Raw genomic sequence first — 236,435 nt, 5'->3', positions numbered from 1 at the left:
TTAATGTATCTTAGATTTTGTACTTTAAATGGATGGGGGGGGAGCTAGGGAGGGTGGGATGGGAAGGGGGGGGGGAGGAAATGACACTGTATACATTTGAAAAGGAAAATGTATGTATCATGGTCAATGTGGTTTATGGTGTGAAAAATAAAAAAAATTTTAAAAAAAGGGAAAATCCAGATTGGACCAACATAGAGCAAGATAAAATAGGGGAGAACATATACTTTATAAGTGGGATGAAAAACTGGTGCAATATTGAAGTTCACCGATACTGCACCATCTACTCAACATTTGGAAGAAGATTCACGAAGAAAGAAAAAAAAACAAATTAACAACCACCAAAATTATTATTGAAGCAAAATCAACTAATCCCTTTCACAATAGATAACCTTTCCTTTAGAGAATGGGAGAGAAAAGGGATCAAAAGAATAGAAAATTGTTTTTTGGGAAATAATTTATTATCTTTTGAACAAATGAAGGACAAATATGGTAATTCGTCCTAATTTCTCCTCCTTTACCACATTCCCATGTCATCCTATTCAAAGAGAAGGGCCACTGAATTATCTTTATATTTATCCCTTGTTATTTCTTCTTGGATTGAATTATTTACTCTCTGTATTTCCATTTGCTCTTATTTACTATTTCTCTTCTCATATATGTCATCTTTTTAATGTCACATCTTTTTTCCACGCATTTCTCCCATTTTTGTACTCTCTATTTACCTCCCAGTATGTTGTAGCATTCTTCATTTGTTTCCGATATCTTTTCTTTATCTGTTTGCCCTTTCCCAAATCAATCCCTCGTTGACCTCACTCGATTCCATCCTGAATGCATCTCCATGAATGTCATTTCTGTCACTGCCTTTATCTATATTTATCCCATTCTCTCCCCTTGTGTCATTGTTGCACTCAATTTCTTCCTCGAAGTTCCACCCTGCATTTAGCTCAACAAAATTCGCACCGCCGTTCCCTGTATTTTTCTCTGCATTTACACACATTTTAACTCCAGTTTTTTTTGCATGACTTTTTAAAACAATATCCGACTTTCTCCCTATCGTTGTGGCCACCTTCCTTTGATCTCCCCAGTTATTTCCATTCATGTACATTCAGGCCCTCCACTTATTTTCTGCCCCTGCATTTATTTCTGATCTATTTACCTCTCCCACTGTCTCCTCGTCTGTCTGCTGAGGATGGGAACATTGGCTTTGTACCAATGAGCGACGTGCAATGTGCAGGTGTCACATTCCGTCAGAGGGGTGTGGACGCGCGTTGGGTATCAGTTTGAGCTTTGCGTGCGTACCGCAGCATCATGTGCCCCGCTGCATCATTGTAAAGAATGGGCTCATCGTCCCCGGCGGAGCGGGGCAGTGGAAATAAAGCGGTCAGCAAGGCGCACTACAGCACCGTCGTCCCGGGACAGCGGCCGGTCTCGAACGGTCACTTCTTGCAGCTGGATACCACCCTGCGTTTAAGGGGAGCGGGCCAAAGCATCCCGATCCCGCCCAGGTCGATGGGACTCGGTGCAGTCAAGGTGCTGAGCTGGGACCGGAGCCGATCGCCTTAAGTGCGAGACTGCCCCAGCGCCGGTGGAAACCATGGCGGCTCTGTGGCTGCAGGAATTTCAGCAGGGCGACGATTCCCACCGCTCGTTCGGCGTGGAGGAGGCCGAGGGCCACCAGACCAGCAGCCTGCCGCCCATTCCTCCGCTCCGAACACCTCCAGGGCTTGGTAACAGCGCCGCCCTCTCGTTCGACGAACACTTCCCGGTGTTGGCGACCACCAGCCCGGAGGGTTATGGCGAGGAAGACCTGGCCGCTCACCCAGGCATCGAGGACCTGCTCTCTCAGCTTCGGCAGAAGGATAATGATCTCATCCTGGCGGCTAAGCTCGGCAAAGCCCTGCTGGAGAAAAACCAGGAGCTGAGCAACCAGTACGAGCTAATGCAGAGAGAGCTTACTGACAAACTGGAGGTACGGTGACCTGGCAAATGGAAGACAATCCTTTATCCCTGACCCTGATTTTCGTTCTCTTTCCTAATTTGCTTTCGGCTCATTAAACAGCGCCCCCCCCCCCCCCCCCACCGGCCATTCCTCCCTTTGGTAACCGGATCCATGTTTCCCAGTTGTACCACAAATCGCACCTACTTCTATTAATGTTACGAGGTCTCGCCCTCCTCTACGGAGACGACTTGGTTCTGATCATGTACGTCATTAGATTCGTCCGGAACCTCTTTCAGGGGCGTCAAAAGCGGGTGATGTTGCAAATGTTCTCCCGTCCACGTTTTAACATTATAGTTTCCCGAAAATGCAACCGAGAAAGACGTGCCGTCTGATTTAATGGTAACAATTGTGTCGTGATTTTTAAAAGTTGACCAACTTTTTTCATCCCGAGGTACGGGGGTCAGTGCTCGGTTTGGTGGGATTCATTATTGCAATGTCTTTTCCAGGCTGAAACTCAGACGTGTTTTGGACCTGGTTAGACGACTGATACTATAACGTGTGACGAGTTAGCCCTTACCGTTCAGCGACTTTGTTAAGTGGGCAGTTTCTTCCCTGAAATCGTTCCTGTGGGCTTGGTGGCGATGGTCAAACTGTTACCCAATCTGCTTCGTATTAGTTTGAACAAGCGAAAAGGAAGTGACTTTAACGCTTCAATCCTAAAGCCAAGTCAAACTTAAATTCATGTAAAAACACCAAATTGCTGGAGGAACTCAGTAGGTTCATACGAGGTAAAGATACAGTGCTCTCCATAACGTTTGAGACCAAGACACTTATTTCCTCTTGTGTGCCCAAGTGCTCCATGGCTTTAAATTTGTAATCAAACAATTTGCATATAATTAAAGTGCACATTCTCGATTTTATTCAACGTTATTTGCATACATTTTGGCTTGAACACCTTTGACGTGATTTGCATCTTGCAGTGTAGCCTCTGTATTTCTGTTCATGCAGTTGTCTGCGGACAGTAGTCAGGGACTTATCCACATTGGCCTCCTGGAGAGTGTTTTGAATCTGTCGGACAGACGTTTGAGGATTTTTCTTCACTATGGTGACAATTCTGTCATCAGCAGTGGAAGTCTTCCTTGGAATATCGGTCTCTTTGTGATTACTAAGCTCACTCGTTTGCTCTTTCTTCTTAATTGTTGATTTTGGTAATCCTAAGGTTTGGATGATGTCTCTTACTCTTTTATTGCTTTTCAGCCTCATAAGGGCTTCTTTGACTTTCATTAGCACAACTCTGGTTCTCGTGTTGGAAAATAGCAACTACAGATTCCAAAGGTGATCAAAAGCTTAAAGCAAGCCTAGCTCTCTTATACCTGCACCAATGAAGCAATTAAACATAACCAAATACTCACAAATACCTGTGAAGCCAAATGTCCAAGACCTTATGGTGCCCTGAATAAGGGGACTATGTATAAAATATACTGTAATTTCTACATGGTCAAACCAAAATGTATACACATAACTTTGTATAATAAAATCTGAATGTGCTCTTTAATTACCTGTGAATTGTTTAATTAAAAATGTAAAACTGTGGAGTACAGGGGCATATATAAAGGAACAAAGTGTCTTTGTGTTTAACATTATGAGGGCACTGTATGTCACCAATGTTTTGGGCCTGAGCCCTTTTTTTCAAGATATAAGCAAAAAGCAGACAGGCACCTGAATAAGAAAGATTGGGGGAGGATAGCAGAAATGTCAGACGGAAAAGTAAAGGCCCACAGACAAGAGGTGATAATCAGACATGGATAGGAAGACCGGAGAGGAAAGGGGAGAATTGATTAGGGGAGGGTGGCTCTGTGAATGCTGGGCTGGAGGAAAGGAAACAGTGGGGGGGGGGGAAAGGAAAGAGAGCAAGTTGGGCAAGACAGCAAGAGGAAAGGAGACGTAGGATAGGGGTGGGATGGGCTATTGGAAACTGGAGAAGTCAGATAATGCCATTTGGTTGGAGGGTGCGGAGATAGAATACTAGGTGATGTTCCTCCAATTTGTGGGAGGTCTCGGTCCGTCAGTGCATAAAACCATAGATGGGCATGTCAATGTAGGAATGAGATGGGGAATTGAAATGGGTAGCCACTGGGAGATCCATGGTATTTGCGGTGGACAGCGTGAAGGTGCTCAACAAAGTGATCTCCCAGTCTACCTCCAGTCTCTCCAACGTAGAGGAGCCAACAATGGGAGCACAAGATACAATGGATGATGCCCGCAGATTCACAAGTCAAGATTTGTTTCACTTGGAAGGACTATTTGGTGGTGTAGGAGGAGATGTGGGCACAAGTGTAGCATTTCTTATGGTACCAAGGGGGCATTAGTGGAAAGGGACATGTGGATGAGGGAGGTATGGATGAAGGAGTCATGAAGGAAGTGGTCTTTGCAGAAAACCGAGGGGAATACGTGCCTGGTGGTGGAATCACATAGTAGCTGCAAATGGTGGAGGGTATGATGGATGCAGAGGCTGATGGGGTGGTAGGTGAGGACCAGGGGAATCCTGCCCTTGTTGCACATGGGGGCCCAAGGCAGATGAGCAGATAATGAAGAATTGTGGGTGAGAGTCAAGTCTGAAGATACAGCACAGCAAGTCCGTGATATGCATGAAAAGATTCCTTGTATGGAAATTAACCTTCTACTGTGAGATTTTTCTTAACATTTTTAATGTAATGAAAGTGGGTCAAAATAAGAAAGTGGGGGAGGGGTGAGCTTAATTATTTATTAGAAGGCTAGATGTTGGTGAGGAGTTAAAGATACTATACCGGTAAGAAGAAATGGTATTAGAACAAAGAGAGAGAAACCTGTTGACTTGAGAGTCCAGGGGCAAAGATTCAGTTAAATCTTGACCTTGAGGTATTGTGTTGTTGGGAGTTTTCCCATTCTATCTGTGACCTTGTGGATTTCATCCAGAGGTGTCTACTTTCATTAGCATCTTAGGGACTTGCTGGTCTATAATTCCCAGGATTTTCCCTATTACCGGGGTGGCATGGTTAATGCGATGCTGTTACAGCGCCAGTGTCATAAGTTCGCTGTCTGTAAGGTGTATGTTCTCCTCTGGTCTGCATGGGTTTTCTCTGGGTGCTCTGGTTTCCTCCCACCGTTCAGAATGTTTAGGGTTCTAGGTCAATTGGGTGGCACAGGCTCATGTGCTGAAAGGGTCTGTTACTTTGCTGTATGTCTAAATTTATAACATTTACTCTTTTTAAACATTTGCCATTCTCCAGTATTTCCAAATAACAGTTGAATTACAAAGAGAATTCAAACTTTATGCATGTTGGAGATTTTACTACAGAAATAGCCTTGAGGATATAAATTGCACTCCCCCTCCCAACTGTGGCAGTTCCTCAGGAATGAAGATGAATTGATTCCATTCTGGTTTTTGTGCATTCTGATAATGCCAATATGGGAACCACAGGCTGGAGGTTTATCCATAGTGTGTTCCTTTCAGTGATTGTCAGAATTCTGTGGGCTTCGCAGTATCACAGAACCTATCACAGTATCTACAGCAGAAAAAACAGGCCCTTTGGTCCACAGTGTTGTGCCAACCTAATCTAACAACAGCCTAGAATTTCCCAACACCATAAGCCTCTGTTTTTCTCAGTTCCATGTATCTCTTTAATAGTCTCTGTAAAGATCCTATTGTACCTACCTCCACCATTCACTGTGTGGGATTACTTGCCTCTTCCATTCTTCCCCCCCCCCCCCCCCCCATTTTTACTCCCAAACAAATTAAAACTATTCCCCTCATGTTAGCCATTCCAACCTAGGAAAAATTCTCTGGTCATCCAAATGATCAATGACTCATCATCTGGTACATTTCTCTCAGGTCACCCCTCATCCTATGTCACTACAAGGTGAAAAGACCAAGTTCACTCAATCTATCCTCATCAGGCTTACTGTCCAATCGAGGCAGCATCCTTGTAAAACTCCTCTGCATCCTTGTAAAACTCCTCTGCATCCTTGTAAAACTCCTCTGCATCCTTGTAAAACTCCTCTGCATCCTTGTAAAACTCCTCTGCATCCTTGTAAAACTCCTCTGCATCCTTGTAAAACTCCTCTGCATCCTTGTAAAACTCCTCTGCATCCTTGTAAAACTCCTCTGCATCCTTGTAAAACTCCTCTGCATCCTTGTAAAACTCCTCTGCATCCCCACGATGGCAGCCACGTCCTTCCTCTCGTGAGGTGGTCAGAACTGAACACAACATTCTAAGTGGGGTCTAACTAAGGACTTGTATAGCTGCAACATTACCCTCAGCTCTTGAACTCAATCCATTGTTAATGAAGGCCAATACACCAAATACCTTAACAACACTCTCTCTCAACCTGTGTAACAGATTTGAGTGTCCTATGGACATGACCCCCAAAATCTCACAGTTAATGCACACTGTTCAGAGTCCTCATATTGACGTGACTGCTCCTCTTTGAGTGGTCATGGGTCAGAGATTCCACAAACAGTATCTAATTATATCCTTGAGTATTCAAGATTTCTTTATTGTCATGTAATAAAAACAGTTGTAATATTATACAAAATTTGCTTTGAGGTAGAGCGATTCGCCATCAGCTGAAATTGCTGGGAGTTTCTTACAGTCAGAGAAAGTGTCCCAGAGTCACTGAGTGTCAGTGGTTTGGCCTTGAATGCTCCCGGAGTCTCTGCAGCCACACAGACTCCAGTCCAAACCACTGGAACCCGCGCTTCAGATGCTCACCTCTGACACAATCATGAAGCCTCCAGCACCCTCCTGCGTCTCGGTTCTGATATCTGGTACCCCTTCAGCCAGTCTCCAACAATCTACAACCTGGTTTGACTCCTTTCACCACATTTGCCAGCAGCCCACAGCCTGCATGAGTTCTTCGCCCCAAGTCGCCAACAGCCACAGAGCCCCTCACTGGCTCACCACCATGATCACTGTCCTGTAGGGTAATCTCTGCTGCTCTTTCTCAAACAGGGGCTGTTTTCCCAGCTTTCTGCTGTCCTATGCCAGTTTGCAACCCCTGGAGTCTGCAACCCCTCGTGGCCACTGAAAATTAAAGGTGCTGCAATCTTGGGCCCAGGATTTTAAAGTAAACCACTGATGGCTCCTTTAACAGGCTGTTTAAAGGCTACAGAGCCATTGGCAGTTGAACTGGGTGGTAGAACCCTGCAGATTAGTGCTGTGTCTCTTCTTGCTCTCCGCGGATCCTCACCAGCAGCTTCACTTTCCTTGCTGTAACTCCGGCAGCACTGGCATTTTATTTTTGAAGAGGTGAGTATTCTCTCCCTTTGTAATCTCTTGTGGCAGAGCTTGTTATTGAGTGTCTGTTTCAGGAGTCTGGTGTGACCAGCAATGTGATGTGTCCAACAGATCTGACTCCATTTAACTAGGGTTTCACTTATAGAAATGCTGACTTGGGAGACGACACTGACATTGATTTGCTTATTCCGTGAGTGGACATTGAGTAATTTAGGGACCCAGCATAGGTCATGTCTTTTCAGTGTCTTAAGTTGCCTGCTGTAGGACATCCGGGTCTTGGAAGAGTATCAGGGCAGAGAATACTGCTGTGCAGTAGACCATGAACTTTAAGGCAGCTTTGAGGTACGGATTGACCTTTTTAAAAACTCTTCCTCTAAAGATTGTATTGGCACATTAAAGAGATTGATGAATATCACCATCAGTACCTGCTGTTCTCGAGGTAGCTCCCAAGAAGTGGGAAGTAGATCATGTTTTCCAAGGTCTTACCATGAACTTCTTGTCAGAGTGTAGAGACCATTGTCTTTCAGATGTATGAATGTATGAACAAATTGGCAGTAGTGATCTTGCCTTTGGTGTGGTCACGGAATATTTGGAGGCACACAACGGGATACCCTAAAGCCAGTGTAGTTTCCTCAAAGGAAAATCTTGCTTGACAAGCCTATTAGATTTTGAGGAAGTGACAAGCAGGCAAGATAAAGGAGATGCAGTGGAATTGTGTATTTGGATTTTCAGAAGGCATTTGACAAGGTGCCACACATGATTCTGCTTAACAAGATAAGAGCACGTGATACAACATGAAACATGCCAATGTAAGTAGAGCGTTGGCTGATTGACAGACAGCAAAGAATTAGAATACAAGGATCATATTCTGATTGGCTGCCAGTTGCCCGTGGTGTTCCACAGGGTTTGGTGTTGGGCCACTTCTTTGTGTTGTATTGTTAGTGCTCCATGCACGAAGATGTGGACCAGCCCACAAAATGGCCGACAAATGCGGCCACCACACAGACCTTGGGGTGATGCTGGCCGTCATCCCAGATGACCTCCTGCATGGGGGGGACTCTGGCGTGAACGCTAGCTATCCCAGGCCGGTGCTCCGGTTATGTGGGGCCCTGACATCAGTGCCTGGGACCCATATAAGTGCAACAGCCAGAGCAGTAAACCAGTCTTGTTTCAATGCTACAGTATATTCCCAACCGTATCTGACATATGTTTTCGTTGTAAAAAAGAAGTGGGAACAACAATTCATGCAATCTGGACATGTGAGAAAGTGGAAAAATTTTGGGAAGATCTAAACCAGATATTAAATAAAATTACAGAAAACAATATACCAAAAAACCCAGAGATCTTCCTCCTAAGTAACATAAAAAACAAAGAATTTGGACTTGATTTGGATGGTGCACAAAAAAGATTTGTTATGATAGCTCTAGCCATAGCAAAAAAATGTATTATGTCAACCTGGAAATTGGAAGATAATTTGAAAATACAACAATGGTATATAGAAATGAATAAATGTATTCCATTAGAAAAAATAACATATAATTTAAGAAATAATATTGAAATATTTGAACAAATATGGGAGCCATACATGAAACACAATAGAGAAAACCTACCGGGGACATCTACCACCTAAAATAACTAAAGGAGAAGGAAATGAAAAGAATTGACTCAGTGGAATTTCTTGCTTATTTTTATTGAATGACAACATTGTTTGACTGGTTTAATGTATCTTAGATTCTGTACTTTAAATGAATGGGGGGTAGCTAGGGAGGGTGGGATGGGAGGAGGGAGGGGGGGAGGAAATGACACTGTATATATTTGAAAAGGAAAATGTATGTATCTTGGTCAATGTGGTTTATGGTGTGAAAAAAAAAATGCTACAGTATATTAATGATTTTTGTTATGGCATGAATGGCTTTGTGGCCAAGATTGCAGATGATACGAAGGTAGGTGGAGGAGCAGGTCATGTAAAATAAGCACAGAGTCTGCAGATGGTCTTGAGCAGATTAGGAGAATAGGCAGAGAAGTTTCAAATGAAATATAATGTCGGAAAGTGTACTGCCGTGAACTTTGGTAGAAAAAATAAACAGACTTTAAATGGGGAGATGATTGAAAATACCCAGATGCAAAGGGACCTGGGTGTCATCGTGCAGCATGCCCTGAAGGTCAACTTGCATGTTGAGACAATGGTGAGGAAGGCAAATTCAATACTGTCATTCATAATGTAACTTGATTGGTTTCTTTCCAGAATTATTTTTAAGAATGTCTAATACAGTTTTGGATGTATTTTTTGAATTGTGCTGATATTAATTTGTGATGGGTTTATTATATGACATGCTATTTGTTATATTAGTAGACTTTATATGTTGGATTAGTATGTTAAACTCTATTTTAAAAATACTTTAAAAAGAAAAGGGAGTAATAGAATATAAAAGAAAGATGTGATGTTAAGGTTTGTAAGGCACTGGTGAGACCTCACTTGGAGTATACTGAGCAGTTTTGGGCTCCTCATTGAAGAAAATATGTGCTGGAGTTGGAGAGTATATGAGGGGAAATGAAGGGATTTCTTTAGAGAGTGATGAATCTGGAATTTGCTACCACGGACGGCTGTGGAGATCAGGTCATTGGTGTATTTAAGGCAGACATTGATAGGTATCTGAATATCAGGATAGCAAAGGTTATGGAGAGAAGGCAGGTGAATGGGGCTGAGTGGGAAAATGGATCAGCTCATGAAATAGCAGAATTTGCTTGATGGGCCAAATGGCCTACTTGTGCTCCCATTTCTTGTGTTCTTCTGACAAACAATCACCATAAAACACTAGGATAATTGAATGAAAGGTTTATCATATGAGGAGCATTTGACAGCTCTTGGCTTTTACTCATTGGAATTTAGAATGGTGGGGGGGGGGAAGAATCTCAAAACATTTCAAATATTGAAAAGCATGGACAGAGTAGATGTAGAAGGGTTGTTTCTCATGGTGGGAGAATCTAGGACAAGATGGCAAAACTTCAGGATTGAAGGGAGGCCACTTTAAACAGAGATGTGGATGAATTTCATTAATCAGAGGGTGGGAATCTGGAATTAGTTGTCACAGGTGGTTGCGGAGGCCAAGTCATCGGATGCATTTAAGACAGAGATTGATAGGTTCTTGATTAGCTGGGCATCAAATGTTTTGGGGAGAAGGCCAGACAGTGGGGCTAAGTGGGGAAAATGGATCGGCGCATGATTAAATGGTGGGGCAGACATGATGGGCTGAAGAGCTTATTTTTGCTCCGATGTCTTGTGTCGTCATTTTAAGTTGCAAAGTTTCTCATTAGTTCCACTCTTGCAGGAAGCTTGTTGGAGGTTCCTTGAAGTCCACATTGGCCCATCAATCCCCTTTTCATCAGCATTCAGTTTCACATTGAGGAAAGCCACTCATAAGATTAGATTTCTCTTTAATTCTATTTATTTCCAATATTTAGTTACTGGAGAAATTGCTGGTGAGCTGTTACTTTTATCTGCTGCAGTCCTTTTGATGAAAATCATTCAATGATTCACTCAATACAAGGATCATATTCTGATTGGCTGCCAGTTGCCCGTGGTGTTCCACAGGGTTTGGTGTTGGGCCACTTGGATCCAGCAACAATGAAAGACTAGCAATAAATATTCCAGTCAAGGTGATGTGCAACTTCGAGGGGAATCTGCATATGGTGTGGTCATGCATCTGCTGCCCTTTGTGGTGGTGGCTGAAGGTTCGATAGGTGCTGTGAGCAACTGATGGGCTTTTTTTTTGTAATATTTTATTTAAATATTTTTAGATCATACATGTAGTTAAATAATTTCAATTTTGGTTTTATCCCCATTATATTTCCCAGTAAAAACCAATCTTTTAAGGAAATCGAATTCCAGTAATCTGTTCTTTAAAAAAAAAAGTTAGAAATCTTCACAAAAAGGTCTCACTTTGGAACATGACAAGTCAAGTGTAAGAAAGTTCCTATCTTCTTGCCTCATCTAAAACATTTATCTGATAAATCTGATTTAAACATTTAATTTCTGTGGCATGCGATGTAACTGATGCAAAAAAATTATACCTTGTCATACTGTCCTTGCATAAATTAGACTAGTTTTGCTCATCAATACTTACATTTAAGTCTGATCCCCATCTCTGTCTTGGCTTATGAACCTCCTGTTCAGGGACTGCCCTTTGAAGTAAGAGATACATTGCCGAAGTGAAATTCTTTGTTTCTCTTTCGAATCAGAGTCTTCACATCATTAAACTTTAGATTAAAAACATTGTTTGCCCCAATTTTTCCTTTGTGTGCTCTTAATTGAAGATTGTGTTTTTAAGGATTCCATGTTTATTTTTTAAATTGTTCAAATAACACAAATTGCCCCTGCTCATAGCAATACTCAGTATATTTGATCCCCTTACGAGACTGTCTCTAAAAAATTTTTTTATTACCAATTGTAAAAGGGATAAAATAAGCCTGCTTTGAATCAGAGGTGTTTTAGGAGAGAGACCCCCTTTTGTTCCAATCTCATAATTTATTTACCAAATATTGTATGTTTTAACAAGGGGCTTCCTTCTGTTTCCCATTTTTATATATAAAATTTTCTGCTATTAACATATAACAATTACTGTATGGAAACAGCCCTTATCGGCCCTTCTAGTCCACACCAATTTAAGTGAAACTCCACTAGTTCCACCTATCTGGTCCCTGCCCATAACCCTCCAACCCCCTCACATCCATGTACTCATCCAACCTCCTCTTAATTGACAAAATTGACCCTGCTGCAACCACCTCTTCCAGAAAGTTATTCAACTCAGCCACCCCTCTCTGAGGGAAGAAGCAACTTCTAAAGTTTTTCCCCCAACCCTCAACTTATGACCCCTCGTTCCAATCTCTCCTACCCTTGAGAGGAAGAGCCTATTCACATCTACTCTATCTATTCCCCTCATAATTTTATACATCTCTATCAATCTATATGCTCCTCTTTCTCCTACTTTTTCTCGTTCTATTTTCAACTATGCAGGATTGTCTCCTTACTTTAAAAAGGAAGCAAGAAATCTCATCTGGACTGCTCGGTAATAATTTTTTAAATTTGCGAACTAAATCATATCTCCATGTTAATTTTTCTATGGAGACTCTGGACATCTTTACCTTCCAAAGGAATTTTTTGACATTTTTAAACTCCTGATAAAACCTATTAGTTAATGGAATAGGCAATGTTTGAAATAGGTACTGAACTCTTGAAAATATATTCATTTTGACACAATTAACCATTCCAACTAATGTTATTGGTAAAGCTATCCACCTGTTTGTCATCTTCATCCTTTTTGAGCGAAGGTGAGTAATTCATATAAATTGTTATCTGTACGTATTCCTAAATATTTTATCCCATTTAATGGTCACTTAAATTGGGTGCTTCTTTGGCACTGAGTATGATCCCCTTCTGAAAGTGGCATAATTTCGCTCTTATCCCAATTTATTTTGTAACTCAATACTTTCCCATAATCTTCCAGTTTTGAGTACAGTTTCTGTAACAAAGTTACTTGTTCTGTCAAATGTATCATCAGCAAATAAATATATCTTTCATTCCTCCCAGTTGACCTTGAATCTTTTAATATCTCTATCTTGACAAATTGCCTCTGCAAGTGATTCTATAGCTAGAATGAAAAGAGCCGGAGATAGCAGACATTCTTGTCTACTAGATCATGTCAACTGGAATGGTGCAGAGACTTGTCCATTTGTCACTATTTTGGCTTTAAGATCATTGTACAGTGTCTTAACCCAATTTATAAAAATTTGCCCTAATCCAAATCTTTCCAATATTTTAAATGGAAAGTCCCGCTCCAGTCTATCAAATGCTTTTTCTGCATCCAAGGCCACACCTACACTCAGATCACTTTTTGTACCAGATGAATTATACTAAGCAATCTACTTACATTATCAGCAGATTCTCTTTTTCACAAAGCCTGTTTAGTCCATATTTATTAATTTCATCAAAAAATTTCACTAATTATTTGCCAAGGCTTTGGCAATGACCTTATAATCTGAATTTAACAGTGAAATAGTTTTATAAGGTGATGGTTTTCATAGATTTTTTTTTCCAATTACTGTAATTATCACAATTGAGAATGATTCTGGGAGGGTATGTGTTTCTGATGCCTGATCTAACAGGAATCAGCAAATCTTAAAATTCTTTATAAAATTCGGGTGGTGGGGGCGGGAGCTATCCTCTCCTGGAGATTTATTAATTTGTAAAGAACCCAGCATCTCTTTCACCTCCATATGGGTAAAGGGAGTATTAAGTTCTACCTGTTCTTCCAGGACTAACCTTGGAAGTTTAATTTGTGAGAGAAACTTCCATCTTATTAACGTCTCCTTGCGATTCTTATTGCTATAACTTGGAGTAAAATTGCTGAAAAACCTCATTAATTTCTTGAGGCTTGTAACTAGATGTATTTGCATCTGTTTTTATCATATTGATCATTCTTGAGACCTGTTCTGCTTTCAACTGCCAAGAAAGTACTTAATGGGCTCTTTCACCTGGTTCATAATACCTCTGTTTATTGCTTTTCCTATTCGATATGTTTGCAATGTGTCACACTGACATTTTTTTTATTAATAAGCTGTCTATGCTTCTCCAGAGCTCCTCATTACAAGGTCCTTTCCCAAATAAAGTATTTATCTTTCCAGTTAATCCACCTCTTGTATATATTCCTTCTTTTTTTTAATAATTAATTTTTCACCCTGTTAACTATAAACAACCAAAATATGTACAAATGTTTCTCATTAAAAATACACAATGGGATTTTCCACCTTTTTTCCCCCTTCCTACCCCCCCTCCAAAACCAATAAATATTCAACATATACAATACAATAAAACCATAAAACAATGTCTCCACACAAAGGAAAAACAAACCAGAAAAATGTGTCATCTACTTTTATACACTAAATCAAATCGTTTTGTCTTCTTATCATTTTAAGGGATGGAGGTCCGAGGCAAGCTCTCTCTGTTATGTTCCATGTATGGTTCTCAAATTTGTTCAAACAATGTGACTTTATTTTTTAAATTGTATGTTATTTTTTCCAATGGAATACATTTATTAATTTCCATGTACCATTGCTGTATTCTCAGGCTCTCTTCCATTTTCCAAGTTGACATTATATATTTTTTTGCTTCTGCTAAGGCTATCATAATAAATCTTTTTTGCACTTTATCCAATTTGAGTCCTAATTCTTTATTTCTTATGTTACTTAAAAGAAAGATCTCTGATTTTTTTGGCATGTTATTTTTTTTTGTGATTTTATTTATTATCTGCTTTAGTTCTTCCCAAAACATTTTCACATTCTCACATGCCCAAATTGCATGTATTGTTGTTCCCATTTCCTTCTTACAGCGAAAACACCTATCTGATAATGTTGGATCCCATTCTTTTAATTTTTGAGGAGTGATATATAACCTGTGTAACCAATTATACTGTATAATGCATAACCTTGTGTTTATTATATTCTTCATAGTTCCAGAACATAACTTTTCCCATGCCTCATTCTTTATCTTTATGTTTAAATCCTTTTCCCATTTTTGTTTAGGTTTATAGCTTATTTCATTATTTTCCTTACCTTGCAGCTTAATGTACATATTTGTTATAAATCTTTTAATTATCATTGTATCTGTAATCACATATTCAAAGCTGCTTCCTTCTGGTAATCTTAATTTGTTTCCCAATTTATCCTTTAAATAAGCTTTCAGTTGATGGTGTGCAAACACTGTTCTGAGAGTTATTCCATATTTGTCCTTCAACTGTTCAGATGTTAATAAATTATTTCCCAAAAAACAATTTTCTATTATCTTGATTCCTTTTCTCTCCCATTCTCTAAAGGAAAGGTTATCTATTGTAAAAGGGATTAGTGGATTTTGCATCAATAACAATTTTGGTATTTGGTAATTTATTTTTTTTCCTTTCTACATGGAGCTTCTTCCATATATTAAGTAAATGATGCAATACTGGTGAGCTTTTATATTGCACCAGCTTTTCATCCCACTTATAAAGTATATGTTCCGGTACCTTCTCCCGTATTTTATCTAGTTCTATTTTAGTCCAGTCTGGTTTTTCTCTTGTCTGGTAAAAATCTGATAAATACAAACTACCCTGGTTATACCTCTCTATTAATTTATCTAATGCTACCTCAGTTTTCCCCTCAATTTCCACCCCCCCCCTCCACAAGAATTTCCTTATTATTCTCTTTAGCTCATCAAAGAATTTCTCTGTTAAGGGAATTGGTAACATTTGAAAAAGTATTGTATCCTTGGGAAAACATTCATTTTAATGCAGTTCACCCTCCCTATTAACGTTAGCGGTAATTCTATCCAATGTTCTAAGTTTTCCTGCACTTTTTTTAATAGTGGCTGATAATTTAGTTTGTAAAATTGGCTTAAGTTATTGTCTAACCTTATTCCTAGGTATTGGATTGCTTGTGCTTGCCATTTAAATGGTGATACTTTTTTTAAGTTCTGTGTAATCCACATTACTCATTGGCATTACTTCACTTTTATTTGCGTTGACCTTGTACCCCGATATTTCTCCATATTCCTTCAATTTCTTATGTAATTCTTTTATTGATATCTCTGGTTCTGTTAGGTATACTATGATGTAATATGCAAATAAACTGATTTTATACCTCCTTTATTTTTATCCCTTTTATTTTGTTTTCTATTATCAGCTCTGCCAATGGTTCTATTGCTAAGACGAACAATGAGGGGGATAATGGACATCTCAGCTTAGTTGATCTACTTAATTTGAATTGGTTCGATACATATCCATTTACTACTACCTTTGCCAACGGTCCATTATATAATGCTTTAATCTGATTAATATTTTTCTGGCAGATTGAACTTCTGTAATATTTTAAATAAGTAGTCCACTCTACCCTGTCGAAGGCTTTTTCTGCGTCTAAGGCAACAGCCATCATTGGTTTCTTATTTCCTTGAGCTGCATGAATTAGATTAATAAGTTTACAGATATTATCCGTTGTTCGTCTTTTCTTAATAAATCCAGTTTGATCTTGTTTAACTGTTTTTGGAACACAGTCTGCCAATTAGTTTGCTAATAATTTTACTATTATTTTATAATCTGAATTAAGTAGAGATATTGGTCTATATGATGCTGGTGTTAATGGATCCTATCCCTTCTTTGTTATTACTGTAATTATTGCTGTCTTACTTGAGTCTGGCAAGTTTTGTGTTTCTTCTACCTGATTCATTACTTCCAGGAGAGGAGGATTTAATAACTCTTTAAATATTTTATAAAATTCTATTGGAAATCCATCCTCCCCGGTGTTTTATTGTTTGGCAGCTTTTTTAATATATCCTGTACTTCCTCTATTTCAAATGGTTTTATCAGTTTGTTTTGTTCCTCTTGCAATTTCAGCAGTTCAATTTTAGCTTAAAGACTCTTCTATTTTATCATTTGTCCCCTCATTTTCAGTTTGGTATAATTGTTCATAAAATTCCTTATAGTTTTCATTAATCTCTGTTGGGTTATATGTGATTTGTTTGTCCTTTTTCCTTGATGCCAATACAGTTCTCTTAGCTTGTTCTGTGTTAAGTTGCCAGGCCAATATTTTGTGTGTTTTTTCTCCCAATTCATAATACTTTTGCTTTGTTTTCATTATGTTCTTCTCCACCTTATACGTTTGTAATGTTTCGTATTTTATTTTTTTGTCCGCCAATTCTATTTTTCTTTATATCCTCCCTTTTCACTAATTCCTTTTCTGTAATCGCTATCTCCCTTTCCAGTTGCTCTATTTCCTGATTGTAATCCTTTTTCATCTTAGTTACATAACTTATTATCTGTCCTCTAGTGAAAGCTTTCATTGCGTCCCATAGTATAAATTTATCTTTCACCGATTCTGTGTTTATTTCAAAATATGCATTTGGCATTCAGTAAACTCTCTAAATTCCTGCCTTTTAAGTGGCATGGAGTTTAACCTCCATCTATATGTTCTTGGAGGGATGTCCTCCAGTTCTATTGCTAATAACAAGGGTGAATGATCTGAAAGTAGTCTAGCTCTATACTCAGTTTTCCTGACTCTCCCTTGAATATGGGCCGACAACAAAAACATATCAATCCTTGAGTATGTTTTATGTCTACTCGAATAATATGAATATTCATTCTCTTTTGGATGCTGTCTATATCCATAAGTTTAATTTCCTGCATTGATTTAACCATGAATTTGGCTACTTTATTCTTTTTGCTTTTCTTTTATCCAGTTTTATCCAACAATGGATCCAAATTAAGGTTAAAATCCTCTCCTATCAATATATTTCCTTTTAGCGTCTGCAATCTTCTAAAAAATATCCTGCATAAACTTTTGATCCTCCTCGTTAGGTGCATATATATTGAGCAATTTGCAAAATTCTGAGTATATCTGACAGTTTATCATTACATACCTCCCTTCTGGATCTGTTATTTCCTCCTTTATCTTAATTGGCACATTTTTGTTAACTAATATGGCTACACCTCTAGCATTTGAATTATATGATGCTGCTACTACGTGTCTTAGCCAGTCTCTCTTTAATTTGTTATGTTCCACTTCAGTTTGGTGTGTTTCCTACACAAATGCTATATCTATTTTTTAATTTTTTTCAGTAAATTTAGTAGTCTCTTTCTTTTCATTTGGTTATGTATTCCATTAATGTTTATAGTCATATAGTTCAAAGTGGCCACCTTGTATCTTGTTTACACCTCTTTTCCACCTCCTCCCCACCTCCACCCCCCTTTTTACCTTTTTATCTTTTAATTTTCCCTTTTTAAACTCAATGTATGACAACACATTTAAAACATAAAATATTCCAACAATTCCCACACCCAATAACACCTTAACCCCAAATGCACCCCCCCTCTCTGAGTTGCCCCTTATCCCTTGCCAGGCAACCACAACTCCCCTTTGCATTTGGTTTGTGATTTTGTTCACAAGCGTCAACTGATTTCGCAGTGACGGTGATTCTTCCCCCCCCCAACCCCGAAAACACTTTTTTTTTTAATACATATAACAACGTTTTCTTTTTTTCTCCCACCTTCTTCCTTCCTTCCCTTCTCTTTTTCCTCTTTGTTCTTTACATGTACATTATTTTTACATCTTTATATATACTTTATTGCCAGTCTTCTTTTTTGTTACATCTCTTCTGTCCTGCAAACGCTCTGCGAATTCTTGTGCTTCCTCCGGATTCTAGAACAGTCTGTTTTGCTCCCCAGGTATAAATATTTTAAGTACGGCTGGGTGTCTTAACATAAAGTTATGTTTTCCATTAAATCATTTTAGCTGTATTAAACTCCTTCCTCCTCTTTAAGAGTTCAAAACTTATGTCTAGGTTAAAAAATATTTTTTTACCCTTGTATTCCAATGGTTTATTATCTTCTCTAACTTTATTTCTTGCCCATTCCAGTATATTTTCTCTTGTCGTGTATCTCAAAAATTTGACTAAGATAGATCTTGGTTTTTGATGTGCCTGTGGTTTTGGAGCTAATGCTCTGTGTGCCCTTTCTATTTCCATTTCTTCCTGCATTTCTGTCATTCCCAGGACCTTCGGGATCCATCCTTTTATAAATTCCTTCATGTCTGTGCCTTCTTCACCCTCCTTCAGGCCCACTATTTTTATGTTGTTTTGCCTACTATAATTTTCCAACATATCAATTTTCTGAGATAACAACTCTTGTGTCTCTTTAATTTTTTTTGTCACTTTCTTCCAATTTTTATCTTAAATCATTTACTTCCATTTCTACAGCCGATTCCCGCTCTTCCACATTCTCTACTCTTTTTCCTATTTCTGTCATGACAAGTTCTAGACTTTGCATTTTGTCTTCTGCTCTTTTCATTTTTCTTTTAATTGCACTAAATTCTAATGATAACCATTCTTTTAATGATCTTGTTTGCTCTTCAAAAAAGACTTTATCTATATTCTGTTCATCAGTTTTACCTTCTGTTTCTCTGTGAAGATCTTGGTCTTCTTCTCTTCTTTGAGTCTGTGTCTCTTCTGTTTTTCCTAATGAATTACTTTTGTCTTTTTCTGGCCTCCTCTTACTGGGCTCCTTGCTGTTGGTCTTCCTTTTGTGGGCTGTCTGACTTCCTGCTGTTGATCCTCTTGTTGTCTTTCACCTCTCTGTCATTCTTCTTCATCCAGCTCCTCACTCCTTTCCTCTCCTTTGTATTTATCCCTCATGCCTGATGCCAGGCATCCCTCAGCTGTTCGTGTTGTACCTGCCCGCTCCTTGGCTGAGCCCCCCCTTCTGCCGGTGTTCACTTTTTCCTTTGATTATGCAGTTAGCAGTTTTGTTTGGCTCTGAGAGCCATTTTTGGAATCCACCGGTCGGGAGGTCGTGACTTCGCTAGGTACTCACCAACCTCGGAGATCGGCTGCTCTTCACCACCGCAGCTCCCTGCTCCTTAGTGCAAGTAAGGCCTTCTTCTTTCTTCTCCGGTGATTTTTCTTTTTTTTTCCCCATTGTTCTTACTTTCTCTTTCTTGGGTGCCATCTTCTTTTTCTTCTCTGTAACTTTATCTTCTATTTCTTGAGTTTTGTATCCGTTGAGCCTTGTCTTTTCCAATCTTTTTTACTGGAGAGGGCTGGTTCAACCCGACCTTTGCATTTTGTGACTCCATCATGTGACTCCTCCCGTGTATATTCCTTCTTGATCTTCGAAGTACAGCTTATAATTTTTCCTTTTAAATATGCTTTCAGAGCATCCAAAATTATAAATTTATCAGTAGTTGAATTGCAGTTGGTCTCACAAAATATCTAAATTTGACTCTTAATAAAATCACAAAAGTCTGATCTTCTGATCAGCAAAGTATTAAGATGCCATCTATAGACCAGTTTTTTAAAAATCTGACATCATGATAGTCAATATAAGAGGTGGGTTATCTGATAAAATTCTTGCTTTATATTCAGAATCTATGATCCTACCCTGTAATTAGGCTGATATCAAAAATAAATCTATCCTAGAATAGGAATCATGTCTACTTGAATAAAAAGAATAATCTCTTTCTCTTGGATGAATCCTTCTCTAGGCATCCACTAAGTTCAGCTCTATTTATTCTGAAAGTGCTTTTCCTCTTATCACTGCCCTTGTTATCTATCTATAATTGGGTCCAGACAAAAATTGAAATCTCTTCTCACGAAAATATTTTCATAAGCATCTGCCAAATTAAGAAATGTTTTGTGAATGAATTTCTCATCATCAACAATTGGCACATATAGATTCATAAGGGTCTGGGATTCAGAATATATTTGATAGTGCTCTATGACATAACTACCTGCTGGATCTATTACTATGTCCTGTATTCTAACTGGAAGGTTTTTCTGCATCATGATCACCACGCCTCTTGATTTTGAATTGAACAAGGAGGAAAATACATGGCCATCTCACTCCATTTTTAGTTTTTTATGCTCTTTCTCAGCTAAATTAGTTTCTTGTAGGAATGCTAGATTAACTCCCATTTTTTAATATGTGCTAACACTTTCTTTCTCTTGATTGACCCATTGTTATGAGCTCAAAGGACCCCAAAACCCAGCAGCAATAGACATTCACCAAGACGAGTGGTTTTTAAAACAAAAGTTGTTTTTATTCAACTTTAAACATGAAAACAGAATCAAACTTTCACTTAACTCTATACTTAACTAACCCAAATTAACCCCCTTCTAATTCTAAACACACGTGTATGTAATATGTGTGTAAATTTAAGAAAAGTTCTTTGGTTCACAGTTCAATCTCACTTCTCCTTCTTCCAAGTTCTCTGGATCTGGGCAATTCTTATACTATGCACAGAATTTAACATGTATAAAGTTCACCAGGCTTTAGTGCTTGAAAGGTAAATGTTTACTGCTCAGGAAGGTTCTTGTAGGGTTTACACAGAGAGATTTGTTCTTGCAGGATTTCCACAACTGAGATACAACCATTTGTCACCTCAATGTCTCGCTGATGAAGCTTGCCCCATTAGTGTTTTCCAGATGGTAACCTCTTTCTTTCAGGTTACAACAGAGCTCATTCTGTTCCTCTTATTCCAAGAGAAACATCAGACAGATAGCAGTTCCAGCCATCCACTGCTTTTGGAACTTTTCATCAATTTCAACCAGCTCTTCCTGGCTTGCACTGTTCAACTGCTTTCAGTGTCACACACACACAGAAGCTGAGAGGGGTTCCCTTCTCTCCCACCCTCGCTCTCCAACTGAAACTTCTAGCCAAAAACATGTGACTCACTCACTTGCAAACCCCCCACCTTCTTCAGCAAACAACAGGAGTTCTTTCTTCTGCTCAAGCAGATAAACAAAACCCAGGAGTGACCTTCCTGTAAGCACCCTGCAGAAAGGTACTTGTACTTGTATCCTGGCACCAATTTATAACAATGGTCATTCATTTTATGACATCAGTTCAATTAACACCTACTTGTGAATGGTGCATAACATTCTCCAGAGATCAACAATATTTCTTCAGTCTTTCAAATAAGATCTGTTTTAAAATGTGTTTATGTATGTAACCTACTCCAAATCTTACCAAATTCTCCAAATCTTACCAAATTCTCCAAATCTTACCAAATTCTCCAAATCTTACCAAATTCTCCAAATCTTACCAAATTCTCCAAATCTTACCAACTTCTCCAAATCTTACCAACTTCTCCAAATCTTTATAATCCATTACACCCATTCAAATCATTAATATTAAAACTTATAAACTTGATTATATTATTAATCTCTACAAAAACTCATAATACTCTCTTTATGCTCCTCCATCCCTTCTCCCCATGTGCCTTTTCCAAAAAGTTGCTTATTCTTTTTCTTCTGTGGTGAGATGCACACCCTCCAGCAAACCAAGCAGGAGAAGAAAATAAAGAATACAGTTGAAGTAAACTTGACATAGTGTATACTGTGTTCATAATAATTAAGCAAACCACCCCCCCCCCTTTACTAGCATTGTTAATAAAGTATACAATGCTACCCCCCTCCATTTTATGGGTTGTGGCAAATGCCAAACATGTACACATGATATGATAGGGATCAGGTTCCCATCACCCCCAACCTGGAAAATTCTCCATTTGATAATTGTGCAATATTTTTTATACAAGAGTAATAGGTTAATAAAACAGAAAAATTCAAAGTTTTCATGATTTAATCACTACACTGGTTTAACATTCTGCAAATTCTGCTGCAGGTTTAAAGTCTGAAAAAATTATTTCCACCACTCGACAGAATAATTTTCAAAGTTTCTAGATGTCTTAGCACAAACTTGTAGCCTTTCTGCCAGAGAGAATTTTTAACTGGATTGAATTCTCGTCTTTGCTTCAGCAGTGCTACACCTGCATCCAGATAGAAGAATACTTTATTGCCTTCATATTCTAGTGGACCTCCTCTCTCTATTGCTTTTTACTGCTGCAGCCAGTATCTTTTCCCTGTCTTGATGCCTTAAGCATTTATTCACTATAGAACATGGCTTTTCATCTGGTGCTGGCTGTGGTATAAGGAACCTATGTGCCTTTTCAATTTCAGTATCATGTCCGACCTATTCTGCTACCAACTTCCTGTGTATTCATTCTTGGAAGAAATGAATAGGATCTACTAAATTTCCTAGTGTATCCATTTTTCCCACTTTTTGTTCATTTCTATGGCCCATACATTCATTTCATACTCTAATTTTCCACTCTTTCCTTCACATCTTCCATTCCATCTTCTACAGTCTTAATTCTTGCATCCAAGTTACCCATGGCAATTTGCATATTGTTCATAACCTTAAGAAATTTGTTTTTTTTATTTGAAATTTTCATTTCTCTCCTTACAACATCAATGGTACATGTAATGTTCTCTGAGCCTTTTGGTTGTTTACTTTTACCAAACAGAGGGGCTTTCTTCGGTGTAGCTTATTGTTCTTACTGTTATCACTGTCCAGTGAGTCTGTTATGACTTCATCCTCCTCCTCCGTGTCCTGTTGCAGCGGTTGGAATCTGCTTGTACTAGCAAAAGCTGTAGCTGTGCCAGCAGGCAGTGGAGGTATACCTCCAGTCACCCCACGTGAGGAGCTGATCAAACTCCAGCTCCAGGCTTCTGGCCTGTAGGCCTCTGGTCCCAATCTCCTTCAACTGCCCGTTGGGCTCTGAAAGACCCTATAGCAGGTTTGTTCATCTTTGGTGACATTCTTGAAGTGTTTAAATAGATTTTTTTCTTCAAGATTGTATTTTAAAATTTCACTTCCCAACTCTTTTTAATCACTTTCTCTGGAGGGTCAAGTTCTTGCTTCTTAACCCTGCCACATCTAGTGACCTCCCTCCTGAAGTGTTTTTTTTCTTGAGATCGTGTGCCAGTGACTGTGTAATTGATGAAGTACCAATCAAAAAAAGCTGTTTCTTGAGGGATGCTGGCAATACACTTATCCAGGCATGTGGGGAGCATCATTTCTTCCTGCCTCATCCTTTGTAGATGATGGAAAGGCTCTGGAAGTTGGGTTGTAAGTACCTACCACAGGGTATCCAAACTCATAGCTATCTTGTAATCTTGCTGCTTTCATGACCAGTCTTATTGTTTAATTAAGTTTCCAGTCAATAATGTCTACAAAGATTGATGGTGGGCAACTTGTTGAGAGTAATATCATTGAATGTCAAATGTAAGTGGTTGGGTTCTCTTTTGAATCAAGATGGTCAACATCTGGATGTTGGCCCAGTCTTGCATTATGCTGGTATGGGCTATTGAGCTACACATATGGTGGTGACCATGTGTAATGGAGCAATCTCCTCTGTCTCTCTTTCTCTCCCTCCCCACCATTTCTCTCTTCCTCTGTCTCACACAGATCCATCCATCCACCCATGATTGTTGTATGTACCCACTTTGCCATGGGTGTGTTTGCATGTATTTCATCCCTGGTGCGATTTTTTTTTTTTTTTCTTTTTTTCTTTCCCCCTCGCTCACTATAAATTGTGTCTGTGTGTTTATTTGCCGCTACCACTTTCCCACAGTCCTTTTGTTCCGAGCCCAAAGGACCCCAAAACCCAGCAGCACCAGACATTCACCAAGACGAGTGGTTTTTAAAACAAAAGTTGTTTTTAATCAACTTTAAACAGGAAAAAAAGAATCAAACTTTAACTTAACTCTTTATTTAACTAACCCAAATTAACCCCCTTCTAATTCTAAGCACATGTGTATGTAATATGTGTGTAAATTTAAGAAAAGTTCTTTGGTTCACAGTTCAATCTCACTTCTTCTTCCAAGTTCTCTGGATGCAGGCAATTCTTATACTATGCACAGAATTTAACATGTATAAAGTTCACCAGGCTTTGGTGCTTGAAAGGTAAATGTTTACTGCTCAGGAAGGTTCTTGTAGGGTTTGCAGAGAGATTTGTTGTTGCAGGATTTCCACAACTGAGATACCACCATTAGTCACCTCAATGTCTCGCTGATGAAGCTTGCCCCATTAGTTTTTTCCAGATGGTAACCTCTTTCTTTCAGGTTTCAACAGAGCTCATTCTGTTCCTCTTATTCCAAGAGAAACATCAGACAGATAGCAGTTCCAGCCATCCACTGCTTTTGGAACTTTTCATCAATTTCAACCAGCTCTTCCTGGCTTGCACTGTTCAACTGCTTTCAGTGTCACACATACACAGAAGCTGAGAGGGGTTCCCTTCTCTCCCACCCGCTCTCCAACTGAAACTGCCAACTGCCAGAAAGCCCACATGGCTCTCTCACTTGCAACCAAACCCCCACCTTCTGCAAACAATAGGAGTTAGTCTCTTGGTCAAGCTGTTGCCTTAGGTAAACAAAACCCAGGAGTGACCTTTCTGTGCACTCTGTCAAAACCCTTGAAAAGAGCTTCCAACAGTCAGTGTGTTTTCAGTCCATTCATTTCATGACATCATTTCAATTAGCACCTACTTGTGAAATGTGCTTAGCATTCTCCATTCTTTCTGTAAAGTTCACTGAATGTGAATTCTTCAATATTTTAAATGTGTATATGTATGTAACCTTACTCTTAAATCTTACCAAAATTCTCCCAAATATTTATAATCTATTGCACTTTATAAATTGTGCACATATGTTTTGTTAAATTGTGCGCGTATTTTCCCATGCTCTTATGTGTGTTTTATTCCCACTACGATTTTCTGATATTGGAGTAGTTTTGTATTGGTCGGCACAACATCATTGGCTGAAGGGCTCATACTGTGTTGTACATAATGCTTAATTATGTTTCAATTGAGCATGAATAATTTTGTTTAAATACATTGATTAGGATTGCGAATTTTGTAAATTGAATATAAAGTTTATACCTTTGTAAATCAGTGTTGTTATTTGGAAGAATATCTTTTGTTTCCTTCACTTTCCTGGACACACACAAGAACATTGTCAATGCGTCACAAATTGGACACTACATACCAGGTGTCCCGTTCACATTGGATAACCTGGTATGCCAATTCAAAATGGAGCGGCAATGAAGCACCCCACCTAGGCGATTCATCCCTGGGGTGTTTTGGCCCCCTTACTGGTTCAGGAGTGTTCATACTGGCAGGTGAACCGGTAGATTGGCAATTAATTATTGGGTTAAAGTGCCAGGCGTCTGAATAAAATAGTGGTGAAGGGGCAGGGGGTGGAGCACAGGCAAGCGGACATAGGTGAATAGGGATGGAAGGACGTGAGGGAGAAAAAAAAAGCTGAGAAGTGATAGACCTCGGGCCCTGTTATCACTCCCCTCAACTTCTTTTGACCTCCCCTACTTGCCACCTCCATCCTCAGACCTCCCCTACCCTCATCTCCCCCTCAGATTTCTCCAACCCTCCATTTTCCCCCACCTGATTTTTTTACCCTCCCAGTCTCTCAGATCCTCTTCCCCTCATCACTTCAGCTTTTTTCTCTTGTGCCCTCCCACCCCATCCACCTGCGACCTCTTGACTATTGCCCTGTGCTTTTCCTCTGCCCCTCTTTCTGCAACCATTTTCCCCGCCCCCCCCCCCCCCCCCCCCCACCATTTTATCCAGACATCTGTCTGCTTTTGGCTTGTTCCTTGAGGAAGGATTCAGACCAGAAATGCTGGTTACTCCAGTATTTTTGTGAATCTATTTCACTGATGTTGATATCAAAAGGAAGGATTTAGCTGGTGCGCTTGAATCTACATATGTGATAGGATCTTTTTGTTGTCCACCTGAAAATGGGATCTAGTCAAATGTGTTATTCAAAAGGCTACACATCTGATATTTTAGAACACTCAGTTCTGTATTAGAACATTATCTTGGATTTGCAGTGATGTGAACCTATTACAGTATTTCACACTGAAAATGCTACCACAAAACTGCTGGAGTGTGGAAAATGGGAAAACAATCACATTCATTCTTTACATGTATCCTTGCTTTAAAGGCCTAAGTTGTTTGGAATCTCTCAACATTTGCTGCCCTAATTGCTTTTGAATAACAAACCTCAATGTAGGATTCCAATTTTGACTTTAATGTTAATTGAGTCTCAAATACACAATGATGTAAAAATCCTCAGTCCTTCACGGTGTATGCAAGACCTTCATTTACCAATCCATGGGGGGGGGGGGGGGGGGGGGTAACAAAAATTAACATTGTTTCATTCAACATTTGTTTCCACATGTTCACATGCTAATCAAATTTACGTGCAAAAGATTTGCATGTTCGTAATCAATGGAAGAAAACTTTCCAAGCAACAAAAAATGTCTTGCACAGTCTCAGACATGGATGGACCTTTTCAGAAGGCTATTAATTAAATAATTTGAAGGTTAGTTTAATTACTAAATCTTTTTTGGGTGAACAAAGGTAAATGTAAATATATTTAATTACTTTAATTCTTTGGCTTGGCTTCGCGGACGAAGATTTATGGAGGGGGTAAATGTCCACGTCAGCTGCAGGCTCGTTTGTGGCTGACAAGTCCGATGCGGGACAGGCAGACACGGTTGCAGCGGTTGCAGGGGAAAATTGGTTGGTTGGGGTTGGGTGTTGGGTTTTTCCTCCTTTGCCTTTTGTCAGTGAGGTGGGCTCCGCGGTCTTCTTCAAAGGAGGTTGCTGCCCGCCAAACTGTGAGGCGCCAAGATGCACGGTTTGAGGCGATATCAGCCCACTGGCGGTGGTCAATGTGGCAGGCACCAAGAGATTTCTTTAGGCAGTCCATGTACCTTTTCTTTGGTGCACCTCTGTCACGGTGGCCAGTGGAGAGCTCGCCATATAACACGATCTTGGGAAGGCGATGGTCCTCCATTCTGGAGACGTGATCCACCCAGCGCAGCTGGATCTTCAGCAGCGTGGACTCGATGCTGTCGACCTCTGCCATCTCGAGTACTTCGACGTTAGGGATGAAAGCGCTCCAATTAATGTTGAGGATGGAGCGGAGACAACGCTGGCGGAAGCGTTCTAGGAGCCGTAGGTGATGCCGGTAGAGGACCCATGATTCGGAGCCGAACAGGAGTGTGGGTATGATAACGGCTCTGTATACGCTTATCTTTGTGAGATTTTTCAGTTGGTTGTTTTTCCATACTCTTTTGTGTAGTCTTCCAAAGGCGCTATTTGCCTTGGCGAGTCTGTTGTCTATCTCGTTGTCGATCCTTGCATCTGATGAAATGGTGCAGCCGAGATAGGTAAACTGGTTGACCATTTTGTGTGCCCGATGGAGAAAAGTGCAGAGAACAAAACAAAGGACTCTACATCACCTTTGTTGACCTCACCAAAGCCTTCGACACCGTGAGCAGGAAAGGGCTTTGGCAAATACTAGAGCGCATCGGATGCCCCCCAAAGTTCCTCAACATGATTATCCAACTGCACGAAAACCAACAAGGTCGGGTCAGATACAGCAATGAGCTCTCTGAACCCTTCTTCATTAACAATGGCGTGAAGCAAGGCTGTGTTCTCGCACCAACCCTCTTTTCAATCTTCTTCAGCATGATGCTGAACCAAGCCATGAAAGACCTCAACAATGAAGACGCTGTTTACATCCGGTACCGCACGGATGGCAGTCTCTTCAATCTGAGGCGCCTGCAAGCTCACACCAAGATACAAGAGAAACTTGTCCGTGAACTACTCTTTGCAGACGATGCCGCTTTAGTTGCCCATTCAGAGCCAGCTCTTCAGCGCTTGACGTCCTGTTTTGCGGAAACTGCCAAAATGTTTGGCCTGGAAGTCAGCCTGAAGAAAACTGAGGTCCTCCATCAGCCAGCTCCCCACCATGACTACCAGCCCCCCCACATCTCCATTACTTTAATTAAATATACAATAAATAAACAAAACAATTTATTTCCACTTTTTAAAAAATGTGTAAAATAATTAACCAAAATTATTTTCAAAATAATTGATTCCATCCCATTTGATTGTACTAGAAAATAAATCATCGCCAATGAAAACACGACGCCATAACATTAATGCCCTTCTTTATTTATAGACTTTTGTGTTCTTCATCTTTGATTATTTGCCATGGTTAAAGTTGCCAAAACCACTGAGCTTTGTTAGTTCAATGATACCTCTCCCATAGATTACTATGTTGTAATGAAAATAGAGTTCTTGGAATAACCTGATTAATAAATTCCTCCAATTACTGCTTTGTCCCAAATTAACACTGAGAAACAAGAAGTTATTTTGATTCTGCAATTTGTTTTGTGCCAGATTACTCTGAGTTTGGTTTGTATCAATATTTCTTTCCAATGGCAGAATACTTTACGATTCTAATGACAAAATGCTGCAAGAAAATGTTATTTTTAAAATAGTTTTATTGACTTCAGGCAAAGTTGGAAAATATTGAACTGAGAGTCATTTGGATTTGCGTTCCCATGTATTGCCAAATCTATATTGGAATGTCTCTGCTCATGTTCCAATGTAACAGTGTTAAGATCCATTCTGTGAGAATGGCTCCTTTTTTTATCCCCATGATCTGGTAGAATGCTGTAGAATCCATTTGGCAGGGGTAGTTGTGGTGCATGTTCCCATATGTGAATGGATGGCACATGGAAGAAAAAAAAATCAAAGGTTTTAAGAAAGGAAGGTTTAGTTTATTTGGTTAGGAATATATAGGTCCAAAGGTCCTATACTGTTCTGTTTTTGTGAAATATTTTGATTATCTTCAATTAAAACTATAACCTTTTCTTTGCCCCTTACATTTCTGTCATGGTGGCAGGGATGTAATGATCCAGCCACTTCTTCAATAAAATACCAAGCAATGAAAGTACAGAGTTTTGTTGTGCTTGTCGGTTTAAAAAAAACCAGACTAATCATGAAATGATTGTTTACCATGCTTGTTGAAGCAGAGTTTTCTTTCTCATATGTAATTAAATCCTTTGTGATTGTTGATTTAAAAAAAAAGATCTTATCTCAAACTCTAAATACCCATCACTTTGCCTGTTTGTTCTCTTGTGAGCTGGCAGGAGACAAAATGACATCATAATAATTCAGAATTTATTGACATGAAAATGTGTTACAAAATTCATTGTTCGGCAGCAATATTACAGGTAAAAAATTGCTATAAATTGCATTTAAAAATAAATATACTAGTGGGGGAACAACCAGAGAAAAATGAGATAGTGAGTGGTTCATTGTCTATTCAGAAATGTAATGGCCAAGGGGAAGAAGTTTTTTTTTTGTATCGTTGTCGGTTCAATTTCAGGCTCCTATACCTTCTTCCTGATGGTAGCAGTGAGAACCACAAAATTACTCATTTTTTTTGCAAAATCTCAAATGCTGGCATTCTGTCTGATACCATCCTCTATCTTTGGCCTACACCCTCATCTTGAAACCACTATACTGCAGCTGTTCTATTCAAATCATGTTTGTTTTGTAATTTTAAGCATTGTGAGAAAAAAAGATTTTTCCCTTTACTGTTTACTACTATCTTTTCATAAAATTGATTAATTCATAGGCAACTATTAAACTTTTATTATTCTCTTCCATTTTCTGCTCTTTTCCTCAAATCTTTTTTGCTTCTGATAAATGACGGGCTCTTTATTCATTGATAACATACTTTGTTCATTTAATTTGGTCCACAAAAAGATAATCAGACAGATGATCTCTTCCTTCCCTCAGAATGTGGCCTTCAATTAAAGAGGAAGGCAGCTAATCTAAATAGGTCATTCAGCCCAATTCAGTTATTAGCTATCAGAATCTATTGTCATGAATGAATCACAAAATGTGTTGTTTTGAGGCACCGTTACAATTGCAAATATTGCTATAAATTGCATTAAAAAAAATTAGTGCAAAAGAAGAGGAAAAGTTGAAATAATATCATTGTCCATTCAAAAATCTAATGGTGGTGGGGAAGAAGCTGTTTCGTACTTTTGGGAGCTCATTTTCAGACCTCCTTCCTGATGGTAGCAGTGAGAAGACACCAGATCTTGTAGATGTCCTTAATAAAGTGAAGACTGATACCTATGATGGCGCTGGCCAAGTTCGGAATCCTCTGTATCCTTTTCCTGGACTGTGCATTGGCACCTCCATTTCAGACAGTAATGCAACTAGTCAGAATGCTTTCCACAGTACACCTGTAGAAATTTGCAAGAGGTTTTGGTGACACACCAAATCTTCTCAAACTTCTCACCAAGTATAGCCGCTGGCTAGTTTTGTTTTGAAATGGAGGCCCCCAGGATAGATCTTGAGAGATGTTGACACCCACCAATTTAAAGTTCTTAACTCCTCAGTGAGGACTGATTTGTGTTCTCCTGATATCCCCCTAATGAAATCCACAATCAGTTCCTTCGTTTTGCTAATGTTGAATGCAAGCTTTTGGAGTTTTGCAGCACAAATTTCAAGGTAAATAGATCTGGTTAACAAATTATTGAAACAATGTATTGACGTGCCTGAAATGTTTGCTGTTTGTATTCTGTCTGAGTAGGCACTCACTGTTGTAGAAGTGAACTGACATTCATTTACAAAATAATGCCTCATGCAGATTTGTGTGGGAGATTTGTCATGGTGGCAGGGATCAAAGAGAAAATTCTCCAGCAGTAGCAAATAAACCTACTGTAAGGCAATTATATAAATCCTGACTGTGATGAATAAGCAGCAAAACTTGAGCCACGCAGCAGGCAGCAAGCAGTGTTAATGCCAAGAAGAATATAGTTCGGTTACATACTGAAAATCCTAATCTGAATGAACAGTAGCATAAATGGTCCTGTAGTGGCCTACATATTGTCACTGTCTTTGCCATATTTGTACGAAATGTATAAAGTGGTTTGGACAGTTTGTGTGAACTGATCTTGCTTTTCCAGCATGTATTTTGATTGATTAAACCTGACAAAAATCAATGTTCAATCTGAAAGAGCATTAAAGGAGTGCGTTGTCTGGAAAACCTTTGACACTAGCCCTTGAAATATTAACTCTTTTGGCTTGGATGTAGCATCTTGTTGAAAGTCACTTTTATTGGAATTGTGTCCAACATCAGTCTATGAATATCAATTGAAGATTGTGATTTCCTTTTTGAGGAGAGCATAATGAATCAGAATTTATTGTCATGAACAAGTCACAAAATTCATTGTTCTGTGGCAGCAAACTAAAAAGTCAAAGTAAAGCAGTGATCTTTGGTTCATTAATCATTTAAGAATCTGATGGCCACGGGGAAGAAGCTATGCTTGTGCCCTTGAGTGCTCGTCTTCAGGCTCCTGTACCTTTTTCCCTGATGGTGGCAGAGTGAAGAGGGCATAGCCTGGGTGGTTGGGTTCCTTGAGGAGAGAGGCTGCTTTCTTAAGTCACTGCCTCTTGTAAATGTCCTCGATGGAGTGAAGTCTGGTGCCCATGATGTTACAGGTAGAGTCTGGACTTTATTCTTGTCCTCAGTGTTGTCGCTTCTGAACCAGACAGTAATGCAACCAGCTAGAATGTGACAGACCGAATTTCCTCAAACACTTCACAAGGTATAGCCGCTGGCAAGCTGCCTTCTTGATTGCATTGACAGGACAGATCATCAGATGTTAACACCTAGGAATTTGAAGTTCTTGACCCTGAGTGCTTGACGAGGACTGGTCCTTGTTCTCTAACTTCCTCCTGAAGTCCACAATCATCTCCTTAGTTTTGCTAACGTTGAGTGTGTTGGTGTGACACCACTCAGTGAGCTGATCTATCTCTCTCATTACTGTTTGTGATTCTGCTGACAACCATGGCGGCATCGGCAGATTTGTAGATAACATTGGAATTGTGCCTGTCCATACAGTCATGGATGTATAGTGAGTAGAGCAGTGGGCTAAACCTGCATCCTTGCGGTGCGCTTGTGTTGATAGTCAATGAGGAGGAGATGTTTCTGGTTCATAGTGACTGTGGTCTTTTGATGAGGAAGTATCCAGTTGCAGGGGTTGGAGGTGGAGGTGTAGAGTCCCAAGTTTAGGAGCTTGTTGACCAGAACTGAGGGAACAACGGTGCGGAATGCTGAGCTGTAGTCTATGAAGAGCATCTGTATGAGTTGCTGTTTTTGAGGTGATCCAGAGCTGAGTGGAGAGCCAGTGATATTGTGTTTGCTGTGGAGCAATTGTGATGATGGGCGAATTACATTGGGTCCAGACCTTTGCTTAGGTACATGTTAATTCTGTCAAATCTCAAATCATTTCATCGTTGAGAGCATTAAATAGTCCTGTGTTAGAACACAATTGCAAACACATAATTTCATGGCAAGAATTACTTGCGCCTCTGTGCATTTACCACTGTCATGGCATCTGCAAACTTTCTTGTTTCACTCCAATTTCTTGCCCTTATTCCTCAGCATTATAGTAAATTTAAAAACTAATTGCATTGGAGAGTGATAAGATTTTTTTAAGGGAAATGAACTGGATCAGGTGAAATGGTTAATTTTGCAACTTTGGCATGAGATACCTCTTTTGCTAAAAAATAGAATTTGAAATGTATGCTAGAGAGACAGGGATTGATGGGATTTGGAATGGAAAGTGAGAGTTTATTTTGACAGTATTCTAGGCCCCTTACTGAAATTCAGAATCCGAATTTAATGTCATGAACAAGATATGAAATTCAATGCTTTGAGGCAGAATCTTAGTGCAAACATGCACACCCCCCCCCCCCCAGCGCCTTTCACCTCCTTTTGCTGAGCAATTGTGCAGCACTGACACCAAAATCTGTGAACCAACCAAACCTGATACTTTCCCCAAACACAACACTTGGCCATTGCTGACAGTTTGGACTTGTTGTATTTAATGATCTGGTGATTGGAGAGGCCTTATGACTGAAGAAAAAAAATGAGCTCGGTTGTGTGGAATCTAAACTGATGTTCTGTAAAGATTAAGACTAGGCTGAGAGGGGGTAGCTGAGAGACATGTACATATTCAAGAATTTCCAAAGACAGTGCATTGTAGATATAACCCTAAAGATATAGGAGTAGAAATGGGCAATTCAGCCTGTTGAGTTTGCCCTGCCATTCAAACATGAGCTCATCCATTTTCCTACTCAGCCCCACTGCAGACAGAGAGACAGACATAACCTTTGATGCCCTGACTAATCAACAACCTATTAATCTCTGCCTTAAATGCACACATTGACTTGGCCTCCACAAATGGCTATGGCTACAAATTTCACAGTTTGACCACCCTCTGGCTAAAGAAATTCCTCCCTATCTCTGTTCTAAGTGGACACACTTCAATCCTGAAGTAGTGCCCTCTTATCCTAGACTCTCTCACCATGGGAAACTACCTTTCTACATTTATGTCCATGGCTTTCAACATTTTAAATATTTCAATGAGATTTCTTCCCCCCCACCCCCTCACCACTTCATTCTAAATTCCAATGAGTACAAGTGAAGAGCTGTCAAATGCTTCTCATACGATAACCCTTTCATTCCTGGAATCGTCCTTGTGAACTTCCTCTGAAACCTTTTTAATATCAACACATCGTTTCTTAAATAAGGAACCCAAAACTGCTCACAGTATTCCAAGCGAGGTCTCACCAGTACCTTAGAAAGCCTCAGCATCACATCCCTGTTCTTGCATTCTAATCCTTTTGAGATGAAGGCCAGCATTACGTTTATCTTCTTCACTACTGACTAAATCTGTTACTTCAGACCATCTTGCATGAATACTCCCAAGTCCCTTTGCATCTGTGTATTTTCAAATTTTGGTTAAGAATACATACAGGATACTTGCCTTCATTAGCCTGAGCTTAGAATGTGAGATGAAGGAGTGAATGGTACTATATAAAATGTGAGTTGATCCGCAGATGGAAAATTTCAATTCTGGTTGGCACACTCTCAGAAGAAAATTATTGCATTATCAAGGAAATTTTCCAGACTTTTCTTATTAGGATGCAATATTTAAGCTATGAGGAGAGACTAGGTAGGCTGGTTTGCTTTCCTTGGAGTGGAGAAGACTGAGGACAAGGATCTGACTGAATTGTACAAAATGAAGAGTGGCATCCATAGGGTAGATAATGGGAAACCATTTACATTGATTTAAGGGATAGAATGGGAGATTTAAATGGGAGAAAGGACCCATTGTGTCACATGACCTGATTCCCTAGGATTTGGACCAACCATCAGATGAATGTGTGGGTGTGGCAGAGGGATTGAGGTAGGTGGAGATCTCCACCCCTGGGGGTGGAGTGGAGGGGAAATCGCTTGCTCCTTGTAGGATCAGGGCTTTAAGGAGGTGAATTATTTGCACCTTTGTGCCATTGGAGGATGAAGGAACTGGAATCATCATGGATCAGATTCTGGGCTTTATATGGTTGATAGCAACATTGGAGTAAGGTTGAAGGAGGTCAGTGCCATGGTTGGGGCTCATGACAGATTTTAAATATTGAGGGGGTTACCTGATAGGGTCTGAATACAGCATGGCATGAATAAAAAATGTGCATCAAGAGTCACCTTGTTGTTTCCAGGCTGCTGTAACTGAAGTTTTCATAATGTTCTAAAAGAGAGAATGCATAAAGGATAAACGATCTTGTGTAGGACTAATATAGTAGTTATTATTGTGCAATTGAATTTCTTGGCCATTCTCTCTCAGGTGCATGATAATCTGCTAATCACAACCTTTGTGAAAATTAAAATATTCCTTCTCATAATTTAAACCATGCAGAGACTGTCATAGATTTTTTTGTTGCATCCTTTTTAAGCTGTGATGTAATTCCAGGAAAGTGGAGCTGCATCACTGTTCCACAGGGTTCAGCTGCCCAGTCCTAATGTCAATAGCTTCTAACAGATGTTAAACGGCCTGTTCGAGGAGCCAGTGGTGTATTTAAACTAAAATCATGTAAAAGTGAATGTTAGCAGCAGCCACCAGATTTGCAGACTCCAGGGAGCAACCGACCAGCTCAGGGCACCAGAAATGGGGAGAAGAAGAAGCAGAGGAGACTAGTGTTGGGCGCTACCAGTTGTCCCAATAATACAGACAAAGACTGAGGGGAACAATAGGCTTTATTACACTAGAGATTGCTGGCCTGGGTTAAGGCTAGGGAAATGAGGAGAGGAAGAGGGGATGACCTTTATGGGCTGGGTCACTTGGGAGGAGTCTAGGAAAGGATGTCATCAGGAGGGCGGGCCAGCCTACACATACAACCATATCATTACAACGAGCCCACAGGACAGTGACCACGGCAGTGGATCAATGAGGGGCTTAGTGGCTGAGGGACCCACATAGGCTGCTGGCGACTTGCTATCTGCAAACCCTCCTGGGCTGTGAGCTGATGGAGACTGGCCCAGGTATCAGAGCCAGGATTCTAGGGGGTGCCGAGGACAAGAATTGGCTCATAAAGGGACTTGGGTGCTGAAGGCTTCCTGATCACATTGATGGTTTGCATCTTGAACTCGGGTTGCCAGTGGATCCAACAGGAATCTTGTGCGGCTGCCAAAGCACTGGAGGTCAATCCAGGGACTCTTAGAGTCTCGAAAGGGACTCTCTTTTGCTTCTCTTTCTCTTGTACTGTAAAGGGCGCCAGGCAACACTAATGGTGATTCTTTGCCTTGCAGAAGGCATTTTCATGTAATACTACATGTTCTTCTCCATTATGTAGCAATAAAGGAATCTTGAATATGTGGTGTTTCACATGGTGTCACTTAACTTTCTCATTATACTGGAGTCCTTTAAAGTCCTTCATGCCATTAGCTTTTTAGGATTATTATCTCTACCCATTTATATTGTTTTGTGATCTCTGGGCCTTCGTGGATTGTTGCTTCTCATCACTTTAAAAAAATTTGCATATCATGGATTTCTCTATTTGAACATATTTTTTGTAATTTTACTGTAACCTTCTATACTTACAATGCCACCCATCTCTATTCTTCATAATTTTAGAATTTTTAACTTTTTGTATCCTTTTACAAACAGATGCAGAAAAATTTCTTTAGTCAGAAGGTCATGAGTCTGTGGAATTTGTTGCCACAGGCGACTGGAAGCGAGGCCGTTGGATATTTAATGCAGGTATTTTATTAGTCAGGGCATCAAGAGAAAAGGCCGGAGAGGAGCTGAGTTGGAGGATGGATTGGAATAACAGAGAAGATTTGATGGGCCAATGGGCCTACTTTCTGCTCTTGTATCTTGTGATGTTTGTGTTCATTATCCAAGTTGTTTATATGTAACATGAGATTCCTGTTGGACCCTATTTGCCTTTTCCTTGCAGGGGAGTCCTTCATTAATGAAGGATTCAAACCCGAAATGTGATACATCTTCACCTTTGCTACTTAAAGTACACTGTTTGACCTGTTGAGTTTCTCCTGCATTGTTCTTTTATTTTGCCTTTTCCTACTCATTTGAGAAACTAACATCAACTCTGTCATCTGTCCACTGTTCCCCAGCTGATCTGCTAAACAGTCAAAAAGATCTAAGAATAAAAGTGATTAAAAATATGTTTTTACAGGCCACCTTGCATGTCCGATAAATAACATTCTTCTCGTTCAATTTGAGTGAGGTCTTCAACAAGAAAATGAGCTCTTTTCCTCATTTTCAGCTATTAGTGATTTTCCAGCACAAGATGTTGAGCTAACTAGTTTATAATTCTTTTGTTTTCCACTTTTGTATTTATTCAATAGCCTGGAATTTAAATTGAGGAAAATTTGGAGAGCCATAGTTATGCCAAAAAGAGATACAAAATCATGAGGAGTATGGGCAGTCTGATCACCTGGCTGAGGACTTCAGCAGCAGTGACGAAGATGGTGAAGGTATGGTCGTGAGAGGCAGAGCAGTGCCTGTTGGATTGTTTTGAATCGGTGGATTGGACCATATTCAAGGACTCCCCATTAGACCTGAATGAATATGCAACTGGTGTCACCGACTTCATCAAGACCTGTGTGGATGAATGTGTGCCCACGCACATATACCGTGAATTCCCCAACCAGAAGCCTTGGATGAATCAGAAGATTCATAACCTACTGAGGGCAAGATCAAGGGTGTTTAAGGCCAGTGATCTCGATCTCTACAAGTCCATGTATGACCTGCGGAAGGCTATCTCAGCAACAAAGAAGGAATTCTGGAGGAGGCTCAAGACAGATACATGCCAGCTATGGCAGGGTTTGCAGACCATTGCATCCTACAGAGTGAGGTCAAACACCATAAATGGCTGTGATGCTTCACTAGCTGATAAGCTGAACACCTTCTATGCTTGCCTTGAGATGGAGAACTCAACAGTGCCTACATGAATCCATGCAGAGGATGATGACCCTGTGATATCTTCTCTGAGGGCAATTTCAGAACATCAATCAAGAGGGTGAACCCTTGCAAGGCGTCAGACCCTGATGGGGGGCCTGTCAACCAACTAGTTGGAGTGTTCAAGGTTATTTTTGATCTCTCACAGATGCAGTAGGAGGCTGCCATCTTCTTCAAAAGGGCACCAATCACCCCGGTGCCCAAGAAAACAGAATGAGCTGCCTCGATGACCATCGCCCAGTAGCACTCGCCTCTACTGAGATGAAATGCTTTAAGAGGTTGGTCATGGCCAGAATGAACATGAACCTGAGTAAACGTCCAGACACTCCACAATTCTCCTTCCGTCATAATTGCTCCACAGCAGATGCAATGTCGCTGGCTCTTCACTCACCAACCCAACAGCAACTTGTACATCCGCGCCTACTCTTTATCTATTACAGCTTAGCCTTCAACATTCCCTCAGTACTGATCAACGAGCTCCAAACCCTGAGCCTCTGCACCCTCCTCTGCAACTGGATCCTTGACTTCCTCATTGGAAGTCCACAGTCAGTACGATCAACACTGGCACACCTCAAGGATGCATGCTTAGCCCACTGCTCTACTCACTCTACACCCATGACTATGTGGCTAGGCACAATTCAAATATTATCTACAAATTTACCAATGACACTAGAGCTGTCAGAAGAATCACAAGACAGCAATGAGGAAGATGGATCAGCTCGTTGAGTGGTGTCACAACAATGGACTTGCACTCGATGTTAGCAAAACCAAGGAGGTGATTGTGGACTTCAGGAGGAAGTCAGGAGAACATGAACCAGTTCTCATCAAAGGATCAGTAGTGGAGAGGGTCAAGAACTTCAAATTCCTGGGTGTCAACATCTCTGAAGCCTGTCCTGGAGCCTCCATGTTGATGGAATCATGAAGAAGGCTTGCCAGTGGCTATACTTTGTGAGGATTTTGGGAAGATTTTATGTCAGGTGTACCAAGGAGAGCATTCTATATGGTTATCACTGTCTGGTATGGTAGTGCAATGCTCAGAAAAAATACTCCAGAAGGTTGTTAACTTGGTCTGTGACATCACAGGGACTAATCTTCACTCCATCAATGACATCTCCAAGAGGTGGTGTCTGAAGAAACCAGCCTCTGAGCTCAAGGACCCCACCACCCAGACCATGCTCTCTTCATTCTGCTACCATCAGGGGAAAAGCTATAGGAGCCTGAAGGTGAGCACTCAGCAGCACAAGGATGGCTTTTTCCCCTCTCCCATGAGATTTCCTTACAGACACACAAAACTCAAATCGGTCAACCAGTTTAACTATCTCGGCTGCATCATTTCATCTGATGCAAGGATCGACAACAAGATAGACAACAGACTCGCCAAGGCAAATAGCGCCTTTGGGAGACTACAGAAAAGAGTCTGGAAAAACAACCAACTGAAAAACCTCACAAAGATTAGCATGTACAGAGCCGTTGTCATACCCACACTCCTGTTCGGCTCCGAATCATGGGTCCTTTACCGGCATCACCTACGGCTCCTAGAACACTTCCACCAGCGTTGTCTCCGCTCTATCCTCAACATTCATTGGAGCGACTTCATCTCCAACATCGAAGTACTTGAGATGGCAGAGGCCGACAGCATCGAATCCACGCTGCTGAAGATCAAACTGCGCTGGGTAGGTCACGTCTCCAGAATGGAGGACCATCGCCTTCCCAAGATCGTATTATATGGTGAGCTCTCCACTGGCCACCGAGACAGAGGTGCACCAAAGAAGAGGTACAAGGACTGCCTAAAGAAAGTTCTTGGTGCCTGCCACATTGACCATTGCCAGTGGGCTGATATCGCCTCAAACCGTGCATCTTGGCGCCTCACAGTTCGGCGGGCAGCAACCTCCTTTGAAAAAGACCGCAGAGCCCACCTCACTGTCAAAAGACAAAGGAGGAAAAAACCCAACACCCAACCCCAACCAACCAATTTTCCCTTGCAACCGTGTCTGCCTGTCCTGCATCGGACTTGTCAGCCATAAACGAGCCTGCAGCTGACGTGGACATTACCCCTCCATAAATCTTCATCCGCGAAGCCAAGCCAAAGAAAAGAATTTAAGGAATGGTAAGGGTAAAGAGCAACTAATGGCACTTGTATGCAGGCCCCAAACAGTAGCCAGGATGTGGATTACAAATACAACTAGAAAAAAATGAGGCATATCAGAAGAACAGTGTTTCGATAATCATGGGGAATTTTCACATGAAAGTAGATTGGGAAAGTCACGTCAGTACGGGACCTCGGGAGAGAGTTTTTGAAATGCCTGCAGATGGCTTTCTGGAGCAGCTTGTTGATGAGCCCACCAGGCGATCAGCTGTTCTGAATTGGGTGGTGTGTAATGAACCAGAGGTGATTAGAGAGCTTAAAATAAAGGAACCCTTTGGAGGCAGTGATCCCAATATGATTTTCACTTTGAAATTTGAAAAGGAGTGGCTAAAGTCCGATGTGTTGGTATTTCAGTGGAGTAAAAGAAATTACAGTTGCAAGAGAGAGGAACTGTGCAAAGCCGATTTGGGGTGGTGGGGGGGGGGGGTGGGGGAATGCACTCATGAGGAAGATAGCAGATCAACAATGGCTGGAGTTTCTGCAAGAGATGAGGAACGTGCAGGTCAAGTACATAGCAAAAAGAAAGTTGTGAATGAGAAAATGAGTCAATTGTGGCTGACGAGGGAACTTAAAGCCAAAGTAAAAGCAAAAGAGAAGGAAGACAAGGAAGCAAAAATTAGTGGGAACATAGAGGAGTGGGAAACTTTTTAAAACTTAGAGAAGGCAACTTAGAAGGTGATTAGGAAGGAAAAGATGAATTATGAAAGGAGGTTAGCAAGTAATATTACAGAGGACACTAAAAGGTTTTATAAATAAAGAGTATGAGTGATCAAAGTAGGACCAATAGAAAATGAAGCTGGAGGAATTGTAATGGGAGATAGCAGAGGAAATGAATGAATATTTTGGACAATAGTTGCATACTGGACTTTCATGGCTGTCTCGTAAGAGAAGTGAGTGCAGTCAAGAATACAAGAGAGAAGGTATCTGGGAAGCTAAATAGTCTAAGGGTAGATAAGTTCCCCAGACTGGATGGAATGCACCCTTGGGATCTGACATAAGTAACTGTAGAGATTGTGCAGGCATTGGTAATGATCAATGGAGTCTGACATGGTTCCAGTGGACTGGAGGATTGCGAATGTCACTCCTTTATTTAAGAAGGGAATGAGGCAACAGAAAGGAAATTATAGACCCGATATCAGTGGTTGGGAAGGTGTTCAAGTTGATTGTCAAGGATAAGATTATTAGATTTGATTAGATTTGATAGACCAGGTCGAGATTAATAGGCTTTAATCACTATAAACAGAGTCTTATCTTACATGCTGTTGGCCCGATTCGAAGGCAGAACTGAGGGAAGGGATTGGGTGATATCGCCTTTATTAGGAATCCTGGAGAAGGAGGAGTGTAATAGTGTCCACCACAGGAATATATGAAGGTGCATGAAAAGATAGACCCAAATCAGCATGGTTTCCTTCAAAGGAAATCATGCCTGACAAACCTATTGCAATTATTTTAGGATAGACAGGGGAGATGTGTGTGTTGGACTTCCAAAAGGCCTTTGACAAGGTGCCACGCACAAGGCTACTAAGCAAGATGAGAGCCCATGGAATTGCAGGAAGGATACTACCATAGGTTGAACATTGGTTGATCGCCAGGAAACAGAGTAGGAATAAAGGGATCCTATTCTGGTTGGCTATCGGTTACCATTGGTGGGTCAATGATGTGGCCACTTATTTTACTTTGTATTTAAACTATTTGGATAATGGAAAAGATGACTTTGTGGCTAACTTTGCAGATGATACCAAAATAGGTAGTAAGGAAGGTGGTGCTGAGGATACCAAAAGGTTGCATAGAGACTTGGATAGATTAGGAAAATGCAGAGGTGGCAGATGAAATACAATGTTGGAAAGTGTCTGGTCATGCATTTTGGTAGAAGAATGAGACGGGTAGACTTTTATTTAGATGAGGAGAAAATTAAAAATGTTGATGTGCAAATAAACATGCAAGATGCCCTTTAGATTTACCTCCAGGTTGAGTCGGTGGTGACGAAGCTGAATGTAGAGTTGGCATTCTTTTCTAGAGGAATAGCATATAAGAGCAGGAATGTAATGTTGAGACTCAAGCACTGGTGAAACCTCATTTGGAGTACTGTGTACAGTTTGGGCACCTTACTTGAGAAAAGATGTGCTGGTGTTGGAAAGGGTTCAGAGAAGATTTACAGTACAATTCCGATTATCCAAAATGCTGGATAAATGTTATTTTTCCAGATAACTGGTCTTTTTTTTAAAAATTAACCCAGTAGCAACAGCAAATCACTTGTAACAGTGTTTACTCAACAACAAACAAAAAGAGAAGGCTTTTTAAGCATTAAAATAATGTTTAATTCTCATTTTTTTTAAAATGCTGGCCGCCGCTGATCATCGACAACTCCCCACGGATGCCTCGGCGCTGCTGGGAGCCAGAGGTCCCCGCTTCTGCTGGAAGGCTGCTCTCCTTGATGACAGCAGGACAAGGGATTCTTCCGACCACATGCGGCAGGGAGACAGTGGCATGCAGTTTGAGAGAGATAGAGAGAAAAGTCAATGGGGAAGGTAAAGAAGAAATGGAGAGGGGAGGGAGTTACCTGAAACAAGGACAATTGTTGTTCTAATTTTTTTTCAACCTGCGATGTCAGTTCAGCTCCGAAAATTTTCGGAAATACGAGGATTTTTTATTTTTTGGATATTCTCATTTATTTGAAATTTTTTTAAAAATTCAGATAAATGAGGAATTCAAACAATCCAATTTCAGAAAATCAGAGTTGACCTATATTTGAATGAAAGGGTTACCATATGAAGAATGATTGTTAGCTCTTTGGACTGTACTAGTTGGAGTACTGAAAGGCCTGGACTGAGTAAATGTGGCAAGGATGTTTCCCATGGTAGGGGATTCTAGGACAAGAGGGCATAACTTCAGGATAAAAGGGTGTCAATTTAAAAGAGATGAGGAAAAAATTCTTTAGTCAGAGGTCATGAGTTTTTGGATCTTGTTGCCACAGGCGGCTGTGGAGGTGAGGCAATTGGGTGTATTTAAGGCAGGGATTGACAGGTATTTGATTGGTACGGGCATCAAGGGTTAAATGACAAAAACCGAGGAGTGGGATTGAGTGGGAGGATGGATCAGATCATGATCAGAATGGCACATCAAACTCAATGGGCCGACTTCTGCTCCTATATATTGTGATCTGTTTTTCCTGTTATAGTAAAGTATTAATATCCCTTCCAATTTGCTTTTAATTTTTGTGACTTTTAATCACTGTTATTAATCATTTTCTATTTACTAGAATTTTTGTAACTTGTTTAATTTCATATTGTCCCATGCATCTTTTATCTTTTATGTTTGTAATCACAAGGAGCAAATGCATATTCTGTTGATACTAGCTTTGGTTTTTTTTCCGTTTCCTGATTTGGTCATTTTGCCTTTTAACATGTTTTCTCATGTTTACTATCCTTGATTCATTCCATTGATATCCCCATACTGAGGTTTGGAATCTCCCTTTGAAACACTGCATAGAACTTGTATTTTGATCATTATTCGATAATAATACATTTAGAGTTAGCACATTAACTAGATCTGGCGTACTGCACATTATTAAATCTAATGCGCCATGGCTCCAGTTGTGTCGAGAATAAAAGTTGAAAGCTGTAAACTGCACTGAACACAGTAATTTTCTTGCAATTCTGTCATGAGCTCAAGTTCCTAACACAATCTTAATGAGCATTAATGTTCTCCATTAAAGTTTCATTTTGTTTGCTACACTCCCATGTAATCTCACTATGCATCATATCAGTTTACAAGCCTAAACGAAACTCTCATTCAATGTTAAATATCCTTAATTTTTTTTCATTCTGCCCATACAGTTTCTACTGCCTACGCACCACATGTCACATTTTATCACCGGAATAAATTTATCCTTAATCAAAAAGACTACTCCTTTCTGCCAATTTCCCTGTTTTTTTTTCTATTAATCTTGTATCCAATCTGCCATTTCTCGAGTTTTGCCCAACTCTATCGGTCTCAAGTCTTCAATGCATTGTTTGTAGTGATAATGCTATTCTGTGAATGTAACCCTCTCGAGTGGTTTCCTATTCATCCCAATACATCACAGGCAAAGTTCTCCCCAGCACTGAGAACAATGCCGTCGGAGAGCAGCAGCAATCAGCAAGGCCCCACACCACCTAGGATGTGCTCTGTTCTGGCTGCTGCCATCGAGAAAGAGGTCTAGGTGCCACTAGATTCATGTCACCAGGTTCAGTTGCTACCATCGGACCCCTAAACAACAAAATCAGAGGCTCATTTAAGGACTCTTTCTTTGCATATTATTTCTTACTGAATATTTATTTTATCTGTAAAGCAGTCAGTTTGTTTCATTCATTTTGTTTCCTTACATTTCATTCTTTGTTTATATATCTCTTTTGTATATGTATATTTTATTTTCGTTTCAAAAATGTACATGTAAAAAAAAAACTTTTATTTAATATTTTCAAAACAAAAACTTTTACAAAATCCATAATATAAAAATGAGAACTAGAACTATCCCACCCCCTCAACAAACCCCACAAGGGAAGCATTGAAAAAATAAAAAAATACAAACAGCAATTTAAGATATTACTAAATTCATACATTTCAAATAAGGCAACCACATCTTAATTAAAAAGAATCATAATTATCATGCAAATTATATGTTATTTTTTCCATATAAATACAGAACCTCAACTTGTTATGCCAACGATTTACATTTATCTCAACTTCGTCTTTCCAGAAAGACGCAACACTTTTACGCGCTACCACCAATGCTAAACCTAAAAATGCTGCCTGAAACTTATCTAACCCAAAGTCCATAAATGGAACAGTTTCACCCAACAAAATTTTGGGGATCTAATAAGAATTGAATTTTAAACAAATTTTGAAGAAATTCCCTAATTTTATTCCAAAATGATTGGACTTTATCACAAAGCCAAACTGAATGTAAAAATGTTCCAAGACATGATCCACATCTAAAACATGACTTGGAATTACTAAATCCATATTTTCTCAATTTCTCAGGGATTAAATATAACTGATGCAAAAACATAATTAATAATGCATTAATCTTACATTAAACATCAAAAAATATGCATTGTAATGTGACAGAATATAGATATGTTTTTGGGACATAAACTGGGGCAGGGCTTTTAGTGTAGGTCACATACAAACACTTTAAAAGAGATCATATTTAAAATACTGGAGCTCTGCTCATGCTAGACATGTTGGGGCCAACAGTCTTTGCAAAAGCTTTGGAAAGTGCCCAAGAGACTTCACTAATGGATTGTTGTTTACAAAAAGGCAACAGATGAAAGAGCCTGTCAGAGCCGTATTCTATCTGGAGTGAAACTTGCTGTTCTGGGAGGGTCATGTGGTTTTGCAAGCAGGGAGAATAAAACTGGCCGTGTGTGTGTGTGAAAGAGAGTGAGATCAGTTTTACAGTCAGCAGCAACTGGGACTGGAACAGGACAAGCTGGCAAGCTTGTGAAAAACCCTATTTGGAAGATGGGTTGAGTGCTTAGTTCAGCCTGATCAAAGTCCTTGTGGTTCATGCAAGAGGAAAGGAATGGCTATTTAATGTTTCACTTGGAATAAGTAAAACTAAAAGGCACTCTGAGGTGACCTGAAAGAAAGAGGTTATCTTGAGAACCCTGAGGGGAGCAAGTTTCTTTGGCCAGACACTGAAGTGGCTGATTTTTTTTTTAAAAAAGGTATCAGTTGTGGGTGTCCTGGAACAACAAATCTCTCTTTGAAAGGGAAAAACTGACAAGAACCTTTCTGAGTGGTAACCATTTACCTTTCAAGCACCAAAGTCTGGTGAACTTTATAAATGTTAAATTCTGTGCACAGTCTAAAAATTGCCTGCAACCAGTAAACTTGGAGGAATGAGAAGTGAGATTGGACTGTGAATCAAAGAACTTTTCTGAACTTACACATTATATACACATGCGCTTAGAATTAGAAGGGAGTTAAGTTAGGTGAGTTAAGTTAATAGTGATAAGTTAAAGTGTGATTCTGTTTTCATGTTTAAAGATAATTAAAAGCAACTTTTGTTTAAGTAACCATTTGTCTTGGTGAATATCTATTGCTGCTGGGTTTTGGGGTCGTCTGGGCTTGTAACAGTAATATTTTAAATAGACAATATATTAAACTTTTTCTCACAAAAACAACAAACAAAAACAAAACAGTCCATCCCTCTCTTTCCCCCCCCCCCCCCACCCCCAATAGATACAGATCCATTCACCGTCAGAACTTGCATATTTTTAAAGTATATAAAATTGGGGAAGCCCAGTACCTCTTCAGTGGATTGCAGTATGGTAGTCTTCAACTGATCCCAGAGGGTTTCAGGGGACGGGTCCGTGAGGCGGGTTGCAACGTCGAGCTTTGCTTTGAGGTTTGCCTGGAAGTTTCCTCTCGCTTCGTCTGACTGCAGTTTTCCAACATTGAACCTCTTTCTGGGGGCTTTATTGTTCCTGGGCTTTGGCTTGAAGTGAAGGTTGAGCTTGCAGCGAACCAGCCGGTGGTCAGTGTGGCATTCCGCGCTAGGCATGACCCTGGTGTGTGTGGAGCACATCTTGTTTGTCACTTTCTCGCACCAGGATGTAGTCCAGGAGGTGCCAGTGTTTGGATCGGGGATGCATCCAGGTGGTCTTAAGGCTGTCCCTCTGCTGAAAAAGGGTGTTTGTAATGACAAGCCGCTGTTTCTGCGCAGAGCTCCAACAGGAGGCGCCCATTGTCGTTGCACTTGCCGACGCCATGCTTGCCCAGGATTCCTGGCCAGGTTTCTGAGTCTTTGCCGACACGAGCGTGAAGTCGCCCAGGATGACAACCTTGTCGGCTGTAGGGGTACGTTGGATGAGGTTGCGCAGGTCGGTGTAGAACTTGTTCTTTTCTGCTGGTACCGCCTGGAGGGTTGGAGCATAGACACTGATGAGGGTGATGTGACGCTTGTTTTGAAGTGGGAGTCGCATGGACATGATTCGGTCCGAGAGGCCTGTCGGAAGGTTTTCGAGTTTGGAGGCAATGAAGCTCTTGACCATGAAGCCTACACCAGATAGGCGTCGTTCATCCGAAGGCTTGCCAGACCAGTAGAGTGTGTAGCCCGCGTTCTTGGAGGCTGCCTACATCTGCCAGGCGGACTTCACTGAGAGCGGCTATGTCGATGTCAAGTCTGAGGAGTTCATGTGCAATGAGGGCAGACCGACGTTCAGGTCGATGGCTGTCAGTCTTGTCTAGCATGGTTCTGATGTTCCAGCATGCTAGCTTGAGTTTGTGAGCATCTTTTGAGGGGGAGGACGTGGAGGGGGAGGACGTGGAGGGGGAGGACGTGGAGGGGGAGGACGTGGAGGGGGAGGACGTGGAGGGGGAGGACGTGGAGGGGGAGGACGTGGAGGGGGAGGACGTGGAGGGGGAGGACGTGGAGGGGGAGGACGTGGAGGGGGAGGACGTGGAGGGGGAGGACGTGGAGGGGGAGGACGTGGAGGGGGAGGACGTGGAGGGGGAGGACGTGGAGGGCGGAGGACGTGGAGGGGGAGGACGTGGAGGGGGAGGACGTGGAGGGGGAGGACGTGGAGGGGGAGGACGTGGAGGGGGAGGACGTGGAGGGGGAGGACGTGGAGGGGGAGGACGTGGAGGGGGAGGACGTGGAGGGGGAGGACGTGGAGGGGGAGGACGTGGAGGGGGAGGACGTGGAGGGGGAGGACGTGGAGGGGGAGGACGTGGAGGGGGAGGACGTGGAGGGGGAGGACGTGGAGGGGGAGGACGTGGAGGGGGAGGACGTGGAGGGGGAGGACGTGGAGGGGGAGGACGTGGAGGGGGAGGACGTGGAGGGGGAGGACGTGGAGGGGGAGGACGTGGAGGGGAGGACGTGGAGGGGGAGGACGTGGAGGGGGAGGACGTGGAGGGGAGGACGTGGAGGGGAGGACGTGGAGGGGGAGGACGTGGAGGGGGAGGACGTGGAGGGGGAGGACGTGGAGGGGGAGGACGTGGAGGGGGAGGACGTGGAGGGGGAGGACGTGGAGGGGGAGGACGTGGAGGGGGGAGGACGTGGAGGGGGAGGACGTGGAGGGGGAGGACGTGGAGGGGGAGGACGTGGAGGGGGAGGACGTGGAGGGGGAGGACGTGGAGGGGGAGGACGTGGAGGGGGAGGACGTGGAGGGGAGGACGTGGAGGGGGAGGACGTGGAGGGGGAGGACGTGGAGGGGGAGGACGTGGACCTGTCCTCGGGCCTGCGCAAAGGAGCTTTTAGGTGGAGTGCAGTGCGCGCAAGTACTGGCCCCTGCAAGAGGTACTGGGCTTCTCCTCAGGAAAAACAAGGACTGGTTTGACGAAAACAGCCAGGAAATCCAGGAGCTGCTGCAAAGAAGCGAGCTGCCCACCAGGCTCACCTTACAAAGCCGTCCTGTCCAGAGAAGAAACAAGCCTTCCGTCGCGCATGCAGCCATCTTCAGCGCAAACTCCGGGAGATCCAAAATGAGTGGTGGACTAGCCTCGCCAAACGAACACAGCTCAGCGCGGACATTGGCGACTTCAGGGGTTTCTACGAGGCTCTAAAGGCTGTGTACGGCCCCTCACCCCAAGTCCAAAGCCCGCTGCGCAGCTCAGACGGCAAAGTCCTCCTCAGCGACAAGATCTCCATCCTCAACCGATGGTCAGAACACTTCCAATCTCTTTTCAGTACCAACCGCTCAGTCCAAGATTCCGCCCTGCTCCAGCTCCCTCAACAGCCCCTAAGGCTAGAGCTGGATGAGGTTCCCACCCTGGATGAGACATATAAGGCAATCGAACAACTGAAAAGTGGCAAAGCAGCAGGTATGGATGGAATCCCCCCAGAAGTCTGGAAGGCTGGCGGCAAAACTCTGCATGCCAAACTGCATGAGTTTTCAAGCTTTGTTGGGACCAAGGTAAACTGCCTCAGGATCTTCGTGATGCCACCATCATCACCCTGTACAAAAACAAAGGCGAGAAATCAGACTGCTCAAACTACAGGGGAATCACGTTGCTCTCCATTGCAGGCAAAATCTTCGCTAGGATTCTACTAAATAGAATAATACCTAGTGTCGCTGAGAATATTCTCCCAGAATCACAGTGCGGCTTTCGCGCAAACAGAGGAACCACTGACATGGTCTTTGCCCTCAGACAGCTCCAAGAAAAGTGCAGAGAACAAAACAAAGGACTCTACATCACCTTTGTTGACCTCACCAAAGCCTTCGACACCGTGAGCAGGAAAGGGCTTTGGCAAATACTAGAGCGCATCGGATGTCCCCCAAAGTTCCTCAACATGATTATCCAACTGCACGAAAACCAACAAGGTCGGGTCAGATACAGCAATGAGCTCTCTGAACCCTTCTCCATTAACAATGGCGTGAAGCAAGGCTGTGTTCTCGCACCAACCCTCTTTTCAATCTTCTTCAGCATGATGCTGAACCAAGCCATGAAAGACCCCAACAATGAAGACGCTGTTTACATCCGGTACCGCACGGATGGCAGTCTCTTCAATCTGAGGCGCCTGCAAGCTCACACCAAGACACAAGAGAAACTTGTCCGTGAACTACTCTTTGCAGACGATGCCGCTTTAGTTGCCCATTCAGAGCCAGCTCTTCAGCGCTTGACGTCCTGCTTTGCGGAAACTGCCAAATGTTTGGCCTGGAAGTCAGCCTGAAGAAAACTGAGGTCCTCCATCAGCCAGCTCCCCACCATGACTACCAGCCCCCCCACATCTCCATCGGGCACACAAAACTCAAAACGGTCAACCAGTTTACCTATCTCGGCTGCACCATTTCATCAGATGCAAGGATCGACAATGAGATAGACAACAGACTCGCCAAGGCAAATAGCGCCTTTGGAAGACTACACAAAAGAGTCTGGAAAAACAACCAACTGAAAAACCTCACAAAGATAAGCGTATACAGAGCCGTTGTCATACCCACACTCCTGTTCGGCTCCGAATCATGGGTCCTCTACCGGCACCACCTACGGCTCCTAGAACGCTTCCACCAGCGTTGTCTCCGCTCCATCCTCAACATCCATTGGAGCGCTCACACCCCTAACGTCGAGGTACTCGAGAGGGCAGAGGTCGACAGCATCGAGTCCACGCTGCTGAAGATCCAGCTGCGCTGGATGGGTCACGTCTCCAGAATGGAGGACCATCGCCTTCCCAAGATCGTATTATATGGCGAGCTTTCCACTGGCCACCGTGACAGAGGTGCACCAAAGAAAAGGTACAAGGACTGCCTAAAGAAATCTCTTGGTGCCTGCCACATTGACCACCGCCAGTGGGCTGATAACGCCTCAAACCGTGCATCTTGGCGCCTCACAGTTTGGCGGGCAGCAGCCTCCTTTGAAGAAGACCGCAGAGCCCACCTCACTGACAAAAGGCAAAGGAGGAAAAACCCAACACCCAACCCCAACCAACCAATTTTCCCTTGCAACCGCTGCAATCGTGTCTGCCTGTCCCGCATCGGACTGGTCAGCCACAAACGAGCCTGCAGCTGACGTGGACTTTTTACCCCCTCCATAAATCTTCGTCCGCGAAGCCAAGCCAAAGAAGAAAATTGGGGAAACTACATTTTTGTGTGTATGTGTATACACACACACACACACACACACACACACACACACACACACACACACACTTTTTTTTTTCCTTTTTATTACTGTATTTGGGCCCCGATGTGGATCAGTTACGGCTGCCAGACCTTTACAAAAGTATCATATTTATTCTTTAAGTTGTATGTTATTTTTTCCATCGGTATACAGCTATTAATTTCCGTAGTCCATCGTGCTATGTGTAGAGGGGAGTCAGATTTCCAAGTGATTGTGATACTTTTTCTTTGCTACCGCCAGAGCTATTTTTACAATTGAGATTTGATATTTGGTCGATTTGTCATTTATTTCATGAAATTACCTAATAGATATAGTTCTGGGTCGCCCGTGAAGGCCACTCCTGTTATCCTTGTTAATTTTTTTGCAATTTCTTGCCAAAATGGCCTTGATTACAATTTTCACTACTAATAAGTAGAAGTTCTGCTGTAGTGAAACATGAAAGTCTGCAGATGCTGTGATTGTAGTTAAAAACACACTGAAATACTGCAGGAACTCAGCCGGTCTTTTCAGCGTCTATAGGAGACAAAGCTATATTGTAGACGCTTCAGCCCTGAGCCCCTCTTCAAGGAATAAGCAGAATAAGCCAGAAATAGGAAATCTCAAAGTCAGAATTCAGACAATGCCAGCTGGGGAAGGAATCCAGACCCTAAAAAAGGTGTTCATTGGATAAGATAAGGGAGGAGGTAAGGTTTATTCATGTATGTGCGAAAGGAGATGGAATCGAGAGACAGAGCTGGGGGAAGAAGGGAGGGGGTTTAACGAAAACCAGAGAAGTGGATATTAATACCATCTGGTTGGAGGGTGCCTAGTTGAAAGGTAATGTGTGATTCCTCCAATTTTGTGGATGGTCTCAGTCTGGCTGTGCATGAGACCATGGACAGACTTGTCAGCAGAAGAATGCGATGAGGAATTGAAATGGGTAGCCACTGGGAGATCCGTGCTATTGTGACGGACAGAGTGAGGCGCTCAACAAAGCCATCTCCCAGTCTGCGTACAGTCTCTCCATCTGTTTACTTATTTTAAATGTACAGCACAGTAACAGGCCATTTTGGCCCATGAGTATGTGCTGCCTAGTTTTACCCCCCCCCTGCCCCCCCCCCATTAACCAACAACCCCCAGAATATTTTTGAACAATGGGAAGAAACTGGAGCCCACGGAGAAAACCCACTCAGACATGGGGAGAACATACAAACTCCTTAGACAGCACGGGATTCAAATCTTGTTCTAGCCCAGATCGCTGGCGTTGTAAAGGCATTGCGCTGTAGAGGAGACCAAAATGGGAGCACTGGATGCAGTAGATGACTCCTGCAGATTCAGAAGTGAAATGTTGCATCATTTGGGGCCCCAAATGGTGGTGAAGGAGGAGGTGTGGGCACAAGTGGACCATCTCTTGCAGTCACAGGGGCAGGTCCCAAAGAGACAATTGGTGGGGAGGGAGGAATGGACAAGGGACTCACAAAGGGAGCAGTCCCTGCGGAAGGTGGAGATTGGAGGAGAGGGAAATATGTGCCTAGTGGTGGGATCACCTAGTACGTGGTGGAAGTGACGCAGGAGGATGTCAGATGCGAAGGCTTGGTGAGGTGGTAGGTGAGATCGAGGAATCCTGTCCTTGTTGCACTTGGGGGTGGAGGGGGCCAGGGCAGATGTGCAGGTAATGAAGGATATGTGTGTGAGTGGCAAGTTGATGATGGTAGAAGGAAAACCATGTTCTTTGAAGAAGGAAGATATCTTTAATGATCTGGCATGGAAGTTTTCATTCATAGGTGCAGATGCAATGGAGACAGAGGAATTGTGAGAATGAAATCGAATCCTTACAGGGGACTGGGTGGGAAGAGGTGTAGTTGAGGTTCGCTGTGGGAGTTGGGCTAATAGAAGATGTCTGTCAAGAATTTGTCTTCTAAGATAGAGACAGCAAAATCATGGAAATGGAGAGTGTTGCTAAATGGACCAAGGGAATTTGAGGTTAGAGTGGAAGTTGGCAGCAAAGTGGATGAAGTCAACAAGCTCATCCTGGGTACATAATGCAGCACCAAAGTAGTCGTTGATGTAGTGGAGGAAGAGTTGAAGGGCCTTGCCTGTGTAGGCATGCAGCATGGATTGCTCCACGTAGCCAACAAAAAGAAAGGCATAGGTGAGGCCCATGCAATTACCATGGCTATCCCTATAACCTGGAGAAAGTCGGATGAGTCAAAGGAGAAATCTAATGAGGGTGAGGACAAATTCTTGCAGACTGATGAGGGTGGTGGTAGAGAGGGACTGGTTGGGTCTATTGTCCAGAAAGAAGCAAAATTGTTTGAGGCCAAACCCACAGGAAAAAAGGGTCTTGAGGTTGTATGTGATACCATGTATATACTCTTGCAAGCTTTCAGAGAGACCTCGAATTCCTTGGCTTGGATGCTTGTTAATTTCAACTGAAATGCTTTACCATACTTGTAGTATAAATGGTGATTACTGAAATAGTTGTTACATATAGTAGAGGATGTACTCAGAAGTCATGTTAAGATGAGGGAAGTAGCATGCTATCTCACTATCGACACCCCTGAGTGTCCTATGAATGACTGCAATTAGCATATTGGCTTTGTTAGCAACCCCAGAACCAATGGGATTTAGAGGGTAAGCAAGTCGTTCATAATCCCAAGAGAATCAGCGAAATTAAAAAGGTAATTTTAAAAGGTAAATCAAGATGTTAATATGAATAGTTTAGAGTAACTTGTTTATGAACAAGAATCAATAAGATTATTTGATTTCTTATCTATGAATATTGAAATATTACTGAGGAAAAAAAGTCCACAATATTTTGTGTTGTTGCCTTAAAGATTCAAGATTATTTTATTATCATGTAATAAAACAGTAGATGATATATTGCACCAAATTTCCTTTTGTCTTTCGTAAGGCAGACAAAGATTCGCTATCAGCAGAAATTGCCCAGCACCTCTTACAGCCAGAGAAAGAGAATAAAGAGTGTGTCCCCCCCCCACCCAAGCGTTGCTGAATGGCCATGGCTTCGCCTCCAGTGCTCCCACAGCCTTCAGTCCGAACCATCAGCAACCTGAGCTCCAGATGCATATCTCTAACATGATGAGGGAGCCTCCAGTACCCTTTCTCATCCTGATTTTATTACTTGGTACCCCTTCAGCCAGTCTTGAGCCAGACTCCAGCAGTCTGCCACCTGGTGGGAGTCCTTTGACCACAGTCAGCAGGGATCCACAGCCTGCATTGGGTTCCTCACTTTGAGTCACCAACAGCCTGCCACCTGTGTGTTCTTCAGCCTTCCGGCACCTCAATGGTCCGTCGCTGTGGTCACAGTCCTGTGGCTAGTTTCCTTTGCTTTTTCTTTTCAAACAAGGGTTGGTAGCCCTGTTTTTGGTGCCTTGCACCAGTCCTCCGTTTCTCCAGAGCCTGCAACCCTTTGTGGCAGTTGCCAATCATAGGCGCCGCCATCTCGGGCCCAGACCCATAGTCGCAGGATTTTGATATAAACACAATCAGCTCCTTTAACAGGCTGTTTAAAGCCTTAACAAAGCAGATGGCAGTTGTACTGGGTGGTTAGACCCCTCAGGGGAGTTTTGAGACTGCTCGCCACTCTCCGTGGGTCCACACCAGTGGCAGTGCTGCCCTTGCAGCAGCTCTGGACGCGCCACCATGTTTTTAAAAGTTGACTGTAAATGATCTTGGGTACAGTTTTGGACATCTTAAACAGACTTGCTTCAATTGAACATGAGATTTGAGGGTAAATAGGATTGTTCACATTTCTGAGTTTCAATTTCCATAAGTTCTTGTTCTTCGGTTTTTGAAAGGAAGCTCAATGATGACACATTTTCATTCTCTCTCATCAGCATCTAGAACAGGAGAAATATGAACTGCGGAGAAGATTTGAGAACCGTGAGGGTGAATGGGAAGGTCGTGTTACCGAACTGGAGAGCGATTTAAAACAACTTCAAGATGAGCTGGAGAGACATCAGGTCCAGTTACGCGAGGCAAACAGAGAGAAAGTAATAGCTTTGCGAGAACTATCTGAACAGAACCAACGGCTTTTAGAGCAGCTCACTAGGGTAAGTCTTGAAATGCATGCACTAAATGACACTCTCTGATGAACACCTCTCTTTTAATTTCATAGAACTGACCAAGTTTGCTCTATCACCCATGCAATATGCTATTTGACCCTTGAAATGAAGATAGAGATGTAGTAAGGGGAGATGACTTTTGTACCAAGGAAAGAATGCACAAATATGTTCCCAAGGAAGTAAAGACTGATCATGCATATACAGTATGCTGTACAGTACATATTTATTACCTATTATGCATTTCCTAACTTGTTTAATTTTGTATTTAAATGTGATTGCAAGCAATTTAATGTAATGCTCAGGTTCACATTGTTCCCACTCAAATCCTGGTGTGTGCCCACTGTCCAGTGCACCCAGAAGAGACAAAAAGGTTAATATTTAAGTGAAAGAGAGATTATCCCATACTTCAAGAATGAAACAAGTTCCTAATTCTGGGAAATCTGTAATAAAAGCAGAAATAGAGATAGAATTTCTAAAAGCTGAAACCCTTCATTTCTAAAATCCCAACACCCCTCAATGTCTGCCTGCTGTTTAAATTTTCTGCTCATTAATTAAAATTCAGCAAAGATTGGACAATGAATATGGTCTCTTTATTTTTAAGGACAATCCTCATTGTATGCCAGTGAATTTATTCCAGTGACTCTGTGCTGTTGGAGTGTCGAGATTAGTAACTCAGTGTGGAGAGTTGTAGGCTGTGAACCTGTACTCTGCCACCATATGGCAAAGTGCACTAAAAATGCATAAGTTTGAATTTTATCTGCTGGTTCCTTTGGAATATTTATACTAATTGATTTTTAAAAAGTTTTTAATAATTTATTGATGTTCTCAACAAAAGTTCTGAACATTAAACCACGTTTTTAAACTATCTGGTGAATTTTATTTTTGATGGCTTTTGGGTACTTTTGCACCAATCATTTCTGGCTAGTAATTTTTTAAAAAAATCATGTTCCAATCTGCCTCACCTGTTGCGACTGAAAGTCACCTGTATGACTTAAACTAATCTACTACTCAAATGTAGCTGCAGTCATGATTGTTATTCATTTTTAGTATTTGTGAAACAGATAAATTTAACATGTTCTATGTCTCATAAACCAATTGAACTAGGTTTAGAAAGAAGCACATGTGAACGTGCATGTGTGTGTGCAGATTTGCATGCGTGTTAGGTGTACATGCCAGAAGAAGGGAATACAGCTCCGGATCCAGCAGGAAGTCTGTTCCCATAATCCTAGTTACTATAATAGATAATTCCAACCAAAAGGGTCACAACTTCGCACAGGTCCATGTGGAGTGCATAAAGGTATCAATTTCTAATCCATGTCGAGAGCACATTTCCGATATCTCTGATTTTCCTTTGTAATACACACACTTATCCTCTTGTATGGACTGCAAGGGCTTTGAACAGGCTGAACTAAGAACTCATAACCTGTCTTCAAAAATGGGGTCATGTTCCAGTCCCAGCTGCTGCTGCTGAACTGTAGAACTGAATTCATTCCCTCTCCCTCCTCCTCTCTCACGTGGCCCTCTTAGAACAGCAACTGCACTCAGACAGACTGCAGCACTGGACCTAATCCTCCGACTCCATTCATCTGTTGCTTTCCAAAACAATAATCCATTACTCCACAGCATGTCCAATTGACACCGACTATGAAGTCTCTATAGGCATTCTTCAAAGTTTTTGCAAAGCCACTCAGAGCCTGGACTGTCTGGCTTGAGCAGAGCTCTGGCATTTCAAATGAGATCTGTTTTGAAGTGTTTGTATCTGTGTGTGACCTAACTAAAGCCCCACAATTTATCTTCCAAAAGCATATCTATATAAAATATAACATAATCTGTCACAGTTATTTGTATACATTTTGGTTTGACCATGTAGAAATTACAGCACTTTTTATACATAGTCCCCTCATTCCAGGGCACCATTAATTAAAGTAGTCATGTTTCGTACTTTGCTGCATATCCCTTGCATGCAATGACTACTTGAAGTCTGTGATTTCTAGACATCACCAGGTGCTGAGTATTCTCTGGTGATTCTCGGCCAGGCTTCTACTGCAGCCATCTTCAGCTCTTGCTTGTTTCAGGGGCTTATCCCTTTATATTTTCTCTTCAGCATATGGAAGGCCTGATCAATCCATTCAAAAATTTTCCAGATTTTAGCTTTGAAAAATTCCTGTGTTGCTTTACCAGTCTGTTTGGGGTCATTGTCTTGCTGTGGGATGAAGCACTGTCCAATGAGTTGGAGCCATTTGGTCGAACTTGAGCACATAAGATGTTTCTATATACCTCAGAATTCATTTTGGTACTGCCATCATCAATGAAGATAAGTTCGCCAGTACCTGTGGCAGCCACACATACCCAGGCAATAGCACCTCCACCACCATGTTTCACAGATGAGGTGGTCTGCTTTGGATCTTGGGCAGTTCCTTTACATCTCCACACTTTGCTTTTGCCATCGCTTGGATGTGGTGAATTGCAGTCTCATTTGTCCACAATAAGTTTTTTAGCAGGCTATTTTAAATTTTAAATCTTTCACAAACTGAAAGATGGCCATCCTGTTTCTTTGGGTCACTAGTGGTTTGCATCGTGCAGTGTTGCCTCTGTATTTCTGATCATGAAGTCTTCTGCGGATATAAGTAATTGACATATCCACACCTGGCTCCTGAAGAGTGTTTCTGATCTGTCATATGGGTACTTAGGGATGCTTCATTATGATGAAATTTCTTCAGTCATCAGTAGTGAAGGTCTTCCTTAGTCTATCAATCCTTTTGTGATTACTGAGCTCACCAGAACCCTCTTTCTTCTTAATGATGTTCCAAACAGTTGATTTTGGTAAACCTAAGCTTTGGGTAATGTCTCTTACTGTTTTATTCTTGTTTTACAGTCTCATAAGGGCTACTTTGACTTTCATTTTGCACAACTCTAAATGTTAACTACAGACTCCAAAGGTGATGAAAAGCTTAGAAGCAAACCTAGCTCCCTTATACCTGCACCAATGAAGCAATTAAACATACCTGAGTCCTCTCACAAACACCTGTGAAGCTAAATGTCCCAAACATTATGGTGCTGTGGAGGCTTGCTGCCACGGCAATCAAGCTGGCACTCTGGGCAGTGAGAGCAACCAAAGGCCAGCAGCCTGTGCAGCGGCACTGGCCCCAATAAGCGAACCGGCGGGTGAATACTAAGGGCAGCTTAAAGGCCAGCAACCCCAAAATGGCGCTGGCCTTGATGCGCAGCCAACAGACAGGGACAGTGAGTGACGAAGAGGGGCATTGTTAAGCAGGAAAGTACCCACGCACAGGAAACCTGCTTTTGTTATGCATGTTGTGACATCAGCCAAAGTGGGAACAAGTATAAAAGTTGGGCCTGAGCCCTAATAAAAACTCATCTTAAATTGACTACAGTAGGTGTCTGTGTGTGTGTCTGTGTGTGTGTCTGTGTGTGTGTCTGTGTGTGTGTCTGTGTGTGTGTCTGTGTGTGTGTCTGTGTGTGTGTCTGTGTGTGTGTCTGTGTGTGTGTGTGTCTGTGCTTAAAACTGGAACACAGGCAAATAAAGGTAAAATGTGTCTTTGTCCCAAATATTATAGAGGGCATTGTAGGTCTGGTTTCCTGTTCTGCTCTTTACTGTTCACCCAAAAGCTTTGGAGAGTTACTCTTTTAGATTTTTTTTTTTGTAATTTTAGTTGTTTGTCACTTGTATGATGTTAGAACTTGACAGACCATTGGTACTGATAGTGAAGATGGTTTTATGATAAAATATTGACTTTGTCTTCTCTTTTCAACCTATGCCTCTAGAGACTTGGTCATAATGAAGCATGTATGCACATGTGCTACACTTTAAAACTTTTACAGATTTTGTTTGTATCGAATAACTGTCAAATCCTGGATTTAATAGTGTCCTTTAATTTTACCTAATTTAATTTTAATGATTAAATATTGAGATACTGCATGGTTACAGGCCCTTTCAGCCTGCACAGCCCAAATATACCTAGAACCCCCCCCCCCCCTTGTGTTTTGGAGGGTGGGAGTAAACCGGAGCACTTGGAGGAACCCCAGATAGCGCCAGATTTGAACCTGAGTCATGGGTGCTGCAAAAGCATTTTGCTAACCATGCCACCCTAAATAATGTCGACATATGTACAGAACAGCAAGCATAAATCCTTCTGTACTTTAGTACAATAGTTTTTCATTTGGGTTTTACCTGGCATAAAAATTTACTGTGCAACAAGGGAATCCATCAATAGCAGAAGAAACCTGCTTCAATTCCAAATTCTCTACAACCAGCCAACTCCCACAATTGTCTCAACTAAACCTCTTCACTCCCTGTTCCCTGTAAGGATTCTATTCCTTCCTCTCAATCCTTTGCCTCCATCGCTTCTGCTCCCAGGAAGATTATTTCATTCCAGATCAGCCAAGATGATCTCATTCAAGAAATATGGATTCCTCTCCACTACCATCAACTCAGAATCAGAATTTATTGACATGAACATGTCACAAAATTCGTTGTTCTTCAGCAGCGTCACAGTGCAAACATTCATATAAACCATCTTGCAACAATAAATAAAAAGCATGCAATAAAAAGCCAAAATAAGACAGTGCCTTTGGTTCATTGTTCACTCAGGCATCTGATGGCAGCGGGGAAGAAGCTGTCCTTGTGCTGCTGAGTGCTCGTCTTCAAGCTTCTGGACCTTTTACCAATAGTAGCTGAGTGAAGAGGGTGTGGCCTGGGTGGTGGGATCCTTGAGGATAGATGCTGCTTTCTTAAGTCATCGTCTCTTGTAGATCCTCATTGAATGAAGACTGGTGTTCATGATGTTGTAGCCTGAGTTAACAACCCTCTGGAGTTTTTTTTCTTGTACTAACCATTGGCACCTCAGTATCAACAAGCCAGTGTGCTCTCTCCATGGTACACCTATAGACATTTTCAAGAGTCTTCGGTGACATACCGAGTCTCCACAAACTCCTCACAAAGTGTAGCTGCTGGCAAGTCTTCCAACATTGCCTTGCCTGCATCACCTCTCTCTTTCCCAAACAATTGCCCCGGCTGCCTCCACTTCAATTTCCCCTTATCCTTTTCTGCAATTTTCACCGCCTACTACATGATCTGACCACCAGACACATCTTCCCCTCTTGTCCCCTCTCTGCTTTCCTCAGGGATTGCCCCATTCTGGATTCCCTCATCAACTCCTCCCTTCCCACCCATTGCCACCTTGGTATCTACCCCTGTTCCCACAGGAAATGCAACTCTTGCACCCACACCTCCTCCCACACTACCATTCAAGGCCCCAAACAGTTCTTCCAAGTGAAGCAACACTTCAGTTGTGACTCTGAAGGAGTCGTCTACTGCATCTTGTGCTCCCATTGTGGCCTCCTCTACATCGGAGAGACTGGATGCAGATGGGAGATTATTTGGTTGAGCACTTTCGCCCTATCCACTGCAATAATTAGGATCTCCCAGTGGCCACCCATTTTAATTCCACACCCCATTCCCATACTGACATGTTTTTCCATGGCCTCATGCACTGTTAAACTGAGACTACATACAAATTGGAGGAACCATACCTAATATTTTCTTCTGGGCACTCTCCAACCAGATGACATTAATATTGACTTCTCCAGTTTCCATTAGGTCCCTCCCCTGTCTCTCTTTTTCTGTATCCCTTTGACTCCAGCTCCACTTCCCTCTCCATTCAGAGATATAAACTCTCCTCCTATCAGCTTCTTTTCTCTTCTACCCTCCCACCATATATAACCTCTTGCCTGTTGGCCTGTGCTCCACCCCCTGCCCCATCCTCCCTCCTCTTGCATCTTGCTCGTACCTTAATGAAGGTGCTTGTGTTCAAAACGTTGATTACTTTGCTTCCTTGAGATGCTGCTTGACCTGCTGAGTATCTCCAGCACTTCTCTGTTACATTTTATTCCAATTGTAGTATTTAAGCTTTGCAAACACCTCATATTCTAAAATAAATTCTAGACAGACACTAGATCTTTCTTGATGCTTGCACCATACAACAATCCCAACAGAGTGCAGAGATGTCATTCAGAAGTGATAGTGATCTGAGAAGTGGTCAGTCTCTTTAGTTAAGGAGAAAGGTTCCATGGAATTATGTCACTGAAATAGTTTATTTGCAGTCTGACCAACATCTATAAACAACATTTTTGTTACAACATATTATCTCCATGATCAAATCATAAAAATATGCGAGCTTGTCATGTACAAACTATCTTCCGTCTTCCACCACAATTGGGAGAGGGGTAAATACATTTCAAATCTCTTCATTGATCACAGCGTGATTAGTGCCACATTGTTTGAGCACCGGCAACCCGGTTTCAAATCTGGTACTGTCAATAAAGAGTTTGTACATTTTCCCCATGACCTGTGTGGGTTTCCCTCAGTGCTTCAGTTTTCTCCCACCCTCCAAAATGTACAGGGATGTAGATTAATTGGGTGTAATTGGGCAGCATGGGTTTTGTTCCCTGAAGGGGCCTTCTACCATGCTGTATTGTTTAAAAAAAAATTTAAAGTACTTTCTTTATCTCCTTTCCAATTTGATGTTAAATTAATTAGCCTGATTTATGAATCACACTTCCTCAGAGATTTTGTACAGATTCTCTCTCTATAGTTCAGTAATGGAGTTTTATTTCAATGCTGTGTATAGAAAACTCGTGTGAACAGAGCTAGCAGCATTGTACACTGTCAATCGATCTGGACACATTTTCCTGATTTCTCTTTGCGTATCTGCAGTTATCAGGCATGACTTTTACAACTTGCGTTACATTATTGTTACATTTGTTGCAAAACTCAGGCAATGGTAATCTAGGCTTGGAGCAGGAACATGAAGTGGGACGTGAGTGAAAACTAGGGTTGGTTTGTTTGTGTAGCTAGAAGAATACCACCATAACTTCTCATTCATAAGCAATGATAACAAAAGCAGTAAACTTGGTGATCCAATGGTTCCAGTTTTCCATTGAAATGTTGCTTTCCTTTGTTAATTGATGTATTATCTTTTTAAAATATTTTTAATTTGAAAGAAATATTAGGTGTGTGTGTGTAGGCTATACATAATATATATGTTAATTATATAACTTTTATATAATGCAATACAGAATGAGTTTCATCAATTATACATTCATATCATTCTCAAAAAAAGTGAGATATTCTTATGAGAATTTTACCTCATATTCTAATATGAGATGTACATTGTGATTATCTAAATAGACCAATATCTTCTAGTTGTGGGGTAAAAAAACATTTTTTTTAACCAACTAGAAGAGATTGATGTATTATACTGAATTGGAAATTAACTTGAAGCTGGAGTCCAGGTTAATTTGGGTGTAATTGAGCAGTATGGGTTTAAATGGCCAGATTTAGCCATTACTGTGCTGTCGATTTTAAAAATTTAGATGTATTTCAGTCTGCTTATGTAAAAAAATATTTGGGCAAAATTTGGCATTTTCAGAAGGTCTCTATTCTATTCCCCTTCCAATCATTTTATTATTCATGTCTCTTGTGTCACACGCTTAGAATGAAATGGTAGAGAAGTGGTCAACAACTTCTTCTGAAAAGGAAGCTAGATTAATAATCCAAATCACTGCAGAGTTGGTCATGGGCAGAATGTTTTACTCAAAGATAATTAGATTTGAGCATTTTTAGTATTTGAACGTATAGTTTATTATCCTCCCCCTAATTAGTTTTCAGATTTCTTCCAAGCACAAACAAACCAGTAACAGTTTCTTATTTAAAATTATGATAATCACTTGTATTTTATGGACTGGAAAGCAAAATTTGTTTGAGATTAGTCTTGGATATTCATTGTGCAGAAGATGCAATTGCAATGTGGGTTTATATCTGAGCAGCATATTGTTTTATTGATTATTATAAGTGGAAAGCTTTATCTCTTCTCTTATCCTCTTCTTGCTCCCTGTTCCTCCCACAATCAGACATTTGGCTGCAAAAAACACAGTCTGTATTCATTTCTAAACTAAGTGACTCAAGGTGTGAACTCTTCAGAATTTGTACTTGCCTGATATGCTGCACACATCAACCTGTCCACTTTCCTTCCATTCCCAATGACAACTTGGGGTCATTTTACCTGGATATATTCCATACAGTTTGAAGATAGGTTAACAGAAATGTCAGGGGTCCAATAAATATGCATAGGGCTACTATTTGGAGTAAATGAATAAAATAAATCCAAGCAGAGCACAACTAACAATTGGGTTCAAAGTGCAGATCAGGACTTTGACTTCAGAAGTTGTTGAAGCTGCTTTTCAAGGAAACGGACAGATAGTTTCCCCAGGTCTGCTCCCAGGATGTAACATGTAAATGGTGTTTCTGCATACACTCAGCAGTCAAGTGGGATAATCCTCTGCCTCTTCTTTCCATCCTGCCCCTAACCCCCTCATGTAATTAATCAACTTTGGGAATATGGGAAGAGAGAGGAGAGGAAAAACATTGTCAAGCTGAATTTGTCTTGACTCTTGTCACATTTGAACTTTACAAAGGACCAACCATCTTCTAAGGCTTCAGCTGAGGCATTGATTCATAAAAGCATTTGGATGTCCTTTCTATCCTGATGGATGGACTAGAGATCTTCTCCTGGTTTCTACTAATGCCCCAGTAAAAATGTCTGTGACAAGCTGTATCCTGACCTGCTCTCTTGTTTCTTTGCTATGACTATGGTTGACACCAAATGGAGTTTATCATTTTTATTTCTGGTTTTGGAGGTGCGGAGGAGGTTACAGACATTAAATTATCATTAGGAAATGCTTAGCTGAGTGGTTGACAATAGTCCGAGTGCTTCTTTGTGGCTCTGACAAAACTTGTGCTAACTGATGGTTAGGAAGTGTGGTTAAATATAAAATGTGTACACCTAATGTTGCAGAAAGATCTCAAATTATATTTAAGTTAAATTTTGGGTAGTTAATGTGGAGAGTAAGAAGACTGTATTCTCATGAAAGGAAGTCAGTTTAACCAATGGTACTCCCCATTTACCAGACCATTGCGACTTATGGGTGAACATTATGAGCAGTGTATGTTGTGTACAATTTACCCACTTGAATAGATCAGTCAAGATTGCTGTTTGAATGCAACAACAGTGATTCCATCCAGTGATGGACCAATCCGGTGTGCTGTAGAAATGTAAGTATAAATTGGAGTATTGTGAGCAGTTTGGGGCTCCTCATTTCAGGAAGGATGTGCTGACGTTGGAGAGGAGGTTCAAAAGGGTGGTTCCAGGAATGAAAGAGTTATACAAGTTTTGTCAACTCTTGGTCTGTCCTCTTTGGAATTTAGAAGAATGAGGGGGGATCTAATTGAAACATTTTGATTGTTGAAAGGCATGGACAGAGCAGATGTAGAAAGATTCTTTCCCATGATGGGGGAGTCTTTATCAAGAGGGAATAACATCAGGATTGGAGGGCGTCTGTTGAGAGCTGAGGAATTTCTTTAACCAGAGCGTGGTAAATCTGTGGAATTTGTTGCCACAGGCAGTTGTGGAGGCCAGGTCATTGGGTGTATTTAAGGGAGAGAATGATGGGTTCTTGATTAGCCAGGGCAAAGGTTACGGGAAAATGACCAGACAGTGGAGCTCAGTGGTAAAATGGATCAGCTCATGATTGAATGGTGGGACAAATTTGATGAGCTGAATAGCCTAGTTCTGCACCTATGTCTTACGTTCAACATTTGTAAACAACCAAGGATTGACAGATTCTTCAATTTTAAAATGAATGGGGTTATGGTTACTGTTCCCAAAGTACTTTCCTGACACCTCATTCACTTGCACAGCTACATTTCATGAGGGATTCTAGTGTGGCACCCTGTCTAGTTGGGATTATGACATCTTGTTTGAGAAAGTTCTCTGATGCATTTAATAATTTCTGTCCCATTTGCATCCTTTATAGGATGGTAGCATCACTGATAAAGCTGGATTAATTGCCCTTTGGAAATGGTAAAACTTGAACTGATGCAATTCTGGTGTGCCATACACCTATTCTTACTGACTTTTGGGGGATTTAGGCTGGATTCAGAATTTATTGAACATGTAATTAAATTGTTTTACAGCACCATTAGTGCAAATATTGAGAAGAATTACATTTATAAAAATTAATAAATTAGTGCAAAAGAGAAAGTGAGGTAGTGTCTGTGGCACATTGTCCGTTCAGAAATCTGATGGCAGAGGGAGATAAAGCTGTCCTTGTGCCACTGGATGTTCAACTTCAGGCTCCTCCCTCCTGATAGTAGCATTGAGAAGAGGGCATGGCCTGGTTGGTGAGGGTCCTTGAGGATAGAGGCTGCTTTCTTAAGATACTGCTTCTGGTAGATGTCCTCTATGGAGTGAAGACTGATGTCCATGAGGGAACTGGCTGTGTTCACAACTCTCTGCAGTCTTTTCCTGTGCATTGGCACCCCCAGGCAGTGATGTAACCGGTCAGAATGCTCTCCATGGTGCACCTATAAAAATTTGCAAGAGTCTTTGATGACATACCAAATCTCCTCAAACTTCTCACGATGTATAGCCGCTGGCAAACCTTTTTTTTGGAAAATTTTATTTTTCATTTGCATCAATACATAGATATAATTCTTCACCATATAACAATACAATGTAATAAAAATGATATATAATTTTTTTCATTTTATCCCCCTCCCCCAAATAAAAATAAAAAGAAAAACCTGAATTATATTGTACTATTTGATAACTAACATTAATTGGATTAATTATACTCTCCTGACACAATCTTGACCTGAGAGTTTGGAATATTCTTAAATGAATCCTTAAAGTTCATGGTGGTTTGGCCAACTGCAATGCTTAACAACGATTATTGAGTAAAAGATTATTAGACATTGCATATTAGGCGCTACATATGAAATAGCACTGAGTTTCAAAATGGCCAACCACAGCCAGGGTATTACGCGAGGAGAGCAGGGAACATCAAATAAAGAAAATGGAACGCCGAAAATGCTTCCACTGTGGAAAAAGTAATCACAGTCTGAGTAACTGTTTCTTCAAAAAAGCCATATGTTATCAATGCTACAAAGAGGGGCACATTAAGTCCAGATGACCAAAGAAAAGGGAAAATAAGCAAAAAGAGGATCACCCCCAAGAAGGCAAATCAGAAGTCGAAAAATAAAACACGCAAGGTGAGGAACTTCAAGGAGGAAGATGAAAGTTCTGACAAAAGTCCGAGCAACGACCCAAGTGGCTCTGAAGAGGACAAGTCGATGGAAGTAATTAATGTTAATGTGACAAACTCCAATTCGAAATTCTTCATTCCTATTAACATTAACAAGGAACCAGTTCAGATGGAACTGGACACTGGGGTCGCGGTGTCCTTAATACCAAGGAGCTTAAAAACAAGAGTATTACCCAATCTCAGGGTGGAACAATCTGATGTGGTGTTGAGTCAGCATACAGGAGGGAGATTGAAGACGTGGCTGAATGGTGCACCAACAACAACCTTGCACTCAATGTCACCAAAACTAAGGAGTTGATTGTTGACTTCAGGAAGGAGAAGTCAGAGGTTTACAATCCAGTGATCATGGGGGATCAGAGGTGGAGAGGGTGAGCAATAGGTTCTTGGGAGTCACTATCTCAGAGGATCTTTCCTGGACCCAACACACCAATGACATTGTGAAGAAAGCAGTCAGCGCCTCTACTTCCTCAGACATTTGTGGAGTTTTGGTATGACATTAGAAACCCTGGCAAATTACTAAGTTGTGTGGTGGAAAATTTGCTGACTGGCTGCATCACAGTCTGGTTTGGGGACACCAATACCCCAGAGTGTAAACCCCTCCAAAAAGTAGTGGACACAGCCAGGCAAGCCCCTCCCCACTTTCGAGAGTATCTTGAGAGAACACTGCCATCAGAGAGCAGCAGCAATCATCATGGATCCACACCACCCAGCACACGCTCTGTTCTCACTGCTGCCATCAGGAAAGAGATATAGGTACCACAAGACTCACACCATCAGGTTCAGGAACAGCTACCTCTCCATCATCAGACTCCTCAATGACAAACTCAATCAGAGACACATTTAAGTACTCTTGTGTACTTTATTGATTTTTAAAAAAATTCTGTTGCACAGTCAGTTTATTTACATTTGTTATCTGTTTGGATTTCTCGGTTTACATGCTGTGTACAGTTTCTGCATTACCAATAGGTTGTAATTGTGCCTCACCTGCTGGAAACAGAATCTTTGATATCATGTCTGTACTCTGACAATAATTTTTTGAATATTTTATTTAGATTTTTTAAAGTCACATGCAATCAATAAAAAAATATTTCAAATACAGAAAAGAGCTAGTGATCTATGATACGTGATGACTATAATCACTCATCGCACCCACCCTCCACCTGCTAAAATTAAGGAATAGAGAGAATTGGTAAAGAAGAAATCCCGAGGAAAAAAGAAAGTAAGAAAAAAAGAAAATAAAGAGAAAGAAGAAAGAAAGAGGAAATGTCAGGGATCTGTTGTCTAGTCCACAGGCTTCAAATTTCTATGGCTTACCTAGACCTTGAGGGAACATTAACGCAGGACTGGAGGGCGGTGGGGGGGGGGGCACAGCTAAAAATTTGCACCCACATTTTGTAAATATGGCTGCCATATTTAAAAATAAACATGCCATACTTATTTCTTAAGTTGTAGGTAATCTTCTCAAGGAGAACACAACTGTGCATTTCCGTATTCCAACAGGTGTGAATCAGACTTCCAAATAACTGCTATACATTTCCTGGCCACTGTCAGTACAATCTTGAAAAATTCTGTTTGTTATTTGGATAGCCTCATTTTAGGTCTTGCACTCAGTAAAAACAGCCTGGGTTCTATGGAAATTGAATTCATATAATTTGATCTAGGAAATTCCATGGATCCACCCAGAATGGACTCACCATGGGACATGACCAGGTTGAACGTAAAATGGTTCCTATCTCCTTGCCACATCTAAAACATTGATCCAAAATATCTGATTTTAATTTATTTAATTTTTGTGGTGAGAGATATAACTGGTGCAAAAAATTATATTGTACCAGTCTGTAGCTTACATTTATTGTGTTTGTCATACTGTCTCGACATAAATTGGACCAGCTTTGGTCACCAATTCTTATATTTAAGTGTGATTCCCATCTCCGTCTCGACTAGTGTATCCCATTTAGGGGTTCCCGTTTGAAGTAGGAGATCAGTTGTTGAAGTGAATTTCTTTGTGTTTTCCTTTCGAATCAGAGTCTCCACATCACTGCACTTTGGTAGATTCATTGTTGGGGCCCAATTTGTCCTTTAAATACAATCTTCTGCTCTATTCAGTTAAGAGTTTATTATTAACAATACCATCCTTAAGTTTTTAACTGATCAAATGACATACATTGCCCTTGGTCATAATAGATCTCGGATGTACCTGATCCCTTTCCGGGACCAGGTATCCAAAAACTTGTTATCCATTGTTAAAGGTATGAACCTATTCTGAGTCGGGGGTGATTTTGGAGATAGCCCTCACCCCAACCAACTGATCATTTATTTTGCTCCAAATATTAATTGTATGTTTTAACAAGGGGCATCTTTCTTCCCAGATATTAATTTTGAAGCCGATTTTATATACAAAATCCTCTGTCTCACTTTATGCAGTTCTGTTTTCACCCATGAAGACTTCTCCCTTGAATAGGGAGATGACAAATTTCATCTAGGCTGCCCACTAGTAATTGTTTAAGTTTGGGAGTTGTAAACTTCCTAGCTCATATTTCCATGTTAATTTTTCGATGGAGACTCTAGTCATCTTCCCTTTCCAAAAAAATTGTCTGACATATTTATTCAAATCCTGAGGCCATGGTATGGGCAGCATCTGAGAGAGATATTGTACTCTTGGAAATGTGTTCATTTTTACACAATTGACTCTACCAGCTATGTTATTGGTAGAGCCATCCACCTATTCAAATCCTCTTCAACCTTTTTATCTGACAATAAATTTGAAGTGTTTAGCTCCATGTAATGTTGGCAGAAACATTGCTGAATCTGCTGAGCGGGGGAACAAAGGGATCTATTTCAATAGCATTGCACAGGAAATTCCCTCTGGTATATATTGATGAGCTGCTTGGTGTCCTAATTACTGGTGTTTTTGGAATATCTTTCACTTTTGCACTCATTAATCTTGAATATTATCTTTAGAATGGAGTGTTATCTGGCCTGATTAGAATAGATAGACCTAAATTCTCAAAAGCCTGGAGAACCCTGCAGACCTGTACCAATTTGTTCCTAACTTTCTCTCAACTATTTCTTTTCATATGGGCATGTTTCTATTCCAGTATATTTGATTTGTGTGATGAACATTAAATTTCCAGAATTATCTGGTTAACTTTTGATGATCTCATTAGGCTGCAGAACATGTATAAATATTTATAGGCTCATGGTGTAGTTTCATCTTGGAAGGAGGTCATTCACACCATTGAAACTATGCTGGCTGAACAATTGAGCAATCTCAGTTCCATTCCCTTGCCCTCTCCTGCAGATTCTTTCCTTTCAGATAGTTATGCAGGCAATGCAGTTCCCTTTTGAATGATGCAATTGAATTCATCTCACTGCTAATCCTCGCAGTACATTCCAGACCATAACCATATGTGTTTCAAAGAACCTTGCAGCCTATATTTTTTGTGCAAGCTTTTTCGAAGAGCCTTTTAAAACTGCAATCAATGTCAATGTGAGGCTAGTATGGGACATTGGTGCTGTGCCCTCATATTAAACAGCAAAGAACATGTATGTTTGTTATAGCAGTTGCCTGTCTTCACTAGTTTAATGCTGGAAGAAATTAGTGGTCCAGCAGAGTCTGTGGAGACTAAATGTATGCATCCATATTTCTGGTCAAGATGCAGAATCTTGACCAGAAATGGATAATGACCTGGAACAGGTCCAGGCTCAACATTATACCTGGTGCCAGATGGGGTGAGTCTGGAAGACCAAGCAGGTATCAGGTTTTCCCAGCAGAGGGGAAATTGGCATGACAAACTGTATGGAGCCCTTGGTGTCAGATTGCACAGCTTGGCTGCTTGATCAACAAGGTCCCCCAGCCGAGAAAACCGTAATCTGTCTTTGATTATGATGGTGGCTGGTGCTATGGTGATGGAAGAAGATTACTGTTGTTGTATGACATAATTTTTAGGCCAGGATACTTGGTCCATGCATGGTTATCTGTCAAAGTACTGTTATTTTTTTCTGGCCTACAGCCTTCCATACCTATATATCTTTGAGATGCAGGCAGTAGCAGGCGCTTCTGGCCCATGAGCCCGCACTGACCAACTATAGCCAGGCAACCAAATATTATATAGTTCTTGTACCACTTCCATGTCTTTGTTCCTTCTTCCATAGACAGCTGAGATTGAACAGCAGCTCTCAATGCAAGTTCATAACCTCCGTGATGAGTTCCGGGAGAAAAGCATCTCGACAAATCAACATGTAGTGCGGCTGGAGAGCTTACAAGCAGAGGTGAGATTGAATTGGATTGCATCAATGTATTTATTTCCACATTTAATGCTGAGATTATGTGATGGCACAGAGTTTCTCTGATGCCACAGATGTTAAGGGTCAGATTCTTTCACAGTTCTTCAGTACAGTTGGCACCAGAAAATACAGTTTCCATTAACATGGTATTCTCTACTGATTCACTGTAGGTAATCTAGTGTGCGATCAACATAGAATATCACAGTTTAGGAATATTATGCATCCTTTGATCTCTATCTACTAGAACTATGGTTTGCTTGTATATCTGTTCCATTCAAAGAGTGAAACAAAAATACTATTATAGCAGTTAATTTTATAGTCAATTATTTGCACAAATAATTACTGAAATGTAGTGCAACAGGAAATATCAGATTAACAGCGTACAGTTCCCAAATTGTTCAGTTTGTATCCATGAATTAACTGTTGGTAGCTAAAAACATAAGATATAGGCTATTTAGCCTATTGAGTCTGCTCCCCCATTCCATTCTCCCATTCAGCCCCACTCCCTGGCCTTCTCCCCATAACCCTTGATATCCTGACTATTCAGATAACTATAAATCTCTGCCTTAAGTATACCCAACGACCTGGCCTCCATAGCTGCCCTTGGTAGCAAGGTCCAAAGGTTCACCACTTTCTGGCTAAAGAAATTCCTCCACATCTCTGCTTTAAATGGATGCCCTTCAATCCTGACGTTTTGCCCTCTTGTCCAAGACTCCCCCCACCATGGCAAACAACTTTCCCACATCTACTCTGTCCAGGTCTTTCAACATTCTATATGGTTCCCCATCATTCTTCTGAATTCCAAGGAGTTCAGTCCAAGAACTGTTAAACATTCCTCATATGCTGGTCCCTTCATTCCAGAAATTCTTCTAGTGAATCTTCTCTGAATCCTCTCCAATGCCAGCACATTCTTTCGTAAATAAGGAGACTAAAACTGTACCCCATCCTCCATCTGAGGCTTCACCAGTGCCTTATAAGCCTCAGCATGGTATCCCTGCTCGTTTCCTATTCCTCTAGATTCACCACCTTCACCATTTCAACCTGGAGGTTAACTGTAGGGTATCCTGCACTAAGTCTCCCAAGTCCCTTTGCACCTCTGAATTTGAATTTTATCCCAATTCAAACAATAGATTTCCCTATTATTCCTTCTACCATAGTGTATGGCCTTGCGCTTTCTAACATTGTATTTCATTCGCCACTTCTCCTAATCTTAGTCTCTCTATTTCCTCCTCACTATCTTCCCCTCCACATATCTTCATATCATCTGCAATCCTAGCCACAAAGCCATTTATTACTTGATCCAAATCATTAATATACAATCTAAAGACAAGTGGACCCTACATCAACCCTTGCGGAACACCACTGGTAACCGGTAGCTAACCAGAATAGGATCCTTTTATATGGCAGCTATTACTTTAATTGGCTTGCATGGAAAACCCAATAAGTGCAACAAATTGGAGATGTAGAATCCCAATTCTAAACTTCATTCAATTGAGAAATAGTTTCTATTTTTCTTTAAAAGGTTTTTTTTTCCCTGAAGATGAGTAGTTTACATAAGCATTGTGTAGGAGGGTGGGGGGAGGATAGTCCCAAGAGAGTGAAACGATTGGAAATCCATTTCACTGTTAACAAATGTAAGATTGTCCACTTTGGTCCTTAAAGAGTGACCACATATATGTAGATCAGTAAGATATCATAGACTTTGTATACTTGTATGTACCATTCTAATACATTGCTGATCTGCATATCCAAAGACTGAAGAAAGATTAAATTCATGCTACAGCCAAAAAGTTTACAAGTTCGAAGGGGCATGAATGGGCCAGATAGTCATCATCTCTTTCCCAGGGTAGGGGAGCCTAAAACTTGGGGCTATAGGTTTACGGTAAGAAGGGTGACTTTTGAAGGAGATGTGAGGGTAAACTTTTCACACAAGGCAGTGGTTAGTTATATTCAATGAACTGCCAAATGAAGTGGTAGAGGCAGAAATATTAGAACCTTTAGAGGGCATCTAGAGAGTATTTGGATGGGGAAGGAGTAGAGGAATATGGGCCTGATGTGGGCAACTGTGTAGAAAGATGTCATGGTGATCTGGGCTAAAGTGTCTATTTCTGTGATACCTTGAAGTACGGCTCAGGTCTGAAACATCGGTAATATATCTTTACCTCTTCTGGCTGCCACGAGATCTGCTGAGTCCCTCCAACATTTCTGTGTTTTTACTACAATCACAGCACCTGCAGACTTTTGTGTTTCACCCTGGTTTCCCCCTATCCCTTCCCTCTATTTCTGTGATGTACAACTTTGACTCGTGCTGTGCCAGACTGAGAGTACCCTCAAATTGGAGAAACAACACCTCATATTCTGTCTGGGCACCCTCAAACCGGATGGCATTAATTTTTTCAACTTCTCTGGTTTCAGTTAGTGCATTCTCTCTTCCCACCCGCCCCCAAATCTATCCCTATATCTCTTTTTCCCCTTCCCTCTCAGTCTCCTTTCCCACAGCTCTGCACTCACAGAGCAAACCCCTCAATTCCCCCAATCAATTCTCACCTTTCCTCTCTCACGTCTTCCTGTCCATATCCAATTAACACATTTTGTCTGTTGGTCTGTGTGCCTCCCACTGCCCTTTCTTCCTTTCACCCCAGCCTTTCAATTCAGGTGCCCGCCTTCTTTTGTTCCTCATACCTTGAAGAAGGGATCAGGCCTGATATGTCTGTTCTATATCTTTACCTCCAACGGACGCTGTGAGACCTACTGAGTTCTTCCAGCATTTCTTTGGTTTGCAGACTTTCGTATTTTACTCATCTTTGACTCTTGGGCCAGGACAGATCACAAGTAGAGTACTGTGAATAGTTCTGGAGATTGTGGGTTTTTTTTTAACCATGCATACTGACCAGGAATGGAACTTGGGATCCATCTAAAACAGCAGAGAAAATGCAAGTGGCAAGGGCATACTCCTAGCCAAGTACAGAGCAATTATGCTTGAGGGGATTTTATTGTGCGGCAAGCTAATTATGGAAAACACCTGCTTAGTTTATATGATGCTGAGCAAGATTATCTTCATATAAGGGCAAGTATACTTAATTGATTTCCTTGTCCAGCATAGTGGGTAAGAGCCAACATGTTTTCTGCAGGATTTATGAATGGAAGAAGCTACTGGCTATAAAAATGCATATACGGATAATCAGATCATGAACACTTAAGCTAGAAATGCTAGATACTTACTCTTGTGGACAAAAAGCAGAATAATTTTCCTCCCTTACCTTGATGAACGCAAGATACCAAAATGTTAAAAATTCTGCTCATACTGTTACATTTTCTGTTTCCCCTCCCCCTTTTTTTGTCTGTGGGGTGATGTGGAGCAGCAGATTCTAGAAGTAAGTACTTAATGCTTTCTATCTGATTATTTAACATCTGTCAATCATTCTTCATTACTGTAATTAACTCCTTATCCCCTTCACTGGACTCAGCGACCTGCTGCCCTCTAAAACACAAAAACACTGCAACTTATAATTCTGCATGTACAGTTACTGTCCTGTCCTCAATGCACAGCTGAATTTGTTTTGACTGACCAATTATGGTGCTAACATTTTGAGACGTATGATTGCATCCAACTGGGTACAATCAACTAATATTGATGTGATTAGGTGGTTGAGAATTTTTTTTTTCTGTCCATTTGGGTTTTGAATACTCAGAGGTTCTGGCTGTCCTATGTTCTCTTCAGCTTCCTTGCTTGATGTTTCTTGCCTGTATATTCCCTTCCCCTTGATCTTGTCCTTTATTTATTGTCTCCCTATCTGCCCTATCCTCATTTACCCCCACATCTATGTTTAATGCCTCCTTCTACCATCTCACTTGGTTTCCACAAGGTTACTGTGCTGGGTGCAGAGTTCTGATGTCTAATTTTACCCCCATCTCAGATAAAGGTGCTAACTGAACGAAAACGTGAATTGGAACGACGCATTAGCTCTATGATTGAGGAGAACGAATTGTTGCAGGGTACAATCGAGGAACTTCAAGAGCGAGTGTTGATCGCTGAACGACAGAGTCGTGACAAAGATCTACAGGTGAGGAGCATTGGAAAATGTGGATAAAAGAAATAAACAGTAACCATATGCTCTGAATGATTGGAGTGTGTATAAAGGGAGAACTTGGACAGCGCATGCATCATATGAAATATTGTATTATAAGGGAATAAGTACAGAGAATATGCTCAATATGGCTGAGCGTTTCTGTTCCTCGAAGACGTCGACTTAGAAAGTGGACCTGGTTACCAATCCAAACAAGTGTAGCAAACGTCACATTGTAATCTGAATTAAATCAGTTCTTATGATTAAAGAACGAGGCTTAATCAGATTCAGAATCCGATTTATTGTCGTGAACATGTGTCACAAAATTTGTTTAGTGCGGCAGCAATATTGTACATTACAGGTACAAAAATTGCTATAAATTACATTTCCATGAATACACTATATAAAAAAAAATAAATTAGTGCAAATGAAGAGAAAGAAGTGTGATAGTGTCTGTGGTTCATTCTCCACCGAAATCTAATGGCCGAGGGAAAGAAGCTGTTTGTCTTCAGGCGCTTGTACCTCCTGCCCGATGGTAACAGTGAGAAGAGGGCATGGCCTGGATGATGGATGCTGCTTTCTTGAGAGTGATGCTCATAATGGCACTGGCCGAGTTCACAACTTTCTTGTAGCCTTTTCCTGTCATCTCCAAACCAGACAGTGATGCAACCAGTCAGAACGCTCTCTGAAGTACACCTGTAGAAATTTGCAAGAGCCTTTGGTGACACACTAAACCTCCTCAAACTCCTCACTAAATATAGCTGCTAATAGCCATTCTCTTTAGCCAGGCAGTGACATGGGCCAACAAAACAGCATAATAAGCAATGGTCCCAGATACAATGACTTCTGGTCTGCTAGTAGTGTTCTTGGCTTTGAAGTAGAAGTTATGGGATCAAGCTGAAAGAAATTTGCTATTATGTGGAAAGACTGTCCTTTAGGCACTTCAGTGCCTCTTGTTTTCTCGGGAAGTTACAAAGATTTCATTGACACTTTTTGAAAGAAAAACAATTGATCTCTAATCCAGAGGCAGTGCCTTCAAAATAATTATCAAGTTATTCATCAATAACATTTGAGTAATGAACTGCTTTCTATGGACTGGGAATGTGAAAGATATTCAATAAATGCAAATATTTATATTCTAATGTTCGATATATAGCTGGTGATGATATTACAGAGTCCAAAATATAACCCGTTAGTTTAGTTTATTAACCCGTTAATTTAGTTTTTTGTTAAAATTTAATTTGGACGTTCAACAAGGTAATGAGCCCAAGCCACCCAAATACCCCAATTCATTCATTCAACCCCATTCATTTATGGAGGGTGGGAGGAACCGGAACACCCAGAGGAAGCCCACACAGACACTGGGAGAACGTACAAACTCCCTCGAGTCCGTGCCAGGTTCTAACCCAGATCACTGCCTCTGTCCGTGTTGCACGAACCATGCCGCACCCTTATTGTCATATGTACCAGGAATCACTGAAAATCTTAGTTTTGAATGCCACCTGGCATGGCAGAAAAAGTCACCAAACTCCAGCACTACTTAGCATCTTAAAAATTCACACAAAACCACATGGATAAATGTGGTTAATTATGACAATGAACAACCTGGGATTCTAGCACTTTATCAATAATAGCAAATCTAATTCATTCATACAGAGTGTATGATGTAGACCAGCCATTCTCAACCCTCCAGGACTCTGCTCAAAGTTTATGGGCCCCTTCCCTGTAAAGCAATCAAGTTTATTTGGTTTCTTCCATACTTCTACTGACTACACAAAAAAAGTTAAAAATCACAAGATATGGGAGCAGGTTGGCCCATTGACCTATTGATTCTGTTTTGCCACTCCATCCTTCCACTCAGCCCCACTCCCCAGCTTCCTCCCCTAATGCTTGATACACTAACTAATCAAATACCTGTCAATCTCTGCCTTAAATACACCCGATGTCCTTGCTTCCACAGCTGCCTGTGACCACAAGCTCCACAGACTCACAACCCTCTGACTAGAGAATTTTTTCCACGTCTCTGTTTTAAGAGGGCCCCCTTTATCCTGAAATTATGCCCTTGTCCTAGAATTCTCCAACATGGAAAACATCCTTGCCATATCTACTCTGTCCAGACTTTGCATTCGAATTGCCTCTATCCTTCTGTACTCTTATTGAGAACAGTTTAGAGCCAACAATTGTTCCTCACATGCTAACCCTTTCATTCTTGATATCATTGTAATAAATCTTCACTGAACCCTCTCTAATGCCAGCACGCCTGTTCTCAAATAAGGTGTCCAAACCGACACAGTACTCCAAATGAGCTTTCACCAGTGCTTCATAGAATCTCATTGCATCCCTGCTTTTAGATGCTATTCCTCTAGAAATGAATGTCAACATTGCATTCACCTTCTTCACCATCGCTTTCAGTCTGTGCCCACCCATATGCTTCATGTAGTTAATAGAAGGGAGGTATAAAAGAAACCAACTGCTTCACAGGGAAGGGGGCCTATAAATTTTGAACAGTCCTAAGGCAGCCTTAGCTGATATTATTTTTCAATGTTGAGAATGGCTGCTTTAGATGGAGTTTAGCAAACAAAATGTGACACTGAATCACAGAACAGAGCAGGACAGGAACAGGCCCTTGGACCCACAGTTTGTGCTGAACATGATGCCAAATTAAACTAACCTCTCCAGCCTAGACATGATCCATCCCTGCACGTTCATGTCTGTGTAAAAGCTCTTAAATCACATCTGCTTCCACCACTGACCCACCAACCCATTCTGGGAACCCACCACTTTCTGTAAATAAAAAGAAATTTGTCCTGCACATCATCCTTTGTTATATGACATTATGAGCCTGGGGGAAAAAAATTCTGACTGTCTTCCCTATTTTAATAAATTCTATCCAGTCTCCCCTCAGCTCCTGTAGCTCTCGAATTCAACCTCCCAATAGCTCATACCGTCTGATTCAGGCAACATCCTGGTAAATCTTAACTGTGCCCTTTCTAAAGTTCCCAGATCCTTCCTGTAATGTGGTGATCAGAATTGTACACAATATTCTTGGTGCGACTTTACCATAGTGTTACATTACTGCTACATGATTTCTTGTCCAACTGACGAAGGCAAGCAATGCAGTCGCTGTCTTTACTACCCCATCGTAATGTGTGAGCACTTTCATGGAACTATGGACTTGGATTTCCAAGGCCCCCTCCCCTGTAAGGGTCTTGGCATTATCTTGTACCTTCCCCTTACTTTTGACCTCACAACGTGCAACAAACATCTCACACTTCAGCTCCATCTCCCATTTCTCCACTAAAATCTGTATCTGTTATCCTGCTGTATCAGGTTACGTATTACAATTATGCCAATAAATGTTAAATTTATTGAGAGTAAACAGGATGCTCAGGGGAAGGGGAGAAAAATGAAAGGATTTATAGCAACAGCAAATGAGTCATGCATGAATGATGAATAACATCCAACATACAAGAGTTTAGTCACTTTTAAAATGAAGCAAGATGGTGTTCTATAGAGTATCACTTGAGTTTCAGCTTCGTGGTCGAGAATTTTCATCAGAGAGGATCAATCACATTGCAAACGGAATGCAAAAAGCAGAGTTGGGCATGCAACAATCAAGATGAGACTAACCTAGAAGAGAAAGTAGCAAGGGAAAATGGAAGCAGTATGTAAGGCAATTGAATAAAGGAAACAAATGCATTGTTTAATGGGGGGAAAAAAAATTGAGAATTAATTTGAGAGCTAGGTAGGCAAATGAGAATTTAATTCAATTATGGAATGATGCCAGCTGTTGGGTTAAATTCTAAAAGCTTCAGGAACTTGCAAGCATGAGAAATGGTGTTGGATCTACAGCTATAGATTAGCGGTGGGTTTGGTTGCGACTTCCTCACCAAGAGGTGGGATCTACCCAGTACCAGACCCAGAGATGAGGGAGATTGTGTCAGGTCTAATTTGATCTTCTGCGTTGGAGTCGAGGTCTAAGACAACTTCTAGACTACTTGGAGATAAAGTGGGAGTGATATTTGGCCATTAAGCACATTGAGGGCATAAACTGGTGGGGCACTAGAATTGAGGATTGTGTTGGGAAAAGGTGTTGTTGCCATTCCTTATTGATTAGTCTCTGCAGGTTAGGAAGCTGAGGATTTAGTTGCAGAAGGGATTGCTGAAACCATGTTCTGGGATTTGGGGATGAATTTCTTTGAGGCTTTGATGTTAAAGGCAGAGCTATAAGCAACCAATAAGAGTTTGGCCTGTTTGGCTCCACTTCCAAAATACTGAACACCTACATAATCGTGAAAGATGAAATGTGCTTTTACTTTGAAAATTTACCAATTGCAAAATATTCAGAGGTGTGGTCAGAGGGTTACTCAAAAGACATTGATATTTGATGACCATCATAATGGAGAAGAACAGAGGCTGAAAGAAAAATAAATTCCAAAGTTTAAGCATTTTAAGGCTGACGTAGTGTAAGGTAAAACATCATGAGATGGGAATGTGTAGGGAGTTACCCTGTACAGGGCAGTAACAAGAAGGGGAGGTGTCCTTGTACTCCTGTTAGGTAAAACATCATGAGATGGGAATGTACAGGGCTGTAACAAGATGTGAATGCATCCTTGTACTTACAAGATAAGAGAGACATTGATGGATTGAGAGGCAGGAAGCTAGCAGGGAAAGAATAGCAACAGTTTTAGTCATTGGACAAGTAATGATATGATGATGTTCTAAGCACATATCCAAGGGTATAAAAAATCACCATTTTGCTGATAACGGCAGAATGCATTCTCCGACTAACTTTGTTAGTCGCAAGTGTTACAATCCGGTAATAAAGAACAAAGAACCCTGATTTCGACTCAGCCTGGTGTTTGTCTCACTCATTCATGAACAAAGCAGACCTAACAGTAGTGATAAAGTCAAGTCAAGTTTATTGTCATCTCAATGTTTTGCCATGTATCACTTGTTTTGCTTGTGCTGCAATCTCCTGTCCTTGGTGCAAAACACACAGACACACAAGCAGACATAATATATATTGTTACGAACCGCACATAACGAGCAGAAATAACCAATGAACCAGTGTTTAATTTTAAAATACTAATTTTATTTCTAACTCTTAAACTATAGGCTTAACTATAGTCCAGGCCAAAATCTAGAAAGTTACTTCAAAGTTCAGTCTTTCAAATTCAGTGTTGAAGTGTAAGCCTTTGAAATTTGATGCCCAGAATTAATGATGAACTGACGGGAAGACTGGGAGTTGTGGCTGCTACAGACTTGTGAGCTTTCCTTGCGTTCCCTTTGAAGAAATGTCCATCCACATAAGCTGAGGTCATTACACTCCTGGTCCTTTTGTAGGGAAGACTCAAACTGGACAGTCTCCACGAAGCTTCCAAGACCCTGGCACTGGTCTCTCCAAGTGACCTTCACTGTTGGTCACAATCAAAATTAAGCACTTTGCTTCCCAAAAGACCCTCCTTGCACAGGTCAATCCACCAAAAAGGCCCAGTCGTTCTCAGAGCATGCTTTGCTCTGTATTCCACAAAAATGGCCGGACACAAGAACTGCTTCAAAAAGCTATTTTCTCTTCAGCCGTCAGCATGGTTCTCCCTTGCAAAATCACAATGTCTTTGTAAATGTATTGAATCTGGAACAGACTGGGACAAACCTTCCCTCAGTTCTCCCAATGTATCGAATTGTCGCTGAGCTGTGATGGGACTCGTGTTAAATGTTAATTGTGTCCATTCATTTCCTTCTGTCTGTACAATCCCTGACAGTGATAATCCCATTTTACTAAAACAGGAGCTCGCAATAATATACAGACAAACAATACATATGCAGGAAAAGTATTCCTACATTAAAATAAATAAATAGATGTGGCTTTGTGAATATGGGAGTCTCAGATGGTTAGTGTGAGCTGCTCCAAATGGTTGTTCGGTCACTGCCTGTGGGAAGAAGCTGTGCCTCAGTCCGGTTGTTCTGGTTCTGATACCTCTGTATCTCATTCCCGATGGGAGCAGCTGAAAGATGTTGTGTGCAGGGGTGGACAGGAATGATTTTATGCACCCTCCTCAGACAATGAAGAAAATCAAAGTAAGGGGAAACAAGAGAACAAAGTTCAGGACTACATAAACCTTGGAGGGTATTGGAAGAGCAAAGGATTGGCAAACAAGGATATGAATGTAAAATAAAAACAGAAAATGCTGAGAAAAGAACTCAACAGCCCATGAAGATTCTGGTGAAAGGTCAGGGACACTCTCTCAGAACTGAAACAGAGCAAAATGGGTTAGTCCAGGTCACATGGAAGGCAGGGAAGGGCAATGGATGAAAAAAGGGAATTTCTATAACTGATCTCGAACTGTAGAGCACTGAAGCAGGCTCTTTGGTCTACCTAGTCCATGCTGAACTATTATTCTGTCTAGTCCCATTGACCTATATCTGGACCATAGCCTGCCATATACCTCCCAACCATAACCTATTCAAATTTGCCAAAATATTGAAATCTAACCCACATTCGCCACTTCCACTGGCAGCTGCACACTCCTACCACCCTCAGAAAAAGATGTTCCCCTTAAGCATTTAACCTTTCACCCTTAACCTGTATTCTTAGTGTAAAATGCATGCTTTCATTTTGTATACCTTCATCTTATCTCTCCTCATTCTCTAATGCATGAGGGAATAAATTCCTAAAGTGTTCACACTTTCCTGTGACTCAGCTCCTCAAGTCCTGGCAACATTCTTGTAAGTTTTCTCTGCACTCTCAATCTTGTATCTTTCCGGTAGATTGTTGATCAAATCTGTGCACATGACCAACTTGTTTCTCTTCTTTTCATTTCTGATGAAGGGTGTCACACCTGAAATGTTAACCATGACACTTTTCACAGATGTTGCCTGGCCTGCTGAGATTTTCCAGCCTTTTCTACTTTTACTTTGGATTTCCAGTACCTTTTATCTGCAGTTTTTATTTAATAATCATGATTTTTTTTTTAAAAGTCATTCAGCGAATGGAAGCAAAGTCGGTCAAAGGGTGATAAATGAACCAAATTTGGTTCAGATTAAGATGTAGATAGTGATTTTGTTTTTTTTTGGAATATGCAAAATGGGAAACCATCAAAAATGCCATTTTCCAACTCGGCTCCATTGCCCAGCTCCCATAATCTTTGAAACCCTGGCTAATCAAGAACCTGTCAATCTTGAAAACACCCAATGACACGGTCTCCACAGCCACCTGTGGCAACAAATTCCACAGCTTTTCCATCCTTTGGCGAAAGAAATTCCTCCGCATCTCTGTACTTAGTGGACACCCTTTAATCCTGAAGTTGTGCCCGCTTGTCTTAGACTCTCCAAACAACCTTTCTATATCGAGTCTATCCATGCTTTTCAAAATTTGAAATGTTTCAATGAGATCCCCCCCCCCCCCCCCCGCCCACTTCATTCTCCCAAAGTAGGGATAGGATTGAAATAATTGTACAGTTCTTCGGATCTGCCGGAGTCGATAATTTGTACTGCCTCCTGCAATACTTGCACAAACATTGTATATTAAAAATAGTATATGTAGAAATTGCAACTTTTCAAAATTCCATGCACTTCTATTAATTTTATCTATATTAGTATGAGTGAAGCATGAAAGTCTGCAGATAGGGTGATTGAAGTAAAAACACAATGCTGGAGAAACTCAGCAGATCAAACAGCTTACTTTATACAGCAAATATAAAGATAACCAACATTTTGGCTTAAGGCCTTCATCAAAGTATTAGCAAAATGTAGGTACGTCCCTGAATAGAATGGTAGGGGGAGGGGCAGAGGGAGGAAGTAATAGGTGGATGAGGGAGGGAGGGCACAGGAGAAAACAGGTGGAGGGGGGATGGCTCTTTTTGTTTTGAGGTCTGGTATGGCAGCGGAGATTTATTTGTTACTACAAGACATCCTGGTTTTGGCGGTAAGTAGGAGCCTAATATTAATGAGAGCAGTGTTGGATCCTGGGCTGGCTCATTCGTCCATTTATGCAGGAGTAAATTCAACCTCTTGCCTTGTGCTTTATTTCGTAGCTACACCAGAACCACTTAGAACTCCGTGAAGTACGTATGTCTCACCGCCAGCTTCAGATGAAGGTGGATGCATTGAATGAGGAAATGAGCCTGCACAGTGTGGGTCCAACGAGCACATCATTACTGTCAGAAATTGAGCAGAGCATGGAGGCTGAGGAATTGGAACAAGAGAGAGAACAGGTACAAAAACATGGACAGAAAAATCTCAAATATTCCATGTTTGGTATAACAAGGGCACCTTCCAACGTGTTCCTTCGCAAAACAATGTACAGGTTGAACCTCTGGTGCTCTGTTGTCTGGCAACTCTCATGGTCCAGCACGTGTTGAATCTGCTGCCGTTAATACAAACTAACCTGATACCCAGTCACGATCGCTGGCGCTGTAAAAGTTAAACCTGCCTCATTCGGAACCAGGTTCGAGTCCCACACTGTCTGTAAGGAGTTTATATTAATGTGCCGATTGCTGGCACTGTAAAGGGATTGCACTAACCGCTACACTAACTGTATTATTTCTACTTTTTAAAAGCTTTGTCCTACCTTTGATATGTTTACATGGGGGTTCCCTAAGAGCTCAATTTCTGTTTTCCGGAATTTTCTATGGACCAGCAATGGCCAGGTCTGGATGTCACCAGATTAAAGAGGTTCATCCTGTACTCTAGTCTTACTTCTTTGCAATGTGGAGGGAACAGTGGTGTGGTTAACGCAATGCTGTGACAGCACCAGCGACTGGGATTCGAATGTGCGCTTTCTGGAAGGAGTTTGTATGTTCTCCCTGTCTCTGCGTGGATTTCCTCGGAGTGCTCAGGTTTTCTCCCACCCTTCAAAATATGCATGGTTTGTAAGTCATTTGGGAGTATATGGGTGGCGTGGGCCGGAAGGGCCTGTTACCATACTGTTTGTATAAAATTTTAAAATATAAAGAAAGAAATCCAATTAATCACATTCTCCCTTGTATTCCCTGTGATTTATTCTCTTGAATATATCCAGTAACCACCAGATTCTTTCACCAGCCACTTACATCAGGGTAGTTTAGAGTAGCTGATTAACCTGGCAACACATACGGCTTTGCGGAGGAAAACATGAGCATCTGAAGAATAACTACAGGGAATACTTGCAACCTTCAGAGAGAGAGCGGCAGAGGTCAGGACTGAAACCAAGTTGCTGAGGCTGTGGGACACCAACGCCACCTGCACTGCCTCTCATAATGGGATTAACTGCAAGCAGATCTGACAGCTCAAAATTGGGCATCTTTGATGTGGTTTGTACCATCAGCACCAGTAAGGTACACCATCACATTTTGTAACCTCATGGCCTGGCACACCATCATTTCTTCATTACAATTAAGCAAGAGCTCAGTCAAGAATGGAGAAGGACATGGAAAGATCAGCATGAGGCATACTTTAAAATGAGTGCTAACATGGTGAAGTCCAAGATGAAAGTGAATGCAATGTTGGCGTTCATAGCTACAGGAATAGGATATAAGAGCAGGGGTGTAATATTGAGACTCTATAAGGCACTTGGAATTTGGGGTAGTTTTGGGCTTGTGTAAGGAAGGATATGCTGGTATTGGAAAGGGTTCAGAGAAGAATCACAATCTGGAACGAAGGGATTGGCATACGAGGAACGTTGACAGCTCTTGGACTGTACTCCTTGGAGTTTGGAAGAATGAGAGGGACCCTGTAGAAGCATTTTGATTGTTCAAAGGCCTGGCCGTGTTCGATGAGCAAAGTTGTTTCCCATGGTAAGGAAATCTAGGACAAGAGGGCACAACTTTGGGATTGAAGGGCACCTATTTAAAACAGATGTGAATTTTGATAGCCAGGGAGTGGTGAACCTCTGGAATTTGCTACCACTGGGCAGTTAAGGCAGAAATTGATAGGTCTGGGTATCAAAGTTTATGAGGCAATGGAGTGGAGCTGAGTGGGAGAATGGAACAGCTCATGATGGAATGGCAAAGTGAACTTGATGGGCTGCTCTAATATTATATGGTCTTATGTACTTAACAGCAAACCTATCGTGAAATAGCAATCTCACAACAAGCAGGTTGTGTCAAAGTGCTTCGTTCTGGCACATGTACTTGTGAATTATGGTGGGCATAAAAGTGGAGGACAAAGACTCAACATCATCTCCATGGTTAGTATAATGGGTAGTTCAACACTATACAGTGACCCAGGTTCGAATCTGGTGCTGTCTGCAAGGAGTTTGTATATGGTCCACGTGTCTGCATGAGTTTCCTCCAGGCACTCCTGTTTTCTCCCATGTTCAAAAGATGTATGGGGTTAGTTGGTTAATAGATTATGTGGATGTATTTGGGTGGCGGGGGCTTGTGCGCTGGAAGGGTCTGGTCTGTCTACACACTTTTAAAAAAGGCAGGATATAAATGCGAAAGATAAAGCTGGTCTCTGCAATGACTCACCAACAGTGTGAGGCAGATGATTTATTTCTCGTGATCCATGCATAAGCCAGTCTTCAACCAATTAGATTTTCTATGGCAACATCTGAAGGCATTAAATGCAGCAAAGGCTCTGGGACCAGATAACATTGTAGCTGATGTACTGAAGGCCTGCACTCCAAAACTAGCCATCGTTGTAGCCAAGCTGTTCCAGAATAACAACAGTGCTGATTTCTCCCAAAATAAAATTAAGGAACAGTGCCCATTCCCTATTTACTTAAAGCAGGACAAATCTAACCCTAATACCTACACAATCAGTCTGCTGTTAATCATCAACAAAATGATAAAAGATATAGCCAACAGGTCAGTCAAGCAGAACTCACTCACTAATAACCTGCTCACTTCATGCCCAATTTATTTCTATGCCGCTCAACTACAAAACCTGGCACAAACCTTGGGCTCACTGGTATGATTGGGTAGTGTGGACTCGTTTAAGTCTATTCATCCCATCGAGTCTGCCTTGCCATTCAATCATGAGCTGATCCATTTTCCCACTCAGCCCCATTGCCCAGCCTTCTCAGAACCTTTGATGCCCTGGCTTATCAAGAACCTATCAATATCTGCCTTAAATACAACCAATGACCTGGCCTGCACAACCGCCTGTGGCAACAAATTCCACAGATTTATCACCCTCTTTCTAAAGAAGTTCCTCTGCATCTATATTCTAAGCAGGTGCCCTTCAGACGTTTGGCTGGAAAGGCATGTTACTGTTCTGTACCTGGTAATTTAATGAAAAAAAAGAGCTGAATTCTCAAGGTAAGGTGGAGTATAACATAAAAGCCATGGCAAGTTCAAGTTTATTTGTCATCTAATTGTCCAAGTACAACCTAACGAAACTACGTTCTCCAGTCGTTTGGGGAACACACTGTAGCACACGTACAGACAACAATACTTATGCACAGTACATATGTCCAAATATTACAATAAATAAATATTTTTGTTAAATAAATGGTAGAGTCATGAAGGGTTTAAATGAGCAGTTGTTCAGTAGTCTCACTGCCAGTGGGAAGAAGCTGTTTATCAGCCTGGTGGGTTCTAACTCTGATACTCCTGTATATCTTTCCAGACGCGAGTAGCTGCAACTGATCCTCACTGATTTTGCTAGCCCTTTTCAAACAATGATCTCAGTAGATCACATTAATTTGTGGGGGAGACTGAGACCACAGTGATTCTCTCTAGTGCTCTTGTTGTCCTGTAGATTGGCCTCAGATGTGATAGTCCACTGCAGACATCCAGGATACTCTCGACAGAGCTCCTGTGGAAAGTTGACAAGATTGTGGCTGGTAGCCTTGCCTGCCTCATTCTTCTCAGGAAGTGCATTTGCTGTTTCTGACAAGTGAGGAAATGTGTGTCCAGGATAGGTCACTTCTTATGTGGACTCCAAGGAACTTGGTGCATTCTATCCTCTTCACTACCGAGCTAAGTAGTGGAGGGTGGTTGTCCCTGTTCCTCCTGAAGCCCACAATCATCTCCTTCGTCCTGTCTATATTGAGACTTCAGTTGTTATTCTTGCACCATCCTCATGAGAATTTCCACCTTATTATCAAACTTGATAACTGAGTTTGAGCTGGATCTGCCGTTAAAGTAGTCAGTCAGTAGCATGAACAGGAATGGGCTTAGCACTCAGCCCTGAGGGGCCAGTGCTCAGTATGACAGTGCTCAATGTTCTGCTATCAACTTGGACAGATTGTAGTCTTTCTGTTGGGCTGTCCAGAATCCAGTGACAGAGAGGGATGTTGAGACCTAGCGAGGACAGCCTCTCCATGAGCCTCTGGGGTATGATCATATTAAATTTGAGCTGAAGTCTGTGAACAGCAACCTGGCATATGAAGCTTCATTCTCCAGATGAAGCAGGAGGGAGTGAAGGAAGGGACAACAGTATTCCATCATCAGGATCGATTGCATCTGTAGGCAAATTGAAATGGTTCATTGCCTCTGGGAGGTGCATTGTGATGCGTTCCATCACCAGACACTCAAAGCATTTCATAATGATGGAGGTCAGTACAATAGTCAGTTGTCATTGAGGCCTGACACTGTCACCCTTTTTGAGACTCGGGTAATGGTGACTGTCTTGAAACCTGCAGGGACAATGGACTGCTACAATGATGTGTTGAAGATATCTGTAAGGAGCTCCATCAGTTGGTCTACAGTCATTCAGTGCGTGACTGGGTATACTTTCTGGTCCCGCTGCCTTCATTGGCGCGCCTCGCTGTTCGTTCACCTTAACCTTAAGCAATTGGAATATTCACTTATCCAGCATCAATCAATCCCCATTGGTGCTGGATACCAGGGTTTTATTGTATAAAATTCTTGCCCTACATATCTCCTTCAAATTTCCCCCTACCTTAAATGCATGTCCTATAGTATTTGAGTTTTTCAGCCTGGTATGAAGATTTCGACTGTCTACCCCAGCCATTCTCAAAGGGATCCCGATGATCCCATGGGGCCACACACACTTAAGTAAAAACCTTTTTTCCTTTTCATCTCACGTAACATGAATATTTTTATGTTATCAAAGAAGTATAGAAGAAAATCAAAACTTGATTTCTTCACATGGAGGGGGACCCATACATTTTGAGCAGAGTCCACAGGAGACCATAGCGAAGAAAAGGTTGAGAATGTGTGGGTCTACCCTGTATTTACCATGCATCATTTTCTTAACTTCTATTAAGTCTCCTCTCAGCCTCTGACAGTCCACAGAGAACAACCTAAGTTTGTCCATCCTCTTGCCACATCCTTCTTGTAAAGGGATGACTAGAATCACTCGGTACAGTACTCCTGTTCAGCCTTAACTGCACAAGAGACTCCCAAGTTTTCTCTCAGAAATTAGAGTTGGGTTTATTGTAATGAACGCGTCCAAAATTTTGTTGTTTTGTGGCAACATTATTGTGCATTCCAGGTGCAAAGTTTGCTATAAATTGCATTTCTGGAAATAAAATATTTTAAAAATTTAAAAAATTGTGCAAAAGAAGTAAAAGTGAAGTAGTGTCTGATTTGGACCCATTGGGTGTTCATCTTCAGACTCCTGTACCTCCTTCCTGATGGTAGCAGAGAGAAGAGGACATAGCCTGGGTGGTGGGGGTCCTTGATGCTTCTGCTTTCTGGATACACTGCCTGTTGTAGATGTCCTTAATGGAGAGAAGACTGATGCCCATAATGGCGTTGGCCAAGTTCACAACTCTCTGTCGCCTTTTTCACTTCTGTGCATTGGGACCTCTGTACCAGACAGTGATGCAACCAGTCTGAATGCTCTCCATAGTGCACCTGCAGAAGTTTGGAAGAGTTTTTGGTGACGTACCAAATCTCCTCAAACCTCTCAAGAAGTATAACTGTTGACCTGGAGGCCCCAGGAATGATCTTCAGGGTTGTTGATACTCAGGAATTTTCCACTGCTAACCCCTTGATGAGGACTGGTTTATGTTCTTCTGGGTTCCTCTTCCTGAGGTCCACCCTCATTTCTTTAGTTTTGCTACCGTTAAATGTAAGGTAGTTGTTGTGACACCACTCAATCTACCTCACTCCTGTATGCCACCTCATTGCCATCTGCAATTCTGCCAACAACCATGGCGTCATCGGCAAATTTCTTTAAGGCATTGGCATTTGAATTGTGTCTAGCCACGCAGTCACAGGTGTAGTGCGAGTAGATCAGTAGGCTAAGCACACATCCTTAAAGTTGATTGTCAGTGAGGAGACACTGTTATAGATCAGCACAGACTGGCCTTCCAATGAAGAAGTCAAGGATCCATTTGCAGAGGGAGGGTGCAAAGGCCCAGGTTTTGGAGCTTGCTGACTAGTACTGAGGGCACGATGGTGTTGAAAGCTGAGCTGTAGTTGATGAAAATCAGCCTGATGTGCATGTTGCTGTCGTTTAGGTGATCCATGCATCCATAATGGATTTTTACTTTGTGCCCATTGTGGTGGTCTGTTATTACACCACTAGGTCACCAGGGGCCATATAAACCGGTGACAGTATATTCTCATTCATTCTGGCCTAGGCTTGCACAGAGGCAAGTCCTAGCTGTATATATTAGCCTATTAAGACTAGTGTTTTACTTGCACTCTGTCTCGTGTGGTTGATGCTAGTCACCATCAATTTAATAGGCTAATATATATCCAGAATGGATGTTGCTTCTGCCCTTGCCCATGCTCCCGATGCCGCTGAGGCCCGGCTCAGGGACCTAGAAACGGACAAAAAGGACGGAGAGTCGCGGGATCGAAATCGCGGGAGAGAGAAGGACTCACCCAGTGGTCGTAGTGAACTATGAGAGGGACAGAAGTATCCTGGAGCAGGTAATGAGAGGCCAAGGGCCCCACCTGTTAGCTAATTCACCGGGACCAGGACCGGCCATGCAACCCAATGGGTTCCTGGTTTATAACCAAGGATCGCGTCAAGCACGAGTGAAGGGCGTACACCGAGTCACCCTCCCAATCACGATTTATCATCAGGACTGTGGGGACAGATTACTACCTCTGAGACACCCCCAACTATCCCCGATCTCCCAGAGGGGGGCCCACGCTTCAGCAGGATCAGGCTCGGTACGTGCACCCCCCAGCCACCAAATCAGGCTCAGATTTAGCAAAGTGCTGAGGCCCAGCAGGCTGGAGCTGGACCCCAGAACTCCCGGGGCAAGCATGCACTTCGGCCGATGGCAGAGATGATTTTTAAATTACAAGGGGGTTGAAGGAGGGTCAGAAGAGGAGGTGCTAATGCTACTGTTAGCTCAGCTAGGGATCGCCCGTACTCGATTATACAAGATACTAAATCGTACCAAGAAGCGATGAACACCCTACAGAGGCACTATAACAGAGAGCACAGTGAGCTACACTCTAGGCACAGGCTTATGACCAGGTCGCAGCAAGCGGGAGTTGGTGAGAGATTTTATACTGGCACTGAAAGACTTAGCAAGGGCCTGTACTTTTAAAGTAGTATCAGCCCAAGAGTATGCGGATGATCTTGTAAGGGACAGGATCAGGGCCGGCGTCAGATCGACAGAAATCAGACAAAGGCTGCTGGAAGAGGGGATTGTTAAGCTGGAAGAGCCAGAGACTATTGTGAAGGTTTTGGAGGACTCTAGGAGAGAACTAGAAGAGTACTCATTGCTGGACTCGATAACCCCTCACAGGGAGAGGAATATGAGTGATCAAGAGCAGCATATAGCAGCTGCAGCCCCACTGGAGCTCTCCAAGTGCCCATTTTGCAGATAGCCCAAGCACCCCAGATCTCACTGCCCAGCTAGGGAAAAAGACTGTTCAAAGTGTGGAAAGAGGACATTATGTGAAAGTCTGTACAAGCCTCAAGCCTCAAGGCTCCCCCCAAAGCCCTTTCTCATGCAAATGAGAGGCGGGAAAGCTCTTCTTCTTCCTCCTCAGGCAGGTAGATGTGCTGTCGGCCATCTTGGGCAAAGGATGCCGGACAGAGGACATCACTATCAGGGGATGACTACGATACAGGATGCCGAGTACTACCAGAACGGAGGACGTGCCATGCTGGCCTCTCTGCATTTGAATCAGGCGAGTCCACACAATTTATCAGACGCTACTGTTAGTATTAAAGTTAATGGGTTGACAGTAAATTGCTTAATGGATAGCGGGAGTACAGAAAGTTTCATAGACCAGGGACTGGTAGAACGCCTTGCTCTAAACACATACCCGAGTGACCACCAGATTTTATTAGCGTCTAACAGACACGTAGCTAAGGTAAAACATTTCTGCAGGGTCACAGTGGAAATACAGGGCACAGAGTATGAAGAGTTTAAGTTGCTATTCTCCCACGCCTCTGTGCTCCCATCCTGCTGGGGCTGGACTTCTAGTGCCAGTTGAAAAGCATCACGATGGTACATAATGGGCGCATTCCCCCACTGCTCCTTGAGAATAGACGACACTGTAGCCCGACAGTCCTGAATATAGAACCTCCCCCACTATTCACACACCTCACTCCCAAGTGCACCCCAGTAGCCACCAAGAGCAGGAGGTACAGCCCGAGGGACAGAGAGTTCATTAGAGCAGAAGTCCGCAGACTCCTTGTATCATTGTAGTGAAGTCAGGAGAGAAGCAGCGAATAATGATGGTTGATTACAGTCAGGCGATCACAAATTTACACAGCTGGATACCTATCCACTATCACGTATTGCAGACATGGTTAACAGCATTGCTCAGTATAAAGTGTTCTCTACCATTGACCTCAAGGCAGCGTACCACCAGTTGCCCATTAGAGAGAGCGACCGCATATAGGCAGACGGCAGGCTGTATCAGTTCCTCCGCCTCCCCCTTGGCATCACCTACGGGGTATCCCTGTTCCAGAGGGAGATGGACCGCATAGTAGATGAGTACCAACTCCAAGCGGTGTTCCCATACCTGGACAATGTTACAATTTGCAGCCACTTGCAAGCTGACCATGACACTAACCTTCAACGTTTTTTTCAGGTAGCAGAAGAATGCAATCTAACGTATAATAGGGATAAATGAGTCTTCAGCACTAGGAAACTGGCCATCTTGGACTTTGTGGTACAGAACGGGGAAATCAGCCTGGGCCCCACCTGCCCACATGCGCCCGCTTCTAGACCTCCCGGTCCCACACTCACAGAAAACCTTAAAGAGATGTTTGGGACTTTTCGCATATTATGCACAGTGGGTCCCCAACTACGCCGACAGGGCCCACCCACTCATAAAAGCCTCAGCTTTTCCTCTCAGCCCAGCAGGTATCAAAGCCTTCAAGGAGATTAGGGATCTGATTGCAAAAGGAACCCTGTGATCCATAGATGAGATGATTCCTTTTCAGGTGGAGACTGAAGCCTCAGACGTAGCATTGGCTGCCACTCTGAACCAGGAGGGGCGACCGGTAGCCTTTTTCTCGCAGACCTTACAGGGGTCCGAGGTAAGACACTTGGCAGTGGAGAAGGAGGCTCAAGCCATTGTGGAAGTGGTAAGGCACTGGAGACATTATCTGGCATATAAACGCTTCACCCTTGTCACGGACCAACGATCCGTGGCTTTTATGTTCGATAACCAGAACAGGGGGAAGATAAAAAATGATAAAATCCTGCGCTGGAGGATAGAACTGACTCTGTATAGTTACGATATTTTATACCATCCAGGGAGGCTCAAGGAGCCCTCAGATGCACTGTCCAGGGGCACTTATGCAGCCCTCAATCACATATCCCAGCTGCAGAGCTTGCACAGTGAGCTGGGCCACCGGGGAGTCGCTAGACTGTTTCTTCATAAGGGCCCAAAATCTCCATTCTTGGTAGAGGAGGTACGGACGGTAAACAGGGGCTGCCCCATTTGTGCAGAGTGCAAACTGTAGTTTAACTGACCGGACGCTAATAAAAACTTCAAGACCTTTCGAGCGCCTCAGCCTTGATTTTAAAGTCCCACTCCCTTCCTACGACAGGAACGTCTATTTTCTTAATGCCATAGACGAATACTCACGCTTCCCTTTTGCTCTCCCATGTCCCGATGTATCCACAATCATGGTAATAAAATACCTGCAATCCATTTTCAGCATGTGTGGGTACCCCAGCTATATTCACACAGATAGGCGTGCTGCCTTTGAGTGCTGAAGTCCAGCAGTACATGAGAGAGGCATAGCCACCAGTCACACCACAAGCTATAACCCCAGATGTAATGGGCAGGTAGAAAGGGAAAATGCCACTCTTCTGGAAAACTGTCTTACTGACCTTAAAGACAAAAGACCTACCAGTGGCAAGATGTGTTATCGGAGGCCTTGTACTTCATGCGCTCGCCACTAACACAACACCTCATGACCGTATGTTTTCTTTCTCGAGGAAAGCTGCAACAGGCACGGTGCTGCCTAGATGGTTAATGACACCAGGGCCGGTGCTCCTCTGGAAACACTGCAGGCCCCACAAAACTAACCCTCTGGTGGAACCAGTGGAAGTGAGGCACACAAACCCCCACTACCCATACGTCGCATTCAGGGATGGACGGGAAGACTCGGTAGCCACCATGACCTCGCACCGGCAGGACACATGAACGACGCAGGAGTGCCGACCTCTATGGATCAGCGGGAAGGAACCGTGGACGACGTGGGAGAGTCGTGGATCCCCACGGACCATCGTGAAGAATAACAGACACCAGGATGGACGATTATCACGCCAGACGAGAAACCCTACACCCCCTCAGCATATTCCAGCCCAATGTCAGGACCCACGACCCTTAATCTCTGCCCCAGTACCCTGAAGATCCAGGAGGAAAAGGAAATTTCACCAGATACTGGACTTACGAACGCATGGAAAAGAAAAGAAGTGGTGGGGGGGGGGGGGGCCAAAATTTCTTTGGGGGGGTTAATGTGGTGGTATGTTATTACACCATTAGGTCACCAGGGGCCATATAAACCAGTTGCAGCTCATTCTCATTCATTCTGGCCTGGACTTGCACAGAGGCAAGGCCCAGCTGTATATATTAGCCTATTAAAACTAGCGTTGTACTTGCACTCTGTCTCGTGTGGTTGATGCTAGTCGCCGTCATCCATTTATTTCTACAGGTGCCATTAATTTACCTAACTTGTTACAAAAACCATATGCATTCAGATAATGAGCCTTTGATTTTACATTTGCACTATTTTCCAATGCTTTTGACTCTATTGGAGGTTGTATGGTTGGTTCCTTGCTGATGTAGTGTTCTTATTTATATCGTAAAATCCTGTTGTTAAATTGTTATGAAGGATGGCATGGTTGGTGCAATAGTATTACAGTGTCAGTGATCTGGGTTTGAATCTTGTGTGTCTATCAGGAACTTGTACATTCTCCCTGTGTCTGCATGGGTTTTCCCAAGGTGCTTCGGTTTCCTCCCACCCTCCCACTATTGTAGGTTAATTGATGTATTTGAGCAGAGCGGGTTCATGGGCCGGTTCATTTCATCTCTGAATGAAAATGAAAGTATCTCGAGATGATGATGAGCACAGCTCATGGTTTAATTTATTGTCAAAGATGAGGAGGCTTGGGCTGATAAGGGTTCATCAGGCTGACTCTGGCTGTTTTGTTAGTGAGACATTGAGCTTTAAAGGCAGACTGTCCATTAGCCAACGTGAGGCCAGTTTAGAACCAGCCCTGGTTGTTGCTTCTTTGAGGATTTGCGTAGTGTCTTGGACCATACTTCCAGATGTCTAAAAATGCCTTCATTTTTCTTGTTTAATTCCATTTTTCTGCTGGAGTTTAATTTGAAAAGTAGCATAAATGTTCTCAAAATATCCTGACCAATACTCATCCTCAACCAACATTACCATAACAACTCATCTGTCCAAACACCTCATTTCTCCATAAAATGAACACCGGGCTCATCTACGTACAACAGTGGGTGTATATCAGAAACAACACTTCACTCGTGAATCTGCAAGGGTTATTATTTTGCCTGGTGCTCCCATTGTAGTTTCCTCCACATCGGAGAGACTGAGATCACTTCATTGAGCCTCGGCTCCATCCACTGCAAGAGTGTGGATCTCCCACAGCATCACATTTCAGTTCGGCACTCATTCTCTTGCTGACATGTCTGTCCATTGCCTCATGTACCACCAGTCTGAGACCACTCACAAATGGAGGAACAACGCTTGTAATACCGTTTGGCCACCCTCCAACTGGATGGCATTAAGATCGACTTCACCAGTTTCTGATAGCCCCCCCCAATCTTTCCCCACGTAGCTCTTTCTTTCCCTCTCTCTCCCTTTTCCCTCTGTTTGCTTTCACAGAGCCAAAAACTATCCCTCCCATCCCCGCACCCCTAATCAATTCTTGCCTTTCTTCTCTCTCCTGCCCACTTATCATATCCAATTAACACTTTTTGCCTGTATGTCTGTTTTCCTCCCCCTGCCTATTCTTCCCTTTTCACCAGCCTTTTAGTTTTGGCCCCTTGCTTGCTTTTTGCTCACACCTTGCGGAAGGCCTCAGGCCTGAAACATTGGTTGTATATCTCTACCTCATTTGGACCCTGCGAGACCTGCTGAGTTCCTCCAGCATTTGTGATTTTTTTTTTTAACTACTGTTTTTCTTTCACCACAGCTGAGAGTGGAACTCTGGGAGGCCTACTGTCAAGTGCGCTCACTTTGTTCGCATCTGAGAGGAAATGATATAACAGACTCTGCACTTTCTACTGACTCCTCCATGGATGAATCTTCTGACACCTCCTCTGCCAAAGATGTCCCTACAGGAAGCCTACACACAGCGCTGCACGAGCTGAAACGCCTGATCCAAAACATTCTTGATGGAAATGAGTCTACGGTATGTCACTTGTCTGAAAGAGTTCTCTGGATTGGGTTTGAGTCAATGGAGCAGCAACCATTTTGGTCAGTGTCATACTGTACCATGGATCAGTTGCCTTGGTTGTGAGTTGCAGCAAAATGCACACCAAATACCTACTTGGTGGTTCTTTCCTGAGGTTGGAGTCAGAAGCTTGACTTGACTTATAGATGAGTAGACAGCAGGTGGCAGGAAGTCAGAGCACAGCATATGGCTAGGTGCTTTGGGATCAGAGATTGGCACATTTCCGATGTGGAAGTGGTGTAGAATGAAGCTCGAACTGTAACTGCTCAGTAGATCGTGCAGCCTTTGTGAAAAGAGAAATGAAGATTTCAGGTCAGAACTCGTTTAGAACTGGGAATGATAGAAAACAAGTGAGTTGGCATCCTCCACTGCAAAATGTAATGCGACCATCAAGCTAAATACAATTTTTGGTTCAAAATTTACTATTGATGAGGTGCTATAAAATTCTGCAATCATTTACAACGTGGCCCATTATGTCACTGACTACTATTATCAATAATGCAAAAGACAAACTTGGTTCAATAAGAAGTATAAAAGCACAAGTAGTAAAAATTAAATGGCAGCTTGGCTAAACTACATAACATGGACTATAATATGTATGCTCGGCAAAAGAACAACATTGTATTAACAGAGATCGGACATCATAGGAAAGAATGTTTTTTGCCTTGCTTGAATTGCCTTTCAGAAGTGGTAGTGAGCAGGCATCTCGAGTTCCTGCATTTGATGAAATAAAGGGATCCCCGTAGTCATACTGGTCAGGGGGTTCCGATATCAAGGCTTGTTAATGATGAGGGAGACTTGGATGACGGCATTTCAAGTTCAAATTTATCGTCATCCAATTGCACAAGTACAACTTGATGAAACACCATTCTCCAAGTCTTCAATGCAAAACCTGCAAACCCACAACCCCACATAACATACATACAGATAAGCAATTCAAGTATGTAATAGATATTGTATAAATTTAAATCAATATTGTTTAATAAATAGTAGAGTCTCAAGAGTTCATTTAGTTATCCAACATTATCACTGCCTGCAGGAAGAAGCTGTTTCTCAGCCTGGTGGTGCTGGCTTTGATATTCCTGTACCTCTTTCCCAACAGGAGTAGCTGAAAGATGCGGTGTGCGGAGTAGTAGGGGTCCTCAATGATTTTGTGCGCACTTTTCAGACAACGATCCTGGTAGATCTTGTCTTTTTTTAAATTTTTTTATTTTTCACACCATAAACCACATTGACCAAGATACATACATTTTCCTTTTCAAATATATACAGTGTCATTTTCTCACCCCCTCCCTCCTCCCATCCCACCCTCCCTACCTCCCCCCCATTCATTTAAAGTACAAAATCTAAGATACATTAAACCAGTCAAACAATGTTGTCATTCAATAAAAATAAACAAGAAATTCCACTAAGTGAATTCTTTTCATTTCCTTCTCCTTTCGTTATTTTAGGTGGTAGATGTCTCCGGTAGGTTTTCTCTATTGTGTTTCATGTATGGCTCCCATATTTGTTCAAATATTGTAATATTATTTCTTAAATTATATGTTATTTTTTCTAATGGAATACATTTATTCATTTCTTTTTTTTTAAAGACTTTATTTAAAATTTTTATAACATGAATACAATAAAGAATTACATTTAAAGAAAAATAGAAAAAAAATTTTAAAAAGGTATGATTACAATATTACATCAGAAAACTACACAAAATACCGCCCCCCCGTTAATTATAACACAATATTAATAGTCTAACTTAAAATTAGTCCAACCCTCCCCCCCAAAAGAAAGAGTGAAGAGTTAATAAAATTGACAATATTATATATGAAAAAAAATACCCACTTACAAAAAAAGAGATAAAACTTAACCTAAAAAAAATTCTAACAACAAAAAAAATTGTCAATACTAAAATATCACACTTAAACATATATTTAAATCAAACTTAAATGCATATAATTAGCAAACGGAGTCCACTTTAACTTATAAAAAGACATCTTATCCTGAATTGAAAAAGATATCCTTTCCATAGTCAAACAAAATTTCATTTCCAAATACCACTTATCTAAAGTTAGTATATTTATATCTTTCCAAGTAAGTGCTATACATTTCTTAGCCACAACTAAAGCTAAATAAATAAATGAAATCTGATAATCCTCTAAACCTAAATCAATTAATGATTGCTTGTTCCCTAATAAAAATATATCGGGATCTAATACAAGACGGATATTATATAAACTGTTAAAAACAGATTGAATACCTTTCCAAAACTGTTGCAATCGATCACAAAGCCAAACAGTATGCAAAAAAAATATTGGCCGTCTGATCACATCAAAAACAAGAATCCAACTTACTAAAACCAAATTTTTTTAATTTCTCCGGCGTTAAATATAGCTGATGAATAAAATTATAATTAGTCATCGCTAGTCTAGCATTAATTAATTTCTGAATACTATTCTGACAAATTTCCATCCAAGCTTCTTCAGCTATTTTATGTCCTAAATCTTTTTCCCATTTCAACTTATCTTTATCCCAGTCTTTTTTACTATCAATTTCTTGTAAAATACAATACAAATCAGATATATATCCCTTTTTTGGTATTGAAAGTACATATTCTTCAAAACTAGATTCTGGCAATAAAATCATATGTTGACCACATAACTGTTTTACAAAAGATCTTAATTGATAATATACAAATATAGAATTTGCACTAATACCATATTTCCTTTGTAATTCGTCAAAGGAACAAAAACAACCCTCAGAAAAACAATCAGATAAATTTTTTATTCCCTTCTTTTCCCATTGTTTCAAAGTGGCATTGGAGACCGTAAAAGGAACAAGTTGATTATTATATAATGGCAATCTTCTAGAATATATATTTTTAAGTCCCAATTTTTTAAGTTTACTTGTCCATAAATTCAATAAATATTTCAATATTGGCACATCATAAGTTCGTAATAAATTTTTATTCCATCGAAACAAAAACTCATGAGGAAATTTTTCTAAAATAACCACCATTTCTATCTTTACCCAACTAGGTGGGTCGTCCATATTCATTAATGCACTAAGAAATTTGAATTGAGCTGCTTCATAATAATGCCGAAAATTCGGTAATCTTAAACCTCCAAATTGAAAATCCCACATCAATTTTCTCATTGCTACTCTCGGAAATTTTCCCTTCCATAAGAATTCTCTAATCGCTTTATATAAATCCTTAAAAAAACTTTTTTTAAAAAAAATAAGGAATTGATTGAAACAAATATTGTATTCTAAGAAAAATATTCATTTTTATGGTATTAATCCTCCCAAGTAAACCCAAAGGTAGATCCCTCCACCTCATCAAATCTAATTTAATCCTTTTTATTAAAGGAAAATAATTAATTGAATATAATTCTTGAAATTCCGTATTAACATTAATTCCTAAATATTTAATTTTTAATATAAAAGGGGGTAATCTCTGGATTACTCCCTGTGCCACGTGACAGTGTGAATAGAATTAGAATGAGGTGGAGGATTAACACGTGGCTGAAGGGGTGGAGTAAGGGGCAGGGTTTTAAGTTTCTGGATAACTGGGACCTTTTTTGGGGGAGATGTGACCTGTACAGTAAGGACGGGTTACACTTAAATCCTAGGGGGACCAGAATCCTGGCAGAGGTATTTGCTAGGGCTACTCAGGATCCTTTAAACTAGAATGGTTGGGGGGAGGGAACAAAATAGTACAGAGCAGTAAGGAGAAGGTTAGAATGCAAACAAAGAAAGTTTGTAGTAAGTATTTGAATATGGATGGGCAGGTGATAGAGAAGGGAAATGCTCTGGAAGAAGATGAAGGGCAATTGGCAGGAAAAGTAAATAATGTTGTTATTAAAGATGAGGGAAAACGGGGATTAAAAATTGGGAAATCTCTGAAATTCATATATTTTAATGCCAGGAGTATTGTAAAAAATGTGGATGAGCTGAAGGTGTGGATTGATACTTGGAAGTATGATGTGGTAGCGATTAGTGAGACATGGTTGCAGGAGGGATGTGATTGGCAACTGAATATCCCTGGGTTTCGTTGTTTTAGGTGTGATAGAGTCGGAGGGGCAAGAGGAGGTGGGGTTGCATTGCTTGTCAGGGAAAATATTACAGCAGTGCCTAGGAAGGATAGATTAGAGGGCACATCCACGGAGGCTATTTGGGTGGAACTGAGGAGTAGGAAAGGAGAGGTTACACTTGTAGGGGTGTATTATAGACCACCCGGAGGGGACCGAGACCTAGAGGAGCAAATCTGTAGGGAGATAGTAGATATTTGTGATAAGCACAGGGTTGTAATTATGGGAGATTTTAATTTTCCACATATAGATTGGGAAACACATTCTGTGAAAGGACTGGATGGGTTAGAGTTTGTGAAATGTGTGCAAGATAGTTTTTTACAACAATATGTAGAGGTGCCGACCAGAGAAGGAGCAGTGTTAGATCTACTGTTGGCAAATGGGATGGGTCAAGTGACGGAGGTTAGTGTTGGCGAGCACTTCGGGTCCAGTGATCATAATGCCATCAGCTTCAATGTCATTATGGAAAGAGAGAAGTCAGGGCCAAGGGTTGAGTGTTTTGATTGGGGAAAAGCTAGATTTGAGAAGATGCGAAAGGACTTGCAGGGTCAATTTGTTTTATGGGCAGGATGTAGTAGAGAGATGGAAGTCTTTTAAAGATCAGATTTTGAGAGTGCAAAAGCTTTATGTTCCTGTTAGGTTAAAAGGAGGGGCAAAAGGTTTGAGAGAGCCGTGGTTTTCAAGGAATATTGGAAACTTGGTTCGAAGAAAAAGGGAGGCGTACATTAGATATAAGAAGCATGGAGTTAAGGAGATGTTTGAAAGATACATTGAATGTAAGAGGAATCTTAAGAGAGGAATTAGGAAAGCTAAAAGAAGGTACGAGGAAACTATGGCAAGCAGGGTGAAAACTAATCCAAAAGAGTTCTACAAATATGTTAATGGTAAGAGGAAAGCTAGAGACAAAATTGGTCCCTTAGAAAATCAGAGCGGAAAACTGTGTGTGGAGCCTAGAGAAATGGGGGAGATATTGAACAGTTTCTTTTCTTCAGTATTCACTAAGGAGAAGGATATTGGGAGATGTGAGATTAAAAAAAAGCAAATTGGGTAAATATGGGGAATATAGAGATTACAAAAGGTGTAGTTTTAAGGCTTTTGAAGAATATAAAGGTGGATAAGTCTCCGGGACCAGACGGGATCTTCCCCAGGACATTGAGAGAAGTGAAGGAGGAAATAGCAGAGGCTCTGGCAGTAATTTTCCAAATGTCATTAGATATGGGGATAGTGCCGGAGGATTGGCGCATTGCGCAAGTGGTTCCGTTATTTAAAAAGGGTTCAAGGAGGAAGCCTGGCAACTATCGGCCTGTAAGTTTGACGTCTGTGGTAGGTAAATTAATGGAGAAAATTCTTAGAGATAGTACTTATAAACATCTGGATAGACAGGGTCTGATCAGGAGCACTCAACATGGATTTGTGGGAGGAAGGTCACGTTTGACCAATCTGATTGAATTTTTTGAAGAGGTGACTAGGAATGTGGATGAGGGTAGCACAGTGGATGTTGTCTATATGGACTTCAGTAAGGCCTTCGATAAGGTACCACATGGAAGGTTAGTTAGGAAGGTGCAGTCTTTAGGTATAAATTTTGAGATAGTCAAATGGATTGAACATTGGCTGAAAGGGAGAGGCCAGAGAGTGGTAGTGGATAATTGTCTGTCAGGTTGGAGGCCGGTGACCAGTGGTGTGCCTCAAGGATCTGTATTGGGCCCATTGTTGTTCGTTATAAACATTAATGATCTAGATGATGGGGTGGTGAATTGGATTAGTAAATATGCAGACGATACTAAGATAGGTGGAATAGTGGATAATGAAGAAAGCTTTCAAGGATTGCAGAGGGATTTGGGCTGCTTAGAAAAGTGAGCTGAAAAATGGCAGATGGAATTTAATGCTGATAAGTGTGAGGTGCTTCATTTTGGTAAGAAGAATCAGAATAGGACATACGTGGTAAATGGGAGAGCATTGATGAATACAGAAGAGCAGAAGGATTTAGGAGTAACGGTACATCGTTCCCTGAAGGTAGAAACTCACGTGAATAGGGTGGTGAAGAAGGCTTTTAGTATGCTGGCCTTTATCAATCATTGCATGGAATATAGGAGTTGGGAGGTGATGTTGAGATTGTATAAGACGTTGGTACGGCCTAATTTGGAGTTCTGTGTGCAGTTCTGGTCGCCTAATTATAGGAAGGATATAAACAGAGTGGAGAGAGTGCAGAGAAGGTTTACCAGAATGTTACCTGGGTTTAAGCATCTAGAGTATAGGGAGAGATTGGACAGATTAGGTCTTTATTCTTTGGAGCGTAGAAGGTTGAGAGGGGATTTGATAGAAGTATTTAAGATTATGAAAGGGATAGACAGAGTGGATATGGATAGACTATTTCCGTTAAGAGGAGGAAAGATTAAAACAAGAGGACATGAGTTAAGAATTAGGGGCAGAGGTTTAGAGGTAACATGAGGGGGAACTTCTTTACTCAGAGAGTGGTAGCCGTGTGGAATGAGCTTCCGGGAGAAATAGTGGCGGCGGAGTCAATTGTATTATTTAAGAAAAGGTTGGACAGGTATATGGATGAGAAGAAGATGGAGGGTTATGGGCATTGTGCAGGGAGGTGGGACTAGAAAGGGGTGTTTGGTTCGGTGCGGACGAGAAGGGCCTAATGGCCTGTTTCTGTGCTGTAATTGTTATGTTATATATGTTATGTTATGTGTAGTCCACTTCAAATTTGTAATATTTTTATATACTGAATAATCACCTTTACAAATTGGTAAAATTTCACTTTTAGCCCAATTTACTTTGTAACCAGATAATTGGCCATAAATTTCTAAACATTCTTGAATTGCAGGTAAAGAAATATCCGGATCCACTAAATATAATAAAACATCATCAGCAAATAAATTAATCTTATATTCCTCATTCAGAACTCTCATACCTTTAACATTTTCATTTTAACGTATTAATTGTGCTAAAGGTTCAATAACTATAGCAAATAAAGCAGGTGACAACGGACATCCTTGTCTAGTATATCTTGTCACACTAAAAGATTCTGAAATTTGGCCATTAACAGCAATTCTAGCCTTCGGGCTATTATATAAAATCTTTATCAACCCAATAAATGAAGAACCAAAACAAAATTTCTCAAGTACTTTGAACAGAAACTTCCATTCCACTCTATCAAAAGCCTTTTCTGCATCCAATGAAACCACTATTGGATAATTCAACTGAAATTTAGATTTATTTATCAAGGTTATTAACCGTAAAATATTATCTGATGCATGCCTGTTTTTTATAAATCCCGTTTGATCACCATGTATAATTTTAGGCAGATATTGAGCTAATCTATTAGCCATAATTTTAGCTACAATTTTATAATTACATTTAACAACGAAATTGGTCTATAAGAAGAAACCTGTAAAGGGTCTTTATCTTTTTTTGGTATAACCATAATTATTGCATTAGAACAAGACTCAGGTAATTGAAAAGTATTGTAAGTTTGTTGTAATACATCCTTATAAATAGAAGATACATCAGCATAAAAAACTTTATAAAACTCTATAGAAAACCCATCTTCACCAGGTGCCTTTCCATTCGGCATGTCTCTTATTGCCCTTTCTATTTCATCTTCTGTAAAAGGTTTATCTAACTCTTGTCTGACTTCTTGATTCAATTGTGGCAAGTTAATATTTTCCAAGAAAGAATCTATTGCGTCTCCAGTTACATCTTTACATTCCGAAGTATACAATTGTTTATAGAAATTACAAAATTCCTCATTAATCTCCTTTTGATTAAAAGTAATACCTGATATCTTTCTAATCGCTGGTATAATCCTAGATAATTGTTCCTTTTTTAATTGCCATGACAAAACTTTGAGCTTTCTCACCCCATTCATAAAACTTATGCTTAGTTCGATTCATTAAACATTCAAACCGATATGTTTGTAATTCATTATATTTAAATTTTTAATTAGTTAACTGATTCTTTTGCGTTTCGGTAGCATGTTTTTGAAATTCTTTTTCAGTAGCAGTTATCTTTTCCTCTAAGTCTTCAATCTCTTTAATTCTCTCCTTCTTTACTTTAGAGGCATAACTGATAATTTGGCCTCGCAAAAAAGCTTTCATTGCATCCCATAAAACAAAATGACTAGAAACAGAATTACAGTTAATACCAATAAAAATTTCAATTTGCTGTTTTTAAAAAACTAATAAATTCTGGTTTTTGCAATAGCATAGTATTAAATCTCCATCTTGAAGCTTTCTGAACATCTTGTGAACTCAAATATTCTAATAATGATAATGAATGATCCGAAACCAATCTAGCCTTATACTCCACAGATGTAACCCTATCCTGCAAATGTGCTGATATTAAAAAATAATCAATTCTAGAAAAAGAATTATGTCGTGAAGAATAAAAAGAAAAATCTTTCTCTGTAGGATTAACTCTTCGCCAAATATCAATTAAATTCAAATCTGCCATCATATTAGTCACTTGAATTGCCATCTTAGACTTCTTAATTACCCTTGGGTACTTGTCCAATAAAGGCTCCAACACCACATTCAAATCTCCCCCAATCATCACATTAGAGTTCGATTGTCCAAGTAATAAAGTCATATCCACAACAAAAGCTGTATCCTCAACATTAGGAGCATAAACATCAAGCAAAGTCCATGCCTCATTAAAGATTGTACAATTTAATTTTAATAATCTTCCGCCATTTTTCTCTTCATTCTGTAACTGAAATGGTAGATTCTTATGTACCAAAATTGCCACACCTTTTACCTTAGAATTAAACAAAGAATAAAAAACTTGCCTAACCCATTCACGTTTGAGTTTCAAATGTTCCTTATCTGTTAAATGAGTTTCCTGTAAAAAAGCAACATCAACTTTTATTTTTTTTAAATAAGCCAGTACTTTCTTATGCTTAATAGGATTATTTAAACCCTGAACATTAAGAGAAGCAAACTTCAATTTAGACATTTCTTACACTCAATAAAACACAACAAGAAACAAACAAAAAAAAGAAAAAAAGAGAGAAAAAAAAGAAAAAAGAACCCCCCCAAAAAAAGAAAAAAAAACCCTTAATTCCCCTTTGAAATTACAACCAAAAACTAAAAAAAAATAAAAAAAGTTATATATAAAAAAAATTAATTATTTAAAAAAGATTTTTTTTAAAAAAAAAAGCTTCACTCCCTAACCCAAAAATTAAAAAGAAAAAAAAACAGGTCGGAGGTCATAATTACCTCCTCCTGTTTAAACCGCCTAATGCGGTAACTCCCCCAAAATATTGGGTGTGAGATAGCTCACACGCAGCTGATGACTTCTGGAAATTGGTGCTCACCCAGTTCCCTCTCCCAACTCCCATCACTATTTAAAATCTTCTCAACAAAAATAATTTAAAAAAATTTTTTAATCAACTTTGCCATTGCGACCACCGATTCTTCCATTTCTTCCAGAAATCAAATTCTCTTCTTGCAGCTCTGCCCTCTTTGGAGACGTCGTTCCTGGAATTGCGTAATTGGTAAAGACTGAGCAAAATCCATAGCTTCTTTAGGATTATCAAAGAACTTTGGTTGATATTCATCCTGAAAAATCTTCAGTACCGCAGGGTATCTAAATGTTGCCTTATATCCTTTTTTCCACAATAATTCTTTCACAGAATTAAATTCACATCGTTGAAACATAATTTCCTGACTCAAATCCGGATAGAAGAAAACACGATTACTCTGAACCATCAAAGGAGATCTGTTTTGCTGTGCATTTCTAATAGCCATACGTAAAATAGTCTCTCTATCACAGTAATTTAAACAGCGAACCAGAACAGGTCTTGGATTCTGTCCTGAAAAAGGTCTCCTTCTCAAAGCTCTATGAGCCCGTTCCAATATTAAACCTTCAGGAAACTTATCTTGTCCCAACACTTGTGGAATCCATTCAGTAAAAAATTTTCTTGGATCTGGCCCTTCTATGCCTTCTGGCAAGCCGACAATTTTCACATTATTCCGTCTGGATTGGTTCTCCAAATTATCAACCTTTTTTGCTAAATTTTTATTCTGAATCTGTAGCGTTTCAATTGTTTTATTCACATCTTGCAATTGATCTTAAACATCAGATAATCCTTGATCACACATCTCCAGTCTTTCAATAGTTTCGACTTTAAAAGCTCCATAATCAGCCATCTGTTGAGTATTGACATTAATCTTAGAAGTAAGATTATTCATAGAATCACCTAAATGCATCATTGAAGAAAATATCTTATGTTCAAGACTCTTGAAAAGTAAATCAACATCAGTAGATCCAGACATGGTGGGATCCTGCTGTTCTTGTGGAATCAGAGGACCTTCTATCCCTTCTTTTAATTTAGTAGCTTTTCTTGCAGTTTGACTCCGTGTAAGAGCCCCTGCCACAGACCCCCCAGAAGTATCAGGAGGCTGATGATCAGGGTTATCTTTGATCCAAACCTCCTTTAAAAGCTTTGTTACATCAGTATCTGGAAGAGCTGTTATAACTGGTGGTATAGCAGTCAAATAACAACTCTTTAACTCTCCAACTGGTGGCGCCCCAGCTAATTCAGCAGTCAAAGTCTCAGTAGACGTTGTTTGAAATACTGGCATCCGGCCAGCCCTTTGTTCTAAAGGCAGCTGAAAACGACCTTCAGAAAGACTTACAGAATCAGAATGGAGCTCCAAGGGCAAATTCTTCGCTTCTTTTCCTGGATCCATTTCACGCTGAGTCGTGGCTTTTTGTAAACAAGCAGGCTCAGATAATTACGGAAAATATAATTTTTTAACAATCTGTTGATGTTTCCTTTTACCTCTTTTTAAAAAATGTACCATTAGGTATTAATTCAACACCTCATACTATTTATAAACTTTTTTAAAAAGTTTTAACGGGCACTTAAAGACAAAACAATAAGTTAGAGTCAGGAGAGGACTGGAAGGCACGTCTGTTCCTTACGCCATCTTGCCACGCCCCCCCATTTATTCATTTCTATATACCATTGTTGTATTCTCAAATTATCTTCTAATTTCCAGGTTGACATAATACATTTTTTTTGCTACGGCTAGAGCTATCTTAACAAATCTTTTTTGTGCACCACCCAAATCAAGTCCAAATTCTTTGTTTTTTATGTTACTTAGGAGGAAGATCTCTAGGTTTTTTGGTATATTGTTTTCTGTAATTTTATTTAATATCTGGTTTAGATCTTCCCAAAATTTTTCTACTTTCTCACATGTCCAGATTGCATGAATTGTTGTTCCCATTTCTTTTTTACAACGAAAACATCTGTCAGATACTGTTGGGTCCCATTTATTTAACTTTTGAGGTGTAATGTATAGCCTGTGTATCCAGTTATATTGTATCATACATAACCTCGTGTTTATTGTATTTCTCATCGTTCCAGAGCATAACTTCTCCCATGTTTCCTTCTTTATCTTTATATTTAAATCTTGTTCCCATTTTTGTTTAGTTTTACCATTTGTTTCCTCATTCTCCTTTTCTTGCAGTTTAATATACATATTTGTTATAAATCTTTTGATTATCATTGTATCTGTAATCACATATTCAAAGTTACTTCCCTCTGGTAACCTCAAACTGCTTCCTAATTTGTCCTTCAAGTAGGATCTCAGTTGGTAATATGCCAACACTGTATCTTGAGTTATATTATATTTATCCTTCATTTGTTCAAAGGATAATAATCTATTTCCTGAAAAACAATTTTCTATTCTTTTGATCCCTTTTTTCTCCCATTCTCTAAAGGAAAGGTTATCTATTGTAAAAGGGAGTAACTGATTTTGCGTCAGTATTAGTTTTGGAAATTGGTAATTTGTTTTATTCCTTTCTACATGAATCTTCTTCCAAATATTGAGTAGATGATGTAATACTGGAGAACTCCGACGTTGTACCAATTTTTCATCCCATTTATATAATACATGTTCAGGTATCTTTTCCCCTATTTTATCTAGTTCTAATCTAGTCCAATCTGGCTTTTCCCTTGTTTGATAAAAATCTGATAGGTATCTTAATTGTGCGGCTCTATAATAATTTTTAAAGTTTGGCAGTGTCTTGGGTAAACTTGTACCTCTCACTTTGTTCGTTTTAGATTGGTCACAGTGTTTGAACTACCGAAAGAAAATAGACACACACACCGAGAGCAGTTCAGATTATACAAATGTTTATTACAAATTCAAAAGCTGATTTCACACTACAATATGTAAGCCCTTCTCAACTATACTTATCAATGCTTGGACTGGTCCCAACTGCCGAAGCAAGGCAATGGCTGCACACTTGTAGTAGGTTGTCAGAGCGCTGGTAGCAGCTTCTCCACCTCCCCTGACCGGGACGTTGGCTGGACTTCAGAAGTTCTTCTTCTTCGTGCTGAGAGATGTTGCCACCTCTCGGAGAGTCTCTCTCTTCAGCAGCGGGACCTTGCCTTTTATTACCCAAAAACTGTTTACCCAAGCACCTATTCCCAGCACAGCATGAAAGTTAAGCAAGCAAGCTAGCATGCTAGGTTAATTAACGAATAACATAATTTTCAGCTTATCATTTTTAATACAATGGTTTATTCTACATCAAGGCTAGGCTCTGACAGTCTGTGACCAAAACAAGCAGGAAGATTAAATGTTCTCGGTACACAGATGTCCTTTCTTCAGATAACAGCATCTCTGGCCCCTCGGTGCAATTTTGCTTATGTCTGCTGAGTCTAAAAACAATTAGGTTCTCAGCCTTGCAGAACCCAAAGCTGCAAGTTTTAAAACAAAAATAGATTCTCAGCTCTACAGAACCAAGAACTGGAAATTAAGAAAAAACAGGTTAACTAAAATAGGTTAGAATCTTCCATTACAGGCAGTTGTAAGCCTCCTTGTTTATACCATTCTGTTAATTTATCTAGTGCTATCCTCGGTTTCCCCCCTTTCCATAAAAATTTCCTTATTATTTTCTTTAACTCCTTGAAGAATTTCTCTGTCAAGTGTATTGGCAATGCCTGAAATAGGTATAGTATCCTTGGGAAAATGTTCATTTTAATACTGTTTATCCTTCCTATTAGTGTTAGTGGTAAATCTTTCCAATGCTCTAAATCGTCCTGTAATTTTTTCATTAGTGGATAATAATTGAGTTTATATAGATGGCCGAGATTTTTATTTATTTGTATACCTAGATATCTTATTGCTTGCATTTGCCATCTGAATGGTGATTCCTTCTTAAATTTTGAGAAATCCGCATTATTCATTGGCATTGCTTCACTTTTATTTACGTTAATCTTGTAACCCGACACCTCTCCATATTCCATCAATTTCTTATATAATTCTTTTATTGATAGTTCTGGTTCTGTTAAGTATACTATAACATCATCTGCAAATAAACTGATTTTATATTCCTTGTCTTTTATTTTTATCCCTTTTATATTATTTTCTGTTCTTATCAATTCTGCAAGTGGTTCTATAGCTAACACGAACAATAAGGGTGATAGTGGGCATCCCTGTCTTGTTGATCTGCTTAAATTAAATTGCTTTGATATGTATCCATTTACTGTCACTTTCGCCAATGGCCCCTTATATAATGCTTTAATCCAATTAATATACTTCTCTGGTAAACTGAACTTTTGCAATACTTTGAATAAATAATTCCATTCTACTCTGTCAAAGGCCTTCTCTGCATCTAAAGCAACTGCTACTGTTGGCGCTTTACACCCTTCTACTGCATGAATTAAGTTAATAAATTTACAAATATTGTCTGTTGTGCATCTTTTTTAATAAATCCAGTTTGGTCTAGATTTACCATTTTAGGTACATAATCTGCTAATCTGTTTGCTAATAGTTTAGCTATTATCTTATAATTTGTGTTAAGTAATGATATTGGTCTATATGATGCTGGGGCGAGTGGATCTTTCCCTTGCTTTGGTATTACTGTAATTATTGCTGTTTTACATGAATCTGGTAAGCTTTGTGTTTTGTCAATCTGGTTGATTACTTCCAGGAGGGGAGGAATTAATAAATCTTTAAATGTTTTATAGAATTCTATTGGGAATCCATCCTCTCCTGGTGTTTTATTATTTGGTAGTTTTTTTATTATCTCTTGTATTTCTACTATTTCAATTGGTTCTGTTAATTTATTTTGTTCCTCTATTTGTAATTTTGGTACTTCAATTTTAGTTAAAAATTCATCTATTTTGCCTTCTTTCACTTCGTTTTCAGTTTGGTATAATTGTTCATAGAATTCTCTAAAGTTTTCCTTGATCTCCGTTGGATTATATGTGATTTGTTTGTCTTTTTTCCTTGATGCCAATACCATTTTCTTAGCTTGTTCTGTCTTAAGCTGCCATGCTAGAATTTTGTGTGTTTTTTTTTCCCCAGTTCATAATATTTCTGTTTTGTCTTCATTATGTTCTTCTCCACCTTATATGTTTGTAGTGTTTCATATTTTATTTTTTTATCTGCCAATTCTCTTCTTTTAGTTGTCTTCCTTCATTGCTAATTTGTTTTCTATATTTACTATTTCCCTTTCCAACTGCTCTGTTTCCTGATTATAGTCCTTCTTCATCTTGGTTACATAACTTATTATTTGCCCTATAATGAACGCTTTCATTGCATCCCATAGTATAAACTTATCTTTCACTGATTCCGTATTTATTTCAAAGTACATTTTAATTTGTCTTTCAATGAATTCTCTAAAATCCTGCCTTTTAAGTAGCATGGAGTTTAATCTCCATCTATACATTCTTGGAGGGAAGTCCTCTAACTCTATTGTCAATATCAAGGGTGAATGGTCCGATAATATTCTAGCTTTATATTCTGTTTTTCTTACTCTATCTTGCATACGAGCTGATAACAGAAATAGGTCTATTCTTGAATATGTTTTATGTCTACCCGAATAATATGAATATTCCTTTTCCTTTGGGTGTTGTTTCCTCCATATATCCAAAAGTTGCATTTCTTGCATCGATTTAATTATAAATTTGGTTACTTTGTTCTTTCTGTTAATTTTTTTCCCAGTTTTATCCATATTTGAATCCAAATTAAGGTTGAAATCCCCTCCTATTAATATGTTCCCTTGCGTGTCTGCTATCTTCAAAAAAATATCTTGCATAAACTTTTGATCTTCTTCGTTAGGTGAATATACATTGAGTAGATTCCAAAACTCTGAATATATCTGACATTTTATCATTACATATCTCCCTGCTGGATCTATTATTTCCTCTTCTATTTTAATTGGTACATTTTTACTGATTAATATAGCTACTCCTCTTGCTTTTGAATTATACAACACTGCTGTTACATGTCCTACCCAATCTCTCTTTAATTTCTTATGCTCTATTTGAGTTAAATATGTTTCTTGCACAAATGCTATATCAATTTTTTCTTTTTTCAGTAAATTTATCAGTTTCTTCCTTTTGATTTGTTTATGTATTCCGTTAATATTTAAAGTCATATAGTTCAACGTCGCCATTTCATACTTTGTTTATCTTCCCTTTCCGTTTCCTCATCATCACCTTTCCTTCTTATCCATTTCTGCTTTCTTGTTTTGAACACTTGATAAGACAACATTTCTAAAATATCAAACATTTTCCTTTTTCTCCTATTTAAAATTTCTTTAACCCCATTCTCCCCTCCCCCTCCTGAGTTGCCCTTTATCCCTTGTCGGGCAACCACATCTCCCCTCTCCATTTGGATTTGCGAATTCACTCCCAAGCGTCAACTGATTTTGCAGTGACCGTAACTCCTCCCCACCCAGCCCCCCCCCCCCGGAAAAGATTTCAATTTTCAAGGTCACTCTTTTAATTCCCTCCTTATTCCCTCTATTCCCTTTCATTCCCTTATTAATTCTTATCTATACTCTATATATTTTCCTCTAAATACGGATACATTCATGTATACACACTATATATATACATATATATACACACATACATATAGTTCGTGGTCATTTTTACTCTCATTACATGTCTTCATCTCTCTGCTTGTTTTGTAGTTCTGCAAATTTTCGGGCTTCCTCTGGATCCGAGAATAGTCTGTTTTGTTGCCCTGGAATAACTATTTTAAGTACCGCTGGGTACTTTAACATAAGTTTATATCCTTTTTTCCATAGGATTGTTTTTGCTGTATTGAACTCCTTCCTCTTCTTCAGGAGTTCAAAACTTATGTCTGGATAGAAAAAAATTTTTTGACCTTTGTATTCCAGTGGCTTTTTGTCTTCTCTTATTTTCTTCATTGCTTTCTCCAATATATTTTCTCTTGTTGTATATCTTAAGAATTTAACTAAAATGGATCTTGGTTTTTGCTGCGGTTGTGGTTTCGGGGCTAGTGTTCTATGTGCCCTCTCTATTTCCATTTCTTCCTGTAATTCTGGTCTTCCTAGGACCCTGGGGATCCAATCTTTTATAAATTCTCTCATATTCTTGCCTTCTTCATCTTCCTTAAGGCCCACTATCTTTATATTATTTCTTCTATTATAGTTTTCCATTATATCTATCTTCTGAGCTAACAGCTCATGTACCTCTTTAACTTTTTTATTAGATTCTTCTAATTTTTCTTTTAAGTCCTCTACTTCCATTTCTACGATTATTTCTCATTCTTCCACATTATCCACTCTTTTTCCTATCTCTGATATGATCATTTCTATTTTATTAATTTTTTCTTCTGCACTCTTAATTCTTCTTTTTATCTCATTAAATTCTTGTAATTGCCATTCTTTCACTGATTCCATATATTCTTTAAAAAAAGATATATCCATTGTCCTGCCTTTCCCTTCTTCTTCCATTTCTCTATGTTCTTCTTCTTCTTCTTCCTCTGGGTTGGCCATCTGTTGTTTCCTTGTGTTCTTTTTGCTCTCTTCTTTCTTGTTCTCGTTGTTTTCTATGTTCTCCTCCTGTTGCTGTGTTGCAGCTGCCACTCTCAGCTGTGGAGATTCCCCCCTCCCGTCAGTGTGTTTTTTATCATGCTCATCGCGCATGTGCGACTCCTTGCGCATGCGCGGTTGCGCACTTTTACTCGGCTCCGCGAGCCATTTTTGTAGTCACGAACTCGGGACTTCCACCGACGTTAGGGAGCGGGCTTCTCTCTCCGCGGCGAGCCTCCTCGGACAGGTAAGGCCTTCACCTTCTTCTTCCAACGTTCTTTCATCTTCTCTTCTTCCCGTTGCTTTCGACTTTTCTCTCTTTGCTGCCATTTTCTTCTCACCTTTACTTTTACTTTGTTTTAATTTTTATTCTTGTACCTTTGTGTTTTGTGCGTTTTTTTTTCAACTTTTCCGGAGAGGGCTGGAATTCCCTGACCGGCCACTACTCCATCACATGACTCCTCCCCTGGTAGATCTTGTCGATGGGGTGGGAAGGGAGACCCTAGTGATTTCTGTCATCCCTCTGTAGTTTTCTGATGAAGGTAGCAGATATAGACCATCTCCTGGTGGAGACTTCTCAAAGTGTTTCAGTGCATTTTGTCGATGATACACAATGCACTTCAAGAAAGGCTGTTGTCTTGAATAGTATTTATGTAGTGCTGAAGAGTACATCACTATTTTCTTGAATTTTGTTTCAATCTTGGCAATAGAAGTCAAATGATCATATTTTGTTCCTTGTTATCATCCTAATAAATTCCTGTATGGTTTTATAAAACTTGACAACAATCCACTTGGCAAACTTTCAATATCCATTTTCTATAAGTGTGCGCTGTATTTTGCTTCTGAAATTCAGTTCCATGGAAGTCAGCTATGGTTAATTTCAGAAGCAGATACAATGTGCAGCTCTGTTTTGGTGCAGGCAACTGAGGAAATGTTTTGAGCCCACTGTGCAAGGTTTAATGAATTGTAAGCCCCATTAAAATGATTTTATAATGCTTCTCATTGAATTAATCTTCCTTGTAGGTAGCGCTGCTGAGAGTTGAAATGAATACAATAAAAGAGGAAAGAGACAAGCTGAAGGCAACAGCAGAAGAAACGGAACATGACAGGCAGCTTCAGAAAGCTCTTAGTGACCGCGATGAAGCCATAGCAAAGTAAGAAATGTATCTGAAGCAATTAGAAGATTCTGGATAAGCTACTGGCTAATTACTATTATCACTCCATGTCACTCCACCTCCAAAGAAATATTTTATTGGTTAAAATCATCCCTTATTTGTTGAAATTTATGCTGGTACATTCAAAGAAGCATGTGGTCTGAGTAAACTCCCAGCGTATCAGATCAGATATTATTTATTGTCATGTAATACAACAGAAATTGTACTTAATCTGCCATAAACCAGACAAAGATTCACCATTAGCATTGCCCGGTGCCCCTTACAACCAGAGAAAGAGAAGCAAAAGAGTCCCCCTCCTCCCCCCCTCCCCAGAGTCACCGAGTATCTGTGGATTCTCCTCCCATGCTCCCACAGCCTCTGTAGCCGCACAGACTCCAGTTTGGTTCAAACCGTCGGCAACCCGAACCCCAGATCCAAACCTTCAGCACAATTGAAGAAGCCTTCAGTGCCCAAGGCCCTTTGGGAGCCATCCTTGCTCTCAGTATCCTCTTGAATCTGAGGTGAATTCAAGGGAGCTGGCCTTGCAGTCTGACTCACCAAGCTAAAGGCAGTAGGCCAGTTACAATTGTGAATTAAGTTGATCCAGAAGCCCACTATTTATTCCACAGTTGACATGGGCAAATTCTTTCATTATATCATTTGTTCTCCAAACAAGTCACCTGTTACATTTCCTTACTTAACTATAGGAGGCTAAAATGCCGTTCCTTTCTCCCACATACCCATTCCAATACTAAGAACATATATTATTCTTTGCAACTGTGACATGTGATGGTTAATTCCCATTTTCCTATTCAGAATATCAAATTTTTATTCTAAATTCCCAATCTGAATTGTATTACAGCTGTCATGCTCTTTTCCCCACCACCCCCCCCCCCCCCCATAAGCCAGCTCTTTGTCCATCACCATGTAGGTTATCACATCGTCTTTAGATGTAGTGAGCTTTTCTGTCTCCAGGCCTTTACAGGCAGCCGCCCCCACTACCCTGAATGGGGGAAACAAAATATTTAATTCTTCTCCAATCCTCCTTTTAAAAAAATAATAATAATTTAAGTCTGTTTCCCCTAATCTGTTGACCTTCTGCTTATTGAATTTAGGCCTCTCCATTATTCATTATTTTAAATTTAAATCATCATATTTTAAATTTTAATTTAGACATTCAGTATACAAGCCAGTGCTGCATAATTACACCCAATTAACCTACAACCCCTCTATGTTTTTTGGAGGGTGGGAGTAAACCGGAATAGCCATGGGAAAACACACGGAGAAAACATACAATCTCATTACAGACAGCGCCTGATTGAAACCCTGGTCATTGATGCTGTAACAGCGTGGCATGAACCACTACGCTAACTGTGCCGCCTCATGTTGGACTTGAATCTCTTCTCAACTGCCTTTTTATTATAAGGAGAGCAACTCTGAGCCAGCCATCTCTTAGATCAAATATTCTCCAGCCTCTACTACATCCTTATGAACCAGCTGGCGTCCTCAGTTCAACCATGACTTGCCTTTGTGAGATGGCATATAAAATTTGGTAGCCCATACCTAAATAGTCCTCATGGTAATCCTATCATGTTTAGTGCCAATTAATGCCTGTATCCTATATTCTTTCTGAACAACTTTCAGGTTAGGGTTAGATTCTATGATCCCTCTGTTCATCAATAATTTCTGGCATATGTAGCAAGAAAATGGTCTTTTTGTGCCCTTTTGTGATTCAGCACCAAAAAGTATTCACAACAAAGGAGACACAAACATATTAAAGATCCTTTAAAAAACACTTTATTGCATGGAAACATATTGGGTGAAAGAGAAAAATGTAGAAGCAGGCAAGGGAAAATGACACTGATCAAACAATTTAATACAATGTTGAAGTGGACCCTGGTACCCTGCATTCACCCTCTCTCTTAAACATAGAACATTACAGCACAGTAGAGGCCTTTTGGCCCACGATGTTGTGCTGACCTATATAAATCTACTCAACAAACTAAACCTTCCCTACCTTACATCCACAACCCTCCATTTTTTTTCAGCCATGTGCCTGTTGAAGTCTTTTAAATGTCCTTCTTGTGCCAGCCTCAGCCCTGGCAATACATTCCAAGTGCCCACTACTCTGTTTTTAAAATAAACTTGTCACTGACCTCCCCTAAACCTTTCTTCCCTTCACCTTGTACAGATGTCCTCTGGAGTTTGCTACTCTCACCTTGGGGAAAAGGTGCTGGCTGTCCACAGTGTCTAATCCTTTCTTAATCTTGTAGACCTCCATTAAGTCACCTCTCACCCTTCTCACCATGTGTGGTCTAACCAGAGTTTTACAAACCTGCAGCATTACCTCAAGTCTCTTGAACTCCGTCTCCAGACTAAGGAAGGCCAGTGTACCATAACCTGCATAGCAGCCTTGAGAGACATATGGACTAAGACCACAAGGTCCCTCTGTTCTTCCATGCTGTTAAGAATCCTGCCATTAACCATGTACTCTGTCTTCAAGTTCAACCTTCCAAGCTGTATCATATCCAGATTGAACCTCATCTACCATTTTTTTTTTTGCCCAATTCTGCAGCCTGTCTGTATTCTGTTGTAACCTATGACAATTTTCTATCCTATACACAAGACCTCTAACCTTTGTATCATCTGCAAACTTACTGACCCACCCCTCCACTTCTTCTTCTGAGTTATTTATAAAAATCACAAAGAGTAGGGCTCCCAGAACATATCCCTGCAGAACTCCACTCGTCACTGATCTGCAGGCAGAATACATTCCATCTTCTACTACCCTCTGCTTTCTGCAGACACGCCAATTCTGAATCCTCACAGCCAAGGTTCCATACACTACATCTGCTGCCCGTATCAGAACCGGGATGCGACATGGTGCCATGGGTGGGAGGGGCTCCTGAGGTGCTGCTTGTGTCATAGGTTTGGATCTGGAGCTTGGATTGTTAATGATTTTGGACTGGTCTGTCCGGCTTCAGAGGCTGTGGGAGCACTGGATACAAATCCATGGACATTGAGTTTCTGAAGGTAGTCTCTGTTGCTTTTCTTTCTTTGTCGATAAGGGATGCCAGGCAATTTCTGTTGACGTTGAATCTTTGCCTTACGGCAGACTAAATGCAATTTCGTGTAATATTGCATCTATTTTGTTACATGAAAATAAAAGAATCTTGAATCTGCCTTCAATAATTTCTTTGATGCTATTCTCTCTTGCCTCTCCTGGCACTTGTAACCCAGTTGTCAGTGGAGTCCTGGTACAACAAAGAGGTCTTGCCCCTTTTATACCTTTTCTCATAGACGCTGTGTCTGATAACCTTTGGCCTAAATGCATTCCACAGAAGAGACATTTTCTCCTCTATTATCTCTTAACTGATACCATCCAAGGCTGTCTCTACCCCAACTAACACCTGGTACTTGTTTAAAATACTTTTTTAAAAAGAAAACAATTTTGTATGTGAACCGAGAAGAATCAAACATTTTTCTTAGTCTTTCCATAAATTTTTGTTTTTCCCACCTAAAGTTATTGTTATCGAATGAACTGATCTTCATTTTGTAATTCTTGTGCATTGATTACCATGACATTGATGTTTTGTAACCTACGATTTTTCTTCTTTCAACCATAAGCAAACTTCCTTATCATTGATCCCAATTTTGAGTCCAAACATTTGATGCATACACAAAGAGAGACAAGCCTGACACTGGACCCTGTAGTAAAAACAGAGAAATGCTGGAGGAACTCAGCAGGTCTTGCAGCGTCCATAAGAGGTAAAGCTAAATTTCCGACATTTTGGGCCTGAGCCCTTCTTCAAGATGGGAGTTCTAACTGACCTTTAGGACCTGAGGCCTTCTTGCCTTGAAGGAGGGCTCAGGCCCGAAATGTCGGTTATATATCTTTACCTGGATGCTGCGAGACCTACTGAGTTCTTCCAGCACTTCAGTGTTTTTTCTACAATCACAGCATTCTCCGCTGAAGAGCTGGGGACGAAGATTTATGGAGGGGGTAAATGTCCACGTCAGCTGCAGGCTCGTTTGTGGCTGACAAGTCCGATGCGGGACAGGCAGACACGGTTGCAGCGGTTGCAGGGGAAAATTGGTTGGTTGGGGTTGGGTGTTGGGTTTTTCCTCCTTTGCCTCTTGTCAGTGAGGTGGGCTCTGCGGTCTTCTTCAAAGGAGGTTGCTGCCCGCCAAACTGAGGCGCCAAGATGCACGGTTTGAGGCGATATCAGCCCACTGGCGGTGGTCAATGTGGCAGGCACCAAGAGATTTCTTTAGGCAGTTCTTGTACCTCTTCTTTGGTGCACCTCTGTCACGGTGGCCAGTGGAGAGCTCGCCATATAACACAATCTTGGGAAGGCGATGGTCCTCCATTCTGGAGACGTGACCCACCCAGCGCAGCTGGATCTTCAGCAGCGTGGACTCGATGCTGTCGACCTCTGCCATCTCGAGTACTTCGACGTTAGGGGATGAAAGCGCTCCAATGAATGTTGAGGATGGAGCGGAGACAACGCTGGTGGAAGCGTTCTAGGAGCCGTAGGTGATGCCGGTAGAGGACCCATGATTCGGAGCCGAACAGGAGTGTGGGTATGACAACGGCTCTGTATACGCTTATCTTTGTGAGGTTTTTCAGTTGGTTGTTTTTCCAGACTCTTGAGATAGACAACAGACTCGCCAAGGCAAATAGCGCCTTTGGAAGACTACACAAAAGAGTCTGGAAAAACAACCAACTGAAAAACCTCACAAGGATAAGCGTATACAGAGCCGTTGTCATACCCACACTCCTGTTCAGCTCCGAATCATGGGTCCTCTACCGGCATCACCTACGGCTCCTAGAACGCTTCCACCAGCGTTGTCTCCGCTCCATCCTCAACATTCATTGGAGCGCTTTCATCCCCTAACGTCGAAGTACTCGAGATGGCAGAGGTCGACAGCATCGAGTCCACTCTGCTGAAGATCCAGCTGCGCTGGGTGGGTCACGTCTCCAGAATGGAGGACCATCGCCTTCCCAAGATCGTGTTATATGGCAAGCTCTCCACTGGCCACCGTGACAGAGGTGCACCAAAGAAGAGGTACAAGGACTGCCGAAAGAAATCTCTTGGTGCCTGCCACATTGACCACCGCCAGTGGGCTGATATCGCCTCAAACCGTGCATCTTGGCGCCTCACAGTTTGGCGGGCAGCAACCTCCTTTGAAGAAGACTGCAGAGCCCACCTCACTGACAAAAGGCAAAGGAGGAAAAACCCAACACCCAACCCCAACCAACCAATTTTCCGCTGCAACCGTGTCTGCCTGTCCCGCATCGGACTTGTCAGCCACAAACGAGCCTGCAGCTGACGTGGACATTTACCCCCTCCATAAATCTTCGTCCGCGAAGCCAAGCCAAAGAAAGAAAACAGCATTCTCCGACTTTCATGTTTCGCAGAACCCTGTAGAAAGATATTCTAGATGGCTTTAAGTCCCGAGTGAACATTAGCGTTTGCTTTTTCACTATTAGTTTCAAAACCAACTTGTCAATTTCCTTTGTAATTTTACTTCCCTTAACAGTCTATGTCAAGGGATTTATCACTTATCCTATTGAAATCCATGTCATTGTTATTGATGCTCCTTATTGCATGACAGACACCACCCTTCCCCTGACTAAGCCGCAAGGACTCTTTAATCTGTTCCTGTCTCACTAAAGATATGTATTATAAAGATATGTATTGGTCCTCAATCTTTTTCCAATCATTTACCCACCATCTCTGTTAAATTTACTGATCTGTAATTCAATACATAAATTTACTGGAGAAACTCAGCAGGTCACACAGCATCTATGCAAGTAAAAGGTAACCATCTACTCTGTCCATGCCTTTCAACATTTGAAATCCTGTGTTTGCTACGTACTGTCTTCACACCAAAAAGTTCTCAAATGCTTTTCACAATTCTAATTTTTGTACCTGTTGTTCTGTTTCTATCCTGGTTAAGGGTAGTGCAGTGGTTTTCAAACTTTTTCATTCCACTCACATATCACCTTAAGTAATCCCTATGCCTTAGATGGTCTGTGATTAGTAAGGGATTGCTTAAAGTGGTATGTGAGCAGGGAAAAAAGATTGAGAATCACTGCTCTAGACCCAATTGTTACTGAAATATTTTGCTTGAGTAAAATTGTCATTGGCCCATTTCCTTCGGACTTATGAAACCGTTCACATAACGAGTCAATTAGGTACGATTAAATCAGTAGTTTTCAAACTTTTTCTTTCCACCCACCTACCACCTTAAGCAATCTCTTGCTAATCACAGAGTGCCAATGGCATAGGGAATACTTAAAGTGGTAGTTGAGTGGAAAGAAAAAGTTTGAAAACCACTGGGTTAGAGTATTTAAAATCTGCCATGTTGTTTTTGCATTTGTCAAAAGTTTATCTTCTCTGATTGTTTGGGACGAAGTCTGATCAATGCAACTGCCCCTCTTTTGTTCCTCAGTTCAGTTCACAAAGCCATATTGTTGATCTTTCAAATACATCATCCCTTTCATGAATTTTTTTTTCTGAATGAAAAATTAAAATGAGAAGCTGCTATTGCTGCCCATCTTTAACATTTCAATAATGATTATGGCACAGAACAGGTCCTTTGGCTCGTTCATGTTGACCAAACTGGTATTCAGGTCTATTTGCCTGTATTTGGTCCATATCCTTCAGAGTACTACTTGTCCCTATGTTTCTCCAATTTTCTTTTGAACATTGTATTTTTACCTGCTTTCATACCTTCCTCTGGCAATTCATTCATGATGTAGCCCCCCCACCCCCTCCTCTGTGGCCTTAGTTCATCAACTTTACATTCAAGGCTTTAAAGCGGGCACAACTTCAGGATTGAAGGGCATCTGCTTAGAACAGAGATGCAGAGGAATTTTTACAACCAGATTGGAATTTGTTGCCATGAGCAGTTGTGGAGGCAAAGTTATTGCGTGTATTTAAGGCAGCGATGGATAGGTTCTTGATTACCCAAAGCATCAAAGGTTATGGGGAGAAGGCTGGGCAGTGGGGCTGAGTGGGAGAATAGATCAGCTCATGATTAAATAGTGGGACAGGCTTGATGGGCTGAATGGTCTATTTCTGCTCCTATGTCTTATGGTCTGATAATATAAACTTTGAAGCACTGCCAAATGTTTTGCCCATTTTCTTAGAGCTGGCTAATTATCCTAGTGCTTTCTGCCTCTTGATGGCCACCTACCCAACATTGTTTATTTCAATCCACCTTATTGAAGGACTGGGAAATCTAAATAAATATGCAACACATCTGTTGCATACCCTACCACCTTCTCCTCTTGCCCCCCTCAAAGAATTCCAAAGAAATGTGGAACAGAATGTTTTGCCATTTGAAATATATGCTGTGTGATAATTATTATATTCTTAAGTGTTTATTATCTTCTTCTTTTGTAAGGAGTCCATTATTTTTGCAGCTATTCCAGTCAAAGGAATTGGAGATCTTGGGTTATGGTTTCAAACAAATCTGATGGAGTCCATTGCAGTGGAGAAACCAATTGAACTCTAGTGGAATAACTTGATGTTCACTCTTCCCCAGATACACAGGCTCTTTTGTGTACTTTTTGACATTCTGAAATATTTTAACACTATCTATCAGAAAAGATTTAAAGCTGAAGTAGAACCTCATGAAATCAGTGATGTTGTAAATTGGATTATGATTTGGCTGAGTAACTGGTGCACTATAAATATTGATAACTGTGCTGTTTAGTGGTGTGAGAACCAATCCTTTAACCCTGTTCCATGTTATTATAATTGACGGTCTAGAGGATAGTGGAGTGAGGAGGTGCAAAGCAGATCTGTAAATTCCCACTCTCAGCCTTGCAGTTATGACAAGATGAGGAGTAATTTGTATTCTCCGCAATCCCTCATCAACCTTGCATGACCCCAAAAATTTGACTTGGAGCATCATTGGAATCTTGGATATAAGCGTTGGAGTTGTTCTGAATGAGTACACCTTTCGGGTATTGGACAGCACCACAAAAAAAAAGGTTCTGGAAAATCATTTATTTTTTACTAAATTTTTAAGAAATTACAGCCCAGTGGAGGCCGATTCCAACCATTTACATCCATGCCGCCCAATTACACCCAAATTAACTTCATGCATTTTGGAAGGTGGGAAGAAACTGGAGCACCCAGGGAAAACATACAAACTCCTTACAGACAGCTCCAGATTCGAATGTGGGTCACTGGTGCTGCAATAGTGTCGGGCTAACTGCAACACTAACCATGCCACCCAATATTTAGCCGGTCTGAGGGGACTGCGGGACAAGGCATGTGGACATGGATTAAACAAATGTAAAGAAATTAATTTTGACTTTTTACTTGATCATTAAAATCGGTATGTAAAACAGCAACCCTATTCCTATTATATTGCTCTTTTCCTTTACTTTATCACGTTTCCTAATTTTATGTTCCATGTTCTTCAATCCTGTATTTGTGTTAAATTTAGGGTTTGGATCCAGGCAAACAAGAATAAGTCCAATATGGAACTATGAAGCATGCTTTAAGTTCAAATTCAAACCAGTACATTCATTCCAAATGGCTTTAAATTTCAAGGGAATGAGGGATATGAAACTTGTTAAATTATCGCTGAAGAGTTTCAGAAATCCTGGGGTTGCAGCCAAGGATGAGAGAGGGATTCCCCTAATTGTTTACTTAAAAAGTGAACCACTAATCTTAAGCAGCCATTCTCAACCTTATTTTTGGCTATGGACCCCTTTCGGACCTCACTCAAAGTTTATGGCCCCTCTTCCCTGTGAAGCAGTCAAGTTTTGGTTTCTTCCATGCTGCTTTCCTACTGATTATGTTAAAAAACATCAAAAATATTTGTCTTACAAGATGTAAAAAGAAAACACGGCCTAGTGCCCCTGTTGAGAATGGCTGATCTAGACAGAGCAAGCCAAGGATCGGTCTCAAGCACAGCTCGTTGCAAAGGGTGAGCCCCACTTGGTACACTGACGGAGGAAAATCATTGAAATCAAATATCTGATTGTGTTAGGGGCACTAGGGGCTGAGATCCCAAAAGAAGACTGCGGATGGTTTTGAGAGTTTAAAATCAAGAAAATGCCAGTTTTTCTGCAGAGCAAAGGGAATATCAACACAGTTGGTTGCAATGGCTTGCAACTGTACACCCTCCAACCAAATGGCATTAACATCAACCTCTCCAGTTTCTGTTACCCCTCCCTTTTCCCTATGTCTTTTCTCTCCCTCTCCTCCACTCCCCCAGTGAATTCTCACCTTCCCCCTCTCCCATGTGCTATCCATATCCAATTAACACCTTTTGTCTGTTGGTCTGAGCACCTCCCCCTTCCCATTCTTCCCACCGCAACCTTTTCATTCAGGGGCCTACCTGCTTTTTACTCTGACCTCGAAGAATGGCTCAGGCCCAAAATGTCAGTAATATATCTTTACCACCTATTGTCGCTGAGAGACCTGCTAAGGTCCTCCAGCATTTCTGTTTATACTCTGTATTCAAAATATAATGAAAGAAAGTCTGACTCAGATTAAAAAAATAGAAAATGACAGATTATTTGGGGTTTTTGTTTTAGGATTTAGTCAGTAGCTATGAACCAGCCAATGAGAATCTTAAGTAAATGTGCATGGAGCTCTGGACACATAATTCAGCATGGAAATCCACATGGAGGTTAATGCCGGTTGGCCTGCCTGATGTGGTATTGGATCAGTGAGTATGTGGAAAGAAAACAGAATTTGACCTCACCCCAACCTTTCACCTCCTCCTTCTTGCTTACCCAACACTCCAATCCCCCCCCCCCACCCTCTTCATCCAGAGAGCTATTTCCACCCCCAATCACTTACCAGGTTTTTTCTCTTATGGCGTCCCACCCCTATCCATATGTGACCTTTTGTCCATTGCCCCCACCATTTTATTCAGATGCCTGGCTGCATTTAACTCATACTTTGAGGAAGGGTTCAGGCCTGAACTGTATGCTGTATGTCTTTTTTCTTTGCTACATAAAGAATGCTGCATGACTTGCTGAGTTTCTCCAGCAATTTTGTGTATTCAAGAATTTTCTCTTAAAATGCCCTGGAAATGCTTCCAACCACATTAAGCAAACAAATTCCTTTAAATATATGATCACTGTTGAATGTGGACGACCACGCTGTTCGTTTTATGGAGGAATGAGTTGCCTTGCTATGTTGGTTGAGGACAAGTATTGGCCAGGATATTTTGAGAACATGTTTCAAGCCTGAAAGGTTGGTTCTGAAAGGTTTGCTACATAAAGGACACTATTTGACTTGCTGACCTTCTCCAGCATTTTATGTTTTTACTTCAACCACGGTGTCCACAGAATTTTGTGATTTACTTCTTGAGAATATGTGATGCTTTTTAAATGAAACTAGATCTTTTGTATCCAACTGAGCAGACCGATGGAATTATATGAGGAAATCTTCAGATCCTGTGAATGTTGTTTACACAAAAATGCTCGAGAAACTCAGCAAGTCACGCAGAAAAGATAAAGATACATAACCAAACTTTTGGGTCTGAGTCCTTCATCAAGGCATGAGCAAAACACAGGCAAGCTCCTGAATAAAATTGTGAAGGAAGAGGCAGGGGGAGAAACACAGACCCAAAGACAAGATAGATGTGAGGGCAGAAGAGGGAAAAGTTGGGAAGTGATAGGGAGAGGGGATAGCTCTAGTGAGAGAAGACCGTAGAGAACTGGAGGAAAGGAGACAGAGGGATGGGGAAGTGAGGGAGACGGGCAAGTGGCTTCATGGGAACTGGAGAGGTCGATGTTAATACAATCTGGTTGGAGAGTCAAATTGGAGGTTTTGCTCTCCAATTTAAGGGTGGTCTTGGTTTGGCAGTGCACAAGGCATGAGTAGGGTGCGGAATTGAAAGTCACCGGGTGATACCTTTCATTGCTGCCGACAGAGCAAACGTTCTTGGCGATCTTTCAGTCTGCAACTAATGTAGTGAAGGCCACAATGGGAGCACCAGATGCAGTAGATGACCCCCACAGATTCACAATCATGTGTTGCTCCCAATCTGCATCCATTATCTCCGATGTCGGGGAGATTACAACGGGAGCTCTGGATGCAATAGGTGACCCTCAAGAATTCACAAGTGAAGTGTTGCTTCACTTGGAAGGACTTTTAGGGCCCCCAAATGGTGGTGAGGCAAGAGGAATGGGCACAAGTGCAGCATTTACTGCTCGATGGAACTTCTTTTTAATATTTAGAGATGACTCTATAGATGCATAATGCTATTTTTCTAGTATTCTTCAGTTGAAAATATATTTTTGTTGCATTACTTCGAGTGAAACATGATGATGCCATTCCCCTGTTTTTGTGTTATCCTTGCAACCCTGATGCAATTTCTGTTTTGGGACATTCACATTATCACATTACCTTGCTGGGACCTCTGCTTGGGACCTTGGACCACATAAATTAATTTTGTCTGTTTTGGAAGTGTTTCTGGGACACCATAATTTGGGCTTCCATTCCTCCATTTTCCACATTCCACTTTCCAACCCCACATCCTTTCCTTCGAAGATACCATGCCCTTGTCCTTTTGTTCTCCTACCTCAACTTTTCTGCTCAATACCCACCACCAAGTGTTGGTTTTCCCCATTCCCTCTTCACTTCCAAATAAAAGTTTTCATCAGTCTCAGTTTTACCGCCATGTACTGCTCCAGCACGGGAAGTGTCACCCCCCCCCCCAGTCTCCTTTGATCCCATCACCAAGTGTCACTCCCGTTCTACAACACATGGATGTGTTCCCCTAATCCCTCCTCCCCACTTCATCATGTAGCCAGTAGTTTCATGGGCCTGGAGTATCAGGCTGCGTATTTATGACTTGAGCCTCTAGATCAGCTGAGGTTTTCCAACAAGTGCTCTGTTGTTGTATCCATTGAACACACCTTGAGTGCCCCAGAAGTTAGTGACAAGCACTTTCAATGATGATGCAGCATTCCTCACATTGAATGATCCAAACTACACTCACAGGTTCCTGAATGAGACAACTCACCACCCGCTGACGATGCAAGGTTCCCGAATGAGACAACTCACCACCCGCTGACAATGCAAGGTTCCTGAATGTGACAACTCACCACAAGCTGACGATGCAAGGTTCTCGAATGAGACAACTCACCACCCGCTGACAATGCAAGGTTCCTGAATGAGACAACTCACCACACGCTGACAATGCAAGATTCCTGAATGAGACAACTCACCACATGCTGACAATGCAAGGTTCCTGAATGAGACAACTCACCACCCGCTGACAATGCAAGGTTCCTGAATGAGACAACTCACCACACGCTGACAATGCAAGATTCCTGAATGAGACAACTCACCACATGCTGACAATGCAAGGTTCCTGAATGAGACAACTCACCACCCGCTGACAATGCAAGGTTCCTGGATGAGACAACTCACCACATGCTGACAATGCAAGGTTCCTGAATGAGACAACTCACCACCCGCTGACAATGCAAGGTTCCTGGATGAGACAACTCACCACCCGCTGACAATGCAAGGTTCCTGGATGAGACAACTCACCACCCGCTGACAATGCAAGGTTCCTGGATGAGACAACTCACCACCCGCTGACAATGCAAGGTTCCTGGATGAGACAACTCACCACACGCTGACGATGCAAGGTTCCTGAATGAGACAACTCACCACCCGCTGACAATGCAAGGTTCCTGGATGAGACAACTCACCACCCGCTGACAATGCAAGGTTCCTGGATGAGACAACTCACCACACGCTGACGATGCAAGGTTCCTGAATGAGACAACTCACCACCCGCTGACAATGCAAGGTTCCTGGATGAGACAACTCACCACCCGCTGACAATGCAAGGTTCCTGAATGAGACAACTCAACACCCGCTGACAATGCAAGTTATCTGGATTGAAAATTCTGAAAAGGACAAAAAATGCTAAATGCAAAATAATGACAAATATTAAAAATGCCCTAGGATGTGATGTGCCCCTGTAAAATGGTTGTGAATGGTCATGACAGTGCATCATAAGCTATGACTTCCCATTCATTGCAGGCTTAAGAAGAATCAGAATTTGTTGTCATGACTTGACACAAAATTTGTTGATTTGCAGCAGTAAATGGCAGGGGCAAAAATTGCTATAAATTACATTAAAAAGAATAAATTAGTGAGAAGAAAAGAAAATGAGCAGTGTTCATTGTCCATTCAAAAAATCCAATAGCCCAGGGGAAGAAGATGTTTTTGTCATGTTGGATGTTCGCCTTCAGACTCCAGTGCTTCTTTCCTGATGAGTAGTGAGAAGAGGGCACGATCTGGGTGGTGAATGTCCTTGAGGATAGAGGCTGCTTTCTCCGGATACTGCCTTTTGTAAATGTCCCTCATGGAGTGACGACCAATGTCCATTTGGCCGTGTTCACGACTCTAGCCTTTTCCACTCTTGTGCATTGGCACCTCTGTACCAGACAGTGATGCAACCATTCAGAATGCCCTCCACTGATCACCTGTAGGAACCTGCAAGAGTCTGTGGTAACATACCAAATCTTCTCAAACTCTTAATGGAGCACAGCCACAGGCAAGCCATCTTCGTGGTCACATCGACTTGAAGACCCAGGATAGATCTTCAGATATGTTGATTCATGGATTTTTTTCTATTTCAGGCACTGCCTCAAGAAGGCAGCCAATGTCTTAAAAGACCCCCCCCCCCCCCAAATAAATCACCCTGGTCACAACCTCTTATTATTCCTACCTTCAGAAGGTATAGAAACCTGAAAATCAGCACCTCGAGGTTCAAGAACAGTTTTGAGTTCAAGCTGTTTCTAACAGCTTGCAGACACTTGACCCTCATTTTGTTACAATAATCAGGGACTGCTCCGACACCACAGAAGGACTTTGTGCTTTTTCAAGTCACTTTTCTATCACACCACAATTACTGTAAATATTTATTATCTATCTATTTAATGCACTTTTGTCTCCATTAATATAGTTAAGTTCACTATTATAGTTTTTCTTTACAAAGCACCTACTGGCTGCAGTAAATCGGAATTGTGGTGCATATGTCTATTGTACAGTGGGTATGACAATATACCCCATGATCATGATTTTGAACATGGAGTCCAATATTCTGAAACGAATATATGTGGGCATCACATTTGTACCAGACTCTTAAATTAATGGATAAATTTTCTTTGGAAGGAAAGACATTGGTAGGTAAAATAACCTTTCCACATTATTTTAAGCCTGCCCTCATGAGTAACACTGGAGACATGACAGGAACTTTCTGGGGAAATGGATTAAGACCACAAGATGGTAAGATAAAGGAGCGGAATAGTTCATTCGGCCCATCGAGTCTGCTCTGTCATTCCATCATGAGCACCCACTCAGCCCCACTCCCCTGCTTTCTCTCCATAACCTTTGATACCCTGACTATTCAATTTCTGCCTTAAATACACCCAACGATCTGGCCTCCACAGATGCTGTGGTAGTAAATTCCAGAGCTTCACCATTCTCTAGCTAAAGAACTTCCTCTGCATCTCTGTTTAAATGGGCACCCTTCAATCCTGAAGTTCTGTACTTTTGTCCTAAGCTCCCTTCTCATGGGAAACAACTTTGCTACATCTACCCTGTCCAGGCCTTTCAATACGTGAAATGCTAATCCCTTCACTCCAACAATCATTCTTGTGAATCTTCTCTGAACTCTCTCTCTAATGCCAGCACATCCTTTCTTAAATAAGGAGACCAAAACTGTACCCCATACTTCAAGTGAGCTCTTAAGCCTTCAATGTCACATCCCTGCTCTTGTATCTTATCCCTCTAGATATGAGTGCCAACATTGCATTTGTTGTCTTCACTGCTGACCCAACCTGGAGGTTAACCTTTAGGGTATCCTGCTTAAGGACTCCCAAGTCCCTTTGCACCTCTGAATTTTGAAATTTCTCCCCATCAAAGTGCATGACTGTATACTTTCCAACATTGTATTTCATTTTGTCACTTCTCTGTCCATTCTCCTGATTTATGTCTCTCTGCTACCTCGCCGTTTCCTCATCACTACCTGCCCATCCACCTCTCTTTGTATCATCTGCAAACTTGGCCACAAAGCCATTTATTCTGCAATCCAAATCATGAACGTACAATGTCAAAAGAAGTGGCCAGAGTATTGACCCCTGCGGAACACCACTGGTAACCAGCAGCCAACCTTCATTTCCATTCTGTCTCCTGCCGATTGGCCAGTGCTCTCCCCTTGCTAGTATCTTTCATGTAATTCCATGGGCTCTCATCTTGTTCAGCAGCCTCATGTGTGGCACCTTGTCAAAGGCGTTTTGAAAGTTCAAATCGAGAACATCCACTGCTTGCCCTTTGTCTAGGCTACTTATGGTTTTCTCAATAAATTGCAGTCGGTTTGTCAAGCAAGATTTTCCCTTTTGGAAACCATGCCGACTGGCCTATCTTGTCATGCACCTCCAGATACTCCGTAACCTCATCCTTGACAATCGACTCCAACTTCACAACTACTAATGTTAGGCTAACAGGTCTATAGTTTATTTTTTTGCTGTCTCTCTCGCTTTTTAAATAGTGGAGAGACCTTTGCAATTTACCAGACCCCCGGATCTGTTTATTCTTGGAAGATCATTACCAATGCCTCCACAATCTCTATAGCTACATCTTTCAGAACCCAAGGATGCGATTTTTTTTTTTACAGCATGGTAAAAAGTCAATTCCAATAAACCTGAAACCCCATATATTTCCATCTGATCTGGGAAACTTGTCTACCCTTAGACTATTCTGCTTCCCACTGGTGATCGTGACTGCACTCACCTTTCCTCCGTGACACCTTTGAATGTCTGATGTACTCCTAATGTCTTCCACAGTGGTGCAAAATACTCATTCAGTTCCTTTTCCATCTCCTTGTCTCCCATTACAACTTCTCCAATGTCATTTTTTAAAACTCAGTTATGTATTTCCTCTCCATATTTTTAATATACTTAGTATCATTTTTTATATTATTTGCTAGCTTCCTTTCATCTTTTTCTTCCTAATTAGCTTCTTAGCTGCTTTTTGTAAGCTTTTAAAAGCTTCCACGAATCTGAACCCTTGCCCCCTGCTCCAACTCTTCAGCCATGCATTCATCTGCTATAACTTCCTTTCTTTTAAAATTATTTTTATTGTTTTATCAGAAGAACAAACAAAACAAGCAGTAAATCAATTGTATTAAAACCTTTGCAGATTTACAAATAATAACAGAGGGTGCATTAACAATACGACTCTATTCTAAATCCAATAAATGGTAATACGTACAGTATTGTAAGAGGTAAGTAAGAAAAAAGAAAAAAAATTCAAACCCACAACAATCAAGGTTAAAATTCATACAGTGTGTAGTGTTAAATCAGAACAAGCGGCCTCAGGGGATCGCCCAGGGACGTTCATCGTCACCCCTAATTAGTCAAATGATGGAAGTGAGCTAGAAATGGCCCCAAGTCTCATCAAAGGAAATCTTGATTTTCGTGACATTATGCCTAATTTTCTCCAGATTTAAGAAGGAGATAATATCTACCAGCCAGTGATGATGTGTAGGTGGGAGCTCATCTTTCCATTTCAACAGAATTGCTCATCTTGCTAATAAAGTGAACCTGCCTTTGATTAGAAGGTAAAATAATACTGTCTTTGCAACTTTAGACACACCAACTAGTGCAGTGACCAGGCATGGATCTGAAATGATCCGAAATAGGGTTGAATAAGTTCTAAAAATGTCGGTCTGTGGCACTTGCAGGAGCTGAAGGAAATCACTGCTGCCACACCGAAGGTCATTAACGCCTGTTCTAATTCAAATTCAGCACGTCCCTTTAAGGGCAGCATGAGCTCAGTCACCTGGTGCATTGTAACATCATAATCGCTGCCCAGGATGCGCGCTGGAAGGGATGATGGAGTCAGAGAGAAACCTCTGATGACGCCATTTCCCCATGGCTGCCCCGCCACGTGGCGATACAAGCAGGGCCAGTTCGCCATGAGGATGTCCGCCACCACAGGTCCAATATATTTGCAAATTAGGGCAAGTTCAAAACGTCTCTTAACAAAGAGACATCGAATATTTTAGATTTGTCACAAAGTGGACTCATACCAGAATAAATTTGAGCACGTTTGACTTTGGAGAGATGTACACGATGTAGCACTTTGAATTGAATAAGACTGTCCAGCGCACAATGATGAATCGTAAATCAGGCCCAAGATTGAAGTCCCTTCTTCTGAGGAAGAGATGTTCAGATCATTCTCCCATTCAGTTTTAATTCCACTTAAAGAAATGGCTTTCATTTTCAACACTTTATAATATAAAGCAGATATCATGCCTTTATGAGTAAATTGTAACTCAAAGAGTTCATCAATAAAATTTGGGCAGGAAAAGTAGGAAATATTAAATGCTTAGAGCAAACAACATGTCAAATTTGATGGTATCTGAAATCATGTCAATTTGATAGGTTAAATATTATCCCCAATAGTTGAACAGATATAAAATATTGTTGTATAAAAAGATCTTTAAATCTATTAATACTTTAAAAATTCCATTCTTGAAAACCAGCATCTAAAATAGGTGATTGAAATAAATAATTAGATGTTATAGGACTTGGAACTATAAATCCTGTAAATCCAAAATATTTTCTGAATTGATTCCAGATCTTCAATCTGTGTCATTATTAAGTTCTTTGTCACTTTTTGAATAGAGAGAGGTAAAGATGACCCCAATACTGCCCATAGAGAGGTATTTCTGAGCCAAGGGTGTCCTCTGAGCCCATTGCTTTTAGACTTATAACAGGAACCACTTGCTATTGTTCTGCGGGCAAATCCTAATTTTACTGGTTTGTTTAGAGGAACTATTGAACATAGGTTATCTCTTTATGCGGATGATCTTATTTTGTTCATATCCATACGGAATATACTGTTATTACTTTTTCATTTTATCAGATTTGCTGGTTATGAGATCAATCTTCATAAGACCCAATTACTATCCCTGAAGGGTGCACCGGAATGTTATTCTAAATAACCATTCAAAATAGTGAATGAACAATTTAAATACTTGTGATTCACTGTCGTGACAATAAACAGACATAAGATTCAAAGACTGAACAACAGGCTTTATTCAGCTTAAAGGCTCTGCTCCCGAGTGACTGACCTCAAGAGGGACCAGGTGTAGCTTATATCCCAGGTGGACGAATGGCAGCTGGACAGATATTGTCTGTCCTCCAGTGATCTTCCTGCAGGTACAGAGAATACTCCCTGCAGTAGGCTAGTGGTGTATCACCACATTCACCCCCTTCTTTAAAATTGTCCCAAGGAGGAGAGGTTACATAACAATCTTCTCCAGGACAATACATATTTACAAGTTTAGTCGGTCCGGCGGCCATCAGAGTCTCTGTGTCCATCGCAGGGTTGGCTCCCGGTCAAAGGTCAGCGAGGGTGCTCGGGGGCTAGTTGGGGGGGGGGGGGCGTGGGCGAGTCCCGGAGCAGCTGGTGTGGCACAGCGTGGTGGGGTGGCCTGAGTTGGAACGAGTGTGAGGTGTAGGAAGGGCGGGGGAGAGAGGTCGTCCCCCACGGTGTGTAAGTGGTGCCCAAGGTGGGGAAAATGTGACAGGCCGACGTGGTCCTGGGTGTCCCACGTATGTCCGGGGCAGGGGAGATGTGTCGGGCCAGTGTGGTCCTGGGGTGGTGGACGGTGTCCTCCCTGCCGCTGGGGTACCTGACGAAGGCATAGTTGTGGTTTGCATGTAAGAGGAACACCTGCTCGACTAGGGGTTCGGCCTTATGGGCCCATGCATGCTTATGCAGGAGCTCTGGTCCTGGAGAAGCAAGCCATGCTGGGAGGGAGATTCCAGTCCCCGATTTTCTAGGGAATAAAAACAGGCATTTGTGAGGGGTCTTGTTGGTAGCCGTGCACAGGAGCAACCTGATAGCATGGAACACCTCGAGGAGAGTGTCCTGCCAGTGGTCCACGAACCAACCTTTGGACTTGAGGGCCAGGAGGACTGTCTTCCAGATCACCCCGTTCTTGTGTTCCACCTGCCCATATCCTTCAGGTTGCAACTAGTCGTGTGACTAGTTGCGATACCCCTTGCAATCAGGTACTGGCGCAGCTCCTCGCTCATGAATCTGGACCCCCAGTAGCTGTGAATGAACATGGGGTGGCTGAACAGAGTGGAGATCTACGTCAGCACCCTGATGACGGTGGCTGTGGAGGTGTCTGGGCACAGGATGGCAAAGGGAAAACAGGAGTACTTGTCGATGACTGTGAGGAAATAGATGTTTCAATTTGTGGATGGCAGGGACCTCCTGAAGTTGATTTGCTGAGGCGTTCGAAGGGCCAGGTGGCATTCATGACGTGGGCCTGGGGCGGGTGGAAGAAGCGGAGCTTGCATTCCGCGCAGACCTGGGATGCCTCAGTCATGTTCCTGACATCCTGGACGGTGTGTGGGAGGATCTGGGACTTGATAAAGTGGTATAGGTGTTTAACGTCCGGGTGGCAGAGGGATTCATGAAGAGCCTGCAGCTGGTTGGCCTGGAGCAACGCGCAAGCCCAGGATAGGGTGTCGGGGGAGTTGTTAAACTTCCCGAGTCGGTACTGGATGTCGTAGCTGTATGTTGCAACTTGACTCTCCAGCTCAAGATCTTGTCATTCTTGATCTTGCCTTTGTGGGTGGTGCTGAACGTAAACGCCACTGCATGCTGGTCGGTGGGGAGGGTGAATCTCCTGCCTGCCAGGTAGTGATGCCAGTGGCAGACTGCTTCCACGACTGCCTGAGTCTCCTTTTCAACGGCAGAGTGCCCTAGCTCAGAACCGTGGAGGGTTCTTGGTAAAAAGGCAACAGGGCGTCCCCTCTTGGTTGAGGGTAGTGGCAAGGGCCACATCGGAGGCATCGCTCTCCACCTGGAAGGGGGAGTCCTCATCCACGGCATACATCGTGGTGTCTGCGATATCCTGCCTGATGCGAGTGAAGACTTCCTGCGCCTCAGGTGGGAGGTGAAAGATTGTGGCCTGGGGCAGTGGGTGGACCTTGTCTGAGAAGCGAGAAACCTACTGTGAGTAATTGGAGAAAAGGTCAAGGCACCTGCGGCTGGCCTTGAGCGTATGTGGGAGGGGTAGCTCCATAAATGGGCGCAATTTATTCAGCTTAAAGTCTCTGCTGTTGCTAGCTGTGCTCTGCTCCCAAGTGACTGATCTGGCTTATATCCCTGGCAGATGATTGACAGCCGGCCAGATGTTGTCTGTCCTCCAGTGATCTTCCTGCAGATACAGTGGTGGATCCCTGCAGTAGGCTAGTGGTGTATCAACACAATACTTAGGTATTATCATAACTAAGAATTTTAAAAATCTTTTTATAGAAAACTTTGCACTTTTTGTCAGCCAAACCAAATTCTTAAAGGATGGTCACCACTCTCATTGACTAAGATTGGTTGTGTTAATTAAGTTGAAATGAATATTCTGCCAAAATGTTCACACCTCTTTCAATCACTGCCAATATTTATTCCTGTCCTTTTTTTGACAATTTTGGATCAATTATTATGTCACATATATAGCAAAACAAGAAACCTAGATTGAATAAGAGTATCTTCAGAACACTAGAGATAACGGAGGATTAGCCATACCTAATTTCTGTTTTTACCACTGGGCTATAAACGCAAGAAGTATGTTGCTATTGTTGCAATGTAAAAAAGCAGATGAATATCTTGCTGAAACTTCCTATTCCTGCCCTCGCTGTCATGTGGCACAGGCAGCAATCCAGAAATTACTACCATTGAGGTCCTGGTTTTTTTGCTTTCTTCCTAACTCCCTATAATCCCTCTTCAGGAGGGCCTTCATCCCTTTTCCTGTCTATGTCATTAGTACCCACATGGATCACAATGCCTGGTTACTCATCTTCCTACTTGAAAATGCTGTGGACTTGATCTGTTAGCCCCTACTGCCCCATCTTTAACCCTGTCTCCTATCCTCCAGCTCTGCATTCACAAAGCCAAACCACCTGTCCCTCCCCCAATCAATTCCTATCTTTCCTCTCTCCTGGCCTCCTATCCATATGCAATAAACCCCTTTTGTATATTGCTCTGTATTCCTCCCCCTTCCCATTCTTTCCTTCTCCCCAACCTTTTAATTCAGGCAGCTGCCTGCTTTTGCCTCTTGAAGAAGGGCTCAGGATCGAAACGCCTGTAATATATCCTTACCTCCTATGGATGCTGCGAGACCGAGCTCCTCCCGCATGTCTGTGTTTTTACTACAATCACAGTGTCTGCAGACTTCTGTGTTCCACGAGATTTAATTTTGCTCTTACTGATTGAAGCAGTGTGCTTTTCCCAATGTGCTGCTTGGGTAGACACAAAATATCCCAGTTTAATATAAAGTTAAATTTTGAATTTCTATTTCAGGAAGAATACTCTGGAAATGGAACTTGCCAAGTGTAAGATTGACATGATGTCACTCAACAGCCAGCTCCTGGATGCAATTCAGCAGAAACTCAACCTATCACAGCAGCTGGAGGCCTGGCAGGTGAGTCTAGATGAACCTTGTGGGTCAAATGCCAACTTTAACTGGGTCTGTTGTGAATGCAGTTCTTACTGATTTGTGTAATCACAATATTGCAGTCAATTTTAAATTATTAAGTCATTAGAAGGATTGTGATACGTTATGAAATAGAATGCAGTTCGTCTCACCACTTAATCCAAAAACTACAGGATAACTTTGTCATGAGACAGACAATTTCTATCTCAATTATTTTTTTCCAAAAATAAACTTTTTTCATGAGACTATAAGACATATAAGCAGAAATAGACTATTCAACCCATCTTTCTACTCCTGCCATTCAATCATGAGCTGATCCATTTTCCCACTCAGCCCCACTGCCCGGCCTTCTCCCCAGAACCTTTGATGTCCTGACTATTCAAGAACCTAACAATGTCCGTCTTAAATACACCCAATGACCTGGCCTTCACAACTGTCTGTAACAATGAATTCCACAGATTTACTATCCTCTGGCTAAAGAAATTCTTCTGTTCTAAATGGACACCCTTCAGTCCTGAAGTTGTGCCCTCTTATCCTGGGCTCTCCCACCATGGGAAATATCCTTTCTCCATCGACTCTGTCCATGCCTTTCAATATTAAAAGTATTTCAATGTGATTCCCCCTCACACTAAATTCTATCGATTACAGGCCAAGATCTGTCAAACGCTCCTCATATGATAACCCTTTCATTCCTGGAATCATCCTAGTGAACCTCCTCTGAACCCTCTCCAACGTCAGCTCATCCTTTCTGAAATGAGGAGCCCAAACCTGCTCATAATACTCCAAAAACAGAATGTAAACATGCTAAGACTAAAACTATAGAAAAAGTTCAGCAGATAGTTTGGGGACTTTGTTTTGTTTGGTTCCATGCACAGCCAGGAAGTAATGGTGCTTAAATGGAGAATTAGCACAATTAAAAGTTCATTCCATTAAGATGTTACAATTTCTGTGGGCTTTTAAAGTGTGATTTTGGGGTTTTTTTGTTGAACACTAAACCAAACCAACGATTTGTATATATTTAGATAATATATGGAAATGTTGATCCATTTTCCAAGAATTATTCTGAAACAATTTGTGTTGCAAATCCGACTAGGTCTCTTTGTTCTGACAATTGGAAATCACCTGGCTAATTTAGTCTTTAACCTTGTACAGATATGAACCTTTACATACGCTTTCGGAAAATGTATATACAATATTCAATAATATTAAACGTCTCCATTCCACACATTAATTAAATTCTCTAGTTGCTTATCCTGTGCTTTCCAGAATGTTTGGGAGGTTCTGCTTGTGTTGAACCACGTTGCTTGTCTCAGCTCAGTAACACGTACAATTAGATCATTTGAAATGCAGCACCTTGGTCCCAGTTTGATTTGTTTATATACCATTAATTTTGAAAGCTATGAATAAATTACTTCTAGTAAAAACACATAAATGCTGGAGGAACTCAGAATTATAGGAACCTTAAAGGAGGGCTCAGGCTTGAAACATAGGTTATATATCTTTACCTCCTATGGACACTGCAAGACCCTGCTGAAGGCCACCAGCATTTCTGTCTTTAACCACAATTGCAGTGTCTGAAGACTTCTGTGTTTCACTTCAATAAATTGTTTCTTCCAAGTCTTTACATTTATGGAGTTAATTTCTTCAATGGTTTTGAAGTGTATCCTAATAAAACAACCTGTAACAACTTCCAGGCTGCAGATTTGGAGGGAAACAAAAATCCACAAGTGTCTATAAGGAATTTGTACGTTCTTCCTGTGTCTGTGTCGATTTCCTCCAGGTTCCAAAGACCTATGGGTTAGTTGGTTAATTTGTCACATGGGTTCATTTGAGAGGTATGCACTTCCTGGCTGGAAGGGTCTGTTACCATTGCTGTGTCTTTAAATTAAAATGAAAGGGTGAGAAAATAGTTACTGTTTTTGGTCAAAGACCCTCCATCAATAATTATTATAATTTACAATCTTCTAAACCACACATGTCAAACTCAGGCCCGCGGGCCAAATTTGGCCCGTGATATAATTATATTTGGCCCGCAAGATCATATCAAATATGTATTAGAGCTGGCCCACTGGCTGCCGCTACAAATCCCAGAATGCTTTGCAAATGCGTTGGCGCCGGCCTGTCAGCCCGCTAATCGCGCCCACCTCCTCTCTTTACTTTCATTAGCATCTGCGACCTGTCGCCCAACTCACATGTAATAAACCCCTTACGAAAAATGGCCAAACCAAAGACAGAAAACAGGACCTTTCAAGACAGGTGGGAGGAAAACTCTGACCCCAGAGTTTGATGAACTTGCATCTAAGAAGAGATGCCAAGTATCTGGTTTAGACCCAGGTGCATCAGAGTAAATCACAGTGTAGCAAGCTAAGCTTGGATTAATATTTTCTTTGGTTAACTTTGGACTGTTCATAGTTGAAAGATTGGATTTTCATTGAAGCAAGATGTTATTTTTTTGACTTATTGGCTTGTGAAAAAAAATACATTTAAAAGGAGCTTAAAGGCTATAGAGAAATATTATTTATTGAATATTTTATTTCTCATTTGTTAATGCTTCTTCTGGAAATAGTTTAACCAAAACTATTATTAAACATTTATTTTAATAACAGGAACATAGGAAGTAGGAACAGGAGTAGGGCAAAAATGGCCCTTCGAGCCTGCTCCGCCATTCAATACGATCATGGCTGATCTAATTTATGACCTAACTCCACCTACCTGCCTTCTCCCCATATCCCCTAATTCCTCTATCATGTAAAAATTTATCTAACCGAATTTTAAATATGTTTGATGAGGCAGCCTCAACCACTTCCCTGGTTAGAGAATTCCAAACATTCACGACTCTCTGGGAAAAACTATTTTTCCTCATCTCTGTCCTAAATCTACTCCCCCGAATCTTGAGACTGTGTCCTCTCGTTTTAGTTTCCCCGGCCAACTCAAAAAACTTTCCTACATCTATCCTATCTATACCCTTCATAATCCTATATGTTTCTATACGATCTCCTCTCATTCTTCTGAACTCGAGCGAATACAATCCTAGACGATTTAATCTTTCATCATAAGTCAACCCCTTCATCCCAGGGATCAACCTAGTAAATCTCCTCTGGACCGTCTCCAAAGCCAGTATATCCTTCCTCAAATATGGAGACCAGAACTGGACACAGTACTCCAGGTGCTGAAAAAGTTTAACATTACATATGTTGAAAGAAGAGAAAACATGCAGATGTTGTTGAAAATTTTCAATAAATATTTCGTTTGGCCCATGACTCAGTCCAAGTTTTTAATTTTGGCCCTCTGTGAATTTGAGTTTGACACCCCTGTTCTAAACTCTAGTGAATGTGTGCCTGAACAACCCAGTCTCTCCTTGTCCTATGGCAAGCATATACTTTCATGGGTAAATTATGAATAAAGACAGCAAGGTTGCACAGAGTGCAAAACCTCCCTCCACTACACATTCCTACTTATCATCTGTGCTATGAATATGCTCAGTAAAATTCTTTCTTAACATAAATGAAATAGGTTTTTCATTGCATATTATGAGAATGATTTAACATGTTGGATAGTACAGGTTGAAATACTCCAAATTCCGAAACTTTCTGAGTGCCGACTTGATGATACAAGTGAGTGCTAGTTTGTTACCAACCATTGTCATCGCCAGACCTACATGTATCCAACAGAATTTCTAGTATGTGGTGCTGCATTTATCTTCTTTTGTAAACAGAGATTGTTTATTTTTGGTAAGTATAAAACATTAGTATTCCAAAATCTGAAAAAAATCCTAAATCGGAAACACTTCTGGTCCCATGAATTTCGGATAAGGGATACTCAACCTGTATTGTCATTGGATACCAGGGCAGTATTTAAAATCCGCTGCTGTTTTCAATGTGTAATTTAATAAATGTGCAGGTTAGCCAAGTTGTTAGTGTATGATCGGGGGTGGATGTTTTTATACTTCTTAGACATACGGCATGGTAGCAGGCCCTTCTGGCCCAAAAGCCTGTGCTGCCAAATCCCCGAATTAACCTATAACCCCAGTACATTTTGAACGATGGGAAGAAACCGGAGCCCCCGGAGGAGACACGGGGAGAACATACCAACTCCTTACAGACAGCGTGGTCATTGACGGGTCATTGACGCTGTAATAGCGTTGCGCTAACTGCCAGATAATGTACAACTGGACATCATATGGATGGAGCTGGAATTTCTTTCCATCTTCTTTGCTGGTTCTCCATCCCTTACACATCCTCTCATATTGAGAAAACCAAAATACTTTTTTTCAAAACTGTGTTCTAAATATTTTTATTTGTTTCATGTTCAAATATTTAGTTTCGTGTGTTCACTTAACAAGGGCAGATGTAAGAATGGCTCCTAGTGACATTTTGGATTAGATAGAAGCAAAAGACCAAAATATAAAATGAAAGTACATTAAATATTTCATTAAATTTTAATAATAATTACTTATTTAAATTATGTATTTGAGCTAAATATACTGCTAACTGACTGAATCTTGTAGTTGAATAATTTACTGAAAACAGGAGATGATCATGAATAAGCCACTTCTACACTCCATGTATCCAAGCTTGAAATATGAATTTATAATAATTATATGGATCACTGTACCCCTGCTTGTATCCTCCTTTAAATTCCTAATGGCTCTCGGTTTTCACTTGACATTTTTCTAGGAATAATTCAGTCTCTCTGTGAACAAAGCAGTACAATTTATTGTAAATTAAAAGAAAATACTTTTTAAAGAAAAATAAAATCTTTGTAAAGGATAGTAAAGTTGATGTGTTGAATCCAAGGGATTATTTCAAATGGATGTCACTAAATGTGATGCTTTTTTAAAAAAAAATCAGGGATTCTGCATAGATTTAGCAATGGAACAGGTGCGGTGGAATCAAAGTGCCTGTGGAGAGATTGGGCATCAGCTGGGTGGATATGATGGGGATCACCTGAGTAAATGCTGGGACTGGTTCCATGCTGCTCTGTGTATTCCACCCAAGTTTCAGACTAACAGAAGTAGTCCAACAAAGGCATGCTTTTGTTCCTATTGCTTCAGCCTTGTGTTTTCTTCCCTTTCTCTTGGTACAGTTTGCTTCCTCAGGGCTTTTTACTATCTGGCTCCTCTGGTTTCTCATCTAGTGGCTTCTCCCAGCTACTGTACAAGCAGGCTATTGTAAAGCCCCTCCTGCCTCTGAGGTGAGCTCTCATTGTGGCATCTCACCCATCTACTTGTTAAAGTGTTCCTGCATTCCATCCAGTCTTCAACTTTGGTTGTTCTTGTGGTCCCATGTTATTGTTGTATTTTTCCATTCTTTTAAAGCTAATTTTTCATCCGTCATTTCCAATGAAACTCCTGACTACACAATGACCATCAATGGCAGGGAGAAACCTTGGCTTTAGTTTCAGAAGATTAACTGATTGCTTGACCTACCACCAGAGGAACAATTTCTGTTCCTTTCTGACCCGCTCAGTTTTAATATTACGGCGATAGCACATGATTCCATTGTTATTCATTACTTTGGACAACTGCCTCATTATCTAGGACAGCCATCAACCGTTCTCAATGGGGGTGGGGGGAGGGGCCACCTGTCACATTTAAATGGGGAGAGGCATGGAAGAAAATAACTTTTATGTAGTTGGGAAGAGAGAAGCATGGAAGAAACTTGACTGCTTCACTGGGAGGGGAGCCCAAAATTTTGAGCAAGGACCTAAAGGGTTCATAGCTGAAAAAAGGTTGATGATGGCTGATCTAGGATACTGCAATAGTTCATTCCATTCAGTTCACTTCTGATGAGTGATGGATCTCCTACATAAAGTAAAAATTACAATAAGCCATTTCTGTACAATGTTTCTTTAAATCCTGGGGTGATCTATAGTCTTTTATTCAATATTTGACCTAGATTAAATTAAGCTTAAGACCGGTACTGTATTTACAGACTATCAGTTACAGTTGCAAGCATAAATGTGCAGCAGGTACTTGTTTAATTCAGTTCACAGCTGAAAACACTGACCATCTCCAGGGTGGTGCCTGGTCTTTGCTGAATTATAATCAGATGAAAATTCCAATCCTATTGCAATAACAACAAAACATCTGACCACAAACTGCAAATCAAGTTAAATGGCAGTTTTTCCTAATCCTGGTCTCACCTCATGGCCTTGAACTGATTGCTCCAGAGACATGTAGCAATACTGTGACCTGGTAAAAATTAGGGCACTGAGGAGTGTAGTAGAACAGAGGGATCTGGGGATACAGATACATAATTCCCTGAAAGTGACGTCATAAGGAGACAGGGTTGTAAAGAGAACTTTTGGCATATTGGCATTCATAAATCAAAATATTGAGTACAGGAATTGGAATGTTATGGTAAAATTGCATAAGATATTGGTGAGGCCAAATTTGTCATATAAATACAGGAAAAATATCAAGAAGATTGAAAGAGTGCAGAGTAGATTTACAGGGATGTTGCTGGATTTGAAGAATTGAGTTACAGGGAAAGATTGAACAGGTTGGGACTTTATTCCCTGGAGCAGAGAAGAATGCGGGGAGATTTGATCGAGGTATGCAAAATTATGCTGGGTATAGATAGATTAAATGCAAGTAGTCTTTTTCCACTGAGGGTAGGTGAGATACAAACCAGAGAACATGGGTTAAGGGTGAAAGGGGAGAAATTTAGGGGGAACATTGTGGGGGGGGGGGGGTGCATTTATTCACCCAGAGAGTGGTGGGAGTAAAGAACGAGCTGCCAACTAAATTGGTGAATAGGGCTCATTTTTAACATTTAAGAGAAATTTGGGCAGGTACGTGGATGGGAGGGGTATGGAGGGATAGGATATGGGTTAGGGTTAGTGGGACTAGGCAGAATAATAATTTGGCACAGGGTAGAAAGGCCTGTTTTCTATGCTGTCATGTTCCATGGTTCTAATAGTGGTGTGATAAGAGCCATCAGTCTACCTGCTGATCTTCTGCATGAAGCAGCCTTGGCATCGACCCATTTTCTTACTTTATTTCTGATCTTGACTTTCCTACTTAACAGAGAAGCCATGTTAAGATTCTCTTCTCAATAGTGAAAGATTCTCTCTGATTCCCCTCAGCACAAAACTCCTTGTTATTATTGACCCTCCAGTGCCCTAATCATGGTCATGACATACTGACCTTCCCCCTATGCAATTCCTCATTCTTGCTTTCTTTCAATTTAACCTTTGCATGCATGCTCACAATATGCCGCACAAGTACCAATCCATAATTATTCACGTGAGCTTTTACACAGGCCTGCATTAATCATTAAGCATGTGCTCAGGGCACCAAGAGAAGGGGGCATCAGAGTTATTTTTTCCAGAGCCAGATTTATCATGGTGCAGCTGAACTAGGGGCCCACAAAAAGGGGACCCCACAATAAACGAAAAGGATACATACCAGTATGAATACATATACAACAAGAATATTAATAGTAATAAAATAATTCTATTAATATTATTATAGTATTGAGCAGGTTAATATATTTTAAATTTGGGAATACAACAAAATTGGAATCTGTCAACTACAGTACAACTCCAATTATCTGAAATCTGATTCTCCAAAATCCCGTGTTACCCGAAAAAAAAAATCAAATTTAAAAATTTTTAATTTAATTTTAATTTTTTTAAAATTTTGGATAAACGAGGATATCTGAAATCCTCAGTTGTCCAAAACTTTTTTGGAGCCAAACTGACCGGTGTCCTCGGAGGCCCCTGGCGATGGCAGCAGCACAGCGGACCTCAAGCTACCCGGCAGGAGCGGGACATTCGGGCTCCTGGCACGAGCAAAGCCTTGGTGGGAAAGTGTCAGTGATTGGTGGTGGCCAGCATTATTTTGGTGAGAATTAAGCTTTAATGATTAAAAAGCCTTCCCTTGTTGTTGTTTGTTGTTTCAACATTGTTACAAGTGATTTGCTGTTGCTACTGGGCTGTTTTTTTTTAAATGACCAGTTCTCCGAAAAAAGCATTTATCCTAAATGGGCTCGGTCCCGACCATTTCAGATAATCAGAATTGTACTGTATATTAACCTGCCTGGAAGAAAACTGAATTTTTAATCTTTTATTTCACATTCAATACTTATTAAGTCTTAATGTCTTGTCAGTTAGACAATGGAAGGGTCGAGGGGGAACCATTGTTGGGTTTTGCATAGGCCATCAGTTGGCCCTGCTTTTGCATTCAAGTTACCCTCCACCAACATCCTAGACATTCCTATTGACTAGAAATTTCACTGGAGCAGCCAGATAATATTACTGATTCCAGCGCCAGGTCAAAGACAGAATATCCTACAGCAAGTGATTCCTTTCCACCATCTCTAAAGCATGCTGGGCATGAGATGGAATGCTCTCCGCCTATTTGGAAGAGGGCAGCTCCAGCAATCTGCAACTTCTTGATATAATTGAAGATAAAGTATACCCAGTGCGCCATACTAAATACTCAGTTCACCACAGTACGGGCCGGCTGCAATGTGTATTGTCTACAAACTGCACTGAATTATTTTGTCCACATCTCTCAAACCTGCAACCTTTACCACATGACAACAAAAGACATGTGCATATTTCCCACCAGCTTGCACACTGCAAATAAATCAATGTCCCTCACTGTTACTCTATATCTGAACACTGGAACTCCATACACTTAACAGGCAGCGGTTCACTCCATTTTCTCACAATCCATGGAGATGGGCATTATCATAATGTTTATGTTTATTTATCATCAAGTGGGACTAGTACAACCTGATGAAATAATGTTCTCCAGTTGTTGCATAGGGAACAGTATCAGGTTCAGAGGGTTCACAGGGAGATGGGTCTGGATGCAAGTGTAACAATCACACGTAACTTTTATTAATGTGCAGGAAACAAATGGGAAAATGTTAAACTGTACTCGATCACTATTTCACTTAAGTGACAATATAGATATTTGCCTCAGACTTTGGTTGGACTCTGACAATGGTAAACCTACAGTATACTTGGCCCACTCACACATGACAAGCAGGGATTCTTACACCCAGTTCCCTGTACTAATGGGGTTGCAGTTATCTGCAAGTGTTGATCTATCGCAATGCTACTCAGCTTCAATGTAGTGCATACCTTACCCGCGACACTTCCAGTGATGTCCACAGTAGTAATCTGGCATGGAGCACTGTCCTGGGCTTGGACCTCAGGGCAGAGAGAAAGAACGTGCTGTGTGCTGGTGTTGCATACAGTGCTAATCTGTGCTTCTATCCAATAATAGACTCTTAAGTGATTTAAATTAGCCAATGGCAAGGTGTGCACTAATGGGTGGCCGGCGTCCAACCTTATTTGACAGGTGACGTGATTTCCAAATAAGTTTCAGACTGCTCATGATACACACATTCCAGACAGGCAGGGAGGCCACGTTTCCTCCACGCACAACAGCGGTCCATGGTGCATAACAATGTAAACCCATACATATGTAACACACATGTTTTAGATAATAATAGTAGAATAACAGAGAGTTGTTTTAGCAGTCATTCAGCAATCTCACTGTGGGAAGAAGAAGCTAAGCTGCCATTTCTCAGCCTGGTGGTTCTGGCTCTGATACCTCTATCTTTTTTCTGATGGGAGTAGCTGGAAGATGCTTTATTCATTGAGCACATAGCTGTCAACTTGCCCAGTCACATTTCCTGAAGAAAACCTGCAGTCCATGCAATACAAGAATGGCTAACCCTAACTCCTGTTCCTTTCCTTCCCACAGGATGACATGCACACAGTCATTGACCAGCAGCTAATGGACAAACAACAGAAAGAGTGTCACCTGCCAGCATCCCCCCAGAGGAACAGCTGCAGCATAAGGCACAAAGTCAGCTCTTCGGTGAGACTGGAAAACAATCGAGAAGTCATTGGGGTAGAAGGGAAACGTCTCTTCACATTTTTCAAGAAGAATTACTTTCCTTTGTAATTAACAGAGCTAACATGGCTTTGGGAGGCTGTGAGAGATTCTTTGCACAAACAAATGTTCCATTGAATTGGGAAGGAAGCTCTTCCTGCCCAAGCTCAGGTGATCCTTCTGTCTGCCTGCAAAGAGGCAGTAGGATGCTCCACTGGAGAAAACTCCAGGCATTCAGCCCAAGTCAGGTAGACTTGTTACAGAAGACGTTTTTTCTGGTGTAAGTTACGTCCAAGTTCTCTTTGCCAAAGGTCCTTGTTTGTCGAACATTGCACAGACGTGGTACATAGAAGGAGTTAAAACAAATGATACTGATCTATTATTTTTCACAAAGAAGACAATCCCACAAGACATGAATTGAAGAATGCCAGTCTGAGGGATGAAATGTTTGTACGGTGTTATTTGAGGTGGTTGGACTGTTGGCCTTGAAAGAATTCTATGAGACAGCAAACCATCTGTATCTTGAATAGCCATCCGGCAGCTTGTGAACAGTGCACCAGAGAAAATCAGTATGGGAGATGGCTGCATGTGCATGTGTAGCGTGGACAATTCACTGCGTGCCTGTTGAATGCAGCGTCTGTTCATTGTTGGGTAAGATGGTGCACTGTGTATCAGTTAAAGGGTGTGTGTGTGTGTGTGTGTGTGTGTGTGTGTGTGTGTTTAAAGTACTCAATAGCTCAGTATCACAGAGCAACATTGAGGGCAATCCCAATCGATAAATGCAGTGTGTAAGTATAAAGTGTTAAGGCACAACTGCAAGGGTGCCATTATCAGTTTATATTTGTGTGTGAAATGTATCACAAATGCTGGGAACCTGAACAACAGAGAAACATCAGCAGTACATGGTATGTTGACCAGTGCCCGAAAGGGAAAAATGTGTTAATGCTAACTGGGGATCCTTGATTTAACCTCAGTGGAGGTTCATCAGCTGCAAAGAAAGGATGATTGGAAGGCACTGCTTTCTCACCTGGGAGCACTGGTACCCAGCTTCATGTCTTGCAGGTGCGAGTTTGTTGAGGGGAAAAGAATTAATGGACTGAAGATCTCTGGCTGCTCAAATCCAATTTTTCTAAACAGTCACCCTTTCCTCACCTGAGTGCAAAATCAATTGTTAAATGCTTTTTGTTTCCCTTTCAGAGGCAGATAAACATTTGTATATTTCTATATAACTGGATCCAGAGCCATATCTGGTGTGGTAGGCTGGATTGTCCCAGGTATGATGTTGACTGAGATGGCAGACTCCACACCTGCGTTTGTATGGGAGTGTGCGGTTGAATGGGGCAAGATAGTGTGAGATATTTCAATGGCATGTACATGGATCACCAGGAGCCTGTATTTTGCAGGCTGATCCAAAGTACATGATGTTGGTTGAGGGAGAAATAGTTAATGTAGTGCAATGTATAAGGATATCTGGGGCTTTGTGGATGAAGGTAGCCTTCTGTGTTGCAGTTTGGAGCTATGAGTCATGTGCTTGGAAAGGCGATTGAGCTGTTCCTATAAGGAATAGCATGGGAAAGTGAGGGTACAGACTCTGCTAAAATGCAAAATTGTTTTGAAGGTCGTTACTCAGTCCAGCTATTGCTTGTGCAATAGGCTGGGTGACTATGCACCATGTGCCTGTAAATCACAGTATGAATGCTTGATGCATAATTGACACAGTGCAGAGCTGTGCATTTTGTGCTTCTGAATCTTAATGCACAATGGGTACGTATAGTGTCAGTGCACCATTTCTGTCCCATTAAAAGCGGTATGTGGCATGTCTGTACAATATGTTCTGGGGTAATGCACATTGTTCCCTGCACTGTATTCCCTGTAACTGAGGTAGGACAAAACACTCAGAGCAATTACAGCTTTATCTGTGCATCATCTGATGACATAGAAAAGTGCGCTCTGTACCTGTGCCATTTAGTGTACCATGTGCCTTTCCAGTCCGTTTGTGTGTGGTGTGATTAATACACCATGTGCATGCGTGTGTAGAAAGATGTCCTCGATATGTTCTTTGTGGTGTGAGTCATTGTATTGTGTACATGAGGACTTTTCTGTTTGCAAGATCACTGAGTATAATGTGTATGGTGTGACATTAGGGAATGTAATCCTAATCCAGAGAGTTTTGTGCACATATGTTTTTTTTAGTGTTAGGTTAGACACTGTGACTTGCATTTCCAAGAGGAGGCGGGCAGCAGCGCCGTCTGCTGAAAGGAATGAGTAGCAGGTCATTTTCTCCAGGATTTGTTGCAGATCCAGTGTATGTACATCTGGTTGTTCTGTGGCAGTGCAAACGTGCTCCTATGCTGCGGTTTGTCAGTCCCAACAGTATTGTGCTTTGCTTGGCTTCAATGAGGATGGGCTCAAGGCACTGTGTGCTGCTTTGTACAGAGCTGAGCTGCATAACCATGTCCTGGGCAGTGATGTGTGTCTGTGCTAGTCGCCTCTCTTGCCCTGCAGAATGTGGATGGTGGGTGACATTCACATCATCGGCACATTGGATTTCTGCAGAGTGCCCTTCTCTTGGAGAAGGAGTGGTTTTCTTGATACAAAATCGAGTCATACAGTGTTCCCCAGGTTCACTTTCGAACGAATGTGGATGATGACCATGGTTTCTCTTTGGGTCCAATCGGTGTGAGCTCTTGCTGTGGTGATTAAATGAGCAAATGGTGGAAACAGATGAAGGTTTTGGGACCAGCCACACTGGTTAAATGGGCTGGCAGAAAAAGGAGAATACAACAGTGTCAATGGAACTTGCCGAGGGAACAGTAAAGGGGAGGGGGGGGGGGACAATACTTGTTGGAGAACTGTGCTGGAAATGACATTTGAGTGAATGTTTTAATATGCATATCATTCAAATGCTGTTCAAAATCGCTCCAGCCCGACCATTAACAGTGGCCATCCAGGCAGTATCTGCACGGCAAAAACAGGCAGGATACTGGGTTACCTGCCAGCAGCCATGCACTTGGGTCTTGAGAACTGGTGGTTGAGAATTTGGCTCAACAGGATTGACAAACTGGCGATGTCAACTTTGTGCAACAAACATATTTTGAGCGGTTGTGAAATTGCCACTATTGTCACAACCGTCTAAATATCATTCCCAGAAAGTGCAGTTTAGTCATTGCTGGGGTTCCGAGATTGTAGCCCACCATATGATCTCTCTTAATTTACACTGGGACCTTTTGTGAGACCACTGTAACTATTTGCACCTTCTCTACATCAAATGGAAGGGCGTGTGATTTCAGGTAGAGGGAATTGGATGCGGGGTCAATCGCTGCTGCCTGACTTCCATCCATTCTCTTGAACCTTAAGCATTTGGACCCAAAGCCTAGCAGCACCCCTGTCCAGCCCTGCTGCCAGTGCAATATGATCTTCCCATTTGTCCAGGAAACACAGAGAAACTGGTCACAATCTAAGGATGAGTGAATTGCAGTATGCGCCCGCTGTAACAGCAGGTTAATTCATGACATGCACGCACTTTAAGTCTTAGCAGCAGAACAAGAGGACGAGCGTTGTGCCGTGCCGATCCAATGAAAGGAGCGGCTGCAGTCCAACAAGGCTTCCTGTTCATTGTCCTGACTAAAGAACTTCCAGAGCGGGGGGCGTTTCTGCTGAGAAATAAATGAATGTAACAGAGCGGCTTCAATTTGCAGAAAATTACACCGGGACTGGATTTTTTTCTATATCGAAAAGGTTTCATAGCAGTATAGAATATTTGTAAATGAACTAGTTTCCTGTTAATTTATATATGAAGAGAAACACATTATACAAATGCTTATTTTTCAGTAAAATGCTGCCGCCTTTTTATAGTTAGTGTCTTATAGGGAGTGTGTAAGCTCCTTAAACAGATTATTTCTATGAAGTGTATCTGTCCCTGAACACTGAAGTAATAAAGAATGTGAACAGCAAGTGTGTGGGGTCTGACTTGTGTTTATCATTGAGAAACATCATATTATGCCTAGTTGGACACAGACAACAAGCATGCAATCCCAGGGCTGAGTTACCAGATTTCTGCTGCTGGCCATCATAACATACAGGAGTGGAAATAGGCCATTCACCTCATCGAGTCTGCCCCTCCATTCAATCATAATTCAAGATTATTGTCATGTAATAAAATAGAAAATGTGATATGACACGAAATTTCCTTTAGTCCACCACAGTGGTTCTCAGCCTTTTTCTTTCCATTCACATACCACTTTAAGTAATCCCTATGCCATAGGTGCTCTGTGATTAGAATGGGATTGCTTAAGGTGTTATGTTGGTGGAAAGAAAAAGTTTGAAGTCCACTGTTTTAATCATCCCTCATTGACTTGTTATGTGCATGGTTTCAAAACTCCAATGGGCCAATGACAATTTTTCACAAGCAAAATATTTCAGTAACAATTGGGTCTAGAGCAGTGATTTTCAACCTTCCCTTCCCTCTCATGTACTACCTTAAGCAATCCCTTACTAATCACAGAGCACTGATGGCACAGGGAATACTTACAGTAGGATGAGTGGAAAGAAAGAGGTTGAGAACCACTGACTACTGTAAGGCAGGCCAAGATTTGCTATCAGCAAAAATTGCCCAGTACTCCTTACAGCCAGAGAAAGAAAAGCAAGAGAGAGAGAGAGAGTCTCCCCAGGATTGCCAAATGTCCAGGGCTTTGCCTCTAGTAGCCAGACAGTTTCAGTCCAAACCATCAGCAACTTGAGCTCCAGATGCACACTCTGACATGATCAGGAAGCCTCCAGCACCCTCTCACAACCCAGTTCCATTACCTGGTACCCCATCAGCCAGTCTCCAGCAGTCCTCAGCATAATGTGAGTCCCTTGACTGCAGTCACTGGCACCCCACATCCTACATGGGTGCCTTGCCTCAAGTCATTAACAGCCTGCCTTCTGGTTTTTTTTTGCCTCAGATCTCAGCACCACTGCCTGGCCTTCTCCCCATAACCTTTTGATGTCCTGGCTAATCAACAATCTCTGCCTTAAATGCACCCAATGATCTGGCCTCTACAACCACCTTTGGCAACAAATTCCTCTGGTAAAGAAATTCCTCCACATCTCTGTTCTAAGTTGATGCTCTTCAATCTTGATGTTGTGCCCTCTTGTCCTAGATCCCACCATGGGAAGCAACCATTCTACATCTACTCTGTCCATGCCTTTCAACATTTGAAATGTTTCAATGTGGTCTCCCCCTCAATCTCCTAAATTCCAAGGAGTACAGGCCAAGAGCTGTCAAACATTCCCCATATGATAGCCCTTTCATTCCCCGGATCATCCTTATTTCCCATCAACTCTCCCCTGATTCTACCACCCATCTCCCCTGATTAACTGATCGACCTGCACTCTTTAGGATGTGTGTGCCATTCAGTATAAAATACTCAGCCAATCTCCACACAGCCAAGATCAAACCCTAGTCCAGACAGCTGCAAGGTAGCACATCCAACAGATGCATTGTGAACAAGTAAAAACACAAAGTTGGAGAAACTCAGCAGGTCAAACAGGGCACTTTATAGAGCAAGTATGCATAATCTATATTTCAGGCTTGAGTTCTTCATCAAGGTGGTCTTCCCTATATAAAGTACAATGTTTCACTTGCTGAGTTGTTTCAACATTGTTTTTATTTCAACCGCAACGTCTGCAGACTTTCATGTATTATCATTGTGAACAAGAAAGTCTGCAGAGAGATAACTCCTGTTTTCGTGTCCAGCAAGTTCATTTATTATCTGATTACCACAGTATGACCCAACAAAATAGCGTTCTCCAGTCCATGGTGCAAAAACAGTGCAAACACACACAGGCAAACAATACAGATACACAGAACATTACGTGTCTTATGTAGATACATTAAAAATAATTGCTATTAATGAATAGTAGTCACGGGATGTCATGTTAGCAATTCAGTAGTCGCACTGCCCGTGGGAAGAAGCTGAAAGAAACAGTGTGTGGGGTAGTAGGGGTCCTTACAGATTTTGTGAGTCCTCTTTAATTATGATCCTGGTAGGTCACATCGATGTGGGGGGGGGGGGGGGGAGGGTGAGGGAGAGAGACCCCAGTGATCCTCTACTGCTCTTATGGTCCAGTGGATTGACCTCAAATCTGATGTTCAACAGCAACTGTACCACACTGTGATGCAGACAGCCAAGATGTACTCAATAGAGCTCCTGCAGGGAAGTCACATGATGGAGTAGTGGCCAGTCGGGTTGAAACCAGTCCTCTCCAGAAAAAAAGTTTGGAAAAGACAGCTCAACGAATATAAAACTCAAGAAATAGAAGATAAAGTTACAGAGAAGAACAAGAAGATGGCACCCAAGAAAGAGAAAGTAAGAACAATGGGAAAAAAAGAAGAAAAATCACCAGAGAAGAAAGAAGGCCTTACTCGCATGCAAGAGCAGGGAGCTACCATGGTGAAGAGCAGCCGATCTCTGAGGTTGGTGAGTGCCCTGCGAAGTCGCGACCTCTCGACCGGTGGACTCCAAAAATGGCTCTCGAAGCCAAATAAAAGTGCGCAACTGCACATGTGCAATCAAAGGATAAAGTGAACACCAGTGGGAGGGGGGCTCAGCCGAGGAAGGGGCGGATACAACGTGACCAGCTGAAGGATGCCCGACATCAGGGTGCTCAGCTGGAGGATAAGAATAATGGCGAGGAGCCAGATGAGGGAGAATGACAGCTGGGTGACCAACAAGAGGATCAACAGCAGGAGGCCAGACAGACAGACAGCCCACAAAAGGAGGACCAACAGCAAGAGGCACGATAAAGACATAGAAGTAATTCATCAGGAAAAACAGAAGAGACACAGACACAAAGAAGAGAAGAAGAAGACACAAAGACAGGTACAGACATAGAAGAAGAAGACCAAGATCTTCACAGGGATATAGAAGGTAAAACTGATGAACAGAATATAGATAAAGCTTTTTTTGAAGAACAAATGAGATAATTAAAAGAATGGTTATCATTAGAATTTAGTGCAATTAAAAGAAAAATGAAAAGAGCAGAAGATAAAATGCAAAGTTTAGAGCTGGTCATGACAGAAATAGGGTAAAGAGTAGAAAATGTGGAGGAATGGGAAACTGCTGTAGAAATGGAAGTAAATGGCTTAAGAGAAAAATTGGAAGAAAGTGACAAAAAATTAAAGAAACACACAAGAGTTGTTATTTCAGAAAATTGATATGTTGGAAAACTACAGTAGGCGAAACAACATAAAAATAGTGGGCCTGAAGGAGGGTGAAGAAGGCACAGACATGAAGGAATTTATAAAAGGATGGATCCTGAAGGTCCTGGGAATGACAGAAATGCAGGAAGAAATGGAAATAGAAAGGGCACACAGAGCATTAGCTCCAAAACCACAGGTACATCAAAAACCAAGATCCATCTTAGTAAAGTTTTTAAGATGTATGACAAGAGAAAATATACTGGAACGGGCAAGGAATAAAATTAGAGAAGATAATAAACCATTGGAATACAGGGGCCAAAAAATATTTTTTTACCCAGACATAAGTTTTGAACTCTTAAAGAAGAGGAAGGAATTTAATACAGCGAAAATGATTTTATGGAAAAAAATTATAAATTCATGTTAAGACATCCAGCCGTACTTAAAATATTTATACCTGGGGAGCAAAACAGACTTTTCTCAGATCCAGAGGAAGCACAAGAATTCGCAGAATGTTTGCAGGACAGAAGGAGAGATGAAGAGATGTAACAAGAATGAAGAATGGCGATAAAGTATATATAAAGATGTAAAAACAATGTATATGTAAAGAACTATAGATGGAAAAGAGAAGGGAAGGAAGGAAGAAGGGGAAAAAAGAGAGCTTTGTTATATATATTTTTAAAAAAAGTCTTTTCTGGGGGGGCTGGGGGGGAGAGAATAACCTTCAGTGCGAAATCAGTTGACACTTGCAAGCAAAATCGCAAACCAAATGGAAAGGGGAGCTGTGGTTGCCTGGCAAGGGATAAGGGGCAACTCAGAGGGGGGGGGGGGTTCACTTGGGGTTAAGGTGTTATTGGGTGTGGGAATTGTTGGAGTATTTTATGTTTTAAATGTGTTGTCATACATTGAGTTTAAAAAGGGAAAACTAAAAGATAAAATTGGGGTAAAGGGGGATGGAGGCGGAAAAGAGGTGTAAACAAGATAAAAGATGGCCATGTTGAACTATATGACTATAAACATTAATTAAAAACCAAATTAAAAGGAAGAGGCTACTAAATTTACTGAAAAAAGAAAAAAATAGACATAGCATTTGTGCAGGAAACACATCTAACTGAAGTGGAACATAACAAATTAAAGAGAGACTGGGTAGGACACGTAGCAGCAGCATCAGATAATTCAAAAGCTAGAGGTGTAGTTAACAAAATTATTTAACAAAAATGTACCAATCAAGATACAGGAGGAAATAACAGATCCAGCAGGGAGGTATGTAATGATAAAGTGTCAGATATACTCAGAATTTTGGAATTTGCTCAATATATATGCACCTAACGAGGAGGATCAAAAGTTTATGCAGGATATTTTTTTGAAGATTGCAGACACACAATGAAATAGATTGATAGGAAGGGATTTTAACCTTAATTTGGATCCATTGTTGGAAAAAATAGACAAAAGACAAGTAAAAAGAATAAAGTAGCCAAATTTATGGTTAAATCAATGCAGGAAATTAAACTTATGGATATATGGAAGAGGCAGCACCCAAAAGAGAAAGAATATTCATATTATTCAAGTAGTCATAAAACATACTCAAGGATTAATGTTTTTGTTGTCGGCCCATATTCAAGGGAGAGTCAGGAAAACTGAATATAAAGCTAGACTACTTTCAGATCATTCACCCCTGTTATTAGCAATAGACTGGAGGACATCCCACCAAGAACATATAGCTGGAGGTTAAACTCCATGCTACTTAGAGAGTTTATTGAATGCCAAATTAAAACACATTTTGAAATAAACACAGAATCGGTGAAAGATAAATTTATACTATGGGAAGCAATGAAAGCTTTCACTAGAGGACAGATAATAAGTTATGTAACTAAGATGAAAAAGGATTACAGTCGGGAAATAGAGCAGCTGAAAAGGGAAATGGAAAGTACAGAAAAGGAACTAGTGAAAAGGGTCAATATAAAGAAAAAGAGAGAATTGGTGGACAAAAAAAATAAAATACAAAATATTACAAACGTACAAGGTGGAGAAGAACATAATGAAAACAAAGCAAATGTATTACGAATTGGGAGAAAAAGCACATAAAATATTGGCCTGGCAACTTAAAACAGTTCAAGCTAAAAGAACTGTATTGGCATCAAGGAAAAAGAACAAACGGAGGAGTCACGCGATGGAGTAGTGGCCGGACGGTGAACTCCAGCCCTCTACAGAAAAGTCGGGAAAAACAAGAGAAAACACAAAGGCACAGAAATAAAAGTTACAGAAAAGTGAGTATAAAGGTGGAAAGAAGATGGCGACAAAAAAAGAAAAGTCGAAAGCAACGGTAAGAAGAGAGGAAGAGAAGACAAAGGAGGAAAAAGGTGAAGGCCTTACCTGTCCGAAGAGGCCCGCTGCGGAGAGAGAAACCCGCTCCCTCAGGTCGGTAAATAATGGACTACAAAAATGGCTCGCAGAGCCGAGTAAAAGTGCGCAACCGCGCATGCGCGAAGTTTCGCGCATGCGCGATGCGAATGAAAAAAAACACACCGACGGGAGGGGGGACCAGCTGGGGAGTCGATCTCCACAGCCGGCAACGACAGCTGCAGAACACCTGCAGCAAGAAGAGACCACAGAAGACAACAGAAACAAGAAAGAAGAGGAGGAAAGGGCAACAAAGAAACAACAGATGGCCAACCCAGAGGAAGAAGAAGAGGAAGAGTATGGTGAAATAGAAGAAGAAAAAAAAGGCAAGGTAAAGGATATACTTGCTCTTATTAGAGGATACATGGAATCATTTAAAGAATGGCAAACACAGGAATTTAAGGATTTAAGAAAAAGAATAAACAACACAGAAGAGAAAATAAATAAAATGGAGATGACCTTAACAGAAATGGGAAAGAAAATGGACAAGATGGAAGAGCGGGCAGTAGCAGCAGAAATGGAGGTAGAAGACTTAAAAAAGAAATTGGAGAAATCTAATAAAAAAACTAAAGAGACACAAGAACTACTAGCTCAAAAAATAGATACAATGGAAAACCATAACAGAAGAAATAACATAAAGATAGTGGGCCTTAAGGAAGATGAAGAAGGCAAGAATATGAGGGAGTTTATAAAAGAGTGGATCCCTAAGACCCTAGGATGTCCAGAACTACAGCAAGAATTGGAAATAGAAAGGGCACATAGAGTATTGGCCTCTAAACCACAACCACAACAAAAACCAAGATCTATTGTAGTAAAATTCCTAAGATATACTACAAGAGAAAAGGTACTGGAGAAGACAATGGAAAAAGTAAGAGAGGGCAACAAACCACTGGAGTATAAAGGGCAAAAAATCTTCATTTATCCAGATATAAGTTTTGAACTCCTAAAGAAGAGAAAAGAGTTCAATACAGCAAAGGCGATTTTATGGAAGAAAGGGTATAAATTTATACTAAAGCATCCAGCGGTATTGAAAATATTTATTCCAGGACAACAAAACAGACTATTCTCGGATCCAGAAGAAGCACGAAAATTTGCAGAACAATTACAAAAATAGACTGAGGGAGGAAGACGGGTAATGAGAGTTAAAATGATCACAATTGATATGTATGTGGGTAAAGACAAAAATAGACTGAGGGATGAAGACGGGTAATGAGAGTAAAAATGATCACGATTGATATGTATGCGGGTAAAGAGGTATAAGAGTGAATAGAGACAAGGAGCATACGTGAATGTATCTGTACTTAGAGGAAAATATAGATAGTATAGACAAGAATTAATAAGGGAAGGTAATGGAATAGAGAGAATAAGGAGGGAATTAAAAGAGTGACCTTTGTGACATATGAAAAGTGAAATCTTTTCTGGGGGAGGCGGGGTGGGGGGAAATAGCGGTCACTGCAAAATCAGTTGACGCTTGCGAGTGGATTCGCAAATCCAAATGGAGAGGGGAGATGTGGTTGTCCGACAAGGGATAAAGGACAACTCAGGAGGTGAATGGGAGATTGGGGATAAATAAGATAGAAATAGGAGAATAAGGAAAATGTTGGATGTTGTAGGAATGTTGTCTTATAAAGAGTTGAAAATAAGAAAACAGAAATGGAAAAGGAGGAAAGGTAATGATGGAAAAACGGAAAGAGAAGATAAACAAAATATAAAAGGGCTACGCTGAACTATATGTCTTTAAATATTAATGGAATACATAACCAAATTAAAAGGAATAAACTACCAAATTTAAATGAATAAATGTATTCCATTAGAAAAAATAACATATTGGTTAAGAAATAATATTGAAATATTCGAACAAGTATAGGAGCCTTACATTAAATACAATAGCGAAAACCTACCGGGGACAAACATTACCTAAGTTGATGGAAGGAGAAGGAAAGAAAAGAATGGACTCAGTAGAATTTCTGGTGTAATTTTGTTGAATGACAACATTGTCTGACTGGATTAATGCAACCTAGATTGTATACCTAAAATGGATGAGAGGGGGGGTGGGGGGGTGGTTTGGGAGGAAAGGGGGGGGGAGAAAAAGTCACTGTATATGTGTGAAAAAGAAATTGTGTATACCATGGCTAATGTGATTTATGGTGTGAAAAATAAAAAAAATTAAAAAAAAAAAAAGGAAAAAGAACAAACAAATCACATATAACCCAACAGAGATTAATGAAAACTTTAAGGAGTTTTATGAACATAGGAAGTAGGAACAAGAGTAGGCCAAAAATGGCCCATCGAGTCTGCTCCGCTATTCAATAAGATCATGGCTGATCTAATTTATGACCTAACTCCACCTACCTGCCTTCTCCCCATATCCCCTAATTCCTCTATCATGTAAAAATTTATCTAATCAAATTTTAAATATGTCTAATGAAGCAGCCGCAACCACTTCCCTGGATAGAGAATTCCAAACATTCACTACTCTCTGGGAAAAACTATTTTTCCTCATCTCTGTCCTAAATCTACTCCCCCGAATCTTGAGACTGTGTCCTCTCGTTTTAGTTTCCCCGGCCAGCTCTAAAAACTTTCCTACATCTATCCTATCCATACCCTTCATAATCCTATATGTTTCTATAAGATCTCCTCTCATTCTTCTGAACTCAAGCGAATACAATCCTAGACAATTTAATCTTTCATCATAAGTCAACCCCTTCATCCCAGGGATCAACCTAGTAAACCTCCTCTGGACCGTCTCCAAAGCCAGAATATCCTTCCTCAAATATGGAGACCAGAACTGGACACACTACTCCAGGTGCGGTCTCACCAGTACCTTATACAGTTGCAACATTACCTCCCTACTCCTGAATTCAATTCCTCTAGCGATGAAGGCCAACATTCCATTTGCCTTCTTAATAACCTGATGCATCTGCAACCTAACTTTTTGCGATTCATGCACAAGCACTCCCAAGTCCCTCTGAACAACAGCATGCTGTAGTTTTTAAATAATATTCAGCTCTTTTATTTTTCTTGCCAAAGTGAATAACCTCACACTAACATTGTATTCCATCTGCCAGACCTTTGCCCACTCATCCAGCTTAACTATATCCCTCTGCAGACTCTCCACATCCTCATTACAATTTGCTCTTCCACTCAATTTGGTGTCATCCGCAAACTTGGCTACACCACATTTTGTCCCCTTCTCCAAGTCATCAATGTAAATGATGAACAGTTGTGGGCCTAACACTGACCCCTGCGGCACCCCACTTACCACTCTCTGCCAACCTGAAAAACTCCCACTTATTCCAACTCTCTGCCTCCTGTCAGAAAACCAATTTTCAATCCATCCCAATATACTTCCCCAGACTCCACTTTCCTGTAACTTACTGATAAGTCTCTTGTGCGGCACCTTATCAAACGCTTTCTGGAAATTCAAATATACAACATCAACCTGTTCCACTCTATCTACCGCACCCATTATATCCTCAAAGAATTCTAACAATTCTTTGAGGATGGTAGGTAAATTCATGGAGAAAATTCTTAGAGATAGTACTTATAAACATCTGGATAGACAGGGTCTGATCAGGAGCACTCAACATGGATTTGTGGGAGGAAGGTCATGTTTGACCAATCTGATTGAATTTTTTGAAGAGGTGACTAGGAATGTGGATGAGGGTAGCGCAGTGGATGTTGTCTATATGGACTTCAGTAAGGCCTTCGATAAGGTACCACATGGAAGGTTAGTTAGGAAGGTGCAGTCTTTAGGTATAAATTTTGAGATAGTCAAATGGATTGAACATTGGCTGAAGGGGAGAGGCCAGAGAGTGGTAGTGGATAATTGTCTGTCAGGTTGGAGGCCGGTGACCAGTGGTGTGCCTCAAGGATCTGTATTGGGCCCATTGTTGTTCGTTATATACATTAATGATCTAGATGATGGGGTGGTGAATTGGATTAGTAAATATGCAGACGATACTAAGATAGGTGGAATAGTGGATAATGAAGAAGGTTTTCAAGGAGTGCAGAGGGATTTGGGCTGCTTAGAAAAGTGGGCTGAAAAATGGCAGATGGAATTTAATGCTGATAAGTGTGAGGTGCTTCATTTTGGTAAGAAGAATCAGAATAGGACATACGTGGTAAAAGGGAGAGCATTGAGGAATACAGAAGAGCAGAAAGATTTAGGAGTGACGGTACATCGTTCCCTGAAGGTAGAAACTCACGTGAATAGGGTGGTGAAGAAGGCTTTTAGTATGCTGGCCTTTATCAATCATTGCATGGAATATAGGAGTTGGGAGGTGATGTTGAGATTGTATAAGACGTTGGTGCGGCCTAATTTGGAGTTCTGTGTGCAGTTCTGGTCGCCTAATTATAGGAAGGATATAAACAGAGTGGAGAGAGTGCAGAGAAGGTTTACCAGAATGTTGCCTGGGTTTAAGCATCTGGAGTATGGGGAGAGATTGGACAGATTGGGTCTTTATTCTTTGGAGCGTAGAAGGTTGAGAGGGGATTTGATAGAAGTATTTAAGATTATGAAAGGGATAGACAGAATGGATGTGGATAGACTATTTCCGTTAAGAGGAGGAAAGTTTAAAACAAGAGGACATGAGTTAAGAATTAAGGGGCAGAGGTTTAGAGGTAACATGAGGGGGAACTTCTTTACTCAGAGAGTGGTAGCTGTGTGGAATGATCTTCCGGGAGAAATAGTGGCGGCGGAGTCAATTGTATTATTTAAGAAAAGGTTGGACAGGTATATGGATGAGAGGAAGATGGAGGGTTATGGGCATTGTGCAGGGAGGTGGGATTAGAAAGGGGTGTTTGGTTCGGTGCGGACTAGAAGGGCCTAATGGCCTGTTTCCGTGCTGTAATTGTTATGTTAAGTTTGTCAAACAAGATCTTCCCTTTCTAAATCCATGCTGCGTCTGCCTGATTGAACCCTTACGTTCCAAAAGTTTCACTATTTCATCTTTAATAACGGCTTCAAGCATTTTTCCAACTACAGACGTCAAGCTAATTGGCCAATAATTTCCAGTCTTCTGCCTACATCCCTTCTTAAAAAGTGGCGTGACATTTGCTGTCTTCCAGTCTACTGGGACCTGCCCAGAATTCAAGGAATTTTGGTATATGACCACCAATGCATCAACTATACCAAAGAAGGGGAAGGATTCATTAACACCAGCATCATATAGACCAACATCTCTACTTAACTTAGAGTATAAGATAATAGCGAAATTATTACCAAACAGATTGGCCGACTGTGTACCAAAAATAGTAAAACAAGACCAAACTGGATTTATTAAGAAAAGATGAACAGCGGATAATGTAAGTAAACTTATTAATCTAATTCATGCAGCTCAAGGAAATAAAAAAACAAAGGTGGCTGTTGCCTTAGACGTAGAAAAAGCCTTTGACAGGTAACTACTATTTAAAATATTACAGAAGTTCAATCTGCCAGAAAAATATATTAATTGGATTAAAGCATTATATAATGGACCGTTGGCAAAGGTAGTAGTAAATGGATATGTATCAAACCAATTCAAATTAAGTAGATCAACTAGGCAGGGATGTCCATTATCCCCCTCATTTTTCGCCTTAGCTATAGACCATTGGCAGAGCTGATAAGAATAGAAAACAAATAAAAGGGATAAAAATAAAGGAGAAGGAGTATAAGATCAGTTTATTTGTAGATTACATCATAGTATACCTAACAGAATCAGAGATTACATATCAATAAAAGAATTACAAAAGAATTTGAAGAAATATGGAGAAATATCGGGGTACAAGGTCAACGCAAATAAAAGTGAAGTGATGCCAATGAGTAATGTGGATTACACAGAACTTAAAAAAGAATCACCATTTAAATGGCAAGCACAAGCAATCCGATACCTAGGGATCAGGTTAGACAATAACTTAAGTCACTTGTACAAACTAAATTATCAGCCATTGATAAAGAAATTGCAGGAAGACTTAGAATATTGGAACGAATTACTGCTAATGTTGATAGGGAGGGTAAACTGCATTAAAATGATTGTGTTCCCAAGGATACAATACTTATTTAAAACATTACCAATTCCTTTAACAGAGAAATTCTTTGATGAACTAAAGAGAATAATAAGGAAATTCTTGTAGAAAGTGGGGAAACCGAAGGTAGCACTTGATAAATTAACAGAGAGGTATAACCTAGGTGGTTTAAACTTCAGAAATTATTATAGAGCAGCACAATTAAGGTATTAATCAGATTTTTACCAGTCGAGACAAAAACCAGACTGGACTAAGATAGAACTAGATAAAATAGGGGAGAAGGTACTTTATAAGTGGGATGAAAAGCTGGTGCAATATAAAAGCTCACCAGTACTGCATCATTTACTTAATATATGGAAGAAGATCCATGTAGAAAAGAAAAAACAAATTACCAATACCAAAATTCTTATTGATGCAAAACCCACTGATTCCTTTTACAATAGATAACCTTTCCTTTAGAGAATGGGAAAGAAAAGGAATCAAAAGAATAGAACATTGTTTTTTGGGAAATAATTTATTGACATTTGAACAGTTGAAGGACAAATATGGAATAAATCATGGTATAATGTTTGCATATCATCAACTGAAAGCCTACTTAAAGGATAAATTGGGAAACAGACTGAGATTACCAGAAGGAAGCAGCTTTGAATATGTGATTACAGACACAATGATAATTAAAAGATTTATAATGAACATGTACATCAAGCTGCAAGAGAAGAAAAATAACAAAATCAGCTATAAACCTAAACAAAAGTGGGAAAAGGATTTAAACATAAAGATAAAAAATGAAACATGGGAAAAGTTATGTTCTGAAACTATGAAGAATACAATAAATACAAGGTTACGCATGATACAGTATAATTGGTTACACAGGTTATATATCATTCCTAAAAAAATTTAAAAATGGGATCCAACATTATCAGATAGATATTTTCACTGTAAGAAGGAAATGGGCATGTGAGAAAGTGGAAAAGTTTTGGGAAGATCTAAATCAGATATTAAATAAAATCACAAAAAGCAACATACCAAAAAATCCAGAGATCTTTCTTTTAAGTAATATAAGAAGTAAAGAATTAGGCCTCAAATTGGATAAAGCGCAAAAAAGATTTATTATGATAGCCTTAGCAGTAGCAAAAAAATGTATAATGTCAACTTGGAAAATGGAGGAGAGCCTGAGAATACAGCAATGGTTCATGGAAATGAATAAATGTATTCCATTGGAAAAAATAATATATAATTTAAAAAATAAAGTCACATTGTTTGAACAAATTTGGGAACCGTACATGGAACATAACAGAGAGACCTTGCCTCAGACCTCCATGGTTTTATTGTATTGTATATGTTGAATATTTATTGGTTTTGGAGAGGGGAAAATGCCACTGTGTATATTTAATGAGAAACGTTTGTGCATATTTTGGTTGATATGGTTCACAGTGTGAAAAATTTTAAAAATCTTAAAAAATAGAACTCCTGCAGGAAGTTGACGTAATGGTGGCCAGTAGCCTTTCTCGCCTCAGCCTTCTAAGGAAGTTCAGTCGCTGTTGCACCTTCCCAACAATTAAGGAGATGTGTCACAGGATATCCAGGATAGGTCACATCTTTAGAGGACTCGAAGGAACTTGGCACTCTCAACTCTCTCCACTACTGAGCGATTAATGTTCAGTGGAGGGTAATCATCCCTGGTCTTCCTGAAGTCCACAATCCTCTCCTTTGTTTTGTGCACATTAAGACTCTGGTTGTTATTCTCACACCATTTCATGAAATTTTCCATTTTTCCTTCTGTAGTGCAACTCGTCATTGTTCTTGAGTTTTAAGCAATGATCTTAAGGTGCTGTTCTGGGCCTACTGCTGATCTTACAGATCTTGGTATGTCAGCTCTGTCCTTAACTACTCGAAATACATTTTCCTCAGTCAGCACTCTTGTTGGAAAGCAGTCAATAAGGTTTGCATGCTGCCCACATCAAGAGCAGTGGTCAATCCTCAATATAGAAAATAGAAGGAGAACACAAACTTCAAACCTGCTCTTGTGTTTATAGTTAGAACTACAACAGGCACTTCTAAAGGGAGATATCGGTGAAAGGAATACTCTGTCTATTCAGATACATATCAATCTTTGTATTAAATACACTCAACAAGTTGGCCTCTACAGCCACTTGTCAGAGCAAATTTCAGAGGTTCACCACTCTCTAGCTGAAGAAATTCCTCCACATCTCTGTTTTAAACGGGTGCCCTTCAATCCTGAAGTTGTGTCTTCTTGTCCTAGAATCCCCTACCATGGGAAGCAACTTTGTCATGTCACTCTGTCCAGGCCTTTCAACATTCCAAAAACTTCTATGAGGGTACCCCTCCCCCCCCCTACCATTCTTCTGAACTCCAAGGAGTATCTTCCAAGAGCTGTCAAATGTTCTTTATATGCTTTCCCTTCATTCTAGCTCCAGCCAGAATGACCACCTAAGTCTCAATGTGGGCAAGATGAAGGAGATGATCGTGGACTTTAGGGGGACCAGGAATGACCACCCTCCACTACACATCAATGACTCAATAGTGTAAAGAGCACCAATTTCACTTAAGAAATGAACTATTCAGGATGCACAGCATCTCCTCCCTTGTCAGGAAGGCACAACAGCAACTGCACTTCCTGAGAAGACTGAAGTTGGCAAGACTGACGGCCACCATCATGTCAACTTTCTACAGGAGCCCTATCAAGCGCGTCCTGGCCGGCTGCATCACAGTGTGATACAGTTGCTGCAAAGAAATGGATTGGACATCAATCCACAGGGCCATAAGTGTGGCGGAGAGGATGACTGGATTCTTCCTTACACACTCCCCCCACCATCGACATGATCTACCAGGATTGTTGTCTGAAGAGGGCATACTAAATTGTTGAGGACCCCTACCACTCTGCACACAGCATCTTTCAGATACTCTTGTCAGAAAAGAGATGCAGGAGGATCAGAGCCAGCACCACCAGGCAGAGGAACAGCTTCTTCCCACGGGCATTGAGACTCCTGAATGACCAGAGGAACTGCTCACACCAACCCTCCGAGTCTCTACTATTTATTAAACAATATTTAGTTTGTATATACATTATATCTGCATCAAGGATCAGAGTACACTGTTTCGCTGGATTGTCCGTGTACAATTGGATGATAAATGAACTTGAACTCATTCACTTTAACTTGGTACTTCTCCACTACTTACAGAAGATTTTCTGTGTTATCTTTGGGCAGCATAGACAAGTTGGAATAAAGGGCTGTTTCTGTGGTGCTTATCTCTTTTACTCTAAGATGGACGCAAACTGTTTGTTCCTTTTCTCTGTCATTTCCTTCTTTTCCCCGACATAATATGGCCAACCTCACACTGAAAAACACCAGGTATCCAGTTATCAGAAAGGGGGAACAGGGGTGAGGAAAGAGGTCACAAGAAGCCATTACCCCCTGCAAATCGCAGAGTGTGAGCTGGCTATACTTCAATAAGGAAGCTCTCTCTACCAGTTAAAATAATTTCATTTTCAAAATAAAATTTCTGAGATTTCGGCAAGAGCAAGTTGAGAAGAATGTGTCAAGAGAAGGAGTGTATTGAGGAAGGTGTTAATATGGAAAATGACAGATGGTGGGAGAAACTGATGGTCTAAATTATTTTTTATTTTATTTAGACGAACAGACGCCTTTGGCCCACAAGCTTGTGCCACCCAATGACACCCAAATGACCTACAGTAAGTTTTGAATGGGGAGAGGAAACAAACTCCTTCCAGAAAATGCTGGATTCAAACCTGGGTTGCTGCTGCTGTATCTAAGACCAAATCATTTAACAAGATAAAACTGTAATAATGACCTTTCCTCTGGCTCCTGTGGTCACCTTGGCCACTTGCTCTCTGTATTTGGAGCTATTCACATCACAGGTTGCCCAAGGGAGATACCCAATGTGTTGACTGTCCTGCCAATCAACCACAATAGACAAGGATTTGTGATTAATAGGCTTTAATCACCTTTAGATGTCAGCACATTTCTCATGTTGCTGGCCCACTTCCAAGGCAGGTACTGAGGGAGGGGTTTGGGCGTGACAGCCTTTATGGGAGGGAGGAGTCACAGGTTCAGGGGGCGGGCCAGCCTATACAGCACATACATACATCTAAACACACAGTGGTAGCACCACACTGACGACACCATTCATTCCCACGCCAGAAAGTGGTGGACAATTTCATACATTTTGGAGGCTTCTCTGTCGCATCAGGTACCAATGGTTGCACGAACCACTAAAGTCAGTTTTGACCTGCTCAGCAATTGGAGGAGATAACTCCTCCTCAAACTCTGGCTGCCATGTGACCAGATCTCTGCCACCCAGCCTAGTATTTCAAAAGTCACAATGTCCTTATTCTGTGGAGAGGCCCCCTGTGGAAACTGCTTTTCAACACCCACTTAGAAACACAAATGCTGGCATGACCAGAGACTGCTCAGCAGTGCCACTCAGAACGTCAGTGCACAACCCACAGACAGCTTGCAACGAATGTCATCCGCCCACATGGAATATCATTGCTGGGCCCATCATCCAGCTGATGAAATTCCAGCACTGCTGGCAGCACTTTTGTGCACAGCCTGTGAATCACACCTCCAGTGGGTGTCAGAGTCTCCAACTGCATTATCACGAACACAAGAGCAAGCCCCCCCCCCCCCCCACTTGTCAGAAGCCCTACTAAAGCTAACCTCGGCTTGGCCATAGACCCTAAACAACTTCCTGATCTCCCAGCAATTATCCGGTTCCCCAAGGAATTTGATGGGGGTGGGCAAAATAATTAAGAACATGAGAAGTAGGAGCAGGAGTCGGCCATCCGGCCTGTCGAGCCTGCCCCACCATTCAATGAGATCATGGCTGATGATCAGCTCATCTCCAGCTACCTGCCTTTTCCCATATCCCTTAATTCCCCTACGATGCAAAAATTTATCCAACCTTGCCTTAAGTATATTTACTGAGGTTGACTCCACTGCTTCAATGGGGAGCGAATTCCACAGATTCACCACCCTCTGGGAAAAGCAGTTCCTCCTCATTTCTGTCCTAAACCTACTGCTCTGGATCTTGACGCTATGACCCCTGGTTTTAGTCTCCCCCACCATTGGAAATGACTTACCTACCTCTATCTTATCTATGCCCCTCATAATTTCATATGATCCCACCTCATTCTTCTAAATTCCAGCAAGTAAAGTCCTAGTCGACTCAATCTCTCCTCATGGGCTGAACCCCACCCCCCCCCCTTCCCTCATCTCTGGAATCAACCTGGTGAACTTCCTCAGCATCATCTCCAAACCCAGTACATCCTTCCTCTGGTAAGGAGTCCAGAACAGCAGGCTGTACTCTAGATGCAGCCTCACCAGAACCGCAGCCTAACCTCCCAGCTCCTAAATTCAATCCCTCTAGTGAAAATCATCAACAGTATTTTTCCAACATTTAAAAAAATGAAAGAAAAGAAAGAACCAGCAGCATTCAACCCAAAACGTTAACTCTGTGTCTCTCCGCTCTGATGTGGCCTGGCCTGCGGAGTAATTCAGCAGCTTTTAGATTTTCAGCATCGGTATTTTTTTAAAGTTTATTTTAATGTTTTAAGCATGAATTGGTTTTGTGCTCCAGAACTGTTTCCCTGCAATGGAGAAGCTATTCTTTCAAGTCAAGTCAGTTCTTTCAAGTCAAGTCTATAATCATCTGGGAACACAAGTGCAACCTGACAAAACAACGTGCTCCAGACACCGGTGCAAAACAGACAGGACACATGTAGAGGCAAGCAATACATATGTAAGATGAGTATTCATACCCAGGCATCCAAATAAATACTGTTTCATAAATAAGAGTCTCGGATGGACTTTCACTGCTGGGTGTGGATCCTTGAGAATTGCAGGAACTCCTTGGCCCAGCATTTGATTCCAGGAGGAGCCCAACACCAACAAATATTCACAAGAACTACGGCAGATCACATGGAAACCCCCGAGCTGCACAGCTAGGGAATTGAGTAAATCCCGGCAAAGACTAGGTCCCTTCACTGTCTTCTCTGAAAGTTAAGTCGCTGTTGCTCCTTCCTGTCGAGTGAGGAGATGTTGAGTGTCCACGATAGGCCACTAGGTAAGTGGACGCCAAGGAACTTGGTGCTCTTCACTGCGGAGATGTTGATGTGCAGTGGAGGGTGGTCGTTCCTGGTCCTCCTGAAGTGTTGCTTGTTTTTTTTAACAGTGCTTGGTCCCAGAACAACGTTACTCTCCTTGGTCAAACGAGAACGTCTACAGACGCTGGGGTCGAGTGCATTACACAAACGTGGAAGGCCCCAGGACTGAAATATTGGTTATCCCTTTAGTTCCTGTGAATGCTGCATTGACCTTCTGAGTTTCTCCAGCATAATTGTGTGGTACTCTCCTCAGGATGTGCAGCGACCAGCCCTCTATTTTCCATTTTAAAGCTCAATGCTGGAGAAACTCTGCCGGTCAAACAGCATACTTTACATAGTGAACATAACAATACATAGCCAACTCTTCACATTTGAGGCCTTCATAAAGGTATGAGCAGGTGCCGTATAAAATGGAGGGTTGGGGAGCAGCGGGGGAGGAGCACAGGCCCAGAGCCATTCTTTTGGGGAAAGTGGGATGAGTCAAAGAAGACATTATTAAGGGCGAGAACAAGTTCTGGCAGGAAGAAGAGGGCTTGGAGACCTTCTGTATGGGGGATGGAGGTGTAAGGGGAAAGGATGTCCATAGTGGAAATGAGTTGGCCAAGTTCGGGGAATTGGAAGACTTTGAAGACATGAGGATGTAGGTGGGGAGGGGCTGGACCAGGGGAGAAAAAAAGGAGTTGAGGTAAGATGATACCAGTTCAGTGGGGCAGGACCACATGGAAATAATGGGTCTACCTGGAAAATTCCATCCTCTCCCCCCCCCCACCATTTTGTTCAGTTGCCTGCCTACATTTTGCTCCTACTTCTTTGCACGTATTTTGATAGCTCTTCCAAATTTCTTTTCAGCTCCATTTTGTGGCTCTTGGTTTGGTTTGTTTCACGACACTGGACATTCCTGCACAGAACAGGCCCTTCAGCCCACAATATTGTCCCATTCTATATAAACCTACTCAACAATCTTAGAGTCCAGCCATTCGCAATGGGGGGGGGGTGGAAACATTCTCCCCCACCCCAGGGGCCACAGCACATTTAAAGGGGGGTGGCATGGTCTGAAATTCTAAAATTTTGTTTTTATGCACTCGGTAGGAGAAAAGTGTGGAAGAAACCAATTAAATTTGACTGCTTCACAGGGAAGGGAGCAGAGTCCCAACCAAAATAAAGGTTGAGAATGGCTGATATTCTAAATCTCCCCTACCTCACACCCATAGCCCTATATTTTTCTGCATCCCTGTCTAAAAGCCTTTTAAATGCCCCTTTTGTACCAGCCTCCACCACCACCCCTGGCAGTGCATTTCTAGCAATCCACTGCTCACTGGGTAGAAAAACTAACCCCTGGTGTTATTTGACATCTGATCTTAGTAGTTAAAATAAGTAGTAGATTGAGGTGGTATTCAGACAAATGCTGGAGAAACTCAGCAGGAATCTATGGGAAGCAAAGCAAAGAGTGCACGGTTGGTGTGGTTTACCTGAGGGGCTCTGGTCTCCTCTCACCATTCAAAACATACTGGGCATGTAGGTTAATTGGGAGTAAATTGGGCGGCATGGACTTGTGGGCCTAAATGGCCTGTTACCCTGTTGTATGTCTGTACTACCAATCAACGATAATCAGACAAAGAATAGGGCTTAAATCACCTTAAATTGTCAGCACAGCTTGCACGTTGCTGGCCCGGTTCCAAAGCAGGTACTGAGAGAGGAGTTTTGGCATAACAGCCTTTAAGGGGATATCTGGGAGGGAAAAGTCACAGGTTCAGGGGGTGGGCCAGTCCATACAGCACATCTATACACATAGTGGTAGCACCACAATGTTTACATTTTTAATAAAATTAAAGGGATATAACCAGACAGCACTTCATCATGGTATGTGCAAAAAGCAGACAAGCATCTGAATAAAAGGTGGGGATAGGAGGGAAGGGGCAGGGGGAAGAGCACAGGCCAACAGGCAGATGTGCGGGAATTAGAGGAGATGTGGGTGAGGGCTGAGTTGATGGTGGCAGATAGAGGGGAAACCATGTTTTATGAAGAAGGAGGACATCGCAGATATTCTGGAATGGAAGACTTCATCCTGGAAGCGTATGCAACGGAGATGGAAGAATTGAGAGAAAGGAATTGAATCCTTACAGGAGAGAGGATGAAAAGAGATGTCGTCAGCTAGTTGTGGGAGTCGGTGGGTTTGTAGAAGATGACTGCAGAGAGTTTGTCTCCCAAGGTGGAGACAGGGAGATTGAGAAAGGGGAGAGTGTTGCTAGGGATGGACCGAGTGAACTTGAGGTTAGAGTGAAAGTTGGCAGCAAAATGGATAAAGGTGACGACCTCATCATGGGTGCACGAGTCAGCCCCAATGTTTTCATCAGTGTAGTGGAGGAAGAGTTGTGGAGCTTTCCCTGTGTAGGCTTGTAGCATGGATTGCTCCCACAGCCATTAAAAAGGCATAGGTACTTGGGACACATGGCTACCCCTTTAAAGGTGGGATGAGTCAAAGGAGAAGTTATTGAGGGTAATAACAAGTTCGACCAGATTGAGGAGGGTGGTGGTGGAGGGGGACTGGTTGGGTTTGTTGTTGAGAAAGAAACATTGGGCTCTCAGGCCTTCGTTAAGGGTGATGGAGGTGTATAGCGATTGGATGTCCACAGTGAAAATGAGGCGATCATGTCAGGGAACTGGCGACCACCCCTTTCCCTCTCCATTCAGAGAGCTATCCCCTCCCCATCTCATCTCAGTTTTTTCTCTGCGCCCTCCCACCCATATCCGCACATGACCTCTTGCCTGTGGCCCTGTATTCCTCCCCTTGTCTTACCCCACTATTTTATCTAAGCACCTGCCTGCTTTTGGCTCATTCCTTGATGAAGGGCTCAGGCCCAAAACGTTGGTTATGCATCTTTATCTTTGTTGCATAAAGAACACCCTATAACCTGCTGAGTTTCTCCAGTATTTTTGTGTAAACTACAATTCCTTTTTTTTAAATTTTTTTTTTCACACCATAAATCACGTTAGCCATGATATACACTTTTTATTTTTCACACATATACAGTGACTTTTTCTCCCCCCCCCCCTCCCTCCTCCCAAGCCACCCCCCCACACCCCCCTCTCATCCATTTTAGGTATACAATCTAGGTTGCATTAAGCCAGTCAGACAATGTTGTCATTCAACAAAAATACACCAGAAATTCTACTGAGTCCATTCTTTTCTTTTCTTCTCCTTCCATCAACTTAGGTAATGTTTGTTCCCGGTAGGTTTTCGCTATTGTATTTAATGTAAGGCTCCCATACTTGTTCGAATATTTCAATATTATTTCTTAAACTATATGTTATTTTTTCTAATGGAATACATTTATTCATTTCTATATACCATTGTTGTATTTTCAAATTATCTTCCAATTTCCAGGTTGACATAATACATTTTTTTGCTACGGCTAGGGCTATCTTAACAAATCTTTTTTATGCATCTTCCAAGTCAATACCAAATTCTTTATTTTTTATGTTACTTAGGAGAAAGATCTCTGGATTCTTTGGTATATTGTTTTCTGTTATTTTATTTAATATCTGATTGAGAACATCCCAAAATTTTTCTACTCTCTCACATGTCCAGATTGCATGAATTGTTGTTCCCCTTTCTTTTTTACATCGAAAACATCTATCAGATACTGTTGGGTCCCATTTATTTAACTTTTGCGGTGTAATGTATAGTCTGTGTAACCAATTATATTGTATCATACGCAGCCTCGTATTTATTGTATTTCTCATCGTTCCAGAACATAATTTCCCCCATGTTTCCTTTTTTATCTTTATATTTAAATCTTGTTCCCATTTTTGTTTAGTTTTACCATTTGTTTCCTCATTTTCCTTTTCTTGCAGTTTAATATACATATTTGTTATAAATCTTTTGATTAACATTGTATCTGTAATCACATATTCAAGGTTACTTCCCTCTGGTAAACTCAAATTGCTTCCTAGTTTATCTTCCAAGTAGGATCTCAGTTGGTAATATGCCAGGGCTGTATCTCCAGTTATATTGTACTTATCTCTCATTTGTTCAAAGGATAAGAATCTACTTCCTGAGAAACAATTTTCTATTCTTTTAATCCCTTTTTTTTTCCCATTTTCTAAAGGAAAGGTTGTCTATTGTAAAAGGGAGTAGCTTATTTTGCGTCAATATTAGTTTTGGTAATTGATCATTTGTTTGATTTCTTTCTACATGAATCTTCTTCCATATATTGAGGAGATGGTGGTAATACTGGAGAAGTTCTATGTTCTACCAATTTTTCGTCCCATTTATATAATATGTGTTCAGGTATCTTTTCCCCTATTTTATCTAATTCTAATCTCGTCCAGTCTGGTTTTTCCCTTGTTTGATAAAAATCTGATAGGTACCTTAATTGTGCGGCTCTATAATAATTTTTGAAGTTTGGCAATTGTAAGCCTCCTTGTTTATACCATTCTGTTAATTTATCTAGTGCTATCCTCGGTTTCCCCCCTCTCCATAAAAATTTCCTTATTATTTTCTTTAACTCTTTGAAGAATTTTTCTGTCAGTTGTATTGGCAATGCCTGAAATAAGTATAGTATCCTTGGAAAAATGTTCATTTTAATACAGTTTATCCTTCCTATCAGTGTTAGTGGTAGCTCTTTCCAATGCTCTAAATCGTCCTGTAAATTTTTCATTAGTGGATTGTAATTGAGTTTATATAATTGGCCTAGATTTTTGTTTATTTGTACACCTAGGTATCTTATTGCCTGCATTTGCCATCTGAATGGGGATTCCTTCTTAAATTTTGAGAAATCCGCGTTATTCATAGGCATTGCTTCACTTTTATTTACGTTTATCTTGTATCCCGACACTTCTCCATATTCCTTCAATTTCTTATATAGTTCTTTTATTTATAGTTCTAGTTCTGTTAAGTACACTATCACATCATCCGCAAATAGACTGATTTTATATTCCCTGTCTTTTATTTTTATTCCTTTTATATTATTATCTATTCTTATCAATTCTGCTAGTGGTTCTATAGCTAGCGCAAACAATAATGGTGATAGTGGGCATCCCTGCCGCGTTGACCTGCTTAAGTTAAATTGCTTTGATACATGTCCATTTACTGTCACTTTCGCTAACGGTCCCTTATATAATGCTTTAATCCAATTAATATACTTCTCCGGTAAACTGAATTTTTGCAATACTTTGAACAAATAATTCCATTCTACTCTGTCGAAGGCCTTCTCTGCGTCTAAAGCAACTGCTACTGCAGGTGCTTTATTTCCTTCTACTGCATGAATTAAGTTAATAAATTTACAAATATTGTCTGTTGTGCGTCTTTTTTTGATAAATCCAGTTTGGTCTAAATTTACCATTTTCGGTACCTGTTCTGCTAATCTGTTTGCTAATAGTTTAGCTATTATCTTATAATCTGTGTTTAGCAAAGATATTGGTCTATATGACGCTGGTGAGAGTGGATCTTTCCCTTGTTTTAGTATCACTGTAATTATTGCTGTTTTACATAACATAGCATAACATAACAATTACAGCACGGAAACAGGCCATTAGGCCCTTCTAGTCCGCACCGAACCAAACACCCCTTTCTAGTCCCACCTCCCTGCACAATGCCCATAACCTTCCATCTTCTTCTCATCCATATACCTGTCCAACCTTTTCTTAAATAATACAATTGACTCCGCCACCACTATTTCTCCCGGAAGCTCATTCCACACGGCTACCACTCTCTGAGTAAAGAAGTTCCCCCTCATGTTACCTCTAAACCTCTGCCCCTTAATTCTTAACTCATGTCCTCTTGTTTTAAACTTTCCTCCTCTTAACGGAAATAGTCTATCCACATCCATTCTGTCTATCCCTTTCATAATCTTAAATACTTCTATCAAATCCCCTCTCAACCTTCTACGCTCCAAAGAATAAAGACCCAATCTGTCCAATCTCTCACAATACTCCAGATGCTTAAACCCAGGCAACATTCTGGTAAACCTTCTCTGCACTCTCTCCACTCTGTTTATATCCTTCCTATAATTAGGCGACCAGAACTGCACACAGAACTCCAAATTAGGCCGCACCAACGTCTTATACAATCTCAACATCACCTCCCAACTCCTATATTCCATGCAATGATTGATAAAGGCCAGCATACTAAAAGCCTTCTTCACCACCCTATTCACGTGAGTTTCTACCTTCAGGGAACGATGTACCGTTACTCCTAAATCTTTCTGCTCTTCTGTATTCCACAATGCCCTCCCATTTACCACATATGTCCTATTCTGATTCTTCTTACCAAAATGAATCTGGTAAGTTTTGTGTCTCATCAATCTGGTTGATTACATCCAGGAGGGGCAGTATTAATAGGTCTTTAAATGTTTTGTAGAATTCTATTGGGAGTCCATCCTCTCCTGGTGTCTTATTATTTGGTAATTTTTTTATTATCTCTTGTATTTCTACTGTTCCAAATGGTTCTGTTAATTTATTTTGTTCCTGTATTTGTAGTTTTGGTAGTTCAATTTTAGTCAAAAATTCATCTATTTTCCCTTCTTTCCCTTTGTTTTCAGTTCGGTATAATTGTTCATAGAATTCTCTGAAGTTTTCCTTAATTTCTTTTGGATTATATGTAATTTGTTTGTCTTTTTTCCTTGTTGCCAATACCATTTTCTTAGTTTGCTCTGTCTTAAGCTGCCATGCTAAGATTTTGTGTGTTTTTTCACCTAGTTCATAATATTTCTGTTTTGTCTTCATTATATTCTTCTCCACCTTATATGTTTGTAATGTTTCATATTTTATTTTTTTATCCGCCAATTCTCTTCTTTTGGTTGTATCTTCCTTTATTGCTAATTTTTTTTCTATGTTTACTATTTCCCTTTCCAACTGCTCTGTTTCCTGATTATAGTCCTTCTTCATCTTGGTTACATAACTTATTATTTGCCCTCTAATGAATGCTTTCATTGCGTCCCATAGTATAAACTTATCTTCCACTGATTTCGTATTTACTTCAAAATACATTTTTAATTGTTTTTCAATAAATTCTCTAAAATCCTGTCTTTTAAGTAGCATGGGGTTTAATCTCCATCTATACATTCTTGGAGGGATGTCCTCTAGCTTTACTGTCAGTATTAAGGGTGAATGGTCCGATAGCATTCTCGCTTTATATTCTGTTTTTCTTACTCTATCCTGCATACTAGCTGATAACAAAAATAGGTCTATTCTTGAGTATGTTTTATGTCTAGTCGAGTAGTATGAGTATTCCTTTTCTTTTGGGTTTTGTTTCCTCCATATGTCCACAAGTTTCATTTCTTGCATTGATTTAATTATAAATTTGGTTACTTTGTTCTTCCTGTTAATTTTTTTCCCCGTTTTATCCATATTTGGATCTAAATTCAGATTGAAATCCCCCCCTATTAGTATGTTCCCTTGCGTATTAGCTACCTTCAAAAAGATATCTTGCATAAACTTTTGATCTTCTTCGTTAGGTGAATATATATTAAGTAGATTCCAAAGCTCCGAATATATCTGACATTTTATCATAACATATCTCCCTGCTGGATCTATTATTTCCTCTTCTATTTTAAATGGCACATTTTTGCTAATTAATATAGCCACTCCTCTTGCTTTTGAATTATACGATGCTGCTGTTACATGTCCTACCCAATCTCTCTTTAATTTCTTGTGCTCCAATTCAGTTAAGTGTGTTTCTTGGACAAATGCTATATCTATTTTTTCCTTTTTCAGTAAATTTAGTAGTTTCTTCCTTTTAATTTGGTTATGTATTCCATTAATATTTAAAGTCATATAGTTCAGCGTAGCCATTTTATATTTTGTTTATCTTCTCTTTCCGTTTTTCCATCATTACCTTTCCTCCTTTTCCATTTCTGTTTTCTTATTTTCAACTCTTTACCAGACAACATTCCTACAACCTCCAACATTTTCCTTATTCTCCTATTTCTATCTTCTTTATCCCCAATATCCCCTTCCCCTCCTGAGTTGTCCTTTATCCCTTGTCGGACAACCACATCTCCCCTCTCCATTTGGATTTGCGAATCCACTCGCAAGCGTCAACTGATTTTGCAGTGACCGCTCTTTTCCCCCACCCAGCCCCCCCCAGAAAAGAATTCACTTTTCATATGTCACAAAGGTCACTCTTTTAATTCCCTCCTTATTCTCTCTATTCCATTACCTTCCCTTATTAATTCTTGTCTATACTATCTATATTTTCCTCTAATTACAGATACTTTCACGTATGCACATTGTCTGTATTCACTCTTATACCTCTTTACCCGCATACATATCAATTGTGGTCCTTTTTACCCTCATTACCCATCTTCATCCCTCAGTCTATTTTTGTCTTTACCCACATACATATCAATTGTGATCATTTTAACTCTCATTACCCGTCTTCCTCCCTCAGTCTATTTTTGTAATTGTTCTGCAAATTTTCGTGCTTCTTCTGGATCCGAGAATAGTCTGTTTTGTTGTCCTGGAATAAATATTTTCAATACCGCTGGATGCTTTAGTATAAATTTATACCCTTTCTTCCATAAAATCGCCTTTGCTGTATTGAACTCTTTTCTCTTCTTTAGGAGTTCAAAACTTATATCTGGATAAATGAAGATTTTTTGCCCTTTATACTCCAGTGGTTTGTTGCCCTCTCTTACTTTTTCCATTGTCTTCTCCAGTACCTTTTCTCTTGTAGTATATCTTAGGAATTTTACTACAATAGATCTTGGTTTTTGTTGTGGTTGTGGTTTAGAGGCCAATGCTCTATGTGCCCTTTCTATTTCCATTTCTTGCTGTAGTTCTGGACATCCTAGGGTCTTAGGGATCCACTCTTTTATAAACTCCCTCATATTCTTGCCTTCTTCATCTTCCTTAAGGCCCACTATCTTTATGTTATTTCTTCTGTTATAATTTTCCATTATATCTATTTTTTGAGTTAGTAGTTCTTGTGTCTCTTTAGTTTTTTTATTAGATTCCTCCAATTTCTTTTTTAAGTCTTCTACCTCCATTTCTGCTGCTACTGCCCGTTCTTCCATCTTGTCCATTTTTTTCCCCATTTCTGTTCAGGTCATATCTATTTTATTCACTTTCTCTTCTGTGTTGTTTATTCTTCTTAAATCATTGAATTCCTGTGTTTGCCATTCTTTAAATGACTCCATATATTCTTTAACAAGAGAAAGTATATCCTTTACCTTGCCTTTCCCTTCATCTATTTCACTGTATTCTTCCTCTTCTTCTTCCTCTGGGTTGGCCATCTGTTGTTTCTTTGTTGCCCTTTCCTTCTCTTCTTTCTTGTTTCTATTGTCTTCTGTGGTCTCTTCTTGCTGCAGGTGTTCTGCAGCTGTCGTTGCCGGCTGTGGAGATCGACTCCCCAGCTGGTCCCCCCTCCCGTCGGTGTGTTTTTTTTCATGCGCATCGCGCATGCGCGACTCCTCGCGCATGCGCGGTTGCGCACTTTTACTCGGCTCTGCGAGCCATTGTTGTAGTTCTTTTTCTACCGACCTGAGGTAGCGGGCTCCTCTCTCCACAGCGGCCCTCTTCGGACAGGTAAGGCCTTCACCTTTTTCCTCCGTTGTCTTCTCTTCCTCTCTTCTTACCGTTGATTTTGATTTTTCTTCTTTTGTCTCCATCTTCTTTCCACCTTTATACTCACTTTTCTTTAACTTTTATTTCTGTGCCTTTGTATTTTCTCTTGTTTTTCCCGACTTTTCTGGAGAGGGCTGGAGTTCTCCGTCCGGCCACTACTCCATCACATGACTCCTCCCCTGTAAACTACAATTCCTCATACCATTCCCACACTGACATGTCTGTCCATGCCCTCGTGCACTGCCAAACTAAGGTCAGTCACATCTTGGAAGAATAACATCTAAAATTCCATCTGGGCCCTCTCTAACCAAAACATTGACTTCTCCCCCATCTCTCCTGATCCCTCTCTCTTCTTTCTCCAGCACCCCATCCATTCCCTCCCCATTCAAAGCACTACCCCCAGCCCCTATCATTTCTCTTCTGTCCTCCCACTTTTATCCAACTGCCCCTTACCTCCTCCCCCCCCCCCACCTTTCTGTTCAGGAGCCGGCCCGCTTGTAGGGCACTACCAGAAACCACAGAGATAAGCTGAGGAAACGATACGCTTCAATACACAGAAGAACCTTGCTGGCCCGGATCCCAGGATAGGAATGGTGGCAAGGAAAAGGTGGCTTGGCCTTTATGGCCCAGGACCATGGGGGAGGAGTCATAGGGTATGAGCCATCCGTGGGTGGCTCATATATACAATATATATGCTACATATATACCATATATATACCATATATACCATATATACCATATATACAACCGACAATGATAACTATATACAATGCAGGAAACGTATCACCACTCTGCTCATACCTTGATGAAGGGCTCAGGCCCAAAACACTGGTTGTATCCCTGTGCTTCTTCTGGATGTTGCGTGTCCTGCTGAGTTTCTCCAGCAATATTGTGTATGGAATCTAAGTAAATCCTTTGCATTTCTTCTTTTCAAATGGTACTATGAACTCAATCACATTACGACCAATATTTGATCGATGCTGTTGGAATGGGATCTAAATACGTTCATTCTGTATTTTTAACAATAACATGGACCCGCATTAGCTGCTGACGACTTGCAGTCAAAGGACTCACACAAGCGATGGGCTGCTGGAGATTGGCTCATGGGAACCAGGTATTGGAATCGGGATTCGAGAGGGTGCTGAGGGCAAGAAAGGCTCCCGAAGGAGCCTTGGGCTGTGAAGCCTTCCTCATCTTGTTGGAGGTTTGGATTGTGGAGCCCGGGTCTCCGATGGTTCAAACAGGGGTCTGTGCAGCTGCAGAGGCTGTGGGAGGGCTGGAGGAAAATCCATGGACACTCAATGGGCCGCTTTAGAGTGAAAGCGTATTCTCCACCTTTACATCGCTTAGCTTCGAGGGTGGATTCAGGAGGCAGGTGAGAGTCAGAGGTGGTCCGATTCTCTCTGCCTCCTCCGCGGCTGTGAAGGGGCGGGCTGATGATGTCATGATGACATCGTCATCCCGCAACCCAGGAGAGGGATTTTTAAAATCCCGTATGCCGTAATATAGCTAATTATGTTGCACAGGGGAATCGGCCTGAGTCCCAAGACTCCTTGAACAGATCTCCACCAACATTCTTACCGGCTCTTCCATCGCCATTTCGGGTGTGAGCTGCTTTCCCTTCTTGGCGCGAATGGATTACATCATGGCAACGGGCAGAGCTACTGCCCCTCTCGCCCCACCTCCCTCAGCTCCGGGAGACAGCTCCCGATGCCGCTGAGTTGAAAGCAGCACTGGATTTGCCTTGTTGGCCTTCCCCACAGAAAGGTAAGTTGAACTATTGTCCTTTACATTGAGCTGCCTTCTAGGTGGCGTTACACCATAATAACGCCCAGTGACTCCGAGAGGACTCCCCTTTGCTTCTCTTTCTCCTGTTGTTAGGGGCGCCAGGCAATGCTCACGGCAACTCTTTGTATTTATTTCATGATAATAAAAGGATCCTTGATCCTCTGTTGGAGTTTCTAGAGCATTACTGGAGAAAACTGTTGTGAAATGAAAATTCCTAATTAAAGTACTCTAAGATCTCTATTTTCTCTCCAGCCTCCCTGTAACCCTAACCATGAACTACTCTGGGACCAGTGAAAAATCCGTCTGCTTTTTTGAAACATCTTGCACTATCTGCAACTGTGAATCTTTATGTCTATCCTTTTTCTGTCTTGGCACCTTGTGGTAACGTGATGTCCACTTTTGTTTTGGTGCCTTACATACCTGTTTGGCTTCAGCTAGCACAAATGTCAGTGTCTCTGTACCCTATGGAGAATAACGTGCCATTACATATATAGGTGCAATCTCACCATTGCCCTGTAGATTTGTGACAAGATACTTCCATTTCTAAACCTAACCCCTTGCAATAAAGGGCAATATGTAGTTTCTACTGCGGCAACCGCCTTCTGATTTCAAGATATTTTTATTGTCTTGTAATAAACCAGAAAATGTGATATTACATGAAGACAGTGATTGGGGGGGGAGTCACGTGATGGAGTAGTGGCCGGACGGTGAACTCCAGCCCTCTCCAGAAAAGTCGGAAAAAACAAAGGAAAACACAAAGGCACAAAAATAAAAATTAAAGAAAAGTGAGTATAAAGGTGGAAAGAAGATGGCGACGAAAAAAGAAAAATCGAAATCAACGGTAAGAAGAGAGGAAGAGAAGACAACGGAAGAAGAAGGAGAAGGCCTTACCTGCTCGAAGAGGCCCGCGGCGGAGAGAGAAACCCGCTCCCTCAGGTCGGTAGAAAGTGGAGTACAAAAATGGCTCGCTGAGCCAAGTAAAAGTGCGCGATGCGCATGCAAAAAAACACACCGACGGGAGGGGTGACCAGCTGGGGAGTCGATCTCCACAGCCGGCAATGACAGCTGCAGAACACCTGCAGCAAGAGGAGAACACAGAAGACAATGAAAACAAGAAAGAAGAGAAGAAAATGGCAACAAAGAAACAACAGATGGCCAACCCAGAGGAAGAAGAAGAGGAAGAATACAGTGAAATAGAAGAAGAAGGGAAAGGCAAGATAAAGGATATACTTTCTCTTATTAAAGAATATATGGAGTCATTTAAAGAATGGCAAGCGCAAGAATTTAATGATTTAAGAAGAAGAATAAACAATACAGAAGAGAAAATGAATAAAATAGATATGACCTTAACAGAAATAGGAAAGAGAATGGACAAGATGGAAGAGCGGGCAGTAGCAGTAGAAATGGAGGTAGAGGACTTAAAAAAGAAATTAGAGGAATCTAATAAAAAAGTTATAGAGACACAAGAACTGTTAGCTCAGAAAATAGATATAATGGAAAATTATAACAGAAGAAATAACATAAAGATAGTGGGCCTTAAGGAAGATGAAGAAGGCAAGAATATGAGAGAGTTTATAAAAGATTGGATCCCCAGGATCCTAGGATGTCCAGAACTACAGCAAGAAATGGAAATAGAAAGGGCACATAGAGCATTGGTCTTTAAACCACAACCACAACAAAGGCCAAGATCTATTTTAGTAAAATTCCTAAGATATACTACAAGAGAAAAGGTACTGGAGAAGACAATGGAAAAAGTAAGAGTGGACAATAAGCCACTGGAGTACAAAGGGCAAAAAATCTTCATTTATCCAGATATAAGTTTTGAACTCCTGAAGAAGAGAAAAGAGTTCAATACAGCAAAGGCGATTTTATGGAAGAAAGGGTATAAATTTATATTAAAGCATCCAGCGGTATTGAAAATATTTATTCCAGGACAACAAAACAGACTATTCTCGGATCCAGAGGAAGCACAAAAATTTGCAGAACAATTACAAAATAGACTGAGGGATGAAGACGTGTAATGAGAGTACAAAAGACTGAGAACTAAAAAGACACACAAGTTTTGAACTCCTGAAGAAGAGGGAGGAGTTCAATACATCGAAAACGATCTTATGGGGAAAAAAAAACTATTCTCGGATCCAGAGGAAGCAAGGAAATTTGCAGAACAACTACAAAACAACCAGAGAGATGAAGATATGTAATAAGAGTAAAAATGACCACGATTTATATGTATGTGGGTAAAGAGGTATATGTGTGTATATGTATAAGGTGCATACATAAATGTATCCGTATTTAGAGGAAAATATAGATAGTATAGACAAGAAATAATAAGGGAAGGAAATGGAATAGAGGGAATAAAGAGGGAACTAAAAGAGTGACCTTTGTGACATATGAAAAGTGAAATCTTTTCTGGGGGGGGCTGGGTGGGGAGGAGTTGCGGTCACTGCAAAATCAGCTGACGCTTGCGAGTGAATTCGCAAATCCAAATGGAGAGGGGAGATGTGGTTGTCCGACAAGGGATAAAGGACAACTCAGGAGGGGAAGGGGAGATTGAGGCTAAAGAAGTTTTAAATAGGAGAATAAGGAAAATGTTTGATGTTTTAGGAATGTTGTCTTATAAAGGGTTCAAAACAAGAAAACAGAAATGGATAAGAAGGAAAGGTAATGATGGAGAAACGGAAAGGGAAGATAAACAAAGTATAAAATGGCTACGTTGAACTATATGACTTTAAATATTAATGGAATACATAACCAAATTAAAAGGAAGAAACTGCTAAATTTACTGAAAAAAGAAAAAATTGATATAGCATTTGTGCAAGAAACACATTTAACTGAATTGGAGCACAAGAAATTAAAGAGAGATTGGGTAGGACACGTAACAGCAGCATCGTATAATTCAAAAGCAAGAGGAGTGGCTATATTAATTAATAAAAATGTGCCATTTAAAATAGAAGAGGAAATAATAGATCCAGCAGGGAGATATGTAATGATAAAATGTCAGATATATTCGGAGTTTTGGAATCTACTCAATGTATATTCACCTAACGAAGAAGATCAAAAGTTTATGCAAGATATCTTTTTGAAGGTAGCAGATACGCAAGGGAACATATTAATAGGAGGGGATTTCAACCTGAATTTGGATTCAAATATGGACAAAACTGGGAAAAAAATTAACAGAAAGAACAAAGTAACCAAATTTATAATTAAATCGATGGAAGAAATGCAACTTTTGGATATATGGAGGAAACAACTCCCAAAGGAAAAGGCTAGACATAAAACATACTCAAAAATAGACCTATTTTTGTTATCAGCTCGTATGCAAGATAGAGTAAGAAAAACAGAATATAAAGCTAGAATACTATCGGACCATTCACCCTTAATATTGACAGTAAAGTTAGAGGACATCCCTCCAAGAATGTATAGATGGAGATTAAACCCCATGTTACTTAAAAGGCAGGATTTTAGAGAATTTATTGAAAAACAATTAAAAATGTATTTTGAAATAAATACGGAATCAGTGGAAGATAAGTTTATACTATGGGATGCAATGAAAGCATTCATTAGAGGGCAAATAATAAGTTATGTAACCAAGATGAAGAAGGACTATAATCAGGAAACAGAGCAGTTGGAAAGGGAAATAGTAAATATAGAAAAAGAATTAGCAATGAAGGAAGATACAATTAAAAGAAGATAATTGGCAGATAAAAAAATAAAATATGAAACACTACAAACATATAAGGTGGAGAAGAATATAATGAAGACAAAACAGAAATATTATGAACTAGGTGAAAAAACGCAAAAAATCCTAGCATGGCAGTTTAAGACAGAACAAGCTAAGAAAATGGTATTGGCATCAAGGAAAAAAGACAAACAAATTACATATAATCCAAAAGAAATTAAGGAAAACTTTAGAGAATTCTATGAACAATTATACCGAACTGAAAACGAAGGGAAAGAAGGGAAAATAGATGAATTTCTGACTAAAATTGAACTACCAAAACTACAAATAGAGGAACAAAATAAATTAACAGAGCCATTTGGAATAGTAGAAATACAAGAGATAATAAAAAAAATTACCAAATAATAAGACACCAGGAGAGGATGGATTCCCAATAGAATTCTACAAAACATTTAAAGATTTATTAATTCCGCCCCTCCTGGAAGTAATTAACCAGATTGATAAAACACAAAGCTTACCAGATTCATGTAAAACAGCAATAATTACAGTAATACTAAAGCAAGGGAAAGATCCACTCTCACCAGCGTCATATAGACCAATATCTTTACTTAACACAGATTATAAGATAATAGCTAAACGATTAGCAAACAGATTAGCAGAGTATGTACCGAAAATGGTAAATTTAGACCAAACTGGATTTATCAAAAAAAGACGCACAACAGACAATATTTGTAAATTTATTAACTTAATTCATGCAGTACAAGGAAATAAAGCACCTGCAGTAGCAGTTGCTTTAGACGCAGAGAAGGCCTTTGACAGAGTAGAATGGAATTATTTGTTCAACGTATTGCAAAAATTCAGTTTACCGGAGAAGTATATTAATTGGATTAAAGCATTATATAAGGGACCGTTAGCGAAAGTGACAGTAAATGGACATGTATCAAAGCAATTTAACTTAAGCAGGTCAACACGGCAGGGATGCCCACTATCACCTTTATTGTTTGCGTTAGCTATAGAACCACTAGCAGAATTGATAAGAACAGATAATAATATAAAAGGAATAAAAATAAAAGACAAGGAATATAAAATCAGTTTATTTGCGGATGATAGAACTATCAATAAAAGAATTATATAAGAAATTGAAGGAATATGGAGAAGTGTCGGGTTACAAGATAAACGTAAATAAAAGTGAAGCAATGCCTATGAATAATGCGGATTTCTCAAAATTTAAGAAGGAATCACCATTTAGATGGCAAATGCAAGCAATAAGATACCTAGGTGTACAAATAAACAAAAATCTCGGCCAACTATATTTACTCAATTATTATCCACTAATGAAAAAATTACAGGACGATTTAGAGCATTGGAAAGATTTACCACTAACGATAATAGGAAGGATAAACTGTATTAAAATGAACATTTTTCCAACGATATTATACTTATTTCAAGCATTGCCAATACAACTGACAGATAAATTCTTCAAGGAGTTAAAGAAAATAATAAGGAAATTTTTATGGAGAGGAGGGAAACCAAGGATAGCACTAGATAAATTAACAGAATGGTATAAACAAGGAGGCTTACAACTGCCAAACGTTAAAAATTATTATAGAGCTGCACAATTAAGATACCTATCAGATTTTTATCAAACAAGAGAAAAGCCAGGTTGGACGAGATTAGAATTAGATAAAATAGGGGAAAAGATACCTGAACACATATATAAATGGGATGAAAAATTGGTGCAACATAGAAGTTCTCCAGTATTACATCATCTCCTCAATATTTGGAAGAAGATTCATGTAGAAAGAAATAAAACAAATTATCAATTACCAAAACTAATATTGACGCAAAACAAGTTACTCCCTTTTACAATAGATAACCTTTCCTTTAGAGAATGGGGAAAAAAAGGTATTAAAAGAATAGAAAATTGTTTTTCAGGAAATAGATTCTTATCCTTTGAACAAATGAAAGATAAGTACAATATAACTCAAGATACAGCGCTGGCATATTACCAATTGAGATCCTACTTGAAGGATAAATTAGGAAGCAGCTTGAGTTTGCCAGAGGGAAGTAACCTTGAATATGTGATTACAGATACAATGATAATCAAAAGATTTATAACAAATATGTATATTAAACTGCAAGAAAAGGAGAATGAGGAAACAAATGGTAAAAAGATTTAAATATAAAGATAAAAAAGGAAACATGGGAGAAGTTATGCTCCGGAACGATGAGAAATACAATAAATACGAGGTTACGTATGATACAATATAACTGGATTCACAGGTTATACATTACACCTCAAAAGTTAAATAAATGGAACCCAACAGTATCTGATAGATGTTTTCGATGTAAAAAAGAAATTGGAACAACAATTCATGCAATCTGGACATGTGAGAAAGTAAAAAAATTTTGGGAAGATCTAAATCAGATATTAAATAAAATAACAGAAAACAATATACCAAAGAATCCAGAGATCTTCCTCCTAAGCAACATAAAAAACAAAGAATTTGGAATTGATTTGGAGGATGCACAAAATAGATTTGTTAAGATAGCTCTAGCCGTAGCAAAAAAAATGTATTATGTCCACCTGGAAATTGGAAGATAATTTGAAAATACAACAATGGTATATAGAAATGAATAAATGTATTCCATTAGAAAAAATAACATATAGTTTAAGAAATAATATTGAAATATTCGAACAAATATGGGAGCCTTACATTAAATACAATAGCGAAAACCTACCGGGGACAATCATTACCTAAGTTAACGGAAGGAAAAGGAAATGAAAAGAATGGACTCAGTAGAATTTCTGGTGTATTTTTATTGAATGACAACATTGTCTGACTGGTTTAATGTATCCTAGATTGTATACCTTAAATGGACGGGAGGGGGAAGGTAGGGAGGGTGGGATGGGTGGAGGTAGGGGGGGAGAGAAAATGGCACTGTATATGTGTGAAAAGGAAAAAGTGTGTACCATGGTTAATGTGATTTATGGTGTGAAAAATAAAAAATTTAAAAAAAAAGACAATGATTGACTATCAGCAAAAATTGCCTGACGTCCCTTGCAGCCAGAGAAAAAGACTTGCCCCAGAGTCACCGAGTGTCCGTGGATTCACCTCCCACAGCCTTCAGTCCAAACCATCAGCAACCTGAACTCCAGGTGCACACCTCTGACACGGCCAGGAAGCCTCCGGCACCCTCTTGCATCCCGGTTCTGATAGCTGGTGCCACTTCAGCCAGTCTCCAGCAGTCCACAGCCTGGGGTGCCCCCCCTTGACCGCAGTCGCCAGCAGCCGGAATCCTACGTGGTCATCTCCCTTCAAGACACCAACAGCCCACCTCCAGCGTGTGGTCACCATTCCACGGGTGGTCTCCACTGCTCCTCCTTCTCAAACTGCGGGGGTGGGGGGGTGGTCTCCCATTTTCTGGTGCCCTGTGCCAGTCCTTTGCTTCCCCAGAGTCAGCACCCCTCGTGGTCACTGCTGAACACAGGTGCCGCCATCTTGGGCCTAGACCCCGCGGTTGCTGGATTTTAAAGGAACCACCGTCAACTCCTTTAACAGGCCAATTAAAGTCTGTACAGAGTTGTCAGCTGTAGGACAGAGCAGTTGGACTTCAGAGCACCACTCTGTTCCCTTCTCTCTCTGGTCTGCACCAGCAGCTGTGCTGCTGTTCCTGAACTGGTCCGGTCCCACACCCAGCTTTTTCTGATATCATGTTCATTTGAGTCTGTTTTGGACCATAATGTCAGATGTCGAAGGTTAATCAGAGCTGATAGCTGAATAATTCCGTGGGAGAGCGCTGTGTCTCCGCACTCTGCTCTTCCCAGGCCCTGTTACAGCCACTCCAGCAGCCTCGATCCCTCTGAACTCTGCTCACCAGTAATTTCTCTCCATTCAGAAAATGTTCAGTCCTTTCATTTCTCCATCTGGCCAAGTTTCTGCCCACTCACTTCACCTACCCCCGTTCAGCTTCAGACCACAAGCATCCTCATCACGACATCCTCTCACCGATTTTGGCACCATCAGCAGACTCTGCTCCCCACACCATCACCCCCCACCCTGTTCCGAGACATCAAAACTGACAGCGAAGTGGGGGGGGGTGGGTAAGGGGTTTGTTTCTTTTTATTGTTGTTAATTTTTTTTATGTTATACGTTTTGTAAAATCTTTAAATAAAATTTTCCAAAAAAACTGACAGCGAAGAACTGAGGGCCAAGGAAAGATACTCTCTTGGGTACAGAGCCTGAAAAAGGCCAAGACACCATGGTTAGCCTAGTGGTTGGTGCCACACTGTTACGGCACCAGTGGCCTGGGTTCAAATCCAATGCTGTCTGGATAGAGTTTGTACATTCTGCATGTGTCTGCATGTGTTTTCAAAAGTGCTCCGGTTTCATAAAATAGAGAATATGGAACACTACAGCACAATATACACCCTTCAGCCCTCGATGTTGTGCCAACCCATATATTCCTACTAAACAAAACTGAATCCTCCCTACCCCGTAACCCTCCACTTTTCCTCCATCCATGTGCCTGTCTAAAAGTCTCTTAAATCACCCTAATGTTTCAGCCTCCACCATCCCCGACAAGACATTCCAGGTACACATAGCTCTCTGAGTATAAAAACCTGCCTCTGACGTCTCCCCTACATTTCCTTCCCTTCATTTTGTACACATGCCCTTTGGTGTTTGCTGATCCTGCCCTGGGGAACAGGTGCTGACTGTCCACCCTATCTATGCCTCTCATAATCTTGTAGGCCTCTATTAAGTCCCCTCTTATCCTTCTGTGCTCCAAAGAGAAAGTCCCAGCTCTACTAATCATGCCTCAGACCACATCCTGGTAAATCTCCTCTGTACCCTCTCCACAGCTTCCACATCCTTCCCATAATGAGGGACCAGAACTGAACACAATCCTCTAAGTGTGGTCTCACCAGAGATTTGTAGAGTTACAACATGACCTCTCTACCCCCGAACTCAATCCCCCATTAATGAAGCCAAGCATCCCATAGGCCTTCTTAACTATCCTATCAACTTGTGCAGTGACCTTGAGGGATGTATGGATTTGGACCCCAGTGTTTCTCTCTTTTCATCCACACTATTAAGTATTCGCCCATTAGCCCTGATTGTCCGGATTGAACCCCATCTGCTACTTCTCCGCCCAGCTCTGCATACTGAATTGATCCTCTTGTAACCTTCGCAATCTTCAGCTCCATTCACAATTCCTCCAACCTTCGTGTCATCTGCAAATTTACTGACCCATCCGTCCGCCTCTTCATCCAGGTCATTTATAAAAATCACAAAGAGCAGGGGGTCCCAGAACAGATCTTTGTGGTCCCTCCACTAGTCACCGACCTCCAGGTGGAGTACTTTCCTTCCACTACTACTCTCTGCTTTCTTCCTGCAAGCCAATTTTTCTGTGTATGTTTTTTTGTTTGATGTGCAAATGAGTCAGTGTGTGTGTTCTTGTGTGTACATGTGTGATCATGTTTGTGCGCAGTTTATGTGTGTGTTTGTGAGTGTGTGTGTTTTGTGCATGTGTGATTGCGTGTTTTGTTTGTGTGTCCGTGTGTGTGTCCATGTCCGTGTGTGTGTGTGTGTGTGTGTGTGTGTGTGGGTGTGTTTGCATATGGATTGTGCTTTCTGCATTGGTTTGTGTATGTGTGATTATGTTTTTGTGTGTGTTTTTATTCTTGCATCAGCTGATGTACACTGTAGCGGGAAACTTGTCCAGATAGGACCCACGACCAAGTTTTTCTGCTGTGCCTCGGTATACAAAAACAAAGCAATTCCATTCAGGACTTGCAGCACCAGCTGTTTTCCTTGCAAGGAGCTTATATACCTGAACAATGGGCAGACTTGTCAAACAGCACAATGATGACACTAAGATTGGGGGTGTACTGGTCAGCAAGGAAGGCTTTCAAAACTTACAGAGGGATCTGGACCAGGTGGGAAAATGGGCTGTAAAATGGCAGATGAAATTGAATGGAGACGTGTGAGGTGTTTTGGAAGGACCAACCAAGGTAGGACATACATGGTAAATGGTGGGACACTGAGGAGAGTAATAGAAGAGAGGGATCTGGGAAAACAGATACATAATTCCCTGAAAGTGGTGTCAAAGGTGGAAAGGGTTGTAGAGAGAGCCTTTGGAATGTTGGCCTTCATAAATCAAAGTATTACATACAGGAGTTGGGAAGTTATGTTAACGTTATACAAGAAATTGGTGAAGCCAAATTTGCAGTATAATGTGCAGTTTTGGTCACCTAACTACAAGAAAGATATCAATAAGATGGAAAGAGTGCAGAGAAGTCTGTCTGGGTCAGCAGAAAAACCTCAAGCCCCATCACATTGAGCGCTGGTTCTCCTCAGAGCAATGCGCTCAGCCCACGACTGTTCACGGTACTAACTCACAACTAGATTCAGTTCCAACAGAATCATCAAATTTGCAATGATACAACAGCAACAATGAAGTCGGCTCACAGAGAGGAGGTTAAAAGACTCATAAAATGGAGCGAGAGCAACAACCAGAATCTCAACGTGGACAAGAGAATATCCCTGAGCACAAAGCCCTCCAAAAGGTAGTGGACAGGCAAAACCATGCTCACTATTGAGAACATCTACAGGGAATCCTGCCGTCAGTTAATGTGTGGGAGTTTAGTGACCAGTGGTTAGTGTGTAGGAGATCAGTGACCAGTGGTTAGTGTGTGGGAGTTTAGTGACCGGTGGTTAGTGTGGGAGATCAGTGACTGGTGGTTAGTGTGTGAGAATTTAGTGACCGGTGGTTAGTGTGGGAGATCAGTGACTGGTGGTTAATGTGTGGGAGATCAATGACTAGTGGTAGTGTGGGAGATCAATGACTGGTGGTTAGTGTGTGGGAGTTTAGTGACTGGTGGTTAGTGTGGGAGATCAGTGACCGGTGGTTAGTGTGGGAGATCAGAGACTGGTGGTTAGTATGGGAGATCAGTGACCGATGGCTCGTCCAGCCGTTTATAGATATAAATACACTGCACAAGGCAAGAGATCCAACTGAACACATGCTGTTGGTATGGGGAATTCATCTGCCTCAGAACCTGCAGAGATTAAAATTGGTTTTGCACTATTTTGGGGATAGTGATAGATTGGCGATATGGACTTGGGCTATCAGAGCAGCAAATCCCATTTCGGTTCAGAAATACTGGTTATAGAGTGCAAGTCATTAACTTGTGAACTTCTGGAATAGTCATTAGAAAATTATTTTTTAACCCCAATTGATCGAGCAAGGAACTAGCTGATTAGCAAAAGCTGCGGTGGAAGTGGAGAAGAAAGAAGGGAAAGTCTGCAGAGCCCAGGGGTGAAGGCGCCAGGTCCAACGGGCAGTGAGAAAGATATCTCACCCATGGTTCAGGCTTGAGCGCTCCATCGGTGAGATGACATGAGCTGGTCCCAACGGCGGAGCCGGATCTGCAGGGAGCAGTGATGATCCGATGGGTCTGGGTTCCCCAGGTCCTGGTTAAGTTAGGTCAGTGTTGACTCGTGGAGCAGCCCAGACTGCAGTGGCGGGCAGAGAGAGCGGCCGAAGGCAGCTCGGCTCCCTGCCCTCATGTCCGCTGCGGGCGCCCAGTCCGAGCCGACGCCAGCGCTGGAGCAGCTCCCCGAGAGCGAAGGGCAGGCGGGCAAGGCGCCGCGGGGCTACCTCGTCCTCACCCTCCTCTCCTGCTTCTGCCCGTCCTACCCCGTCAACATTGTGGCCTTCGTGTATGCCATGATGGTGAGTTGGGGCGGGGAGGGTGGTGGAGGAGGTCTGGCCGCTCTGCTTTCCACCCCAGATTCTGTCCCCCCCGCCACCCCGCCGGCCGTGGTGAGTGCAGGGGTGGGGAGGAGTTGACGGGCAGGTCGCCGCGGGCCGTAAGGGCTGCTCTGGTTCACGGGACACGGAGTTGAAGGAATCCGGGGTGGAGAGGGAAGGGTGTCCACGATAACAGGACATGGAATGGGGCTAATATATCAGCTGTCACCGACTAGATGGGCCGAATGACCGAATTTGTTCTTCACCTGCTGGAACACAGTCGATATGTCCAAGTTGTTACCTGTGGTCGGGGATTGCAGGGCAAGAGGAGTGGGGCTGAGTGGGGGAAATGATTCATGGTTGAATGGAGGGGGCAGACTCGATGGGCTGAATAGCCTACACCTGCTCCTCTGTCTTCATGGCACAGCTTCTGGATTCAAGGGTGTCCGTTTAAAACAGAGAAGGAGAGGAATTTCTTTAGCCAGAGAGAGGTGGATCTCTGGAACTTGCTGCCGGGGAGACATCAGTGGAGGCCAGGTCATTGGGTGCATTTAAGGCAGAGACTGATGGGTATCTGAATAGTCAGGGCATCATGGGTTATGGGGAGAAGACCAGGGAGCAGGGCTGAGTGGAAGAATGGATCGGCTCATAATGGAATGGCAGAGCAGACTGGATGGGCTGATGGGCCTACTTCTGCTTCTGTATCTTATTCCAGCACAGTTCAGGCCCTTCAGCCCATGATGTTTTGCCAACCTATATTAACCTATTCCACGACAATCTAAACCTCCCCAATCTCATGCCCATAATCTTCCACTTTTCTTATATCCATGTGACTGTCTCAGAGCCTTTTGAATGTCCGAATTGCACCAGCTTCTGCCACCACTCCTGGCAATATTATTATGGATGTGGCTCGTGGTAAAACCCATTAACATGCATCCCCACCCACCAAAATCCAGATGCCCAGCTATTTAGGTGCCTGCACAGCATGGTTGATGTAGGGGTCAGCATGATGCTATTACAGTGCCAGTGACCTGGGTTTGAATGCGTAAGGAGTTTGTACGTTCTCACTGTGACCTGCGTGGGTTTCCTTCGGGTGCTCCAGTTTCCTGCAATTCCAATTGCAGTGCAGTTCCACCGACCAGGCAGTGATGAGTGTTGGCCTTATTACCAGGAGAAGGATCCTACACTTCTCCAAACCGCCACATTCTGGGCCCAATTCCCTTAGCGTGTCACCGTGAGGACCACGCTCCAGCTGTGAGGACAACGTTCCAGTATTACCGGTTCCCTTCTCTACAGGATCATCCTGGATTGTGGCGAACCATTTAGGCTATCTGCTAATCACCATCATCCAGGTCTGTCAACTCTTCGAAGAATGGGTATAAACAGCTAATGGGCTCCCACATCCCTTATCCCAATGAGTCAAAGATTGCAAGATTCCTTTATTGTCATCTAATAGAATCAGAACATGTAATACTACATGGAATTGCCTTAAGTCTCACACAGAGACCCTTACAGTATGAGAGAAAGAGAAGCATAATAGATTCCTTTCAGAGTCACTGAGTGTCCGTGGATTCGCCTCCAGCCCTCCCGCAGCCTCTGCAGCCGCACAGACCCCTGTTCGATTCGTCTCGAGCTCCAGATCCAAACCCCCGACATGATCAGCACCCGAGGCCCTTCTTGCCTTCAGCACCCTCTCGAATCCTGGCTCTGATATCTGGTTCCCATGAGCCAGTCTGCAGAAGCCTGCATTTGGTGTGGGTTCCCTGACCACACAATGCCCGCAGCCTGTGTGGATCCTTCAGCTGCTGAGCCCCTCGCTGGTCCGTCACCATCCTGTAGGGTCTCTCAGCCGCTGATCCCTCACTAGTCCACTGCTGTGGTCACTGACTTGTAGGATCTCTCAGGCGCTGAGTCCATCACCAATCAGCTGCTGTGGTCACTGTCCAGAAGAGTCTTTCAGCCACTGAGCTCCTCACTAACCCACTGCCATGTTTTCTGGGCTTACCCCATTCACTAGCATCTTCCTTTGCTGTACCTTTCTATTGTTATTCTCCATCAAGACCCAATTCTGCTCCCTTGACTTCAATTCCACAAGATTACCTAAAGCTTCTCTTCCCTTCCTGCCCCTCAAGTGGCCCAGCACTATTAAACATCCCCCTCCTCAGTATTACTCCCCTCCCCATTCCAATCTTCTATCATCACCTCTGACCATGTGACCCATGCTCCCACACCCCCTATCCCTACAGTTAACATGCCTGGAGCAGAGGCTTCAGTGGACATCCCCAATTGCTCGGAACCATGCGCTACAGTGTTCCTGGCTGGCCCCTGACTGTGCACCTCCCCACTCCATTCCATCATCTAGCTTCCATTTCCGGTTGTCACTTTCCACAGCCACTGACAATTTCAGAAACCTGTTGACTGTGGCAGTCTGGCTCCTTTCAGTGCCACTTCCCTTGGGCCACTGCAGCTCCTTCTCATGTAGTGGGACTGAGTTCATGAACATGAGGTAATGTTGCTGCTCTATGAAACTCTGGTTAGGCTACACTTGGTGTATTGAATTATGGTGATGTTTTCCTCATGGACGGACCAACGACTTTCCCAATGGGAGGTTGAGTGTACCCCCTTCTCTAGTACCCATTGCTTCAGAAAACCTTCCTGCGCATTTAACCAATTCTGGCCTGACTAACCTCCTAGCACCATGGCAGTCCTGGTTAAAGTGAAGAAGATCCCCTACTATTCCAACATCTATCTGTATTTCAAATTCAAGTTCATTATCATCTGATTGCACAAGTACAACCCGATGAAACAAGTGTTCTCTGATCCTCAGTGCAAAAACACGCAGACACACAACTAGATATAATGGACATACAGACAGACAATACATATGCAGGACAACTGTTTATAGAAATAAATAAATAAATAGATTGTGTTATATACAAATGAGTCTCGGATGGTTAGTGGGAGCAGGTCCTCTGGACGTTCAGCAGTCTCACTGCCCGTGGGAAGAAGCTGTTCCTCCGCCTGGTGGTGCTGGCTCTGATCCTCCTGTATCTCTTCCCCGACAGGAGCAGCTGAAAGATGCTGTGTGCAGGGTGGAGGGGGTCCTCAATTATTATCCGTTCCCTCTTCAGACAGCGATCCCGGTAGATTGCGTCAATGCGAGGAGAGAGGCTCCTCTCTGCAACTTTTATAGTCCTATGGATTCGCCTCCAATCCATTTCTCTGCAGCAACTGTACCACACAGTGATGCAGCCGGCCAGGGCGCTCTTGACAGAGCGCCTGTAGAAGGTTGACATAATGGTGGTTGGTTGCCTTGCCTGTTTCAATCTACTCAAGAAGTGGAGTGGCTGTTGCACCTTCCTGACAAATAGTGGGACCACGATAGGTCACAAGGTAAGTGAACTCCAAGGAACCACTGTCTCCACTACAGAGTTGTTGATGTGAGGGTGGTCATTCCTAGTGCTCCTGAAGTCCACGATCATCTCCTTCATCTTTTCCACATTGAGATTCAGGTAGCTACTCTCGCACCATTTCACAAGATTTTCCACCTCTCTGCAGTGTGGCTCATCATTGTTGACGATGAGGCCAATGACTGTCGTGCCCTTCACTTTACACTATTGGATCTTCGTCACTCCTTGACCTGCCTATTCTATCACTGGACTTGCTTGCTCCAGCCTCTATATTTGCTTCAACAGTCCCATACTCTGGGGCCTAGCCCGCCCATGGCCAGACCAGATATCTCTCTGCAAGGAGTTATACAAGAAAGTCTGCAAGGATATTGCTCTCTTTCCAGTTGAGATACAACCTGTCTTTTGTTCTCCTTTGCCTCAAAGGAAATCCTTATGGTCCAAGCAGTGAATCACTTGTTCTTCCACATTCTTCTGCCCTGACCTGCCATTCCTACCTTTGCTACTAGGTTGCACCGTGGCTAATTCAGTGATTACAACCCTCCAGGGTTTGCTTTTTAACTCTCAACCAAACTCCTGATAGGCACTTTACAGGATCTCATCTCACCCCGTGCCTGTGTCATTGATATCAATATAGACCATGACCTCTGGAACCTGCTCTGAGACATCCTTGTCCACAGCAGTGGGGAGACCCCCCCCCCCAACTATCCTAGAAATCTTACCTGCAGCCACAGAAACACCTGCCTGTCCCCCTAACCACCATGTTGCTGCTGCCTGGACTTTCACTTCCCCACTTTACCACAAAGCCAGACATGGTGCCACTGATGTGATTCCTGTGGTGGTTTTCCATGAGACGCTCAACAGCGTCCTCAATGGTAAATGGGCATTCTCTCTCATGTTGCCATCAATACTCAGCCTACTCACCAATTAAACTACTATCCCACATGCCTTTGGGGTTTGGGCAGAACCTTGTAGACCGGAGGAAACCCACGCACCCGAGGCTGAGATTGAATTTGGGTCTCTCGTGCTGTGGGGCAATGGCTCTACCAAATTGATGGTGATCACCCAGTGGCCAACCATTTCACTTCTGTGCCCATGTCTGTCCATAGCCTCATGCACTGCCAGACCAGAACTACCCATAAAGCGGAGGAGGAACACCTAATTTTCTGTCTGTGCACTCTTCCACCATTGACCTCGACTTCTCCAGTTTCCCTCTCCTCCCCATCCCTCTGTCTCTTTTCCCAATTCCCTCTCCATTCACAGAGCCATCCCCCTCCCCAAATTTGGTGGTGTGCCCTCTCTCCCTTATTGTACTGATATGTATATATGTATTGTTACGAGCTCAGAGGACCCCAAAACCCAGCAGCAATAGATATTCACCAAGACAAATGATTACTTAAACAAAAGTTACTTTTAATTATCTTTAAACATGAAATCAGAATCACACTTTAACTTATGACTTAACTAACCTAACTTAACCACCTTCTAATTCTAAGTGCACATGTATGTAATGTGTATGTGTAAGTTCAGAAAAGTTATTTGATTCACAGTCCAATCTAATTTCTCATTCCTCCATTTTCACTGGTTGCAGGCAATTCTTATACTGTGGACAGAATTTAACATTTATGAAGTTCATCGGGCTTTGGTGCTTGGAAGGTAAATGGTTACTGCTCAGGAAGGTTCTTGTCGGTTTTCACAGAGAGATTTGTTGTTCCAGGACATCCACAACTGATTTACTTCCATCAGCCATTTCAGTGTCTTACTGATGAAACTTGTCTCCTCGGGGTTCTCCAGATGATAACCTTGACCAGGCTGAACCAAGAACTCACAACCCATCTTCCAAATGGGGTTTTCCACAAGCTTGCCAGCTTGTCCTGTTCCAGTCCCAGCTGCTGTTGCTGGTTGTAAAACTGTAGAACTGATCTCCCTCACTCTCTCTGAATGAAAAAGCCTGTTTGACTCTCTCTGCTTGCCAAACCACATGACTCTCTTAGAGCACCAAGTTCTCTTCCAGACAGAATGCGGCTCCGACAAGCTCTTTCATCTGTTGCCTTTTTGTAAACAACAATCCATTAGTGAAGTCTCTTGGGCACTCTCCAAAGCTTTTGCAAAATGGGGCCAATATGTCTAGCATTAGCAGAGCCCCAGTATTTCAAATAAGATCTGTTTTAAAGTGTTTGTATGTGACCAACTCTAACAAATCTTTCCCAATTTATCTCCCAAAAACATATCTATATACTCTGTCACAGCATATACTGCTCCTGCTCTGTACATAAGTGGCTGGCCTGCCCACTGATGACTCGACCCCATTTAACCCCTCCCCCGTGACCTGGCCATAAAGGTCGACCTCCCTGCCCCCTTCCATTCATTCGAGCATATGGAGTTGGGCCAGCTAATGTGTATTAAACCCTATCGTTCCTCACTCAGTCTTTGGAGTCATTGACAGTGTGTATCACTTATCCACCTATTACCTCCTATTTGTGGGACGGTGCTCCTCCCCCTGCACCTCCCCTCACCACCCCCCCTGCCGCCTGCCTACATTTTGCTCAAGCCCGAAATGATAGTTATAAACATTGCTCTATACAGTCCGCTGTCTGACCTGCTGACTTCCGGCAGCATCACTGTGCTTTGACTACAATCCCAGTATCTGCAGACATTCGGGTTTCACTGCACAACATTAAATGTTGGGAGCCTGATCCCTTCCATCAGTCCACAATAACTCTGGCCTCCAATCGCATGTTATTTTGATTATCTGCCCCACTCCCGCTCTGACATTGCTCTGACAATGCCCCACCAAAGTTCAAGGCCAGCACCTCATCTATCGACTGCACGTTACAATCCTCTGATCTGATCGGTGAACCACTCTGATAATTTGTCTCTCAATCCCTACCATGTTGTAGCTTTCCCTATCGACGGGCGCCTCCCACTCTCTGCATCTTTAGTAATGCTGGTGTTAGAACAGAACATTACCGCACACAAGGTCCTTTGGCCCACAATGTTATGCCGACCTACTCAACAAACTAAACCTTCCCTAACTCATAACTCTTTATTTAGCTGTCTAAGAGTCTTTTAAACATCCCTACTGTACCAGCTTTGGGAACCGCCTCTGGCAACCCATTGTCTACTACTCTGTGTAAAAAAAAACTATCCCAGACATCTCCCCACAAGATTCAAGATTCCTTTATTGTCATGTAATAGAACAAATGCAATGTGACATAAAATTGCATTTAGTCTGCCATGAGGAAAAGATTCACCATCAGCAAAAATTGCCCGGCATCATTTACAGTTAGAGAAAGAGAAGCAAAAGGGAGTGTTCTCCCCCCTCCCTCCGCCACATTCCCCCCACCAGAGTCATTGAGTGTCCGTGGATTTACTCCAGCACTCCCGCAGCTTCTGTAGCTACACAGACTTCAGTCCAAACCATCGGCATCCTAGCTTCCAGATCTGAACCTCTAACACAATCAGGGAGCCACTAGCACACTCTCAGCACTCTCTTGTATGCCGGTTCCGATACCTGCTACCCCTTCAGCCAGTCTCCACAGCCTGCTGTGAGTCCTTTGACTGCAAGTTGCCAGCAGCCCGCATCCTACTTTCACTTCCCTACTTTACCACAAAACCAGTTGTGGTGCCACTGATGTGGCTACTGTGGTGGCTTTCCACGAGACGCTCAACAGTGTCCTCAATGATAGGCGGGCATTCTCCCTCACGAGCCACCAATTGCCCACCTCCTGTGCGTTCTTCAGCCTCAGAGCCCCTCGCTGGTTGCCTCCTTCTCAAACTGGGGGTGTTTCCCCCATTTTATGGTGTCCTGTGCCAGTCCACTGCTTCCCTGAAGTCTGTCACCCCTCGTGGAACATTGCCCAGCAGGCGTGCTGCCATCGTGGACCCATACATGGTCGCAGGATTTTAACCAGAATTACATTGGCTCCTTTAACAGGCCGTTTAAAGCCTGTATTGAGCCATTGGAGCAAGCTCACAAACTCAGCAGCACAAGGACAGCTTCTTCTTCGTCGTCATCAGAATCATGAATAATCAGTGAACCAAAGACATGGCCTCACTTTTCGTGCCTGTTATTGTTATTTCTTGTTGTAAGGTGGTGCTTACGAATGTTTGCTCTGTGACGCTGCCTCAGAACACCGAATGACAACAAATTCTGATTCTGATAGAGCCCTGCGGAGGAGTGCTGTGTCTCTGCTCCCTGTTCTCCCCGGGTCCATTTCAGCGGCAGCCTCGCCACTTTTTTTCCCCTCTGTAGACTTTCCTCCTGTCACTTTGTACGTGGGTTCTCAGTTCTGTGGAAGGATCTGTCCAGTGGGTTTTATTGCAGGCTCAGAGTTCACATCTGGTTTCACCACAAAATTGAAGTCATTTTCTGTCCTTCAGGCTTTACGCAGCTACAATGAGGGAGATACTGATGGAGGAAGGAAGCTGGGACACATAGCCACCTTGGTTGCCATCGCTGCGATTATTGCTGGATTAGTCGTTATTGCAATCTCTTGCATTGTCCACTTTTCAACGGTAGGGACCTTTTACTTTGTCTATCTTTTTACCCTGTGAAAACACAGAAATGCGGGAGTAACTCAGCAGGTCTCACAGCATCCATAGATATACAGGTACTACCCGACTTACGACTGTAAGTGGACCAAAGGATTGGTCGTATCTCAAAATGGATGTAAATCGGAATTTTTCCCGCACATGTGGAGTAAAGAACTCCTAAAGCAAACGCTTTAATCAAGATTTTACCTTGTTAGTCGGTGTCCCGGGTCTGTAGACTGGGCATGGCCATCTTGGTTCCTGTGCGTGTGCACGAGTCTTTGGTGGGTACATGTGCACGGGTTCACATATTGGAGTTCAGTTGGTGCATGCACGGGAGCTAAGTGCCCTAACGATGTTGAAATCACACCGTTAATTCTTGCGCATGCGCCAACCAAACTCCAGTATGCAAACAGCGTGCCCAATGTTTCGAAGGATGTCATTGGGAGTGGGCCTGGATTTGCCATTCTAGCACAATTTGTGTGATAAGAGAATCGGCTCATGGGGGCACGATGTTCTGAAAGCACACCTGGTTAGGCAGTGTCTTTGCAGCGAGAAGTGGATTTTATATCACGTGATTGCAATCTATCTGGCTTTTCAAATTTCTCGCTTTCACTGTGTGTCCTAGGAAACCAAGCCAATATATACTCAAAGGGAACAAATCCAGTACCATGAGGATTACTTCTGTCTAAAGAGGAATGGACCGATATTATCAATTAGAACTAAACTAGCATCAATGCTCTTTAAACTGATTTGAGCTGAGATTCTCTAAGGTTTTGTTCATCTCTTAAGTATATCTAGGATTCAAGATTTCTTTCTTGTAATGTAATAGTACTGAATATATATTACACAAAATTGCCTTGTTCCTGCCATAAGGCAGACAAAGAGTCGCCATTAGTGAGTCCCTTCAGAGTCACTGAGTGTCTGTGGATTTGCCTCCAGCACTCCCAGATCCCTATCTGATCCATCGGCAACCTGAGCTCCAGATCCAAACCTCTGACACGATCAGGAAGACTTCACCACAAAGCACACTTCCAGAAACATTCTTGCCCTCGACACCCTCCGATGCCTGATGATACCTGATGAGCCAGACTCCAGCAGCCCTCAGCCCGTGCGGTTCCCCCCCCCCCCCACCCCACCCCAGCCGCAAGTCACCCTCATCCCCAGTGGCACTGAAGGTGCTGAGATTTCTGTTATGAGAGCTAAGTGAAAACGAAGGATATGTTGAGGTGGCCCTGGGGATGTCCAGGGCGGTAGGTACAGGAGGAGCTAGCTGTAGGGGAACAAAATCTCAGCCCCACACTCAGTGATGAGTCAGTACACAGGAGAGAGTTTGAAAGCTTGGCTGAATGGTGCACCAACAACCTCACACTCAATGTCATCAAAACTAAGAAGCTGATTGTGGACTTCAAGAAGGGAAAGCCAGAAATGTACGATCCAGTGATCATTGGGGGATCAGAGGTGGAGAAGGTGAGTACATTTAAGTCCTTGGAACTCACCATCTCAGAAGACCTTCCCTGGACCCAACACACTAATGGCATCATGAAGAAAGCACGTCAGCACCTCTACTTCTGAGAAGTTTGCGGATGTTTAGTATGACATCAGAAAGCCTGGAAATTTTCTGCAGAGATGTGGTGGAAAATTGCACTAACCAACTGCATCACAGTCTGGTATGGAAACACCAATACCCCTTAGCGTAAAGCCTCTAAAAGATAGTGGACATACCCCAGGTCATCAAAGACAAAACCCTCCTCACCATTGAGAACATCTAGAGGGAATGCAGTAATTATCAATGATCCACAACTCCCAGCACATGCTCTGTCCTCGCTGATCCATAGAACAATCAGCACAGAACAGGCCCGTCAGCCCTCAATATTGTGCCAACCCATATATCCTAAAAAAAGTACTAAACCCTCCCTACTCCATAATCCTCGACTTTTCCTCCATCCATGTGCCTGTCTAAGAGTCTCTTAAATGCCCTCAATGTTTCAGCCTCCACCACCATCCCTGGCAAGGCATTCCAGGCACCATCAACTCTCTGTATATAAAATAACCTGCCCTTGATGTCTTCCCTAAACTTCCGTCCCTTAATTTTGTATATATGCCCTCTGGCATTTGCCATTCCAACCCTAGGAAACAGGTGCTGGCTGTCTACTCTATCTATGCCTCTTATAATCTTGTAGACCTCTATTAGGTCTCCTCTCATCCTTTTACACTTCAAAGTGAAAAGTCCCAGCTCTGCTAACCTTGCCTCATGAGACTTGTTTTCCAGTCCATGCAACATTCTGGTAAATCTCCTCTGCACCCTCTCCATAGCTTCCACATCCTTCCTATAAGGTATATGAGGTAATGAGGTAACCAGAACTGAACACAACTGAACAAAGTGTGGTCTCACCAGAGGTTTGTAGAGTTGCAACATGATCTCACTACTCCTAAACTCAGTCCCCCTATTAATGAAGCACAACAACCCATAGGCCTTCTTAACTATCCTATCAACCTGTGTGGCGATCTTGGGGGATGTATGGATTTGGACCCCAAGGTCCCTCTGTTCATCCACACTCTTAAATAACTGACCATTAACCCTGTACTCAACCTTCTGGTTTGTCCTTCCAAAATGCATCACCTCACACTTGTCCAGATTGAACTCCATCTGCTACTTCTCCGCCCAGCTCTGCATTCTGAATTGATCCTCTTGTAACCTTCGACAACCTTCAGCTCCATCCACAATTCCTCCAACCTTCATGTCATCTACAAACTTACTGATCCATCCGTCCACCTCTTCATCCAGCTCATTTATAAAAATCACAAAGAGCAGGGGTCCCAGAACAGATCCTTGCGGCAGTCCACTAGTCTCTGATCTCCAGGTGGAGTACTTTCCTTCCACTACTACTCTCTGCTTTCTTCCTACAAGCCAATTGTCCACACAGCCAATGTTCCACTGATCCCGTGCCTCGTGACTTTCTGGATGAGTCTCTCATCGGGGACCTTGTCAAATGCCTTACTACAATCCATGTAGTCCACATTTACCACCCTACTCTCATCAATTTCTTTTGTTACTACATCAAAAAACTCAATTAGACTTGTGAGGCATGAACTTCCCTTCACAAAACCATGCTGACTATCTTTGTTAGGCTGTTCTTATCCAAATTCTCATGAATCCTATACTTAAGAATCCTCTTCATTAGTTTACACACTGCTGATGTTAGACTCCCTGGTCTATAATTCCCAGGATTCTTCCTATTACCTTTTTTTTAAACAAGGAGTCTTCATTTGTCTTACTCCAATTGTCCAGCACCTCCCCTGCGGCCAAAGAGGATTCAAAGATCATCGCTACTGCCCCAGCTATTCTCTTCTCTCACTTCCCACAGCAGCCTGGGGTATATTGCGTCCGCCCCCAGGAACTTCTCAAACTTGATGTTTTTAAGAAGTTTCAACACTTTCACTTCCTTAATCACCCCATTGTCCAGCAACACAGGTCTGTACAATTTCAACCTCATCATGATTAAGGTCCTTTTCTCTTGTGAATACTGACGCCAAGTATTTATTTAGGACCTCTGCCTCCAGGCACATGTTGCCTCCTTTTTGCTTTAGCGGCCCCTCCTTCATTCTCATCATCCTACTGTTCTTCCCCTATCATGGAACGCCTTGGGGTTCTCCTTAATTCTTCATGCCAAAGCCTTCTCATCCCCCCTGCGAGATCTCCTAAGTCCTTTCTTAAGCTCCTTCCTGGCTACCGTATACTTCTCATGAGCCCTTCCTCTCTTCTGCTTCCTATATCCAATGTATACTTCCTTCTTTTTCTTGACTAGTTGCCTGTCCTAGTTCGTCGGCCACGGATCCATTTTCCTATCTTCTTTTCCTTGTCCCAGTGGGACAAATCTATCCTGAATTCAACACGTGGTCCCTAAATGTCCTCGCTTTACTTCTGTGCTTTCACCTTTAAACATCTGTTTCCAATTTACTCTTGCTTGCTTCTGCCTCATCCCTTCATAATTCGCCCTTCCCCAGTTAAGCACTTTACCATTTTGACTGTTTTTATCCTTTTCCATAGCTCTGTTGAAGCTCAGGGAATTGTGGTCACTCTCACCAAAATGCTCCCCCACTGAGAGGTCCGCCACCTGACCAGGTTTTTTCCCCAGAACCGGATATAGTATGGCCTCTCCTCTAGTTGGCTGGTCCACATACTGTGTCAGGAATTCTTCTTGTACACACCTGACAAATTTAGCCCCATCCATCCCTCTTGCAGTCAGTAGTTGCCAGTCTATATTAAGGAAGTTGAAATCACCCATAACTACAACCCTGTACAGTGAAACCTCATTAGAATGCGATCCGTTAATTTGTGGAATTGCTTATAGCGCGGGTGTCTGTGGACCCCAAACTGCTAAGGGGCAGGCTGATGACAATTAGGTCTTTACCCAACTCCCCGCACCTGACAGCCCACCTCCCCGCGCCTGACAGCCCCCCTTCCCGCGCCTGATAGTCCCCTTCCCTGCTGCCTGACAGCCCCCTTCCCCACTGCCTGACAGCACCCCTCCCTTTTGCCCCTGGCCCCCGGCGCGGGACTTCAGGGCAGGGGCTGCCGGTGCGGGACTTCGCGCCAGGGTCGGTCGGTATGGGATGTGGGGGCAGCCCCAGCCCTGATGTCCCACGCCATCAGCCCCGCACTCCAACATATTTGCATCTGTTTCATGACTTGGCTGTTACGTGGTATGAAATCTTGAACCCCAACTATCGCATTTTAACGAGGTTTTGCTGTAATTTCCACACCATCCCAAAATCTGCCTGCTTACCATCAGGAAAGAGGTGCAGGTGCCACAAGACTTGCACCACCAGGTTCAGGAACAGCTGCTACTCTCCACTATCAGACTTCTCAATGACAAACTCAATCAGGGACTCATTTAAGGGCTTGCGCTTGGGAACTTTATTGATTTTTGATCTCTGTGTGGCACAGTTTACATGTGTAAATGGGGTTTACAACTCCCGGTTGGTGTGTTGCCTCCCGGGTGCAAGGGTCAACGATATCATGGAGCGGCTACAGGGCATTCAGGATGGGAAGGGTGATCAGCCAACTGTCGTGGTCCATGTTGGTACCAACGACATAGGAAAAAAGCAGGATGAGGTCCTACAAGCAGAATTCAGGGAGCTTGGAAGGAAGTTAAGGAGTAGGACCTCTAGGGTAAGAATCTCTGGATTATTGCCAGTGCCACGAGCTAGTCAGAGTAGGAATTGCAGGATAGATAGAATGAATATGTAGCTTGAACAGTGGTGTAGGAGGGAAGGCTTCAGATTCTTGAGGCATTGGAATCGGTTCTGGGGCAGATGGGATCAGTTCAAACAGGACGGTCTCCATCTGGGCAGGGCTGGGATCAATGCCCTCAGGAGAGTGTTTGGTAGTGCTGTTGAGGAAAGTTTAAACTAATGTGGCAGGGGGATGGGATCAGGAGTAGAGAGATGGAGGGGTTTAGCATGAGGGAAGAAGTTGGAGATAGGAGGGTGAAAAGCAAAAGAGGCAGGCAGGTAACCTCAGGGCAAAAATAAACAGCATAATGATGATAGGGTTAAGGCTCTGGTAAAAACAAGCTTGAAGGCCTTGTGTCTTAATGCAAGGAGTATTCATAATAAGGTGGATGATTTGAATGTGCAGATAGCTGTAAATGACTATGTTATATTTGGGATCAGAGAGACATGGCTTCAAGGGGACCAAGGCTGGAAGCTTAACATTCATGGATTTTCAATATTCAGGAGGGACAGACAGAAATGAAAAGGAGGTGGGGTAGTATTGTTGGTTAGAGAGGAGTTAAAAGCAATAGAAAGGAAGGATGTTAGCTTGAATGATGTGGAATCAATGTGGGTAGAGCTGCAAAATGCAAGGGGGAAGAAGACATTAGTGGGAGTTGTATATAGACCACCTAACAGTCGTAGAGAGGTTGGGGATGGCATTAAACAGGAAATTGGAAATGCATGCAACAAAGGCAAGGCAGTTATAATGGGTGACTTTAATCTCCATATAGACTGGATGAATCAAATTATTAAGGGTACTGATGAGGATGATTTCTTAGAAGGTAGACGGGATAATTTTCTAACCCAGTATGTTGAAGAACCAACGAGGGAACAGGCCATTCTAGACTGGGTTCTGAGTAATGAGGAAGGGTTAGTTAACAATCATGTTGTGCGAAGCCCTTTGGGCAAGAGTGACCTCAATATGGTGGAATTTTACATTAGGATGGAAAGTGACAGGGTTAATTCTGTAACTCAGGTTCTGAACTTAAAGAAGGGTGACTTTGAGGGTATGAGACGCGAATTGATTAAGTTAGATTGGCAAATGTTACTTAAAGGTTTATCTGTAGAAAGGCAATGGCAAGCATTTAAGGATCACCTGGATGAAATACAGCATTTGTTCATCCCGGTTTGGAAAAAGAATAACTCAAGGAGGGTAGAACATTCTTGGATAACAAGGGAAATCAGGGAGAGTATCAAGTGTAAAGAGGAAGCATATAGACTAGCCAGGAAAGACAGAATACCAGAGGATTGGGAGAAATTCAGAGTACTACAGAGGAAGACAAAGAGATTAATCAGGAAAGGCAAAAGAGATTATGAGAGAAAGTTGGCAGGGAACGTAAAAAATGACTGCAAAAGTTTTTATAGATATGTAAAGAGAAAGAGACTAGTAAAGACAAATGTGGGTCCCCTTCAGTCAGAAACAGGTGAATTGGTCATGGAGAACAAGGACATGGCAGACCAATTAAATAACTACTTTAGTTCGGTCTTCTCTAGGGAAAATATGAATAATCTTCAGGAAATAATAGGGGACCATGGGGCTAATGTGATGGAAGGACTGGGGAAAATAAATGCAAGTTATGAGGTTGTGTTGGATAAATTGAAGGGATTAAAGGCAAACAAGTCCCCAGGGCCAGATGGTCTGCATCCCAGAGTACTAAAGGAAGTAGCCCATGAAATAGTGGATGCATTGTTGATAATTTTTCAAAACTCTTTAGATTCTGGAGTAGTTCCTGAGGACTGGAGGGTGGCTAATGTAACTCTACTTTTTAAAAAGAGAGGGAAAGGGAAATCAGGGAATTATAGACCGGTTAGCTTGACATCGGTAGTGGGGAAAATGTTAGAGTCAGTTATTAAAGATGTGATTGTGGCACATCTGGAAAGTGGTGAATTCATTGGTCGGAGCCAGCATGGTTTTATGAAGGGAAAATCGTGTCTGACTAATCTTATTGAATTTTTTGAGGATGTAACTAGTAGAGTGGATAGGGGAGAACCAGTAGATGTGGTTTACCTGGATTTTCAGAAGGCTTTTGATAAGGTCCCATACAGGAGATTACTATACAAACTTAAGGCACATGGTATAGGGGATATGGTGTTGAGGTGGATAGAGAATTGGTTGACAGATAGGAAGCAAAGAGTAGGAATAAATGGGTACTTTTCAGAATGGCAGTCAGTTACTAGTGGGGTACCATAAGGCTCAGTGCTAGGACCCCAGTTATTTACGATATATATTAATGATTTAGATGAGGAAATGGAAAACAGCATTTCCAAGTTTGCAGACGACACAAAGCTGGGTGGGTTTGTAAGCTGTGTAGAGGCTGTTAAGAGTGCGCAGGGTGACTTGGACAGGTTGGGTGAGTGGACAAATGCATGGCAGATGCAATATAATGTGGATAAGTGTGTGGTTGTCCACTTTGGAGGAAAGAATGGGAGGGTTGAGTACTATCTTAATGGTATCCAATTAGGAAAAGGGGAGATGCAAAGAGACCTGGGTGTCGCTGTGCATCAGTCATTAAAAGTGGGCAGGCAGGTGCAGCAAGCAGTAAAAAAGGCGAATGGTATGTTGGCGTTCATATCAAGAGGATTCAAGTACAGGAGCAGAGTGGTATTGATGCAGTTCTATAGGGCCTTGGTGAGACCTCACTGGAGTATTGTGTTCAGTTTTGGTCTCCTTATCATCTGAGGAAGGACATCATTGCCATGGAGAGAGTGCAGAAAAGGTTTACCAGATTGATACCAGGGATGGCGGGACTTGCATATGAAGAAAGGCTAGAACGACTAGGCTTGTACTCACTGGAGTTTAGACGATTAAGAGGAGATTTAATAGAAATGTTCAAAATTCTTAAGGGATTTGACAGGCTAGATGCAGGAAGATTGTCCCCAATGTTGAGCAAGTCTAGAACCAGGGTTCACAGTTTAAGGATAAAGGGGAAGTCCTTTAGGACTGAGATGAGGAAGAATTTTTTCTCTCAGAGGGTGGTGAATTTATGGAATTCTCTGCCACAGGAAGTGATTGAGGCCGGTTCCATAGCTATATTTAAGAGAGAGTTAGATTTAGTACTTGTGACTAGGGGGATCAGAGGGTATGGAGAGAGAGCTGGAACAGGGTACTGAGTGGATGATCAGCCATGATCAAAATGAATGGTGGTGTAGGCTTGAAGGGCCAAATGGCCTACTCCTACACCTATTTTCTATGTTTCTATGTTTCATCTTGAGTAGTATTTTTGCATTACCAGTAAGAGGTAATTCTCCCTGGCCGGCAGGAAAAAGAATCTCAGGTATGTTCTCTGACAATACATCTGAACTTTGATTATATCATTTTGATGGTGCCTTATTACTGACATTTTTGCTGAGGGAAATAAGCCCCATGAGGTATTTTATTTAGGCTCTTCCTAATGTTATGCACATCAGTTAAATTATCCATTAGTGATGCTGGAATATCTTTAACGGCAGTGCTACTGCTGGTGTGGACCTGGAAGAGTGCTACCGCCCAGTCCGACTGCCGTCGGCTACTTACAGGCTTTAAATGGCCTGTAAAGGAGCTGATGGTATTTTATTTAAAATCATGCGACTGCACGGGCTTGGCCCAAGATGGTGACACCCGTGTTCGGCAGTGGCCACGAGGGCTTGCAGAGTCCAAGGGAGCAGAGGACCGGCGCAGCACCAGTAACAGGGAGAACATCTCCCGTTGAGAATGAGAAGCAGAGGAGATGACCCCAAGGGCGGTGACCACAGTAACGGACCAGCAAGGGGATCTGCAGCTGAAGGACGCACACAGGCAGCGAGCTGTTGGTGACGTGCAGGCAAGGAACCCACACAGACCGTGGGGTGTTGGTGACATGAGGTCAAAGGTCACACACCAGGCTATGGCTGCCAGAGACTGGCTCATGGGAACCAGGTGTCTGAAATGGGATTAGAGAGGGTGCTGAGGGCAAGGAGGGCTCCTGAAGGGCCTTGGGTGCTGAAGGCTTCTTTATCACGACGGAGGTTTGGATCTGGGCTCGGGTTGCCAATAGTTTGAACAGAACTGGAGTCTTGTGAGGCTGCAGATATATTAGCCATTAACGTTGTACATTAGCAGAGGCTGCAGGAGGGCTGGAGGCGAATCCACTGAAATTCGGTCACTATGGGGGGGGCTCTCTTTTGCTTCTCTTTCTCAGACTGTAAAGGGCGCCAGGCAATTCTAATGTCGTTTTTTTGTCTGCCTTATGCAGGCTAAAGATAATTTTGTATATTATGACATTTCTGTTTTATTGCATGACAGTAAACGAATAAATAGTATCTGAAATGGTACTCAAATTATCACACCTAGCCCAGCCAAGCAATTATTCAGGAAAGGAAAAGTTTTTGCAGGTGACATGGTTGGCGATAGCGATTAGTGCAAAGCTGTTACAGCGCCAGCGATTGGGACCGGGGTTTGAATCCCGCACTGTCTGTAAGCAGTTTGCACATTCTTCCCTTGTCTACGTGGTTTCCCCAGGGGCTCCGGTTTCTTCCCACCGTTTGAAACGTACTGGGGATGTAGATTAATTGGATGTAAATTGGGTGGCACGGGCCCGTGGGCTGTGCTGTATGTCTAAAAATAAGCACCATTCCAGCGCTGTACATTGAATATGATGGGGAGAGTGCCTCCCTTCATCCTTGATTCCATGAAATGCAGGTGATGAGGTGATCAATTAGTTTTGAGTTGTCAGGAAAGCCCTTTTATTGCAACTGATCCCACTGCTTGTCAATATGCGGGCAGCGGGATAATTCTCCCCCTTGTGTTCACATGTTTCCCCTCTCTGGGGTTCTGTGTCACTCTGAACTGCCACTGTTTAAGTTCAAGTTTATTATCATTTGATTGTATAAGTATAACCCGACGAAACAACGTTCTCCGGTCCTTGGTGCAAAAACATACAGACATACAACCAGACACAACACACATACAGACAAATAATACATATTCAGGACAAGTGTTCATATATACAAATAAATAATAAATAGATATCATTTCATAAATAGTAGAGTCTTGGATGGCTAGTGTGATCAGTTCCTTTGGTTGTTCAGCACTGCCTGTGGGAAGAAGCTGTTCCTCAGCCTGGTGGTGCTGGCTCTGATCCTCCTGGATCTCTTCCCCGATGGGAGCAGCTGAAGGATGCGGTGTGCGGGGTGGAAGGGGTCCTCAATGATTTTGCACGCCATCTTCAGACAATGATTCCAGTAGATCACATTGATGGGGAGGGGGTGCGGTGGGTTGACATCCGATCCATTTCTCTGCAGCAACTGTACCATACTGTGATACAGCTGGTTCTTGATAGAACTCCTGTAGAAAGTTGAGATGATTTTGGCTGGTGGTCTTTCCCCCTTCAGTCTTGTCAGGAAGTGCAGTCGTTTTCGTGCCTTCCTGACGAGTGAGGAGATGTTGAGTGAGCACGATAGATCACTGGTTAAGTGAACTCCAAGGAGCTTGGTGCCCTCCACTCTCTCCACTACAGTTATTGATGTGTAGTGGAGGGTGGTCATTCCTAGAACTCCTGAAGTCCACGATCATCTCCTTCATCTAATCCACGTTGAGACTCAGGCTGCTTCACTCGCACCATACAAATATCGAAATTTTCCACCTCGTCTCTGTTGTGTGACTCGTTGTTGCTGGTGAGGTCAAGAACTGTCGTGTCATCTGCAAACTTGATGACTCTGTTGGAGCTAGATCTGGCGATGCAGTCATGGGTCAGTGGCGTGAACAGGAGCCAGCAAACATCTGCCAGAGGGGGGGAATATCTGTAGTGAATTCACCAGAGTTCAACACCAGGTCACAAGTGCAAGTTCACTTGCTTTTGCATGATCCAAAGTCAATAAATAAGTGAGAAAATGGACTCTGGCAAATTTGCAGCAAGAAATGTGGTGGAATTGGGAAGGACACAGAAAGCATCTGAAATTGGTGAAGAAGGGTGCACTGCAACGAGAAATAAGGAAAGCTCAACAAATCAAAGGTAGCTGCAAAACCCACTGTGTGATGGTTAAAGGAGAGCTTGTGTCCTCTTGAAACTATGGCTGAATTATTAACACATTGATTACTGAAAGCCTTGCAAAAGAAAATGGACACAGCCTAGCACTTCACAAGCCCACCATTGGCAAAATCTACAGGGAGCCCTGCCAGCAGAGGGCAGTATGCAATCATCAAGGCTCCACACCACACGCTCTGTTCTCGCTGCTGCCATCAGGAAAGAGGTGTAGATGCCACGAGACTTGCACCACCGGGTTCAGGAACGGCAGCTGCCTCTCCACCATCAGACTCCTCAACGACAAACCCAATTAGTCAGCTGTAGAAATTTTCAGGAAACCTTGGTGACATACCAGATCTCCTCCGGAAATATATCTACTGGCGAGCCTTCTTCATGATCACATTGACATGATGGGGCCAGGATCGATATCCAGCGATGTTGGCACCCAGGAATTTGATGTTCTTTACCCTTTCCACCGCTGGACCCCTCAATGAGGATTTGTTCATGTTCTCCTGATTTTCCCCTCCTGAAGTCCACAGTCAGTTCCTTAGTTTTGCTGACATTGAGTGCCGGTTGTTGTGACTCTACTCATCTGGTGGATTGATTTTAGGACTCCGCTTAAAGTTTATGGGCCACCTTCCCGGCAAAGCAGCCAAATTTAGTTGGCTTCTTCTGTACTTCTCTCTATTGATTGCATAAAAATATTTAACGATTTCAGTCAGTGCCCCACCACCCTCCCCCCATAAATACGGGGGTCCCATTGGGAATGACTGCTTTAGAAGGATATAGAACAATGCAGACAAATGGGATGAGCCCTGAATCCCAAGTTGGTGGGCATGGATGAGTTGAGGTGAAGATCCAATGGTCATAGAGTAATACAACATAGAAACAGGCCCATTGACCCAACTTTCTCACACTGACTAAAATATCTATGACTGTGTGGCTCGGTATGACAACACCATCTACAAATTTGCCAATAATACCACGGTAGTGGGTTGTATAAAGGAAGGGGATGAGTCAGTATACAGGAGGGATTGGAAACTTGGCTAAATGGTGCACCAACAACAACCTTGCACTCAATGTCACCAAAACTAAGGAGCTGATTGTTTACTTCAGGAAGGGAAAGCCAGAGATGTATAATCCAATGATCATTGGGGGAGCAGAGGTAGAGATTGTAAGTTCTTGGGAGTCACTATCTCAGAGGTCCTTTCCTGGGCCCAACACATGGCATCGTGGAGAAAGCATGTCAGTGCCTCTACTTCCTCAGGGGTTTGTGGAAGTTCGGTATGGCATAAGAAACCCTGTTCAATTTCTACAGAGGTGTGGTGGAAAGGGCGGACTGGCTGCATCGTGGTCTGGTAGAGGAGCAACCAATATGTCTGAGCTTAAAGCCATGCAAAAGGTAATGGATCCACCCCAGGAGATCACAGGCAAAACCCTCCCCGCCATCGAGAACATCTGCAGGGGACGCTGCCATCAGAGAGCAGCAGCAATCATCAAAGACCCACACCATATAGCACCCGCTCTGTTCTCACTGCTGCCATCAGGAAAGAGGTATAGGTGCCACAAGACTTGCTCCACCAGGTTCAGGAACAGCTGCTACCCCTCCACAATCAGACTCCTCAATGACAAACACAATCAGGGGCTTGTTTAACTTCATTTCTTACTTTAGCACTTTATTGATTATTTTCCTCTCTATTGCACAGTCAGTTTGTTTACATTTCTTTATTTGTTTACATGTGTACGTATGTTCTTGAGAACAGTTTTTTGCACGAAGAAAAATTGGGGATTATGATAGATAACCTCAAGCTGAGAATTCAGATTTGCTGCATCATGTGAGAAGTTCGAGAAACATTAAATTAACTTTGATTGAATTTAACCAGTTTAATCACATACTGTAATTATACTGACACATTGTGAGTTCAACTGATCTAAAAATGTTTTGCCTCTGATTTTCATTTGAACTCAGCATCTGATGCCTCTCATGTCAGTGATCAACAATACTCGGTCAGCATTGATGGATTCCAGTTGCCCTGACACCACTTTTCCATAGTCGCAATCTCCTGGTGGAACCTTTCACCATGTTCATCACTGACTGCACCAAGATCAGTTCAAGTGCGAATGCAGAAAATTAATTTTCAATAACATGTTCTACTACATGTCTACGCTTGAAGTAGACTTAAAATATGACAGGAAATCACAGAAATAGGTTATATCCCAAAACAACGGTATCTGATAGAAAGATTTTCAAGTGATTTTCGTGATCAGCTTCCCGAAATTTCATAAAATACACCCAAAGCTGTTCAGGAAGCAAAATCTTTGTTGTCCAGTGTGAGCGGGTCATTCTGCCTGACCTGCAGGTAAAGGAATCTCAGAGTTGTATGTGATGTCATGTATGTACTCTGACAATAAATCTGAATGTCCCACCAACCCCGTTTCAGTTTGGGACCTTGCATTGTGTCTCTACAAAGGATCTCAAGCTGCAGCGTCGGCTGCCTGTTTCTCACCACAGGTGCTGCCTGACCTGCTGAGACCCTCCAGCTACAAACTACAGCACTTGCAGTCCCATTGCAAATAGCTAACCAAGTGCCAGATGGTCATCGCCCTCTGTCACACCGTGACTGACTTGCCGCGGACCTCTGGCATTTTCTGCTTCACCATTCCCTTTGTTTTTTTTCCCCCTTGTGATTAATCTCCTTGTTTTCCCTCGGCAGCGAGAATGAGCAGCCAAGCACGGAGAATAATCGAGTGATTTGGAAGATCACCAGCATCCACCCCAGGAATGGAATTGTGTGGAATTTGTGTGGTTTTAACAGCTAATATGATTTATGTTTTTCAGCTCAGATGAGGTCAGATCTTTATTCTCTTCAAATTAGTTCATTGTTAAGAACAGAGAATGAACATTTCTGTTTATATTTTGTAAGAACAAGAATCTCAGAAATCATTGATCAAATCTGGCGAGTGGCAACAACATTTAAGGATACTGTGCTGAAAAAAAATGAGTTCCCTCTGACCTTACCCACCAGGGTTAATTTATTATGTGGGCCGTGATTCTCAACCTTTTTCTTTCCACTCACATACCACTGTAAGTAATCCCTGTGCCATAGGTGCTCTGTGATTAGTAAGGGATTGCTTAAGGTGGGATGTGGGTGGAAAGAAAAAGTTTGAAACATACCTCATTGACTCGTTATGTGCACAGTTTCATCACTCCAAAGGAAATGGGCCAATGACAATTTTTCTCCAGCAAAATATTTCAGTATCATTTAAGCCTCGAGTAGTGATTCTCAACCTTCCCACCTTATGCAATCCCTTATTAATCACGGAGCACCGATGGCATAGGGATTCTTAAAGTGGTACATGAGTGGAGAGAAAAAGGTTGCAAACCACTGATGGCAATAAAACACTAAGCATAGGTGTCACTGCCTTATTTAATGTCAGCTACACTTTCATTGTATTTGCACAGTTAGTATAATAATTTTTATCGTGGAACTAAGCACGCATTATCGAACAAGATGTTTAACAAGTTCTAAATTACATTATCTCTATTTTAATTTTATATTTATTTTTTACATTTTAAATTTAGACATACAGCACGGGGTAACGGGCCCTTCCGGCTCACGAGCCCATGCCGCCCAAATACCCCAATTAACCTACAAGCCCCCGTATGTTTTATGGAAGGAAATTGGAGAGCCTGGAGGAAACCCATGCAGGACCCGGGGAGGGGGGGGTGGGTGGACACACGTACCAACTCCCTACAGACAGCGCCGGATTGAAACCTGGGTCGCTGGCGCTGCAACAGCATCACATGAACTGCTACACGATCCGTCCCACATGCAAAGTTGCTTTTTATATTTTAACAGAGGTTGGTAACTCCTTTTAAAATAAATGGGCTGTTGTTAGCTTGAAGACAACATTTCAGGTGCAAGTGTAAGCTTAAATTCGAAGCGCTTCCCTTTAAAGATCTTAGTGTTTATCTGATATAATGAATCAAAATGATTTGAAAGGCACTGCTTAGTGTTGTTAATTAGTGCATTGATGTCAACGCCCATCAGATACCATTCTGTACACCAAATGCAGTGGAACTTGATCATCCTCCCAAGTCTCTCTTTCCCTATCGATGTCTCCTTTCCTCTAACTCCTCATCACCTCCCTTTCCCTCCCCATCATTTCTCTTCCTTGCTCCCACCTGTGCTCCTCCCCCTGAACCCTTCCTCCCTCCTCTCCTTTTCTTCACCCCTCTCCCCCACCTTTTGAATCAGACGCCTGCCTGCTTTTTGCTTGCACCTTGATGAAGGGCTCAGTCCCGAGACTTTGGCTTCCCATAGATGCTGCGTGGCCTGCTGAGTTTCCCCAGCGCGTTTGCGTTCTGTGTTCAACCCCAGCATCTGCGGACTTCCTTGCTAAAGAGCACGTCTTGAATTCATCAGATGGAATTGCTCTGAGTGTTATTGGAGGGGTTGGTTTTTAGAATGGGGACATGGCCTTGGATAACATCGTTTATTGCTCTTACCCAGACCTAGGTGGTGACAGTTATTCAGCAGGAACCGTGTTGAATGCACCACCCCCATCTCTTGTCAATCTCTCTGCCCCAGTAACTTGCCTGCACACCGCACGGTCACACTGGAAATGCTGGTAACTACATAATACAGTGAGAAGTTCGGATGGAGCTGCAAGAGCCTTGTTCAGCCCCCCACACAGCCCTTCATTTATTTAGCATACATTTACCGTTTACTGATTTTCTCCAGATTTTATGCCATGCAATGAAGGAATTATATTATGCAGTGTTTTGCCTGTTCCGTGTTTATAAATTAAATGTACTTTCAGGTTTGGAGAGGTGAGATCTCTCTATCTTCTCCATCTTGCTTGTAAATAAACTGGTGTACATTACAAGAACCGTGTACAATTTAGTCATGCCAAAATAAAGACAATACTTTCACTGGTGAGTCCATTCATTTATAATGAGCATTGAAGGGGAGATGCACAAGGCCGGGGGGGGGGGGGGGTCTCCCTGTGTCTGCGTAGGTTTTCTCCGAGTGCTCTACTTTCTTCCCACCCTCCAAAGACGTGCAGGGTTAGTGGGTTAGTTGGGTGGCACAGGTTTCCACGTTTGGAATTGGCTTCTACCATGTTGTAAATAAAAAAAAACATAGAACATTACAGCACAAATGTTGTGCCGACCCATATAAATCCACTCTGTGATAGTACAGATTCTATCACCAATGTGTATATGTACAGATGGTAGTGTAGGATGACTGTGATTGGCTGAGAGCCTACTGGCAGGTCTTAAAGGATTGCTCCTAGCCAGACCAGGTCATTCTGGACTGGTCAACCTACTTGTGATATGCTCCAGTCTTTTAGTTAATAAAACCCCTGGTTTGGATCAACAAGTCTTTGGTTCTTTCAATGCACTCTACACACTCCACAAACGAAACCTTCCCTACAACATACCCATGACCCTTTATTTTTCTTGCATCCACCTGTCTGGCTGAAGAGTCTTTTTAAAAGTCCCTACTGTGGAAAAGGGTCTCTTTGTGTCTTCTACGGTAGAGGGTCTACAAGGGAGACCTTTGATCTCATCCTGGAAAATTGGGAAGGGCAAGTGGATGAAGTGTTCATGGGTGAGGCTTTGAGACCAGCAAACATTGTTCTATTAGGGTTTAAGGTAGTTCTGGAAAGAGGGAGAGTGATACCAGGAATTGACATTCGGGAATCGAGGTAAGGCCGACTTTAATGGTACAAACCATGAACTAGCTCGGAACGGGTTGTTTGAAGGCAGAGGAATGTTTTTCAAAGTTTGTTGATAAGAGTCATGCATCATTCCTGTACGAGTGAAGGGTCGAACATGCAAGTGAAAGGAAGCTTAGATGCTGAGGGTATACAGAACATGCCAGCACAGAGGCAGATGTAACTACAAGATAGTAAAAGACATTTAGAGTGGCAGTTGGATAGAAAGGCATACAGGGATATGGATCAAACCCAGGCAGGCAGGATTAGTGTGGGCAAGTTGCGCCAAAGGGCATGAATCGAAAGGCATGAAATTTGGGTACGACACCTTCCCACAGAAGCAGTGTAGGTAAAGAGTTAAAGAAACTTAATAAACCAGATCACCAGCTCTCTTATTTAACAAAGGATATTTTGGCATTGGAGAAGGTTCAGAGAAGATTCACAAGGATAATTCCTGGAATGAAGGGATTAGCATGTGAGGAACATTTGACAAGTAACGGACTGTACTCCTTGGAGTTCAGAAGAATGATGGGGGGAACCTCATAGAAGCATTTTGAATGTTAAAAGGCCTGGACACATTAGATGTGGAAAAGTTATTTCCCATGGTGGGAGAGTCTAAGACAAGAGGGCACAACTTCAGGATTGAAGGGCGCCCGTTTAAAACAGAGATGTGAAGCACGTTCTTTAGCCAGAGGGTGGTGAACTTCTGGAATTTGCTACCACAGGCAGCTGTGGAGGCCAGATCACTGGGTGTATTTAAGGCAGGGATTAACAGATATCTGAATAGTCAGGATATCAAAGGGTATGGGAGAAGGCAGGAGAGTGGGGATGAGTGGGAGAATAGATCAGCTCTTGATGGAATGGACTTTTACTCCTAAATGGTCATATATCTTCACGGGCTGATCTGGTCATCCCAAGAATTGGTCTGCTGACATTGCCTGATTCATGACAAGAATACTGGGAATCCTCTATAGTTCATTAATTTTCAGTCATCACTCCTTTAGCTAATAATCTGCTTTTTGGTGGTTTCATTTCATCCGTAATTAGTTACCTCCTTTGGATTATTGCCAACAACAGTCTTCAATTAAACTGGCTTATATTTTCCTGCCATGTCTTTCTCCTTTCTTGACATATTTGCTGTTTTACGATCCATGGCTCGTTCCCAAAATCTAACGAGTTATGTTGGTGCATCTCTATGGAATGAGCTGACAGAGTTTTACTCACCTTTTCCATTTCTTATTTACCTCCTCCTGTTCTAACTCCCCCCACTTCCTCCCACTGCAGTGGTCTCTCCCTCCACCTGTCTCTCTACCTTCTGCCATCTGTTTGCCACTTCCCCACCCTCGAGACATATTGGATATCCCTACTAGAATCGTAAACTAACCATTTTCTATCTGTGGATTCTGCCTGACCCAGTGTCCCTTCAGCTCCAAATGCTGGCTGGACGATGAGAAGAACTGCCCACCAGATAGAGTAAATGTAAGTCAGCTCTTTCCACTCAGATTTGGAGAGATAAGTACGAGAGGACGTGGCTTTCGGTGAAAGGTTTGGGGAGAATCTCTTTACTCAGAGAGTGGTGGGAGTGTGGAACGAGCTGCCGTCTGACATGGTAAATGCGGGCTCACTCTTCCGTTTTAAGAGTAAATTGGATAGATACATGGAAGGGAGAGATCTGGAGGGTTATGGAATGGGAGCAGGACAGTGGGTAGAGATTAATTATGTTTCTGCACTGACTAGAAGGGCCAAATGGCCTATTTTCTATGTCGTAGATTTCTATGGTTTTCTTTGAAATAAAAAGTATGAAGATTAAAAGTAAAACATGATAATCTGCAGATGCAGTGATTGAAGTAAAAACACCACGCTGGAGAAACTAAGCAGGTCAAACACTGTACTTTATAGACCAAAGATAAAGATACATAACCAATATTTTGGCTTGAGCCCTTCATCAAGGTATGAACAAAACGTAGGCAGGTACCTGAATAAAATGGTGGGGGTGGGGGTGATTGGAGGGGCAGTGGGATGGGAACAATCCCACAGGCAGGAGGTGGTAGGTGGATAAGGGAAGGAGGGCACAGCAGCAAATGGGAAGGGGGCAATGTCTCTGTGTAAGGAGAGGAGAGCTGGAGGAATGAAGACAAGGAATGGGGAAGAGAGAGAGAACGGGGAGTGGGTTGGCAGACATTAGAAAAGTTGATGTTGACGCCGTCCGGTTGGAGAGGGCCCAGACGGAAAATTAAGTGTTACTCCTCCAATTTATGGGTGGTCTTTGATGGTAAATGAGGCCATGGGCAAACATGTCAGCACGGGATTGAAATGACAGGACGTCCCTGTCACTGATGCAGACAGAGCGAAGGTGCTCAACGAAGTGATCTCCCAATCTGCGCCCAGTCTCTCCGATGTAGGGAAGGCCACAGCGGGAGCTCCGGATGTAGTAGACGACCCCTGCAGATTCACAAGTGAAATCTCACTTCACTTGGAGGGACAGTTTGGGGCCCTGAATAGTGGTGAGGGAGGGGATGTGGGACACAAGTATGGCTGCAGGAGAAGATGCCAAGGGGGTGATTGGTGGGAAGGGATGAGTGGACCAGGGTGTTACAGAGGGAAGTATGAAGATTGCTTGGTGAATATCCAACTTTTTAATATTAGTGTCTGATACTTTTGAGCTTAAGTTTCATGACATTCTGACTCAGGAAGTAACTCAAGTGCGATTCGATAAAAGGAGAATATATATTTACTGGGCAGGCAGCAGTGGCTTATCCATTTAGTGTGGAAGCAGCATGTGCCTGCTGACTACAGGCCACTCCTGTTAATGGCAGCAGCAGGTGCAGAAATGCAGCACTCAGCTCGTGGACTGGTTTCAGGGCCTGGAGCATGGGGGACAGAGACAGGTGCTTTCAAGCACGTTCAAATTTGTACTTCGATATGAAATCCTAGCGTTGATTCAACGTTAGCAAGATTAAGGAACAGACTGTGGACTTCAGGGGGAAAACACAAACCAGTCCTCAGCAAGGGAATCAGCAGTGGAAAGGGTTAAGGACTTGATCTGGGTGTCACCATCTCTGAAGATCTGTCCCGGGGCCTTCAGGCAGGGCTGGTGCCAGACTATTTTGTGCCCTAGGCCGGGCTGAGCATGGGAAGGGGGGAGGGAGTTGCTGACGGGGCTGAGCAGTGGGTGTAATACCTGATGTGGTGCTCGACTTTCTCCCTCCGCCTTACCAAACTGACACACGTTAGCATGTTAGTCAGAACCACATCATTCATGACGCAAAGGTGCCTAATGGTAGCGCAGGCCCTGCACCCATGAAGGCCCGCCAGCAGCTACACTTCATGAGGAGTTTGTGGAGATTTGGAACATCACCAAAGACTTTTGCAAAATGTCTGCAGGTTGTACAGTGGAGAGTATTCTGTCTGGTTGTATCACTGTCTAGTATGGAGGGGCCAATGCACAGGCCAGACAAAACACTACAGAGAGTTGTGTCTTGGCCAGCACCATCACGGCCATCCATCTCCACTCCATCAATGACATCTACAAGAGGCGGTGTCTCCAGAAAGTAGCCTCTATCCTCAAGGACCCTCCCCAACCAGGCTGTGCCATCTTCTCACTATTACCATCAGGAAGCCTGAAGACAAGCACCAAATGTTACAAAAAGAGCTTCTTCCCCTCACCATCAGGTTTCAGATTTAGATTTATTGTCAGAATCTGATGTGGATGGGGTGGTGAAGAAGGCTTTTGGTATGCTGGCCTTTATAAATCAAAGCTTAGAATATAGGAGCTGGGAGGTGATGTTGAAACTGTTCAAGGCATTAGTGAGACCAAGTTTGGAATACTGTGTGCAGTTCTGATCTCCAAATTATAGGAAGGATATCAATAAGGTAGAGAGGGTGCAGAGAAGATTTACTAAAATGTTGCTGGGATGGGCAGTATCTAGAATACGGAGAAAGATTGAGTAGACTGGGTCTTTATTCATTGGAGCGTAGAAGGTTGAGGGGGGATTTGATAGAGGTATTTAAAATTATGGGAGGGATAGATAGAGTAGATGTGAATAGGCTCTTCCCCTTGAGGGGAGGTGAGATTGGAACGAGGGGTCATAAGTTAAGGGGCAAAACTTTAGAAGTAACATAAGAGGAAGTTTCTTCACTCAGAGAGTGGTGGCTGAATGAAAAAACCTTCCAGAAGAGGTGGTTGCAGCAGGGTCACTTTTGTCATTTAAGAGGAGGTTGGATGAGTACATGGACGTGAGGGGGTTGGAAGGTTATGGGCAGGGAGCCACTAGGTGGAACTAGAGGAGATCACTTAAATCGGTGCAGAATAGAGGGGCCGAGATGGCCTGTTTCCGTACTGTAATTGTTATATGTTTATATGATTACTTACATGACAGCACATACACATCATTACATGGTTATATGGCTACATACATGACAGCATGTACACATCATATGAGATTATTTATCCTTTGGCAGAATTAGCACTTATTGGCTGTGCAAAAAAAAAATTGTACATAACATAGACACAATAACAAATGTAAACAAACTGACTGTGGAATACGGAGAGAGAAAAAGATCAATAAAGTGAACAAGTAAGAGTCCTTAAATGAGTCCCTGATTGAGTTTGCCATTGAGGAGTCTGATGGTGGAGGGGGAGCAGCTGTTCCTGAACCTGGTGGAGTAAGTCCTGTGGCACCTGTACCTCTTTCCTGATGGCAGCAGTGAGAACAGATCGAGTGTTGGTTATTGCTGCTGCTCTCCGATGGCAGTGTTCCCTATAGATGTTCTCAATGTTGGGCACAGTTTTGCCTGTGTCCACTACCTTTTGCAGGGATTTATGCTCATGGCATTGGAGTCCCCATACCAGTGGAGCCGATCAACAAACTTTCCAGTAGAAATTTGCCAGAATTTCTGGTTGTGATAGTACAGATTCTATCACCAATGTGTATATGTACATATGTACAGATGGTAGTGTAGGATGACTGTGATTGGCTGAGAGTGTAGCCACACCTACTGGCAGGTCTTAAAGGATTGCTCCTAGCCAGACCAGGTCATTCTGGACTGGTCGACCTATTTATGATATGCTCCAGTCTTTTAGTTAATAAAAGCCTTGGTTTGGATCAACGTCTTTGGTTCTTTCGACGTGCATTACACTGGTGTTATACCAAACCTCCGCAAATTCCTGAGTAGACGTGCTGATGTGCTTTCTTTATTATGCCATTGATATATTGGGTCCAAGAAAGTTCCTCCCAAGATAATGATTCCCAAGAACTTAAATTTACTCACCCTCTCCACCTCTGATCACTGAATTGTAAACCTCTGGCTTTCCTTTCCTGAAGTCAACAATCAGCTCCTTAGTTTTGGAGACATTGACTGCGAGGTTGTTGGTGGTGCACCATTCAGCCAAATTTTCAATTTCCATCCTGTGTATTGACTCATCCCCTTCCTTTATACAACCGACTGCTGTGGTACTTTCAGCAAATTTGTAGATGGTGTTATTGTCATACCGAGCCACACAGTCGTAGGTGTAAAGTGAATAGAGCAGGGGGCTAAAACACAGCCCTGCGATGCTCCAGTACTGATGGAGATTGTGGAGAAGTTCTTACCAATCTTCACTGATTGTGGTCAGGTGAGGAAATCCAGGATCCAGTTTACACCCTGGGGTATTAACTCCCAGGACTTGGAGTTTGCTGGCCAGTTTTGAGGGGATGATGGTGTTAAATGCCGAACTGTAGTTGGTGAAGAGCATACTGATGTATGCACCTTTACTGTCCAGGTGTTGCAGGGCTTTGTGCAGAGCCAGTGAGATGGTATCTGCCGTAGACCTGTTTCTACAGTAGGTGAACTGGAACGTATCCATGTCACCACTCAGACAGGAGCTGATAGATTCATCACCACTGTTTCAAAACACTTCATCACTAATGATGTAAGTGCTACTGGTCGATATTCGTTAAGGCAGGTCATTCTGATTGACGCCTGTTTGAAACAGATGGGCACCACGCTCTGCTGGAGTGACAATGAACCACAGACCATACCTCACTTACTCTTCTTTTTTCACTAATTTATTTTATTCACAAAATATAATTTATAACATTATTTTCACCTGTAACATTGCACAAAACAATGAATTTCATGTCATGTCATTGACAATCATTCTGACTGTAGCAAATAGGGTCTCTAGTGAAGACAATCTCTACAACTTATAAACCCACATCAATTGCATACAAGCAATGTTAACATCCATTAAAATCATAGGACATAGGGGCAGAAACAGGCCATTCAGCCCAATTGGTCTGCCCTGCCATTCAATCATGAACTGATGCATTTTCCCACTCAGCCCCCTTGCCTGGCCTTCTCCCCATCACCTTTGATGCCCTGGCTAATCAAGAACCCATTCATCTCTGTCTTAAATACACCCAATGATCTGGCTGTATAGACATTTTAAATAAACTAACTCTGCTCGGACTCTGGGACATGCAGGGAGAGATTAATTGGTGCACTTCAAAAAGCAGGCTCGCGATTGCTTGTTTTGTTTGAATTAATCTAATTTTAAAGTCTTTGCTTGTCGGTCAAAAGGTCAGTGGAAAGAGCGAGAAAAATGAAGTGTGGGATCATCTTGCTTCCTGATTTCCATCGGCTCATTCTCGTGGTCTGGTGTAAATTACGAGCTGAGATCGTGTATCACTGGAAGACTGACAAACCTCAAACTGATTGAGATCAGCAGCGATCATCAAGGATCCACACCACCAACACATGATCCGTCCCTGCTGCTGCCATCAGGAAAGAGGTGTCGGTGCCACAAGACTTGCACCACCAGGTTCAGGTACAGCTACTACCCCTCCACTGTCAGACTTCTCAATGACAAACTCAATCGTTTAAGGACTCTTACTTGTGCACTTTATTGATTTTCTTTCTCTCTATATTGCACAGTCAGTTTGTTTACATTTCTTTATTTGTTTACATGTGTACTTTAAGTACAGTTTTTTTTTGCACAACCAGTAAGTGGTAATTCTGCCTGGCCCGCAGGGAAAAGAATCTCAGAGTTGTATGTGATATCATGTAGGTACTCTGACAAGACTGAAATGTTATCAGTCTCACTCGTGTACGCTTCCTCATTGTCGTCTGTGATCTGTCGATGACCGTGATGTCATCAGCAAATTTGTAGATTGCATTTGACTTCTGCCAAGCTGCACAGTCATGAGTGTAGAGGTCCTGCAAGGTAAGTTTAGGGAGTAAGGAAAGAGGACCTCTGGACCATGGGCTAATGGAAAGTCAGACCAGGGAGATTGTGCAGACAGGGCGGTATGGTTAAGGCAACGCTATTGCAGCGTCAGTGACCCAGGTTCGAATCCCGTGCTGTCTGTAAGGATTTTGTACCTTTTCCCTGTATCCACGTGGGCTTCCTCAGGGTGGTCCGGTTTCTTCCCACCCTTCAAAGCGTACGTGGATTGTAGGTTAATCGGGGTATTTGGGCTTGTGAGCCAGAAGGGCCTATTACCGTGCTGTATGTCTAAATAAATTAATAAGTTGGGGGAGGACACCCGCTCCAGAATTCTGTTGTTCCAGAGCCCAAAGTAAGAAAGAAACTTCACAAAATTTTGACTCCTGAAATATGAGGACCAGGTATCGGAGCCGAGATTTGAGAGGGGGCTGAGGACAAGGAGGGCTCCCGAAGGGCCCTGGGGTGCTGAAGGCTTCCTCATCACATCAGAGATTAGGATTTGGAGCTCGGGCCCGCCGGTGGATCAAACAGGGGTCTGTGCTGCTGCAGAGGCTGCGGGAGGGCTGGATACGAACCCATGGACACTCGGTGACTCTGAAGGGACTCTTTTTCGGTTCTCTTTCCCTGACTTTTTTTTAAACTTTATTTAAAATTTTATGACATTAATAAAATAAAAATTACATTTAAAGAAATAATAAAAAATAAGATAATAAAAATTAGAATACTACATCATTAAACTACACAAATTAACCCCCCCAATAATTATAACACAACATTAATCGTCTAATTTAAAATTAGTCCAGCCCTCCCCCCCCCCAAAATAAAGAGTGAAGAATTAATTAACAATGTTGTAAATAAAATAGAAATTTCCCTGACTGTCAGGTGTGCCGGGTCACCCTAACAGCCAATCTTTGTCTGCCTTATGGCAAACTAAAGGCAATTTTGTGTAATATTACAATGCTGTTTTATTACATGACAATAAATAGTGTCTGAAATCTGACATAAGCAGGGAGGAAAAGCTGTCAACATCTCATTTCAAACCATACGATGAGGCTGCTTAACTTTCCAACCACTAATTTGCTCTTCCTTTTTTGTTCCTGTTGACTGAACTTTGAATATGATGTGGGTGGCAGAGGAAAGACCAGATTTTATTGCCCATCTATACTGGTCCCTGAGAAAAAGGGGTGGGATGAGTCACCCCTGAACTGCAACAGTCTATCTGGTGAACAGACTCCCACACTGCTGACAGAGGCGTTCATAAATGTCAGGACAAATCCAGTCCTGCTAATTACTCCCAAAACAATCAGCTCTCAATCATTAAAGAATTGTCAGTACTTCAAAACAGCCATTCTCAGCTTTTTTATTTTGGCTATTTTCCTCTTAGGTCAAGACGATAAGACTTAAGAGTAGAAATAGGCCATTCAGTCTGAGTCTGCCCCTCCATTTAATCATGAGCTGATCCATTCTCCCACAGCCCCACTGCCCGGCCTTTTCCCCATAACCTTTCATGCCCTGGCTAATCAAAACCATATCAATCTCTGCCTTAAATACACCCAATGGCTTGGCCTGCACAGCCTCCTGAAGTTGTGACCTCTTATCCATGGGAAGAAAGTCAGGGGAACACCACCCAGTCCTCATTAGTCGAGAGGGTCAAGAACTTCAAATTCCTGGGTGTCAAAATCTTCGAGGATCTGTCCTGGAGCCTCCATATTAATGCAATCATGAAGAAGTCTTGCCAACAGTTATACATTGTGAGGTGTTTGAGGAGATTTGGTATGTGAATGAAGACTCTCGAGAACTTCCACAGGAGACCATGCTGGCTGGTTGCATCACTGTCCGGTATGGAGATGATAACTCTCAGGGCAAGAATAAACTCCAGAGGGTTGTTCACCCGGCCTGCGACATCACGGGCACCAGAACTCACTCCATCAAGGACAGCTACATGAGGCGGGGTCTTAAAAAAAAGCAGCCTCTATCCTCAAAGACCCCCAGCACCCAGGCCACGCCCTCTTCACTCTGCTACCATTGGGGAAAAGGTACAGGAGCCTAAAGACGAGCACTCAGCAGCACAAGGACTGCTTCTTCCCCGCTGCCCTCAGATTCCTGAATGGTCAATGAACCACAGACACAGCCCGACTTTGACTTTTTGTGCCCTGTTGTTAATTATTCTACTGCTGTAAAACAACAAAATTAATGACTTGTTCATGACCATAAATTCTGATTCTGATTCTAGTTCCAAGCCTTTCTACCCCTACTTTGTCCACCCCTTTCAACATTCAAACTGTTTCAGCATGATCTCCTCCTCCCGCCACCCAACCTCATACTCTTAAATTCTAACGTGTACAGGCCAAGAGCTGTCAAAAAGTCCTCATATAATAAACCTTTAATTCCTGGAATCATCCTTATAACCCTCCTTGGAATCCTCTCTAACATTAGGACACCCTTTCTTAAATAAGGAGCCCAAACTATACCCCGTACTCCAAGTGAGGCCTCTCCAGTGCCTTATAAAGCCTCAGCATCACGTCTCTACTCTTATATTCTATTCCTCTTTGAATGAACGTCACTGTTGCATTTTCCTTCTTCGCTACCTACATGTTTACCTTCCTGTCATTCTGCACAAGGACCCCAGGTCACTTTGCATCTGGGGATTTTGAGTTTTTTCCCCATGCAGAGAAGATTTACTAAAATGTTGCCGGGATGGCAGTATCTAGAATACGGAGAAAGATTGAGTAGACTGGGTCTTTATTCATTGGAGTGTAGAAGGTTGAGGGGGGATTTGATAGAGGTATTTAAAATTATGAGGGGGATAGATAGAGTAGATGTGAATAGGCTCTTCCCTTTGAGGGGAGGTGAGATTGGAACGAGGGATCATGAGTTAAGGGTTAGGGGCAAAACTTTAGAGGTCACATAAGAGGAGGCTTCTTCACTCAGAGATGGGTGGTTGAGTGGAATGACCTTCTGGAAGAGGTGGTTGCAGCAGGGTCAATTCTGTCATTTAAGAGGAGATTGGATGAGTACATGGACGTGAGGGGGTTGGAGGGTTATGGGCAGGGAGCAGGTAGGTGGATCACTTAAATCGGTCCGGACTAGAAGGGCCGATATGGCCTGTTTCCGTACTGTAATTGTATTATGGATATAAGAGAGAAAGGACCTTTCCTTGTTAGCAAGTTGGGGGATAAATGCTTGAGGAAAAAGGGGGTAGCGATGAGAACAGTGTTCGGAATGCCAAGGAATTGGGAGGTTCTTAAGGCAGAATGCAAGTGGGTTGAAAAAGAGAGCTGGAAGAGAAACAAAAGGCAGTAAAAGGATCAGGGGAAAGGTATAGAACAGCAGCAAGCTGGGAAAAAGCTGGAAGAGTTGTTGTGGGATACCAACTCCATTCAATCATGGGAAGTGATGATGATTAGATGATCCGTTCTACACTCTGCCCAGGTTTTAAACTGTCTGTTAATGGATCTGGCGATGGTTTTGTTTAAAATTCTGCGGCCGCGGGGTCCAGGCTCAAGATGGTGACGCCCATCTACAGCAGCGGCCACAAAAGGTTGCAGTCCTGGGGGAAGCGGAGAACAGGCACAGGGCACCAGAGAATGGGGAGACCACCATTTGAGAGGGAGTTGCAGAGGAGACGGCAGCAAACGAACGAGGGGCTCTGCGGCTGAAGAACTCATAGGCAGCGGGTGGGCTGTTGGTGACTCGGGTGAGGAACCCACCCAGGCTGTGGGTCACTCTGGTCGAGGGATTCACCGCGGGCTGCAGACTGCTGGAAATTGGCTCGAGAAGTACCCGGTATCAGAACCTGGATGCGAGAGGGTGCCGAGGGCATTGAGGGTTTCCTGATAGGTGTGCACCTCGAGCTCAAGGGGTGGAGGTGAGTCGATGGACAATGGGTGACTCAGGGGGAATTCTCTTTTGCTTCTCTTTCTCTGACTGTAAGAGGTGCTTCAGGCAATTCCTGCTGATGGTGAATCTGTCTGCCTTACAGCAGGCAAAAGCAAATTCCACGTAATATTGCACTGTATTTATTACATGACAATAAAGGAATCTGGCACTCTCTCCTGTACCCCTGCATATATGTACCTCCTGTTCCTCCAGCAGTGACATTTTCCCTACCTCTTGCACCCCCTTCCTTCTGCAGAGACATCCTCAGCACCCCTTTCCCCACCTTCTCCTTGAGTACCAGCTGAATTTGCATCTACCGTGACCTCCTCAGTAAATGATGAGAGAGAAAGAGAGAGAGTGAGAGAGGGCGAGGCAGAGGCAGGAAAAGAGGGGAGGGAGGGAAAGAGACAGAGAGAGAGAGGAGAGGGAGAGAGTGAGGGGAGAGAGAGGGGGAGGGAGGGAGAGAGAGACAGAGGGAGAGGGAGGGGAGAGAGAGGAAGAGACAGAGGGAGAGAGAGAGAGAGAGTCAGAAAGGGAGAGAGACAGAAAGGGAGAGAGAGAGGGAAGGAGAAACAGAGAGAGGGGAGAAGGGGAGAGGGAGGGAGGGAGGAAGAGGGGGAGAGGGAGGGAGGGAGGGAGGGAGAGACAGGGGAGGGGGAAAGGGAGGGAGCAAAAGATAGAGGGAGAGAAAGGGAGAGGGGAAAGAGAGGGGGAGAGAATGGAGAAAGAGGGAGAGGGAGAGGGAGAGAGAAGAAAGAGAGAGGGAGAGAATGAGAGAGAAAGGGGAGAGCTTTGTCCACTCTGCACTACTTTTGTGGGAGATCCTTCTCCGCAATTTAATGCCCTTTCACTTCAGTGCCTGTGGTGTGATCAGTAACCACCCACAGGCATGAAGCAGGTAGTAAAGGCTTCATTGATCAGAAGACCCAGACATGCCTCTGCATGCCACCTCACATCCAAGGCAGGTATGAGGGAGGAGACTAGGGCTCTCAACCTTTATTATGGTGTCTTACGGGGAGGGGCTACAGGCATAGAAGGCGGGACAGCCTGGCCACCACAGTGCCTTCCTGATAGGTTTTTGATGTTAACGTGGCTTGGGCAGACAATAATGAAAACCAGATCTCGCTTCTGAATTTGACCCACAGGCCTGGACAGTGAAACACGAGTATGTCCAGCGCTTTAATCAGACATTGCAGCAAACATTGAAGGGAAAGAAGGACAAGCCTATTTAGAATGTATTCCACCTTTCCTTTGGCAAATGACCGGACTTGCAGTTCTCCTCACTGAACTATTGCCGTGAATAAAGGTTACCGACAGGTCTGGATTAGCCATTAAGCACCAAGGGAAGGGACACCACAGAGTTTTTCCAGCGCCGATTTACCGGTGCAGCCGGACTAGGCCCCCACAAAAAGGGGTCCCCACAATAAATGGCCTGGAAGCAAAATGGATTTTTAATCTCTTATGTCACATTCAGCACTTACTGAGTCTTAATGTCTTGTCAGTTAGCCAATGGAAGGGTTGAGGGGGAACCATTGTTGGCCTGTGCTTGGGGTATCAGTTGGCCTTAATCTGGCCCTGGTTACCGAGCAAAGAATTTAGGATATTTAGCATACGTTCTCACCCAAAAGGCAAAACCCTAACTTGCAGGATGGCAAAGATTTGATGAGTGGTCCTCCTCTTCTGGAGTCACCTGCAATTAAAGAAGGGAGTTATTCGACACCTAGTGTCCAGTCCACACAGGATCCAGTTCCAGGTCTTTGAAGTAGGTTTGGCCACCTGTAGAAATCATTATTCATCCCAACTGTACCTTGCTGAAACTTGAGGCTGTAGCTAGTGTTTGACCATTAATTAACTCCTTTATCCAACAAGGGATTTTAGTTCCTTGCCAGTCGCCTTGAAAAAAAAGCCATTTTCCCGGCCCCTAAACATGACCTGAAGGAATTGTGCCTCGTCCAAGAACTATGGAAAAATAAATGAGATTGTGACTCCTCCCCATCAAATTGTTCCAAATCCCGCCACAATTCTCAGTCAGGTCCCAGCGGATTCATTGACTTTTCCTATGATTGGTCTTCGACAGGCTTTCTTTTCCATCCCCATATTTGCCCTCACTTTGGATGGACAACAATGCACTTGGCCTCGCCTGCTGCAAGGTTTCATTCACTCACTCGCCCCTGATATTTTCCCAAACACTTCCCCATCAGTACGAGATCTGCAGCCAGCGGGAGGCTCCACCATAGTCCAGTATGTCGATGAATTACTCGTCCATCCTGCACACTAAATGACACACACCCCCCATTTCTGCTGGATACTTTACATTCTTTGGGCTACATTATATCCCTCCCCACAAAGTATAACAAGGCCAAGAGAAGGTATATTTCTCAGGCACTCAACTTAGTGTAACAGACCAATATCCACACACACCAAAACATTAACTTTTTTTAGGACTAATTATCTTCAGGAGACAGTGGATTCCCAATGTTACTACGTATACTAAATTGATATTGCCTTGTGCTTTCTCTAAAGCATTATTACAATATAATTTGACTCTTACTGAATGCGCCACTTTTGAAGCCTTAAAATGAAGTGTATTAAAGACACCCCACTCTGGGCCGTCCGCGATCTGATTGCCCCTTTCAGCTCCATTATAATTCATGACAGCTTCGCTTCAGCTGTCCTCACGCAAACCCATGGTGGACAGAAACGACCAGTAACTTACTGCTCGATGAAATGGAACCCTGTTACTTGAGGAATGCTTCACTGTACTCAGGTTTTGCCTGCACCATGTACCCTTTTACTGCCTCAGCTGCAACAAACTCTTCAGGTTTCCATCAGCATTCCAAAGTGAATCTTTTAACGCCTTTGCAAACCAGTGGAGTCCACTAGGATTGAAGTCACCCAGTGCGGTAACTCGTGGTGTCACCCATGGACTTCCTCCCGTACCAGACAGAATCCTTAGTAATGTTTTTTTTAACCAATGTTACTTGTTAATCCCAATTCCCGTATATCACTGAAAGTAATGGCAATAGTAGTGAGATAAACGATTAGCAAAATTAAAATCACACCTTGACATTACAATATCATACACACAGTCTGCGTGTATTTACATTGCTCCATGTGGTTAAAGTGAAAATGTGGTAAGAAAACAATAGAATTCAAAATGAACACGTTTAAGATCTACATCAGAAGATTTGGTACTAATATTAAACTTTATAGTTACGTGAGATAGATCGCTGATCACCACCAATATTGTAGCTAAAACACCGGAACATTTGACAAAAGCAGCAAATGTAAAAACACCAGCTGTTTCGACAACACCAGCGTGTGGTTGTAGCGCGTGTGAATGAAACCATGTGATTCAAAGCATCGTTGGAATTGGGGAATAATGACATCTCTGACTGCATTAGAAGGTTCATAAAGTAAACCAGCATGGAGTTTTAACCTTGTAGGTGTATCGATACGTGTAAACTGGGTTTACAAAAAATGTTTTTGTTGTTAGAACTAACAACAGGGATATTTGTATAAAAAATAACAAATTTCTCCTGAAACACTGCACAAAAATTTTATAGACAGTTATTTTGGTGTCACCCCCTCTAATGGAATCTCCCATATAACCATATAACCACTTACAGCACAGAACAGGCCAGTTCGGCCCTACTAGTCCATGCCGTAACAAATCCCCACCCTCCTAGTCCCACTGACCAGCACCCGGTTCATACCCCTCCAGTCCTGTCCTATTCATGTAACTATCCAGTCTTTCCTTAAATGTAACCAATGAGCCCACCTCGACCACGTCTGTCGGAAGCGCATTCCACATCCCTACCACCCTTTGCGTAAAGAAATTTCCCCTCATGTTCCCCTTATAATTTTCCTCCTTCAATCTTAAACCATGCCCTCTAGTTTGAATCTCCCCCACTCTTAATTGAAAAAGCCAATCCACATTTACTCTGTCTGTCCCTTTTAAAATCTTAAACACCTCTATCAAGTCCCCTCTCAATCTTCTACGCTCCAGAGAAAAAAGCACTAGTCTGCACAACCTTTCCCTGTAACTCAAACCTTGAAATCCTGTCAACATTCTCGTTAACCTTCTCTGCACTCTCTCTATTTTGTTTATATCTTTCCTATAATTTGGTGACCAAAACTGTACACAGTATTCCAAATTTGGCCTCACCAATGCCTTGTACAATTTCATCATAACCTTCCTACTCTTGAATTCAATACTCCGATTTATGAAGGCCAACATTCCAAATGCCTTCTTCACCACACCATCTATCTGAGTATCAGCCTTGAGGGTACTATTTACCATAACTCCTAAATCCCTTTGTTGCTCTGCACATCTGAATAGCCTACCATTTAATGCATAAGACCAATTTAGATTTACCTTTCCAAAATGTAACACCTCACACTTATCTGTATTAAATTCCATCAGCCATTTCTCAGCCCACATCTCCAGCCTTCCTAAATCACCTTTTAATCTACGGTAATCTTCCTCACTGTCCACACCACCAATCTTTGTATCATCCGCAAACTTGCTTATCCAATTCTCCACCCCTACTTCCAGATCGTTAATATATATAACAAACAATAGTGGACTCAGGACCGATCCCTGAGGAACTCCATTAGTCATCGGCCTCCAATTGGACAAACAATTTTCTACCACTACTCTCTGACACCTACCATCCAACCATTGCTGAATCCATTTCACTACCTCCTTATTTATATCTAATGTCTCCACCTTTTTTCCTAGCCTCCTGTGGGGAACTTTGTCAAAAACTTTACTAAAGTCTAAATAGACAACATCCACAGCTTTCCCTTCATCAACCTTTTTTGTAACCCCCTCGAAAAACTCAATCAGGTTTGTCAAGCATGATCTACCCCTGACAAAACCATGCTGATTACTCCCTAATGGAGTACCTCCAAATATTTGTAAGTACCATCCCTCAGAACACTTTCCATCAACTTGCCCACCACAGACGTCAGACTCACGGGCCTATAATTCCCAGGTTTACATTTGGACCCTTTCTTAAACAGCGGAACCACATGCGCCACCCTCCAATCCTTTGGCACTACCCCCGTGGCCAGTGTCATTCTAAATATCTCTGTTAATGGCCCCACTATCTGTCCACAAGCCTCCCTGAGTGTCCTTGGGAATATTTTGTCCGGTCCCGGAGATTTATCCACATTTACCTTTTTTAACACAGACATCACTACCTCCTCAGTTATCCTTATATGCTTCATGACCTCCCCACTATTTTTCTTTACTTCAACTGGTTCAATATTTTTTTCCCTAGTGAATACCGAGGCAAAGAAATTATTCAAAATTTCCCCCAATTCCTGACTTCTCACTCAGGCTACCTTCGCTATCTACAAGGGGTCCAATTTTATCCCTCACTAATCTTTCACTTTTAATGTACCTAAAGAAACCCTTTGGATTTATTTTTACTCTGTTTGCCAAAGCCTCTTCGTGTCTTTTTTAGGCCTTTCTAATTTCTTTCTTAAGATTCCTTCTACACTCCTTGTAGTCCTTCAAATTGTCAGCTCCCTGCTCTTGTATATGTCACATTTGTGGCCCGAATGGTTATGGCGATGTGAGAGCCTCTTAATTTGCTGGCTTGAGTTGCCTTTCAGGGTCATGGTATGAAATTGCCCTTCAACAGCCTCTAATGCAGCAGCAATGGCTAAAGCATCAGTGAGTTCCAACTCACTCCCTCTTTCCAGTAGACGTCTTCTGAGTTTATCTGATCTGCAGTGCTGTACGACTTGATCCAATAATTGGTTGTCCAAATCAGCTGGCATGTAATTGCATCCAACAGCTAGCTGGCGTAGTCTCGTCACGTACTGAGCAATTGTCTGGCCATCTTCTTGTCTCGTTCTCCGAAACAAATGGCTTTGAAATGTAGCATTCGGTGTCACTACATAGTGTGCATTTAATGCATCTACCGCTTTCTTTTGCCCCAACAGGGTTCTCCAGATGATAACCTCTTTCTTTCAGCTCACCCCAGTTCATTTTTGTTTCTCTTATTTCAAGTGAAACATTAGACAGCCAATCCTCTCCTCTTGCATGAACCATAAGGGTTTTGTCCAGGCTGAACTAAGGACTAACAACCTGTCTTCCAAATGGGGCTTTCCACAAGCTTGCCAGCTTGTCCTATTCTAGTCCCAGCTGCTGTTGCTGACTGCAACACTGTAGAAGTGATCTGTGTGTGTGTGTGTGTGTGTGTGTGTGTGTGTGTGTGTGTGTGTGTGTGTGTGTCTCTGAGAGAAAAAAAAGTCTGTTTCTCTCTCTGCTTGCAAAACCACTTGACTCTCTTAGAACAACAAGTTCCCCTCCAGACAATCTATGGCTCCGACCAGTTCTTTCATCTGTTGCATTTTTGTAAACAACAATCCATAAGTGAGGTCTCTTGGGCACCTTCCAAAGCTTTTGCAAAGGCTCTGAGGATCTGACATGTCTAGCATTAGCAGAGCCCCAGTATTTAAAATAAGATCTGTTTTAAAATGTTTGTATGTGACCTACACTAACAAACCTTTCCCAATTTATCTCCCAAACAGATATCTGTATATTCTGTCACAATAACACCCCTTTAAGTGTTATTAAAAGCCTTAGATCCCCCTGCCAAATGAGCTGTCATCAAATATACCACTCACAGTAATGCCACAGATTTTGTGTCACTGGGCAACAGGCAAGCTGATTACATAGCAAAACAAGCTGTTTTACACCTTAACCCTATGGTTCCTATGGGACAGTTTCATGCTCCCCTCTGCACCTCTAACAAGGCAGGTCTACCGGACATGGAAGCAGGACGTACCTTTCAGAGGGATGCCTCTGAAGGAGAGTGCCAACAGACCAAAATAGGGTCCACCCCTGTGGCCCATTACTGATTTCCAGCCGGTCAAGTTTGTGGGTCCACGCAGTTTTTAACCACTCTAAGTCAATTATGTGCATACTTGTACCCACCTTGGCAAGGAGGGAATGGTTAACAGAGACCTGGTGATACTCAAAATTCCATCCAGCCACCAAAAAGAGAGCTGAAACATGCCTTATTTGCCAGGAGCATAATGTTGGAAAAGGAACACCATGTTCCACAGGGTAAAGCCCCTTGCCAAGTGGGTCTTTTGTGTGTTTTCAACTTGATTTTATTGGTTTACTGCGTGTACATTGCTAGAAATATTATTTGGTATCTTTAGGTGTGTTTAGTCGGTGGATTGAAGGTAAGCCTACCACCAATAATACTGCATGGACTGTGGTAAAAATGTTGCTTTGAGAAATTACTCCACATTACAGACTATCTGAAATATCAATGAAAATTTGCAAAAAGAACTGGTAATTGATCAGCAGTTCCACTGCTCCCACCACCCACAAGTAGGAGGAATGGACCCGACCAGTCTCTTTCTCAATCTCAAGCTCACCTGGTCCATCTCTGATAATATTCTCCCCTCCCTGGATCTGTCTCCATCTTGGAAACAAGCTTTCCACTGACATACATTACAAACCCTCCAACTCCCACAACTACCTGGACAACCTTTCCTCACACCCTGTCCCCTGCAAGGATTCCATCCTCTTCTCTCAATGTTGCCATCTCTGCCCCATCTGTTCCCACGACGATGTCTTACAGTGCAGATCTTCCGTAATGTCTTCCTTCTTCCACAAATGTGGCTTCCCCTCCACCACTATCAACTCAGCCCTCACCCGCATCTCCTCCATTTCCCGCTCATTTGCCCTGACCCCTCTGTCCCCAGACATAACAAACACAGGATTCCCTTTGTCCTCACCTATAACCCCACCAGTCTCCGTATCCAACACATTATCCTTCAGGATTTCTGGCACTTACAAGTGGATCGCACTACCAGACACATCTTCTCCTCTCCTCCCCTCTCGGCCTTCTGTAGGACCATGATTTTCTCATACACTCATCCTTCCCCACCAATCACCCCCACCCCCCAGCATCTTGTCCTGTGGCCAGACTTACACCCACACCTCATCCCTCATCACAGTCCAGGGCCCCAAACAGGCCATTCAGATGAAGCAACACTTCACTTGTATGTCCGCAGGACTGATTTACTGCATCCGGTGCTCCCTTTGTGGCCTCGTCTACATCAGAGAGACTGGGCACAGACAGGGAGATCACTTCACTCCATCTGCACCAGTGACAGGGACCTCCCAGTGGCCAACCATTTCAGTTCTTCTGTGTCACACTCCCATGGCCTTGTGCACTATCCTACCAAGACCTCCCACAAATTGGAGGAACACCACCTGATTTTCTGTCTGGGATCTCTCCAGTCAGATGACATGAACATTGACTTTTCTGGCTTCCAATCTGCTCTCCTCTGCATCCCCCTCCCTTCCCTTCCCCGTTTTTGTTCCCTCAGCTCTCCACTCTTTCCTCTCTATTCACCCAGCCATCCTTCCTCCTCCTGCTCACTGCTGTGCCCTCTCTCCCTTCTCCACCTATAACCTCCTACCTTTGAGACCACTCCTTCCCTCACCCTTTTGTTCGGACGCCTGCCGACATTTTTCCATACTTTGATGAAGGGCTCAAGCTCGAAATGTCAGTTATGTATTTTTTAATCTTTGCTAAAGGACACTGTTTGACCTGCTGAGTGTTTCCAGCATTGTGTTTTCACTTTTTAATAGTGAATCTGTTTTATTACATGACAATAAATTGTATTTGGTCGTTTACAGATTCTGATGAAGCCACAAAGAAATGAGCCTCGTCATTCTGCATCTATTCCAACGCACGAGTCCTTCAGTACAACTGTCAGATCATTGTTCCTCTTCACTTAACAGATAAAAACTCCACTTGTTTGATTACCATCAGTGAAGCTAGAAGCTTTGAATCTTCACCCTCCCTTTGAGAGGAGGAGTTGAAGGACAGGACCTCCGGGGTTGTGATCTGAGGATTGCTACACATTCTAGTGAGGTGACAAATAGGACAATGCAGCTTAACACGTGGTTGAAGACATGGTGCTGGAGGGAGGGTTACTGGATCATTGTGCTCTCTTCCAAGGAAGGTGGGACCTGCACTGGTGGGGTGGTCCTGTGGAAGATCAGATTGGTCGGCTATCTATGAAGCCAGAAGAGATGGGGGAGATCTTAAATTGTTTTTTTTTCATCTGTATTTACCAGGAAACTGGCACAGAGCCTTGAGAAGTGAGGTGGACATGCAATGGAACCTGTGCAGATTGGGAAAGAAAGGGTGCTTGCTGTCTTAAAGCAAATACATGTGGTTAAATCCCCAGGACCTGACAAGTATTCCCTCAGACCTTGAAGGAGGCTAGGGTAGAAATTGCAGGGACTCTGACAGAAATGTCTTTAGCCATGGGTGAGGTGCCAGAGGATTGGAGGGAAGCTCATATTGTTTAAAAAAGGATCCAAAGTAACACAGGAAATTGTAGGTGGGTAAGTGTGATGTCAAGAGTGGTTATTGGAAGGTGTTCGACGAGATTGGATATACAAGTATTTGGGATAGACAGGGACTGGTTAGGGATTGCCAACATGGCTTTGTGTATGGTAGGGTGCGTTTAACAAATCTTAAGAGTGTCTCGAGGAGTTTACCAAAGTTGATGAAGGCAAGGCTGTGGATATTGTCTACATTGTCTTTGACAAGGTCCCACCTGGGAGGATAGTCAGGAAGCTTCAGTCCCTTGGTATTCATGGCAAGGTAATAAGTTTAAGGGAGAAGCCAGAGAGTAGTGGTGGACGCTTGCTTCTCAGACTGAAGACCTGTGACTACTGGTGTGCCTCAGGGGTCAGTGCTGGGACCATTGTTGTTTGTCATCTCTACCAATGATCTGGATGATAATGTGGTAAATTGGATCAGCAAGTTTGCAGTTGACGCAGATTAGAGATGTAGTGGTCAGCAAGTAAGGCTTTCAAAGCTTTCAGAGATCTGGACCCACTGGGAAAATGAGCTTCAAAATGCCAGATGGAATTTAATGCAGACAAGTGTGAAGTGTTGTAGACAAACCAAGGCAGAACATACATGGGAATTGAGTAGTGCGGTAGAACAGAGGGATCTGGGAATAGATAATTCCTTGAAAGTGGTGTCACAGGTAGATAGGGTTGAGAGAGATTTTGGCATATTGGCCTTCATAAATCAAAGTATTGAGTATAGGAGTTTGGATATTACGGTAAAGTTGAGTAAGACATTGAATGAGGCCAAATTTGGAGTTCGCAGTTTTGATCACCTAACTACAAGAAGGATTAACAGTAAATAAGATTGAAAAAGTGCAGAGGAGACTTACAAGGATATTACTGGGAGTTGGGAACTGAGTTACAGGGAAAGATTGAACAGGTTGGGACTTTATTCCCTGGAGCTGAGAAGAATGAGGGGAGATTTGATAGAGGTGTTCAAAATTATGATGGGTATAGATTGAATAAATGCAAGTCAGCTTTTTCCACTGAGGGGAGGAGAGACACAAACCAGAGGACACAGGTTAAGGGTGAAAGAGGAGAAGTTTAGGGGGAACTTCTTCATACAGAATAGTGGGAGTGTGAAACAAACTGCAAACTAAAAGTGCTCAACTTTAATATTAAAGGAAAATTTAAACAGGTACATGGATGGAAGGGGTATGGAGGGTTATGAACAGATGCATGTCAGTTGGACAAGACAGAATAATATAGACTCGAAGGACCAAAGGGCCTGTTTTGCATGCTGCAAAGATCCATGGTAAATATTTTAACAGGAAGGTCAAAATACATGAAATTATCACAGCACACGAGTCTACAATATCAGTGACATTTCTAGAGATTACAGTGATGTTTGCTACAACTCAATTGAACTGAAAGGACATTTATTGACTGCCAGGTGAATACCAGCAAGCAAAGAATTTGATGGTAACCTGCTCCCAATAAATGTTTACAATTACCAGTACAATGCAGCAAACACATTTTTACCATTCAGGACTTAAATCAACGAGGAGTGGTCAGATGCTATCAATTTAATTTACAAGATGTTTCAGAGACTTGTGTGCGAGAACATCTGACTACCACAAAAACTGCAAGTGACGATAGTGTAGTCAGACTCCATTATCTCCAAGGAAATCACTTTCCCTGGATCTTCCCAGATTCTTCATTTCATATTAAAACAATATGTGGAGCACCCTGGTTCTTTCTCGCATCCTTCAAAGGACAAAGGCGGTGTGTAACGAAGAGAGTGAGATGAAGGCTTTACAGAACTGAGATGGGTACAAGAAAAGGACAAAAAGAAAAGTTGCACACTCGAGGGTATTTAGTGGGCATTTCCCAATTGCACCTCAGTCACACAGGCACGAGACAGAGGACTCAGGCAACACCAGGCTAGCCGCAGCCTCAGTCAGGACAGGAGTGAGGCCGAGTGCGGGCCAGTATGGATTCCAGCTCCGATAGCTGTTAGTCTGGCTGGGGAAGGACCGGAGTCACTGCCTCCTTTCTACATCCCACCAAAAGAGAGGAGGCAGGAGGGTCAATGCAGTGATCCAGGCAAGTCATCTCTGGTGAAGACTTCATACAGTAAAACCCCAGGTATCTAGAATTCAAGCAGCCTCAAGCAACAGCAAAAATGAGGAAAATAAAAAAA

The 236,435-nt window shown here is 42.0% G+C and overlaps 2 protein-coding genes across 2 annotated transcripts; both read left to right on the top strand.

Moving 5' to 3' along the window:
* Positions 1–1,284: 1,284 nt before the first annotated feature.
* Positions 1,285–147,153, top strand: LOC138761401 (BICD family-like cargo adapter 1). The gene is made up of 9 exons (XM_069933434.1): positions 1,285–1,969; positions 54,378–54,593; positions 69,945–70,061; positions 73,994–74,140; positions 82,180–82,359; positions 94,644–94,862; positions 112,826–112,956; positions 134,349–134,469; positions 144,209–147,153. Exons 1-9 carry the CDS (start codon positions 1,595–1,597, stop codon positions 144,410–144,412), a joined length of 1,710 nt encoding a protein of 569 aa, XP_069789535.1. The 5' UTR covers positions 1,285–1,594; the 3' UTR covers positions 144,413–147,153.
* Positions 147,154–186,953: 39,800 nt separating this feature from the next.
* On the top strand, positions 186,954–212,991 carry LOC138762408 (trafficking regulator of GLUT4 1-like). Its single transcript, XM_069936168.1, has 5 exons — positions 186,954–187,052; positions 187,522–187,682; positions 188,626–188,851; positions 196,660–196,794; positions 210,785–212,991. Exons 1-5 carry the CDS (start codon positions 186,954–186,956, stop codon positions 210,791–210,793), a joined length of 630 nt encoding a protein of 209 aa, XP_069792269.1. The 3' UTR covers positions 210,794–212,991.
* The last annotated feature ends 23,444 nt before the right edge of the window (positions 212,992–236,435 follow it).

The sequence above is a fragment of the Narcine bancroftii genome, chromosome 4 (assembly GCF_036971445.1).
Source record: "Narcine bancroftii isolate sNarBan1 chromosome 4, sNarBan1.hap1, whole genome shotgun sequence".
Lineage (NCBI taxonomy): Eukaryota > Metazoa > Chordata > Chondrichthyes > Torpediniformes > Narcinidae > Narcine > Narcine bancroftii.
Note: the sequence above shows the minus strand (reverse complement) of the source record. Positions and strands in the feature narration are given on the sequence as shown.

What these genes read in the sequence shown, in the direction of transcription:
- LOC138761401 (XM_069933434.1), top strand. Translation starts at nt 1,595, where the DNA reads ATGGCGGCTCTGTGGCTGCAGGAATTTCAGCAGGGCGACGATTCCCAC. An exon ending in AGCTTACTGACAAACTGGAG is followed by an intron (nt 1,970 to 54,377) that starts GTACGGTGACCT and finishes CTCTCTCATCAG; the next exon opens with CATCTAGAACAGGAGAAATA. An exon ending in TTTTAGAGCAGCTCACTAGG is followed by an intron (nt 54,594 to 69,944) that starts GTAAGTCTTGAA and finishes CTTCTTCCATAG; the next exon opens with ACAGCTGAGATTGAACAGCA.
- LOC138762408 (XM_069936168.1), top strand. Translation starts at nt 186,954, where the DNA reads ATGGGCAGACTTGTCAAACAGCACAATGATGACACTAAGATTGGGGGT. An exon ending in TACAGAGGGATCTGGACCAG is followed by an intron (nt 187,053 to 187,521) that starts GTGGGAAAATGG and finishes ACTCACAACTAG; the next exon opens with ATTCAGTTCCAACAGAATCA. An exon ending in CCTTCGTGTATGCCATGATG is followed by an intron (nt 188,852 to 196,659) that starts GTGAGTTGGGGC and finishes TCTGTCCTTCAG; the next exon opens with GCTTTACGCAGCTACAATGA.